Source organism: Hylobates moloch, unplaced genomic scaffold (assembly GCF_009828535.3).
Source record: "Hylobates moloch isolate HMO894 unplaced genomic scaffold, HMol_V3 SCAFFOLD_13, whole genome shotgun sequence".
Classification (NCBI taxonomy): Eukaryota; Metazoa; Chordata; class Mammalia; order Primates; family Hylobatidae; genus Hylobates; species Hylobates moloch.
In genome coordinates this window covers 80407338-80639428 of record NW_026652288.1, presented here as the reverse complement: position 1 = coordinate 80639428, position 232091 = coordinate 80407338, and the positions used below count along the sequence as shown (strand labels likewise).

At 40.4% G+C, this 232091-nt stretch overlaps 7 protein-coding genes, 1 non-coding gene and 1 pseudogene across 13 annotated transcripts; 3 read left to right on the top strand and 6 right to left on the bottom strand.

Moving 5' to 3' along the window:
• Positions 1-16647: 16647 nt before the first annotated feature.
• SEC62 (SEC62 homolog, preprotein translocation factor) lies at positions 16648-47936 on the bottom strand. Its single transcript, XM_032173971.2, has 8 exons — positions 47745-47936; positions 38825-38933; positions 37194-37299; positions 31337-31541; positions 30999-31091; positions 28021-28081; positions 25511-25630; positions 16648-20518 (listed from the first exon to the last, which is right to left on the bottom strand). The coding sequence occupies exons 1-8, from the start codon at positions 47778-47780 to the stop codon at positions 20049-20051; spliced, it is 1200 nt and encodes a 399-aa protein (XP_032029862.1). The 5' UTR covers positions 47781-47936; the 3' UTR covers positions 16648-20048.
• Positions 47937-48006: 70 nt separating this feature from the next.
• Positions 48007-165260, top strand: LRRC31 (leucine rich repeat containing 31). The gene is made up of 10 exons (XM_032172273.2): positions 48007-48625; positions 135203-135442; positions 143511-143654; positions 144591-144758; positions 148324-148491; positions 148695-148862; positions 150214-150381; positions 153406-153573; positions 156992-157159; positions 164929-165260. Exons 2-10 carry the CDS (start codon positions 135268-135270, stop codon positions 165258-165260), a joined length of 1659 nt encoding a protein of 552 aa, XP_032028164.1. The 5' UTR covers positions 48007-48625; positions 135203-135267.
• On the top strand, positions 67447-70798 carry LOC116481229 (four and a half LIM domains protein 1). Its single transcript, XM_032173972.3, is given in 3 exon segments — positions 67447-68253; positions 68256-68369; positions 68372-70798. Coding segments are annotated over 3 exon segments (837 nt in total). The 5' UTR covers positions 67447-68033; the 3' UTR covers positions 68875-70798.
• Positions 76247-96185, bottom strand: SAMD7 (sterile alpha motif domain containing 7). The gene is made up of 7 exons (XM_032173970.1): positions 96100-96185; positions 94360-94484; positions 90571-90649; positions 88181-88839; positions 87103-87224; positions 78304-78414; positions 76247-76435 (listed from the first exon to the last, which is right to left on the bottom strand). The coding sequence occupies exons 1-7, from the start codon at positions 96183-96185 to the stop codon at positions 76247-76249; spliced, it is 1371 nt and encodes a 456-aa protein (XP_032029861.1).
• Positions 82152-83387, bottom strand: LOC116481227 (glycosaminoglycan xylosylkinase-like; annotated as a pseudogene).
• A 2125-nt stretch (positions 165261-167385) lies between the features above and the next one.
• Positions 167386-190204, bottom strand: LRRIQ4 (leucine rich repeats and IQ motif containing 4). Its single transcript, XM_032173969.2, has 6 exons — positions 190026-190204; positions 180135-181185; positions 176525-176698; positions 174565-174703; positions 172009-172205; positions 167386-167680 (listed from the first exon to the last, which is right to left on the bottom strand). The coding sequence occupies exons 2-6, from the start codon at positions 181152-181154 to the stop codon at positions 167528-167530; spliced, it is 1683 nt and encodes a 560-aa protein (XP_032029860.1). The 5' UTR covers positions 181155-181185; positions 190026-190204; the 3' UTR covers positions 167386-167527.
• A 22-nt stretch (positions 190205-190226) lies between these two features.
• LRRC34 (leucine rich repeat containing 34) lies at positions 190227-210594 on the top strand. 5 transcript variants are annotated; one of them, XM_058426435.1, is made up of 11 exons: positions 190227-190361; positions 194732-194849; positions 195589-195710; positions 195808-195872; positions 196369-196452; positions 199136-199264; positions 202537-202632; positions 206695-206849; positions 207225-207380; positions 207971-208097; positions 209754-210594. In XM_058426435.1, exons 2-11 carry the CDS (start codon positions 194776-194778, stop codon positions 209955-209957), a joined length of 1212 nt encoding a protein of 403 aa, XP_058282418.1. In that variant the 5' UTR covers positions 190227-190361; positions 194732-194775; the 3' UTR covers positions 209958-210594. The 5 variants fall into 5 exon arrangements, with proteins under 5 accessions (XP_058282418.1, XP_032029859.1, XP_058282415.1 ...); XM_032173968.2 differs by having other exon boundaries at positions 190334-190666; XM_058426432.1 differs by lacking the exon at positions 190227-190361 and adding an exon at positions 190505-190666 and having other exon boundaries at positions 199139-199264.
• A 6239-nt stretch (positions 210595-216833) lies between these two features.
• On the bottom strand, positions 216834-231174 carry MYNN (myoneurin). Of its 2 annotated transcripts, none has more exons than XM_032173966.2 (8): positions 230119-231174; positions 229017-229313; positions 224014-224807; positions 222822-222981; positions 220944-221122; positions 220035-220118; positions 218897-218983; positions 216834-217188 (listed from the first exon to the last, which is right to left on the bottom strand). In XM_032173966.2, exons 2-8 carry the CDS (start codon positions 229280-229282, stop codon positions 216926-216928), a joined length of 1833 nt encoding a protein of 610 aa, XP_032029857.1. In that variant the 5' UTR covers positions 229283-229313; positions 230119-231174; the 3' UTR covers positions 216834-216925. The 2 variants fall into 2 exon arrangements, with proteins under 2 accessions (XP_032029857.1, XP_058282414.1); XM_058426431.1 differs by lacking the exon at positions 230119-231174 and adding an exon at positions 229726-229872.
• A 115-nt stretch (positions 231175-231289) lies between these two features.
• On the bottom strand, positions 231290-231362 carry TRNAV-AAC (transfer RNA valine (anticodon AAC)). Its single transcript has one exon. It is a non-coding gene; the product is annotated as a tRNA-Val (tRNA).
• Between the last annotated feature and the right edge of the window lie 729 nt (positions 231363-232091).

Sequence of the window (232091 nt, the reverse complement as noted above, 5' to 3'; positions counted from 1 at the left end):
TTTCTTTTTTTTTTTTTTTGAGATGGAGTCTCTCTCTGTCACCCAGGCTGGAGTGCAGAAGCATGATCTTGGCTCACTACGACCTCCGCCTCCCAGGTTCAAGTGATTCTCTTGCCTCAGCCTCCTAAGTAGCTGGGATTACAGACGTGTGCCACCACGCCTGGCTAATTTTTGTATTTTTAGTACAGACGGGGTTTCACCATTCTGGTCTTGAACTCCTGACCTTGTGATCTGCCTGCCTCGGCCTCCCAAAGTGCTGGGATTACAGGTGTGAGCCACCGCCCCCGGCCTATTTTCTTTCTTTATATCCTTATTCTGTAAGCTTTTTTCTTTTTATTTTCAATTGTTTAAACTTGTAAAGTTTTTTTGTTAAAAACGAAGACACAAACACACACATTAGCCTAGGCCTACCCAGGGCCGGGATCATCAGTGTCACTGTCTTCTACCTCCACATCTTGTCCCACTGGAAGGTCTTCAGGGGCAAAAACATCCATGGAGCTGTCATCTCTCATGATAAGAATGACTTCTTCCGGAATACCTCCTGTAAGACCTGCCTGAGGCTGTTCTACAGTTAATTTTTTTTTTTTTTTTTGAGATGGGGTCTTGCTCTGTCACCTAGGCTGGAGTGCAGTGGCACAATCTCGGCTCACTGCAAGCTCTGCCTTCCGGGTTGACGCCATTCTCCTGCCTCAGCCTCCCGAGTAGCTGGGACTACAGGTGCCCGCCACCACGCCTGGTTAATTTTTTGTATTTTTAGTAGAGACGGGGTTTCACTGTGTTAGCCAGGATGGTCTCGATCTCCTGACCTCATGATCCACCCGCCTCGGCCTCCCAAAGTGCTGGGATTACAGACGTGAGCCAGCACGCCCAGCCTCAGTTAATTTAAAAAAATATATAAGTAGCAGGAGTACAGTCTAAAACAATGATAAAAAGTATAGGATAGCAAATACATAAACCAGAAACATAGTCATTTATTATCAAGTGTTATGTACTATACATAATTTATGTGTTACACTTTTTTTTTTTGAGACGGAGTCTCGCTCTATTGCCCAGGTTGGAGTGCAGTGGCGCCATCTTGGCTCACTGCAACCTCCGCCTCCTGGGTTCAAGCAGTTCTCCCTGCTTCAGCCTCCCGAGTAACTAGGATTATAGGCGCCCACCACCACGCCAGGCTAATTTTTGTAGGTTAGTAGAAACGGGGTTTCGCCATGTTGGCCAGGCTGGTCTTCAACTCCTGACCTCAGGTGATCCGCCTGCCTCGGCCTCCCAAAGTGCTGGGATTACAGGTGTGAGCCACAGCGCCCAGCCTGTGTTACACTTTTATATGACTGGGAGCACAATAGGTTTGTTTACACCAGCATCCCCACAAACACGTGAGTAATATATTGCACTACCACATTATGATGGCTATGACATCACTAGGCAATAGGAAATTTTCAGCTCCATTATAATCTTATGGGACCACCATCATATGTGAGGTCCATCATTGACCAAAATGTCATTATGCAATGCATGACTATAATAAAAAAAAGATGGTTAATAACAAGTGTTCATGAGGACACGGAGAAATTGGAACCCTCATTCATTGCTGTAAAAAGAAAATGAATTTATTGTAAAAGTTTCAGTGGCCCCAAGACTTACTGGAAAAGCTGGAGAATCAGGCTCAAATGGTGGGAAGGAACAAAGGAAACCACACTGTGAGAACCAAAGCCAAAGTCAGGACACAGGAGGTGTTGCCAGGACACTGGTGCTTCCTTCAGCAGTGCGGGCTTGAAATGGTTACCTTCTCACACAGCAGATAAAGCCGCATTAGGCAGGATTTTAAATCCGGGGCTACCTAAATCCAAAGCCACATACTCTTTTCTATGAGTTTGCAATTTCTTTATAAGTAAAATGAATACAGAAGACAATTATGAATAATGATGCCACAAGGGATTTAGACAGCATCCCTAAGTGCCAGATGCAATTTAAGAAGTATTATTATTATACGCAGCTGTAATCTGCAATCAGATCTGTGTCTCAAACAACTAATAGCCGAGGTTGCCAGGCAATTATATTTGTCAGGCATGAGTCTACAGTGAGGAGGTAAATGATCTACACCCCAGAGACAATCAAGATTTAGTCCCTCCTCTCTTTTGTACTAATCTCCAGCTCAGATTTTCTGATCCTATTCTGTTTGACCCCATTTCGAAAGCCCTTCCCTCACCCTGTGTTTTTACCACCTGGTTCTGTGTGTCATCAAATCTTCCTTATTTGCAGTCAGCTTTGTGAAAGAACTTTCAATGCTAGTTGCTCTAGAACAACAACTCTCACACCGTTTGGTCTCAGGACCTTTTAACTACTATTAAAAATTATTGAGAATGCCAAAGAGTCTTGTTGGTGTGGATGATTTGCTGCATTAGAAATTAAAACAGGCAGCCAAGTGTGGTGGCTCACGCCGGTAATCCTAGCACTTTGGGAGGCTGAGGTGGGCGGATCACGAGGTCAGGAGTTCGAGACCAGCCTGACTAACATGATGAAACCCCATCTCTACTAAAAATACAAAAATTAACCTAGTGTGGTGGTGGGCACCTGTAATCTCAGCTACTCAGGAGGCTGAGGCAGGAGAATAGCTTGAGCCCGGGAGGCGGAGGTTGTAGTGAGCCTAGATTATGCCACTGCACTCCAGCCTGGGCAACAGAGTGAGACTCTGTCTCAAAAAAATATTAGCCACGTCTGATGGTGCGCACCTGTGGTCCCAGCTACTCAGGAGGCTGAGTGGGAGAATTGCTTGAGCCTGGGAGGTTAAGGCTACAGTGAGCCATGATCGCACCACTGCACTTTAGCTTGGGTAACAGAGTGAGACCCTGTCTCATAACAAAACAAAAAGCCATCAAACTGTCTTCCAAAGTGGCTATACTATTTTGTGTCCCCACTAGCAATAAATAAGAGTTCCTGCTGTTCCACATCCTCTCCAGGATTCGGTGTTGTCAATGCTTTGGATTTTGGCCATTCTAGGCAAGATGGGGAGTGTTCAGGGTGGCATGGCCGTAGGTTATTTTGGCCATTCTAATAGGTGTGTAGTGGTACCTCACTGTTTTAATTTGCAGTTCCTTAATGACATATGATGTAGAGCATCTTTTCATTTTTTTTTTTTTTTGTCATCTGTGTGTCTTCTTTGTTGATGTATCTTTCATTTCTTTTGCCCATTTTTATATTGGGTTGTTTCATATCTTATTAAATTTTGTGAGTTCTTTGTATATTTTAAATACAAATCCTTTATCAGAGAGGTGCTCAGCAAATATTTTCTCCTGGTCTGTGGCTTGTGTTTTCATACTCTTTTGCAGAGGATAAGAGTTTTTTGTTTGCTTGTTTTTGTTTTTTTGGTAGAGATTGGATCTTGTTATGTTGGTGAGGCTGGTGCCGAACTCCTGGTCTCAAGCGATCCTCTTGCCTCCGAGAGATCAAGTGCTGGGATTACAGGCATGAGCCACTGTGATTAGTTATAAGTTTTTACTGTTAAAGAAGTCCAGCTTAACAATTTTTTCTTTTGTGGATTGTGCTTTTGGTGTTGTATCTAAAATTCATTGCCAAATTGGAGGTTTAGGTTGGGTTTTTAGTTTTTATTTTTATTTTTGAGACAGAGTCTTGCTCTGTCGCCCAGACAGGGGTGTGGTGGCAAGATCTCAGCTCACTCCAAGCTCTGCCTCCCAGGTTCAAGCAATTCTTCTGCCTCAGCCTCCCAAGTAGCTGAGATTACAGGCATGTACCACCATGCCTGGCTAATTTTTGTATTTTTAGTAGAGATGGGTTTTCACCATGTTGGACAGGTTGGTCTTGAATTCCTGACCTCAACTGATCTGCCCACCTTGGCTTCCCAAAGTGCTGGGGTAACAGGCGTGAGCCACCGTGCCTGGCCGAGCTTGGATTTTTAAAAAGCCACTGAATTGTGAGTGATTTGTTACACAGTATTGTTTTTAAAAAGGCTAAAATTGACGTGTAATCCTTTACATTTATTCAAAGCACAAAATTTGATTCAAATAATTTTTTTTCCCACTCAAACATTTCTGGAAAGGCAGCTAATACATCTGCTTATTAGATTTCAAGGCAATCACTTCAAGTCATCTTATTGTTTTAATTTACAGTTTTTGAAAATTAAAGGGGGTGAGAGAGATTTGAGACATTTGTTCTGATTTTCCCTCAGCTCTCCACATCTGGAGATCCACTTCTCCAGTTGCTCTTAGCTGATAGTGACATTTTCCTGTTGCCTAAATCTGAATCTGCTGTTCCATCTTGGGAACGGTCCCTCAAGTTCCCAAGCTTCTGATTATTATCAGCTTTGAAGTTCTGCTGATTTCCTGCTGTTATCCCAAAGACAGATCCTTTTCCACTTTCTCCATTCTATCTCCAAACAGGGCATTTGTCCTGAGATGTGACAGCACCTGCCTTCTCATGTGGAGTGATCATCTTTGATGTTTGTTTACATCTCTGTTATTCGTATAGCTAATTTGGAATCAGACAAGACCTGAACTGGTCAATGTTTCAAGAAAATTATTGTCAACCCTGCTGCACTCCAAAAATGGAATGCCCAGCCCCAGCTCAGTGGCTTATCCCTATAATCTGAGCATTTCGGGAGGTGGAGGTAGGAGGATCTCTTGAAGCCAGGAGTTCAAGACCAGCTTGGGCAACACAGTGAGACCCTGTCTCTACGAAAAGTAAACATAATTAGCTGGGCATGATGTTGTGTGCCTGTAGTCCCAAGTACTCGGGAGGCTGAGGTGGGAGGATCACGAGCCTCAGAGGTCGAGGTGCAGTGATCCATAATGGCACCACTGCATGCCAGCCTGGGTGACAGAACAAGACCCTGTCTCAAATAAATAAGTAAATAAATAAATGCCTGAATACGGTGGTATTACATAGCATGCAGTTCAAGCAGGTGAAATGAAAAGACATGTATAATAAACCAGGCATTTATGACCCCAGCATTAGAAAAATGCTTTGTAAGCATGCAGCTCTCCATGTAATGATGTGGGAAGATTCTCCAAGACATACTGTTAAGTGACAAAAAGTAACTTACAGAAAGGGGATATAATATGTGTCTTTGGATTAAAAAAGGAGGAGTGGGAAAGGAAGGGAGTAAAAATAAGAATCTATATTTATACTTTAATATATGTGCATAAAGAAACTCTGGGCTGGGCACGGTGGCTCATGCCTGTAATCCCAGCACTCTGGGAGGCCAAGGTGGGCGGATCACCTGAGGTCAGAAGTTTGAGACCGGCCTGGCCAACATGTCAAAAACCCATCTCTATTAAAAATACAAAAATTGGCTGGGCGCGGTGGCTCATGCCTGTAATTCCAGCACTTTGGGAGGCCGAGGTGGGCAGATCACAAGGTAAAGGAGATCCAGACCATCCTAGCTAACATGGCGAAACCCCGCCTCTATTAAAAATACAAAAAATTAGCCGGATGTGGTGGCGGGCGCCTGTAGTCCCAGCTACTTGGGAGGCTGAGGCAGGAGAATGGCGTGGACCCGGGAGACGGAGCTTGCAGTGAGCCAAGATCACGCCACTGCACTCCAGCCTGGGCGACAGAGCAAGACTCCGTCTCAAATAAATAAATAAATAAATAAATAAATAAATAAGTATAAATAATTAAAAAATAAATTAAAAATATAAATAAAAATACAAAAATTATCTGGGTATGGTGGTGGGTGCCTGTAATCTCAGCTACTAGGGAGGCTGAGGCACGAGAATCACTTGAACCCAGAGGTGAAGGTTGCAGTGAGCTGAGATCACACCACTGCACTCCAGCCTGGGTGACAGAGTGAGACTCCGTCTCAAAAAAAAAGAAACTCTAGAAGGGGGTGAAGTGGGAGGGGAAACTGGGAAGATGTAGGGTAAGAAAGAAATGTTTCGCCTTTTATAATTTTTCATTTTTGAATCATACGAATGTAATAAAAAACATTAAATTTTTAAAATAGAAAGAAAAGAAAAAGAAGAAGCTCTCGAAGACCTCTGAAATGCAGATGCTGGCAAGTTCCCACATAGGACTCTTGATTTTCTTAGTCTGCCTCTTCTGGCCTCAGTTCCATCAGTCAAACACAGTCCATTTCTTCCATGTGTCTTCAGTTTCTCTCCCCAGCTTCTCTTTCTTGTGTGCATTCAGGCTTTCAATATCACCACGAACAAGTTCAAGTCATTCCTATCCTTGAGAAAAGGGGCTCTTTTAATCCTGCTGTCCTTCTAGTTACTTATGTTGTTACTCTTTCCTTTCTCAGCCAGGCATTTTGAAAGATTGCACTCACATCTCACCACTTCCTGTTCATTTACTCTTTTTTTTTTTTTTTTGAGACGGAGTCTCGCTCTGTCGCCCGGGCTGGAGTGCAGTGGCGCGATCTCGGCTCACTGCAAGCTCCACCTCCCGGGTTCACGCCATTCTCCTGCCTCAGCCTCTCCGAGTAGCTGGGACTACAGGCGCCCGCTACCACGGCAGGCTCATTTTTTGTATTTTTTAGTAGAGACGGGGTTTCACCGTGGTCTCGATCTCCTGACCTCGTGATCCGCCCGCCTCAGCCTCCCAAAGTGCTGGGATTACAAGCGTGAGCCACCGTGCCCGGCCTTTGTTCATTTACTCTTGACCTTGCTGCTGTCTGGCTCTTCCCTAGCCTCTGATGAAACTGCTCTTTGCAAGTACTAAGCTGACCTCCATATTGCAAAGCCCAGTGCAATCCCTGCTGCATTTGACTCCACTGTTAGTAGCTTCATTCTTGACTCTTTCTCCATTGGCTGGTCTCACTGCTTTCCCTGCTTAGCTTTTACCTCTCGGAGTTTTTCCTCCAGCTTCCTGATGGGCTCCTCCATCTCTGCTCTGAAATGATGATGTCTCCACGATCCAACCTTGACTCAAGAATCTTCCCTCTCTATTTGGCCTTCTTGTTAATATCAACCACTTTCATGATTTATCCACCAGCTGATGGTTGATCTGATGACTCCACAACTGGAGGCTCTAATTCTGTTCTTTCTCCCACTTTCACATTATTATATATATCAATGGCCTGCTGGACATTTCCATCTGGTTGTCCCGTTTTAACATAACATGTTCAACACTGAACTACCAAACTAGATGCTCTTCTAAAGTCTCACAGTTTTCTTTTGGTCTATCTAGTTGCTCAGGCTGGAAACCTGGGATCACCCTAAACTCTATCCTCTCCCTCTCTACAGTCCCCTTTGCATCCTTTATCTTCTTAGTTATTCCTGCATCCACCCCATCTCAACCCCTCCTACTACCACTCTCCTTCTGAGATCATAAAGGTCTAAGCTAATTGAGAAGCAAGATGGTAGAGTCAAGAGACTTTTAACGTACTTTAGTAAGTAAAGGATAATTTTGAGGTACAGTGAAGAGAATTTGGTGACTAATATACGTGCATGGGCACTCAGGATGACTGAATTTCTAGCTGGGTCAGCTGTGACTTGGGGTCAGAAAGGGGAGCAGGCCTGCAGGGATGGAGATTAAAGTTCCATTTGGACATGTTGATATTGAGGTGCCCATGGGACTGAGACTCATAGTGAAAGTCAATGTTGGAGCAAAAGATTGAGGGTCACATTTGAAGCCAAGGAAATGAATGTAATTACCCAAGGGAGTGTTTCAAGTGAGCATGGACCAAGGAAGGAGTTTTGGAGACTCAAAGTTTCAGGAGCAAATAGAGAAGAAGGAGTGGCCAGAAGGAAAAAAAAAAAAAAAAAAAGAACCAGGAAAAAAGCCATGTCCTGGATGCTGAAGGAAGAATTTTATTTTATTTTATTATTATTTTGAGATAGGGTCTCCCTTTGTCACTCAGACTGGAGTGCAGTGGCAGAATCATGGCTCACCAACCTTGACCTCCTGAGCTCAAGCTATCCTCTGCCTTAGCCTCCTGAAGTAGCTGAGACTACAGGTCTATGCCACCATGCCAGGCTAATTTTAAAATTATTTTTGGGAGAGAGGGGGGTCTCACTCTGTTGCCCAGGCTGGTCTTGAAGTCCTGGGCTCAAGCAATTCTCCTGTCTCAGCCTCTCAAAGTGTTGGGATTACAGGTGGGATCCACCGCACCAAGCTTGGAAGAGATAATTTTAAGAAGGTGAGAGGTGAAGGTTTGGATGCTGATTGTGAGGAATGATGCAGAGATAAAGTGGGATAAAGGCTGAAAAGAGGTTATTTGGCTCAGCAGTTGGGTGAGTTTGTACTCATGTAAATATTTCACTATTTGGGGGACTCTGCCTCTCATTAAGAATCTGAGAAGTGGCCGGGCACGGTGACTCATGCCTGTAATCCCAGAACTTTGGGAGGCCGAGGAGCGCAGATCACGAGGTCCGGAGATCAAGACCATCCTGGCTAACACGGTGAAACCCCATCTCTACTAAAAATACAAAAAAAAATTAGCCGGGCATGGTGGCAGGCACCTGTAGTCCCAGCTACTGGGGAGGCTGAGGCAGGAGAATGACATGAACCCGGGAGGTGGAGCTTGCAGTGAGCCGAGATGGCACCACTGCACTCCAGCCTGGGAGACAGAGCAAGACTCCATCTCCAAAAAAGAATCTAAGAGGTGAGGGTAAGTACTTCTTTTTTTCTGAGAAGCCAGACCCCTTGATCCAAGCTCAACCAGAGGATGCTGCCATGGAGGACTTTGACTCTTGGAAGAGTAATGCAAAGAGTTGGGGCAGTCAGATCAGTCAAGGCAGAGGTGCAGAGAGAGGATGCAAAGGCAGTGAAGACCTAAGAAGCTTGCTCTGGTGGCTGGTCCTGGGCTGCCGCATATTTCTCAGTTCCTTCCTGTTTTCTAAGCTTACTTTTCCAGCCTTCCTTTCAATCTTGGGAGCCATTTGCACCCTTCCCTAGAAAATCCCATTTCTGCTTCCTCTAGCCAGAGCTGGTTCAGTTCTTTGCAACCAAGAACTCTGAGATGTACAGAGATCTCAGCAGGAGTAATTTCAGAAGTGGGATACAGGAACCAGCTTGCAGTGGGTTAAATTGAAGTGGAAAATAAGAATTCTTAAAACAACAAGGAGCGATATGAGAACGCTTGGACACAGGGCGGGGAACATCACACACCGGGGCCTGTCGGGGGGTGGGGGGGCTGGGGGAGGGATAGCATTAGGAAAAACACCTAATGTAAGTGATGAGTTGATGGGTGCAGCAAACCAACATGGCACATGTATACCTATGTAACAAACCTGCACGTTGTGCACATGTACCCTAGAACTTAAAGTATAATAATAATAATTAAAACAAAAACAAGGAGCAAAGGGAGAGAGAAAGGCACCTAAGAGAGAAGCAAGGTGGACAAAAGTTAGTTGTTGGAAAGGGAGGTCAGCAGGGCAGAAACCAGTGAAAAAAGCCACTGGAGTAAATTTCTTCCTCGCCTTGACATTTAAGGTCTCCTACAATGTGATCCTTACCTGGGTTTCTAGACTTAACCCCCAATATTCCCTATGATTAAGCCACCCAGGACCCTTCATATTTTCCACAAAATGCCCCATTGTCTCTTTTGGTTTGCTTGTTTTTACTCAGGACATAACCTTGGCCTGAGGTGTGCCCACAGATTAGCCTGTCGATCCCACTGGTCCTCAAAAGCCTGTTTCTGATCCCTCAGATGAAGCGATTTCCTCTGACTTTAAAATACCCAAAGCAACTGGTACCTCTCTTAACATCTTAATCAGATCATGTCCTTGAATTATATGAGCTGCTTCCTGGCTGAGACTGTTTTCCCTGTGGCACTCACAGGAGGACTGAGGTGCTCAGCATTCACTAGCGACTTCACAGTGAAGGGAACAGCAACATTCTTAGTGGGGATTGAGTTACAATGGTTAGAAGAGTTCTCTGGAAATTATTCTTCTAACCAGTAGCATGTCCTCAGCAGACAATGGAGGCTCTGTTCATCAATGTTAGAATGAGGAGATGAAGAAATGGAGTTATACTTGGAGTCCCAGTCTGTGGGAAACCTCATAATCATCAGTTGTGGGTCATTCTCCCATCTGGGATGCGATTAATAATCTGTACAAGGATCATGAAGGAACTGCTCCTATATACATTATGGATCTCACAATATTGAAAAGTCCAACACAAAAGACTCCATAATATGATTCCATTTACATGAAGTTCAAACACAGGCAAAACGAACCCATAGTGTTAAAAGTGGACATTGTGGGAGGCGAGGAGTCAGGTGGCTGGAAGGGTTCCCCCGGGTCTGGGAGGGGGGGTTCTAGGAGCTGATGTTCTGCTGCTTGTCTAATGGTTACATGGGTGTGTCCACTTTGTGATAATTCATTGAACCACATACTTATGATTTGTGCACTTTTCTTTAGGTATATTACATTTTATTTTAAAACATTAGCTGTGTATATGTTATGCCATAAAAAGATTGTAGTGAAAAACAAAAATCAATCAGGTGTTTCAGATGCTTAACTTTGAACTTCTGTAAATGTTTTAATGAAACAAAATCAGCACCACGTGTATTTGTTATTAGTTATCCAATTATGCTGTACTAGCAGGAGAACATTAAAAGGCAACAGGAAGTTGGTTGCACACAACATTAAAGCAAACCACTCTCTTTCACTGCACAATTCCTAGCTAACTTGATTTGCAGGGGGATGGTATGTTGCTACAGAAGGGACTAAGTTTTATAGAAGACATTTGTTGAAAATTCTTAAAAATTCCCATAATTACATGTTGTATCAAAAAAGATAGTGAACAGGAAGGAAATGAAATTGTTCTCAGCAGCATTGAACAATGTCTTGTTGCTTCCTCTTTGTAATGTGGCAAGTCGGGGTAGGGTGAACAAAATGAGCATCCTGATGGATTTTATTTTAAGCAGGTTTCACTTTATGGTAAACACAAGATATTTTAGTGATAAATGGAATGCTTATTTGATATTGTCCCACATATTGTGACTTTGTGCTGGAAGCCTCTATACCAGAGGCCTAAGGAGTTACTCTTTTGTTCCTTTTCTTTTTCCTTTTTTTTGAGACAGAGTCTCGCTCCTTTGCCCAGGATGGAGTGCAGTGGCCGCAGTGTATAATCATGGCTTGGCACTGATGGAACTGTTCAAACAAACATGTCATGCTCCCACCAATACTGTTAATAAGAAACTTTGGGTGGAGGCAGAGGGAAGCACGAGACATCTGAATCTTGCATGTTTTCTTTTTTTTTTTTTTTACGGAGTCTCACTCTGTCGCCCAGACAAGTGCAGTGGTGTGATCTCAGCTCACTGCAGCCTCTGCCTCCCAGGTTCAAGCAATTCTCCTGCCTCAGCCTCCCGACTAGCTGGGACTACAGGTGTGCACCTCTACGCCCGGCTAATTTTTGTATTTTTAGTAGAGACAGGGTTTCACCATGTTGGCCAGGATGGTCTTGATCTCCTGACCTCGTGATCCGCCTGCCTCGGCCTCCCAAAGTGCTGGGATTACAGGCATGAGCCACCACGCCCGGCTGCATATGTTGTTTGTTAAGTAGTGAGATTTGCAATCAGTCCTTTGGAAGGAGACTAAATTAGGGGTGGGATGGAAAGTGAGATAGAAGACAGCACATGCGATTGAAAAGTGGAGAATTCTTATGGTTCTTTTATTAAAGGACAATGAGAAAAAAAGTTATTAAAAATAGGGTTTTAATTTTGTAACTGAACCCTGTGGAGTATATGCAACTAGAAAGATGGGATAGAGATGCAACTTGCTTTGCTTTATATAGTATCCAACCACTCTTTATAGCTGTGCAGTCTGTCAGATATTGTCCAGACTCTGTAAGTACAGACAAGTTTCTGCAGTTACTGCTCTTGTTTTCAAGAGCCTTGTTGTGTACTAATTTACTTGTTACTGTGCTTTATTTTTGTCTTTGCAGTGCAAAGTGCCATAATTGTAAAAGGTGTATGTATTTGAGGATATGGCAAGTTAATAATAAATTCTTCCTTCTAATCCCCTCGAATGTTGATCATTAAAAACACTGTAATGTGAAATACTTTGTAACATGCATTTACTATATACTTAGTCTAAGGATAACTTCACAATCTGAAGCTTGAAGTTGGTGAGCAGAAATACAATTTAAAATCATAAGCTGGTCAATAATTTGTTCTTCTGAAAAAACGGTGTCTTTGGTTTTACACAACATGTTCTTTTTCCAGATCGTTAATTTCTGAATACTCTTAATATAAAGTATATATGGTATGATCCCATTTATTTACTATCTCCTCACCTCAGTGAAGAGAGACATACATATTACACATATAAGAGCTATAGAAGGATATATATGAGTTTTAACAGTAGTTGTCTCTGAAGGTAGGTGCTATGGTTTCAATGTCCCCCTCAAAACTCATGCTGAAATTTAATTGCCATTGTGATGGTATTAAGAGGCAGAATCTTTAAGAGGTGATTAGGCCATAAGGGCTCTGCCTTCACAGATGCATTGTTATTATCATGACAGTGGGCTTGTTATAAAAGCCAGTTCAGCCCCCTCTTGCTCACTGGCTTTCATCTTGTCTTGCCCTTGTGCCTTCCACCATGGGATGCAGCACGAAAGTCCTCACTAGATCCCAGTGCCATGCTCTTGGACTTCTCAGCCTCCAAACTCATGAGTCAAATAAGCTTTTTTTTTTTTTTATTCTTGAGACAGAATCTCACTCTGTTGCCCAGGCTAGAGTGCAGTGGTGTGATCTCAGCTCACTGCACCCTCTGCCTCCTGGGTTCAAGCAATTCTCCTGTCTCAGCCTCCCGAGTAACTGGGACTACAGGTGCACACCACCACACCCAGCTAATTTTTGTATTTTCAGTAGAGTTGGGGTTTTGCCATGTTAGCCAGCTGGTCTCAAACTCCTGACCTCAGATGATCCACCCGCCTTGGCCTCCCAAAAGTGGTGGGATTACAGGCATGAGCCACCAAGCCCGGTCAGTTTATTTTCTTTATAAATTACCCAGTCTGTGGTATTCTGTTACAGCTACACAAAATGGACTAAGATAGTAGGTTTTTGAGTTTTCTGGTTATTTTTGCTTATAAGTTTCCGATTTTTCCATAATAAGAAAACAAATTGTTTTTAACAAGAGGGGAGTTGTAGTTAGAATGTGCAAATCTGAGAAATACTGGAAGTATCCAGAAAATATCTAAGCCTTGCTCCTTGCCATGCCATTTTCTATGTGATTAGTGTAGTCTAAGATGCAAATCTGAATGTGTCACTCTCCTGCTTTGAGTCAATCTGCTCCAAAGGTATTTTAGTGTCACTGTTCATACTTACTGTGTGCAACTCAGTCATCTTTCAGTTCCCAGTGACAGAAATCTCATTCAAAATAACTGAGAAAAAATGAGGAATCTGTTGGCTCATGCAACTGAAAAGCCCAGGAATGGCTTTAGGCCAGGCTAGATCTATGAGTTCAAAGATGGCATTAGGGCCTTGTCTTCCTGATCCACCCTTGGTGGTTTTTTTCATGTTGGTTCTATTTCTAGACAGGCTCCATTCATGTGAAGGCAGCATAGCCATTGGTTTCTTCAGGTCCACGTAGCCCTTGGAATTCAAGATCCCTGAGTAAATGAGAAGACTTTAATTGGGCTGGCATGAACTGGGTGCTCATCCTTGAGGCCAGTCACCATGGAATGGAATGAGGAACACCACGGAAGGGAAAGGCGTATTTCCTAAACGAAGGGATTCTGGTCAATGACTTGCCACCTGTATCCCTCTCTAGACTCTTCTCTTATCCAGCTGCACCTAGTTTCAGTTTCAGGGGATGCCATGCTCACTCTGTTGTCTTATTTTTGCACATCTTGCTGCACTGGCCCAGAATTCCCCTATTCTTTTTTTTTTTTTTTTTTTGAGACGGAGTCTCACTCTGTCACCCAGGCTGGAGTGCAGTGGCGCAATCTCGGCTCACTGCAAGCTCCGCCTCCCGGGTTCACGCTATTCTCCTGCCTCAGCCTCTCCGAGTAGCTGGGACTACAGGCGCCTGCCACCACGCCCGGCTAATTTTTTTTTGTATTTTTAGTAGAGACGGGGTTTCACCGTGGTCTCGATCTTCTGACCTCGTGATCCGCCCGCCTTGGCCTCCCAAAGTGCTGGGATTACAAGCGTGAGCCACTGTGCCCAGCCGAATTCCCCTATTCTTTACTTGGCTAATACCCACTCATTCTTCAAGATCTAGCTCATGATACTTCCATGGGATGCCTTTCCTGACCTTCCTAATCTGGGCTGGGTATTCACTTATGTGATCTCATAAACACGTCACAGACACTCTTGACATTACACAACACCATTGCCACTGTTTGCATGAATACTTGTCTCTTACTAAACTAGCTTTTTGAGTTTTGTGATTGCACAATGCTTAGCACATAGTAATCACTCCACAAATGTTTTTGAATAACCGAAAGATAATCTTAGTGTTGGTAAGATCCTGTTTTGCTTCTCCCATTTAAAAGATGCTTCAGGCTGGACGTGGTGGCTCACATCTGTAATCCACAACTTTGGGAGGCCAAGGCAAGAGGATCACTTGAGCCCAGGAGTTCAAAGCCGACATGGACAACATAGGGAGACCTCATCTTTATGAAAATTATAAAATTAGCTGGGTGTGGTAGCATGCAATTGTAGTCCCAGCTACTTGGGAGGCTGAAGTGGGAGGATCACTTGAGCCCAGGAGGTCAAGGCTGCAGTGAGCCGTGATTGTATCACTGTACTCCAGTCTGAGTGACAGAGTGAGGAGACCCCCATCTCAAAATAAATAAATACGTAAAATAAATAGAAGTTGCTACAAAAATCTTGACTTTTTATTTAGGAGTAAGATATAATCTATCAAAACAAAACATCACATAACACATGTAACTTACTAAATTTGTGACATGAAATGTGAATAATATTAAATTGAATTATGCTAAGTATCATTGGCCTTTGAATAAGTTATAGTCCTATTTGAAACACTGATGGATCTGATTAGCTAGGGCAGGGGTTCTTAACCTACAATCCACAGACCTCTAAGGGATTCACGGATAGAATTCAGAAGATACATGAACTTGGATGGGAAAAATTAATTTTAATTTCACTAGCCTAAAACTAAAATTTAGTATTTCCTTCAATGACGGGTGCAGACAACAATCCACAGTTGTACTAGCAGTAACTGACTTTGTCAATAGAAATCACGTATTTTCATGTTACATCACAGTTGTTGCAGATATCTAATATACGTTTTATGCTACTTCAACATCATAGCAGTTATTACATCCACTCGTAGATCTGGCTATTAAATGCACACCTATAACTACCACATCATAAATTATTTTGGTAGCTTCCACTTCAGTGTAATTGGTTTCCTTTGTAACCTCATGCATTTCCTTTTCTGCATTTAAAGACATTACTCTGGCTGGGCATGGTGGCTCATGCCTGTAATCCCAGCACTTTGGGAGGCTGAGGCAGGTGGATCACCTGATGTCAGGAGTTTAAGATCAGCCTCGCCAACATGGTGAAACCCTGTCTCTACTAAAAATACAAAAATTAGCTAGGTGTGGTGGCATGCGCCTGTAATCACAGCTACTTGGGAGGCTGAGGCAGGAGGATCACTTGAACCTCAGGAGGCGAAGCTTGCAGTGAGCCGAGATTTTGCCACTGCACTCCAGCCTGGGCGACAGAGTGAGTGAGACTCCATCTCAAACAAACAAACAAAAAAACCCATTATTCTGAGAAGTCCATGACACAAAGAAGTTAAAGTGATCTAGGAAATCACTGAAAATGAAATAAGACGGAAGTGTGATGATATGACCCCCTTGAAATTTAACTTATCTTTCCCTCTTTCTGTCATGCTGAGATCATAGGCCTTTTGGACAATCCTAAAACTGTAAACCTCAGAAAATATGTCCTCTCAGACTGACATTTCGTCTGATTGGAAAAGCCATGTAATTAAAGTCTCAAAGGGTCTCTGTGCTAGGTTGGACAAATGAAATAAACGCATTGGGACCTACTCAGAAACTCACAACTAACTGCTTTAGCCATTGGTTTAAGGGCTTGCCAAAGAAGGCAAATTTAAGTTAATCTCTTTGTGTAGTTATCTGCATGACATTCACTAGAACAGGATTTTAGTTATCAAAACGCTTACAACATGCTGTATAAAGTTATGAGATCTTTTCTAATGTTTGGTGATAAGGATCTGACAAAGAGGTCAATTCCTCACTGGAATTTTTGTTCCCTAAGAACTTCTCCTTGGTATTGGTCTTGATTCCAAGAAGAAACAGATGGTTCTTTACATTAAGATATTATGAGGAGATACTATACAAAAGTATAGGTATAGGATACCCACAGAGGAAGCACAGTAGCTTCTGCCAACTCCAGGCTAGTAGCAGCAGAACTAACATCATCCTTGGCCAGAAAGGAAGAGTGCAGGGACTGGCAACCTGGAAAGCAGGGAAGGGGTTTGGGAGAAGTGACCTTTGGCTGCTAAGGCAGCCCCCCAACCCCAGGAGAAGAGCTGAGAATAGGCACCCTACCATCCTCTCATCTCTGGCCAGGACATTCCTTGGCCAAACCCACTCAGAAGCCAGGAAGCATAGGAGCCCACTGCTATGGTCCATTCAGGTCAGCTTTGTGGGCAAGAGCAGAGTGGAGCTGGAGGGGAAAACAAGAGATATCCAGCGTATATAGCAATTTGCTGCCGTAGCACTTAACACACTATTTAATGGTGCAAGAGAATTGTATTTTTATTCATGGTTGTGCCTAGTAAAATTCTGGTACATGGTAGGTGCTCAGTATTACTGAGTGAATGAACAAAGACCTAAAATACTGCTGAAACAGTAAAAGCAAATTACTACACAATTAGGAGGAATTATTTTCAGACATAGGATATTTAAAACATCACTCAAATACTGGAGCATGATTCAGCAATAAATTCTATTCCATAAACCAGGTAGATAAATGTCACAGCTTTAAAATATAGTTAAGTACAGTTGATCCTCGTTATTCATGGATTCCGTATTTGTGAATTTGCCTAACCTAAAATTTTGTGGTACAGCAAAAAATGCTGTACACATTCTGAGCTGAGGTTGAACAAGGCCATGTTCCAGCTTTCACACTATATACATGTCCTTTTTACGCTAATGCCACGGTTTTTGCATTTCTGTTCTTTTTTTGATTTCACTGTTTAAAATGGCCCCCAAGCATAGTGCTAAGGGCAAAAAGCTGTTCCTAAGGGCAAAAAGGCTGTTGTGTGCCTTATGAAGCTTATGTGTCAGATAAGCTTCATTCAGGCATAAGTTACAGTGTTGTTGGTCATGACTTCAATGTTAATGAATCGACTATATTAAATAAGGTGTCTTTACAACAGAAATTTACATGTTGACTGCTTGATGAAAATGTGACCAGTGGCTTGCAGAAATCTAGCCTTGTATTTCCCCTAGGTTCTATATTTGCTAATTCAGTGTTCACAGTGACTTTATAGAACACAATTACCTTGAATAACGAGAATCAACCATACTTGCTGTTTTCCAGTTCCTAATAAAGATTTTTAAAAAAATCAATTTACAAAAGACACAAGATGATTTTTCTTGTCAGCAGCTAATTGATCCTCATGATGTAAAACCAGAAAGAGGGGGGAAACACCAAAATTCATCACCACTGCATAATTTCAATGTGATGTATTAAAATTTATTACTTCCTGAATAGTATTCAACTAAATCTATATTATTTCTATTAAAGTTATCTAGGCCATATGGTTTGAAAATTTAAAAATCCAGTAAGAGGGAAAAGGAAAAATACCTTATTTAATACATTGACTTTAAGAACAATCACATATGCATTATTCTTACTATCTGAACTTAGCCTCTGGTAAATTCAATCCTGCTTAGTTAGGCCAATTGATACCCTCTACAATAAGCCCTACATGATCAAAAAGCTTCATGCTTTCTACTTACAGCAGCATAGCAAATCCGAAGTTCTTAAAAAAAAAAATCACCATTCTATTAACAATTATAAACAATTTTCCATGCTCTGGTACAAGAATATTTAATGTTAGCCAAGAAAGATAGCCATCTATTCCACTGAGGATTGTAATAGAGGCAGCCTTTTGATTTTTATATTTGTTTAAAGTACACAACTTGAATAGTAAAATAGAAACTGAGCTGAAATGTCTAATTCACTTTCTAACCATAGTAAGAATGATATTTCCCCCCAGGGATCACCAAATATTTATAAAAATTTGTACTAACATTCTGTAAGAATCCACACACATCAGTAAGAAGCTGACTTTCCTGTTGGCCATGCTCCAAATGTCTTTAAGACTAGACAAATTACATATATTATAAAAAATTTCAGGATATTGAGTGCCTGGGTATTATCACAGTAATAGTAAAGGTTAATGAAATCATTTTTATTTCTGAAAAATACCGTGTTTATACCCCCAAAATAGGTATCAGTGTTACTGGTGATAAAGAAACTCAGAAGTGATCATTTTATATATGTGCTTACTGTGGAAATGAAGTAGTAGAGCTCTGCAAATGGGAGGGGAAAATACCCAGGCACTTCATCAATGAACATTTGCTAAAAAGAAACTCTTAAAGTGATTGCAGCCTTGACATAGTTGCATTAACATCAAATAGCCACATTATGTCCACTTACAGGGACTACTATAAAGAAGCAATCAAGCAAGTTTAATAAAATGTGTTGATACAGAAAATGTATTTTTCACAATTAGAAAAATTTAACATCTTTAATTCAAACACTTAGATGAGAAACAGCCTAAAGCAAAGACTGACATACACTACTTATTTCAACCACAAAGCAAAATGCTCTCACTGTGACTGAAGAAAAATCATTTAATATTCATTATTAGTTTATAAAAGTATTAACTCCAAGGAATGATTATGCTCATAAGTAAACAAGAGTTTTCAAAGACTTGTAACTAAGATGTATAAGACGTAAAGTCAAACTGCAAAACTAGTTCAAAGCAATTAGAGTCCAATAGTTCTCTTATGTTTTCTTTTATTATCTTTATTTTAAATTTGATATTTTAGAATAGGAAATTATCTTTCACAGCAATGCCTCCTGGTCTGATAATACAGTGTCTCATTTCTGAATGTAAAGATTTAAAATAAATCAAAATGAACATTAAGGCGTACAAAGCTACTTTAAGTCTGCTCTTATTTAATAAAGATCAGTTTTTGCTCATATTCAAAATACATGGAATGTTGGCACAAAACTGAAGCTGCTGTAGAAAGATCACAGATGTTCTGTGGGTTACTCAAACTTCCATTTCTCTAAAAACATACCCTTGCATGGTCTTAATTTTATGAATTTAAGTGTTGAGAAGTATCTAAATAATAAGTAACAATTAAAATAAAATGTTTTATTTGTAAATTATGTACAGAATACACTTTACGTTACGACAATGAAATGGGGAGGGAGGAGGGAGAGCCATCACCTTCCAACAAATGCTGTTCACTTTCTCTGTTGGAGATGACCATCTTTCTCTGAGTCAGACGTACAAATCAGTGTGGATTTCCTACATTGGAAAAAGAATTTAGCTAAACCAGAAGTGTTGCTGCATTGTTACTAGTTGGCTTATTTCCACAAAATAGTTTTGAACTCTGCTAACTCAGAATCTTAAAAGAAATCTGGTATAATTGTATAATGAAAAATAAAAGAACTATCAAGAACAATGAGTTTACACATCTTAAAGAAACTATGAAATGGCTACATAACTGTGCATAATGTGAAATGTTGGAGTTTCTTTTTTCCTTTTATTTTTGATTAGTCTAACAGTAAAAAGCCATAAAACTATAAAAAAATTGCCATTAATGTAAATTTAACTGTGGAAAGTACATCTCTGATAACTGTCAAAATGAATGAGACCTACTTACTGTAAAATTATCAAATGGATAAAACATATTAATGGCTTTAAACTGTACCAACAATAGTGCCAATATTCTATAAAATGAAGGACTGAGTATAACTGCTTGAATGTCAAATACATTTCAGTAAATAGATTTAAAGAATGCTGCTACAAATGCCATGTGTTCAATATGGTAATCAGCCAACATAGAAAATCCAACCTCTTGTACTTCTTCATTCAGTCCCAAAATTAGTCAGATTATGATTTTTCATGTGAAGATTTAGGTGTTTCTCCATCATTTTCCTCTTCCTCCTCCTCTTCACAATCCCCATCTGTTTGCTGTTCCAGTTCCTCTTTTGTTATCATTTCAAAATCATTTCCATTTCCACTACTGTGCTGGGATCGATCATCTTCCCTCCTGTCACTGTCCGTGTCTGAATGCCGTTCTCCCCCTGAGCCTTCTGTTCCATGATTTCCCGGTCCTACTTTCCCCTCCTCATCTTCCTTTTTCTCACTGTCTGACTTTTCCTCACTGTCGGACTTCTGTTGCTTTTTGGTTTCAGACTTCTCATCTTTCTTTAAGTCTGCTTTTGGTCCTTTGTATTCATGTGTGTACAGAGGCCTGAAGGAGTCAATGAAGCCCACATCAGCAGTCAGATTTGGCAAGAACCAAAAGTGGTGCCTTCCTCCAGTTATGAGCCAAATGATGAGAAATAGAATGCATCGAGCTGTGGGGGGAAAAATTTCTCTAATTGAGTAATTCAAACACTGCCTCAGAAGGGAGTATTTGTTAATGAAAAGCTGGGAAAACAGGTTTATTATCTGTACATTTCATACACCTTAAATATTAATATTTAAATCCTGACTAGTGCTGGGCGTGGTGGCTAAACCTCTAATCCCAGCTACTTGGGAGGATCACTTGAGCCCAGGAGCTCGAGGCTGCAGTGAGCTACAGTGAGCTATAATTACACCACTGCATGCTTGAAAACAAAAGATTCCTGACTAGTTTAGCAGCTGTCACAGTATTCTAGGGGCACAGAATGTTGCTCTGAACTTGAGGTCACAATGCAATAATGTCACTCTGAAAAAAATTACTTCTTTTTTCCATCCGAGTGTACACTTACATGGATATACACTTCCGATTTATGCACTTTGTGATATTATGCTTCAATACACACAGCAATCAGTTGGGAATTTAAGTATTCATAAGATCATGGTGCAGGAAAAGAATAAAATAAAGAGATGAAAGGTGTTTAGGAAGGAAGCTTTTAAGAAGGAAAAGCAGGGCTGCATCATACTTCCCAAGGCCCTAGGCCCTTTTGTCTTTGTAAGGCACTTACTCCACAAAAACTATTAAATATTATATTTTCTATACATTTATGACTGTATTTTCTATACATTTGTATAAACACGAATAAAATACTGTATAGGTTTGCTATTACATACATGTATATACATTACTACTTCTGATTTAAAAGAAATAAAAATGAAAATATTTCTGTGGACCCCTATATGTATCTTGGTCCAAGGCACATGTTTACTATGCCTAAAGGATAAATTAGCCCTGGATAAGGAACCCCAGTATTAGAAAGTTTCCATCTTTTAATCCTTGTTGTCTTATTTATTTATTGAGGACAAGGTCTTGCTCTGTCATCCAGGCTGGAGTGCAGTGGCACAATCATGACTCGCTGCAGCCTCAACCTCCTGGGCTCAAGCAATCCTCCCACCTCAGCCTCCAAGTAGCAGGTACGTGCCACCATGGTCTGCTAGTTTTTGTATTTTTTGTAGAGATAGGGTCTTGCCATATTGCCCAGTCTGGTCTTGAACTCCTGGGCTCAAACTCCCAAAGTACTGGGATTACAGGTATGTATCTATCATCTATTTCTCTAATCTCTCTCTCTCTCATCTATCTATCCTCCCTCTCTCTCTACCTATCTACCTACTTTGATAGACAGGTTCTTGCTATGTTGTCCAGGCCAGTCTTGAACTCCTGGCTTTATGTGATCCTCTCACCTCAGCCTCCCGAGTAGTTGGGATCACAGTTGTGGGTCACTGAACCTGACCTTTTTGTTTTATTAATTAGGTAAATTATGTAATTTTTGCTTATTTAAAGACCAATCCTCTCAATATTAGGAAAAATACAATGTTAATGAAAGCAAGATCATTTAAACACATAAGGTTTAGTCTTTTATTTTATAACACTGTGTTATGACAAAACTGTAGAAAAATGGAATTTGAATTTTAAAATTTGTAGTAATGAGTTATCACAAACCCCAATATTTAGTTTTCTCTGAATTTACCAATTATGTAGAGCTGAGTGATTTTTTTCCTGTTTTTTTAGAAAGGTCATGATGATTATGTGAATATTACAGACTAACCAATTATGACAGGAGTTTTGGTTTTTGTTTTCTTTAGACAATTCTGTCACTGTTTTCATATAAAGCCTGAAATAAGCTAATCTATGTGTCTTGCATTATTTTGCTTTGTATAAATGGAAGAAAATCGTTATAGCTGTCTTGACTTTTAAAAACAGCAATTTTTATTTTCACAAGAATATAAATATTCTGAAAGACTCTTGTACACATTAGAATCTTTCGTGGTATAAACGGAAAAGGTAAATATGCTTAAAATTATGATTTAAGAATAAATTCCACTGATAAACAGAGATAATGAATTTAAGGAGGCTGTACATTTTTTTCTCCAATTATGATGCAATGATAGGTTTTACAGGATTGTAAGACAGATGATTCATAATATGAAATCTTGTATCAAACCAAAGAAAAAGCAATATAGAAATCGCACTAACCTAATTTCTTATCACATACAAATGGTATGGCAGAATGTTCATGTTTTACAGTTTTTCGCTATGTGGCACTAGATTACCGAGAGTGAAAATGGAAGAATTATGGGGAATCTGTGACATGTACTATAATAACATTCCTATACTAAAAGTGACAGATTTTAGAAAACTGCCAAAGGTCTTATTTTAAATGGCATTATTAATAATGCATATTCAAAGAAACACCAGATATAATTGTGACCAATACATAATATTTCAAGACTCTGACTCTTAAAAAAAAAATAAGCTAGGCATGGCAACATGCTCCTATAGTCCCAGCTACTCAGGAGGCTAAGGTGGGAGGGCTGCTTCAGCCCAGGAGTTTGAGGGTACAGTGAGCTATGATTCTGCCATGGTACTTTACCCTGGGCAACAGAGCAAGACCCTGTCTCCAAAAAATGAATATATATAAAAAAATGTATAATATATATCGTATATAAATATATATCATATAAATATAGGACATATCATATAATATATAAATATATATGACATATAGATATATCATGATATATACGATATACAAGAGATATAGATGATATATCATCTATATCTATATATCATATATATTCATATATAATATACATGATATGATATATAATATATATATAAAGACTTCAAAGAATAATATAAAAGAAATATCTAATTATTTGAAAGTATATTTGGAATTGCATTTTCTAAGAAAATCAACATAAAATGTTGGGTTTGTTTCCTGGTATAATTCAGAAGACTGTTTGGTTCATAATGCATATTTAAATCCACAGCATATTTAAAATGAAAATTTATTTAAAGAGATTACTAAAGAAACAATATTTTAAACAGCAAAACTACATAATAACCATAAACTATTGTGAATGCTGGTTTAATTTAAAAATAAGCAAGTAGAAAAATTCTATTCAGTGGAGCTAAGCCTTTGCTAAAAATTTCCAAAGAGTTTCTAAATTTCAGGAATTTGAAAGGCAAAAAGCACCAATTTTATTATGTTTAATGTCAGATCAAAGTTTATGACTTTTCCTTCTTTTTTTTTTTTTTTTGAGACGGAGTCTCGCTCTGTCGCCCAGGCTGGAGTGCAGTGGCGCAATCTCGGCTCACTGCAAGCTCCGCCTCCCAGGTTCACGCCATTCTCCTGCCTCAGCCTCTCCGAGTAGCTGGGACTACAGGCGCCCGCCACCACGCCCGGCTAATTTTTTGTATTTTTAGTAGAGACGGGGTTTCACCGTGGTCTCGATCTCCTGACCTCGTGATCCACCCGCCTCGGCCTCCCAAAGTGCTGGGATTACAAGCGTGAGCCACCGCGCCCGGCCGACTTTTCCTTCTTGATGCAGGTATTACACTGACACTAAATTCAAACAGGCTTAGATATTATTTTTTGGCCTACAAATGTGCCCATGTTCCATGCAAAACCAGCAGGGGATTTTTCTGCTGCTAGAGGTTACTAAGCCAGAGGAAGGAGGCTGGGCGTGGTGGTTCACGCCTGTAATCCCAACACTTTGGGAGGCCAAGGCGGGCAGTCACCTGAGGTCAGGAGTTCGAGACTAGCCTGGCCAACATGGTGAAACCCCATCTCTACTAAAAATACAAAAATTAGCCGGGTGTGGTGGTATCTCAGCTCACTGCAATCTCTGCCTCCCGGGTTCAAGCCATTCTCCTGCCTTAGCCTATGAAGTAGCTGGGATTACAGGCGCACGCCACCAAACCCAGCTAATTTTTGTATTCTTAGTAGAGACGGGGTTTCACCGTGTTGGCCAGGATGGCCTCGATCTCCTGACCTTGTCATCCACCCACCTTGGCCTCCCAAATTGCTAGAGTTACAGGCATGAGCCACTGTGCCCGGCCCTATATTGCTTTTTAACTATGAAACATGGCTGGGTGTGGTGACAATCTTATAATCCCAGCACTTTGGGGGGCCAATGCTGGAGGATCACTTGAAGTCAGGAGTTTTAGACCAGCCTGGGCAGAGTGATACCCTATCTCCCCCACAAAAAGCCAGGCATGATGACATGCACCAGTACTCCTAGCTACTTGGGAGGCTGAGGCAGGAGGATTGCTTAAGCCCAGGAATTCAAGGCTGCAGTGAGCTATGATCTCACCATTGGGTGACAGAGCAAGACCCCGCCTCTAAACAAATAAACTGTGAAAGACCCCAGTCTTCCAGAAATGTGGAAAATTCATTTACTTACGTTTTCCTATTTGATTTTTAAAACATTAACTCCTTATTGCACCTAGTATTTTGGTACCTGGGTGAAAATTACTGATTTTTCCCAAAATGGCAAATCAATTGTCTAGAATCATTTATTAAATATATGCATAGATTATTTAGATGTTGCATTTGTTCTAAGTCAAAATTAAAAAATGTTTTACTGAAAGTATTATGTCTAATAAATGATCTACCATTGCAAAAATATTAAACACCTTTGCCATAACTAATTTTTAAAGCACATCTATTTGCAGATTAAGATATAATAATGTATGGTATATTTCAAAATAACTAAGTAAATTTCAAATGTCTCACAATAAATGATAGGCAAGAAAGGTGATGGATATGCTAATTATGTTAATTAGCTTGATTTAAACATTCCACATTGTACACATACACCAAAACATCACATTGTACCCCATAAATGTATACAATTATGATCTGTCAATAAAAAATAATCTTAATAATTAAAAAAAATTTTTTAAAAGATGTATTAAATCCTTTTTCTGCAGACAGAACAAATCTTATCAAGCCTGAGTTTTGAGATTTGACTCAGAAAGTAGGACCATGTACTTCTTGATTTACCTCCATTAATTTTTTTTAAGCTTCACTGAAGCTCCAATTTACAGTCCAACTGCTCAATACCAACCTTCTTGAGGTCAATTTTATAATAACAATACTTACCAACAGCAAGGAGAAGAATACTGGCTACAAAACAGCCTGCACCCACACTGAGGTAATAAACACCTACTCTCATTTCTGCTGGCCAAAGGGGGAAGAGGGTGGCCGCTATTACTGCAATCACTGGAACAAGAAATGACAAAGTTAAATTTTAGAATAAAAACTTAAATGGTATGGCTGCATTAACAGAAACATATCCCTGGGGGAAAAACTGAGAAACATAAACACAATGAAATATAAAATTGCCATTTTAATAGGTAAAAAATGGTCAATTATGAGCAATTTCATATTGTTCAACCTAACATTTTATACTCTTCTTAAACTAGTTTTTATTAGTGTAAATTACATATAATTAGAAAAAAATGCTATGTAGAAATTCAAAACTGTCACCTCCTTAATTTATCAACTGCCCCCTTTTTCAAGCTATATCTACTTTATTTAAAAAATATTAAGATATCTGCCTACAAAGTAAGGGAGCTAAAAGAAACAACAGAACAACAAACCCAACAAAAAATGATTTCCAAGACCCCTCTCTGGAGATTCTTCTTCTGGGGTGGAGCTCTGACATCCACAGACTGAAAGATTCCCCAGGTGATTCTGCTACAGATGTTTTTTTGGTGCTTAGGGAAACTGTTTACAAGTATCTCCAGTTTTTTTGCAAGTAAAGTGGGGACACAAGAAAAGAATTATAAGAAATTAGAAGCCTGGTTATTAGGTCTTTAGAGTAAGACCAGGATTAAAATTGTAGCTCCATCACTTATAAGCTACGTAACCCTGAGCAAGTTACTTAACTCTTTTGAGGCTAAGTTACCTTATATTTAATAAGTCTCTTCCTATTTTTCAAAGGTTGTTGTGAGGATGAAATGATATATTGTATGCAAAATATCTAGCAAAGTGACTAGTACTCTTATTATAAAAGAGTTATTTTGCTTTTTGTTTTCTGAAACAGAATCTTACTCTGTCACCCAGGCTGGAGTGCAGTGGCATGATCTCGGCTCACCACAGCCTCGACCTCCTGAGCTTAGGTGATCCTCCCACCTCAGTCTTCTAAGTAGTTGGGACTACAGGTGTGAACCACCACACCTGGCTAATTTTTTGTATTTTTTGTAGAAATGAGGTTTCGCCATGTTGCCTAGGCTGGTTTCAAACTCTTGGATTCAAGCCACCTCCCTGCCTTGGCCTCCTGAAGTGTTAGGATTACAGGTGTGAGCCACTGAGCCCAGCCTAAAGAGTTATTTTGAATGGGATCCTATGATACCATATTGACCAAGCTTATTTTAACTGCTACCTATTTTTTGTTTGTTTGTTAAATCATTCTTTCCCCATAAAACCTCCTGGAATATACACTGTTAAAAAGCAAATAAAAAACAAATCAAACCCCCAGCACTTTGGGACAACGAGGCAAGTGCCCAGGAGTTCGAGACCAGCCTGGACAACATGGCGAAACCCGTCTCTACAAAAAAATACAAAAATTAGTGGGGTGTGGTGGAGTGTGCCTATAGTTCCAGCTACTCAGTAGGCTGATGTGGGAGATCACCTGACCCCAGCAAGTCGGGCTGCAGTGAACCATGATTGTGCCATTGCATTCCAGCCTGGGTGACAGGAATGAGACCCTGTCACAAACAAGCAAATCAAAAGGTATAGAGAAAATTAAGTCTTCATCTAATTCTTATTCCACTTCCCAGAGGTTAAGTACTATTAAGCTTACCTGTATTCTCAGAGACTGCCTATATATAATTAACTAGCTACAGGGACTTTTTTTCTAAATAAGAAAATGAGCTTATACTATTCTTACTCTTCTGTAACTGTCTTTTTTTTTTTTTTTTAATCTATTCTAGGTATAATACCCTTGCACATGTACATTTGTGCAACTGTGATTATGGCATAGGGTAAATTCCTTAAAGTGGAATTTATTAGATCAAATGGTATAAGCATTTCAAATATGAAAGATATTTGCTAGATTATACTCAAGTATAGTCTAAGGGATTTGGAAAAAAACAGATAATGTGTCAATGTACACACTTTGTGCAACTGTATGGGAACAGCCATGGAATAAATTCCTAGAATTGCTGGGTCACTGCAGACACATAAAATTTCAAAGATACTGACAAATTGTCCTTTACAAAAATTAAAACAATAGACATACCTATCAACTGTTAGAGAGTGCTGATTTTTTTCTAAGACTTTTAATGTTAAGGTTTGCAAGCCTCTTAATCACTACAGCTTTAATCTGTATATATTATAAGTGTGATTAAGTATCACTCATGATGATTGGTCATTGTATTTCTTTATCTGTTAACTACCTTGACCATTTTTCTATCAGTTTGTTATCTCTTAAAAGATCTTTAATATGTTTCAAATATTTTCCTTAGTTTATTATTTATCTTCTGACTTTAAAATATTTTTAAAATGACAACTATTTTAAATTTAGGAACATTTTCTTTTACAGTATCTGCATATTGTTTTCTAAATTTTAGATTGCACTTTAAAGCTATTAACATCTCACTACTTACCAAGAATTAATCCCATGACAAATGTTTTAAAGTGAACTGGGTCATAGATCCATACATACACCTAGAAGAATCAAGAAACCTCGGTGCTTAAAAGTTCTAATGTCACATTAGAAAGTAATGCTTAATTCTATATTTTAGGTCCTTTAAAGCAGTCATCAACCTCTTAACATATGAGAAGTACTTTCTAAGGTAAATAAATTCCAAAGATCTTTCCTTCAGTAGTAGTGGTTCTTCTGGCACTAGAAAATGATTACAGGAAAACTATAAATTCTATAAAGCACTTAAGTAAATTTGTATGTTCTTATATACACTTAAAAATTTGTTTGGTCAGGCTTGGTGGCTCACGCCTATAATCCCAGCCCTTTGGAGGCCAAGGCGGGCAGACCACTTGAGGTCAGGAGTTCAAGACCAGCCTGGCCAACATGGTGAAACCCTGTCTCTACTAAAAATACAAAAATTAGCCGGGTGTGGTGGTGGACGCTTGTAATCCCAGCTACTCGGGAGGCTGAGGCAGGAGAATTGCTTGAACCCAGGAGGCAGAGGTTGCAGTTAGCTGAGATCACACCACTGCACTCCAGCATGGGTGACAGAGCAAGACTCTGTCTTGGGGGAAAAAAAATTGTTCATGTGTGCAAATCATTATTTATTCAACAAAAACACCAGCAACTGCCAACCTTTTTGTCCCTAATGTAATGATGTACCAGTCTGGGATAAAAGCACAGTTAAGATAGATTCCAGCCAGGCCCTGTTAGAGATCCAGTTATCACTCAACTCCACCCTTTTCTCTCCTGAGAAGACACAATGATCAATTATTAAAGATCATGCTTCGTGAACATAGTCTCTATGACTGTATTAATTTCATTGCCTACTCCTCCATGGAGGGCCCATAAGCTGGGAACCACTACTTCAAAACTTAATTTACTTTTATCAGGCTCTTATTTTACACAACAGAAATTTACTTCATTCAGATCAGAACTCTGATCATTCATCCACAAAACTCAGTTTTATTTCTTAGTTTCTATAAATAACAGTACTCTTCCCTCTTATTTCTATATTGACCAGAACTCTTTATTGTCTTTCCAACGTGGTTCTTCAATTTGTAACACCAGAGGTTCCACTTAAACCTCTTATTTTACTCTGCCCATTTCCTTGGGAATCAGATTCACAGACATTATTTCTGCCACTTTCCATTCTAAAAAAACATGTTTTTTTAAAAAAGATATTTCACAACTTTAAAAGTTATGGAGTGCATGCTGCTTTCTACAGAATAAAAATCTAGGCTTTTCAGGATAGCAAGCACCCATGTGTTTGCTCAGGCTGCTTCCTTCCCTAACAGACCTAAACTCCTTCCTGGCACACCTGGCAATCTGCCAGTCATCTTCAAGTCTAAGCTCAAGTGTCCTTTAGACCCTTCTTATCTTTCATGACTAAATTAACTATTCCTAACTGGTGCTTTCACACCATTAATGCTTACCACACTGTACTATATTAACATGCTTAAGTGCCTGTATCTTTGCTAGACCCTAAGAGATTTTATCCTATTTATCAAGCTATTCCCAACGCCTATAAAAATGTCTGGCACATAGCTGATGCTCAACGTTTAACTGAGGGCATTTCAACCTTCACATTAAGAAAGACCTACGGTTTTCTATTACAGTGGTTCTTAACCAGGGGTTCACATCAGTCACCTGAGGACACTTTATTATAGATATATAATCCTCCCCCACAATCCCACTCTAGATAGTCTCATGCAAGTAAGAATTTCAAACACACAACCCTAGGAGCCATGACTTTATAGATGTTACTTCTGTATAGGTATAGCAGGAAAGGATATATCCTGAAATTCACAACAGTTCAATGCCCATTATATAACTCATGTTTATGTAGTGGTGAAGTGACTGAATTAAGCAGTCTTTATGGAAGGCTACCACCATACAAATCTTCCATTACAAATGATAAGCACAAAGCATCAAGTAATGTTTTTTTTTTTTTTTTTTTTTGAGACGGAGTCTCGCTCTGTCACCCAGGCTGGAGTGCAGTGGCGCAATCTCGGCTCACTGCAAGCTCCGCCTCCCAGGTTCACGCCATTCTCCTGCCTCAGCCTCCCGAGTAGCTGGGACTACAGGCGCCTGCCACCTCGCCCAGCCAATTTTTTGTATTTTTAGTAGAGACGGGGTTTCACTGTGGTCTCGATCTCCTGACCTCGTGATCCGCCCGCCTCGGCCTCCCAAAGTGCTGGGATTACAAGCGTGAGCCACCGTGCCCGGCCTTCATCAAGTAATGTTAAAAATTTTAAGCCCCTCAAGTGATGTGTCTGACTTACATTCTGTAAGAGATAGAGATTTGTAGCTATCTCCTATTCTGCTCTTTTTTCTTTGATAATAATGGAAACCCTACATTTCAGCTGGGCAAATAATTACCCTGTATAAAAAATGCATTTCCAAGATTTTACTTCTCATATGTATGACCATGTGACTATGTTCTGGCCAATGGAATTCAAGCAGAAATGAAATTGCCAGCTTTCTGGACAGTGTCCTTAAAGTGGTCTCCTTAAAGAGGAGACATATTCTTCACTCTCCTTTCCTCTTTTCGATGCAGATATAAGGTTGGCAGTCATTCTGGACCATAAGGTAACCTTAGCTAGAAGCCTCAGACAGAGGAGAAAAGAAGAGCTGGGATCCACCATGGAGCTGACATGTCTGTACAGCTTACCTACAGATTTCACTGATGAAAAAGAAATAAGCATCTATTTTGTACTAAGATGCTTTTATTTGAGGTTTCCTATCACTCACAGTCAAATATGACATTTAAAAATCTAAATAAGAGAAATTATTGATTTTTAAAAATAGAGTAGTTTTTATACATTTAAGTGCATAATTAGATTTCTCAAAATTTTTCCTTTTATTAGTGAAGGCATCAAACATATTTCTAAAAACTCCTATAGAAAACTGAACTTCTAGTTATAGGCCTACTCTCACCTCATTTCCATCCAGAAAAACCTGATCATCATGTGGCTCAAGTTTGAATTTTTTCTTAGTTTCCTTCTTTTTAGGAGTTCCTGGAGTTTCCTCCTACGAAAACACAAGTTGGATAGAAGAAATAACACAAGTAAGCAAGAAATATGACGTTCATACAGTCAAAAAATTTTCACTATTTGTAACACAGAAATAAAAATTCTCAACCACAGTATTTACAACAACTCTGATATAGTTATCTCAGGTAGGTGTTGCATAATACTTAAATGTGCTCACAGGCCAGTCGTGATCATGTGCACATAATGATTTTTAAAATTTTACTTAATTTTAGATTAACTCACCTTTTTGGATTCTTCCTTTTCACCATCTTTTTTTTTCTCTTTTTCTTTTTTTGTCTTCTCATCCTTTATATTTTCTTTCTTGCTCTTTTTATCTTCTTCTTTTCCACTTTCAGCTTTTCCTTTATCTTTTTCTTTCTTTATGTCTTTATCATATTTCATTTTCATTACTTTTAGGGCTCGGTGAAAAAACTGCTTCTTTAAAAGCCTTTGGGAAAAACAGGTATGGCATTACACTCCCCATCTAGATATTGACTAAAAAGCAAAAATATCAAGACCTGAATAAAATAAGCAAAGGAAGGCATAAATTAGCAAACACAAGAGAAACTACAACTAGTATGCCCATGAAAAAGTAGTCAACTCTACCACTAAATAAAAAAACTTTATAGTCAATTATATAAAAGTTGTCAAAACTCAGTGATATTCATATAATTTTCACTTTTAATGATGTACCTTAAGTATAAAAGAGATTATAGGCTTGAGATTATCCATATAAAGACTCTTTCTGGGTTCATACAGAGTAATCAAGACTCAGCTTCACTTTATGTTAAGTCTCAAATGCAAGAGCTGACATAATAAAGAAAGGAGAAAATAAACAGTTTAAGAAATGCTAACAGATTAAAAGTGATGATTTGATTGGTCCAAATAATTTTTTCAGCTTTCTTGGTGTTATTTTTTCTCTAAGCACTTCACAATTCAGTCTGCCACTGTAATGATTATCTTCAATTAAGCAATGATTAAATATACTGAGGTGAGATTTTTGGACTCTGAAAAGGATGTGCACAACATCAAATTGAAAAATGTGCAATATATTTCGCAAAACATGATGTATTCCTGGTTTCACTAATTTCTCTCTAAATAGATTGTTCTTCTCTCTTTTTAGCAGTTATTATTATATTTTATATTCTCATCTTAGGGCCTTTACACTGGCTGTTCCCTTTACTTAGAATGCTCTTCCCCCAAATAAGCAGGTCCTTTTATTTCACTCCCTCACTTCCTTCAAGTTTTCCCTCAACCACAACCTACTCTGTTTGAAACCTAAGCCCACCTTCCCATTCTCTCATTTCCTGTTATCCTATCCATAGCACTTATCTTCTAACTCACTATATAATTTGTAATAGTTGTTTGCTCCTTCACTAGACGGTAAACTTCTTAAGAGAGAGAGATCCTTGCTTTGTTCATTTTTTACCTGACCCCAAATTAAGTCAACCTTGCTTGGTAGTTTCTCTTTAACCTTACAATCCTACTCAAGAAATTGGGTTGCCCTTATTTTGTCACCTAAAAGTCACTTTTTCAAATCTCATGTTCTAGTTTCAGAATTCCTGGTTGGTTTCTTCATTCCTGCTTTGATAATGTCTAATTACCACAATACAATCTAGAAGCTACGTCTCACTACCACCACTGGTGCCTGCTAATGGTGACTATATAGCTACTTTTCTATTTACACCTCACTGGTGCCTGCTCCAGCACATCACAGCACTTGTTAACTAGATGCTTTCTTCCTGTCCAGATAACCACTTCTTTTTGTCATTGTGTTCAGTCCCCTGAAGCACCTATGTTTTACCTGTCTGGCTGGGCTTCCATCTGCTCCCCAATTAGGTCCAGCCTATGAGCACTTCCACAAAGCTAATTTCTAGGTTTCCTCATTTGGCCCATACTACTTATTTGGAAGAGCTATTTTTAAATTATGCAAATATGATTGTGCATATAATTGTGCAAATGTTCAAACTGCCCCCCAAAATGCTACCATCATATCTGCTATGAATACATATACATATATAAACAAACAAGAATCTGAAATGAGACCTTAATGATTAACTACTTATGAGTACAAAGTGGGATTTAAGAATAGTAGTAGCATATTTGAATATGAAGTGTAGTCTTATATTTTTTACTCTTCTTCAGAATGTCTTACAAAAAAAATCTATAATGAAAATATATTCTAATTTTATTTGTGCACTTATGTGATTTCCAGATTTTCTTTCAGGAACATTTATTACCACTCCAAATGAAAATAAAAATACATCCTGTTCATCATATGTTAATTGAAAAACTAGCATTTTATAATGCAGTTAATATACATGTCCATATATTAAGAGTACATGTGTACACATACAGATACTTGAAGTATATATTCTCAAATGGTAATGTGGCTATCTATGAAGCAACATTATTAGTAATTTGGATTTTCTTCTAAATCATTTGCAACAGTTCCCATTTTCTTAAATTTACTTTAGTGGAAAAAATGATTCTTAATAAAGAAATAATTTTAAAAACAAACAATGCAACTTTAGTAGAAAAAAGCCTTTTCTCTGATGAGTAGATACTGAAGGCAATAGAACCAGCAGGATCATCTGCTTCTGTCAATTTTCCTGCACAGCTGCCCACCCCCATGAAAGAAAAGTAGATCATTAACTTTCAATCAAATTGTGTTGAAAATAATTTCACAATTAGGTTGAAAGGTGAGACTGACATTATTTAACATTTGTATAATATCAGAGCCTCCATTTGTTTGGCTTTAAATCCATGACACAGAACACATTACTAACACAAAGCTCTCTGACATTTTTACACAACTACTCATACTTTCCTATCGCGGTGTGTTCTATGCCCTTTGCTTGGAATGAATTTCCTTTCTTCTCTTGTTTGTTGGGTAATCACCTATTTATGTTTCAAAATTTACTTAAAACATTTTCTGTGTGATGTCATTCTTCATAGTTTCACCATCTCTCTCTTCCTTATTCAACACACTGCATTGTAATTAGTTATAAATCTTCCCTAACAGATCAGAGTATGTTCTGATGTAGGGACGAAGTCATAGTTATTATTGTATTCCTGGAGCCTAGAATATTTGTTGAGTAAGTGGTTTCAAAACAGCTTCTAAAATGTTTAAAAAATTACTTCTGTATTTTTTTCCTTCACCTCCATCTTTTTTTCAGATTTAACAAACATTTATTAAATGCCAGACATGTTGGGGACTTCCACCAATGTGGCAGAGGTGAATTTTTATGAAGTGCTCACACTGTGATAATTGTTATGGAGTTACAATAAAGTATAAAACAGTCTTACAATTGTTTTCAGACTTAGCTGGCAGGAGATTTTTAAAAAACTAACACATGTGTAGCAATTCTAAAATAGTTAAGGGCCAAACTGGAAGGTACTAACTTGATAAACTCAGTAGAACTTCAGATACAAAGGCTGATGAAGGCTGGAGGGCCTGGGGAAGAGTACATTCGGTAGAGGAAGGACTTGAGGGATTTGTTTGTGATTTTGAGAGGCAGGTGGGACAGAGGAAAGAGAACCTTTAGGGAAAGTGGCAAGTTATGATAGGAAAAAGACTAGAAGAAAAAATGAGTGTGGTATGTGCACAAGACTGAGGACGACATAACTGGATTGGGGGTCAGTGATACAAAGTCTTATGGAGACTTAACCTAGTATGTATGAGTTCATTCATGATATAGACCATTTAAAGGTACAGATCACATTAGAAAAGATTGTTTTATCACCCTACATTTTCCTATTTTGTTTTTCCTCAGATTCCCTCATGCCACCTAGCTGCCTCAGAAAAACTGACAGTATTGGAGGATGCCAAAAAAAGAAAAAAAGAAAGTGGACAAGAGACCCTTTGTGATTTTGTCTGCTACTGGGCAGCAACTCATGAGGACTGGCCAACAAGACTCTACAGTTGTATTAGAAGTGGCTCTGGAGACCTTAAAGTTATGCTACTCTCATTTATTTTAGTGCAGAAAGGACTCAAACAATCTGACATCAGTGGGAAGAGCGTATACAATGAAAATCGAGTGTCTCTGGACACTCTCTGTACTCAGGTCTTTTGAGCTTTTCAAATAACGAGGTACCAAGGCTCCTAAAAAGCCAAAAAATGTGGATTCATACTGGCCGCTCTACTCAGAGATTTGGGCTTACAGATCTAATAGCTCCATTAAATGCATTGTCATTTTGTTGGAGGAGACAGTATAGAGTGGTAGTTAAGAACACAGACTGTGGAGACAGGCTGCTAGATTTAGAACCCTAGATCTGCCACTTGCTAGCTGTGTAGCCTTAGATAAAGTACTTAAGTTCTCTGTGCCCCAGTTTCTGCATTTGTAGCATCTCTTAATTTTTACACGACATGTAAAAAATACATCAGTTTTGTGGCAGGTAAGGAAGTTTGTACTTTTTGGTTTGTTTTTAAGACAGAGTCTTGCTCTGTCACCCAGGCTGGAGTGCAGTAGTGCGATCTCGGCTCACTGCAACCTCCACCTCCCGGGTTGAAGCTATTTTCATGTCTCAGCCACCCAAGTTGCTGGGACAACAGGTGCATGCCACCATGCCTGGCTAATTTTTGTATTTTTAGTAGAGACAGGGTTTCGCTATGTTGGTCAGGCTGGTCTTGAACTCCTGGCCTCATGTGACACCCCTGCCTTGGCCTCCCAAAGTGTTAGGATTACAGGCGTGAACCACTGTGCCCAGCCGGGAAGTTTGTACTTTGGAGCTAATTCTATTCACCTTTTTATTTTTTCCCCACGAGCACAGATTCAAGTTGCCCTGGATATATGCTTGCTGGAGCTAATTCTAACTAGACAAGTTGCTACAAAAGACAAGCAAATATCAACTGCATGAGTGTTAGCTCATCCTTGTCTCAACAATGTCTCATTCTGTCGTCCAGGCTGGAGTGCAGTGGCGCAACCTCGGCTCACTGCAAGCTCCGCCTCCCGGGTTCACGCCATTCTCCTGCCTCAGCCTCCCGAGTAGCTGGGACCATAGGTGCCCGCCACCACGCCTGGCTAATTTTTTGTAATTTTAGTAGAGACAGGTTTTCACCGTGTTAACCAGAATGGTCTCGATCTCCTCACCTTGTGATCCACCTGCCTCGGCCTCCCAAAGTGCTGGGATTACGGGCATGAGCCACTGTGCCTGGCCGAAACCTACTGTTTCCAAAAGGTCTGTTAGTAACCTCTAGTCTTTGGCAACTAAGAATTTTAAGAAATATTCAACAATTCTTTAACTTGACAGCTTAAGAAACCAGGTTGTGAAATAGTGGTTTTTAAGAGGGTTCTTATGTGGCTGATACTTTAGGTGCCATTAAATAAAATATTAGTACACATAAAAAAATCTAAAATCCCCAAAGATAAGCTTTAGTGTTATGAAAACAAAATTTAGTTAACATATATTAAGAAAATGCTTAGTATTAAGTAAACCAAGAAAAAAAGAAAAGAAATGGAAAGAAAAACCAGCACACTTCCTTCCAAAAGGAAGGTGATTTTGTCTTTTAGGTAAACCACTCACCATCAAAAGTTTTTTCCGAACAGAAAAAGTATCTATTATGAAAAATATATGTATATTACTGAATTAGCTGTATTTCATCTTGAAATTCTCAGAAAAAGACAAGGTAGATGTTGCAGCTGCCTTGATTTTAGAAGAAATACTACATTAGCAAACACTGAACCAAACAGGAAAGGGTATGAGGCTTATGGCTCAGAGTGCAGGCACTAAAAAAATAGTGGTAACACAGCTAATAGGAATTCCTGCAAAAGTTTTGAAAAAAAGACTCCTCAACCAATTTGCTCTACAAAAGAAAGAACTTTCTTTTCTATGGTAGGCACTGGTATATGACTTTTGTTGCTGACCCTTCAGTAGGGCTCACAAATATACAAAATAGAACATAAATAAAAATTATATACAGTTAAAAGTATAATAGTCTAATACCAAACACATTTCCAGAGGTACCAAAGAAATCAGGTTACATGTGAAAACTATATTTATGTTGTAGTATCACTACATTTAATGATGTAAGGAGCTTCAGGACTACGAAGAAAATTTAAAATTACTACGTTATTCTTCACTAAGAAATAAACAGTACCTGTTGCAGTAGTCAACCACAGACTCCCTGGTTGTAAATAAAGCTTCCTCTCCTTTCTTGGCCTTTGCCCACTTTGAATCCAAAAGACAGTCCACTGCTTTTGAAGCTAAAGAAGAAATTCATTAAGTTTAGCATACATGGGAATTTATGTCTATCTAAATAATATGTTATAAAGTGAAATTTCAACACTCTGGCAACAAAAAAGAAAACCAAACTCAACAGAAAATTAAATCTAACATGATCATGATTAATAGTTCCCCAAAACCTCAACTTGTGAACTATATTAAGTATCTTTTAAAAGTAATGTTGGGAAATAATGGCATTCAGAAAGACCAACTAAAGCAAGATAAATTAATGGGGAAATATTCAAAAATTTAAAATATCTGTATGTAACTATCGCTCTTATTAATCACAAGCATATGTATATAAACAAAAATGTTCTCCACTCTCTGTAAGTAATAAAAATTCTCATCAAGTTTTACTCTAATACATTGAGGAAGAAGCTCTGTCAACAATCTACTGCTGTCACAAGAAACAGCTAAACATATTATATCTGAAGAGATTAGCACATCTACTTTTTAAAACTTGTAATGAATGTCAAATCATTAATAACAGTAAAGAAAAAGATGATAAAGGAATTTTCCTCTATACTGGCAATTTAGTTTTTTTTTTTCTTCTAAGAGACAGGTTCTTGCTCTGTCACCCAGGCTGCAGTACAGTGGTGGGATCATAGTTAACTGCAGCCTCTAACTCCCGAGCTCAAGCCATCCTCTCACTTCAGACGCGCATGCCATCATACTCATCTAACTTTTTGTAGAGATGGGGTCTCATTGTGTTGCATAGGCTGGTCTCGAACTCCTGGCCTCAAGCAATCCTCCTGCCTTGACTTCCCAAAGTGTTGGGACTACAGGTGTGAGCCGCGACACCCAGCTGCAATTCACTTTTAATTGATAAGAAAGGCAAACTCAACCCCTACTTATAAGCGCTGGTGTTATAAATGACATCAGCTTATAATGACATTGTTTGGGAAAAAAAGCCAGCACTCTTAGTTCCAAGTACACATACTATCTTAACAAAAGGTAGTATTTTAAAACACTGAAAATAAATCCTATTTAAAAAATTTTCCAACAACTGTTATTAGAAAACATCTTTTTATTGGCCGGGTGCGGTGGCTCAAGCCTGTAATCCCAGCACTTTGGGAGGCCGAGGCAGGCAGATCACGAGGTCAGGAGATCGAGACCATCCTGGGTAACACGATGAAACCCCGTCTCTACTAAAAATACAAAAAATTAGCCAGGCGTGTTGGCGGGCGCCTGTAGTCCCAGCTACGCGGGAGGCTGAGGCAGGAGAATGGCGTGAACCCGGGAGGCGGAGCTTGCAGTGAGCCGAGATTGTGCCACTGCACTCCAGCCTGGGGAACAGAGAAAGACTCCGTCTCAAAAAAAAAGAAAACATCTTTTTATTACAGACATTTTCAATCATAAAAGAAAAGAACAGAATAATCAACTGCCATATGCCCATCACCATAACAATCACATTTGGAAAGCACTTTTAAAACTTCTACATATCCCAAATGTAGGTTAACATCATAAGATATGTACACTAATATGATTTTACTGATATAATCCTACCAATAAAATAATCAACCCGGTGGCCCATCATATTGGTGGACTTTGTTGGACAGTTGAATCGAAGATACTTGGCCACAGCCTTCTCTTCTTTAGATGGTTCACCAACTTCCTGCAACATATGAATATTAATTTAGTATAATAATATACTTGAGAAATTCATGCACTGAAGAATAATTTACAAATCTATTTTATGAATCTTTTCAAGTGGAGTACAGGCCTTGCTTTCAAGCTTTCTCTGGAGCAGACCTAATAATGTATTCAAAAGACAAAAATGGAGATTTAAAGAAACTACGTTTTTCAAATATAAGTTGATAGAGGCAAAGCCTGTCTGCTTCTTGGCTTCAACTATGAGGCATTTGAGTTGTTTTTTTCCACAATGGTAACTACTTTGTACCACCAGTTCACTTTCATTCTTATACGGTCTTTTTATTTTTATTTTTATTTTTTTTGAGATGGAGTCTCACTCTCAGGCTAGAGTGAAGTGGTGCGATCTCAGCTCACTGCAACTTCTGCCTCCTGAGTTCAAGTAACTCTCCTGCCTCAGCCTCCCGAGTAGCTGGTATTACAGGTGCCTGCCACCATGCCCAGCTAATTTTTGTATTTTTAGTAGAGACAGGGTTTCGCCATGTTGGCCAGGGTGGTCTTGAACTCCTGACCTCAAGTGATCTGCCGGCCTCGGCCTCCCAAAGTGCCAGGATTACAGGTGTGAGCCATCGTCACCGGCCTATAGTCTCTTTTTATAAGCCACAAAACAGTAATTAAAAAGATAAGATGTTGCTAATAGTGAGTATCCAAATGTCAAAGTAAGTAGAAACAAGTGTCATAAATAAATGTTAAAATAACAGCCAAAGATATGTAACCTGAACAATGGACAACAGATAGCAGGAGGCGTTCTCAAATTAATCAATGACAGCTGCCCCCAATGTGGTAGCCATAAGAACTACTGACACAATGACCATTTGTATTCTCTTTCCTTTCCCCCCTGTGGCTGCAGATACCAGACACTCCTGGGACTGTCTTTCTCATCTTCTCTTCTCCAGGAAGGGTGAGGCAAAAATAAAAAATGCAAAAAGAGATACTACTATCTCATTTGAAGAGGTGATTAATGGAAGTGCACTGACAAAGAGTCGTTTTGGAAAGGCCATTTTCATCCTTCTCTGCTTTCTTTCTTCTATATCTTTTCCCAAATTTTCTATTATTTTCTTCATTGTTTCTCATTCCCCATCTTCCCTTTATTCCCTTTCATTCTGAACTTCTTTGACAATTCCTCCTGTGAATTTATTTTCCCTACCCACGTACTGAAGAAAATGAAGACAGTCTATCTTTGTATACATCTTATGTATAAACTTTCAAAAGCTGTCTTATTGCTGTAAGCTATTGAAACAAATGCACTGTACTTAATTACTGTCTTTAATTGCATGCTTAAGCACAATACACAGAACATTCAATATTTCCAGCAACATATAATCTAAATGTGAGTGATTTCAGGAAGGTCTGCTTCTTTAAAGAATAAAATGCCAAATAATAGTAAAAAATAATCTGGCAAGAATCTAAGATGCTAAGAATTAATGCTAAAGATAGTTGTTTCAAGCAAAAAAAATCTAATGATGCAAAATAGAAAAAAGAATCTATCCAACTTATCTATGTCGGGTTTTTCCAAAGTTAAGTCTGAATTCAGTTATGTTTGAGGAAAATAAAGAACAATCAACCAACCTAGGTTTCAGCTTTAACTTTATCCCAGAAAGGAATAATTTGTTAGATGAAGTGGAAGTTTTTGTTTTGGTTACTGAGTCTCCTGGCAGGTACATCTCTCATTTCTTCCTTTGTATTTCCCAAGTCCTCTACTTCCAGTAGCCCAATTACCTGTGTAAGATCATACCAGTGTACAATTCCTACAGTCTGCAACTACCAGCTGTGGGCTATTTGTGGTAATAAAAATTAAGAGCCCAAATCACTCAACCCAAAAGAAGACTACTATAAAAACCAAGTATTTATGAAATTAAAACTTTCATATATGAAAATATGTATCACAAAAAGTAGAATGTTTTTTTTTTTTTTTTTTTTTTGAGACGCAGTCTTGCTCTGTTGCCCAGGCTGGAGTGCAATGGTGCTATCTCAGCTCACTGCAACCTCTTCCTCCTGGGTTCCAGCAATTCTCATGCTTCAGCCTCCCAAGTAGCTGGGATTACAGGTGCCCACCACCATGTCCGGCTAATTTTTTGTAGGGATGGGATTTTACCATGTTGGCCAGGGTGGTCTCGAATTCCTGACCTCAGATGATCTGCATGCCTCAGCCTCCCAAAGTGCTGGGATTACAGGCGTGAGCCACCACGCCCGGCCAAAAAGGAGAACCTTAAAAAAATGGCAAATTCAAAATTTAACACTCCAAGTTCAGGAACAACTACAAGATTCATAATGATTTATTTGAGGCCTGACTACAAAATATACTTTCTGATATAATAAAAGGCAAAACTTCCTAATTAAAATTTTTGAAACCATGCTAAAATATATTAATATATGTTGGTATCAGGTATATTAAATGATAGTATTTAATTATGTTTGTAAAATACACTACACTTTGCAGAGCCTCAATTAGTAAATAATAGTCTATATATCCATACATCTGAAAAAGTAATACTATAAAAGTTGAATACTATAAATGGTTTATAGAAACCAATTCTATTATATAATCACACCACACATGCTCAGTTTTTTCCTCATCTGATACATCTGTTGTCAACTTAAAATTGATCTAATTAAGTAACTTGTTACTGGGAGGTGCTTGATTAAAAATTGCAGGGGAGAAGTCTGAATAAACGTGACCTGTTCTTTCAGACTTACAGAGTACTTACGCTATCATCTTTGGATGCTACAGTTAACAGCAAAGATTTGTAAGGCATAATATGTACACTCTTGTTACATAACTATTAGAAGCAGTAATTATTACTTCCCAAAAAGAGGGGCAGAAAAAATATTTTTGAAATACACAGAGTAGGATGGGTTGGGTGGCCCATGCCTGTAATCCCAGTACTTCGGGAGGCTGAGGCAGGCAGACTGCTTGGCCCAGGAGACCAGGCTTGAGACCAACCTGGGCAACATGGTAAAACTCCTTCTCTACAAAAAAAAAAAAAAAAAAAGAAAGAAAGAAAAAGGTGGTGCACATGTGTAGTTCCAGCTACTCAGGAGGCTGAGGTAGGAAGACCACCTGAGCCTTGGTAGGTTGAAGCTGCAGTGAACCAAGATCATGCCACTGCACTCCAGCCTTGGCAACAAAGTGAAAGCACACAAAGTAGGAGTGAGATTATCAATGTGGATGGGAACACTGGAAGAGGAAGCTAAATTTTGAAAGATGAACAAGTTTTGGGTAAACTGACTGAAAAGCCATAAATATTGTGGCTGAGAATGACACAAAATTTGGCTCTAGTAGAGACAAGCTAGGAAGTATTGGAAGATTAAGTGTGTAAAAGTAGAATAAAGAGTCATCAAGGTAGGCAAGGAAATTTCTACTTTACCCTGTAAGCAGCAGAAAGACCACTAGCAGTTTCTGAATAGGACATAATTAGAAAAATGATTTAGACATGATTTTGGTGGCTGTGTGTAGGATGAACTGGAAAAAAATGCATAAGGCAGGGAAATGGATGGAAGACTACTGTAATATTCAAGTAAATTGTAGTGTGACACTGGACTATAAATGGGAAAGAAATTTAGATATTTGAAACATTTCAAATGTAGAACAGATAGAACTCAATGATAAAGGATAAATAAAATGGCTAGGTAAAGATGTCAGATTTCTAACTTTATCAACAGAAAGGAAATTTGGAAGGAAGGTAATTGTAGAGAATGACCATATCAAATTTAGGCATGATACAAATATACTCATACTATCACTCAGTTATACCATTCCTGAATACAGACATAAATATACTAATCTACTGGCTGCTGATAGAGACATCACATGTAAAACCTGATTAAATATTAGGATACATAAAAAAATTGAGAAGTTGATTACATATTATGCAATAGGGAATCTGATATGTATGCACAAAATTTAAAAATCTCATTCTAACAATTAATTTCAAGTTCACCAAACTCTTCTAAAACTGCACCCTGTCCTTCGTAAAGGCACTACCAAGAGGCAATGAAAGGAAGAGACCAGAAAACATGGACTTGGATAATCTCTCCCGAATAGACACAGAATTAACTTGTTTACTGATACTTTCTTAAAGTATTGCAATTTATTAACTTATAATAACTTATCCATATTGTAGACTGCCTTCAATGCAACAACATAATTTGTGCCATTGCTTGGGCGTTGAAGCCAGAAAGATAGATTGCTGTAGAAGAGTACCATGAGAGGCAGGGCTCAGTGGCTCATCCCTATAATCCCCACCACTTTGGGAGGCTGATGTGGATCGCATGAGACCAGGAGTTTAAGACCAGCCTGGGTAACAATTTCTGATACTCCATCTCTACAAAAAGTTAAAAAAAATTAGCTAGGTGAGGTGGTGCACACCTGTAGTCCCAGCTAGTTGGGAGGTTGTGGCCAGAGGATCACTTGAGCCCAGGAGTTTGAGTCTCTAGTGAGCTATGATGCCATCACTGCATTCCAGCCTGGGCACCAGAGTGAGACCTTGTCTCTTTAAAACAAAACAAAACAAAACAAAACAAAACAAAACAAAACAAAACAAAACAACAGTACCATGAGAACATGAACAGACAGTTGGGATTACAAGCACAAGCCACCACATCCAACATGCAAAGTCTTCATTTTCATTGTTCTCCTGATGCAGCATAAGAGGGTATAAAAGTTTTACCTTCTTTTTGTTTATACATTGGACTACAGTACCTCCCCCTCTTTGTTCTCTTTTGATGTAAACAGAATGTTTTTATAATTTTCCTAGAAGACTTCTAACAAAGTGAAGGCCTTTTGGGAATAGTAGCACCCACTAATAAAGAGAAACCAACCTATCAATCTTCAAACAAATGGAGAGAACGTCTTAATTCAATGAATGAACACAACTGTCTTACAATGAAGAAGCTAAGAGCCAATAAATTTAGGCTGGACTGCCTTTCCTTTCTTTGCACCCAACACCAATACACTGGATGCTGTAACTTAAAATCCAAAATTATTTAAATTGGAAGTTTGGTTAGAATACTCTTACAAAATTCTTTAATAAATAGTTTTTTATTTTAGAATACACCAATACTCAAATACTATAACAAAATAGAGTTTGCCATTTCTAAGTTATTTTAGTCAATATTTAACCTTTTTGAGAAAAAAATCAAGAGTAAGTATGTAACGGGCACCAATCTTACAGAATTTGTGATACAGAGGAACTTTTAAAAATTACTACATCCAATAAAAATTAGCTTAGTTGATCTGTCAACCACGAACTGAGCAAAAAAGAAAAAGGCTTGGTTCAAGCAGTATAAAATATTTGTGAAAAATGCAAATAGTAGTTTAACAATAAAATCTGAAAGCTGGAGGGGACCTTAATCATTAGTAACACAATGTGCTACACAAATAACGCCATACAAGAGTATCTAGACAACAGCAGTGCCTTTCTGTAATAGCTCCAACTCCCTTCTGTTGTATTCTTTCCTTGGCAATGGGTTTGCTAAACTGCAAAACCCTCCATTAAGCCTTTGGGGGGTAGTTTTCTGATTTAGGACTGGCTTCCTTTCTTTCTCTTCAGAAAATTCAGAGTCAGAAATCAGACCTGTATAGTCTGGCTATATAGTCCTAAATTTTCTCTTTTCTTCCCTGTCCTGAAATTAAGCACATAAGCCCATGATATGTCCAGGTTTTATTGCTTGCCAGGAAGACAGATGGGTGCAACAAAAATAACTAATGGAGGGTTATAAAAGTTCTAAGAATTAGCCATTTAAATGTCTCAAAACTCAACTGCATATTTTACATATAAGCAGAATATTGAATGGGATGATTCTCTTTAGCAAGGACAAGTCATGTTAAGTCTTTACGTTGTATAATTCAATAATAAAGAAGTCAGGATTAACGTATTTCAAAGCAACTTATTTTTTTATTTATTGTGAGACAGAAAGAGTATTCAGTTGGGAATCAGAAGACCTGGTCTAAATCTGGTTTTACTATCTTGATTGACGATCCTGGATTAAGTCACAAAACCTCACCGGACCTCTGTTTATCTGAAAAACGAGGGTGTTGGGTGAGATCAGTCAGCTGTAGGATCACCACTGTGCTTTCATGTAAGACTGAATTTATGAAAAAGGCGGCTTCCAAACAAACCCTACTAGATCCTTTTAAACTCTAAAATTTCTTGATACCAGGATTGTAAATCAACTTCTAGTATGCAGCAGCACATTGTTAATCTATATGCAGTTACTGTATGAGTACATGTAGCTCACTTCTGGTTTTCAGTGACCAGTAATGTGAGTCCAAGAAGGAAATGTGACAACAGTCCTCTTGCTAGAAACTTCGATGGGACACGAGAATCTGAAATTATACTGAATTACACAGAAAAAGCAAATTAGCTACTTTTTTTTAACCCTGAACTTATTTGTTTGTATCAAACATTTCTCCCCAATGTGCAAACTATAATTAAAGATCACTGAATCTATTAAACATAAACATCTTTCTAAACATAAAACATCAAGCAACAAATGACAGAAACTCAGCTGGTATTACAGAACTTTGCCTAAAAATTCTACAACAGGATCTTTTTTGTAAGTTAAACTCTGAACTTTTCATTACATTTGATCTTTTTATCAGAAGTGATGTATTATAGTTTCTGATTATCTGGAATGATAACACTGAGGTACTTTCTAGGCTAGTATATTTTCGTAAGTGTGTTAGACTGCATGAAAGTAGTACTCTAAGATCTCTCACAAACATTTTATACAGCCATGCAGAAAATTTCAAGGACAGAAAAATAAATGTCACTTAATTTTGCGGTATGCTCAGTAGATTTTTAATAATCAATCCTCAAATAATAGAAAGTAAATAGCTATACTCTACATAACTCCCAACCTAATAATTTACTGAATAGAGGGTTGTTAATTTTTCTTCAGCATATCAAAGAGTAGTTAACAAAAAACAAAATAACAATCCAATCTAAATCCTTCATCCTGGGTAAGGAATAGAATAGAAGGGAGGGGTTACGTGCCAAACACTTTTAATAACTTTTAATAAATAAGTTGACTCACCTATTATTTTCACAGCAACCTTAAAGTTTTTCTTTTTTCTTTCTTTCTTTTTTTTTTTTTTTTTTTGAGGTAAATATCCTTTCTTACCGATGCAGGCAGGGAGGTAAAAATTAACTTGCTCAAAGTTACTGAGCCAATAATTGGTGGAGGTGGGGTACAAACAGGCAGTCTGGCTCAAGATTTAGCTCTCTGCCACTGTCACATTACTCCACAGCCTCTGTTTAATATAAGATCACAACTAAAACAAGAGCAGCTATTCAAAAGGTGAATTATATAACCCTTACAACAATATTAAAGAGCAACTGGAATTGTAAAACAATGTGTATTGAAGGGCATAAAATTGTACTGTCAAGTGTAAATCTAAGGAGTTCTGTAAGTACAAATCTGACAGACAATTTCAATATACAATCTAATAAAATACTGTATACCCATGTCAGAGGAATAACACTAACTCTTGAAAGATTAAGAACAGTATAATTAGAAACTTCTACTGATCTTAAGACCTAGTCTGATCTGTCTGAACTTGAAATCTGCCTCTTTCTAAACTCCCTTCTGCACCCTGTTCGGAACTACTTTATTTCTGCCAAATTCCAAAATTCCAAATTTACTGATCATGTGTGTCTTTTTCACAGCACTTAAAAAGTTTACAGAAGAATTTTAACTTGCATAGCTCAAAACATCTGTAGTGTAGGCCAACAAATCGATAAACTTAAAAAAAAAGAAAGGATAAAATGGAAGAAAGAAAAAAATCATTCTAAGCAATGCAATAGTAAGGAACAGAAAGGCAATGATGAGTGTAACAATTTATGATTATAGTAACAATTTACTACATGTGATCAATTTATGAGGGCTTATGAAGTTTTCTCAGCACATCAGCTGATGAGACGACTAATAAATATCCTGAGTCCAAGATGTTCTACATAATTAATCCTCTTGGCAAAGAACAAGAACCAGGGAAATAGCAAGGAAGAAATGCACAAATGACATGCAAGTGGAATTAAGGAGGGATGTTATGTAGGTTACTACGAGGATGACACACTGGCATGTGAAAGGTTTCTGGGCGCCACCAGCTCGTTGCAGCACCAACGAGGTTGTGGTTGTTTACACCACGTCGCCTGGAAAAAAGCCGGCAAGCTTCAAGTGGACTATTAAGTTAATAATACTGAAGGGAAAGAAGGGCAACGCAACTGAACATCTGGATGAGCAGATCGCTGCCTAGGCCCCAAAGCAGCTGACCAAGTCCAGATCATTCCCCCTTACGGTCTATGCGCACAAACAACCAGGTGCTTTAGGTGAGTCCGCCGCCTCCTGCTACCCCTATTACCGTGGCCTTAATTTCAGACCAGCTAAGGCCAGAGGATGGGGTGAAGGGAGGAGAGGAGCCCCGGGAGGGGTCAGCGTCTGCGCCCCAGAGGAGGCTGACCTTCCAGCTCAGGCCCGGGACGCGCGACCACAGGAGCTCCGGGCCCACAGCCGCGCCTCCGCAGCCGGATTCTGAGCGCGGCGCCGCCTTCCTTCCCCTGCCGCTCCACCACCACCTCCGTCTCTGTCTCTGCTGTCGACAACACCGCCCCCCCTCAGGCCCCTCACAACGACGCAGCCTGCAGCCAGCTGCCTCGCGGCGGAACCCCACCCCACCCCACCTAGCCCTTGCTTTCGCTCGCCCTTTTAGGGGGCTTTCCCCGCCCCTTCCACTTTCCAGCGCCGAAGCCCCCTGCCCAGAGCTCGGCTTTGCTACCTGGATCCGCTTCTTGTGTCTCCTGCGTTCCGCCATGTTGGCCTCTCCGCCCGGTTCCCTCTGACGTGGAGCGAGGAGGGGGCGGTGGAAACCTCGCGAGAGCGCGCGCCGAGGCCCGTTATGTAATCCGCCGGCTGGCGACCGGGGAATGGGGAGGTCGGCCGCCTGGCGGGGCCTGCGGTCCTTAGCGGTGCCTTCTCTCCCCTCTTCCCTCCGCTCCTGTTGTGCGGGAACTGGAGAATCGTTAGGACGTGGAGGAAGCAGAGAAGTGGATCAGAGAACAGGAGGGCTGGGAAGAGTCCTGGTTTCTCAAACCTGACTGAGCATCTGAATCACCTGAGAAGCTACTAAAATGCAGATTCCCTGACCCCACCCCCTTAGAGTCAGAGTCTGTGCGTTTAGGGTGCGGCCTTTCTCAGAGGGATCGACTCAGACTTACTGAATCCTAAAAGTCTTTACCTGAGGCAGTTCCTGCAATGTACTGTATATTTCATGACATTCCATGTAAAAGATTAAAAGATCGAGACCGTTGAGTGACAGAGATATGAACTGACTTATCTAAGGCTCCACAGGTGGTAGATGGCAGAGCCGAGACCGGAGCCAATTATCTTTTCTCCTGCACTGTGCGGGGTAATACAGCTCGTTTAAAACAAGCTGGAGTCTCCATTCCGTTTTCCGCGTTGCTTCTCACAACTCACCGTTAGAATCCAGAAGTAAGACAACCCAGGGAAGCGTAAGGAAGATGAATAGGACAAAGATTCTAAGAAGGTGGGAAGGAAGAAGGCTGCAGTCTATTTCAAGTCTGGTGAATTTCAGTCACTGTAGCCTTTATTGTTATTTTAGAGCCACCTAGACCAAAAGAGAAGGAGCTTAAATTGCTGGTAAGTGCTTAGATAGAAATTCCCTTGACTGACTTTATAGAGATCTTTAAAGCGTTTTTAATTGTAGAAAATTGGGAAAATTCAGAAAAGAAAGATATTCTTTCTTTCTTTCTTTCTTCTCTCTTTTTTTTTTTTTTTTGAGACTGAGTCTCGCTCTATATTGCCCAAGCTGGAGTGCAGTCGCGCAGTCTCGGCTCACTGCATCACCGAACTCCTCGTCTCAACTCATCTCCTTCCTCAGCCTCCTGAGTATCTGGGACTACGGGCATGCGCCACCACACCTGGCTAATTTTTACTTTTTTTGTGTGGAGACGGAGTTTCCTTATGTTGCCCAGGCGGGTCTTGAACTCCTGGGCTCAAACGATCCATCTGTCTCTGCCTCCTGAGTAACTGGAACTACAGGCGTAAGCCACTGTGACCGTTCAGTTTATTTTCTTACAGTATTTATTCTGACTGTGTGTGTGTGTGCATGTGTGTTTGTATTTATATTTTTCCTGTTTCCCAAATTGAGATCATATGCAATATGGCAGCTGCTTTTTTCACTTAATGTTAGGTTGTAAGCGTTTATTATACCATTAAAATTTTTTCCAGGTTTCCCATATTATATATTTAACCTAAGAGCAATTAAATGTGTAAGTAAGGCAAATTGCAGCATCTTGATGCCTAATTTTTTAATAAAGTAAAATTGCTGAATTTTTTTTTTGGGACTATGCAGTTCTGGTCTCGGGAGTCATTTAATTCCTTTCTCCTCTATAATCTATAATTTGGGTGTATGTATAGTCAGGGATGGGGTGAGAAAGAAGTAATTATCCAGTTAACCCAAAACATAATATAGAATATGAAATGTCTTTATTTCCTTCAATTCCTCTACCCACCCAGAATGATGAATCTGTTTTGTGCTGTTTTATGTGGAGAGCACTGGACCATTTTATAGGAGACCTGGTCTATAAATGAAAATATTATTGCATTCAGTAGGTATTGAGTGCCTACTAGATAGATGTCAAATGTTAGGTTAGGACAATGGTGGGGAATAAAAATCCTTTATAGACAATGACTCACCCTCAAGTTACTGCCCTACTATTTTCTTCATCAGCAGAGCTTTAATTTAGTGTCCTCTTGTTCTCACTGTCATTCACTCCTTAGATTACAACAATTTGGTTTCTACCTCCACCATCCAGTAAGAATTATTTTGTCAAACCCAATGCCTTCTCTCAGCTAGCATCTTACTCAGTATTTGACAATATTGACTGTTCTTCTTGACTTCTTTTCCTTCTTTGGCATGTATATCAACTTCTTTCCGATTTCTCGTTGACTTCTCTCCTTTTACCCAATTCTCAAATGTTCCTGGCCACCGTTTTTATATGTTCACCTTCCTCTTGTCTCTTCTATTTGTGCATTCTGTTTACAGATTAATTCCAAAATACTGCATTCATGTTTAATTCCAGATTTCTTCTGGATGTTTCCACTGGATGTCCAACTAAAAATCACCATTTCCCCAGCAAAACCTGCCCCTTTTACTGTAAAACTCTAGTAACTACATTGTTGTTCACTCAATTACTCATGCTAGAAACCTTGGATGCATCCCAACCATGCCTTTCTGCCAGTCAGTCACCAATCCTGTTGATTCTACAGCTGAGATGTTTGGAATTCTTCCCTCCCTCATCATTCCCAATACCATTGCCTTGTTCAAGTCCTTATCATTACCTACATGAACTAGTATTGCAATGGCCTTTTAATTGTTCTCCTCACTTCTATGCTCTTTACACTCCAGACCTTCTTCCTTCCATGACTCCCCATTGTGTATAGCAGCGTGAATGATGGCTAATGTTCACACATATAACCTCAGATTTATGGGTCAAATTTCTGGGTCTCCTTTCCATTTAATATTTATATAAAAATAGCTCAAATCCTTTTCCCAGCACACCGTCTATATCATTGATGGTGGTGGTAAGGAGTTTCCCCTAGCCACTTCTAGTTCCAACTTACTTTTGAATTTCCAATTTTACTCTTATTATTTGACTGTTATTTCTCTCCCAAACGAGGAGTATTTTGTTGTTGTTGTTGTTGTTGTTGTTGTTGAAGACAGGGTCTTGCTCTGTCGCCTAGGTAGGAGTGCAGTGGTGCAATCTCGGCTCACTGCAACCTCCGCCTCCTGGGCTCAAGGGATTCTCCCACTTCAGCCTCTTGAATTGCTGGGACCACAGGTCGTGCCACCACGCCCACCTAAATTTTTAAATTTTTTGTAAAGACAGGTTTCTCCATGTTGCCCAGGCTGGTTTCTAACTCCTGGGCTCAAGCAGTCTGCCTGCCTCAGCTTCTCAAAGTGCTGTGACTACAGGCATGAGCCACCGCACCTGGCCCCTGTTCTTTCTTTTGCCAAAGCAAAACTATTAGTTACAAGAGACTTTACTGGAGATTTTTGAGGAAATGAGTTATATTTATTCATTCATTAAACAGATGTTTATTGAGGGCTTATTATGTGCCAGTCCTTGTTCTAGACACCGAGGATATACTAGTGTTCAAGAGGCAAACATCCTGCCGTTGTGGAGCTTATATTTTGGGAAGAAGAGAACAGACTGTAAAATGCAAGAAAGCAAATTACGTGGTACAGTCGTCCATCAGTATCGGCTGGGGATTAATTGCAGGACCCCTGTCAAAAATCTGTAACAGTGAATGGCAGTGAGTAAATCAGGATTAGTTCTAGATTTTTGATGCTTAAATCTGCAGATGCTTAAGTTCCTCATATAAAATGATACAGCATTTGCATATAACCTATGCACATTCTCCCATATACTTTATATCATCTCTAGATTACTTATAGTACCTAATACTATGTCAATGCTATGTAAATAGTTTTTATACTATATAACTTTAAAATTTGTATTATTTTTATTGTGGTATTGTTATTTTCTGTTAGTTTTCTTTCCCAAGTATTTTCAATTGGTTGAATCAGCAGATGTGGACCCTTGGATAGGGAGGGCCCACTATATGTTAAAAGCCTTACGATAGAAACAAAGCAGGGTAAAGGGACTGCTTGCAGTGGGAAGGAGGGTGTAATTGGAACTTAAATGGTCAGGACAGTCCTCTTTGAGGAGATCCACTTTGACCAAAAACGGCATGAAGAAGAAGAAGAAGGAGCAAGTCCAGTGGGTATCCCAGGAAACCGTACTTAAGGTGGAGTGAACAGCATTTACAAAAGTCCAGAGGTGGGAGAGTGCAGGTGTGTTTGAGGAATAGTATGGAGGTCAGTGGCTGAAGCAGATTCAATAGAGGAAGGGGAGTAGGGGATAAGATCAGAGGGAAATGGGGCTAGATTGTTTAGGGTTTTGTAGGCCATTTAATGACTTTGGCTTTCACTCTGAGTAAAATGAGGACTTCAGAGGGTGTGCCACGATGGATTAGGGTTAGAAGAATGATATACAATGGCTTCTGTTTAGAAAAGATTGTGATTGCTGTGTTGTGAATAGACTGTGAGAGGAGATACAGGGATAGAAGTGGGGACTTGGTAGGTTATTGCAGCAAACAGGTGAGAGATGATGGTGGCTCAGACTTGGGTGTTTGCTATAGAGGCAGTGGGACATCTTGGATTCTGGTTATATTTTGAAGATAGAGTCAATGAGATTCTGAATATGAGGGAAAGAGAGGAATCAAGGATAACTCCAAGATTTTTGGTTTGACCAACCAGAAGAATGGAATTGTAACTTACTAAAATGAGAAACATAAGAGTGAAAGAAGTTTGGCATGAGAATATAGAAATTTGGTTTTTGATGTGTTAATGTGAAGAAGCCTAATGGACATCCGAGAGGAAATGTGGATTGCACAGCCAACTATATGAGTAGTAGAGTTCAGGGAGAAGTCTTGGCTGGAGGTATAAATTTGGGAGTTGAATGGAATCAGAATATGTTGCCCCCAAATATGCCACTTTGGCATAAGGCTAATTTTGACCTGAAGGCAAACGAGAAAATCAGACACAGCAAGAACTCTCTGTCCTTATCTGCCTAAAAGAGCATAAATTCTCACAAAGGTGTCCCCATGCTTCTCCCATACTGAGACAGGGAAAACACCCTTATCACCAGAAGTTGAGATAGCACCAAAATGAGTCTGCACAAAGAAACCTTACTATAATCCTTATCTACCATTACTTTCCCCTATATTTTTACCTTCTCACAGTTTACCACCTCTATAAACCCAAACCCCCTTTTCTTTATCTAGTTACTTCTCCTCAATTTATCACCCTTTGTTAAGATGACATATAAGCCCCGAAGTCTAAACACTTCTTTGACTTTTCACTTCTTTTCCATGAAGCCCTCATGAATGGTAAAAATATTAACATCAAATAAAATTGGTACACTTTTCTTCTGTTAATCTGTCTTTTGTCAGTTTAATGCATAGGCCTCAGGTACAGAACCTAACAGGATAGGGAAATGTTTTTCTTCCCCTACAGAGTTATCAGTGCTTAGATGGTATTTAAGTCCAAGAACCTGAGGGATCACTTGCTTCCTCCCACCCTCCAGGACGTCTCACAGACTTCTGCTTTACATCCCACCTCTGTAATCCTTCCTTCTCAATCTTTCTTGCTGGGTTCTCCTCTTCCACTCTTCCTTCCAATGTTAGAGTGCTAATGGCTTTCCTATCTCTTTATATGCTTTAATCCATAACATAGAGCCCACAACTTAAATAAGGAGTATTAGGTATTGATATCTAGGAGTTCCCTGGCTGTTCCTGTAGGCCCTCCTCATGTCCTTTCCCACTGCTCCTGACTACCTGCCTACTTTTCTTCACTCACTCTAGGATACTTCCCACCCTTCTGAATCTCTTCTCTTTGCCCCTGGGCTCTGTCACTTCTCGCTAGGGTTGCCTCTGAAATTCAGAATTTTCCTTGCTTTATACAGTAGACAAATTGGGCTCTTTACTCTCTGTTGGATTCCTTTGGACATGTTTTTGTAAATTAAGAAATTCATTACCATGTTGTGCTAAACAAAGCATTCTCCAATCTAGATCTTTCTCTCGACGACTGATGAATAGGTAGGAACTTGAAAAATTCAGTTTCCTGGGAACTTCCATCTCATTAAGTGGAAGGGAATAATACAGAAATGTATTCCTATTGATCAGACTTATGCAAACTGGGAGCTGATAGGTTTAGTTTTTTGTGCTAAATAATACTTTCTCTGGGTCCATTTTATATGTTAAACATATATATGTGACAAAATCGAAGAGAAAATTCTAGGGAACTAGAGCAAATAACAGACAGACCTTTTTTTGATGTCGTTTGCATAAAAGCATCTTAGAATATGTAGTTAATAATGTTAGTGATTTAATGTTATCACAAAGAAAAAATAAATTTAATATGAAATAGATCTAATATAAAATGCAATGAGTCTAATATTATTTAAGAGGTAAATTAATATTTTAAAATAAGTTGATACTTCCACTCAAGAAATGGCATAAATTTAGCCAGGCATGGTGGCATGTGCCTGTACTCCCAGCTACAGGGAGGCTGAGGTGGGAGGATTGCTTGACCTCAGGAGTTCGAGGCTGCAGTGAGCTGTGTTTGTGTCACTGCACTCCATCCAGCCTGGGGGACAAAGCAAAACTTCGTCTCTTAAGAAAAGAAAAAAAAAAAGATATAAATAAGACAATAAGTATATACCATTGAAAAACAAACAGAAATACTCTTTTGAAAAAGTAGTAACAAATTTTAACTTGCTAATATTAGAATATATAAAAATAGTCACTTCATCTTCTTAATTAAAATGGTAATTATTTTGTCATTTTGAACAGAAAAGGTAGCAGTATCATTCTCATTCACATATGGAGTTCTCATGGTTTCCCCTTACATTTGCTTTAGTCAAGGTTCAGTGCAAAAGAGAGAAACTAATGTAGTTTTTTAGTTAGAAAGATACTTAATTAGGAGAATTAAATGCTTCCAAAATCATTGAAAGTGTGAAGGACCATGTGCCACGTTGGGCCTGCCTGAATAACTGCCAGACCCTACAGGACTAACCAGCCAGGGGAACCTCTACCTTTGGGGAGCCAGGAGGCCACCGTGACAACACTGAGTTCAGCAGACTACTAGGAGAGCTGTGATCCAATTGCCAGGAAGCCAGGATCAGAAAGTTCTTGCCAGCACTGCTGCCGTTGCCTCCTACTCTCACAAAGATCAAGACTGCATGCTAGAGTGATGCTATAGCAAAACCATCCCCATGACCTTGCTAGGCAGCAGCAACAGGAAGATGGCCTCCTCTTCACATTTGTCCTCCTGATATTCTACCAGTGCATCTAATTAGAACTGGAACTCTAGTTGAGGGAGTCTGGGAAATGAAGACTAGCTTTCCATCTTTTGCTGTGTGCCAGTTGACCATATCTAATATCACTGTCTTCTTTCTTAAGGTAACCACTTCACTCCTACCTTTTCGCCTTCCTAAAGAACCACTGTGAGACCACTCTTCTCCCGTCACTCCCCTACCTCACCATGTATGCTTCCACACCCATGTGTTTTTTTTTTTTTTTGCTTCTCCTTCCCACCTGGCTTATCCTTCAAGGGTCAGGTAACATGTTACCCCTACAGCGGAAACTTCTTTGAATTATTTCTTCAGCAAACTCAATTGACCCTTTTTCTGGGCTCCTAAAACACTTTGTAAAAATCACTGCTATAGTACATATAATTGACATCATAAGTTGTTTTTCTTTCTGCCCAACTGTGAATCTTTCAAGGGCAGGTACTATGTTTTAGTTTTCTGTTCTCAATGTCTAGTTCAGGGACTGGCTCAGAGTAAATAAGTGTTGATGGAGTGAATAATAAATGATGAAAATGGCATAATCTTTGTCCTCTGGAGCTTTAGTAAGTGAGGGAAAGATATTTATGAGGCAGACAAAATTCTACTGGGAAGTCTTCATCATATCCCAAAGGCTCTATTTTCCATATAGTCCTCTGTGGAATTTAGAGACAACCAATTTGACAAGAGGCTCCCCTAGATTTGGTTGAGGAAGCCCTTCCCTGTGCAAGAAGAGAGATTCTGGGAATCAGTCATTTACCTGTTTCTTGTAAGTGTAGACTTACCTGAGAACAGAGACATGTAAGCATCCACCCTCTCAACCTATCTCCAATCCAGCAATTTGAGAGGAAGTATAGGGTTTGGCAAAGCTAAATCTCCAAAATGAAAACCTCTTGGGCAAGTAAAGGCAGCTAAACCTCATAAGTTGTTAGTATACCCAGACTTTGTTTCTGTGCAAGCCCATCTATTAAGATGGACAGGCATGATGGCTCATGCCTGTAATCCCAGCTACTGGGAGGTTGAAGTGGGAGGATCTTGGTTGAGCCTAGGAGTTCAAGCTATGATCGTGCCAGTGCACTCCAGCCTAGATGATAGAGAGATCCTGTCTCGAAAATAAAAACAGAAGATGGAAAGGGGAGTGGGATGGCAAAGGTCAAGAAGGAAGGCTCAGTGCAGAATCCAGCAAACTGAAGTTATGAGGGCCAAGGAAACTAAGACTTCCAGACCTGGACCTCACTTGCCAATTGGGAGAAAATTCTCAAACCTATTCCTTCTTACACTGGCCTCAGATGATTTTCTGACAACTCTTGTGCTCATATGCTGTTGTTCAACTGATGTTTGATAATGTGGATGTCTCTGAAATGAAAAGAACAATAGGCCAGTAAACCTTATAGACTGGATATTTTAACTTTTAGGTAAATATTTAAATAATTTGGCAGAGGCTGTTATAAGTAGTAATTATGGGTCTGCCCCTAAATTAAGGCTACTAGTTATTCAATTCTTTTTCCTTGAATATTTATATAAGAAACTACTAAACTATAATATTTTATAATCTTCTGTGTCATGTGAGATGTTCCGCTTCCTGTGGCTCCAATTATTCTATCATTTTTTTGTTTTTATTCTACATATTGCCTCTAGGTTATACAAGTTTTTTCCTTCTCCTGGTAAATGAAATCACTACTTTTAAAGTGGTATATTGGTATATTTTAGGGCAAACAGCAAAAAATATAATAGGTTTCTTGCCTAAGCTGTACCTCCTAAGGAAAGGGATTTGGGGGGTCTTGATTTTTCATCTGCCAAATGGAAAATCTTCTATCCATTTTCACCCAGGAATTGACAATCTGAAGGTCAGTGTATTTAGTGCTCGATTGTCATAATAAAATAGTCCCCAGCAGAGATCTCTTCAGATTATTGCAAGGCCAAACCAGGATTACTGAAATATTTTCATATACAGTTGTTATACTGACCTTCAACTTCTGATAATAAAATAAATGCTGAAATTTTAGGGGGTGCTTTTAAGAAATGCCTGAATAAGCCAACATTTGACTAATCAAAGGATAAGTTTACTTGTCCAGTTTTAAATTCAAGCATGAATATAATTTTTGTAATTAATATGTATTTTCACACTCTCTACAAACCAATATTGTAATAAGTGAATTTTGCTGTCATGGTTTTTAAAATTTATTTTTATTTTCCCAACTTGTCCTTTTGAAATGCTTGCAGACTTATTGAGAAAGTTGCAAAAACTAATATGAAGAATTTTCACATACTTTTTACCTAGCTTCTACAAATGTTATGTTATAACTATAGTACCATTTTTGAAACAGGAAATGGACTTAGTATTACTAAGTAATCTACAGATCTTATTCAGATTTTGTCAGTTGTGCCATTAGTGGACTTTTTCTGTTCAGGATCCAGTCCAAGCTCACCAGTTGCATTTAGTTTTCATGGCTCCTTGGTCTCCTTTAATCTGGGACAGTTCCTCAGTTTTTCTCTTTCATAACTTTGACTCTTTGAAGAGTACTGGCCGGTTATTTTGCAGAATGTTCTTCAATTTATGTTTGTCTGATGTGTCCCAATGATTTAATTCAGGTTATACATTTTGTCAAGAATATCATAGAAGTGACATTGTACCCTTCTCGGTGTGTCTTGTCAGGAGGAATGTAGTTGATGTGTCTCATCATTGGTAATGAGGCACTTTGATCTCTTAGTTAAGATGGCTTCTGGCAGGTTTCACTGCTGTAAAGTTACTGTTCTTTCTTTTGAAATTAATATGCATCTTATGAGGGAATACTTTGAAACTATGTAAATATTCTGTTTTTCATCATACTTTTGTCTATTAATTTTAGCATCCATTAATTATCTCTGCCTGACATAATTATTACTGTGGTGTTTACCAAATTGTGATTTTCTATTTCTGTCATTCCTTCTACATTTATTGAGATACTACTGTAGGGAAGAGTTTATTTACTCATTTACTTATTACATTATCAATTTGGCCTGATCCTCTAGAGACTATCAGTTAGAAGTGGTTTGTGAGTGAGAGTCAACATGGTGACCTTTGTACGTCCATCTACCATGGTTCTGTTGGCATCCACTGATTTATGCCAGGGGTGAACAGCTTTCCAAGAAAAAGACTTTGAACTCTGTGAAAGCATATAAAACATGGTCTAGGCCGGGCGCGGTGGCTCACGCTTGTAATCCCAGCACTTTGGGAGGCCGAGGCAGGCGGATCACAAGGTCAGGAGATCGAGACCACGATGAAACCCTGTCTCTACTAAAAATACAAAAAAATTAGCCGGGCGTGGTGGCGGGCGCCTGTAGTCCCAGCTACTTGGAGAGGCTGAGGCAGGAGAATGGCGTGATCCCGGGAGGCGGAGCTTGCAGTGAGCCGAGATCGCGCCACTGCACTCCAGCCTGGGCGACAGAGCGAGACTCCGTCTCAAAAAAATAAATAAATAAATAAAATAAAACATGGTCTAATGGATTAGTGTGGCCCTCATGGGGCAAGAGTTTTGGAAAGAACAGTGTGGGACATTAGAGGAAGGAGCACGCTATAAGAGAAGAACTGGCAAATTGGACCCAGAAATACAGCATGGGCTTCAGATGGGGTAGAGATTTTAGATTATTGCTGTAGAATTTACCTCAAGCAGTAAGTATGATCTTTGGCAAAAGTTGTTTAGCGTATTAATTAAAGGAACTGTGAGAGTAAATGGTCTAATACATTAGATTCAACCAACCTTACTGTGGGACCCTGTACTGCTGCACCTGAATGTAACCCAGATGGGGTATTGTCCTTTTCACTTTGTAAGGTCAACTGTTTGGATCTGTAGTCTCAAGGACATTTCAGTTCCAGCTTCACCAGCACAGCTGCAGGACTGTAGCTCATTGACACTAGATGTAGCTCTAGGCATTGTTGAGTTTCCACTCCACCAGTAGCCAGGGGATAGCCATGGGCTCAGGAGTTGTTTCAGTTCTGAGTGATACTTCTATGGAACCACCTGCCACAGCGGCTGTGGAGTCCTAGTTCAGCTCACCAGAATGGGAAATAATGACAATGACAGGCTCATAGGCACATGTAATATCCCTGAAGTTTATAGCAAATTTATAGAAATAGGGACACTATTAAACATTGGATCTCTCAGAAAAAAGGCCCTTGCCAGATGACTGCCCTTTGGCCTTGGACTTCCCGGCCTCCAGAACTGTGAGCCAATAAATTTCTGTTCATTATAATAAAAAAAATGGATCTCTTACATACAGTTGAGCAAATGGGGGGGGGGTACTATTGAGGCTTAGATATTAATATTATGTTAAACAATTTTAAATTGGGAGACCATTAGGCTGGAGTGGCTTCAAGCAGGTTAAGTTCCTACATAAGTAAACTGAAGCCCAATATGAGTGTGAGTCACTCATATTGCTGGAAGAGTGTAAATGGGTGCAACCTCCAGAAAAATGCAATTTTGCAGCATCTGTGAAAATTTTAATTACATAAGCCTATTAGCCCAGAATTCCACTTGCAAGAATGTGCCCTACAGATATGCCTGTACTGATACGAAATTGTATATGCCATACATAATAAAAAGTTTGGAAAGAGCCTGAAAAAGCCTATCAGCTGGCTAAATGAGACTGGTTAAATAAATCATGATAGGTACATATAATGGAATGTCATACAACATTTTAAAACAGTGAGGAAGCTCTATAAGTACTGTTGTGAAATAATCTCTAGATATTTTAGGTGAAAAATTTCCAATGTAGTATGTTAACATTTGCAATGAAAAAAGAGGTTAAAAAGAATATACATACATTTTTGCTTGTTACAGGAGGGGATTTAGTGGCAGGAGGACAAAGTCGGAACAGAGGTTTTTCACTGTATACCTTCTTGAGCCACTGTATACCTTCTTGAGCCATGTGACCATATGCCCTAATTTTTTTAACTATAAAATTTAAATTAAAAACAAAAAACAAAAATCCAACGCAACAGCAGCAGCCACAGTGGCTGAAGATGAGAGGACTCCTGTGCCAGCCAAGGTGGAAGCAGAAATTACTCCCCAGTCCCCACTGACTATAGGAATAGGAGGGCCACACACCCATTTGGTGGCCATAACATTGAAAGCTGGGACAGCAGGACTGGTCTGGACCTGAGGCATAAAAGACAACACTTGCAGCCAGGCCTGGCACTTGCGTAGGGGCAAAATGTCCCAAGCTACAGGAAATGGATAAGAATTGGGTACACATCACCCATATTGGGAATGAACAAATGTGTTCTGATTATTTGGAAAAAGCAAACATTCTAGGGGCAGGGAGTTCTAAAGCCTTGGTGCACTTGAATGGATAAACTTCCCATGAGCAGAATTTCCAAGCATGTCTCCCTGTGGTTCACCTCTACCAAGCTTAACCTACCTTCCGCTTAGGCAGAGTGAAGAGGTACCTCAGCATAATTCAGATAACAATGGAAACATCTCATTTCTTAAAAGCTGTCAAGGAATTGGTGTGAGGTTTAAAAACGTCTCTCAGCTTGATGGAAGGAAGGTAGGCGGTGATAGTTCCTGCTCCCTTTCCTCCAGACACTTCTCATTTTCCTTTCTCAACCTGCTTTGATACTACGATTTCTTTTGCTTCATTTGTTAAGTTCTCTTACAGTTCACAAGTGAGTGAAGAGCTGTTCTATGCTTGTAACTGTTCTCTGCTTGTAACCTTGGAAATGGGGGAGTGTTTCGGAAATGACACAACAAAGCATTAAGCCATGAAACAAGAAAGGGAACTTCAGATAGAATTACAACAATCATTTGAGAATCTCACTGAGAGCTAATAAAAGCCACACACATAGAGGAGTGTTTTCAAATTTTTTTTTGTTGTACTTAGTTGAGTTTCCTGCTTTCAGTTTTCCTAACTTAGCCACAGAAAGTATAGGCATGAAAAACATATTGGCTGGATTTCCTATAAGACTTCACTTTTTAGAAAACAAGCAAACAAACTCAGATTTTGTCATACTAGCACCTAAGGCATACTTCTTGGCTCTTTTCATTACTACACACACACTCACACACACCACATACACACACATACACGCACACATGTATATTTGTGTTTGGATAGATAGAGATATATGTCATAGACAATATTAACTGCTAGGGATCTTATAGGTCATAAGTTGATGTCTTCATTTCACAGATTAGAAAATGGAGGATTAAACAAGTAAAATGAGTGGAATGACCCAGTTGGAATTTAAATCTAGATCTTCCAGCTCCAAGTGAAGGGCTCCTTCACTTGTGAAGCCCTGCCAGTGGGCTTGTAAAGTCCCTCTCCTTTTAAGGAGCGTTCCCTTGAACTTAGTACAGTATTGTGGTTTCTTGATGGTTCAGATAAGTCCTTGACATGGTATTCCTTTGGCAGGCATGTGGGAACAGAATGATGTAGCAGTTGCTATATTATCTCTAGCAGCATGTGACAAAAGAGCTGGTTTGGACATTCAAGCATTCATCTTTTTCCTGAATATCATTTACTCATGCAAGTAGAACCTGTGTTAGGTTCTGAGGTGCAAAGATACTTAAAAGAATATTTACAGTAAGATCCCAGAGAGGGAGAGACAGGAATGAGTGAGCACTGAGTATACACCAAAATATTAACCACAGTGGAATTAAAGGCTACTCTTTCCTATCTCTCTTTTTTTGTTGTTAATCTTAAACGTCTACATTCTGTATAATGAACATTCATTGCTTTTAGCATTTAAAAAACTTGGCCGGGCGTGGTGGCTCACGCCTGTAATCCCAGCACTTTGGGAGGCTAAGGCGAGCAGATCATCAGGTCAGGAGACGAAACCATCCTGGCTAACACGGTGAAACCTCGTCTCTACAAAAAATACAAAAAATTAGCCAGGTGTGGTGGCAGGTGCCTGTAGTCCCAGCTACTCAGGAGGCTGAGGCAGGAGAATGGCGTGAACCCGGGAGGTGGAGCCGGGCGTGGTGGTGGGCACCTGTAGTCCCAGCTACTCGGGAGGCTGAGGCAGGAGGAGAATGGCATGAACCCAGAAGGTGGAGCTTGCAGTGAGCCAAGATCGTGCCACGGCACTCCAGCCTGGGCGACAGAGCAAGACTCTGTTTAAAAGAAAAAAAAGAATTAAGAAAACTTACTTTTAATTTAAAAAATTGACTAAGGCATGTTATGATTTAAATGTATTTGTCCCTTCAAAATTCATATGTTGAAACTTAACCCCCAAAAGGATGGTATTCAAAGGTGGGACCTTTGGGAGATCATTAGATCCTTGGGAGGCCGGAAACCAGATGTCTGTGTTTTTTGGTTACATCATTCAATAAATTCCACTTATGATTTAGGCCAGTTTGAATTGGGTTTTGTAATAGTGTGTATGTATATATGAGTCAGGATCCTGGCAGTACACAAATGGCACACTTAAATAATGTAACGAGGAGATAGTGCAGGACCACACACACAGATGCAGGGATTAAGAGAAACCAACGAGAACTATCAGTATCAGGGAGCCTTCTCATCCTTAGGCCTGAAAAGGACAAAGGGAAAAACTGGTTTCCCAGAATCTACAACTTGGGAAGAGATGTAGCTGTAGCTTCAGGAGAGGGCTACTTGACAGGAGCTGTGGCCTCCATGAGCAAAGCAGCCTGGGAAAGCAGGAAGGGGACCAAGAAATCAACACTACCTCTGCTGTTTCCTCCCACTCCTCAGACTCCTCTTGGTGGTTCCATTGGCTGACCTTGAGGGGAAGTTAGAGGGAAGGGAGGCCATTTGAACAGTCTATTGAAGTCAGCCTCTTGGGCACTGAGCATGATGGAGAGGGTGAAGAGAGGATCTGGAGGGGTCATGGAGAACATTCATCATCCTGTGATTCTAATACAGTCATGCATTGCTTAATGACAGGGATATGTTCTGAGAAATGCCTTCTTGGGTGACTTCGTCGTTATGTGCACACCATAGTATACTTACACAAACCTAGGTGGTGTGGCCTATTACACACCTAGGCTATGTGCTACAGCCTGTTGCTCCTAGGTCGTAAACCTGTATAATATGTTACTGAACTAAATACTGTAGGCCGTTGTAACACAGCAGTATTTGTGTATCTAAACACATCTAAACATAGAAAAAGGACAGTAAAAGTACAGTATTACAGTTTTATGGGACTAATGTTGCATGCAGTCTGTCATTGACCAAAATATCATTAAGTGGTGTGTGACCATTTGTTTTTTACAAAGTACCCTCATATACTAAAAAACAGTTGATAAAGAAATGACTATAATGATTATTACAACAGAGTGATTACCTTAAATTATTAAATCACTCAATCCCACTTGTTGAGCATTCATTGTTTTGAGGACTTTGAAATAGTGCAAGGAATTTAGAAGTTAGAGTTGCTCATCTCAAGGGAATAACAACCAAAAAGGGTACAATGAGATATTATAAGTGAAAAACAAGTTTACACGGCTAAAAAGATTTTAAAAATTCAGGCTTCAGGGGTGGACAAATCCATGTATTCAGCTCTCTTGGCCACAGTTATTGGGCACAAGTCGAAGGAGTCAATGAGGCAGAGTGACTCCCAGGACTTTGAATCTATTAGAAGAGACATATGTTCTTCCTTTCTACTGTGTAACTTGAGAATGTTAGGTCTGGACTGCACTGGGCATTTTACCATCCTGAGAGAAGGACCTCAAGCTGCTTGGAAGCCACTTCTATAGAACCTGAAGATGAAGTCAAAGGAAGGCAGCACAAAAAGAAAACTAGATCCTTGGTGACAGCATTTGAATCACTAGATTAACTCTTGCCTGAAGCCAGACATCTAGACTTTTTAATTACTAGATCCAATATGTTTCCTTTATGATTTAAGTCAGTTTGAATTGGATTTTGTCATTTGCATTCTAGAACATCCTAATTAATACAACATCCAAAGTAACCAAGATAACTAAAACAAACTACTGTTTTTAAAGAAAAGATTTTAATGTTCACGGAAAGTGAATTTTCACACAAATTATTGCATTTCATAGCATCCACCCAGATTTAGTCACTTTTTTCATATACTAACAAATGTAGGGTTTTTTTTTTTTAAAAAAGCTCTTATTATTTTTTTCTTAAAAAAATATTTATTTGTGTTTTTTGGGCTGGGCGTGGTGGCTCACGCCTGTAATCCCAGCACTCTGGGAGGCCGAGACGGGCGGATCACGAGGTCAGGAGATCAAGACCATCCTGGCTAACACGGTAGAACCCCGTCTCTACTAAAAATACAAAAATTAGCCAGGTGTGTTGGCGGGCGCCTGTAGTCCCAGCTACTCGGGAGGCTGAGGCAGGAGAATGGTATGAACCCGGGAGGTGGAGCTTGCAGTGAGCGGAGATCGCACCACTGCACTCCAGCCTGGGGGACAGAGTGAGACTCCCTCTCAAAAAAAAAAGAAAAAAATTTATTTGTGTTTTTTCCCTAGACTGCTAAGCAGAAAAAAGCTCTTATTTTTATCCTTTATCCTAATTCTTAAAAACAAAGTCCTAATTTATGATTTCAGTATTTCAGTGACAGTAATCATAAGAAGTAACCCGATTAGACCATTCACTTTGCAAAATTCTCTGTAAGGGAAGCAGTACTTAGAATACCTATTGTGGATGTTGTTTGCCTGAAGAGTTGGTGGGTATAAATAAAGGCTGGTAAATAATGATTTTTTTAAATGCCTCTGGCATGAGAACAGTCATAAATCCTGGAATTAAGACTTTCCCCAGGACTTACACTCCCAGGACTAAAAATGTTGCCTTTTATTCCTATTTAGAATTGTCTTTTGGATTTGCTGCTAAACCCTCTCATGTCTATATGACTTATACAATCAGATGTTGGCTGATGCATTCAGATCCCTGTGCTGTGAATATTTATTTATTTGGTTTCTCAATTAAATGAGTGGTTTTGGTGACAAACCACTGGTGTTAACACAAACAGCTAAGCTGATCATTTAGGAAAAGCTCAACATTAAAGGATTCTAAGTCCATTGTTAGGCTATGACAGTAACTCCAATCTCATTAACAATTAACCACTCGATCACCACCTAATTCAAAGAAAAAACTACCATGAATAAAAGTTCTTGACTGGGTGCAGTGGCTCATGCCTATAATCCCAGAACTTTGGGAGGCCAAGGCGAGAGGATTACTTGAGCCCAGGGGTTTGAGACCAGCCTGGGTAACAAGGGGAAACCCCTTCTCCACAAAAAATGCAAAAATTAGCTGGGCCATGGTGGTGCATACCTGTGGTCCCAGCTACTTTTGAGGCTGAGGTGGGAGGTGGGAGGATTGCTTGAGCCTGGGAGGTGGAGGTTGCAGTGAGCGCCACTGCACTCCAGCCTGGGTGACAGAGTGAGACACTGTCTAAAACACACACACACACACACACACACACACACACCAAAAAAAACACACACACACATTCTTTCTGCTGTTTGGAAGGAAGCTATTTCTATTTATTCAGCGTTTGGGGACCTAAATATGTGTCTGAAAAGAAAATGTTGCTGTACTACACGATGGTGATTGAAGTCCTGAAAATATCAGGAAACTGTTCTCATTTATTATTTGTCAAATTGTGCTAGCGCTTTCTGTAAACACTTGTAATCTCTGTTTTGCAGGTGAAAGAAGACTGCAGCTGAGTTCTCTTATCAAAGGAAAGTGCTGTACTGTACTTGAAATAACTCTAGCAAATACTATGCTTCCTGCACAGAACCTGTTGGATTACTCACACAAATGTCAAAGAACAGGTTGACATTTTAGCAAGTTATCAGCCTGGCCCATATAGAAAAAGACAGACATTTCTAGTTTTTACACTTTGCAGGGTTCAGAGAGCAGTTGAATGTTATTTTTAGTCTATGATCCAAAGCAGCTAATGACAGAGTCTACCTTAGAAGATAAACAGGCTTCTGATTTATAACACAAGGCTAATTGTAGATATTGTGTGATGTGTCCAGTTAAATTAACAAAATAGCTTTGCAACAGTGTGGAGTAAAGACTTAGGCTTAAAACAGAGAATTTGAGGATTGAGATAAGTCCAGAGAAGCAGCAGGATGGAGTGCAGATGCAAGAGAAAGGCTATGTCAATGCCATATTATAAATATAGCTCATAGACAGCATATTCTAGTGTGTGTCTAAAGAGGCCTGTGCCCTTGAGGAAAGGGGAGATTATGACCTTGTCCCCCAGTGTTATTTGCATAAATTCTTAGAGACCTTGGGGCAGTGAGTAGGAGACTGGTTGAGATGATTACTATAGGAAAATTGAATAACTTAAAGTATGGATATCTTACTGTTACAGGAAATGCTTAGGAGGTGAGGTACTCTGAATTTAGAATATGATGGCCTAAGGAATTCGGAGTCAAGAAGCAGGACATGGGATGAAAATACATCCACTGTCAAGCTGGTCATTACGACAGGGAGAAATATCCCTCCACAAAGTGAGATTGGTGAGACTTGCAAGAATTGAATGATGGTCCCATTGGACGAAACTCTTTAGGGTGAGTTTGCTTGTCTGGGAAAGACAGAACTCAGAGCCCTAATTGAGGTGAACTGCAAGATGGGTTCAGCAGGAGAAAGTGGCTGGAAAGGGGCAGGGACCAGGAGCCAAGTGGGTGACTATCTGCTAGGCGCTCTCCTGAGGGCACGCATCTTCCCTGGTGGTGTGACTAGAAAGAGGGAGTCCAAAGCACAGTCCCTTCTCCTCCACCTGGCACACTTCAACACTTCCCTCTTTTCCCGTGAGCCAAGGTAGAAGGTCTGGTCCAGAATGGACGATATGGGTGGAAGGGTGAGTCAGTATTGTTTTTCATGTTGGTGGTTGGACTCAGTTTAAAAGATGAATGTCTTAGGGTAGTAGGTAGCATAGTTTTCCTAGCTTTGTTGTCACAGGTGATAGAAGCTGGGCCATAAGTTAGGGTCACAGCTCCCTTGATTCTCCTTCTTCTTTGTTCTCCTTCCTCTTTCACAACTCTCTCTCCTAGGTACTTTTAGTCAGGCTACAGATGGAATTCTGGGCATTTGCTCCAGAGAGAATTTTCCTAGGTAGCTTTTGCATTAAACAGACTTCAGTATACATTTTGCTTTGCATAGGGCCTCTCTCTCCTGACACAGATACATGGGCCCCTTGTAGCCCACAGCCCCCAGTGTCACACATTAGTGGCACAGGCTTGGTTTTGACATTGGTTTCAGGTACCCAGTGAAGAGCACTTTCTGTAAGAACAGTTCAGTGGCAGGACCCATAATGGTTATGAGCACGGAGGCCTCCAGTGCAGGAGCATCCGCAGTGGTTGCTGATCCCCAGAAGGGAGACGTACTCTCTTTGTTTTTGTGTTTCCAAAGGCAAAGGCATACTCTTAGGAGGCAGATAGAAAGATGTACAGTTAAGAAGTAGGGTTTTTAGGTTCTGTTAACAGCTGGTTTATTACCTTTTTAAGAACTTTCTCACCCTTTCTGCAGTGAAATAGGCTGTTTCTCTATGTAGGAGTACACCTGTGGGGAAAAAAAATGTGTGGAAACCTAGCTATTCCCAAAAAAGGAGCACAAAAAGAAGGACATCTGAGATTGCTGAATACTTTTTAGATGACAAAGAACTTAGAATGTTGAGAGGGGACTTACAGGGAATGGGCTGATAAAAGACTTGAGCATCATCTAGTATTTACCCCTTTCTCCTCCAACTTGAGTTAGCTAAATACACACACACACACACACACACACACACACACACACACACACACACGAATATTCCTGCTTATAATAAATGCTCTAATCAACAAATCTACTGGATCATAAGCTCTGCCAAGGTAGGGCCTGTGGTGTTCCCTTTTTATCCTTAGCCTGTAGCACCAGGCCTGGCACATAGATTCTTAGTAAATATCTACTGAGTGAATGAATTGTTGAACAGTTCGTAATGAAGAACTGATTCTGAGAATCTGTGGAATACTTCAAAAGAGAATGAATACAATGCATATATTAAAAGAGGAGGCAGTCTGCAGCCACTGCCACCTCCACCACTGCCAGCTGTGCTGGTGAGCATCCCCAGGCAGCACGTTGGAAGTTGTTTTCAACCGTATCCAGCCCTTGCCAAATACATCCTATTTGTCACACATCCAAAGTGAGGTCCCTCCAGCTATAAGGTGGGCACCATGGCGGAGAAGTTTGACTGTCTCTACTTCAGGGACCCCTTGCAGAGGAAAAAGTATGTGCAGAAGGGTGACCACCACTGCTACCTGAAATGCTTTGACAGCTTCTGTGCCAACACCTGCATAGAATGCTGCAAGTCCATCCGTGTGGACTCCAAGGAGGTGCACTATAAGAACTGCTTCTGGCATGACCCCTGCTTCCACTGTGCCAAGTGCCTTCACCCCTTGCCAATGAGACCTTTGTGGCCAAGGACAACAAGATCCTGTCCAACAAGTTTGCCACTCAGGAGGACTCTCCCAAGTGTAAGGGGTGCTTCAAGGCCTTTGTGGCAGGAGATCAAAAATGGAGTACAAGGGGACCATCTCGCACAAAGACTGCTTCGCCTATAGCAACTGCAAGCAAGTCATGGGGACTGGAAGCTTCTTCTGTAAAGGGAAGGACTTCTACTGTGTGACTTGCCATGAGATCAAGTTTGCTAAGCATTGCGTAAAGTGCAACAAGGCCATCGCATCTTGGGGAGTCACTTACCAGGATGAGCCCTGGCATGCCGAGTGCTTTGTGTGTGTTACCTGCTCTGAGATGCCGGCTGTGCAGCGTTTCACTGCTGTGGAGGACCAGTAATACTGTGTGGATTGCTACAAGAACGTTGTGGCCAAGAAGTGTGCTGGATGCAAGCACCCCATCACTGGGTTTGGTAAAGACTCCAGTGTGGTGGCCTATGAAGGACAATCCTGGCACGACTGCTGCTTCCACTGCAAAAAATGCTCTGTGAATCTGGCCAACAAGCACTTTGTTTTCCGTGAGGAGCAAGTATATTGCCTTGACAGTGCCAAAAAGTTGTAAACTGACAGGGGCTCCTGCCCCGTAAAATGGAATTTGAATTTTGTTCTTTGTGTCCTTACTCTCTGCCCTATACCATCAATGGGGAAGAGTGGTCTTTCCCCTCTTTAAAGGTCTCCTTCTGTCTTTTCTCCCATTTTACAGTATTACTCAAATAAGGGCACAGAGTGATCATATTAGGATTTAGCAAAAAGCAACCCTGCAGCAAAGTGAATTTCTGTCTAGCTGCAACTGAAAAACGAAAACTTAGGTAGATTGACTCTTCTGCACGTTTCTCACAGAGCAGAAAAGTGCTAGTCATTTAGCCACTTAGTGATGTAAGCAAGAAGCATATGAGATAAAGCCCCCACTGAGATGCCTCTTGCGGCTCAGCTGGGACCTACCGTGTAGTCACGTGACATGCAAGCGTTGTAGTGGCTGCTTCAACTCGCTGCTCACCCTCTTCTGTGAGCAGGAAAAGCACTCACTGACGTGCATGGTTTAACTTCCTCATCAAAACTCTGACCTTCCTTCTGTTATTTTGTGCTTTCAAATGACTAATATGCACTTCCAGAAAATTAACATTTGAACTTAGCTGTAATTCTAAACTGACCTTTCCCCGTACTAATGTTTGGTTTCCCCATGTGGCATGTTTTCTGAGTGTTCCTACCTTAAAGCATGGAGCATGCAGGTGATTTGGGAAGTGTAGGCAGATCTGAGAAAACGAGCCTGTTTCAGAGGAACATTGTCACAGCAAATACTTCTGGAAACTTAACAAAACTAACCCTGATGTCCTTTTTATTGTTTTTAATTAGGAATATTTTTGTTTTAATTGATAGCAAAATAGTTTATAGGTTTGGAAACTTCTATGAAAATATTCTATTTATTTCATTATTATTATTGTTATTTTTTGAGAAGAGCCTTGCTCTGTCGCCCAGGCTGCAGTGCAGTGGCACATTCTAGCTCACGGCAACTTTGCCTCCCAGGTTCAAGCAATTCTCCTGTCTCAGCCTCCTGAGTAGCTGGGACTACAGGTGTGTGCCACCACACCTGGCTAATTTTTGAATTTTTAGTAGAGATGGGGTTTCAACATATTAGTCAGGCTGGTCTTGAACTCCTGACCTCAGGTGATCCACCCACCTAAGCCTCCCAAAATGTTGGCATTACAGGCGTGAGCCACCGTGCCTGGCCTGCATGAAAATATTCTAGCCCTTTCAGATGTTCCTGTAGTGTTGAAATTCATCCTATGGAAGTAACCGCAAAACTCTGTAGGGGGAGTTGAGCAGGTGCCAGGGCTGTCATCAACATGGATATGACATTACAGAGCAGTGGCGAGTTGAATCCCTTGTAACGCGGTTGTCTGCTCTTTGTCCATGTGTTAATGAGGCCTGCAAAGTCCCTTCTATAGCGATTCCTAGAAATTTTCCTCAAGAGGAAATGTGAATTTCCACCTACCACTTACCTGAAATACAAGATCACCTACTTACTGCATTCTACATTATTTTACGATATAGTATAACGAGACAATATCAAAAGTAAACGTAATGACAATGTGTACTAACATTCTTGTAGGAGTGGTTAGAGAAGCTGATGTCTCATTTCTACATTCTGTCATTAGCTGTTATCATCTAATGTTTCAGTGTATCCTTATGGAAATAAAGCAGCATATGAATTTTAAAAAGGAGGATTAGTTCAGGAACTACAGAATGATTAACTTACTTTTATACTGTAAAAAAGTTAGTATCCCCATGATGTTTCCCCCAAATAGTTTGAAAATAATTAGAAGAATTGTAAATTATAGTGTGTGTCTCTCCTCTCTTACCAAGGACTAAGGGCTAACGTATCGACACACCTCATTTTACTGTGCTTTGCAGATATGGCATGTTTTACAAATGGAAGGTTTGTGGGAACCCTGAGTTGAGTAAATCTATTGGCATTGTTTTCCCAACAGCATGTGCTCACTTTGTTAGCATTTTTTTAAGCAATAAGATATTTTTAAATTAAGGTAAGTACATTTTAAAAGACATAATACTATTGCACACTTAAACTACAGTATAGTGTAAACATAACTGTTATATGCACTGGGAAACCAGAAAATTCCTTCATTGCAGTGGTTTGGAATTGAACCTCAGATATCTCTGAGGTATGCCTGTATATTAAAACGGTGGTAAGAATTTTTTTTTTTTTTTTACAGTAACCAGGTGTTTTATGCTTTTGTTTTGTTTGATAAGAATAACTTCTAGCACTATGAAACAAATAGCTATTTAATTCAACAATCAGTTTAATAAACTTTTTGTAACCCCAGCTAGCAAAATAAAGTCACCTATTAGGAAATGAGCCAAAGAGGAAGGTGAACTATTTTAGAAATGCAGTTTAAAATGTATATGCAGTTAAAAAAATGTAAAAGCATATTTTTTCAAAATGGCATTCAATGATGTTCAGGTAAACTATTTCCTTCACTCGGGAGATGAGTTTCTCACACCTGCACAATGTAATCCTGTGGCTATTATCAGACATACTGGAGACCTTGGACCTTGTGTTGATTTATGTAGAGGATTCCCTTTCCAGAGGATGGGCTGGATAAGTACAGCAAATTGACTGCAACTCTCTATAAAACAGATCTTTCATATATCTGTAATAAAATAACACTGTACATATTTACCATAATGAGAAACTGCATTTGCTTGAAGTATAATACATTTTTAGTATTAGTGGGTGGTGTAAAATATTCCATATATTTTAAATAACTAATGGAAACAATTTAATGGAATTTAAAAATTTTCATGTATTTAAACATGTACTGTTTTTTTTTTTTTTTTTTGAGACAGAGTCTTGCTCTGTTGCCCAGGCTGGAGTACAGTGGCACGATCTTGGCTCACTGCAACCTCCGCCTCCCAGGTTCAAGTGATTCTCCTGCCTCAGCCTCCCTAGTAGCTGTCATTACAGGCATAAGTCACCATGCCCAGCCCTATACTGTTTTTTTAATATTGGTATCCACACTTATTCTATAACTCTTATAGCTGTATGTTGGCTGTTTAGTAAACAGATTTTTTAAAACTTTTATTATGGAAAACCTCAAATATATACAAAAGTAGAGTGAATAGAATAGTGAACCTCATGTAGTCAAAACCCAGCTTCAATAAGTATCAACTCGTGACTGAACTTATTTCACCCATAGTCCCAAAGATCTACCTACACCCTACCCACTCCATAGATTTTTGGAAGCAAATCCTTGTCATGATATTACTGGGAGAAACACTCTTCGTTGGGACTCTTCTGTTTCTACACATCTTGCTGGGTGGACCAAGAGACTGCAAGGCCCTAACTATTCTTTTACCAGAACCATTTCTCAAGGTTGATTATGCAGCTGGTAACCTCAAAAAATGGGTAATCCTTCCTTCTACACCCATCATCACGCCTGAACAAAAAGCAGTCTTGCTTACTGCTTGCTATAAAATTGGTGGTTTCCCCAAGTTGTGTTCCTCAGCTGTGAAGCAAACCCACTGTATGGGCAGGTAGCCCCTGGGCCCCTCTGTATTGCTCCTGTAGCACCTGGGGGCAAAAGGAACCAATACACATATGCTGATGTTCATGTTGCTACTGTGTCATGAGTAATAAAGTTCTTTGTCTCTGACCCAAGAGGCTCATGTGTTCTGCCAGTCTCTGTAAAATAATAACAGGCTAATTTATTAGGTTGGAGACAGGATCAGATCTAATCCCAGACACAACACATATAATTTTATCTGTACATATTTCACTATATATTTTTAAAAAATAAGTCTTTTTAAAAAAGCTCACAATACTATATTTTTAACAAATAACAGTAATTTTAAATATCATTGAATATCCCAAATTGTGTTCAGATTTCCCTAGCTGTTTCATTTTTTACAGTGTATTTGAAAAAGGATTTAAATAAGTTTCATGATTATATTGGGTGATTTGAATTCAAAAAATTTCATTTTAGTAAAATATATATAAAATTTGTAATTTTAACATACAAGTTGGTAGTATTAATTATATTCAGAATTTTGTGCAACCATCACCACTATTTCCAAAACTTTTACATCTGGGTTATTTGAATCTTAAGTATCTTTCTTTCAATCTACAGGTTTTCCTTTTCCCATTCCCTTGCATTTATTTGTTGGAGAAAATCAGGTCATTTCTAGTAGTTTCCCATAATTTGGATTTTTACTATTTTTATAACTGCAGTGATGTTTAACATGTTCCTTTGTTCCCTGTATTTCCTGTAAATTGGTTTTTGGATCTAGAGGTTTATTTCGACTCAGGTTAATTTTTTTTTTGTAAGACTTTCATTCATATGGGGTTTCATGGATTTCCATCAGATGGCACATGATGTCTGGTTATTTCTCTTTTCGAGATGTTAGCAGCCATTTATGATTATTGCCTAGATTACTTATGTTTTAGGGGTGCATAATAGTGATATTCAAATTCTATTATTTCTCCTTAATAGCTATAATACTTCCCTAAAGGAAATAGCTGCATAGTACTCCATTGCATGGATATTTACTCAATCAGTCTAAACATATTTTGTAAGTCAGAATTCCCTATTTATCAAACATAATTTTATTGTGATGGTTTTCCAACAAGAGAGAAGTTGTTGTTGTTGTTGCTTTGTTTTTTATTCATAAAGAGTATAGAGTATGCGTCAAGCCTAAAGTGGCATTTGAGAAAAAGTTAAAAACTATTTCTAGATGATAATGTAAATAAAAATCCTCACCCTCCAAAATAATCTGTTCTTAAAGTGTCCCTTTCGTTAAAAGGTACCCAGGGGTCTTTAATCTGGGAAGAAGGCAATCTTGGTAGGGACAAGCGATTTCAGTTTTTTTCTCTTCCAATGAAGAGTACTGAGAGCTGGGGAGGGCCTCCTTTGTATGAGTTCTTCTGGTTCTTTTTTAAATGCATGGATCTAAAATTAAGCACAGTGGTTTTTTTCTGGTGATAGTACATGCCAAGATGCCATATCGGAACATTTTCCTTAGAGCAACATTGAGATACATCTGTGCAAATCAATCAATTACCAACTCAATGGACTTATTTAGCAACAATATGAAACTCAAAAGTCATCATAGTGATTGAACCTCATTATCACTTTGCCACTAAAAATATTAAGCATTTCTTTTTATCCCTCACCACAGCATCTGTAACTCACACCTGGCATTTTGTGAAACTTCTGTATGCTGGGTAGTATAGCAGGTGAAATGTCACATGACCAAACAGTTCTTCGGTACACTGAGCATCAGATGAATAAAAAGAGGGAAAGAGGAAGTGAAGCATTTTTCAAGTTATTTTTAGTAAAAATCTTGCCACTCGTTATTCATTGGCTTATTGCCTTCTTAAATAACTTATAAAAGAAGACATATTTTTGAAATATGGAAGGATTTTCTGTCTGTCCCTGTCTCTCTCTCAGCAAAGGGACCAAGAGAGTAAAGTAAGAATTCACAAATATATGTGATGGTTTGATACAGTTTTTAATATCAGAAGAAAAACCTGTTGTCTTAGTAAAAATGAAAGAAATGGAAGCTTAACTAAATTAGGCTTGTAGGAAGATGATTTCAAAAGCCCACCTTCCAAATCAAAAAGTGAATGTGGGTAGCATGCAATTTGTGTTTACTAAATGCAACTTAATTTGTTTGTTTTAGTACTCCATTATTGTGAAATAAATTACTTCAAAACTTAGCGGCTGAAAACAACACAGTTCCTGTGTGTCAGAAATCCAGAGTGGCTTAGCTGGGGGCCTCTGGCTCAGGGTCGCTCATGAGCTGCCACCAAGCTGTGGGCTGGAGGTGAGGCACCTTCAAGTTTCCTTACGTGGCTGTTGGCAGCGTCAGAAGATCCATTTCCAAGTTCATGTGGGGCTCTCCACAGGGCTGCCTGGAGACAAAGAATCAGGCTTCCCCAAGAGTCAGAAGTCCAGAGAGAGAGAGAGAGAGAGAAAGCGAGCACCCAAGACAGAAGCCACAAAAGTGATGTCCCATCCATCACGCCTTCTGTATTCTGTTCGTTAGAAAAGGCTCAATACCCCCAGCCCACCCTCAAGCAGAGTAGATCACGCAAGGGCTTGAATACCAGGATGCAGGGATCCTTGTGGGCCATCTCAGAGGCTGCTTTCTAGAGTTTGCTCATTTTAAATATAAATTTTTTTAAATAGAAAATATATTCTCATGGTTAAAAATTCAAAATGTACAAGAATGTACATAGTAAGAAGACTTCTTCATATCCTGTTAGCCAATCCCCTCCTTGAGCAAATTGTCATCATTTTCTTGTTTATCCTTTCAGAGACATTCTGTTAAACATCAAGTTGAAAATGGGGGATTCCACAGGGTGTGAGCAGAGAGCACTCCACCTTGCCAGCTCAAACCTGCCTTGCAGAGATAACTTCCCCACCCCTTGGATGAAATCTCAAGTGGATACTATGACTTTTCACCTCCCTCTAAGATAATAAGCAGTCCTCCAGTCACTTTCAGTCATAACATAGTTTTATTTCAGAAATAAAATACCTAGTCATGAGTAATAGTCAAACTAGTTTTTTTTGTTGTTGTTGTTTGATTTTTTTTTTTTTTTTGAGACGGAGTCCTGCTCTGTCACCCAGGCTGGAGTGCAGTGGCACAATCTCAGCTCACTGTAGCCTCCCCTTCCCAGGTTCAAGCAATTCTCCTGCCTCAGCCTCCCAAGTAGCTGGGACTACATGCGCACACCACCACACCTAGCTAATTTTTTTTTTTTCTATTTTTAGTAGAGACGGGGTTTCACCATGTTGGCCAAGCTGGTCTTGATCTCCCGGCCTCATGATCCGCCTACCTCAGCCTCCCAAAGTGTTGGGATTACAGGTGTGAGCCACCGCGCCCGGCCACAACGCGAAAATTTAAGGTTAAAGCTTCTCCTCTTGGGCCTGCTTCACGCTGGAAATCTGGGATGAGAAAACGTGGAGTCGTGGTCAGCTTCTCCATTTCTGTTCTGTACTTCTGCCCGTTCTCTTCTGCCTCTCTGTGGTTTCATTGGGTTGCCTTTATCTCTTTCAGAGTTTGTGAATGGAAAATGAGTGAAGAAAGGGAGGGAGCTCTTTTTTTCAGTTTCAGCTCTTTTGGTTTCTTCAGAGATTTCTTCATGGAAACATCCATCTGCAGCTTTCTTGATGTTTGTATATCTCCCCTTCATTAGCATTTGCTCCTAAGGATGCATCTCCAGTCATTTGGTGCTGGGGACATTCAGCCCTGGCAGGGAAGCCCCTTGGGCAAGTCTCCTTCGTAACAGCTCCAGGAAGGCTGACTTTCTCTCCTCATTCTCCATCTAGTCCTGGGAAATCCTCACACATCCTTTGTAATATCCTAGGCTCTTTGGAAAACTGGCTAAGACGATTCTTCCTCCTTGAGGCCTTTTAGTTTCTCATACTATCTCGCTCAATTCCTTTAGGAATTATTGTATCCTGGGGACAAAAAATGCTCATTGTATCACTCCAGGAATTAGAATCCAGAAGAGGGGATGTATCTGCTGGTTGATCAAATGCTTGTCTCATAGGAAATGAAAGAGTTTTCTTGTAGAACATACTTCCCACATGCTGAGATACCTTTTAAGACAAAATAATTATAGTAATTAATTCTATGAATTTTTTTCATTAACTCAGCATTAAACACACATCGCAGAGAGGCTGAGGTAATTTCAGGCATGGAGCATCTATTAATATATAGTTGTGGGGGTCACAATTGCAGGATGTGGTGGGCTTTTTCTTTCTCTCAGAATCATAGTGTTTACAGATGTAAAACAGGGTATCAAGGTGGCTCTAACCAGGGGCAGCTGAGCAATAGTGGAATTACTGACGGCGAGAAAAGTGAATGGTGAGGTCAGGATGGTAATGGTGGTGGCATGTGAGGAGGAGCACAAATGACATAGGTCTTTGGGTTTGGCTCTGAAGGCAATGGGGAGCTATTTTAGAATCTTGAGCAGAAGAGTGACATAATCCATCTTATATATTAAAAGAACCACTTTTACTGTTTTGTGAATCAACTCTGGGTGGGCAAGGGCAGAAGCAGGGAGAGCAGTTAGAAGGCCAATGCATGATTTCTCAAAGATTTAGAACCAGAAATACCATTTGACCCAGCAATCCCATTACTGGGTATTTACCCAAAGGAATATAAATCATTCTGTTACAAAGATAAATACACACATGTGTTCATTGCAGCACTATTCACAATAGCAAAGACATGGAATCAACCCAAATGCCCATCAGTGACAGACTGGGTAAAGAAAATGTGGTACATATACACCATGGAATACTATGCAGCCATAAAAAGGAATAAGATCATGTCCTTTGCAGGGTCATGGATGGAACTGGAAGCCATCATCCTCAGCAAACTAATGCAGGAAGAGAAAACCAAACACCACATGTTCTTACTTACAAGTGAGAGCTGAATAATGAGAACACATGGACACAGGGAGGGGAACAACCCACACTGGGGCCTGTCAGGGGATGGGATGGGGGGAGGGAGAGCATCAGGATAAATAGCTAATGCATGCTGGGCTTAATACCTAGGTGATGGGTTGATAGGTGCAGCAAACCACCGTGGCACACGTTTACCTATGCAACAAACCTGCCCGTGTACTCCATAACTTAAAATAAAAATTAAAAATTAAAAAAAAATTGGAGATACTACAGTCATTCAATGAGAGATGATGGTGCCTGAGACCAGGATGGAGTGCTGGAGGTAGTGAGAAGTGGCGTGCTGGGGTTGGCTAACTCACAAGACCCAATTATTAAATGTTGAGGAAGTTTGCAAGCCAGTTTTTAAATACATCATTATTAAAAATTAAGTCAAAGCATCATATTAAATTATGTATAACACAAGTAATACATGCTTAAGACTCATCACTTTTTAATTGTTTTTACCTAATTGTTTTACTATTATTATTACTTCTACTCTTGACGTTATTTATACCTATTATATCTGAGATTGTATCTGGTAGAAATACTCTAAAGTGGGGCGCTGCTGTGCATCTCTTCCCATTTCAGGATAGTCATCCCCAAGTGTCATGGGCCCGGAGCGAGGAGGGCAGCACTCCTGAGCGGGATGATGATTTCTCGGAGGATGACAGTATTCAGTGACATGAGGAGTTTCTCAGCCACGGTGGGAGTCATTTACACCACAGAAATTGGAGATACTACAAATTGGGGCTCATTTTTTTTTTCAAAGAGAACTACTTGTTAAACATTTACCAGTGCATCCTTGCTTATCATCTTCCCAGTTACATCTAGGAACGTGTACCACCATCCCATCCAATGTTTTCAGGGTCCCTCACTTCTGTTATATCCTCAACCACAGAGGGAAAACAATAAAGAAGTTAAATAAGTATTATTTATATTCCAACAAGAGAAAAGTAACATATTTGTATTAAGCTTCGTGCCATTAATACATAATTAGTTGTATAAAATCACCATACCTGCGATTGAATTTTTAGTGCTGGCCCTAGCTTTAATCCCATAGTGCCTCGAAGATGCTCTTCTGTGAGTAATGGCAAAGTTTCTCCATCAATTGCATGATCTTTAAATACCTTCATAAATACAAAACATGTTAACTCTGAATGTCTTTTTTTAAAAAAGTTCTTTTACCACCTAGATATTTTAGTTTTGGAGAAAACATTAAGACTGCTTGAGGATGACAGAAAAATTTGTAAAACCTTTTTTTAGTTGCTCTCTTTTCTGTGCTCAGTAGCAAATTGCTTGTGCTCTTTAATAACCTTTGTAATCAACTGTAATTCTCTGTTTATAGAACTCAATTCCAACCGGGAATAGTGCTTATTTGAGGGCCAGGTCCGTGTTTCACTGACCAATGTACCCCTAATACAGAGGCTGGCATATGGTAAGAAGATGTACAATAAATATTGCTGGATAAATGAATGAATGAGTAAAAGCTCTAAGTAAAGGGATGTGGGTAAAACCTGTTGTGGATAAATTTCATGTCTCACATTTACAGATGTGGTATCTGCTGGCCATGCCTTAGATGCATGGTAAAGGGAGGAGAGGGAAATGCTGCTGAGAGCTTTCCCTACCGGACCTTTCCAGCAGGTCTGTTAGTCCTGAAACTGTAGTGGATGTGGCGTGCCTTCCTTTCTCTGAAAGCCAGGAAGGCTGCTGGTGGACAAAAATTCCAGGCAGATTGAGGGATATAAAACCTAGGCAGATTGATAGGACTGTAATTTCATGATCTTCAACTTCAACTTGCCTGGAAATCCTTCTATATTCACTGTTGAGCTTTCTCTCCCTTCTATTTCAAGCTATCTCCACACTCCTCAAACTTTAGACTTTGTAGGCAGAGCCTTCCCTCATTTTTTTTTAAATTTTATTATTATTATACTTAAAGTTTTAGGGTACATATGCACAATGTGCAGGTTTGTTACATATGTATCCATGTGCCATTTCTTTTTTTTTTTTTATTTACCTGTTTTTGCTTAGGGTTCATCTTTTTTTTTTATTTTTTTATTATTATACTTTAGGTTTTAGGGTACATGTGCACAATGTGTAGGTTTGTTACATATGTATCCATGTGCCATGTTGGTTTCCTGCACCCATTAACTCGTCATTTAGCATTAGGTATACCTCCTAACGCTGTCCCTCCCCCCTCCCCCCCACCCCACAACAGTCCCCGGAGTGTGATGTTCCCCTTCCTGTGTCCATGAGTTCTCATTGTTCAATTCCCACTTATGAGTGAGAAAATGCGGTGTTTGGTTTTTTGTCCTTGCGATAGTTTACTGAGAATGATGTTTTCCAGTTTCATCCATGTCCCTACAAAGGACATGAACTCATCATTTTTTATGGCTGCATAGTATTCCATGGTGTATATGTGCCACATTTTCTTAATCCAGTCTATCGTTGTTGGACATTTGGGTTGGTTCCAAGTCTTTGCTATTGTAAATAGTGCCACAATAAACATACGTGTGCATGTGTCTTTGTAGCAGCATGATTTATAGTCCTTTGAGCCTTCCCTCATTTTCAGTAGATCATAGCACTTCCTAACTAAAAGAAAAAAAAGCAAACAACAAAAAACCAGTAGATAAGAACTCCCTCTAATTCTGACCAATGAACCAAAAACCTTTATTTTCTCCCACTGTCACGATACAATGGAAGAGAGGTCTCTCCACCATTTAAAGATGATCTCTCCACATATACTGTGGGTCCTCACCCCTCCCATTTCCAGAGGGGATAGATAATCCCCTCTTTTCTCTTCAGTCTCTCCTCTTCTGCTGGCTCTTTCCCATTGGCATTTCAATAAGTCTCCACCATCATTAAACAAACAAAAATAATGAAAATACTCAAACTCCATTTCCAAATGCTGCCTCATGTCTCTCACTCCCTTCACAGCCAGATTTCTCCAAAGGGTTTGGATGCTCCCTGCTTTCATGTTCTCATTTCCCAGTCATTCTGCAGTCTCAGGGAATCTGAGCTCTGCCCTGACCATTCCATTAAGCCTGCTTTCCTCAGGCTTCCTGGTGCCTCTGTCCCACCAAACATGCAGACATTTTGCAGTTGTTCTATTTCTGAAGTTCCTGGCTGCATCTGACATTGTTGACTGTGCCTTCATGAAGAGTGCTCTTCCTTTCTGTCATGAGGCTGCTCCCTCCTGGGTACCCCTGTTCTCTCCTTCAAGGTCACCTTGGCCAGCTCCTGTTTCTTTGTCCATTTTTATAGGTTAGGGTTTCTTAGGCTTCTGAATCAGTTCCCTTTGGTCTTCCTGATTCATTTCAGCTTTGCTCAGCTTCAATGATGGGCTCTATATGCTGAAGGCTCCCTAACGTGTATCTTTAACTCAGAAGCTGAATCGTGCCAATTTGGCCTCTTACATAGTTTTCATTGTTCTGTGACCGGGCAGCACTGAGTTTCAATGCAGAGTCCCACAATTACCATGTTCCCCCACCCACAAAAGCACAGATTCTGTCTCCACACCACGTGGCCACTTCTGGGGGACGGCAGAGGGATGGTGTGGGCAATTCCAGACTCTCTTTCCTATCCCCTTCGGTGCCTCTTTCAGTGACATGAAGTTAAAACCAGGTACTGTGATTGTTCATCTGATTTTTTGTTCTTATGAAGGTGGTTTTTTTTTGTGTGGGTTGTTGCTCCATGTGGCGTTCTGGAAGGGAGGACCATCGGTGGAGGCTTCTTTTTGGCCATCTTGCCCTGCCTCCTCTAGGTTGTGTTCTTATCTGCCCACTCCCACTCCTCCTACCCTGGATAGAACTCCATTATTGCTCATCTGAAGAGGCTTCCCCTCTGTCTTGTCCTCTTCAACTTGTTTTCATAAAGGCAACCTGAGTAACCTTTCTGCAGTATAAAGCTAAGCATGCCGCTCCCTACTTAAAACCTGACTGCCTCCAGGATAAAGTCACAATCCTTCACTGGGTCTTCAGGGCTCTGTGACCTGGCCCTGTCCACCTCTCCAGTCTCGTCTTGCTGTCCTCACCTCTCCCACCTTGGCCCTGGCCCTCTGTAGCACTGGAAACTACTCTCAAAGTCCCAACCAAATTAAAGTTTTCTCTGGCTCTGGCCCTCACCTGGAAATTCCTCCTTTACCTCCCTCCTGCCTCACCTCTCCGCTTGACTTTCAGGTCTCACTTTAGAGGCCTCTTCCTTTAGGAGGCCATGAGTCCCTTGTATGTGTCCCCACCATGCTCTGTACCCACCTTTCACAGCGTGCTCGTATGGATGTGGGATCACTCACTGGTGCCTCTCTTCTGGACTATGAGTGCCACAAGAAGAGGAACCACACTGGTCTTGTTTCCACTCTGTGCTCCATGCCTCAGAGGGCATGACTCAGGACCAGCTAAAAAGTAGAATCTTCTTGGAAAGCTCCTGTACTGGGAACCTTGTGTTCTAATAGATTTTAGTCATGTATGTATATATTTTTTTTCCACAAAATGCACCAGTGTGGAGAAAGGACTGAAATGTTCAACTCGAAACACACACTCCAGAGCCAAGCCCAGTATTCATCTATGCAAATGTCTGATTGTCCTTTGGCCTGGGAATTAAGACTGACCAACTGTGATGCCTATTGCTAGAATGGGCAATTGCTGAGGAATTCGGAAGGTGATTCAGCAGGAACATCTCCATGCTCTGAAACTTGTGGTCTTTGCTTTAGTTTCTACTACAGAAAACACCAAAGATATCCAAGGCCACCCTGTCCCCTGTCACCAGAACTTGCTGCTGGCCATTTCCAATCCATCTCATGCCATTTGGAATTGATTGTGCTGCTTCTCTATCTTTGTAAAAAGAAGTTTCACTTATTTTGTGTTGAGAATTACAAGTGGGAGAAAGGCATCGTGTCTTCCACCATACAGTGTCCATCCCAAACTGGTCAGTGCACTGCTCCACGGTGGCCAGGACACTCAGGAGCCACTCATCCATGGTGTCCAGACGAGGATCAGAGAGCACTGGGGAGAGGGGTCACGGGCCGTGGCAGATTTTAAGGCAGACTTCAGCACACCATTCTTTAGGTAGTTCCGTCTGTTCCAGGTAGAAACCCGAGTGATGCCACACTGATGGAGAGGGGAAAGAATGCTTCTTTCATCCAGCAAGGGGTTCCCAAAGCTTTTGTCGTTATCAAGAAGGATGAGCATACTGGCGCCCTAATTATCTTGAAAGTTCTTATAGTAATGGCTGTCAGCATTGTCAATCAGGTAATCAAAGACAGCTGTGTTAATGGTGTCCAAGAGGCACAGGCCAGAGTCATAAAGGGACGTTTTCTTCACAGCCTCACAGTAGCTCTCATCATACTCCCACCTGGCCAACTTGCCTTTTTGGTAAGTCCTGGCCCACGGTTGTTGGTGTTTCTGGAGAGGCCACACATCTGGAAGCCGAAGTGTGACAGGTTTTTCCACTGTGTCTCCATCAGCACAAGCTGGTTCTGTTTCTCAGTAGTAATAACCCTTCCCATAAAAACAAGTATTGTTTCCTACAGTTAGGAAGGGGCTCAACAGCTGCTCCATGGTAACAAGTTTGATCTCTGTCTGAAGGTGAACAAATCTGCCCACCATCAACAGGGCTCTGGGACACCCACAATCCTGTCCAAGTGAAAGGCTGCTACCTCCGCATTGTGTCTATCATAACCGGCATGTGGTTCCCTTCCACTACATGGTCTCGGCTATACTACTTAGGTTCCAAAACAACTTTCTGTTCCCTTTCAAGGATCAGTAAGGCTTTCAGCTGTGTCCCTTTATAACCCAAATCAGCTTGAATAATTTGCTTGGTGGCCATGGCATGCATGATTGCCCCCAGCTCTGGTGTCTCTTCACAGTACACTTCCTGGGGAACAACCCACTGGGCTGCAATCTCCTAGGTAGACTGCAACGTGTGGTCCAACTTGGGTGACAGCTCCATCCACAAGCCAGTCATCATTCGGTGAAAAGCCCTCAGGTGATCAAGTGGTGAAACACTGCTTGGCAGTTGACGTATCTAAGTTGTCAATCAGGAAAACTTTGGTGAAGATAAAGATGACAAGAATTGCTAATGGCATGACTCGCTGCTTTAGCTTCATGTTGACCTCTTTTCTTCTCCCCTGACCCACTCTCTGTCTCTCTTATCAAGGAGAGCCGGTGGTAATGGTTAGTAAGGAGATTCCATCATTATACACATTGGTCCATTTGTGGATGCAACTTCCACAGTTCCCATTGGGCCCTAGGCTCGCTCGTGGCTGCCCACGCAGTGCAATGCAGCATGGCCCCCAAGGAGGGGTAGCCCCAGGCTGCGCTCATCACCCTAGCCACTGCCACCACCACTGCAGCTCCCACCATTCCCTGGCCACCTCTCTCAGCGCTGAGCCAGCCGTCCCCCCACAAACTGTATTAAGTAATTATTTCTTTTCCTATTTTAATTAAGCAAATTATAGAAAATGGCTAATATAAATTAAAGAGACAGGTGCAGTGGCTCACACCTGTAATCTTAGTTACTTGGGAGGCTAAGGCTGGAGGATCACTTGAGCCCAGGAGTTTGAGACAAACCTGGGCAACATAGTAGACCCCCATCTCTTTAAAAAAAATTAGTTGGGTATGGTGGTGTGCACCTGACAATTTGTGAGCATCCAAAGGAGGAGCCATGTGGATAAATTTTCAGGCAGAGGTAGGTTGGCAGCCAGGGACTGAAATGTGTGAGGATCTAACCCTCAGCCATGGTGGATGTACTCAGGGCCTGGGGCGAGGACACAGACATGTCCCTGTCACTCAGATGTACCCCTTTCTCACCAGAGCAGTTTGGGCCATGTGTGATGAAATAAATGTGCACATATTTTCGGTAATTTCAGTTCTTTTTAGAGACAGGATACTTTATCTGCTGAGTCCTCTGAACTAGACATTTACTTGGAACAAAATATGTTGCAGGGTCTCCTGAATGTTCCTTAACAGCTGAGCCACCAATCCTCTGTCTACACCTATTTAAAAGAGTTCATTTGCACTCGGGGCTTTGGGTTTTAGTTGTTATTTTTTTTCTGCTGAATTTCTTTTTCTACCTACAGGAGGTGAGTGGTGAGAAGTTGCTGAGTAGGTACCTAAGGCAGAGATGGGGAGTAAGAGGATAGTTGGGGGACAGCGGGTTTAACACCAGCTAATCTCAGCACCTTGGTCCAACTCATTTAAAGAAAGGGGTTATGGGGCTGGGTGCGGTGGCTCATGCCTGTAATCCCAGCACTTTGGGAGGCCGAGGTGGGCGGAACATGAGGTCAGGAGTTCAAGACCAGCCTGACCAACACGATGAAACCCTGTCTCTACTAAAAATACAAAAAATTAGCCAGGCGTGGTGGTGTGCACCTATAGTCCCAGCTACTCGGGAGGCTGAGGCAGGAGAATTGCTTGAACCCAGGAGGCGGAGGTTGTGGTGAGCGGAGATGATGCCACTGCGCTCCGGCCTGGGCGACAGAGCAAGACTCCATCGCAAAAAAAAAAAGGGGGGGGGGACTATGAGTAACACCTGATGGGACATTTTAGACAAGTGTCCTTGTGAGAGTGGGGTACAAGCAGTGTTGCTTCAGGGCTGTTGCATCCAGAGGGCATCTCCCCTTTTCTGTGTAAAATAACATCACAGAACATAGCTGGGGGCAGGCACAGCAGAGCAGTGACATCTTTCAGCTGATGCCACTTGCTGTCACTTGGAGGGAGTATACTTTAATGGGGAAACTAAAGCACGACTTGATCCTAAACAAATTTGAGACTTATCTAGAAATAATTGGTACCACTTCTTGGGATGGGGAAGAGGGTGCTGACATCCTGTCAGTGAGAGATAATGAGTCAGCAAAGTTTGGAGTACTCATATTTATGTAACTTCTGTGTACCCACAAGGGGACATTTGGGATTTTAAACTATGAAAATCATGTAATATTATTTATTGCAAGAGCTATTATTATAAATTGCACTTTTCTGACTATGGATCACTAAGAATAATCAGAGTTCAAATTCAGTGTGCCAGATCTCAACAATCACATGCTTATTAAATAAGGGGTTGCTCTTCTGGTTGTTATCAGAAGATAACACTGAACCCATGGTTGACATGGCACTTGAAGTGGTATAGATAAATTTAAAAAGTGGCTTACCCATGACTAATGACTAATTTTTAAAAATAAGGTTATGGCCGGGCATGGTGGCTCAAGCCTGTAATCCTAGCACTTTGGGAGGCCGAGGTGGGCGGATCACGAGGTCAGGAGTTCGAGATCATCCTGGCCAACACAGTGAAACCCTGTCTCTACTAAAAATACAAAAAAATTAGCAGGGCGTGGTGGCAGGCTCCTGTAGTCCCAGCTACTCGGGAGGCTGAGGCAGGAGAATGGCGTGAACCCGGGAGGTGGAGCTTGCAGTGAGCCGAGGTGGTGCCACTGCACTCCAGCCTGGGGGACAGAGCCAGACTCTGTCTCATAAATAAATAAATAAAATAAAATAAAAATAAAAATAAAAATAAGGTTATAACCATTGAACAGGGTAGAGTAGGCCAAAAACTTTTTATCAGGTTATGCAAAAGACAAAAATGGGTGACTTGAAGAATACAACTTGCTTCATAAGTAACTTGAGGTTTGGCCATCTCTTGGGTATAATGATGAAATTCATGTTTATTGAGTACTTACAAGGTGCCATGCACTCTAATGCTCACAAAAATCCTCTGAAAATGTGTTATTATGATTATCTTCATTTTACAGATAAAACAACTGAGGCACAGAGAAGAGAGGCAACTTGTTCTAGGTCACACAGGCAGAAAATAGAAAAGCCAGGATTTGAATTTGTACTTTCTGGCTTCAGAAGCTATATTCTTAGTAACTACTCTATATAGCTTTTCCATAAGTCCCATAAACTGAACTAAAAAATAATAATAATAAAAAGAAAAAGAGTTAACAGCATCTCACTGTAGATAGACATTTCACAAGACAGATCTGGAAAATAATCAGCTCTAGTATCAGTTAATTCTGATGTAGTTAAACCTTAATGTCCTTTCTTGCTTTCTTTTCCTTTAACATGCAAACCAGAAAATGATACTAGATTTAGTAGGCACTTTATTGCGTAGAATTGTATTATTAAATAACTCAAAAAAGTAAACTATATGCATGAAACTGTAGCATTGACATAAACTTCAAAATTTTACCAACCTATGACTGTCACAAATTTTTCAATACTAGTGAGGCTAGTTTTGTTTCTAACTGCCCTGATAGTTCATTATAGTTTTTTAAAATGGTATTTTATATCAGATTGAATATGTTGTATGCATTTTTATATATCGTCCCAGCATAAATATAGAACTTAAAATAATGAATTTCCTACTTTCAGATATTGCCTTCTTGTTCTTTTTAGAGTGAAGTATACATTCCTGTTACTTACAGTGAGTAACCTAAAACTTCTCACCCAGAAGTCTGTGCTCCAAAAATGTTTGCTATGTGGATAAGTAGGGAATGTAGTCATTATTTCCCATTCTTTCTGGATGTTCAGCTTCTGAACCTTCTTCTAATTTTGGGAGAATTCCTACTTCTTAGGAGTCTTGATAGGAAAGAAGCTAAAGACAGACAATAGCTTTCCCAGCCTCCCCTGATGCTGGGGTGTGGGTGTATGACCCAAGTTCCACCAATCACAGACCTGTCCCAGGGTAGACACTGGTAGGCATATAAAAGAGAGATTAGTAGGAATCCTTTCTGGAGGCACAATGCAAGTTTGACCTAATTCATTATGCAGGAAAAATATTTCAAACTGTTTTTCTTGTATGGAAATACTTAAATATTAAGTTACCTGAGCATAGTCTGAACAACCTGGAAGGCTGCTAATGAAGCTGTGCACATCATCCACGGTCCACTTCTGAATATCTTCATCCAAAGAAAGATTCCCCCCAGTTGTAACCAGTGCATGTATTCCTTTAAAATGGAAAGAAATTGTGGCATAAAATACATACAGGTTTATGTATAGTTACATTAATTTCCTTATATTCTATCACCCCAGAGAGGTCTTGATTTGCAAACTCCTTACAAGATATTAAGAGTTACTAGGAGATGTTTCCTAAAAGCTTCAGCTGCCCCCTTTCTTTTCTTTCTCTGAAAAGATCTTTACTGATAGCATTTATTGTAAGTAAACAAGTTCCAGGTTTGCACCAGCTTCTCTCAGATTCCAACAGAAATGCCCCATGGATTCTGTTCTCCAGATTAATGTTACTATGTTTTTGTCATAGGTGATTATCATGCTTTCGAGATGAGACAAGAATTTAGCTATATTTTCATCAGAATGGCAAATTAACACTTTGTAGGGAAACAGTTGGTATGGTGGCTGTATTACATACCTTCACAATCCCTATGTCTTAACATTTTTTTTTATCTAAAGGAGTTCTAGAAAACTATTCAGTGTGTGTTTCTGGCATGAAGTGCATTCGTATTTTTAAATTTGAAAGTATCAACAGTATCGGACACTGAAAGATAATACTTCTGCTTAATTGCCTATTTTTTTCATGTACTTAAATACCGGGCAGATAGAATTCACACTTTGAAGCAAGAAGCCTCTCTGCTTTGTGTTGAAGAAATGAACACTAAATTACATTAAAATCTTAAATTAAAATTCTATTTTGTTTCCCAAGATATTTACGTTCCCAGCCTTTGCTGAAAATTCTCTATAGAGCAAAATATAAACAGAGGCTAGTTTCACTGATAATGGCTTATTAGCACTGATAGAATAAAATGATACTAAGAAAAGATAATTCCAAGCAGGATTAAGAAAAAGAAAGATAAAAAGAGGCAGGATGGTTACAGTTTATTATGTAGTAACCTACGGACTTGGCAACCTGTAGTTAATGAGGATCTGCCATTGGCCCCTGGACACCCACCTGGCAGAGATGGTCGAGGAACTGGAGGGCAAATCCCATTCTTTTCATCACAGGTTGCAAAAATCTGCTCTGAAGCCTCCTCTTTCCCAACTTCCCAGGCCTTTGCTTTCAGGGTAGTGGTGTGAGACCCCCAGGGTTTCCTATGGGTGGGCTTGGGCTCGGGCTCGGGCTCGGGCTCGGGCTCGGGCTCTCCACAGGTGTTGGCAAGAGCTGTCATTGGCTTTTCATTCGTTTCACTTGACTTCTGGTTGCTGGGTGCTTCAATTTCTGGGTCTTTTGCATAATGATCCTCTTCATAGGGAACTGCATGAGTCTGACCTAGGATTTTTTCTTCTGCTTGACTTTTGGAACTCTCAGCATCACTGTCTAGAGCTTTTTGATTTCCTGTATTTTTCCTGAGTCGACGACATCTCTGCCCCCAGCTCTCCTCAAAGTGTGGTGCGGTTGCCACTAGCATGGGGTTTCCCTGAAGGTTTCTGAGGGTGCTTCTGTGAAAATGCAGGTCACCGGCAGGGAGCATGCTCCTGCCATGGTAGGCAGCGGGGGCAGCTGGGACACCGGAGCCATAGAGGAAGGGTATCCCTAGGCCTGCTAGTCCCTTGGGATTAATTTTTTCCATTCTCCTTTGCTGGTAAATAGCATACATTTCCATTTCTGTCCTAAAAATGAAACAACGTATTTTATACAGCCCAAGAAAACCACTATAAATGTAATTTTAATGACCCCTTGCCTTCCCTAAAATAGTCCTCACACTGTTTATCTGAAGTTTGTTTGGTGGAAACATGAATCCCGCACAAAGTCACTGGGAAGGAGAGTTTTGAGTAAGATCTGAAACTTTGTCTGAGTCTCACAATGGAAGTCCAAAGGTCAGTCTTTAGAGTGTTACCTCTAAAAAGACGAGGCAAATTTAGCAGGGATGGGGCTTATGCAACACAGCTAGTTCCTTGCCAGAAATTAATCCTCAAAAAACCTAAAGTACCGGGAAGAGGTTTTCAAACCCTGCAGAATAATCTTAGTGGGATTCAAGAAAGACAATTAGACAATGCAAGTCTCAATATTTATAAATAAATTCAAGTGGCTGGGCAAGAGGGGAGAGAAAGACTTGGTGGTTTTGCTTACTTCACTTTGCTTTTTGGTCCTCAGCTGGACCCCTTTGGGTTCAGTGATGAGAAGGTTGACTCTCTGCCTTCTCTTACTCTGGGGCCATACCCTATTCATTGTTATACTTTTCTTTCTCCTGGGCACTACAGCTGAAGGCCACTGTTGTGCTGACATGGGGTTGTCTGAGCTCTGATGGCATAATCTGAAGTCAGGTTGGCAAGCTTGGCTCCTATCTTTGTGCAAAATTGAAGTCATTTAAGACAGTAATGCCAATATGAATTTCAGAGAAGTCGTAGGCATTTTAATTATGGGACACTGATGGTCTATTGCAATCTGTGTACTAATACTACTGTTAGCTTCACTATGTGATTTCTTTTTTTTTTTTCGAGACGGAGTCTCGCTCTGTTGCCCAGGCTGGAGCACAGCGGCGCAATCTCAGCTCACTGCTACCTCCGCCTCCCAGGTTCAAGCAATTCTCTATCTCAGCCTCCTGAGTAGCTGGGATTACAGGCACCTGCCACCATGCCTGGCTAATTTTTTTGTATATTTAGTAGAGATGGGGTTTTACCATCTTGGCCAGGCTGGTCTTGAACTCCTGACCTCATGATCCACCCACCTCAGCCTCCCAAAGTGCTGGGATTACAGGCCTGAGCCACTGTGCCCGGCCGTGATTTCTAATCTTGCTTTTATCCTTAACCAACCTGCATACATGTTTGTATTCGTTTCTTTTTCTTTCTTTCTTATTTATTTATTTATTTATTTATGAGACGGAGTCTTGCTCTGTCGCCCAGGCTGGAGTGCAGTGGCATGATATCTGCTCACTGCAAGCTCGGCCTCCTGGGTTCACGCCATTCTCCTGCCGCAGCCTCCCGAGTAGCTGGGACTATAGGCGCCCGCCACTACGCCCGGCTAATATTTTGTATTTTTGGTAGAGATGGGGTTTCACCGCGTTAGCCAGGATGGTCTTGATCTCCTGATCTTGTGATCCTCCCGCCTCGGCCTCCCAAAGTGCTGGGATTACAGGCGTGAGCCACCGCACCCGGCCTCTTTTTTATTTTTTTAAGTGAAAGCAAGTTTATTAAGAAAGTGAAGGAATAGAGAATGGCTACTCCATAGGCAGAGCGGACTATGTTTCTTTTTGTAATCTGCCTGAAATACTTTAAGTAATTTGTGTGTGTGTATTTATTTGCTATATGTATTCATCTATTCATTTGTTATATGAAGATAACAAGTGAATAAATGAGCAAGTGAATGAATAGAGAATAAATAAAACAACATTGTCAAATTACCTGGCAGTATGATGCCTTTGAATCATTTCATTCCTTCTGGCCACTGCCTTTATGGATTCAGGTGGTAAAATGCCCCAACCTTAAAAAAGAAAACCACCATCCCACCCCACAAATAAATTAAAAACATGCATTTGAAAATAATAAAATAAAATATAACAATGTAAAACAGTATCTGAAAAAAAAACCCAGCAATTGCGCACAATTTTGGAAATGGTATCAGATCATTGCTGTTCGGTATCTTAGAGTCATGTTGGTGATAGCATGATAAATACCAGATAATTTTTTGTTCTTTAATTGTTGGTCTCATGACTGGTGGCATTTTCCTGCCATACTTTAATAGGAAACAGATGAAGTGATTTGTGAATCTCGTGATCTGTGCCTTTTTTGGTCTTTTAAAAGTATATGTATTTTTTGGGTGCAATATGATGTTTTGATATATGTATACATTGTGGAATGATTAAATCAAGCTAATTACCATATGCCTCACCTCACATATTTATCACTTTTTGTGGTCAGAAGATTCACAATCTTTTTTTTTTTTTTTTGAGACAGAGTCTCGGTCTGTCATCCAGGCTGAAGTGCAGTGGTGTGATCTTGGCTCACTACAACCTCCACCTCCCAGGTTCAAGCAATTCTCCTGCCTCAGCCTCCCGAGTAGCTGGGATTACAGGCACATGCCACCACACCCAGCTAATTTTTGTATTTTTAGTAGAAATGGGATTTCACCATGTTGGCCAGGCTGGTCTTGATCTCCTGACCTCGTGATCCGCCCGCCTCGGCCTCCCAAAGTGCTGGGATTACAGGCGTGAGCCACTGTACCCGGCCAGAAACAATTTTTTATACTCACTTTGCACCAAGCCAGTAGAGCGTATTAAATTTCTACTAATAATCTATCTTGAAAGAAATCATACTAGATCTTTTTTAAAAATGAGGTTCTTTGTTATCTGTAAAATCAAAGAGTTAGATGAAGTGATCACCAGGAATCCTTCTAACTGTAAAGCTCTAGGTTTTTTGTAGTTCAATGGCTTTGAGATACTCTCTTTTAGACAGCTGGCATGCATGAAGCTACCAATTCATGGCATACTGCCCACGGACACAGAGAAAGTCCGTGCAAGAAGTCCAGTCTAGAGAGCACAATACTAACTGCTTGGATTTTAGAACCCTCTGAGGTCTGGTCTCAAGAAACCATCTCCTATACGTTCTCTTTCCCAAATAGGCAATAGCAAACTTAATGTTAGTTCAGTTGTATAATTCACTGCTACCTAACATCCCTGTTTTGTAAACAGATCCCTGTCTTAGTTTCTATTTTGCTAACTTACTTAGTAGCTCAGTTTTTGTAGGACTGAGGCCTTATCTCACCCATGCTCTCTCTTATACTTCAGCCTTGAGGTTGGAGACCTGACCTAAGTCCAGGCTGGAGTGCAATGGCGTGGTCTCGGGTCACTGCAACCTCCCCTTTCCGGGTTCAAGTGATTCTTCTGCCTCAGCCTCCCAAGTAGCTGGGACTACAGGCATGTGACACCACACCCGGCTAATTTTCATATTTTTAGTAGAGACGGGGTTTCACCATGTTGACCAGGCTGGTCTTGAACTTCTGACCTCCTGATCCGCCCGCCTTGGCCTCCCAAAGTGCTGGGATTATAGTCATGAGCCACCACGCCTGGCCTGCAGTGCAGCTGTTTTACTAGTCTATTGGCCTGTTGTCTGTAATCATGGGCTACAGATTACTGGGTTATTGTTGCCAGGTGGCTTCCATCCAGGATCTGCTGTTGGACTGTCTCCTTTGGTCCTTGAACCAATTTACTGGGTGGGCCCAGTTCCAGATCTGGCCCTTGCTTGGATGCTTGCTCTCGTTGCAGTTAAATGGATTCGTGACCTGTGGTAGCAACATGCTCAAATCCAGGCAGGCCAGTCTCTTCACTGACCCAGGCATGAGTCCTATTTCTTTCTGTGTCAGGCTTTCCCTTCACATTGCTCCCATCTGTTAAGAGTTGTTGAAATTGTGGAGCAGGGATAAGCATAAACTTATGAATATGGTTTTGGGGGGAGATAGAAGATACACCAGTTTGAGCTTCAACATTGTGAAGAAATTCTCACCTCCTAGTCTCTCCTGAGCCCTCAGAAGTCATGTTTTCACCAACGTGACTCTACTGAAATTGCTCATATCAAAATCCCTGATGACCTCCACACAGCGCTAAATCTAATGATATATTCTCAGTTTTCATCTTCCTTGCTCTGCAAATGGCACACTTGACACAGTTGCTCACTCTCTCCTTAAAATAGTCCAGTGTAAAATGATTGTAAATCTTCTGACCACAAAAAGTGTTAAATATGGCCGGGCGTGGTGGCTCACACCTGTAATCCCAGCACTTTGGGAGGCCAAAGCAGGTGGATCACTTGAGGTCAGGAGTTCCAGACCAGCATGGCCAACAGGGTGAAACCCTGTCTCTACTAATAATACAAAAATTAGCCAGGCGTGATGGTGCACACCTGTAATCCCAGCTACTTGGGAGGCTGAGGCAGGAGAATCACTTGAACTGGAGAGGCAGAGGTTGCAGTGAGCCGAGGTTGTGCCATTGCACTCCAGCTTGGGCAAAAAGAGCGAAACTCCATCTCAAACAAACAACAACAGCAAAAAAGGTGATAAATATGCCAGATAAGGCATATGGTAATTAGCTTGATGTAATGATTCCACACTTTCTTCCCGTGGCCTCCAGGCCACCATGCTCTCCTGGGTTTCTTGCTACCTCACTGGTTCCCCTCGCTTGTTTCACTTCTCCCTTGCTTGCTCTTCCTCGTCTCTGGACTCTTAGTGGGTCCCCGAGATGCTCCGTTTAACTATTCTATCTACACTGTCTCCATAGGTGATCTTATTTAGCCTTATATATGTTGATTACTTCCAAAATTATATCCCCAAGTTGTCCTCAGACGTTCTCCCTGCACTTCAGCTGCCTTCCTGACCTCTCCGCTTGAGTGTCTGTTAGGCATCTCAGATGTAATATGAGCAAGCTGAGGCTCTGATATCTCTCCCTCCGCAAGAACGCTGTTCCTTCCACAATCTTCCTTAACTCAATGGGCAGCAACTCCATCTTTCCAACTACTCGCACCAAAATTTTTGATGTCATTCTTAGTATCTCTTTCTTCCACCTTCCACATACACACTGTGAGAAAATCCTGTTGTTTCTACAATCAAAATAATTACAGAATTTAACCACTTATTATTATTCCTACTGCCACTATCCATGACCAAGCCATCATAATCTTTTAGCTATTCTAATGCCCACTAATTCCCATCGGTTTATTCCCAGAACTTTGATCCCATCAGGTTTGTCCCCATCTCAGAAGCCAGACTTATTCTGGTAACATTTAAGTCAGACCATGTTGCTCTTTTGCTCAAACCCCTTGATGGCTTCCCTTTTTACTCAGAATAAAAGCCAAATTCTCACGATGACCGTCAGGCCCATGTAAACTGCCTTAAGCCACATTAATTCTCAGATCTAATCTCCTCATAACTTTATCAGTTCCTCATGTGTAAGATAAGACAAATAGTAATACTGCAGTTCTTCATGTTATTCATGAATAAATTGATACTTAGAGGAGTTAAGCAGCTTACACTTGGTCACACAGTGGTAGCACCATGATCTGAACCTAGGTGGGGACTACAGCGACTACAGAGACAACCACCACACAGTCCTGCCAAAATTTAGCAGTAAAATGATGGCAAACTTAATGCATCCATCCAGTTCAAAATGACTCCACAGATGAGAGCAAAACTTCTACTGCTCATACCTGGGTAGATCCGATTGGACAACACAGTTGGCATATTTGCGTTTGGTGGAACAGAGGATCCAAATTGAGAAGGAACGCAAAACTGTCTTGGGTCAGTTGGAGCTACAGCGGAAGGCAACACCTCTCTGAGAACAAAAAGATATAAAATAGATAAAATGAGGTTGGAGTACACAGTTTCCATGGCTAAGACAACGAGATTTTGTTATTGCCATATGGGATTCTATCATCTCTTCCCAAAATGAAATACAAAAGTCCTGGAGTCTTTATGAGTTTATGGAGAAATATGGTGGAAAGATCGGGAAGTAGTCTACTAATGAAGGACTGACCCAGCTGACAACAAAACGAGAAAGCAGGAAATGAAAGTTTTAGGGATGTCTGGAAAAAAATATTTAAATAAATCAACACTGCTCTCTGATTTTTCATGACCAACAGTCTACTCTGGCCACAAATTCTTTTCTCATTTAATGGACATACTTTGGTTGGGTTTGCCATCTGGGATCAATGTTTGAGTTCCTGGGTAGACAACTTATTTTTCTAAACTTTAGTGGTCTCTAGAAGTTCCACTTTATTGTTTACACACCATAAACAAGAATAAATAATGGGTTCTGCTTTCTCTCCTGAATGTCAAAATATTCTAAACAAAAAACAAACAAACAAGGGAAGGTAAGTTATTCCCAGAGTGTGCAACCCAAATACTTATAATTTACTTTTTATTGAAAAGAAAGAATTGTTTCTTCACAGGAAATCCAGGGTACCCAGTTGTTATGGACTTGTTTCCCCTCCCCACCAAAAAATTAGCATGTTGAAGCCTTAATCGCTAATGTGACTGTACTTGGAATAGGGCCTTTAAGGAGGTAATTTCGATTAAATGATATTATAAAGGTGGGGCCCTAATCCGATAGTACTAGGTCCTTTTAAGAACAAGAGATACCAGGGATCCCTTTCTGCAAATGCACACTAGGAAGGGCTATGTGAGGATACAGTGAGCAGGTGTCTGCCTGTAAGCCAGAAAAAGAGACCTCACCAGACACCAACCCTGCAGCACCTTGATCTTGGACTCCCAGCTCCAGAACCATGAAATAAAGTTCCATTGTTTAAACCATCCAGTATGTAGTATTTTGTTATTTTTATTTATTTGTTTATTTTTTTTGAGATGGAGTTTCGCTCTTGTTGCCCAGGCTGGAGTGCAATGACATGATCTCAGCTCACCGCAACCTCCACCTCCTGGGTTCAAGCGATCCTCCTGCCTCAGCCTCCTGAGTAGCTGGGATTACAGGCCTGCGCCACCACGTCTGGCTAATTTTTTGTATTTTTAATAAAGATGGGGTTTCTCCATGTTGGTCAGGCTGGTCTCAAACTCCTGACATTGTGATCTGCCCACCTCGGCCTCCCAAAGTGCTGAGATTACAGGTGTGAGCCACTGTGCCCGGCCGTCTGCAGTATTTTATTATGGCAGCCCTAGAAGACTATTACTCCAGTGTTTGCACCTGCACAATGCCTGTCATATAGTATGTGCTCATTAGTTATTTGCTGAGTGAGTAGGTCAAGCAGGTCTCAGAGGAGAAATGACAGCAGATGTCTTGAAGGTGAGGCCAGCAGGGTGTCTTGACTTGAATTACTGCACCACAGTTCACTGAAATAATATTAGGCAATAAAACAACACTGGACTTAACATCATTCCAAAACATAATGATTGTCCATGTTGTTCTTTGATCAAACTATTATATTGAAGAGAAATACCTGTCCACAGTTGGAGGCCCAAATGGTGAGGGGATCAGTGGGATTGTCTGCTGCCCTGTTGGTGTCAATAAAGGGTTCACAGCCATCACCGGGTTTGTCTTCAATATCTCTCGCCACTAATGGAGTTCTAAAAAGAACCAGATAGACACTTTGACAAATAACTCTGCTTTTTGTGAACTATTTGAATTCTTCTTGAACACAATAAAAGCCTTTTCTATTTTCACAACACTTGGGAAGACTAGCTACACCAAGCTTTTAGTTACACAAAAACCCCAGATATAATTGTAGAACTCAGTGTTTTATCAATATGCCCTTGGAATTTGTTGCAGAGTTCACAGGTAATACCGTACCAAACTACAAGCAATAATAAAATTAAACCTGCTTTGCAAGATTACAGAAATACCAATGTCCTTTCTTTTTTGTTGTTTTTTTTTTTTTTTTTTTTTTTTTGAGATGGAGTTTCAATTTTTGCCCAGGCTGGAGTGCAATGGTGCAATCTTGGCTCACTGCAACCTCCGCCTCCCGGGTTCAAGCAATTCTCCTGCCTCAGCCTCCGGAGTAGCTGGGATGACAGGGGCGGGCCACCACGCCCAGCTAATTTTGTATTTTTAGTAGAGACGGGGTTTCACCATGTTGACCAGGCTGGTCTTGAACTCCTGACCACGGATGATCCACCCGCCTCAGCCTCCCAAAGTGCTGGGATTACAGGCGTGAGCCACCGTGCCTGGCCCCAACCTCCTTTCTTACAACTTACTTTGGCTCTTACATTTCCGGAGGCACAAATGCATAAATTCTCCCATATGTTCAATCTTTGGAAAAATATTCCTGTTTAGCTGATAAGATTTAACACCAGAAAATGAGGGAGGAGAATATTTTTAATGTCTAAAAATATATCTAATTAGAAGGGATACAGACTGCATGAGACTGTATTTAATTAGAACTAGTGACCAAATTATAGCCAAGTTTACATAAATACAAATATTCATATGCTTTACCTTCAGAAACTAGTGATCAGAAAAAAGGACTACTGTTAAAGGGATAACATTTTTCCTGACATTTTCTTGTTCTTTAATATCCTTTGAATGATTTTAAATATAAAAACAAGTACTAGTTGAACAGGTCATTTTAGCTTCTCCTTCATTCTCAACTCCCACTTTTAAAATACCTGAGAGCTCTGAGACAGAGAGTAGAACAATGGTTACCTGGGAAGGGTAGTGGGGTGGGAGGAGGAAGGGAGGATGGTTAATGGGTATGAAAATATAGTTAGATAGAATGAATACGATCTAGTATTTGATAGCACAGCAAGATGACTACAGTCAACAATAATATATTGTACATTTAAAAATAACTAACTGTAGGGCCAGGTGCGGTGGCTCATGCCTGTAATCCCAGCACTTTGGGAGGCTGAGGGAGGTGGATCGTTTGAGGTCAGGAGTTCAAGACCAGCCTGGCCAACATGGTGAGACCCTGTCTCTACTGAAAATACAAAAATTAGCCGAGTGTAGTGGCGCGTGCCTGTAATCCCAGTTACTCAGGAGGCTGAGGCAGGAGAATTGCTTGAATCTGGGAAGTGGAGGTTGCATTGAGCTGAGATGGTGCCACTGCACTCCAGCCTGGGTGACAGAGTGAGACTCCATCTCAAAAATAAATAAACAGGCTGGGCGTGGTGACTCACGCCTGTAATCCCAACACTTTGGGAGGCCGAGGGGGGCGGATCATGAGGTCAGGAGATCAAGACTAGCCGGCCGGGCGCGGTGGCTCACGCTTGTAATCCCAGCACTTTGGGAGGCCGAGGCGGGCAGATCACGAGGTCAGGATATCGAGACCACGGTGAAACCCCGTCTCTACTAAAAATACAAAAAATTAGCCAGGCGTGATGGCGGATGCCTGTAGTCCCAGCTACTTGAGAAGCTGAGGCAGGAGAATGGCGTGAACCTGGGAGGTGGAGCTTGCAGTGAGCCGAGATTGTGCAACTGCACTCCAGCCTGGGCGACAGAGCGAGACTCCGTCTCAAAAACAAAAAAACCATAAATAAATAAACAAATAAAAATAAAAATAACTAAGTATAATCGGTTTGTAACACAAAGAAATGATAAACACTTGAGGCGATGGATAGGCCGTTTACCCTGATGTGATTATTATGCACTGTATTCCTGTATCAAAATATCTCATGTGCCCCCGTAAGTATATACACCTATGTACCCATGAAAATTAAAAATTAAAAAAATAAATAATTGGATTTTCTTATTGTTTTTAAAAATCTGAGATACCTTCAACTATGTATGAAGAAAAAGGTACTAGGAAGAAAATGTTCTGCTTTTCAAAGTAGTGACCTTTATTTCCTTGTGTGTATTTGATTAAATTGTGTGTTTGATTTAATTTTTAAAATAGAGGTTAATTCATTCACATGGTTCAAATACTAAAAATATAATGGTATTTAAATATACAATCACTTTGTTAGCTTCTTTTTCAGACCTAACCCCACTAATCAAATTGGAAATCCAAGTCCATGGATCACCTAACATCAGCTTTTGCCATTCATACATACATATTAAAGTTCTTTATCTCCATTTACTTTCACTGTATTTCTGTGAGGTCAGTATACTTTCCTCTCTGACAGTGGCCTCAGTGAGTTTAGTTACCACTACACAGTCAGGATTAGAATAAAAATCTCTGCTAGGTGCCTGTAAGCCATGGAGGATGCCAGCAGAGAACACAGGCTGGGTCAGAGGTGGGCTGGGCTCATAACTCTAGCGAGGACCCTGCCCTGCAACTTGCAATCTCAGGTGCTCCCCATGGGATTCGGTACACAGCTACCTTCTTCCCTCTAGACCATTTACAACACAACAATGGGGGACACTACTTGGTGTTTCATTTTGAAAAATTGTTGAACTTTGATTTGTGTCATGAATTGATGGTCTCTAGCAGAAGTTTGAACTTACTTATGAGTGAGATAGAATTTTTGATGTTACAGGCTCTATTTTGTTTTTTGTTTTGTTTTGTTTTGAGACAGTCTTGCTCTCTTGCCCAGGCTGGAGTGCAATGGCATGATCCTGTCTCACTGCAACCTCTGCCACCCAGGTTCAAGCAATTCTCCTGCCTCAGCCTCCTCGGTAGCTGGCATTACAGGCACTCACCACCACACTCGGCTAATTTTTTTGTATTTTTAGTAGAAACAGGATTTCGCCACGGTGGCCAGGCTGGTGTCAAACTCCTGACCTTAAGTGATCCACCCACCTCAGCCTCCCATAGCACTGGGATTAGACGTGTGAGCCACCACGCCTGGCCTATAGGCTCTATTTTGTACAGCGGTTATCTAGAACTTACTTGTCTAGCCTAAAAGAAACTTTACCCATTGAACAACAGTTCTCCATTTCCATCACCCCCTAGCCTCTGGCAACCACTATAATATTTTGTGCTTCTATGAGTTGTACTATTTTAGACACCTCAGAGAAGAAGAATCATGCAGTATTTGTCCTGCTGTGACTGGCTTTTTCACTTAGCATAATGTCCTTCAGGTTCGTCCATTGTGCATGTCAAAATGTGTTAAGAGGGTAAATTTCATGTTGAGTGTTCTTGCCACAAAATCAAACAAAAACAAAGGGACACAAGAAAACTTTAGGAAGTGTTGGCTATGTCTGTTACCTTGATTAAGTGATGGCTTCATGGATTATGCGTATGCCAAAACTCATCAAATTGTACACATTTAATAGGTGCAAGTCTTTTATATCAAATTTTCCTCAATAAGGCTATTTTAAGAAATATAGGGCTCAGGCTGGGCAGGGTGGCTCACGCCTGTAATCCCAGCACTTTGGGAGGCCGAGGTGGGTGGATCCTCTGAGGTCAGGAGTTCGAGACCAGCCTGGCCAATATGGAGAAACCCCATCTCTACTAAAAATACAAAAATTAGCCAGGTGTGGTGCCTGTAGTCCCAGCTACTCGGGAGGCTGAGGCAGGGGAATTGCTTGAACTCAGAAGGCAGAGGTTGCAGTGAGCCAAGATCACACCACTGCACTCCAGCCTGGGCAACAGAGGAAGACTCTGTCTCCAAAAAAAAATAATAATGATAATAATAATATATATATGGCTCAGCTTGTATCCTATGTGATGTCTGAGACAAGTCAGGAAGAAGGAGAAGGAAAAAGGAAGAAAGAGGGGAGCAAGAATTGCTTAGAGGCTCACCACCTCTCTTCCTCATACATGTTACCTTTAGGAAAAGCCGTGGAGATGAATCACCAAAAGGAGATGAGATTGTCTTACTTTGGAATCCCCAAAGGAGGCCCTAAGACAAGAACTTAAGTACAGTAGTTTATTTGGGAGGTAATGCCAGAAAGCCCGTGAGGGAGTAGAAAAGCAAGACCAGGAAGGGAAAAGTCAATAAAGGGTGAGTGAATTAATGTGTGGGTTTTCACTGTGGGCAACTGGTGCTCAACCCTGCTGGGAGCCCTCTAAGAAACCTATGGTACACATCTCAGCATTGTCCTCATGAAGGACAAAGAGTTGGCCCATCAACTTCTGTTGGCCATTGGTTGAGGGCACAGTTCTTCTTTGCATATGGGTTATGCTTGAGCTAGACACAACAAGCTCCTGTGGTGCAGGAGAAAACCTTCAGACTGAGAAAGGGAGATGCAGGTGCTTCAGATGGGAAATGACTTCCGTGGTTGCAGGTGAACTCAGAAGGAGGCCAAGAAGATGTAAGGTAGGGCAGCAACGGTGACTAGTGCTATTGAGGCAATGTGGTAGACTTCTAGTGTCATTCCACTAAATAATTGGCACAAGTGCCTTTCTTCTGAAATACCAGGTTTGCCAGGCTTAGACATATCTATATGAGGCTCTGTAGGGTCCATTGTCTGCAACAAAACAGCAGGATTTTTTTTTTCACCATTAGTCACAAGTTATGTGAAATAAGTGGGAGAACTCAGTGCTATTTAGCCAACGGGAAAGGACAAGTCTTATCTAATGTACCATTAAAGCTATCCTTGGTACCACATCTGTTCTGATTCCATGGTTCTTGGGTCTGGCTTGCTTTCTTTTTACAATGCCAGGGGGGTGGTTCATTGTTTTTTAATCAATCCACCAAATTTTAATCCAAAACGCAAGCTATTCCAAGTGCCTGCAGAAATGTCCACATGTCATGGAAGTCCCTGGGCAGGACGATGAGTCATTGGCATCTGCAGCTCCTGTGTGTTACAGTTCTGGGCTCCGCTTGGCTTCCTTTGTTTCTTTTAATCCTTGCACTTATGAACTAGTACTTATTTACTTATCACTATCATATCGACTGATGCCCAAATTTTCCTTAAAGAAAAGGATTGCCTAGTTTCTTTTGTGCCTGTTAGCATGCACATACCTCAAATTACATAGTTTTAACTTTTATTTTTCAGAGAAGTTTTCGGTTCACAGCAAAATGAAGTGGACAGTACAGAGAGTTTTCATATCTTCCCCCAACACACAGGTGCACAGCTTTCTCACTATCAACATCCTGCATCAGAGTGTACATTTGTTACAATCAGTTAAGCTACACTGACGCATCATTGCCACCCCAAATTCATAGTTTACATGTGGATTCACTCTTGGTGTTGGACATTCTATGGTTCTGACAAATGTAGAATGGCATTTATCCACCATTACAGTATCATACAGAATAGCTGCACTGCCCTATTTGCTTCAAAAATAAAATCAGAATACTTTTAAGGCAACGTTCTAAGGTTGATCTGATCTTTTCCATCATCAGCCAGGTAGATACTTGAAACTCCAAATTTGTGTTGCCTTAAAACCATTGTTTTGAGGCTACTGAGTCATATGATCAAGCATGAGTCTTTAAATGTGAACTTTCATATTTTTCAGGGCACCCCTTTCTATTTTAGACACATGTAGACAAATTGTAAACTAAGGTCACTTCGCAGTAGCAGATGAAATGCTCAAGTAAAAGTGCAGACTGGAATATAAATTTTCAGTGCAGAGCGTGTCTGGTAATCCCAAAGTGAGGGAGTGCAGTGGTGCTTAGGTCTGCATTCAGGCTGGATTTCTCTGACCCAGAGCTCTAATCCTGGATGCCCAGCACATTAGGGGGATGAGGACTCCTTAATCTCTGTCTTCAGACTCTTACCCTCAACAAACCCCTCCAGGCAGCACATAGACGATTTACCTAGTGCTAATTCTGTCTCAACTGATTAGGGCAGTAGTAGTAAAACATGAACTTCATGAACTAAAGCCCTTGCCAAATCAGCAGATATTCACGGAATGATTTCCCAGTGCCCAGGAGACAGGTGCCAATTTTATTATATTTGTCTGTTATTGGCTACACTGTGATCATTCATTAAAATCAGTGCAATCTGAGTTTAGAAAATCCTGGATTTGAGCAATTCTATGTAGAATATTTATGGTATGTATGATGCATGTTTTCTGATTACATACATTAAAATGAATTAATTTTTAAGTAACTGCTGTATCTGGTAAGTTTTTGTATGCGAAAAGTAGATCAGTAGAATTAAATGTTTCCACAGTTCTGAGATAAATAAATGTAAGCTAAATACATGTAAATTCTTAAATTAAATTGAGAGCAATCTTTACAATTCAGGCCTGGCTTCTTGCGAGTTTTCTTGGCCTTCTTTTAGGCAGTACCCCAACAACTCCAAAGTAATTCCTCCTACTTATGTTTTGCAGAGGTCTTTGTAGCCCATCTCCTCCAACTCTGCTCTGAGCACAACCCAAATAGGCCTTCTCCTTGGTCTCTCCATATCTTGCTCCCCTTCCCATCTCTGCCAAGGACAGAGGAGAACTTTAGAAAGACAGTTCATACTGAAGCACTTGGCAGTGCTGCTAAAATGTATTTCACTTTTCCTGAAGGCGTAAGCTTTAGTACTTTTCTAACTGCATTTCACCATAGCACATACCCTGGAAAGCATTGAAGACAGTGGGTTACGTGCTGGCTACTCTCACTTCTTATTTCTTTTTACTCTGGAAGCTCATTTTCATTAGATCCATCCGTGCCTTCTTGAAATGTCAGGTTCTAGGCACAATTACAAATATCGTAATGAAAAAGGTAAACCTTTGACATCATTAAATAAGTCAAAATTATGTAATTTCTACTGGACTCAACATAATTTATGTGGAACTACACTTTGTGTAAATTATGTTCACTTTCTTCAAAAGATTGTGAAACAAAGTTCATTATATACAAATCTGTAGAGACTAAAGTGAAATTCTAGCAGTACTCATATAATGGAACTGAATAGTAGGTATTTTAGTTAGATAGTCTTAAAGAATGAATTAAGGAGTATCAATATAGGTTTTATTTCATGATTATCAATGATTGTTCCTTAATGTTTTTCTGAAATTTTCTACTCTGACATTTCATGGTTCATACTTCATGACAATTTTTGGAATATAGATATCTGTAGTAATGGGGGGACATTAAAATAACAATGTATAGTAAATATAGAGCAGTAACACATAGAGGTAGGTACTTAATCTATTTGAAGATAATGAAACAACAGTAAATTTACATACAACTTTGAACTGACTTTATCTTAAATAAACTTCATTTTACTTTCACTTAAAAAAGTCCAAGAACTAAGACCAGGCAGTGTTTATTTGGCAGGAGTAGTATATCATCTTTGCTTGTTAGTAACTTCAGTCAAGTAGGAATTTATTAGCTCACATGCTGTTAGTAATAGAGCCAATAAAGTTTACACATAAACCTAAGCATTTCCTTCATGATAAAGATGTCCTTTTATTTTATATGTGCAACATTTTACTCAGAGTAACTAGCCTCAATTTTGGACTAATCAATGTGTAGAGTTACATACTTACATCCTCTACGAAGGCTTCTTGTCTTTGATATTGCAGATGGAAGAACCATACAAAGACTTTCTGGCCTTCAACTGCAGAAGCTTCTCTGGCTGCAGGTTGAAAGATACATCTGACAATTCTTTCAAAAATGGTCTTAATTCAGTTTAACCTTGCTTTAAATACAAATTCAACTAAGTTGATTAGTCCTATTTCATGACAGAAACTTTGCCCTCTGATATCCTCTACAGATAGGCTAAAAGATGTTAAGCCCAAGGAAAGTGCCCTGCAAGGTGCATAAACCTGTCTCAGAGCTTAGCCTTTAGTGTAATCCTTCCTTAGCCTTTAAGATGCTTTGTGGGCATTCACTTAATACCACTGTTCAACTTGACACAAAAGAAATATACTATGCAAATAAGTAATAAGCTTTTCTTTGATGGAACTATATAGCCTATTCCGTATTCCAAACAGGTTTCAAGTGGAAACATTTCTTTTGCAAGTAGGAAAAAACCTAAGTTATTTTCCACAGAGCTGAAACATTTGATGAAAGATGGCAGTCTATTTTAAAAAGAAGCTTCTATAATGGACAACTGTACTTTAATTCTCACAGGCAGTGAGAAAACCCTTTATCATCTGTGTGAGAGCTGTGATCTATATAAGAGGGAAAACACAGAATTTTGAAAATGTGACCTGTTATATTTGCTAGAGAAAAATTTATAGCTTTGAAAAGAACATCCGTATTTTTTTATTCCTAGTAATTTACTAGTGGGAAGTACAAAATAAGAATTGAATATAAGAAATTTAAGTTGTGTTTCAAGTAATGCTTTAGGCTTCCAGTTTGAAGGTAACCTGCTCCTTTGTTGACACACATTTTTATCATTGGCTGTTGAACTCGTTATAGGAACTGACTGTATTTATTCCAGTTGTTGTTCATAAAGCAGTGGTCAACAGCAGGGACTTAGATGACCAACAGACTCAATAAGCCTCAGCACCACCACTCATTAGCTGTATGGCCTGGCCAAGTTACTGAACTTCTCTGAGTCTTAGTTTCCTCGACTCAGAAGAGCCCTTCTTGGGAAAGGGAAGGCAACAAGGTAGACAAAATGCTTGACTAGTTCTCACTAAACGTTAGCCGTTATGTTAGGTAACTATATTGCACAGGGTCCTCTGTCGAGGATCCATGGGAGAAATTTTTCTCAGCCTGTAGTACTGGGGACAATTGTTTTGTTGTTGTTGTTTTTCTGAAAAATAAGGCCAAAATAAAACCTCAGGAATCATGTAACTAGCATGTTGCATTCTTTATGTTGGTTAGTAGGAAGCTCAGGGCCTGCCTTTAGGCATGCATTTTTTAATTTTTATTTTTATTTGTTTATTTATTTTTGAGACAAGTTCTTGCTCTGTCACCAGGCTAGAGTGCAGTGGCACAATCATGGCTCACTGTAGCCTCTATGTCCCCAGACTCAAGCAATCCTCCCACCTCAGCCTCCAAGTAGCTGGGACCACTGGTGCATGACCGCATGTCTGGCTACCTTTTTTCTGTATTTCTTTTTGTAGAGACAAGCTTTCGCCATGTTGCCTAGGCTGGTCTTGAACTCCTAGACTCTAGCAATCCACCCACCTCAGCCTTCCAACATGCTGGAATTATAGGCGTGAGCCTCCATGCCCAGCCTAGACATGCATTTTAAAACCAGAAATGATCTATGGCTTCATCTTATTTTTCCTAACATTATTTTCCCTTTGCCCTAATTTTTACTAAACTGTGTTTCTCATGTTGTATATGCATTTTGAAGTGTCTCACAAATTTATTAGCATTTATAATATTAATGCATATGGCTTTTTTTTTTTTTGAGATGGAGTCTTGCTCTGTCACCCAGGCTGGAGTGCAGTGGCTGCAATCTCAGCTCACTGCAAGCTCCACCTCCTGGGTTCACACCATTCTCCTGCCTCAGCCTCCTGAGTAGCTGGGACTACAGGCGCCCGCTACCACGCCCAGCTAATTTTTTTTTTTTGTATTTTTAGTAGAGACGGGGTTTTGCCGTGTTAGCCAGGATGGTCTCGATCTCCTGACCTCGTGATCCGCCCGCCTTGGCCTCCTAATGTACTGAGATTACAGGTGTGAGCCACCGTGCCCGGCCCTAATGCATAGAGTTTTTTTTAATCACTCTGGTAGTCTCGAATTAGAAGAGCTTGTATCTGAAAGACTTGCTTATACATTGTTCAACAGAAACTTGTAAATGTAATGTTTTCATGTAAGCAACATCATAAAGAGTAATTAGGTTCGCACCAGCCCATAAACATCAATCTAACGGTGTAACGGCGGTACTCATTCCAATATAGAGCCACCTTTTATATTTCTTTCTCTGGAAAATGTGATCAGTGTATCAGTGGGGTTCATTGATGACATTTTCTCCTGACTCAGCCCTGGACGAGTTCCCAAGACCCTCACTTGCGGTTGTTACTCCTCTTACTCCCCTCACAAGCTCCTGCTATGAGGGTGGGGCTCACACTGTGTTAAGGAAGGAACTCTGGCAGGTGGAATGAGGGGAGTAAGAGGCTTCCAGAGTCTGAGGCTCTGATTGGAAGTGAGAGAGAAAAGGTAGGAACTTCCTTGTATTCAGTTACTTTATACCAGTCTGGCTATGCTGATTGTTAAAATACTGACATTTCCCCACTCTGGCTGGAAAATAGCCACTGCCCTGAGAACCTAACTGCTTACCCACCCCAGTTGCTCCTGGACACCTCTCCCCTCAGTGCAACATCTGAAGAGGTAGTTCCTAACGTAGCCGGGGGCAGGCAGCTCCTGCTTGGGCACCTCAGCCAGCCTCCAGTTAAACCAGTCAGTTCTAGAGGTAACTGCCCGCTGAATGAGAGAGATCACAGTGCAGAGGAGTGGGAAGGCCCACAGGTATCTAGCTATTTTGGGAATAGTTGGAAGAAGCTCACTGGAAGAGAGGAACAGGTAACGATAAGCCACCAGCAATGGCCTTGGGGATTATTAGTTAGTCATTCAGGAGCGTTGTAAATTTGCACCCTACACGCAGTACAAATAAAAGTCTTTTTACTTTCCTGCAGTTGATCTAGTATCCCTCCAGAATCCTACTCTCTGGGTAAGAGGTGAAGATTATATTTAGTCAAATCTGGTCAATTCCAACTTAATCAACAGTATAAAGAGAAAATGTTTTGCAGGTAACGTAGTCTCTTCCAAGATGAAATTGTCTCTTTTTGGATTTTTGATTCATCTCCCTTTCTTCCCCAAGATGACACGTGTCCTGGTGATGGGAAAGTGGAGGGTGGGGTATCGGAGAGTGTTGAGGGCCCACATACTGCCCTTTGAGTCTCCTGATGCCGCCTCAGGCTGGAGGCTCTGGCTTCAGATGCAGACATTGTCGTAGTCTGCCTGCCAGGAGGTCCTCCCGGCTGACTTAGCATCATGTCCCCTGCTGTGACAGGGACACAGTGGAGCTCTAGGGTCTGGACCTGATGCCTGTTCATCCCCTGGCTTGCATGGTCCTCGCTGTAGCCTTGGGCACAGGTTATTTTTGCCCTGGCCTTGGTGACCCACCCTAGAAAGCTTCCCAGAAACAGCTTCTCTTATATTGCCCAAGGGCATGCAGGCAGTTCTAGGTCCCTTCCACACCACACAGAGTCACTCAAGAAAGGTAACTCAGCCTGTCTCTGCCTGGCCTTGGCAACCCTAGGTTGTGCCAGGGCACATTGCTGAGAGGTTTTCTTCCAGGAAACTACGCAAAACATGGAGGCAAGAGCACTTCTGAACTTAGCTTTTCCCTCTGCTCATCTAACACAGGTCCCCTCTTCTGGACTCCAGAGTACCCTTGAATATCCCTGGATTCAAAGAATAGCCCACCTTTCTCCTGACTTGCTGAGACTGCCTTATATACAGCCGTGGTCCTGTCTTCTAGTCCTAGCTCTTGGCGTGTTAACCAGTGGAGATGATCTGAAATTTTTACCCATTCTCTCTCAACAAGGTTTAGTTTTGAAGACAAATGTCTCAACTAAGTAGGTGAAAAAAAGCAATGTGAGGCTCAAAGCCAGGCCACCTCAGTCTCTTTGATGACAGGAATTCTCACCTTCTCCCTCCCTGGGGAATGACCTCATGGCTCCATCTCTGAGTCATCTGAAGCAGCAGCTGCCTTTGTATCTTCACATCTTTAAATTATCTCATCTAGTAGAAAAATGTAAAGGTAGCTTGCAAATTTTGTTATGACTTCCATCAGTAACTTCTATAAATACAGTAAGGACATATTGAAAAATAAAGATTGATTTAGAACTATTTTATATGATCATTTGTTTTGATACGCGCACAGTTCTGACCCACAATGTACTTGAAATGATTTTCTCCTATACTGTGTAGTGCTCGTTTCTAGGAGATAAACATGTAAATATACAAATGGAATGTAATCGGATTCATTGCAAAGAAATTTCTTTCATGTAAACAAACGACTTCCAAAGAAAAAATAGGAAACATTTCCTCTTCATCTGTACTTCTCTTTCTTTGCCCAGATGTAGATGGTGCTTATTTCACAATCTAAGGAAACTGAAAAATTGAAATCTCTACCTCATGAGATTGTGGTTCACTTTTAAAAAATATAGTAGCATTAAATAAATTATTCTGATATTGTTATATGTGTTTTGTAATGCTTCTAACAATTAACAGAAGGCTGTATTTGATATAAGCCTTATGTGAATGAAAGTGTTTGCTTAGGGAAATAATTGACGTAGAAATAACAGATAATTTATAATCAATTGCATATAATCATCTCAGCGAAGCATACTGTTGTTATAAGGCAATTCCATTGAATCAGCTCTTTCTCATATAGATTATACAAATGAACAACAATTTGGAAATGGTAAGGTAAGAAAGACAGTCAACAGAGAGGTTTTCATTGTCATTTTCCTTAATTGCCTTAATTTAAAATGGCCTCACTTTCATTAATATTCCCTTTAAAAAAATTGCTAAAATTTAGAAAGCCACAGGCCCTGAGTAACAAAAATAATACTTAAAAAATTTTCCACATGGTAAAGTGCTTTTAAAAATCATTTAATTTTAAATAATGCTTTCTAATGACCATAAAATGCTGAGCACCATGAGCTCTGTATGCTGAAGACATAGTTCTTGCTTCCAGTTTATAATCTATGCCTTTTTATTTTTTTTTGGCAAAGGACCCTTGTTTCTGCTATGTGATTCCCTTGTTCTTCCTTCTTCACTACTGAGATAGCATAAAAACTAAGCACGCAAAATAACTGATAAGGTATGAAAAAGAAAGTTGGCTGGGAAACAGGAAGAAATGACATTTCATTCTCAAATGGGCGAATTTTAATTTAAAAGGATGATCTAAACAATTCCACTTGTAAACTGGCTGTCGTTGGGATTATTTCCTTTAGTATCAAGATCACAAGATAAAAACTTCTCTGGGGAATTTGAATCTAGGCTTCTGGAATTAAACTTCTGGAATTGAATGCATTTTTATTATGTGGATATGAATTGTCATGGAATTTGTTTCCAAAAATGATTGCATTTCTCCAAATAAAAACATTCCCCACAAAGCATGATTATGGAAAATGGGAACTGCAATTATTATGCTCTTACGGCTCAATAAAATGTTGAGCTCTTTTGCTGAGCGTCATTATGTACATGGGTAACATATTTTCACTGTCATTAGAACACTTGCAAAATTAGGCTAGAATTACTCCATTGACTGCTATTAGCCAAAGCTCCAGGATCCAGTGCCAAAAATAAATCCTTTTAATAATAGACTTCAACAGTTGTACAAAGCAGGCCTTTAAACACTGGTTTCTGGAAACTAAATATTACTTGCTGTAACAAAGGGCCTATCATGCTTAGATATCTAGCCCAGCCTAGTTATATAGACAGATTTCCTTTTAATAATATGATAATGTTTACAGAAGTAGCATAATGACACTATTGATAACATTTTTTTCTCTGTTAAAATTCTTTTTTTGGTAAAGAGACTCTAGTTTTATAAATATTATCCTATTCACACCCCAAATACCCAGATATTTTACAAAGCAGTAATAGCATTTGAACAAATCCTGAAAAGATACAATAATTGCATTTCATACACTCTGGATCATTGACAAAATCAGAAGTGAACCCTGGGATCTCTCTGACTCTTGACGTGAGCAGTTCTCTTTTTCAAAGCAATCTCAGATGTCATTGTCTTATAACTAAATAATGAATCACTTTTATGCGTGTCACATGGCATGAAATATCTTTTCTTTTCTTTTCCTTTTTTTTTTTTTTGAGATGGTGTCTCGCTCTGTTTCCCAGGCTGGAGTGCAGTGGCATGATCTTGGCTCCCTGCAACTTCCGCCTCCCAGATTCAAGTGATTCTCCTGCTTCAGCCTCCCAAGTAGCTGGGATTACAGGCATGTGCCACCACATCCAGCTAATTTTTGTATTTTTAGTAGAGGCGGGGTTTCTGCATGTTGGCCAGGCTGGTCTCCAACTCCTGACCTCGGGTGATCCGCACACCTTGGCCTCCCAAAGTGCTGGGATTACAGGCGTGAGCCATCGTGCCCGGCCATCTTTTTTTAAAGTTGTGGTAAGTATATATAACATAAAAGTTACCATCTTAATCATTTTTAAGTGTGCAGTTCAGTAGTAAACACATTCACATTGTTATGCAGCAGATATCCAGAACTTTTTTTATCTTGCAAAACCGAAACTCTATGCTCATTGAACAACAACTTCCTTTCCCTCTCCCCACCAGGCCCTGGCAGCCGCCATTTTACTTTCTATAAGCTCTACAAATTTGACCACCATAGGTACCTCATATAAGTGAATCAAAATATCTGTCCTTTTGTGACTGGCTTGTTTCAGTTAGCATAATGTCGTCAAGGTTCGCCCATGCAGTACCATGTGTTAGAATTCCTTTCCTTTTTAAGGCCAAATAAAATTCTATTGTGTGTATATACCACATTTTATCCGTTCATTCATCCATAGGTGGACATTTGTGTTGCTTCTACCTCTCGACTACTGTGACTAATGCAGCTAGGAACGTGAGACATGAGTGCATAGATATCTCTTTGAGATCCTGCTTTTAATTCTTTTGGGTATATACCAGGAGCAGAATTTCTGGATCATTTTTTAAAGTTTTAATTTTTAAAAATTCTATTTTTTCATTTTTGAGGAACTGCCATACTGTTTTCCACAGGAGCAGCATCATTTTATATTCCCGCCAGCAATGCGCAAGTGTTCCAATTTCTCCACATCCTCACCAACACTTGTTATTTTCTGTTGTAGTTGTTTTTAATGATAGCTATCACGTTGTGCATAAGGGGGTATCTTGTTGTGGTTTTGATTTACACGTATTTAGCTCAGTTGAAGTTATCTCACAGCTAGCTAAAGTCTTCTTCTTTAAAAAAAAACTTTTTGGCTGGGCGCGGTGGCTCACGCCTATAATCCCAGCACTTTGGGAGGCTGAGGCGGGCAGATCACCTGAGGTCGGGATTTCAAGACCATCCTGACCAACATGGAGAAACCCTGTCTCTACTAAAAATACAAAATTAGCTGAGTGTGGTGGTGCATGCCTGTAATCGCAGCTACTCCAGAGGCTGAGGCGGGAGATCGCTTGAACCCAGGAGGCAGAGGTTGCAGTGAGCCAAGATCGTGCCACTGCACTCCAGCATGTGCAACAGGAGCGAAACTCCAACTTGAAAAAAAAAACAAAACCAAAAACCCAAAACAACTTTTTTTCTCTCATATATATTTTACATACTTTCCTTAAAAAAGCATTTCTATCTTAAATGTGGTACCAAATGTGCAAAACAGAACATCACCCTTACTTGCTCTGGTGATATGAAGAACGCATTCAAACTACAGCATAGGCATCTGTATATAAGGTGGAGCTGGGAAGGGTAAGGGTTAAAAGCATGGGCTCCGGAGCCAGGCTAGATGGCTCACATCCTGGTTCTTTTACTTACTAGCTCTGCAATCTTAGCCTCTTTCTGCTTAGCTACTCATCTCTAATATAGAGATGGTATTAGTACCTGCCTCTTAAAATTATGGCAAGGATTTCAGTTTATACATATAAAGAACTTCGAACTGTGATGGATGCATGGTAGACACTCAATAATCATCAGCTATTATCACTGCATTTTACAATTGCCTTAGCAAGAAGCCCAAATTAACTGAACTAGACTCTCCAGAGAAGAGGTCTGGGGATCTGTATTTTTAACAAGTATTCTAGCTAATTCTTATATTCATGCAACTTTAGAAATGCTGACCCAAATAATATCGCTGAAGATTGGATCAAATAAATTAAGGAGCTCACCCTCTCTGTAGAAGTCTTTTCTCACCTGCACTGCAAGAAACGAAAAATAATCTGAGTTTTCATTGTATGCAGTAGTTGTGCCACAGCCTTTGAGACATATAGGAAGTCATTGTAACAAATATTTTCCTTTCTTTGAAAGCAACAAAATAAGTAACAAATTACGAACAAACACTAAGTTCAATAAGTGAGACAGAAAATCATGTCTTCACAAAGAACTTTCCTTAATCATCACCCCCTGAAAATAGCTTTTCTATGAATCCCAAATAATAAAAGGAAGGATAGAGGGCATTACTCCTAGGATCCTCTCCCTACCCTTCCCCACACACCCCTCAGCAGCCTCCCAGTGAGTCCTGGAGAGATATATATAGCTAACATTCCTTGTCACCAACACTTAATCAGCAATCAAATTGTTACGACACACCAAACATCTCACACGCACCATCTTATATTATCTTTATAATAATCCTCTGAGGTAGCCACTATTATTTGCTTCATTCTAGAAATGGAAACTGAAGCTCAAGAGGTCAGGATCCTAGTAGAGGCAGAGCCAGAATTTGAACCCAGGCCTATTTGACTTGAAATTTAAGTGTGTAACCACTATTCTATTCTACCACTTCCAATGGTCTGGGACTCAGTCATCCACACTCATTTTACCCCCCAACAAGGTAAGCAGTTTGCTTGGGTTTCTAAGACAGTGCATAGCTTGGCCTTTATTAAAACTTTTCAAATAACAAGCTTCAACTAATTGGTATTCCAGTCCCTTCTAAATTTGGCCCCTGAATACCTCATCCTAACGTTTCCATTCCTCGTTTGTGTGAACTTTGTTGCCCTTTCTGCACACAGACCTTGCACATTCTTGACTCTAGACCCTGCTTCCTCTCAGTTTCTCCGGAAAGCGTTCCCCCTTTCTCACCCAACTTCCACCCTTCCTTCATGCCTTAGCTCCAATTCTACTGACTATGAAAGCTTCTCTGAGAATCTCAGTAATTTCTCTTATGACTTTATTATACTTACTGCTTCAATCAACAAGATGCACCCCAGTACAAAATATTATTTTGTACTGATCTTTTATTGTTGTCACATGCTATTCTTAATTTCCCAATTAGAATGTATTGGAAATGTGGCAATGTAGAATGTAAGGAAAAAGTTCATGTCTTATACTGCTGGGATATCCTCCCCATATATATGCATACATCCAAAAGTACTTATTGAGCCCCTGCTAGGTGATGGGCTGTGCTGGGCATTAGGGATAAGCCTGTAAAAATCTTTGCAAAGGAACAAGACACAAGGTTATTTTTGCCTCCTTCAATGATAAGGCACATAATAGGTATTACAAATAATTAATTAGATTAAGTTTGGGGATATAGCATATAAAGAGAACCACAGAATTTCAGAACTAGAAGAGATCTCAGACCAGGGATTTTCACTAGGGATGAGGTGCCTTCTCGGGTATCTTAGAAACCTACGGAGGGTTGGGAGAGAGAGGCGGGCGGATCACGAGATCAGAAGATAGAGACTGTCCTGGCTAACATGGTGAAACTCCGTCTCTACTAAAAATACAAAAAAGTAGCCTGGCGTGGTGGCGGGCACCTGTAGTCCCAGCTACTCAGGAGGCTGAGGCAGGAGAATGGCGAGAACCCGGGAGGCAGAGGTTGCAGTGAGCCGAGATCGCGCCACTGCACTCCAGCCTGGGCGACAGCGAGACTCTGTCTCAAAAAAGACAAGAAAACTACGGAGGGTTTCTGGTTGGTTGACTGTTTGGGGAATGTCACGGGATTTGATGGGTGGTTCCAGGGATAAAGTATGTCTTGTAGTGTGTGGACTGCCCTGCTCAACGAATCATATTGCCTCACACAAAATTTTAATGATTTTCTGGGAATTCAGGAAGATAAATTAGAATTAGCAGAGCTTAGAACTGAACTCTACGTGAAACACAGAGCTTTCTCTTGTGTGATTTTGGTATACATTGAATTTTCCAGTTATTCAATTCTGATATAAGTTGAGGGGAAATTGATTTTTTCTGTTTCAAACTTTATTAAGGGTTGTTCATTGCAAAAACATCACATCAGGAAGAGTAATGCCATTTATGCTATTTGAGCCACCACATAAACACACCACATCATTCTATGTTCCTAGACATTCTATGGCTCTCTCTATCTAAAACCTCACAATATACTACTGTGAGCAATATAATAACTTAATTTTGATTTCAAAATGTTAAATATTTTAAAAGTCAAAAATATTCCATTGGCCAGGCATGGTGGCTCATGCCTCTAATCTCAGTACTTTGGGAAGCTGAAGCTGAAGGAGTCCTTGAGCCCAGAAATTAGAGACCAGCCTGGGCAATATGGTGAGACCCCAGTCTCTACAAAAAATTTAAAAATTAGCCAGGTGTAGTGGTGCACACCTTAGTCCTAGCTACTCAGGAGGCTGAGGCAGGACAATCAACTGAGCCCAGCAGGTCGAGGCTGCAGTGAGCCATGTGTATGCCATTGCATTCTAGCCTGGGTGACAGACCAAGACTGTCTCAAAAAAATAAAAAAAATAAAAAAATATATATATATACACACACACATATGATCCATTGAATATAAATTAAAACATATTATTATATTAAATATAATTTAAATATATTGAAAGGTAAAATAATAGTAAAGTAATATACACAAATTAAATCAAACATTAAATATAAGCAGGCACAAGTGGCTGGCTTTTCTATGTCTTTCTGCGTAGTTGTGCTGGAATATTTGCATATTAAAATGCATGACTTTTTACACTTCTGAGCAACTAACATCTGCCAGGAACCTATAATTATAATTATACACTAAGTTTTGTGAATAACTAGAATATCCAATAGCCTCTACAAAGTGTTTAAGCCAGAGGAACACATCATTCAAATTTGCTTTTTGCTGAGAGCATTTATTAAGTTATTTTATTAGCCTGATTTTAGGGTGGGAAATGTGCAATGAGGGCAGATATATTTTCTCCAGAAGTTTAACATATGAGAGTACACTGATGCAAATATCCACAAAGAACTACTAAACAAGCACTGAGCAAGTCCAAGAATGTCTTGCTAGCTGAGTGCCTTGTGCAAGGAGGGATTTCAGAAAACACTTCCTGAATTTTGGGGAAAGTAAGGGAATGGTGACAGAAAATTGTGTCCTGAGCTATCCTTATTTGGAGGTGTGATGTCAAGAAGAAATTACTCATATTTCTTCAAGAATTTCAAGAAGGCTTCATGGAGAATGGGGAACTTTAATCACAAAAAAAGCTGTTTTTAAAATTGCATGTTTAATTAAGTAGGGCTATTTATTATCAAAAATGATACCACTCTGACCATTCTCCCTCCAGGTTAATTCAAATTTTTTACATCCTTCATAAAATGCTAAGCCCAAAATCTATCCCAGCTTTGTAAATGTCTTGATCAAATCTCATACACTTACTCAGTGGATATTTTTTAAACTAAGAAAAGATCATTTGAAAAGATCTATGTTTATAACTTCATTGACAGCTTTTTTTTTTCATGTGGTTGTCCAGTTTTATCTGGACATAAATTTAGTTTCATTAGAAAAGGAACCATGTCCCTTTTTATGATCTCATAGAACTTTCAACATTGTAAGGATCCTACAATCACTGGTAATAAATCTAGAAATCATGTTAGAGATCAAATGGTGAAGGGCAAAACAGGTGCTAGAGAGTGACTTGTGATATTTATGTCTGAATAAAGACAAAAACAATTTAATAAACTAAAACATAAATGAGAAAAAAAATGCATGACTTTTTAAAGATACTTCCATTGTTTTTCCCCTTCATATTACAGTTAGGGCATTATATTGACCTTTTTTTCCTCCACTCTGTCGCCCAGGCTGGAGTGCAGTGGTGTGATCTCAGCTCACTGCAGCCTCTCCCTCCTGGGTTCAAGCGGTTCTCCTGCCTCAGCCTCCTAAGTACCTGGGATTACAAGCCTGTGCCACCACGCCCAGCTAATTTTTGTATTTTTAGTAGAGATGGGTTTTCATCAGGTTGGCCAGGCTGGTCTCGAACTCCTGACCTCCAGTGATCCGCCCGCCTCACCCTCCCGAAGTGCTGGAATTACAGGCTTGAGCCACTGCGCCTGGCCTATATTGATCTTTTAAAGATGTTTTTAAAAAGTAGTTTTAGATCCAAAGCAACATTGAAAGAAGGATACAGAGATTTCCTTCCCATACGCCCCCAGGTCCCCTGCATACGTAGCCTCCCTCATTACCAACACCGCCCCCTCACCACACACAAGAGTAGTACGTTTGTCACAAGTGATGAATGTAAATTGTCACAGTGTAATCACCCAAAGTCCATAGTTTGCATTAGGTTTAACTCTTGATGTTGTACATCCTGTGGATTTAGACAAATGTATAATGACATGTATCTCCCATTATAGTATCATACAGGGCATTTTGGCTGCCCTAAATGTCCTCTGATTTTTTGGAGGTGTGCAGGCAAGTTATATTTTCTATAAATTCTTCTTCAGAATGTCAAGGAGATGCTGCCAAACGTTTGTTATTAGAATAGGGCACTGGGTCCCCCTTGGGTAAGAACCACTGCGTAGGATCAAGCCTGACCTGAAGTCATCAGAGTATGCTTACCTCTGCTACAACCCTTGTTTCATTGCAGTGGGTTTTTTTTTTTTTTTTTTTACTTCCTGCCCTCCTTGAGAGTAGTGTGTCTGTGATCTTTTTTTTTTTTTTTTTTTTGAGACAGCGTCTCACTCTATTGCCCTGGCTAGAGTACAGTGGCGTGATCTCGGCTCACTGCAACCTCTGCCTCCCGGGTTCAAGTGATTCTCCTGCTTCAGCCTCCTGAGTAGCTGGGACTACAGGCACGCGCCACCGAATTTTTGTATTTATAGTAGGGATGGGGTTTCACCATATTGGCCAGGCTGGTCTCGAACTCCTGACCTCGTGATCTGCCCACCTCAGCCTCCCAAAGTGCTGGGATTACAGGCGTGAGCCACTGCGCCCGGCTGAGTCTGTGATCTCTTGAATCTCCAAGTGCCACCTGCAGTACCAGGCATGCTGAAGTGAAATGGCACCATTAGTGACGAGACGGATGCTGAAATGGTGACTGCAAAGTGCAATAAAAATATTGGGCACAGAAAGAGAGAGCTTGCCTTACCTGCGGCTTACAATGTAATTTTAAAGATACTCATAAGGATGTTATCTGGAAAGGATAATAATGACAAAAGAAGTAATGCCTTTGGCGTGGGTTCAGTCCTAGGAACTAGAGTTCAGGCTAAACTTTCGTGCTTCCTGTCCTTTCCACGCATGTCAGAATTATATTCAGAATGGAGGTTTTAAAACTCATCTCCTGAAGGGAGATTCTAATACTTTGTGGGTTTCAGTCAAGGTTTAGGACACAATGAGAGACGAAATGCTTGAAAATATATCTGGGAAGTGTTGAGGGAAACAGCCTGGCACTTACATTCAGCAAGCACACCACCAGTCCCATCCCCACCCCAGCACACACAGACACACACAGGAGTCACCATTTTGCACAAAAACTGTTTTCACTTCTTTGTAGTGTCCCCTTCTTAGGTCTCTGATCAAAAATGCAAAAGAGATTCACAAAAAAATAATAATAACATGTCCTCAACTTTTAACAGAACAAAATCTCCCTTGATGTAAGAGAAATAAACCCTGATCAAAATTAAGTGCTTCATGCTACACACTATGGCTAGAAACTCAGGCTCTCTTGACTGGAGAAAGAAACATGCTTCAGAGAGAAAGACAAGTTCCAGCTGGTCCAGCATGCTTCAGAGAGAAAGACAAGAAGTGTGATTTCCTTCAGTTCGCCTATGTAGGGAGAGCACTGTGGAGACAGGCAACCAGGCTCCAGCCACATGAGCCAAAACCAGTCTGTCAAGAAGGTAAATCAGGCTGGGCATAGTGGCTCAGGCCTGTAATCCCAGCACTTTGGGAGGCTGAGGCGGGCGGATCACCTGAGGTCAGGAGCTCCAGACCAGCCTGGGCAACATGGTGAAACTCGTCTCTACTAAAAATACAAAAATTAGCTGAGCATGATGGCACGTGCCTATAATCCCAGCTACTCAGGAGGCAGAGGCAGGAGAATTGCTTGAACCCGGGAGGCAGAGGTTGCAGTGAGCCGAGACTGCACCACTGCACTCCAGCCTGGGTGACAGAGTGAGACTCAGTTTCAAAAAAAAGAAAGAAAAAGAAGATAAGTCAATAAAAAATACAATATGTCAATTGATTTTTGGGGTGAATTATGAATTCTTATAGGTATAACAGAAAACGAAGTAACTTTTCTTTTCTGATCCTGGGGTTAATTGAGTAATTCTTTTATTTATTTATTTATTTAGAGACAGAGTCTTGCTCTGTCACCCAGGCTGGAGTGCAGTGGTGCGGTCTTGGCTTACTGCAACCTCCACCTCCCGGGTTCAAGCGATTCTCTTACCTCAGCCTCCTGAGTAGCTAGGATTACAGGCATCCGCCACCACACTCAACTAATTTTTGTATTTTCTTTTTACTAGAGATGGGGTTTCACTTTGTTGGCCAGGCTGGTCTCAAACTCCGGACCTCGGGTAATCCGCCCGCCTCTGCCTCCCAAAGTGCTGAGATTACAGGTGTGAGCCACTGCGCCTGGCCAATTCAGTAACCCTTTTCACTAGCTTTTCCTACTTTCTATTCTCCTGCTGTTGCCTTTCTAAAGATATGCTAAGAAAAACAAAAGTGAGGTCTTATCTTTTCCTTACATAAATGCAAAAAAATGGTATTTCTGACTCTACGCCTGCTTCAGAAACCATGGTAACAGCCCTTCTACCAGGAAGCTGTAGCTAGAGTTTCACCCTTTCTAGCCACTGAGGAAAAGACTGCCCGTCTCAAGGCTCTCAATCAGAGAAACTCCTCTGATTTGAGTCCTTCTCGCCATGTCTTCTGAGACACCATTCTCATTTTGTGGATGATGTTTTGTTTTATTTTTGTGAAATGGATAAGCTAACCATATTATATTGGATGTGAAGAGAGGATGATTATGAAATGTGATATAGTGACCATTGGAACAACACAGGTTTGAACTGTGTGGGTATACTTATATGCCACCCATGAGACAGCAAGATCAATCCTTCCTCCTTAGCCTATTCTGAATGTGAAGATGAGGAGGATGAAAACCTTCATGATGATCCATTTTCCTGTAATGAATAGTAAATATATTTTCTCTTCCTTATGATTTTCTTAATAACATTTTCTCTTCTCTAGCTTACTTTATTGTGAGATGCAGTATACAGGCCGGGCACGGTGGCTCATGCCTATAATCCCAGCACTTTGGGAGGCCAAAGAGGCTGGATCACCTGAGATCAGGGGTTCAAGACTAGCCTTTGGCCAACATGGCGCAACCCCGTCTCTACTAAAAATACAAAAATAAGGTGGGCGTGGTGGTGCAGGCCTGTAATCCCAGCTACTCGGGAGGCTGAGGCGGGAGAATTGCTTGAACCTGGAAGGCGGAGGTTGCACTGAGCCGAGATCGCACCACTGCACTCCAGCATGGGCGACAAAAGCGAGACTCCATCTCAAAAAAAAAAAAAAAAAAAGATACAGTATACAATACATATAATGTACACAATATGTGTTAATCAACTGTTCATGTTTCTGGTAAGGCTTTCAGTCATCATTAGGCTATTAGTAGTTAAGTTTTTGGGGGAGTACAAAGTTATACATGGATTTTTGACTGTGCCGGGAGTTGGCACCCCTGACCCCTATGTTGTTCAAGGTCAACTGTAATTGGAAAATGCATCTCCATTTCAGAGTACCAAAACACATCTGCATGTGCTAGTTTGAGTTTGAAGAGAGAAAATTCTTTGTCCATAAATGCCCATGGCTACAGCCAAATGAATTATCTTTGTTCCTTCAGCAGAATAGAGCCATAGGAGGAGAGCACCTTGGGCTCCATACTAACAAGAGTAATAACAATAGCTAATTTGATGCTGCCTCTGTATTAAGCCCTATGCCATGTCCTTACACATTATCTCATGTGTCCATCACAACAGACCTGTGAGGCAGGCACTGTTATTACTTTCGTTTTACTGATAGATGAGGACGCTGAGGAAAAGATACATGCAGGCTTGCAGAGCTACTTAGAGACAGAACTGGGATTTGAACCCAAGTCTGTCTGGCTTCACAAGTTTCTCACCACTCACACACTGCCTTAGCTTGGTGTTTAGTGGATTGGAGCCTCAGTCCCTCCCTCCCACCCTCACTGCTACCCCCCATACCCCTAGTCTGTGCCACTGGAATTTCTAAGCTTTGCTTGGTTCTTCTACCCCTGGTCCTGTCTCCTTTCTTCCAATTGAGATCTCAGCATGAAATTGTTACTGTTGTCTGCTGACCTGGAGGTTGCAGTGAGCTGAGATCGTGCCAGGCTGGGAAACAAGAGCAAGACGCCATCTCAAAAAAAAAAAAAAAAAAAGAAGAAGAAGAATTTCAGACAAAAATGTGATGAAGGCTACCCGCAATTTAGGGAGACTGGGGTACCTTGAAGCAGAGACATAACATGTCTTGAAAACTAAAAGGAAAATTAGTCTCATCCTCGGAGAAGAACTCCAGGGCAAGAGGGAAGAAATACTCTATTCCCTGCCCATATTTTTCTAGATCCCATATCTCAACTTCCTCAAAAGAGCAGCCTATCTTTTGAAAGGGGCCCAAGGAATACAATAGCCAGTATAAGGCTAGGCCACTGATGTTTGCTGGCAAAGGAAAACCTCTTCTTTGGGTTTAAGAACTATTGCAGTGAAAAGAAGAGAGAGCTGAGAACACTACTATAATGACAGGAAAGTAACAGCCACAAACCAGGCCACCAAGAGCCAAAAAGCCAACATTAACCACAGCAGTGTTGAGACAGCTTCAGGAGCAAGAGTGGGAGGGTGATCTTGGTGCCAACAGGCAAAGAAAGGGAGCTTGGGGCCTTGTAGCCCAGTGCCTTCCTGGGAAGACAGGGGGTTCAAACGAATGCAATTGTCCCCGAGGATAGGGAGGCCTTGGAAAGGAGGGGCCACCCAGTGTTAGGGGTTGAGTTGTACCTCCTTTCCTCATTCATATGGGGAAGTCCTAAGGCCCAGCACCTCAGAATGTGGCCTTATTTGGAGATGGAGTATGTGGAACATGAAAGATGGCCAGCAACCACAACCTTTCCCCAACAGCCCTCAGAAGGAACCAACCCCAACACAACCTCGATCTCACACTTCTAGCCCCAGAATGTGAGACAACAGACTTCTGTTGTTTAAGCCATTCTACTTGTGGTTATGGCAGCCCCAGAAAATGAATACACCTGGAAAAGCCCTCAGAGCTTGAGGTATTAGAATGTTTTAGTTGCAATGTCAGGGGACAAAAGCGATGGTGGCCGTCATGATCACAATGAGATTATGCCCCTTAAATTGTGGGCCAGGCGCAGTGGCTTACTCCTGTAATCCCAGCATTTTGGGAGGCCAAGGCAGGCAGATCATGAGGTCAGGAGATCAAGACCATCTTGGCCAACATGGTGAAACCCCATCTCTACTAAAAATACAAAAAATTAGCTGGGCGTGGTGGTGTGTGCCTGTAATCCCAGCTACTCAGGAGGCTGAGGCAGGAGAATCGCTTGAACCAGGGAGGCGGAGGTTGCAGTGAGCTGAGATCACGCCGCTGGACTCCAGCCTGGCAACAAAGCAAGACTCTGTCTCAAAAATAAATAAATAAATAAATAATAAATAAATAAATTGTGTTCACTCTCCGGGCTGTGTTCTGATGAATAGCTGGGATGTCCTCCCCACCCAACCCTATGAAATACTATATGCACAAATATGCATTCAGTGGACACTTAAAGACAACTACTACGTGCCCAGCAACTTTTAAGATTTAAAAAAACAGGACAAGGGCTGGGCGTGCTGGCTCATGCCTGTAATCCCAGCACTTTGGGAGGCCAAGGCAGGTGGATCGCTTGAGGTCAGGAGTTCAAGACCAGCCTGGCCAATATAGTGAAACCCCGTCTCTACTAAAAATACAAAAAAAATTTAGCTGGGCATGGTGGTGGGCACCTGTAATCCCAGTTACTCGGGAGGCTGAGAATCACCTGAACCTGGGAGGCGGAGGCTGCAGTGAGCCAAGATTGCACCACTGCACTCCAGCCTGGGCAACAAGAGTGAAACTCTGTCTCAATAAATAAATAAATAAATAAATAAATAAAATAAAATAAAAAAAGATAAAATTTTGTTTAAAAACTCAGTCACGGCTGGGCACGGTGGCTCACGCCTGTAATCCCAGCACTTTAGGAGGCCAAGGTGGGTGGATCACTTGAGGTCAGGAGTTCGAGACCAGCCAGACCAACATGGTGAAACCCTGTCTCTACTAAAAATAAAAATAATTAGCTGGGCATAGTGGCACATGCCTGTAATCTTAGTTACTTGGGAGGCTGAGGCAGGAGAATCGCTTGAACCTGGGAGGCAGAGGTTGCAGTTGAGCCGAGGTCACGCCACTGCACTCCAGCCTGGGCGACAGAGTGAGACTCCGTCTCAAAAAACAAACGAACAAACAAGACCCCTAAAAACAACAACAACAACAACAACAAAATCTCAGTCACCTCCTTTTGTATATATCTTTCAATGAAAAGATTCATTGAACCCGATCTCCAGCATTGCTGCCCTGGCCCGTCCTCTAGATGTCAGGTGGGGTCCAGAGGAGGATGTGCCTTAGCAGATGTCAGGAAACAGGGCACACAACAAGGTTTCATTTCTTTCAACAACCCTTTATGGCTCCTGTATGAAATATTTAATTGAGAGCACTAAATGCTATAGGATTTCCCTTTCAGCAGTGGAAATCCTGCATAAGGCAATCATGAAGGTCATTATGGCTGTCTTTCCCTTTTTCTTGGCTTTTCCTCAGAGGCGACAGTGCAGCAGCGATTCATGGGTCCCTTCAAACTAGTTTTGTTACTGGATTCCACTACAGCCTTTGGAATTCTTGATTCTGAGAAACATTTTCTCTAGTGTGTGCTATAGCAATACAAAGGAGGATGGCTGTTGGGCATAAGCCTTTAGAAAAATCTCTTATTATGAATAATTCCAGACATATACAAAAGGAGACAGAATGGAACAATAACCCTGGATGTACAAATTATGTAGCTACAACAATCAGAAAATTGTGCCCACTCTTGTTTCACCTATACCTTCTAAGACTACAGAAGGTACACCTTTCACCTTCCCCACGCTGGAGTATATAGAAGCGAGTGACAGCTATGGTATTCTTTCATCCATAAATATTTTAGTAAGTGTTTCAAAAAGAGAAAGACATCAAAAACTTACCATAAAATTATGACCTGAAACTTTAACAATGTTTAATATTACCTGTTATCTGTAATCCTAGCACTTTGGGAGGCGAGGCAGGTGGATCACCTGAGGTCAGGAGTTTGAGACCCAGCCTGGCCTATGTGGTGAAACTCCACCTGGCCTACGTGGTGAAACTCCATCTCTACTAAAAATACAAAAATTAGCCGGGCATGGTGGCATACGCCTGTAATCCCAGCCACTCTGAGGCTGAGGCATGAGAATTGCTTGAACCCGGGAGGTGGAGGTTGCAGTGAGCCAAGACTGCACCACTGCACTTCAGCCTGGGGGACAGAGTGAGACTCAGTCTCAAATAATAATAGTAATAATAATTACCCATTATCCAGTGTTCAGATTTCCTTGATTGTCTTACAATTTTTTAAAAATTTGGTTTGTTTGAATGAGAATCCAAAAACGGTCCACAAGTTACATTTGGCTTATGTGTCTTGAGTTTGTTTTAAGCTACAGGCTTTTTTCCTGCTTCTTTTGTCTTGAAATACATTTGCTTAACAAACAGGTTATCTTTTCAGTTGAGCCTGCCACAGTCTGGTTTGGCTTATTGTACTCCATGGTGTTCTGCAGGCCTCTGCATTTCCTAAAACGTGGTTATGAGATTTAGATGCTTGGTCTGATTCAGGTTTGAGTTTTCGGCAGAACAGTCTCATAGGTGGTGTTGGATCTTCCATTAGGAGGCACGTCATCTTCAGTTATTTCTCTTCTTGTGATGTTAGTGGCTACTGAAAGTCATAGCCTGTATCTTATTTAATTTGAGATTTGCCAGGTGATGATATTCTATTATTCTTTGAGTATGTATGTGTGTGGAGAGGGAGTGAGGGAGAGGGAGTGAAATTTCCCTCATTAAGTATTTGGTATCCTAGGATACAGCTCACACAATAAAGTCAGGTTCCATGCTTGATTCTTTTCAGAATAATTAATTGGTTTATTAACAGTCTTTAAAGATGACCAATGTGTTTATTTTAAAAACATTATTATGAATGTATCAATTTTAAATTTATTTAATATGTTTCAATCCATTGTATTAATGCTCAAATTATCCTGTCTTTGGCCACTTGGAGCTGTTTCAAGTTGGTTCTTGTGTCTCAGAAATAAGCTTTTTAATTGTTTCTGGGAAAAGGACATAGAAACCTTTTCCAGAACTTTTGCTCATAGAACAGTGGTATCCAAACTTTTTTGATTGGGAACTCTCATCAGAAAATATTTTTGTACATGAATATCCTTCATATATTTTTTAACTTTATATATTTATGCACATGAACTGTGATTAAATATGCTATGTATGTGATAAAACGCCCTCAAATAGAAATCTTAAATGATGAAATAAACAATGTTTTAGAAATGGTAGCCACGTAGGAGGTCACTGGATACAGCTCTCTCAACCAACACAAGAGACTGGGGGCAGAATCTCAGCAATGGAAGAGACTCCCAACCCCCGGCCCCCGCAACTTTGCCTGGTGAGGAGCCAGGCATCATAGAAGGGACCGGTCTTTTGGCCTCTAGCACTGGGGCCTGGAGCGCTCAGCACGGTTTCCTGCCAAGAGTTTGGCATGAGCACAGCAGAGATTCCTAAAGTGTCCTGGCCCCGGACCAGGTCCTTTCAACATCCAACAATCTGGTTTGCAGGCCCAAGTCGGGTAATGATTGTTCAGGAGAGGAGGCACACAGGCTGGCCTCATAGGTGGGGAAATAGAATCATATACATCTTCTCTCTGAGAAGGAAGCAACTGAAGTTAGAAAAGTGCAGCTTTTTAAAGAAGGGAGTCAGCTTTAATTTAGAAGAATTAATAAGGCGAATTTCTGAAAGTGCTTTTTCATCTATGCTAATAAACTAAGCTAAAGGATAAACATGTTTATGACTTAGCGACTAAAGGACCTAAGTGATCTGGTTGAGACAAACTCTCAAAGACTCAAGTAAAGATTTTGCTCCATTACAAGTGGCAGATTTCCTCTGTTGTGTTTCTATGACTTTCAGTTTAAAACGTGAGGAAAATTGTCAAGTTGTTCTGCTATCCATCTAAATTGCAAAGTTTTGTGCTTGCCAATAACTCTGAAATATGTTTAGAAAATTATGAAACATCAGAAAGGAGGGTGTGAGACATAATGGTGGCTTTTGCAAGAAACCTGTCATTATCTCTCTAATGTACACAAACATAAAAATCAGCTCTGATGTTTCCAACAAAAAAGTCTTTTGTTCTTGAAAACAGTAAAAAGTCAGAAGGCATTTGGCTTTCGAACTGGTGATGACAATTCCCTGCTTCTCTTTTGTAAATGTTTAAAAAACAAATTTGAATAAAACAAAAATTTCTCCTCTGACAATTTCTAAGTTTAGACATGCAAACTTTCATCATTTGAATTTGCAATTGTATTAAAGAAAGTTAAGAGCTGGAGGAAACTTAGAGAGTGGATAATCTTTAAGAGAAAGTAGAAAATTCTAAATGGTTCATCATCTGAAATTTTACCCTCAGGTGGTCATTTATTTGAATCAAGCATTGTTGACCCTATAAGAATGCAAATAGGCCTGGGAAGCAGAGCATCTTGTTGACGACATTTTGTGTGAATCAGTAGTGTTTTCCCCCTGATTGGAAGGACCCAGGCAGGGACACTTTGCAACTTTTGGGTGACAGCCTCTTGAAATGATGGGAAATCATCTCAACTACCAATTTTATTTCTATGCTAGCATTTAAGACCTGTTTTTGTGATGCCAAATACTTTTTACTAAGTACAAAATTTGAGCCAAGGGCTGTGGCATGTGCCAATAGTCACAGCTCCTCAGGAGGCTGAGGTTGGAGGATCCCTTGAGCCAGGGAGTTCAAGTCCAGCCTGGGCAACATACCAAGACTCTGCCTGTCTCTAAAAATAATAATAATAATAATGATAATAATAATAAAATAAATAAATAAAAATGGACACATTTTAGGATCTATATTAGAGATCTATTCCAAAAGTTTAGTTCTCAAAATTGGAAACAAAAGCTTCAAGCTGAAACCTAAAGCCCCTTTATGTTATCACAGTCATCCTCACCTAAAAGGAAGGCTGAATAGATCTTCAGTCATGCTGACCCATTACTGCTACTGCTTCAGGTGTACAACACCTTGGAATTCTAAATGATTGTTCTGCAAACACTCAGCATCACCAATGTATCCAAGAAAGGAGACAAAGAAATTACATTATTATGATTTCCCAACTGGATGAGGTTCTTAGAGGCCCCGGTGTTGGAAAGATCACCATGCTCCCTCTATTATGTAAACAAGTAAAAATGGTTCCAAACTATAAAATACTTGTAGGGAGTCCAGCAAAGAATTTACCTTTCCTGTGATGACTGCTTCTGTTATTTTTTTCAAATATAAAGTATCAAACATTTTAAAAAGAGGTTTTTGTGTGTGTACTTCTCCTTTGCTGATCAGAATGTGCCAGGTTTTGCCAGGCGCGGTGGCTCACGCTTGTAATCCCAGCACTTTGGGAGGCCGAGGCGGGCGGATCACGAGGTCAGGAGATCGAGACCACGGTGAAACCCCGTCTCTACTAAAAAATACAAAAAATTAGCCGGGCGTGGTGGCAGGCGCCTGTAGTCCCAGCTACTCGGAGAGGCTGAGGCAGGAGAATGGCGTGAACCCGGGAGGCGGAGCTTGCAGGGAGCCGAGATCGCCCCACTGCACCCCAGCCGGGGCGAAAGAGCGAGACCCCCTCAAAAAAAAAAAAAAAAAAAAAAAAGTGCCAGGTTTTCCCCTTGGCTGATCTAGTCCCATGTATTTTCATCTCAAAAAGCAACTTGCTATGGAAAGTTGGTGCAGTGCTAGGATTTCAGTCTCTTGGGAGCAAGCTTATCAGTTAATAAACACATTTTTATTGAGCATTTGCTTTATGCCCAGTACTGTGTTAAGTAAAACAGGGAACTCTTAAGACTTACAACTATGCAGGTGGTCATTTCATTCAAAGAACTTCTAATGTGGTAGAGAAAGATGAGTTCCACGAAAAAGGACACAGTGATCAAACGTCAGTTGGGATATGTGGATCTGGATGAGTATCTGGGGATACTTTGGAAAGAAGGCGGATTTGCACTGGCTTTTCAAAATTTGTATTTTATTTTATTTTATTTTATATTTTGAGTATATAATATATTCACACGGTTCAAAATCCCAAGATCTTCCTTCCTTTCTGTCCTTCAACTCCAACCTTTGTCCTCAAAGGCAATCAGTGTTACTGCTTTCTTGTGTATTTTTAGAGATATTTTATGCATATATAAATAAATGTAAATACATATAACCTACCCCTTTAGAGTTACAAATGGTATTCTGTGTCTTTAAACATAGGAAAGGAATTAGAGACCTCTCTGAAACTTATTTTATAAAGACTAATCCCATTAATGAAGACAAAGACTCTGTTTTCAAATACCATTGCCTTAGGAGTTAGGATTTCTACATATGAACATTGGGGGGATATAAACATTTAGCCCATTGTAATTACTCAGTTGGGGATTTTTTTTTTTTTTTTTGAGACGGAGTCTCGCCCTGCAGCCCAGGCTGGAGTGCAGTGGTGCTATCTTTGCTCACTGCAAGCTCCACCTCCTGCATTCACTCATGCCATTCTCCTGCCTCAGCCTCCCAAGTAGCTGGGACTACAGGCGCCCGCCACCACGCCCGGCTAGCTTTTTTTTGTATTTTTAGTAGAGACAGGGTTTCACCATGTTAGCCAGGATGGTCTCGATCTCCTGTCCTCGTGATCTGCCTGCCTTGGCTTCCCAAAGTGCTGGGATTACAGGCGTGAGCCACCACACCCCCGCCAGAATTTTTTTTTTTTAATTGCTTTGTTGAGTCAATGGATATTTATTTGTTAAACTAAATTGCCTATGTTTTGCTTAAGTAGGGTATGAGAAAGAGTTTGATTGGTGTGTGTATGTGTGTGTTTACAGTGTGTGCATGTGTGCATATTGGGTTGGGGCACGTGGAGAGATGGCTAGTAAGTGGTGGGACTGTCTCAATTCAAAGCCATTGCTGTTTTCCTTATACCAGTGATTCTTAAACTTCTTGATCTCAGGATCCATTTTTGCTCTTAAAATATATTGAGTGCCAGCAAACAAACAAACAAATGAAACCCTTTGTTTAAATAGGTATGTTGGCCGGGTGCAGTGGCTCATACCTGTAGTCCCAGCACTTAGGGAGGCCAAGGCATGTGGATCACTTGAGCTCAGGGGTTCAAGACCAGCCTGGGCAATATAGTGAGACCTCATCACTAAAAAAAAAATCAAAACCATTAGCGGGGCATGGTGGTGTGTGCCTGTAGTCCCAGCAACACGGGAAGGCTGAGGTGGGAGGATAGCTTGAGCCCAAGAGGTAGAGGCTGCAGTGATCATGCCACTGCACTGCAGCCTGGGTGACAGAGTGGGACCCTGTCTCAAAAAAGAAAAAAAGTGTATGTCTATCAATATCTACTACATTAGAAATTAAAACAAATTTTTAAAACATCAACTCATAATAAACCCATTACATGTTGACATAAGTAATTTCTTTTTTTTTTTTTTTTTTTTGAGACAGAGTCTCACTCTGTCTCCAGGCTGGAGTGCAGTGGCGTGATCTCGGCTCATTGCAAGCTCTGCCGCCCGGGTTCACGCCATTCTCCTGCCTCAGCCTCCCTAGTAGCTGAGACTACAGGTGCCCGCCACCACACCCAGCTAATTTTTTGTATTTTTAGTAGAGACGGGGTTTCACCACGTTAGCCAGGATGGTCTCCATCTCCCGACCTCGTGATCCACCCGCCTTGGCCTCCAATAGTCAGTAGGTTCTGATTATGCATCAGCTCTTGAGATTAACTGCATATTTTCCTACTGAGGAAAAAAAAATAAAATATATTAAAAGCCAGGGCAAAATCTCTCCTTTACCACACTCCGGGAGTTATTTTGAATTCCGTCTGTTTCCACTCAATCATAGTTAATTTCATCCCATTAGTTTAGTGCAGAAGATGTGTGACTAATAGGTATAGAAATAGAATTAGACTTTTTTCCATCAGTAATTAACCCTGAAACAAAGGAGTAAGTGCTTTAATGAAGAAAGTAAAAGAAAAAGAAAAGAAAAGCAGTTTTCTTTGAGGAGATATGTCTTAATTTGAGCTTGAAGACTTGTAGTTTATTTGGGGACAGGGAAGAATGAAACAGAAAAAGGAAAAGCCAGCCCAGGATATGTGTTAGAAGGTGGTTATTCCTAATAGGCGTGGTGGTTCACTTTCTCTGGGGTCCCCATGAGGAAATGTGTAAAAAGCTCTCACAGGCCAGGTGCGGTGGCTCACGCCTGTAATCCCAGCACTTTGGGAGGCCGAGGGAGGTGGATCACAAGGTCAATAGATGGAGACCATCCTGGCCAACATGGTGAAACCCCGTCTCTACTAAAAATACAAAAATTAGCTGGGCGTTGTGTGCACCCAGAGGAAAGGCCATTTGAAGATACAGTGACAAGGCAGTCGCTGCAAGCTGAAGAGAGAAGTCTTACCTGAAACAAACCCCACCTTGGTCAACAGATAGGCCTTCGATTTTCAGGATTGTATGAGGGCTGATCACACAAATTGCAAGTCTTTGCTTGAGGAAATCCATGCTCAAATTAGCCCTTATAACACTTACTACTTAACTAACAATTAATTAACTCCACAATTGTGGAGAATGTAAGTCCAAGATCTTACGTTCTCCACAACTGTGATGAATAAATTTGTTGCATAAGTCACCCAGTCTGCAGTATTTTGTTACAGCAGCCTGAGCCAGCTAATATACTATCTAAATGAGTTCTGAAAAATGCTCAGGCCTTATCCACATTGATTCTATTGCCCTGTCAGAGAGACATCTCCTCTTCTACAGGTATCCAAGGAATTCCAAATCCTCCACTTTAGGGAGACTGGAACAAAGGTCTTTTTCATATCCAGGTGCCGCTTCAAAGCACAATTCTGCCTTTTAAAATTATTCTCCCTGGGGCAGAAAGAATTGGCAGAAATGATACCCTTTCTTGAATCCATAATCTACCCTGGGACCAATTCAATGACCTGGTAGCTCCTTCTCAGGTCTTTACTAACACTATTAAGGAGAAGGCTATGGTGGAACATTTCTCACAGGAGTTTCACAATCATTTAATTTGTTGTAATATACTAATTTATCTTTCTGGGAAAGGTACACATAGCTTCTCCTGTAATTTTCATAGACAAAAGTTATAATTTTCAAATCTCACGTTTTCCACAAAAGAGGAAAAATTGTTAAGTAGTAAGTGTTATGGGGCGAATTTGAGCATGGATTTCCTCAAGCAACAACTTGCTATTTGTGTGATCCTCAATATCTATGGGCTGTATGCCTCAGTATCTTCTTATATAACATGGAAGAATAATAATAATACAATGCGATGATTATATGAGATGCATTTATGCATGATGAAATGTATGCAAATGAATGTATGCATTTATGCAAATGAAATATATGTCAGATGCTCATTGTAGTGTCCGGCATATACAAAGAACTCAATACATGTTGGATTCTGATATCATCATGATCATAATCATCCTCACCACCCCAAGAACTATTAGGCAGCTGGCATTTGCTCTAATATTCCCAATCATTAGGGCTATTTTTTTTTTTTTTTGAGACAGAATCTTGCTCTGTCACCCAAGCTGGAATGCAGTGGCGCGATCTTGGCTCACTGCAACCTCTGCCTCCCGGGCTCAAGTGATTCTCGTGCCTCAGTCTCACAAGTAGCTGGGACTACAGGTGCATACCACCACACCCGGCTAATTTTTTGTATTTTAGTAGAGATGGGGTTTCATCATGTTGCCCAGGGTGGTCTTGAACTCCTGAGCTCAGGAGATCTGCCTGCCTCGGCCTCTCAAAGTGCTGGAATTACAGGCGTGAGACACTGTCCCCAGCCTGAATCACTCTTTAAAAATACACTTAAAAATGTTTTAATGTGGTAAAAACTACAGAACACAAAATTAACCATCTGAACCATTTTTTAAGTATACAGTTCAGCAATGTTAAATATATTCACATTGTTGTACAACAGATTCACAAAGTTGTACAAAGATGAACTTTTTCATCTTGCGAAACTGGAACTCTATACCCATCAGACGACTCCGTACTTCCCCTCCCCCCAGCCCCTGGCAACCACAATTTTTACTGTTTCCATGAATTTGACTACTGTAGATACCGCATAGAAGAGGTGTCATACAGTATTTATCTTATTGTGACTGGCTTAATTCACTTGGCCTAATGTCCTCAAGATTCATTCATATTGTAACGGGCAACAGGATTTCCTTTCTTTTTTAATGAAGTAAGTCTTTGGAGAAAGAAAAATGCGTCTCCCTTTGACAAACAACATTGAAAATATGATTCACTCTGAAACATTAATCAAAAAATGAAAGACTGGCTGGGTGTGGTAGCTCATGCCTGTAATCTCAGCACTTTGGGAGGCCGAGGCGGGCGGACCACCTGAGGTCAGGAGTTTGAGATCAGCCTGGCCAACATGGTGAAACCCCGTCTCTACTAAACATACAAAAATTAGCCAGGTGTGGTGGCGGATGCCTGTAATCCCAGCTATTTGGGAGGTTGAGGCAGGAGAATCACTTGAACCCAGGAGGCAGAGGTTGCAGCAAGCCAAGAGTGCGGCACTGAACTTCAGCCTGGGCGGCAGCGAGAGTTCATCTCAAAAAAAAAAAAAAAGAATAAAAAAAGAAAGACCTTTAAAGACATTTCTCAAAAATTTTAAATTATATTAAACCCAAACCTAAGGATTGAAAAGAAAGGAAAGGTATTCCTTACTTTTGCAAAAGTAATAAAAAGAGCTTACATGCAAGAGAAATGACATGTCAAATATGTATTATTACTCTTGAGGCTCCATGGCAAACAACCTTAACTATTAAGAATATAGTAAATATGGGCAGTATCTGCTCAATTAATATTGATGAGTTGAACTGAAATATCAGCCATTTCTTTTTCCTAAGGGCTCTTAAGTGAATGCTTTTGACCCTGGGAGAAGGGACAAGCCCCCAGTTTTTAGCTGCTGTATTGTGGTTGTTGTGCTGTCATCTGCCAATTTTCCCAAATTCCTTTTCCAGGGATTACCTTTATAAAGTCCAGTTCAGGGATAAGGAGGAAGCGGAAGGTTTATTGAAGCTAAGATTTTAAAGATTGACTTGGTTTGGGAAGCCTGAGGGCTTATTAAGGTTTTTATATAAACAGGAATTTCCCAGATGTAGTTTGAAGAAAAAATTATTATTATTTTTAAATATGAGCATGGTAACCTAGCACTTAACTACTGTATATGAAGAAATGTGCAAATGCTTCCCCCTTTTCATCCAAAAGTCTTCCTTCCTCTGGCATGGTCCTTTCTTGTTGCCTTGTTAGCCTCCTGGTTGCTTTCTACTCTCTTGTTCCTTTCCTCTCCTTCACATCCTCTTCTGTTCCTTGGTTCTTTTGTTTCTTGGCTTCCTGGCTCTCCTGTTCCTTAGTGTACTGATCTTCACAGAGAACTGGCTGGGCCTCAGAAGCTGGGTGGGGTTTCACCTGGGTAAATTACCACATCCTGGAGCACCCTCCAGCACTGTTTTCTTAGGACTTGGGGAGTTGGAGTCAGTGCATTTGGGGGGAGGATAAAAAAGTGAAACCATTTACTGAGCTAGCTCTCCAGAGAGTAGCCCTGTCTAAATCTCCAAATGGTGAAATTGGTGGAAAATGACCATGGAGGTGTCTTGGGTGGGGGGCCAGAAGAGTAGCAAACTGAGAAAGGCCTGGGGTGATGGTGGAATCAGGGTGGGGCAACCAGGGCTGCAGGTCATGTTTATTTTATTTTTTATTTATTTATTTATTTATTTATTTTTGAGATGGAGTCTCGCTCTGTCACCCAGGCTGGAGTGCAGTGGCGCAATCTCGGCTCACTGCAAGCTCCGCCTCCCAGGTTCACACCATTCTCCTGCCTCAGCCTCTCCGAGTAGCTGGGACTACAGGCGCCTGCCACCACGCCCGGCTAATTTTTTTGTATTTTTAGTAGAGACGGGGTTTCACCGTGGTCTCGATCTCCAGACCTTGTGATCCGCCCGCCTCGGCCTCCCAAAGTGCTGGGATTACAAGCGTGAGCCACCGCGCCCGGCCGGTCATGTTTAGATTTATGAGTTAGCACACCTTTCCTTCTTCTTTTCCACCTAACCCCCTGAGACTCCAGTCAGCTGTGCTGCTGTGCATGGGGTAATTGTCTAGTTCCATTGCTGTCTGTTGCTGGGTAAACCAGGGCTGGGCCCTGCTCTAATATGAAAGGAAGATTTTAAAAGAAAAATGGAATGTCCAATTGTGACTTCCAAAGCAGTGCTCCAAGTGCATGGAACATTCCAGCCCTCACGAGTGGAGGCGGGCTCTGCAAGGTCCATTTTTAGGATTCCATGTGTAAAATGTTTCTTGGACCATTCTGGAACATAATATTACAGAAAGAGCTATTTTATTAGAGAGGAAACCATGAAAACTGTAATTTCAAGAATACCTCTGCTGGGCATGATGGTTCACACCTTTAAGCCCAGCACTTTGGGAGGTCCAGGTGGGTGGATCACTTGAGGCCAGAAATTCAAGACCAGCCTGGCCAACATGGTGAAAATCCATCTCTACGTCAAAACAAAACAAAACAAATCACCTCTGTGTATCCCTTTAGTTTAAGTCCTTAGCCCTCCCATAAAATATAAGCAGATTTCAGGAGAGATAATAGATTGACCTTTATGAATCCTTTTTAGCTTCAAATCATACCAGACCTCACCCCTAACCTCCACACCCCTCGACCCACATCACCTCCAATGCTAGACTCTTCCAGACCTTCCTGCCTGGGAGCTTTCGAGCTTGCTCTTTCTCCTGCCTGGGATACTCTTCCCTCTCTTAAAAAGCTAACTTGCAGTCCTTCAAAACCCAGGCAATGTCACTCACTGTTCCAAGTCTGTTCTCCAAGGCATGCTTAGTTTACCTGTGGATTCCCCGACCACCTCCCATCTATTGGCTCTTGTTCCACTCAATCAATGGCATACAGGTCCATCTTCCCACCAGGTTAAGATCCCATCAAAGACAAGAACTGTCTCTTGTTCATCATTGAATCTTTTGCATTTAGAACATTAACTGGCCCACAGTAGATCCTTTAAAACTATTTATGGAATGAGTGAATTCTTTACTGCCAACGTGTTTCAGTGGGGTGCTGGTGCAGGGTTGGGGGTAGAGAAAATATGAATATGCAAAGAGAAAAAGGAGCTTGCCCCGCAGAGGAAGGAGGTGGGGGGCACCGGAAGGCGGAGGTTGCTGAAGGCAGACTCCTCTGGGGACAGCTTTGCAAATGGCCAGTCCCTTTTAAAGGCATATTAAGTCCTCAGGTAACTAATTGACAGCGTAATTTAAGATGTGTTGACACAATTGATGCACTTGCCAAAGTCGTGCTTAATGACTTATATCTCACACAATGAAATAGGGCAAAGTTAAAAACTCAAATTGCTTTGAGTTTGTATTGCCTCCCGGATCCTGGGTTACATCATTCTTATTTTCATGTTAAACATTAACAGCAATAAAAAAACAGAAAAAGAAAGGTGGCAGGGGGGCACTCATGTAGGGGAGGATATTTTGATTGAACACAGGCTTGACAGAATCTTATTTTCTTAGAAATCCTAGAAAGCAGAAAACAACAGGAAGATGTCTTATTGGGAACTAGCCCCGTCAACTTCACCATGAGTCAAACAAGGAAGAAAACTTCCTCAGAAGGAGAAACTAAGCCCCAGACTTCAATTGTCAACAAATTTCTCAGGGGCTCCAAAGCTGAAAGCAGAAAACAGAACAATGACCTTAAAACAACTGATTCCCAACCCAGCGACTGGATACAGAAGACAGCTACCTCAGAGACTGGTAAGCTGCTGGCTGCTGGTGTTTTGCTGTTGTATTTGTTTTGTTTTTACTTCCACATTTAAAACATTTTTATTTTTAATTTTTGTGGGTACATAGTAGGTGTATGTATTTATGGGGTAAATGAGATGTTGCAATACAGGCGTGCAATGCCTAATAATCACGTTGTGGAGAATGGGGTATCCATCCCCTCAAGCATTTATACTTTGTGTTACAAACAATCCCATTATACTTTTAGATTTATTTATTTATTTATTTATTTTGCAATAGAGTTTTGCTCTTGTCACCCAGGCTCGAGTGCAATGGCGTGATCTCAGCTCATAGTAACCTCTGCCTCCCGGGTTCAAGCGATTTTCCTGCCTCAGCCTCCCGAGTAGCTGGGATTACAGGTGCGCACCACCATGCCCAGCTAATTTTTGTGTTTTTAGTAGAGATGGGATTTCACTGCGTTGGCCAGGCTGGTCTCGAATTCCTGACCTCAGGTGATCCTCCTGCCTTGGCCTCCCAAAGTGCTGGGATTACAGGTGTAAGACACCATGTCAGGCCTCTTTTAGTTATTTTTAAATGTGCAATTAAATTATTGTACCTTTAAAAATAACTAAAAGAGCATAACGGGTTGTTTGTAACACAAAGGATAAATATAGTCACCCTGGTGTGCTATCAAACAGTAGATCTTATGTATTCTAACCATTTTTTCTGTACCCATTAACCATCCACACCTCCCCCACCAACAACACACACATCCTTCCCAGCCTCTGTATTTCTTTATTTTTTAGAGTTTCTTCTAAAGTGATCTTATGGGTTAAACTAAAGACTTTAAGACTTTTGAGACTAAAGACTCAACTATGAGTCTGTGTGCTAATCATTTATTATGTTACTTACATGCTTTAAATGATTCATAATTTTACTTTTAAATTGTTGAAAGCAATATAACACTACAGAAAGGTTTAGGGAAAATACCGAATTTCCTTTCATTGTAACACAAACGATCATTTCTTTAAGATTCTTTTCAGTCTTTTCATGTGCATGCATTTATGTTCTGTCAGTCAGCAGTCAACAAATATTTGAGTGCTTGCTATATGGTAACCCCTGCTCTAAGTGTTAGAAATACAGCCATGAAAAGGACCAAATGCAGATATAACTTCAGGTGGTGATAAGTGATATGAAGAAAAATAATGCAGGATAAGGAGACAAAGAATGATGGGATGGGGTGCTATTTAGATGGGGGTGGAGGAAAGAAGTCTTCGATTTTGAGGCCATTTGAGCAGCAATCTGAATAAAATCAGCTTTGTTGAATGAAGGAATAAAGCCAGCCACTTAGGTATTTGTGGAAATAGCTTTCCAGGCAAAGGACTGTACATGCAAAGGCTTCAGATAGGAATGAGCCTAGAGTGCTTGAGAGAGAGTGAGGAAGTCAGGGATGCTGAAGCAGAATGGGAGACATGGAGAGGAAGGGGTAGTGGAAGACAACTCAAAGAGGCAGCTGGGGCCAGATTGGCGTCTTTTCCACAGTTGTCATAGCTTACAGATTCCTCCTGAGTTTATATGCAGCTGTGATCCTACTTCTGGAACATATATTGCTCAATTCCCACATTGCTACATGATGCTCATATGCATAATTTTCACAGTTGCATAATATTCCATTACATTCATATGTCTTAATTACTCCATGAGTTCCTTGTTTGTCCTTCAGTGAGTGTCTTTGGCTTTCCTTCTTTCCCATTCCCTGTTTCACCATATTTCAGCTATTTTTACAGTATAAATTTCCAGAACAGGGATTGCAAATTCAAGGGTTATGAAAATAAATATTGTCAAATCTCTCTCTAAGGTTATGTGTTATGTGCAATGTCATCAATATATTATCTATTAGATTAAAAGCTTTTTAAAAACATTTTAAGCATATGCAAAAATAGAATAAAGAATCCCCATGGTCACCTACCTTTAGTAATTATCAGTCAGGCATGGTGGTTCATGCCTGTAATCCCAGCGCTTTGGCAGGCTGAGGTGGGAGGATCGCTTAAGGCCAGTAGTTTAAGACCAGCCTGGGCAATATAGCAAGACTCCATCTTGGCCGGGCATGGTGGCTCATGCCTGTAATCCCAACTGGAGGCCGAGGCAGGCATATCATGAGGTCAGGAGATCAAGACCATCCTGGCTAATATGGTAAAACCCAATCTCTACTAAAAATATAAAAAAGTAGCCGGGTGTGGTGGCAGGTGCTTGTAATTCCAGCTACTTGAAGGCTGAGGCAGGAGAACCGCTTGAACTCAGGAGGAGGAGGTTGCAGTGAGCCGAGACTGCGCCACTGCGCCACTGCACTCCAGTCTGGGCGACAGAGCAAGACTCCATCTCAAAAAAAAAAAAAAAAAAAGACTCCATCTCTAGAAAATAGTTTAAAAATTAGCTGGGCATGGTAGTGCATGCCTATGGTCCTAGCTACTCTGGAGGCTGAGGTGGGAGGATCGCTTGAATCTTAGAGGTTGAAGCTGTGGTGAGCCATGATTGCACCACTGGACTCCACGCTGGGTGACAGAGCGAGACCCTCAGAAAAAAAAAAAAAAAAAAAAACAACCCATGGCCGATTTTCTTTCTTTCTTTCTTTTTGAGACAGAGTTTCGCACCGTCGCCCAGGCTGGAGTGCAGCAGTGTGATGTCGGCTCACTGCAACCTCTGCCTCTCAGGTTCAAGTGATTCTCCTGTCTCAGCCTCCCAAGTAGCTGGAATTACAGGCATGTGCCACCATGCCCGGCTAATTTTTTTGTATTTTTAATAGAGACGGGATTTCACCTTGTGGACCAGGCTGATCTCAAACTTCTGACCTTAGGTGATCTGCCTGCCTCAGCCTCCCAAAGTACTGGGATTACAGGCCTGGCCAGGAGCCACTGTGCCTAGCCAATTTTATATCATTTATACCTACCCTCCCTTCCATCAGATTGTTTGCCATCAAATGCCAAAAATAATACAGTTTTAGCAGCAAGTAGACTAAATGTATTTTAAGTATGTTTTTATAAGTAGGAAATTAAAGTCTGTCTTTAAAAGAAAACCATCTCTATCAGAAAATTGTTCATTTTTGTCGTAGAGTGTGATTTAGAGCATCAGGAAAGAGGTTAATGAATAAATGCAATCGTGATTAAATTAACAGTGCAAAACCAAGCCGGGGTCATCTCTGCTGTGCAACACTGACCACCCAAGCTTCTTGGTTCTTCATTTCTATTTCTCCCAAAATTCAATGGCTCCTGGAGTCACGTTAAGTCTGTCCCCAAATAGCTCTCCCACCTGGTTCTTCCTCTCCATTTCTCCTGCCTAGCTCTCATTGTCTCTTGCCTGGATGACAGCAATAGCTTCCTAACTGGTTTCTCTGCTTCTAGTCTTGCTCTCTTGCCAGTCTGTCCTCCACACTGCCATAGTGCTCCTTCTAAACCACAGATATGGTGGTGTCTCTCGCCTGCTTAAAATCCTTCACTGAGTTTCTCTCACCTATATTCCCAAGCATGGCCTTCAAGGTATTAGCGATCAGTTGGATATTGGATATCTCTTCATGACCTTTGCCTTCTCCCACCTCCCACCACAGCGTTGCCCTCATCCTCTATGTGTGGCCCTCTGATTTACTTATAATTCCCTGGACTGGCCACATTCTTCTCCCATCCCCAGCAAGTGGTTCTTTGTGGCTAGAAAGATGTTCCCTCGTGTCACCATCCTCCCCTGCACCCCTCCTTGACATATCCCTCCCTCATGTCCACCCACCTGGATGACTCCCACTCTTCCTTTAAGGTGCAATCCAGGCACCAGTTTCTCTTGGAAACTTCCCAAGACCCACCTCCCCGACCTAGAATCACCAGACTTGAGGTACTTATTGTCACTGAAGTGTGGAACCACACACCCCTGCGTGCCTCCACTTCTCTTCTATATGGTAACGGTGGCTTTCTTGCTGTCTCTTTCATTAAACAGGCAGCTCTTTGAAAACAGGAACTTGTTATCTTGGTTCCTGGTACAGTACCACCCATGTTACCAATGTGTAATAATGTTTTATGAGTGTCGAGGGTTTTGGTTGACAAACCTTGACAGATTTCAGTCGGAAAGGAACTTAGTGAGAGCTCTAAGAACCAAGAGCTTTGTTCAGAGCTAACACAGCTAGGAACAGGCCTCAATCTCCAGAGCCGCTCCTGCGTGATTACTAATGCGCCCCCCATGGGTGCCTCCCGCCGCACTCCAGCCTAGCTGCAGCAGCCCTGACTCACCTGTTCTACACACTGAGCTGTGACATAAGGTATCCTGTGAAGAGAAGGTTTCATATATTTTTTTCTTTTCTTTTTTTTTTTTTGAGATAGAACCTTACTCTGTCACCCAGGCTGGAGTACAGTGGCACAATCTTGGCTCACTGCAACCTCCGCCTCCTGGGTTCAAGAGATTCTTGTGGCTCAGCCTCCCTACTAGGTGGGACTACAGGCGCCCGCCACTACACTTGGCTGATTTGGTTTCATAGGTTTTTTGTTTTTTGTTTTTTTTTGTGTGTGTGTGTGTTTTGTTTTGTTTTGTTTTTGAGATGGAGTCTTGCTCTGTCGCCCAGGCTGGAGTGCAGTGGAACGATCTTGGCTCACTGCAACCTCTGCCTCCCGGGTTCAAGCAATTCTCCTGCCTCAGCCTCCCAAGTAGCTGGGATTACAGGTGCATGCCAGTACGCCTGGCAAATTTTTGTATTTTTAGTAGAGACGGGGGTTCGCCATGTTGGCCAGGCTGGTTTTGAACTCCTGACCTCAGGTGATCCACCCGCCTTAGCCTTTCAAAGTGCTGGGATTACATGCATGAGTCACTGCGCCCGGCCGGTTTCACAGATTTTTTAAAAATTGAAATACGTGATCTGTGAGATGTCCAGGAGTCTCATATGTTAGTACTCACATTTATATTTAAGTGTTTTGATAAAGATTTATCAGGATGATTTATTTTGGTAACTGAGGAACTGTAAAACCAATATTCATTCATTCAATTGTTTGCTCATTCAACAAATACTTACCAAGTACCTCTCAGGTAAAAGGCCCTGCAGATTACCATGTGCATAGGAGGTTCCAGTAAGTTTAAATCATGATACTCTTGAGAAATGAGCCAGGCATTTCATAGATGAGTAAACCAAGGCTCAGAGAGGTTAAGTGACTTGTTCCTTGGACAGACCCGTGATTTGGACCAGGTCTTCTGACTGTACTGCCTACTCGTCAGTCACATCAAACATGACAGAGCACCCAGTGGGATGCGGACTGAGAAGAGATTTCTGCATCTGTCAGTTTGTAGGTTATTGTTGGTGACCTTTGAGAAACAATGTATTTGGATAGAGGAGTGTAGCAGCCAGAAGGTAGAGGGTTAGCTTGTAAATGCGGGGAAGGAGTTGGGCCGGCAAGTGGAAACCACTCTTTCCAAACATTTGACAGTAAAGGAAATGCTTGACAGAGCGGTGTCTTGAGGAGAAAACAGAAGAGTGGGTTTGGTGGGGCTGGAACTTGAGGATGATTGTAGGTCGAGATAAAAAGCTTAAAAACAAAAGAGAGACAGCAATAAGATGCAATGCAGAGAAATTTGTTTAAATACAAAAATAAAACACACACACTATAGGCTTTGGAACAAACTATTCTGCGTTCAAATTCAGGCTCTGCTTCTTCCTAATTAATCGTGTCTCTAAGTTTCCAAATCTATGAAATGGTTTGTGGCTCGTTTAAACAAAATGTCCTGCACTTGCTGGCACCTGAGAGGCAGTTCCTCCCTGTCTCCCATCTGCAATTCTGCTCTGCCCTACCCAAAATTAAGGTTGCCAGAGAAAATACATGCAACAGTTGAGACATACAATAAAACAATTCCTTGTTGATTTAAAATTTAAATTTAACTGGGCATCCTGTTGTTGTTTTTCCTAAATCTGGCAACTCTACCCAAAATTAAATACCTTATATCCAATGTGCCATCAAAATGGAAGGTGAGGCCGGGCGCGGTGGCTCACGCTTGTAATCCCAGCACTTTGGGAGGCCGAGGCGGGCAGATCACGAGGTCAGGAAATCGAGACCACGGTGAAACCCCGTCTCTACTAAAAATACAAAAAAATTAGCCGGGCGTGGTGGCGGGCGCCTGTACTCCCAGCTACTCGGAGAGGCTGAGGCAGGAGAATGGCGTGAACCTGGGAGGCGGAGCTTGCAGTGAGCCGAGATTGCGCCACTGCACTCCAGCCTGGGCGACAGAGCGAGACTCCGTCCCCAAAAAAAAAAAAAAAAAAGGAAGGTGAGAGTGAAAGGTTAAATGGTGGATGCTGCTGCCTCCTACTGGTGAAATATGGTAACACCAAGCATCCCAACAAGGACGAGTATCCTACGTGTGGTTTTCTTAGACCAAACAGGAAGCCGCAAGACTGCTGTGGATTAGAGGTGTAGTTTTTATTATCCTGCTAATCATTTGGTCTAAATTTATTGCTACTGCAAACCTACTATCTTTTAATTTTCACTGGTACCAATGTATTTCTTCTTAGCTATGTGGTCTTATATCTTTTTGTCAGGGTTAATAAAATATTACTGCTCATTCCAGAACTTATTATTTCCTATTGGATTTCAATATACATAATCTATATGTTTAAAATTGTATATTTCACCTACAAAACCACTTTAAAATCACTGTCAGTACATGTATATTCATTTTTCCTTACAAAAGTATGATGTATTTTATGTATGTCTTAAATGCTGGCACCTGGCCAGCCATGGTGACTCACACCTGTAATCCCAGAACTCTGGGAGTCCGGGTGGGTGGATCACCTGAGGTCAGGAGTTCGAGACCAGCCTGGCCAACATGGCGAACCCCCGTCTCTACTAAAAATACAGAAATTAGCCGGGTGTGGTGGCAGGCACTTGTAGTCCCAGCTACTCAGGAGGCTGAGGCAGGAGAATTGCTTGAACCTGGGAGGTGGAGATTGCAGTGAGCTGAGACTGTGCCATTGCACTCTAACCTGGGTGACAGAGTGAGACTCCATCCCCGCCCCAAAAAAAAGAAAGAAAAAAGAAATGCTGGCACCTGCAAGTAGGCAAAGAACAAGTACATAATAGGTGCTCAATAAAATGATAGCTTTTTTTGTTATTATAGTGCTATCATTTTTTTTTTTTTGAGATGGAGTCTTGCTCTGTCGCCAGGCTGGAGTGCAGTGGCGCAATCTCAGCTTACTGCAATCTCTGCCTCCTGGGTTCGAGAGATTCCCCTGCCTCAGCCTCCTGAGTAGCTGGGACTACAGGCGGGCACCACCACACCCAGCTAATTTTTTGTATTTTAGTAGAGACGGCGTTTCACCATGTTGGCCAGGATGGTGTCGATCTCCTGACCTCATGATCCTCCCACCTCAGCCTCCCAAAGTGCTAGGATTACAGGTGTGAGGCACCGCTCCCAGCCACTATCATGTTATTATAGTGTTATTACAGAGGAAGCCGGTGAGGGTGCCACAATAGTCCCTAATAACAAGAAGGACAAATGAGGCTTTCCAAATGCACTTTTTGGCAGTAGTTGAGAAAAAGCAAAAGCTCTCGCAGGCTTAGTTTCTCTGGATTTGTGTTTGCCAATTGAATGGTCTAGGAACTGACCGGCAAGAATTCCACTCACTCCGTGTAGCCATTTGAAGCTCCTTGATGGTGATTTCAATGCTTTACCTTCTTCACCTGTTTGGTTTGAGGAGGCGAGTATCTCTGCTTCCTCCCTAGCAGTTGCATCCACCAAAGATATGTGTGCCCTTCAAGTAAGCAAGCATCTCAAAAGCAGGGCTGACAGGTTTACTTCTCACCCAGGAATGCAGCTCTGTCTTCATGCTGTGAAGCCCAGGTCAGGTCATGATAGAAAAGCCAGTGAGTTCCTCAGGCTCCTGAAGCAGTGTCTGGGCACCTGGTGGCAGGAACAGTGGTTAGTTAAGCTTTGTCCCTAGTGAATGGCTCTGCCTCTGAGTTGAGGTTTTTATAAAAGAGCAATTCAAAGTTATGCAGTCTTTTCACTTGTCTAATTGTGCTCGCTATGCATCTTTAATACATCCATCATTAACAGTGAATTCTTTTTTATGCTTATCACACAGCTAAGCCCCTCAGTTCAGAAATGGAATTGAGATCCAGTATGGAGAAAAATGATCAGTTCCTGCAGAAGCTGGGCAAAAAGGCTGTCAACAGGTGTCTAGATTTGAATAACCGTGGATTAACAACAGCGGACATGAAAGAAATGGGTCTGTATGCAGTAGACTTTGCATAGAGGAAGATAGGGCCTTTCCATTGAGATGAGCAGATAAAACATACTCAGCTGCCCACCTAGTAACCCCAAGTCTGCTGAGTGGTCCTAGACAATTTGCAGAAATAGCATTGCTATTTTTTTTTTTTTTTTTGAGACAGAGTCTCGCTCTATTACCCAGGCTGGAGTGCAGTGGTGCATCTCAGCTCACTGCAAACTCTGCCTCCCAGGTTCATGCCATTCTTCTGCCTCAGCCTCCAGAGTAGCCTTTTTTTTTTTTTTTTTTTAAAAAAAGAAAGGCCAGGCGCGGTGGCTCACGCCTGTAATCCCAGCACTTTGAGAGGCCGAGGCGGGTGAATCACGGGGTTAGGAGTTCAAGACCAGCCTGGCCAAGATGGTGAAACCCTGTCACTACTAAAAATACAAAAATTAGCCAGGTGTGGTGGCGGGTGCCTGTAATCCCAGCTATTCGGGAGGCTGAGGCAGAGAATTGCTTGAACCTGGGAGGCGGCAGTTGCAGTGAGCCAAGATCGTGCCACTGCACTCCAGCCTGGCGACAGATCGAGACTCCGTCTCAAAAAAAAAAAAAATAAGGAAAAGGAAAACAAGTTAATTGATCCTTCCTCAAGTTTTGAAGACTTCAGCTGAGTTTAGGAAAAGAGGCTGTATGAAATCTTACAGACACACCCCTGCATTTTCAGACTGCAGTTATTTGGCAGAAATAGAAAACATCCCAATAAATAGAAATGTAAACATCACAATTTCTCCAATTGTACAGCTGAGGGCTCCCTGCTTTGCCAAAAGTCAGCATGTCCACCCCTGTCTATTCTCTTACAGTGTAAAACTATGTCCTGTGTATGTAGGCATTGCATTTTATTTACTACAAATCACAAGTCACATACACATATCTGTATTTTCTTCTGTTCACTTCTAGTTGCCTTGCTGCCTTTTCTCCCAGACTTGGAAGAACTGGATATCTCCTGGAATGATTTTGTAGGTGGAACCCTCCATTCCATTACTCAGCAAATGCATCTGGTCAGCAAGTTAAAAATCTTGAGGCTGGGTAGCTGCAGACTTACCACTGACGATGTTCAAGCACTGGGTATGATGAATGCATTTCTTAAAAGATGGATTTGGCCGGGCGCCGTGGCTCACGCCTATAATCCTAACACTTTGGGAGGCTGAGGCCGGCGGATTGCCTGAGCTCAGAAGTTCTAGAACAGCCTGGGCAACATGGTGAAACCCTGTCTCTACTAAAATACAAAAAGTTAGCCGGGTGTGGTGGTGGGCACCTGTAATCCCAGCTACTCGGGAAGCTGAGGCAGGATGATTGCTTGAACTGGGGAGGCGGAAGTTGCAGTGAGCCGAGATCGTGCCACTACACGCCAGCCTAGGTGACAGAGCGAGACCCCATCTCCAAAAAAAAAAAGAAGATGGATTCACTCTATGCACCTTTGCAAGCTGAATCCTCAAGGGCAAACTATCTCTGTTGCCTGCTCCATTGGGCATCATGGTCAAGGGCACTATGCTGTATTGGGCACTTGTATAACTGCTAAAAAGCTATGTAAGCCTGTGTCTTGCTCTGTGGATAGAGAAAAGAACAAGGCTGACCAGGTCCCTGCTTTCATGGAGTTTATTTATTTTTTTATTTTTATTTTTATTTTTTTGAGATGGAGGCTCACTCTGTTGCTCAGGCTGGAGTGCAGTGGTGCAGTCTCGGCCCGCTGCAATCTGTGCCTTCCCAGGTTCAAGCAATTCTCCTGCCTCAGCCTTCCAAGTAGCTGGGATTACAGGTGTGAACCATCACACCCGGCTAATTTTTGTATTTTTAGTAGAGATTGGGGTTTCACCATTTGGCCAGGCTGGTCTCAAACGCCTGACCTCAGGGAATCCACCCGCCTCGGTCTCCCAAAGTGCTGAGACTATAGGCATGAGCCACCATGTCCAGCCTCATGTAGTTTAAATGGAGGTTACTGTAAAACATGCTCTCACTGGGTCTCAGTTACTTCATGTGTAAAATAGAGGAGTTAGAGTAGACAAGAATTAAGTTCTTTTACAATTCCAAAAGAATACTTCTGTCTTCTATTTTCCCACCCACATTTTGAAAAATTAAACAAAACAAGATTTTTAAGTTAACAGCTTAACTAGAATTAGAACCTCCATTAAGTTAGTTTATATATGGAACATAGGATTAAATTTGTACGAAGTCATTCTACTTATCCAACTGCTGTACTAAAATGCTTGCTGGTTTATTGGATGTCTTTGATACTTTTTATTCTTCTTTTGATGTAAAGTTTCTTATTTTCATGACTTATTTTAATTGTTTACATCTATTTAAAGATTTCTGTAAAAACAACACATTTTATGCCAAATATCTCTGCTTGTCAGTCCCTTCCTGGAAATGGGGGCAGCTGACATCCCCCAGCTCATGCTTCCTGTAGCTGAGGAGAAACATTACACATCTCAGGTTGGCCAGATCCTACTTCAAATCCTAGTGTCCACCCCCCTGGCCTTTTTTTTTTTTTTGAGATGGTCTTTCATTCTGGTCACCCAGGCTGGAGTGTAGTGGTGCAATCTTGGCTCACTGAAATCTTTGCCTTCCACGTTCAAGTGATTCTCCTGCCTCAGCCTCCCAAGTAGCTGGGATTATAGGCGTGCACCACCAAGCCCGGCTAATTTTTTTGTATTTGTAGTAGAGACAGGGTTTCACTGTGCTGGCCAGGCTGGTTTTGAACTCCTGACTTCAAGTGATCTGCCCGCCTTGGCCTCCCCAAGTGCTAGGATTACAGGCGTAAGCCACCATGCCCAGCCCTTAGTGCCACCTTTAACTAGCTTTGTGAACATGAACAAATAATTTAACTTTTCTGAGCCTCTGTTTTCTTATATCTGAAATAGGGATAACCTCCCTCTCAAAAAATTGTTGCAAGGATTAAACAATTTCTGTAAAGTACCTACTACATGCCTGGTGCATAATAGGTGCTCAATAACTCATAGTCCTTCTTTCTCCCTTCTGTCATCTAAAACCACTTTTCTATGGGTTTACATGATCAGTTTAGCCCCATATTACGCAGCTGGTTATCGTGCAGCGGACTCACAATTTTAACATACCATTACTCAGGTGTGAAAAGACAACTTTCTTATTTTCTGTGATTAACCTGATCTTTTTCCTGATCCTCCATCCTTAGAAAACAAGAAAATGAAATTTCTGCCCTGGGACCTGTTCCAAACTTATCTGGTTGAGGAGGGAGTCTGCACTGTTGTTGTTCTGATGTTTGTGCCCTTTTTCCTCTCCCAGAGTTATTTCTTCTCTGGAAGGACTTCTGCATCCTCTCCCATCAAGAGGGGCTTACCTATCACCCATACTCTATCTTCTTCACTCAGCCTTAATGCAGATGGGGTATACGGAAAATAAATGGCTTCTTGATAAAAGAACATAAATCAGGAGTCATTTCAAAATTGTTACACCCATTATAATAGTTTAGTACCAAGTGGCAAATGCATGGCAGTCCAGTACCATGACCACTGCAGACATAACTAATCAATCATGAGCTCTTTCTCCCTGATCCTGGGGAACACCTCAGGGCTATAGAAAGTCACCCACAATTGACTGGTAATAGCACAAAAAATGATACCTGTTCATTGCTGGCTTAAGATGCTATAACTCCTGGAGAATATGCATTTTAGCATGGGATTCCTGGACTTCTAAAACCTTAATCCATGGAATGAATAAACAATGGTAGAAGTTCAAACCCAGGGACAGGTAGTAAAGAGGGTTCTAGATCAGGGGACTTGCCAGATGCTTAATTGTTTGCACATTGAGAAAGTACATTTTCCACGTGTGTGTCTACCCCCAAGGCAGTGAAAATCATTCCTAAGGGCGGATCTGTCTGGTCACTTCTCCTATTCTCTCCCAGCCTCCACTCTGCAGCCCTGGGAGCTTTCCTGTGTGTAATGGTTTCAGAAATGTTGGTTTTCATCCCTGTTTCACTGCACCCTCGTTTACCCCTTAAGGCAGCACGGCTGTTATAAGCTTCTAGTGCCCGATGCTCTATTATTAGTTTCTCTCTGTAGTGGTCAGCTCAGGTTGCATGTGATATTCCTCATATATATATATATGTATATATGTATGTATGTATATGTGTGTGTATATATGTATATGTGTATATATATACGTGTGTGTGTGTGTATGTGTGTATGTATATATATATATATATATATATAGGCATGTGATATTCTTGACATTGGAGAGAGCTTTACCTCTGTGGTGGCCAGTTATCTGCTTTGCCTCATTTCTATCCTTGGTCAAACTTCTCAGAAATACTGATCCCAGAGAGGAGGGCTAAGGGAAAGCAGATGAACCACCACCAAAGCAGCTTCCTAAAACCACCCTACCAATAGGTGGATTTTTCTACAACAACAATTGTTGAGCTCATACGCATGGCTTCGGAATTTTGGAGGGATTAGAATGACTGTGCTTGTAAATCTAGAGAAGCATGCCCTGCTATGAAGGAACTGGGTTCTTTCCTTCTCTCTGTTCCTCGGTGCCAAACAGGACAGTACCTGGCCCAGTTTCCACACTCCATTGATCATGGTTGTGCTGATTCTGAAATGAATTCCCTGCTTTTCTGACTAGTGACCAACAGAATTTTTGGGCCATTTGCTAACAGGAGAAGCACTTGAGATGATTCCTGAACTTGAAGAGCTAAATTTGTCTTGGAACAGTAAAGTGGGAGGAAATTTGCCTCTGATCCTTCAGAAGTTCCAAAAAGGGAGCAAGATACAAATGATTGAGCTTGTGGATTGCTCCCTCACGTCAGAAGATGGGACATTTCTGGGTAAGTGGAATTTGAAGAGAAAAAAAAAGTGAAGATGCCCACTGGATAGCTTGGGAATCTAAGTTTGCTGTGTTTTGTCTTATCCTGAATTTAAAGAAGGTATGTAGGAGGGGAGTGGAGTTTTACGTCACTATATCCCCAGGTGACGTAAAACTCCACTCCCCTCCTACATACGCTTCTTATTTGGATTTCTTTCCTTCTAGGTCAACTTCTACCTATGCTGCAAAGTCTTGAAGTACTTGATCTTTCCATTAACCTTGACATTGTTGGCAGTCTGAACAGTATTGCTCAGGGATTAAAAAGCACCTCAAATCTGAAAGTACTGAAGTTACATTCATGTGGATTATCACAAAAGAGTGTCAAAATATTGGGTGAGTTAACAATGGCTGGATTTAAGATTACATGTATAAATATATATGCTATACATATAAATATATATATTGAAAAGTTACTAGGAAATATAGCAAAATATAAACAGTGGTTGTGCTGGGGAATAAGATTATGGTTAATTGAAATCTCCTTTAGGCTGAGCGCAGTGGCTTACATCTGTAATCCCAGCACTCTGGGAGGCTGAGGAAGGCAGATCACTTGAGATCAGGAGTTTGAGACCAGCCTGGCCAACACTGGTGAAACCCTATCTCTACTAAAAATATAAAAATTAGTTGGGCGTGATGGCACGTGTGCCTGTAATCCCAGCTACTTGGGAGGCTGAGGCAGGAGAAATCGCTTGAACTCAGGAGGCGAGGTTGCAGTGAGCCGATATGGATGACAGAAGAGACCCCATCTCAAAAAAAAAAAAATCTTTTTTACATTTTATTTATTTTCTAAATATTTTACAGAGAACATACGCTTTCATGATTATAAAAATAAGCCTTTAATATGACTGACTCTGAAAAGGCCAGTATATTTTAGGTTGAGATAAACACTGGGAAAAATAAAGTTTCTTTGCTGCTAGAACTACTAGGTTTTCTCTTTTGAAAGTGTCAGCATTATTTTATGCTCAGTAGTAGGAAGGAATCGGTACTGATAAAAAGAATGGCTTCGATGGCATCCGCAGTTAAAACTTACTCCCCTGTATATACTATCCATATTAATGGAGAATAGGAAATGATACTGTGTTTCCCCTTCAACTTACAGAACCTGTAATATTCACCGGCAGCTTGAATAAGTCTAAAAATCTATGTAAACTCCAGTGCTCAAGTGTAATAGGAGAGGATACTCAAGTGTAGTTGCAGGATTCATGTGAAAACCCTTGGCAATGTATGCAGATCTTAGGGAGCGTGTGTGTGAAATCATGGTCAGGTCCACAGAGGGCCAGATGGTAGGAAGTCTACACTTATTCCTCCTTTTGTCTTTTGTGAACACAGTGTGTTCCCTCAGCCTCCCTTACTGCACCACAGCCCTACCCCTGTTCCACACCTTCTTACCACCTTGCAATATGTCAGAATGGTAGTAGAGATGGGGTTTCACCATCTTGACCAGGCTGGTCTTGAACTCCTGACCCCGTGATCCACCCTCTCAGCCTCCCAAAGATTACAGATGGGAGTCATCACGCCCAGCCTGGTTTTTCTTTTTTTAAGAGATGGATCTCACTGTGCTGCACAGGCTGGACTCGAACTCCAGGCCTCGAGCAATCCTCCCGCCTTGGTCTCCCAAGCAGCTGGGACTATAGGTACATCACTGTGTCCAGCTATCAGAATGAGATTCTGACTTTCTTTGTAGATGCTGCTTTTAGGTATTTGGGTGAGCTGAGGAAATTAGATCTTTCCTGCAATAAGGATCTAAGTGGAGGTTTTGAAGACTTGCCGGCTCAGTTGGTCATGCTAAAGCATCTGCAAGTCCTAGATCTTCACCAGTGCTCACTAACAGCAGATGACGTGATGTCACTGGGTAAGTATATATTGCAGAGCAAAGGAAAGACTTTTGGAAACTTGGCCTATATTTGGAAACTTGGAAATTTTAATATGTACACTTAAATTTACTTCTTATGAAGTTATTGGAAAGATCAATTCATAAAAGTTCTGTGAATGCCCCAACGTAGTACTTGGCATGTATTAAATGCCCAGTAAATGTTAGTGAATCTCAGTTCCACCTATACATGTCTGCAAATGATAGATTTGGCACTTAGGGAAAATTTTGAATTTATGTTGCTGTTTAGAAATGAATCTCTTAGTGTCACAAAGTTGATTACAAACAGGTTACATACCTGTAACCAAATGCCAACACAAAGGGTATTGAGGCTTTCTGAATAACAAGTGAAGTCAAGCCACTCAGATACAAACGAAGTTACAGAAAAAGAGTCAGCGGGGTGGTGCGTCATGGCTGTACGTTACTGCTTTGGGCAACTACACTTATTTTCCTACTGCAAACATAGTTCTGTAATTACAACATGTCCTATATAAATGCAATTTCCCATAACAAACAGAGCAAACGTAGCCTTGAGATTAAGGGCTTTATCCCATCTGTGGCCACAATAAGCCTTCAATGTACATCCAGAATCTGACCGTGGCTCACCATGTAGACCTCCACTACCCTGGTCCAGGCCACAGTTATCTCATGCTTAGATTATTGCAAGAGCCCAAATGGCCTCCCTGTCCTCTGTCACTCTGACTTCATTCACTCCCCCTCCTCCTCACTGACTCCACCCTGGCCCCTGCCCTTGCTGATTCTCAGACATGCCAGGCATGCTCTGGCCTCGGGCCCTTTGCCAATGCTCTCTCTCTAGGTCATGGGCAATTCCAGGCTAGCGGTGTCTCGTTTAGCATCTCCCCACTGCTCAAGCACAGGCACCTGCACGTGGTTGGCACCAAGTAAATGCATGTTGAATATGTGAATGAATGAATGAATGAGTGTACGATGAGAATAAAAGTTAAGTTTTTGGTTGTTTATAGTACAATTTGGGGAGGAAGACCGTAAAATATGTTTCTAGGTCTAACACATCTATCTTTTTAAACCTGCTAAATTATCTTTCAGACTCTTATCTCTCAATTTGGGAAAATGGGAAGAGTTCAAGGCTTTCATGAAGATTTTAAAATGACAAAATAATCCCTTTTTGAGCTTTGCATGGAGCATTATGGGTTCTTACCATCCCCTTTACTTATCATAGCCTGAGCGTCATACCTAGAAAGACATTCATGAGTTATTAGCCCACCAAATTCCCTTGGTACAACTAAATAACATGAATACCACATCTCATTTTGCTCCTCAGTGCTGGAGAACCTCAATTGTTCCCACTAGTATAACGGAGAACTAAGCTTTCCTTACCTGGGTTCACAGCCACTGACATGGGTGAATGGCCCTGGAAAACTAATAATTATTTGATAACTGTAATGAATTGCATTGCTTTCCTTCTGCTTAATTCTGAAAAGATGGAAATGAAAATATATCCTGCTTTATACTTTACGCTGTTAAATAATTGAACATTCTTTTATCCGATCATTGTAAATCGCTCCAAAGAAATGGAATTATAGATCCTTTAAGCAATAACTACTGATGAGTCTTCTAATGGTGTGGGGCACCGTGCCAGGGGCTACAGAAAATCCCAGCTCTCAGGGAGCTTAGGTATGGCAGGGGCAGGAGTAAACCGACGCATATCCAAACTACATGGCGAAATACAAAGTGCTGAGGGGATTGGAAGAGGGAGAAATAGTTACACCTGTTGACTTTACAAGTGCCCATCTATCTGCCTTCCCTGCCTTTCCCCTTTCTTTCCCCTGACCTCTCTCCCTCTTCCCACAAACATTTGTACCTCTGATGTTCCAGGTACTGATCTCCATTCTGGGAGTGAGATAGTTCCTATAACACAGAGCTTGCCTTTAGTGAGGGAAGACGGAAAACAAACATATCAACAAGAAAATATCAAATAATGCTGGGTGTTGTGAAAATAAAATATGGTGATGTGATAGTGACCAAGGGGTTACTTTGGTGTGGGTGACCCTGGAAGGCTTTGAGGAGGTAAGCCAGCTTTGTAGAGATCCAGCATACTGCATTTTCTGCCTTGGTAAGAGTTGGGGCAAAGGCCAGAAAAGTAGCCAAAAGATAGCGAATGAGGGTAATTCCTAGCTGGGCCCCTCAGGACCTAGTGCCGTTACCAACAGGTGTCTGTTCTGATTGCTTGTTTTCATTGCCTTACTGGTATTTACATTCTGAGAAAAGAATTATAATTTCAAACATTAATTGAGCAGTTAGTATATGCCAGGCACTATACCAAGCACTTTACCTTTACCAAGTCATTTTACCTTCCCAATGACCAAGTGAAATAGAGAAGGCTAAGAGATTTTTTTTTTTTTTTTTTTGAGACGGAGTCTCGCTCTGTCGTCCAGGCTGGAGTGCAGTGGCGCAACCTTGGCTCACTGCAAGCTCCGCCTCCTGGGTTCACACTGTTCTCCTGCCTCAGCCTCCCGAGTAGCTGGGACTATGGGCGCCCGGCACCATGCCCGGCTAATTTTTTTGTTTGTTTTTTTTTTAGTAGAGACGGAGTTTCACCATGTTAGCCAGGATGGTCTCGATCTCCTGACCTCGTGATCCACCCGCCTCGGCCTCCCAAAGTGCTGGGATTACAGGCAGTGAGCCACTGTGCCCTGCCGAGAGGGCTAAGAGTTTTTTAGAGTTGAGAGTTTAAGGTTCAGAGAGGTTAATTAACTTGTCCAAAATCACACAGTTCTTTAGTAGCAGATCTGAGATCTAGTTCTCTGTCTCCACAGCCTTTGCTCTTCTAGCCTGAAAAGGTCTTGGAAGTAAGAAAGCCCAAGCAGCATGCTGGGAAGAGGCTGGTTTGGGGTGTATAAGGGAGGGAGGGCCGGGTTGGGGAGAGCTGTATTGACTGACAGTTTAAACAGATTGTGGGAACCAAACACCCAGAAGACGCTCTGTGAGATGGTGCCTAAAACATGTCACCGTTCATATTTTTAACAGCTCAGGTCATTCCTTTACTCTCAAATCTTCAAGAATTGGATTTATCAGCCAACAAAAAGATGGGCAGTTCTTCTGAAAACTTACTCAGCAGGCTCCGATTTTTACCTGCACTGAAGTCATTAGTTATCAACAACTGTGCTTTGGAGAGGGAGACTTTTACAGCTCTTGGTAAGAGATTTCCCAGATCCCTGCAGGAACTATGCAATGATGTGAGAGGGAGACTTCTTTTTCTCTGCGTTTCATTCCAAGGCTCAGCCAGTTTGCGAAGTACTAATTTGTCTTCTTTTCAGGACATATGCCTTCTTAAAAGTGACCTTCTGAAAGTCCATAAAAATGATTCTAGTATGTGCAGGGGTTTTTGTTGTTGTTGTTGTTTGTGTTTTGAGACAGAGTGTCACCCAGACTGGAGTGCAGTGGCGCGACCTTGGCTCACTGCAACCTCCGCTTCTCAGGTTTAAGCGATTCTCCTGCCTCAGCCTCCCGAGTAGCTGGGATCACAGGTGCACGTCACCATATCTGACTAATTTTTGTATTTTTAGTAGAGACGGGGTTTCACCATGTTGTCCAGCCTGGTCTCAAACTGCTGACTTCAAGTGATCCACCCTCCTGGGCCTCCCAAAGTGCTGGGGTTATAGGTGTAAGCCACCGTGTCTGGCCTTGGTATGTGCAGATTTAACATTTAAAATTTAACGTCTATATAACCAACCTGGGACGACCACATCCATGGTAACTTGTAATTTTGTGGAGGTGTCAATATGAGTTGGGATTGCTGTGGATCTGATGGGAAAGTGAGCCATTTACTAGAGCGTGAGCCTAGCTAACTGCCAAGCAATCACTCCCCACAGGATTTATGTGCTCTCTCAGGAATCTGGGTATGCCTTAAGGTCACAGATATACCCCAGCCTACATCAGCAACCTACTGAATCTGAAAGTTCTGCCCATTTGGTGACAAGTTTAGTGTTAGCAAGTAAAGGGAGGTGGCGTTGGGGACCCCGGCACTGTGTGCACAAACTATTGCTTCCCTGGGTGATCGATTTGGAAAAGTGCTACCAAGTCTCTTTGTTTCAAAATATCTCCTTTTACTTGCTGACACTGCACTTGTCACCAAATGGGCAGAACTTAACAACTGACATTTATTGAGCATATCCTACGTGCCAGGCCCCTTTCCAAGAACTTTACATGCATTCACCAACTTAACTCTTAGAACTGTGTAAGGCATGTGCCGTTGTTCCATTTTATATTTTGCACACAAGGAAACTGAAGCACAGAGATGTTAAGTACATGAGGTAACCCAAGGTCATAAGAGCCAGGGCCAGGATTTGATTTCAGGCAGTCTAATTCCAGATGTTTTGGATCCAGAAAATGTACCACACTCTTCCCCACAGAATAACTGTAATCAGTTTTAGGGAGCTCACAGGCACCCCTTCAAGCATACCTGTAGACTTGTCTGGTGGGTCCATGGGCCCTAGAACAGCAGGGCTGAAGGCTACGTATCCTGGGACGTTTCCCCATCCAGACATGTGGACAATGAGATGAATGATGCTGAGGGAGCGCTGGGAGCAGGGCATGGTGAGGACCAAGTCTATGGGAGCTGAGCAAAACACTCGGGCTGAGAAGGAGGGCAAGAATGCCCTAAATATAGAGTTCTTCAAATGTGGGGGTAAATAATATGCATTTATTTTTATTAATGTATAATAATAAATAGCTACTCGTTTTTATGAATTTAATGCGTTTATTTCATTAATAATAGCCCTTGTCTGGTTGACCGTACAATTCATTTTTAAGGAAGTGCCAACTGATAAAAAACACTGGTGAGAGGGTTGGAGAGAAGGACTCCATTTTTTGCATTATCCAGGAATCACCCAAATCCAACAACTCCAATCACGTGTATGGGGGCAAAAAAGAGTTAACATGGCAGGCCTGATGCTGCTATCCCTAGAAAGGCCTGCTATCAACCAGAAAGGCTGGCTCTCAGCTGATATCCCAGAACTTGGAATCTGGGGGTGTTCATACCATTTCCTAACTGATAAGGGTGGTTTGTGCCTAACCTGTTTGCATAAACAACATGGTTTATGCTGAACATGAGCTTTTCTTTTGTGATCATGGAATTTTGGTACATGCTGGGCAGAGGGTAGCTAGATGACTAACCCCCAGTAGAGAACCGTGGACTTGGGTCAGGCACAGTGGCTCACACCTGTAATCCCAGTACTTTGGGAGGGTCTTGCTCTGCTGCCCAGGCTGGAGTGCAGTGGCACTATCATGGCTCACTGTAGCCTTGACCTCCTGGGCTCAAGTGATCATGCCATGTCAGCCTCCTCAGTAGCTGCTGGGTCTACAGGAACATGCCACCACACCTGGCCAAGTTTTGTGTTTTTGGTAGAGATGGAGTTTTACTATGTTGCCCATTCTGGGAAAATATTTTTTTTTAAAGGAATTGCAGACATTAGAAGGCATAGCTCTTTCTAATTCTAGCTGCACAATCAATGAATCATGATCAACTAGGTATTACACTAAATTATATCATCTGACATAAATCTACCATTCAATTTGAATTAAGTAAATGAAGCAAATATATATTTCCCTACATCACTTTTAGAAGAAAAAGTTCCATTTCTCCTTAATGTAGATCTCTGTACGGATTTTCTTACTAGATATTATAAAAGAATATATATTTTCCCCTTGAACACATTATTCTCTAGAAGGAAGGCAGAATAGATTAAAATGCGATTAACTTGGGAATAAGATATTCCGGTTAATTTTAACATTGGGGGCAACTGAGGATTAAGCAGAAAATCTTTTACTTTTCTTTAAAAATCTTTCCAAAATACATTAGTTACTTTCCTTGCCTGCAGTAATTGCAGTGAAGTAAATACAAATACGTTTTGGTATTTCAGACTCTGAGGGAGGTTTGCCCCCACCTGAATCTCAGCAGTGACTGTTCAGTGAAATATGTACCAACCAGGACACATTCTGGAAATCTTGACTAGCTGTCCAAGCACTTTGCCTCTTTCTCCTTCTTACATGTGAAGTGAAGGAAAGAAACCCCAGCTGGACAGTGAATTCCAATTTATCAAGTTTTGCTTTGCTAAAGTTTCCAATATTTCCCCAAATAAAAACAGACAACAGGCCAGGCACGGTGGTTCACGCCTGTAATCCCAGTACTTCGGGAGGCCAAGGCTGGTGGATCCCGAGTCAGGAGATCAAGACCATCCTGGCCAATATGGTGAAACAGCGTCTCTATTAAAATACAAAAATAATTAGCTGGGTATGGTGGCATGCACATGTAGTCCCAGCTGCTCGAGAGGCTGAGGCAGGGGAATCACTTGAACCCGGGAGGTGGAGGTTGCAGTGAGCCAAGATCGCGCCACTGCACTCCAGCCTGGTGACAGAGCAAGACTCCATCTCAAAACAAAAAACAGACAACATAAATTGAGGCCATAAATTTAAGGCAGAAGAAAATGGTCTCTACAGCTTTCTCAATCCCAGTTATGTTAATGTGTTGTCCCAGACCAGTTTCCTCAAATCCAAAGCCTATGATCTGTAAGAAAACCTAAATTACTGCTGTTCGTATCTTTATCACTTTTAGCTGAAGCCTCTGTTCACCTCTCTGCTCTGGAAGTATTCAACCTTTCTTGGAACAAGTGTGTTGGTGGCAACTTAAAGCTGCTTCTGGAAACACTAAAGCTTTCAATGTCTCTTCAAGTGCTGAGGCTGAGCAGCTGTTCCCTGGTGACAGAGGACGTGGCTCTCCTGGGTGTGTATCTACTTGTTCCCAAGCGGTCTTGGCACACAGAGCAAAGGGTGCCGCCCCTGCAAAGCACCGGGTGGGGAGGTGGGGGAGGTACCAGACCTGGGGTGAAGCCCTCTGTGCAAATTCTCTTCTCCCCAATATCTGCCGAGAGGGCTACTTAAAATGAGCGAAGGCAATTCTAAAACCACGTGACAGTGGAAGGCATTTCCTAAAAGGATATGGATATAGATAGGTGGGGAGGTTCCACACTTCCGCGGTCCATGAGTGTTCCCACTTCAGTCATCTACATCTCACCCATCTGCATGGTTCCAGCACTATTACTTAACTTTTCCTTTAAATTGACTCTTTAATTTAAATGCTTTCATTTAAACAGGAAACTGATTATCACTGTAACTGAAATACAGGTATCACTTCTCATAGATATTAGACTGCTGATGGCTTTGATTAGAGGCTCCTTCTCTCTATTAGAAAAAGATGAGAGAGTTAAAGTCATACTGTAGTAACAATCTGACCCTTCGTCCATGTCAGTCTAGAAAGATGGAAAGATAATTGAATAAGGAATAACTTCTGTACTGTGGGATTGAGGCTACCCAAATATTCCCTAAAATCATTCTATGTGGCCGGGCGTGGTGGCTCACACCTGTAATCCCAACACTTTGAGAGGCCGAGGCTGGCGGATCACTTGAAGCCAGGAGTTCAAAACCAGCCTAACCAACATGGAGAAACCCCATCTCTACTAAAAATACAAAATTAGCAGGGCGTGGTGGCACATGCCTGTAATCCCAGCTACTCGGGAGGCTGAGGCAGGAGAATCGCTTGAACCTGGGTGGCCGAGGTTGCAGTGAGCTGAGATTGCGCCATTGCACTCCAGCCTGGGCAGCAGGAGTGAAACTCCTTCTCAAAAAAACAAAACAAAAAACCTCATTCTATGTTTCCACTTTCCCATTATAAAACAATGAATCAGAGTACTCTCTCTGTCTCCCACCTAGCCTTGTCCCCACACTCCAATCACTATTCAGCCATCAGCTAACAGAATTCCAAAGCAATGAGCATGCCTCCAAATGAAGGGCCAGAACAGTCACTCCAGGTAGTTGTATCTGTGTTCTCAGTGTATTTATTAGTCAGTTTTGCTATGACATGGCACATGGACCTAAAGATCATGTGTCATGCAAGAATTATTCAGTAATAACCACAGGACTTACGGTGGGAAGCACCGCATTCAAACACTTCATCAGTGGCATATTTTAAAAAACAGAAGCTATGAAAAATAGCAATACAGTTTTACATATTAAATAGTTAAGAAATGAGCAAATATTACACTTTCCCCTGAGAAAGACCTGAAGTTTGTAGACGTGGTCTGTCCACACTTCCATTGGTGGAAAGAGGGTATGTGGAGAGATGAGGGTTGTTGTCCTTATGAGGTGTGTGCATGTCTGCATTTTCTTTCTTTCTTTTTTTTTCTTTTAAGACAGAGTTTCATTCTGTCACCCAGGCTGGAGTGAAGTGGCATGATCTTGGCTCACTGCAACCTCCGCCTGCTGGGTTCAACAGATTCTCCTGCCTCAGCCTCCCAAGTAGCTGGGATTAGAGGCGTGCCACCATGCCTGGCTAATTTTTGTATTTTTGTTAGAGACGGGGTTTCGCCCTGTTGGCCAGGCTGGTCTCGAATTCCTGACCTCAGATGATCCACCCGCCTCGGTCTCCCAAAGTGCTGGGATTACAGGTGTGAGCCACCGTGCCCAGACTTTTTATTTCTATATGCAGCTGAATTCAGCTGGGGACAGTTTTATATGTTCACCTAGTGTTTCCTGTGGACAAATAGTGCATAATGCAAACAAGAAATTTGCATTATGCTCAGATTGTTTCCTGACATTTCAATCTCATTGAAATAAACTTGTGTTTTCAAAACAAGTGTTACAGCAAAAATGATTGTAATTAGAAGATGGGGACAAAACATTGTGATTTTAATTTGCGTTACCGTAATTACCGATGACGTCAAACATCTTTTTATGTGTGTATTTTCATTTCTTAGCTCCTTTGGTGAAATGTCTGTTCTAAATCTTTTGCCTAATTTTTAAAATTGGATTGTTTGTTTTCTTATTGATGAGTTTGGAGAGTTTTTTAGATTTTTCTGAATACAAGAAAGTCCTTTATCAGAAATATAATTTGCTCTTATTTTCTCTGGGTCTGTCCCACTGGCTTTTCATTCTCTTGATAGTGTTTTTTTTTGCAGAGCAAAGCTTTCAGTTTTGATAAAGATTTATCAATTTGTTAATTTGATGAATAGAGTTTTTTTGTATTGCATCTTAGAGCGTTTTGCAAATCTAAGTTCTCAAAGATTTTTTCCATATTTTTTTCTTAAAGCTTTGTATTTGCCTTTTATATTTTGACCTATTACCTATTTTGAGTTAATTTTTATACAAGGTATGAGGCTAATGCTTTTGCATATCACTGTCTGATTATTTGAGTGCCATTAGTTGAAAAGACTATCCATTCTCCATTGATGTGCCTTTATATTTTTGTCAAAAATCAATTGGCCATATTTGTGATGGCCTACTTCTGGTCTCTCAATTCTGTTCTATTGATCTGTGTGTCTCTTATTTTACCAATATCACACTGTCTTGATTGCTGAAACTTTATAGTAAGTCTTGAAATGAAGTAGTATAAGTATTCTTTGTTCTTTTTCAAAATTGTTTTGGTTATTCTAGTTACTTAGCATTTCTATATAAAGCTAGTATCAGATTGTCAACATCTATTTTAAAAATCCATCTGAAAATTTTACTGGGATTACATTGAATTTATAGATCAATTCAGGGAGAAATAACATCTTAACAATATTGAGTATTCCAATCCGTGAACATAGTCTACCTCTGTATTTAAGTACTCTTTGATTTCTTTCACTGGTGTTTTATAGTTATTATATTTTGTTAAATTTATATCTGAGTATTTAATTTTGTTCTCTTATAAAATATACTGTTTAATTTTAGATTCTCAATGTTATGTGGATATATAATTGATTTTTGTATATTGACATTTTACTGCAACCTTGCTAAACTCATCTGTTAGCTGTAGGATATTTTTGGTAGATTCTGTAGGATTTTCTATATAGAAAATCATATCATCTATAATTAGAGATAGGTGTTTTTTTTGTTTTTTTGAGATGGACTCTCATTCTGTCACCAGGCTGGAGTGCAGTGGCATGATCTCAGCTCACCACAACTTCCGACTCCTGGGTTCAAGCGATTCTCCTGCCTCCACCTCCCGAGTAGCTGGGACTACAGGCACGTGCCACCACTCCCAGCTAGTTTTTTGTATTTTTAATACAGATGGGGTTTCACCATGTTGGTCAGGATGGTCTCAATCTCCTGACCTCGTGATCTGCCTGCCTTGGCCTCCCAAAGTGCTGGGGTTACAGGCGTGAGCCACTGTGCCCGGCCTAGAGACAGTTTTATTTCTTTATCTCTGTGTATCTTTTCTTTCTTTTTCTTGGTTATTTAGCTGGCTAGATTTCTAATAGATGTTGAATGAGATGAGAGCAGACATTCTTGCCTTGCTTCCAGTCTTAGTCTCCTAAGCTAAGGGGGAAAGCATTCCATTTTTCACCATTAAGTATGATGTTAGCTAGGTTTTTTTGTAGCTACCCTTTATCAGGTTAAGGAATCCTAATTTGCTAAGAGTTCTTATAACGAATTTTGTCAAATTATTTTTCTGCATCTATTGAGATGAGCATTTAAAAAACTTTATAGTTCATTAATATTAATAATAATAATTAATAATATTAACTGATTTTTAAATGTTAAATCAGCCCTGTCGTGGTCATTATGTATTATCTTGTTTAAATAGCGTTGGATGTTACTTGCTGATATTCTGTTGAGGATATTTGTGCCTATGTTCACAAGAGGATAATAGTCTACCATTTTTCTTATAATGTCTTTGTCTGGCTTTGTTATGAGGGTATAGGTAGCCTCATACAATGAGTTGGGAAGTGTTCCTTCCTCTTTTATTTTCCAGAAAGATTGTGTAAAATTGATATTATTTCTTCCTCAACTGTTTCACAGAATTCACCAGTGAAGCCATCTAAACTTGGAATTTTCTTTGTGGGATATTTTAAGTTATGAATTCAATCTAAAAAATAGAGATAGAAAAAAATAGAGATAGGACTATTCCAGTTGTCTATTTCTTCTTAAGCAAGTTCTGATAGTGTCTTTTAAGAAATTAGCCCATTTCATCTAGGTTGTTGAATTTATGGAAATAAAGTTGTTTCCTTGTTATCCTTTTACTGCCCATAGTGATACCCCCTGTCTCATTCCTGACATTGATAATTGTGTTTCTATCTCTTTATTCTTGGCTAGTCTGACCAAAGGTGTTAGTTTTCTGTTGCTGTGTAACATGTTAATTTGTGGATTAAAACAATATCCATATATTTGTTCACAGTTCTTTTTAAAAGCTTATATTAGTGTAAGGGGCACCAGTGCAGTTTTGTTCCATGGGTATATTGTAGTGGTGAAGTCTGGAGTGCTGATGTAACCATCACCTGAATGAATAATGCATCATTAAGTAATTTCTCATCCCTCACCCGGCTCGCAGTTCTGTAGGTAAGAAGTCTGGCACAACTTGTGTCGGTTCTCTGTGTAGGGTATTACAACACTAAAATCAAGATGTCAGCCAGGTTGAGTTCTCATCTGAAGGCTCTAGGAATAAATCCACTTTCAAGCTCATTGTTGTTGACAGAGTCGAGGACCTTGCAGCTATAGGACTGAGGGTTCCGTTTTCTTGCTAGCTCTCAGCTGGGGGCTGCTGTCAGCTACTAGAGGCCAGCCACATTCCTTGATACATGGCCCCTCATTTTCAAGCCAGGAGTGGATTGTCCATGCCTCTCACACTTTAAATCTCTCTGACTTCTGTGACTTCCTTCCTCTTCTGCCACCAGTAGGAGGAAATTCTCTCTGCTTTTAAAGGGCTCGTGTGATTAGGTTAACTCCACATGGATAATCTCCCTTTCTTAAAGTCAGGTGTGCCATATAGCCTAAGCTAATCCTGGGAGCAAAATCTACCACATTCAGTCCTGGGGATGCAATGGAAATCTTAAGGTGGCTATTTAGAATTCTGACTACCACAAGGGGTTTATTGATGTTGTGAGTCTTCTAAAAAATAAGCTTTTGATTTTCATTTATTTATTTTTCTGAATTAGACACCATTAAATATATTTATTTTATTTAATGTTTATAATTAAAATTTGCTTCTTCAATTAGGTCTTTTTTATTTTTGTCTGCATCAAATTTTATTCACCATGTCTTCAGCCATTGTATATTTTTTTCTTAATTTTTACTGACAGTTTTTTTCTCAGGTCAAATTTATACTTTTACATTTTATCAGGGTATATTTTCCTTCTTTGAATTTTTACTCAATGACAAGTATTACAGGCCAGGCATGGTGGCTCACGCCTGTAATCCCAGCACTTTGAGAGGACGAGGCAGGTGGATCACTTGAGTTCAGGAGTTCGAGACCAGCCTGGCCAACATGGTGAAACCCTGTCTCTACTAAAAGTACAAAAATTGCTGGACATGGTGGCAGGTGCCTGTAATCCCAGCTACTCGAGAGGCTGAGGCAGGAGGATCGCTTGAACCTGGGAGATGGAGGTTGCAGTGAGCTGAGATTGTGCTATTGCACTCCAGACTGGGCAACAGAGCAGAGTCCATCTCAAAAAAACAAAAACAACAACAGCAACAAAAAACAAGTATTACTATATATGGTTTTAGCAATTGTCACTTTTATATTTTTTCTAATAGAAACATTAAAAATTTGTTAATCACTAGCTTATATACATTTTAAAAATAATTAATGGCATTTATTTTTTCACATAGTAAATTATAAAGAGTATACCCATGGCCTACATTTCCCCTACCTAGATTTTTAAAAATGTAATAAATCTAAAATAATAAAATATAAAATAAGGTGCTCACATGTTATAAAATCCAAACAAAAAATAAATTTATTTATTTATGTATTTTATTTTATTTTTTTCCTGAGATGGAGTCTTGCTCTGTTGCCCAGGCTAGAGTGCAGTGGCACGATCTTGGTTCACTGCAACCTCCACCTCCCGGGTTCAAGCGATTCTCCTGCCTCAGCCTCCTGAGAAGCTGGAATTACAGGCGCCCACCACTATGCCCAGCTAATTTTTGTATTTTGAGTAGAGACGGGGTTTCACCATCTTGGCCAGGCTGGTCTCGAACTCCTGACCTCATGATCCACCCTCTTTGGCCTCCCAAAGTGCTGGTATTACAGGTGTGAGCCACCACACCCGGCCTAAAATGTGTTTTTAAAAAACAAAAAAATAGAGGAAAGGGGACTAGATAAGGCAAGATTGATGTAATGAAGATAATGTTGAAGTTGAATGATGGGTACATGGTGGTCCACTTTCTCCTATTCTCTCCACTTTTTGTGTGTTTGAAAATTTCCATAATACAACATTTTTTAAAAGAGAAAAAGCATGCGCATTGTCTTTAACACTTAGTTAGGTCTTGAGAATATTGTGAGTAATGTTGTGAGACAGGAAGGAAGAGAGACACACAGTGACATGAACACCTAGAGACAGAGTGCAGCTGTTGTGTGCACGGGTGGCTGAGCTCTCAAATTCACTGTGGAATCAAACTGTCGGCAAGTGAAAGTGATGGAGTTGGAGCATCCTCCTTGATCTGAAAGCCATGCGTGTGAGGAAAGACTGAAAGATCAAGGCATGTTCAGTCCTAGAGGGATAAAGTTTGAGGGAGACCTGGCTGTTGTCCAACACGGCAGGGCTGACATGAGGAAAAAGGAGCTGAATGTTTCAGTTGACTGATGGGGGCACTAGGTGAAAGACACCAGAAGATAGATTGGGGCCCTGTGGGAGGGCTTCCTCCTGCTAGGAGCTGCTCCATAATGCTGGGGCAAACTTGAAAGAACAGTTCAGCCAGAATTGTGGTAGTCATGAGGAGAGAGGCTGTGCAAAGGATTTCTCTCTGATTATTGATTAGGAGGTTGGATAAGGAGACTTCCAAGATCCCTTGCAACTCTGAGATTCTATACGACTCACCTGATCTCTGCAATCCATTCCTGGTTTGGTTGAAAAGGGAAACATGTCCCATTTTCCCTGGTTATCATCTCTCCTGCCTCCTCTTACAGAAGTCTTTATTTCATCATTAACTTATTTATTTTCTGATCAAATAGCTCAGATTGTACATTAGTCATCATTTTTAAGTGCCATTGTAGGTAGTACTGATATGTTCTATTCAAAGGGAAAACTGTCATGTGTATTGGGGTCTCTAAGGTGAATTGGAAATTATCCAGGTATGTTCTGCATATGGAAAGTGCTCATTTAAATAATTGCTGGATGAAGAAGGACTGAATGAATGAACAATGAACAATTAAAGCAGCAAGACGATTATTTACAAATGGTCCTTAGTTAAAGCCAATGAGCCATCACTCTTTACATATAATTAGAGAAAATCTGTAGGAAGAGCTGGGACTTCAGTGGAACAGAGAGCAGGAACTTGACAAAAAAAAATTATTGGGTTGGGATTTGGAAAAAGAAATAAAAAAAGCCGTAGATGGGATGTACAGAGAAGAAATCTGTTACTAATTTCAGATGTCCTGAATAAAGCTACTAATAACAAATCATTACTAATTACTAATCTTGTCATTACTATTCCTGGAGATAGTGTTATGGGAAATGGGAAGAGCCATGGCAGACAGTATTCTTGCATATTAGCATTTAGAGTGATTTTGTTTTTCAGCATCGGTCATACAGATGGGTCATCTGGCCAAACTGCGAAAGCTGGACCTGAGCTACAATGACAGCATCTGTGATGCAGGGTGGACCATGTTCTGCCAAAACGTGCGGTTCCTCAAAGAGCTAATCGAGCTGGATATTAGCCTTCGACCATCAAATTTTCGAGATTGTGGACAATGGTTTAGACACTTGTTATATGCTGTGACCAAACTTCCTCAGATCACTGAGATAGGAATGAAAAGATGGATTCTCCCAGCTTCACAGGAGGAAGAACTAGAATGCTTTGACCAAGATAAAAAAAGAAGCATTCACTTTGACCATGGTGGGTTTCAGTAAACTGATTTCCCATGTCCTACTAAGCTACAAACCTTTCTCCAAAGGAAAAGAACCTAAACGAATTCCAGAGTCATGAACTGAATTTCAACTTCTGGGCCGTTTAATGGGACTTGTATTACAAGAGCTTTGTAAATATATGTATATTTATAATATCTAATATGAGCATACCATTATTCTCTGTCTTATGAAACAAAAATGGCATTCTTCAATGGATTTGTTGTGGATATATAATTAGTTCATTTGCTATTTAGAAGCCTTGCCAAAAGTGTTTCGATTTTGGTACTGCAACTGCTTTTCTCTTGCCCAGAAATGTTTTGCCCCTTCTTTTCCTACAAGTTAAATGTTCTAAATATAAAGGGGTGTGTGTGTGTGTGTGTGTGTGTGTGTAATTCTAACGTGAAAGGCACTAGCCGTCTAATAGTTTCATGTATCATTACTATTACTGTATGTATCTTAATGTGGTCTATGTAGGTTTTTATCAGAAAGTGTACCCTTCTATGGTTTATTATTTTATATTCTGGTGCCTTTTATCTCAGATACAAACCATGAACAGTAATGATAGTCACTGACATATAAATCTTAGTAAAAAGTGATTAAAAATTTAAAACCCAGTATGAAAAACACATCTTGTTAGAAAAAATTAAAACCTTTTATTGTTTAAAAAAATTGTTAACATATTGCCTCCAGGCATTTCTTTGAAATGGAATTTGCCTCATAAAACTAATTTAGTTCATTCATGACAGTTTTTGTGTTGCTCTAAACTATTTTTGAAATTTTTGATTTGCTAGAGCATGAAAGTTATTGCATGGCAGAGATGTTTGTCTACACATTTCTATTCTGACATGCTCTAGTCAATTATTGTTTTGCTTTCTTCTTACTACACTAATAATCAGTATTGCAATCACTGCCTGAAAGACATGCAAATTTAAAATCAATACTACTCCAAATTAAAACGTTTTCAGGATGAGGAGGTTTTGAATGATGTAAAGGGGATATTTTGGGTTACATGATATAAAAGAATACCATGAGCATTCCCATGAATTCCCTGAGTATCTATGCATATGCAAAAACCTGTGCATGAATGTTCATAGCAGCTTTGTTCACAATAGCAAAAAAACTGGAAACAATGAGTGAAAGGTTAAACAAACTGTGGGACTATAGAATACTCCTCAGCAGCAGAAAGGAACAAACCAGTGATAGATGCCCCCAGCTGGATAGACTTCAAGTGGATTAGGCTGAATAAAAAAGCCAATCCCAGTTACATACTGTGTGTTTACATTTATGTGACATTCCTAAAATGACACAATTATGGATCTGGAGAACAGGTTAGGCATAGGGAGAGGAGTAGGCAGTAGATACGGCTACAGAGGAATAGCACAAGGGAAACTTGTGGCAATGGAACAATTCTGTGTCTTGATTGTGATGGTGGCTACACAAAGCTATATGTGACAAAATTGCATAGGATTACACACACACACACAAACGAGGGCACTGTTGATTGTACCAATGTCAATCTTCTGGTTTTGTTATTATGCTATAGTTATGAAAGAGGTCAGCATTGAGGGAGGCTGAGCAGTGCATGGACCTACCTAAACACTTCTTTGGAACTTCCTGTGAATCTATAATTATTTCACAGTACAAGTTTTAAAAGTAGGCTGGCTGGGTGCAGTGGCTCACGCCTGTAATCCCAGCACTTTGGGAGGCCAAGGCGGGCAGGTCACTTGAGGTCAAGAGTTCAAGACCAGCCTGGCCAACATGGTGAAACCCCATCTCTACCAAAAAAATATAAAAGTTAGCCAGGCGTGGTGGCATGCACCTGTAGTCCTAGCTACTCGGGAGGCGGAGGCATGAGAATTGCTGGAACCTGGGAAATGGAGGTTGCAGTGGCCCAAGATTGCACCACTGCACTCCAGCCTGGGCAACAGAGTGAGATCCTGCCTTAAAATAAATAAATAAACAAAAGTAGGCAAATAGTATAATGAACCCCTGTGTACTCATCACCTTATTCTACAGTTATCAATGTATGGCCAATCTTGTTTCACTTGTATTCCTACCCACTTTCCCCTCCCCCTCCCATATTATTTAGAAGCAATTCCAAGGTGCTATATCATTTTTTCCATAAATATTTCAGTAAAAGTAAGACCTATTTATTTTTACACATAAACATAATTTTATGAATAATTTTAATGTAGTAGTCATCTAATTCCTAGATATTTTGCCTTCTTAATCCATCAAGGTCCATTACCCCAATTTATCAATTTATAGGATTATTTCTTTTTTCCCTTTCCTGGTTTTCCTTTTACATCCTTCTTTCCTTTCTTATCTTTTGGAGAGGTCTTTCCTTTCTTTCGTGGTTTTAGTAGTTCACCGAATTTCCCAAATCCTTTCCGTACCATTGTTCCATGCCACCACGCCTGAATCTGAAAACAAGATAAACCCAAATTCAGCATCGGCTGGTATCACAATGAACTAGAAATTGTTAAATCTCTTTATTCTGATACGTGGTCTGGAAGACGTGGAGAATGGGATGTGATTAGAACTCTAAAGTTTATTTTCTATCTTTCTGAATTGGCCAGACGTTCAGACAAATTTTTAAAAAGATGCATTTATTGTTTTTTATGTGCCAGGGCCTGTTCTAGACTTTTGCGCAACAGCAGAGAAATAACTGTCTCAACTTTATGGAGCTCACATTCCAGTGAGGGAAGAGATAGTGAAAAATAAACACATGAATGTTCAATTTGTCAGACGGTGATGAGTGCTACGGAGAGTGACTGTGCATAGTGAGGGGATCTGAGTGCCTATTCCCTGCCTTCCCGCTCCTTACTGGGCTGTCTGTGCTCCTGCCTAAAGCCAGCCCTCACTTGTTCCCTGGATCCTATTCCCTCCTACCTACCCAGCAACACCCCTCCTCTAGTAGCATACCTGTCCAGTGGCTCCCCATTTCTCTCTGAATAGAAGCCAAAGTCCTTACATGGCTTACAAGGCCGTCTCTGATCTGCCTCCCCAATCCTGACCCCTCTAACCTCTTAACTCCCCTTTCCCTGGCTCACTCTGCTCCAGCCGTGCGGGCCTCCTCCCTGCTCAGACACACAGGCACAGGCACAGTTATGACTCAGGGCCTGTTCATTGGCTGCTTCGTTTGCCTGGAACTCTTCTCAGTATTCAGATGGCTCACCCCTCCGCTGCTTCAAGGGTTTACTCGATTGTCATTGCTGTGGACTGAACTGTGTTGCCCCAAATTCATATGTTGAAGCCCTAATCCCCAGTGTGAATGAATTTGGAGAAGGGGCTTTGCGGAGATGATTAGATTTAGATGAGGTCATAACTGCAGGGTCCTCATGATGAGATTAGTGGCCTTATAAGGAGAGACATCAGAGAGTTAGCACTCTCCAGTGCAGTCTCTCTCTCTCTCTCTCTTTCTGTCGTATGAAGACACAGGGAGAAGTCAGCTTCTACAGGCCAGGAAGAGGGCCTTCCCCAGAGTCCAATCATGCTGATACTCTAACCTTAGACTTCCAGCCTCCAGAACTGTGAGAAAATACATTTCCGTTGTTTAAGCCGCCTGTTCTATGGTATTTTGTTGTGGCAGCCTAAGCTAAGACTGTCATTTTTTCATTGAGGCCTACTCTGACAATCTTATTTAAATCAACCACTTCCCCACCTCCACACACTACTGGCAATTTCAGTTCCCCTTAGGCTAACCTTTTTTTTTTTTTCACAGTAGCACTCTCTAACATAGTATTTAATTTTATGTTTTATATTTCATGCTTTTATTTCCCTCCTACTAGATTTTAAGTACTGTGAGGACATAAATACTTGTTTTGTTCACTGATGTATCTCAATGGTTAGAACAGTGTCTGGTACATAGTAGAAGCTCAATAAATGTTGAATGAATGAACAAATGAAAGGAGGTGGCTGGGGGTATGCTGTTTTATATAAGGTGGATCAAGGAAGGGCTCTCTGATAAAAGGACATTTAAGCAGAGATGGAATGAAGTGAGGGCCAGAATCTTGCCTATATCTGGGGGAAGCATCTCTGGGCACAGGAAGAGCCAGTGTTAAGGCCCTGAGCCAGGAGCACGCTTGGTCCTTGGAAGAACACCAGGGATCTGCTTGTGACTGAAGCCCAGTGAGAGTAGGAAAGATGAGATGGGGAGTGAAAACAGCAGACCAGTCAGGATCCAGGGAACAGCACTGCTCTCTAGAGGCATTTTGGACATTTATGGGGCTTTTTGTTGTCTTAAGGTTAAGCAGTCTTCAATTGTGTGGCCTGTACCCTGGTCTACAAAGCCTTTCCAACGGTGTGCAGGCATGGATAGGTTGAAGACAGTCCATTTCCTGAGCTTCAACTTCCAGATGTATCCCTTCCTAAAATCATCCCGAGAACAGAACTGCAGATCCCCCATCCCAGTTGCCCCTTTGGTGCTCCACAGAGGAAGGGCATGCCTTGCACCCACCTGAATCTTACTATGGTGCATTGCCCTGGACTCCAAAAATCATTAGGACACAGACACAGACACACACACACACGAAAAGACAATTCAAAGTGCCAAGTGTTGATGAGAAAATGAATGACTCTAGGGACTGGTTAAGCAATCCTTTTGCAAGACAGGTGGTTTCTAATTCTACCTTCAAGAAAAATAAGGGAAGCCTAGTTGACATGTCAGCTAAGACCTGCTATCGATTTGGGGGTATAAATCTGGAAGAAGCTCAGAGATGCATGAAGCATTTTTTTTTTTAAATAAAACATTACAGACAAAAAAAGCTTCTTCTGTTCTCATTAACTCATCTATGTGAACAAGGTTTCTCAAGGCTTTCATCTGTAAAATGAAAAACAGGAGTAGAATCTATAATAAACCCTGTGTTATTCTAATAATCATCAATATTTATGCATGAATATATAAACTATACTAAAAAATCCCTCTCATTTTGGTAAACTGCTGTAAAAAGTCCTATATGTCTAATAATTATTAAAATTTGTAAGAAATTTTATGTTGTTTTAGTTGATTTTATAGTACTAATAGTTGTAGTGTATATACATTTTTAAATTTTTAAAATTTAATTTATATAAATATTTTTGTTGTCTAGAAGTACAAAAGAGCAATCTATGAAAGACTTATATGTGTGTACATAAAACCTTAGGATCAATTTTGAGGGGAAAGTATAATGGAAGTACATGTTTAAGAAGAAAAGGAATAGGATATAAAAATTCTACCTATAAAATAATAACTTGAGTATTTGTAAATTGGTGTTGACAAATCATAATGATATTCAGTTTCCACTGGATACAGTTAAAATATTGGTCTAACAGCTCTATTTTAAAATGTCAACATTTAAAATTCACTGGAAATTACATCCTTTGCAATGATTTAAACTTGTGGCCAACAATGTTAAATATCATTTTAAGAATGTGCAAGAGGGTGCACGGTTTTTCAAAATGCTTTTAGGAAGTATTCAATTAAAAACCACAACTTTCATTCTTTCAAGTGTAATCCATCCTGAGCATATACACATTGAAATAACTATTTTATTTTATTTTATTTTATTTTATTTTAATAGCTGTCATCCAGGCTGGAGGGTAGTGGCACGATCTAGGCTCACTGTAACCCCCGCCTCCTGGGTTCAAGCGATTCTCCTGCCTCAGCCTCCAGAGTAGCTGGGATTACAGGCATGTACCACTATGCCCAGCTAATTTTTGTATTTTTAGTAGAGAAAGGGTTTCACCATGTTGGTCAGGCTGATCTCGAATTTCTGATCTCAAGTGATCCACCCACCTCAGCCTTCCAAAGTGCTGGGATTACAGGCGTGAGCCACCGAACCTGGCCTGAAATATATATTTGTATATAAATTACTTTTCTTTCTCCTTTAAATTGCAACTCAGGCATTATTTTGATTTAAATTATGTCCTTTTGTAGGTTTTTATTATCTCTGAATTTATTTTGGAATAGTAAAAGAGGTATCACAAAAGATTTATCATAAAATGGAGGACATTAGATCTGATAGGGTTGAGGGCTATTGAGAGAGGGTTTTACGGACCGAAGACTTGACTCTTACTCTGAGTGTAATGGAGGATTGCCAATTTCAGTGGAGTGGTGAGCTCTAGCCCATGTTTTAGCAGCATCAGTGCAACTGCTGAGCAGAAGGTATATTGTAGGGGAGCTGGCATGGAAGCAGGGACAATAGTCAGGGGGCTTATGTAGTCATCCAGGTGTGAGGTGATGGGGACTTGGGCTAGTTGGAGAATAAAGAACACTGGCTGAAGTGGACACGTTCCAGACCTGTCCTACATCTCCATGGGCTCAAAGGGCTAGAGCAGAATTACAGGGATCTCAGCCCTTTGATCCTAATTAATGGCAGCTCAGGATCCTGGGCTCAGCCTCTCATCTATAAATGCTTTTGTTTCTAATTTTTCAAACTTATTTTATTGCTTTTGTTAATACAAGCTTTTTTCATTCCAATGAAATAGTCCAAGAATTTTAGATTGTTTGAAATGTTGAAGTTTTGGTTTCCTTTGCCTATTTGTTGGCATCTTATTGGACAAAGAAATAAGGGACATAAAAGACAAAAATGCTAGGGCTGACATTTAAAAATCTTCTTACTTAGCCCTGGGAACATAAAAGTTACCAAGTAACTTCTCTTTTCAGAAGCAGGACAAGGGGGTAAGGAGTTGCTCCATGGATAATCTGTAATGTGTTTACCATTAGACTCCCTCTAAAGCAACTGTTATCAAGAATCTGGGCTGATTTTACCTTTGTTGCCATTACATTCCTGTTTCTGTTTTCCTTGAGGTATTTCCATATGGCCTCATTGCCTTCAGCACACACTTCTTTTGGGGGTTCTTCCATGGGATTGTCCATCAGTGTCAGAACCTTAAGATTCACTAGGGAATCCAAATTCTCTGGAAGATGGGTGAGCAAGTTGTCCTCCAGCCGTAATTCTTTCAAAGCTGAAAAGATTTTTTTGTAATGGTGGATCAATCTTAGAACAAACAATATTAACTTGTCACCTAATCCTGCCCACGTAGGTGAGGGATCCAATTCTGTCTTTGCAAAAGGAATGAGAGGAAGGATGCACAAGACCCAACAAAACTTTTCTACCATCTAATAAAGGTTCTAGCTCTATGTTTGCTCCTTCTCATAATGAAGAGGACAGAATTCAGTCTCCAGATATTCCAAATGTTTTGTTTGTTTAGAGCAACAGTTTTTAGCTGAAACTGACAGCCCACTGGGAAAAATCACTCTCAGACCCTGCTGTTCCTAAGGTCAGCAGACTATTGACTTTTTTTTTTTTCTTTTTTTTGAGACAGTCTCACTTTGTTGCCCAGGCTGGAGTACAGTGGCATGATCTGGGCTCACTACAACCTCTGCCTCCCAGGTTGAAGCGATTCAAGTGCCTCAGCCTCCCAAGTCGCTGGGATTTCAGGTGCCAGCCACCACACTTGGCTAATTTTTTTTTTTGAGACAGAGTCTAGCTCTGTCACCGAGGCTGGAGTACAGTGGCGTGATCTCTGCTCACTGCAACCTCCGCCTCCTGGGTTCAAGTGATTCTCCTGCCTCAGCCTCCTGAGTAGCTGGGATTACAGGCACCCACCACCACACCCAGCTAATTTTTGTATTTTTAGTAGAGATGGGGTTTCACTGTATTGGCTAGGCTGGTCTCGAACTCCTGACCTCATGATCTACCTGCCTCGGCCTCCCAAAGTGCTGGCATTATAGGCGTGAGCCACTGCACCCAGCCTACAGCTTCTTTATAACAATTCAAAGTTGTTGAAGCCAGCATCCATAAATATTAGAGACAGAAAAATAGAAAACACTGAAAAATTTTGAGAATATTTCACTCCTCCAGGGACCAAGGACAGGATAAAAATTTATGGTCAGGAGCATTACTAAGGAGTACTGCATACAACCCCTTGCCTCCAGTTTTTTTTTCTTTTTAAAAAATTTTTTTTATTTTTATTATTTTTCAAGACGGAGTCTCGCCCTGTCGCCAGGCTGGAGTGCAGTGGCGCAATCTCAGCTCACTGCAACCTCTGCATCCCGAATTCAAGCAATTCTCCTGCCTCAGCCACCCAAGTAGCTAGGATTACAGGCACGTGCCATCACACTCAGCTAATTTTGTATTTTTAGTAGAGATGGGGTTTCACCATATTGGCCAGGCTGGTCTTGAACTCCTAACCTCAGGTGATCTGCCCGCCTTGGCCTTCCAAAGTGCTGGGATTACAGGCGTAAGCACTGCGCCTGGCCTTGCCCCCAACTTTTGAATGTCTTATGAGTAGGCATCCGCTTCCACTCTAATATCTCTTCATTCTTTTTTCATTAAAGAATAGCCATAGTTTGGGCCGGGCGCGGTGGCTCATGCCTGTAATTCCAGCACTTTGGGAGGCCGAGGTGGGCAGATCATGAGGTCAGGAGATCGAGACCATCCTGGCAGACACGGTGAAACCCCATCTCTACTAAAAATACAAAAAAAAAAAAAATTAGCTGGGCGTGGTGGTGGGCGCCTGTAGTCCCAGCTACTCAGGAGGCTGAGGCAGAAGAATAGCATGAACCCAGGAGGCGGAGTTCACAGTGAGCTGAGATCGTGCCACTGCACTCCAGCCTGAGTGACAGAGCGAGACTCTGTCTTAAAAAAAAAAAAAAAAAAAAAGAATAGCCATAGTTTGATAGTTTGAAAACATTGTGCATAAGCCTAGGATTCACAAAAAAAAAAAAAAAAAAAAAAGAAGAAAAAAAACATTTAAAATCTGGTCCCAGTGGGTGCTCAGCAAAAGCATGTTAAGTGGATGGATGAATGTACAGACGAAGAATGGCTTAGTGTAGTGGAAAATGTTTGGCTGTTTAAATAGGAATCATGTATAGTTTTCCAGGTCAATTATGTAGCTCCAAGAAAGTCCCCTGCTAATTTCACCACTCCGGACCAATACTTTTTCTTTTATTCAAGTGACTGAGTGACCTAGATGAAATTTACTGCAGGATCCCAACTCCAAATTCTGGCATATAGTAAGTGTACAGTAAATTATTGTTGGTAGTGTAATAAATGTATGGGTGAATGCTAATTTTCTTAGCAGTTGCTATTTACTTTTCCATTTTAGTAAAGGACTTAACTGCCTTTGCAAGACTCTTAACTATACTAATCAGGACACCTGGCCTCCCCCATGTCGCTAAGTGAGCCCTGCAAGGAAGTAATGGGATAGAGTCAGTTCTCTGAACACTGAGATCGGTCTTTAGCAAAGCAAGGAAGCCATTCGCCATGGGAAATGCTGGCCACAAACTCTACTAGGCTGTGAATCTACTAAGTTTCCTCACCTTGTGCTTGGCAAATGGCATCTGGAAGTTGCTTAAGCAAATTGTGCCGGCAATCAAGAACTTCTAGGTTAGGCATTGACCCCAAGGATACGGGCAGGTACTCCAGATGATTGTTCTCTATATATAGCTCTTTGAGACTCTGAAATAACATGAGTGTACCATAATAATATACCTTGATTAATTAATTATAATAACCAGAATCACCTGTGGGTGCCCATGCATTTTTTTTTTTCCTTTCAATGGGGAAATTATGCATTGAGTTAAAGGGAAAAAGCATGTCTAAAGGACCATCATCAAGACATAAAATTATTTTTGAGTAAATCCATTAGACTTAGTTTCCATTTATGCAGGGAAAAGAGACTACAGACATCTAGTGCTTATTTGTTTCACCAGAACTTTATGAAAAAATAATTTGAATAATTTAACTACATTTATCATTAACTCCTTTTTAATAGCTAATTGTCTGTGGCAGTTGCTACAGAATGATAATTGCCTCAACTACCAACCCAATATTGCCTCAGTGAAAGTAGCCAAAATGCACAGGGAATGGGTTTGAATGTATTCAGAATAACTATTTTCTTTTTTTTTTTTGAGACGGAGTCTCGCTCTGTCACCCAGGCTGGAGTGCAGTGGCGCGATCTCGGCTCACTGCAAGCTCCGCCTCCCGGGTTCACGCCATTCTCCTGCCTCAGCCTCTCCGAGTAGCTGGGGCTACAGGCGCCCGCCACCACGCCCGGCTAATTTTTTGTATTTTTTAGTAGAGACAGGGTTTCACCGTGGTCTCGATCTCCTGACCTCATGATCCGCCCACCTCGGCCTCCCAAAGTGCTGGGATTACAAGCGTGAGCCACCGCGCCCGGCCACTATTTTCAACTCCACTGGGCAAAAATCTAATGTTTGTACTTCACTCTAAGATTGTGGCATGACAGGTACAAAGGAAAAGCTGATGAAAGGTGTTCTATGAACACAGGGCAAAGGAATGGAGAATTAGGAAAAGACACCCTGTGTCATAGTGAGAACTACCTATGCTGTGCATGGCATTGCATGACTGGGGTTATGTGGTGGCCCACACCTACTTTATCATCAATAAGAGTGCAGCAGGTCAGACGCAGTGGCTTATGCCTGTAATCCCGGCACTTTGGGAGGCTGAGGCAGGTGGATCACCTGAGGTCAGGAGTTCGAGACCAGCCTGGCCAACATGGCAAAACCCTGTCTTTACTAAAAATACGAAATTAGCCAGGTGTGGTGGTGGGCGCCTGCAATCCCAGCTATTTGGGAGGCTGAGGCAGGAGAATCGCTTGAACCCGGGAGGTGGACGTTGCAGTGAGCCATTGCACTCCAGCCTGGGCAACAAGAGTGAAACTGTCAAAAAAAAAAAAAAACAAGAACATGAAAAAAAAACCAGTTCTTTAAAAGATGAATATATGAAGACACCCTAGTATGGCTACTTTGAATGAAGTTATCCTGTTGCTTTGCAAGTATTCCTCACAGCCCTGCAGATCCAGGAAGCTAGTGCAACATGATTTCCCTTTTCCAATCAGGTAGAGAGGTCACACTTCCCCTTACAGGAAATCCTGGGCACCAAAATGTAGGCTCCCAGCATGTCACTTGTATGATACTCTTTAACTTCAAAATAGTCCAGTTTTCAGGGGGCTACTTATAAAAAGTGGAAATTAAATGGAAAGAGATATGACCCAATTTCTGTACATGAAACACACCAAATCACACAGTGGAAAGAAGTATGGCAGGACATATCCAACAGCAATCACAATGAAATGTTGAAGAGTTGTTCACGGACAGTGGAAACCTCAAAATGTAAAAATGATTGCTTGTCTGAAGCTGGAAATCTAGTATGGATGATTCTACATTCACCCTGTGGAGACCTCATATTTTCTCAGTTTCAGCCAATTTAAGAGGCAGTGGCAGGTGCTTCTTAGCCTGCTCATTTGGGGAGGCTTACCTGCAGTTTCCTAATGTGTTCTGGCACATAGGTAAGTTTGAATCCCTGGTCTTGCCCAATGTATAATTTCTCTAAAGACGCTAAAGAAAGGACTTCCTCCGGAAAGGAAAGGAACTCATTTCCTGTTAGTCCAAGTATCTTCAGTTTTGAAAGTGAGCCCAATTCTGAAGGTAACTAGAAGTATTCCAAAAAGATAAGTTTCAGGTCAAGATTATTTTTAACAGTCAGCAGAGATAAATTGGGCTTTTGGTTTTGAGGCAGACTGCTAAACAAGTGGAGTAACTTAGCCTCTCCTACTGATGAAAAATTTGTGCACATATCTGCATTACAGTATTTATACTTGTAGATCTAAAGTCTCTGATTTTACTTTTATGCACCACTTTAAACTGGAGCAATTTTTTGTGGCCGGGCTCTGTGGTTTATGCCTTTAATCCCAGCACTTTGGGAGGCCAAGGCTGGTGGATCACCTGAGGTCAGGAGTTCAAGACCAGCCTGGCCAACATGGCGAAACCCTGTCTCTACTAAAAAATACAAAAGTTAGCTGGGCGTGGTAGCGGGTGCCTATAATCCCAGCTACTCGGGAGGCTGAAGCAGAGGAATCTCTGGAACGTGGGAGGCAGAGGTTGCAGCGAGCCGAGATTGTGCCACTGTACTCCAGCCTGGGCAACAGAGCAAGAATCTGTCTCAAAAAAAAAAAAAAATTGGAACAATTTTTAACCTATGTTCTTGCCATTTATGGACTGTAGTGTGGCAACTGCTTGACACTATAGAAAGAAAAATACTAAAGTTATGTGTAATTTTGCAATAATAATATTCATTATAAATTCAGTTATTGGAACTAATAAATTTAGTGATATGACTCTTCATCCTAAAAGGCTTTAATAATTTTGAAACTTCAGTTGAAATCTCAGTTGGAGGCAAACATATATTCACACCATTTCTAATCAGTGTTCAGTGAACTCCATTATGATCCTATTGTGTCATGTTCTGCTTTTCAGTGAATACCTTGGCTTGTGTACCCTGTGTGGGAACTGGGTCAGCATTTCACAGAGTGCCACACTTTCAGGGCTGGAAGGCCTTAAGAAGGTTCTCTATTTCAACCTTCTAATCCAGTGGTTGCATACATTCTATAGCAAGCCATCCAGTTGTATCTAAACACCACCTCTGGTGAAGAAAAGCTCATTATCTTCTATGGCTACTTCTAATCATCAGATTTCCTACTTTAGTACAGCGAAAATCAGCTTCACCGTTATGTCTGTCTATCGGTTTCTTTCTGGACCATGAGAACGACATGGGAAAAAAATCTCTCTTTTTTCTTTTTTTGAGACGGCGTCTCGCTCTGCCGCCCAGGCTGGAATGCAGTGGCGCGATCTCAGCTCACTGCAAGCTCCGCCTCCCGGGTTCACGCCATTCTCCTGCCTCAGCCTCCCACGTAGCTGGGATTACAGGTGCCCACCACCATGCCTGGCTAATTTTTGTATTTTTAGTAGAGATGCGGTTTCACCATGTTGGCCAGGCTGGTCTCAAACTCCTGACCTCAGTTGATCCACTCGCCTCATCCTCCCAAAGTGTTGTGATTACAGGCGTGAGCCACCGCACATGGCCCGGTTTTCTCCTTTTATAGAAGTATACTCTACAAATAAAATCCATCTAGGTACACATTGAAAATCAGATATTTTTTGCATGCACACAGGCAAGTAGAAGCTACTAGTCAGGCTTTAAGAGCTAGTAACCCATGAGTTGAGTCTTTGGGGAGGGAGAGATAATGAGCTGGCTTAAAGGCCATGTTTCATTAAGGAGAGAAATGCATTGGAAGGTGGTATTAGCATGAGAGGAAATTGAGAAGGGAGGACAAATGCACACACACACACAAAACCCATCAGAATAACTGAAGAGGAAAAAGCAATGGTACATAGAGATTATCATGTTCAATACAATAATATTTAACATGTCTACATTTCAGTGCAGTTTGACTTGTGGTAAAACTTGGTATTGGATGAAGCTTATTTTTGTTAACAAGCAGTCTGTGTGTGATTCGCTCGTTTGATTTCTTAAAATTTCTCTCAGAAAAGGATTAGGTATTATTCATGGCTCAGTATAATGTGTTATCCTTCCCACATGTACTTTATATTTTAAGTCTTGCACTCCAACTGCAGAATGACAGATTTAGCCCACTAAAAGGAATTTCTTACATCAGCAGTGGAATAGTTCAGGGATGGGCTCTCATGGAACCTCAAAAATCCTCCAAGGTGAGTTGCTATATCAGTAGAGATTAAGTCCTAGTATCTCATTCTAAATCTACAAGTTACCATCAAAATGTTTACTTCCTGAAAGGCAGCTTTAAAACCCCACAGCAATTTGGGGAAAAAAGTTCTAGAAATAAAAAATCAAATAAAAGATTTTTTAGCAGCCGGGCACAGTGGCTCACACCTGTAATCCCAGCACTTTGGGAGGCTGAGGTGGGCAGATCACAAGGTCAGGAGTTTGAGACCAGCCTGGCCAATATGGTGAAACCCTGCCTCTACTAAAAATACAAAAATTAGCCGGGCATGGTGACAGGCACCTGTAGTCTCAGCTACTCGGGAGATTGAGGCAGGAGAATCTCTTGAACCTGGGAGGTGGAGGTTGCAGTGAGCGGAGATGGCGCCATTGCACTCCAGCCTGGGCAACAGAGCGAGAGCTCATCTCAAAAAAAAAAAAAAAAGATTTTAAAAAATAAATCTGTAAGGCCCCAGGACTTTTATAATGTATAGGGAACATGTGAGACTGGTGTCCATGGCCAGGTAAAGCAGACCTATTATTTGATTATAGTTGCTGATTTCCAAATTCCCCTTTTTACTCTCTCTACAGTTGTCTTTTGCTCTTAACAGCTATTTTTTTTTCTTTTTAAATCAAATATTATAGGCCAGGCATGGTGGCTTACACCTGTAATCCCAGCACTTTGTGAGGCCAAAACAAGTGGATCACTTGAAGCCAGGAGTTTGAGACCAGCCTGGCCAACATGGTGAAACCCCGTCTCTACTAAAAATACAAAAATTAGCTGGGCATCGTGGCAGGTGCCTGTAATCCCAGCTATTCGAAAGGCTGAGGCAGGAGAACCGCTTGAAACCGGGAGGTGGACGTTGCAGTGAGCCGAGATCACACCACTGCACTCCAGCCTGGGCAACAGAGCTAGACTCCGTCTCGGGGAAGAGAAAAAAAATAAGAAAAAGAATGTAGACCCTGGAGGCTGGCAGCTGTGGGCTGGAATCGCGGCTGTATCACTTACAGGCTGTGTAGCCTTGGACATGTTAGTTAAGCTCCCTGCCCCTCTCTTCCTTCATATACCATTGAGGACACAGTGGTTGTGAGGTAAATGAGATGATCCATGTAAACACTTAGCTCAGTGACTGGCACATAAACCCTCTAAATAAACATTAGCTACTATTATGATTACTGCTGCTGTTAGGGAAAAAGAAAGTAATACAAAGTATCACTTTGTTGGATATTTCGTAATCTTGGATTTTCGCCCATAACGTCAGTTCAAATTTGCTGTTTAGACACAGAACCAACTTAGGGCAGGAAGGACCCTGGATGACAACATAGTGACAGCCAGAAAGGGAATCCGTACCTGTCCTATTTTATTGTCATCCAGTCCCAGGACTTCAAGGTTCTTTAGCGCACAGATCTGCATCGGGCAGTGGTCCAGATGGTTCTGGCTTAGGTCCAGGCAGCGCAAGTTGACCAGGCACCTGAAGGAGCCCGGCAGCCTGTGCAGGCCGGTGTTTCCCAGGTAGAGCAGGTGCAGCGAGGTCCACCCGCAAATGAGGCGTGGCACCTTCTCCAGGCGGTTCCCGCTCAGCCCGATTTCCGTCATCTTCCTGAGCTTGGCGAGGCTCTTCGGGATGGAGCGGAGGAGATTGTGGGATAAATCGAGCACTGACAGTTGGCTACACTGGCACAGGGACGCAGGCAGAACGGGAAGGTTGTTAGAAGCCATATAGAACTTCTGCAGCCCCGTCAAGTGTCCGATCTCTTCTGGGATGGCACCGATTTTGTTCTCGTCCAGGTCAATGATCTCCAGGGTGTAGAGAACACAGAGCTCCTGGGGGAAAACTTCAAATTGGTTTCGCTTCAGGTAGATCTCCCTCAGCTTGGTCTGGTTCACTATTTCCTTGGGCAGACATTTCAGGTGGTTTCCGGTCAGTCCGAGCAGCTCGAGATGGTGGAGGTTTTTACAGATGACGACGGGAATTTCCTTCAAGTCGGTCTGGTAGAGCCGGAGTTCGCGCAGGGCGTGGAGGAAGCTGACGACGACAAGGGAGGAGGAGAAGATGGGGTTGTAGCTCAGGTCCAGGCTCTCCAGGCTGCTCAGCAGCCCCAGCGCCGGACACAGGCTCCTCAGGTTGTTCTTGTCCAGGTAGAGGACCCTGATATTCTTTAAATGCTGAATCTCCTTGGGAATTTCTTCAATCTGGTTATTCTCCAAATGCACTTCTTCTAATTCTGTGAATGTGAAGATCTCCAACGGTATGGCAGTCAAGCTATGATTAGAGGCATCAATGAAGAATGTTCTGTCATTGACGTGCTGTGGATCATTTCTCTGATGAATTTTAGGTGAATGTTCTACTGATTTTATGTGTTTTGACATTATTGTGAAGAAAAGCTCAAATATTCAAAATCTGAAATATTGTGAAAAGGATGAAAAAAATCAGAATTTGCCTGCCACCAGACTTGCTGTCCTTAAGAAAAATAAAATTAAAACCTAGTTGATTTAACTTAGTGCTTGAAATTATGACAGAACATAAAATTTAGGTTTTTGCATTTCATATTAGAAGAATTAAAGTGTAGACTCCTTCCCCTAACACGTAGACTCACATGAAAAAAAAAAAGAGATTAACTTCAGTTTTATTTATTTATTTATTTGTGAGACAGAGTTTCGCTTGTGTTGCCCAGGCTGGAGTGCAATGGTGTGTTCTTGGCTTACTACAACCTCCACCTCCCAGGCTCAAGCGATTCAATTCTCCTGCTTCAGCCTCCCGAGTAGCTGGGATTACAGGCACCCGCCACCATGCCCAGCTAATTTTTTTTGTAATTTTAGTAGAGATGGGGGTTTCACCATGATGGCCAGGCTGGTCTCAAACTCCCGACCTCAGGTCCACCTGCCTCGGCCTCCCAAAATGCTGGAATTACAGGCATGAGCCGCTGTGCCCAGCCTAATTTCAGTTAAAAAAAAAATGCCTGTTCTGAATGTTTCCAGTAGGATGTAGAAGGTTGCAAAAGATCCTTGCTCCTACCATAACACTGAGAAAACACTAGGGAAAAACCTCATATTTTAAAATACAGTATTCCTTAAAGCCACCAGAGAGTCGAAGATACAAAGAAAGCTAAAACAACAACAACAACAACAACAAAAACACTATATTCTAGAGATGCACCAACCTTTTCTAAATAACTAGAGACGGGTGAGTAGACCCTCTCATGCCTGATGGCATTTGCAAGTTTGAGGACTGTCAGGCAGAGAAACAACCCTTTAATAGGCACAGGCAAAGGAACTTCTGGGAGAAGAATAAACCTGCCAAACTTTTAACAGTCATGTGTGGGCTGGCATAGTGGATTAGAATCTGGAGTAGCCCCAAATGCAAAGTCAGTTCTCCCCACTAACTAGTTCTTTCCATTAGTCTTTGGCTGGTTAAACGGCCACAGGGAAAATTGCAGGCCAGACTAAAGAACAGAGACAGGTCCTGTAGTTTCATGGTCTTAAGTACCGAAGCCTGGCTGCAAGAAGCTTAACTCTGTCTAAGTGAGACATTTGGAACTGCAGTTAATTGAAATGAACTAAAGCCTAACCCAGAAACAAATTAAAGTCTCTAATAAATGGAGAGACAAATCATGTCCATGGATTAGAATATTCAGTAATGCTAAGATGTCGTGAACCCGGGGGGCAGAGCTTGCAGTGAGCCGAGATCGCGCCACTGCACCCCAGCCTGGGCGCCAGAGTGAGACTCCATCTCAAAAAAAAAAAAAAAAAAAAAAAAAAAAGATGTCAGTATTCCCCTAATTGGATCTATAGTTTTTACACAATGTTAGTCAAAATTTTAGCAAACTTTTTTTTTCTTTTTTGGTAGAAGTTGACAAGCTGATTCTAAAATTTCTATGAAAATGCCAAGGAGCTAAAGATAATCTTTAGTGAAAAAAAATCAGCAGACTTACACTACTAGGCTTATAAATCTTATAAATGCAAGATGTGAATATTGTATTTCAGAAGAGTAAGTCTTTAGTACACACACACACACACACACACACACACACAGAGTCTATGGGGAAAGGCAGAGAACAACACGACATGATAGTGGCAAGGTTGGTGGTAGCGTCTTTGAACTTCTTTTTAGGATGAAGGCAGGCCTGCTAGAGTATCTGGGCCTCTTATCCATCACAGAGGCCCAGTGCCTAGATGAAGGGGATACATTTCTAGCCCCATACATAATACTGCTATTCTTGAAAACACAACACTATGTGCTTCAGGTGCTTGTTGCTTTATGCCTGGACTCAAAACCAGCTCCGAGACAGTGTTATTTAAAGAGAAGGAAAGATTTAACATTGATTTTGTTTAAAACTAGCTGTCTCCAGCATTTTTGTCACTTAGTCATCAGGCAGATTAAATTTATCTAATACTGTTCAGTCCTGGAAGATAAAATCTCCAGTTTCCTACTTGCAAATTTCTGAAAATTCTCCACAGTACGTAGACTGAGGTGATAATACAAATAAAAATGGGGAACACCAAGAACACTGATTATGTATTCCAGGCTTTACTTAAAGTAACCTAATTAATCTTCACAATAATCCTGTGCAGGAGGCATCATTATTAGCCCTGTTTCCCAGATAAAGAAATTATATAACTAAAAGAGCTCCTCTCAGAACATGGTAGGAAGTGGAGTAAGAGCAGAGAATTGGACACAACCTCACCTAGATTGTTAACATCACTCATTTACAGGAAACCTGGCATTTATTAAAATCATTCTTCTTGGGTGTGAAATTTTAGACTTGATTTTATTGTGCAGCATTACAACAAAGTCACCTGGGAGAAATTTATGTGGATTAGAATTAATAGGAGGGTGTCTGGACACATGAAAGAACTTATTTCTCTTAACATTCATCTTTCTCCATAATAAGACCTGCTTAGAATATCTGATTGTGTGTGTATGTTATCTCACCTTAATCATATACCCCATCAATTTGACGGCCCTCTGAAAGCTATATATACACCCATATTTCACGTTCATTTGTGGATTTAATAAAAGGAGATTGTATTTGCAATAGCTTTGCCAGTAATTCTGCCACAGTAAATGAGAATGGGGAAGATTTGGTCTTTATTGGCCATTTTTACTCTAGGGATTGCTACCCAAATGTGATCAAATTTACTTATTATTACAATCCAATATTATGGTGGGGTGATTTCTAAATTAAATAATTGTGACATCTTCATTTGAAGGAGCCAAGATTTGGATAGTTTAACAATTAGCTTTCTTTGTGTAACTCTAACCCCTGAGAAAATCATTTAAGAAACTAATCAGCCCTCTCAAATTTACAGGGAGTGTTGATGCTTTTGTTTCCAAGTCTGTCTATGCACAAACTAGATAGATAAGACTAGGTTCCTGAGGTTAATATGGTGTGTGACTCTCTCTGTTAGCATAAAAACCCATTTCTAGTTAAAAGAATTTCAAGATTTTGCTTAAAACTTCACTCAGCAGATCTTTTCCTTCTAAAAACCGGTGAATCACAAACAAACTAAAAGTAACCTTAATTGACTTCAGACTGGAAATTCATGTAATGGTAATAAAGAGTGGCAGCATATGCCACTCCAAAATATGCCACTTTGGTATGAGGATTACTTTAAGCTAAAGACACTTGAAAAATAGCAGATGCAAGAAGTGTATTCTAATCTTCCCTTTCCCTCCTTGAAAACAGGAAATAAAACCCTGCATGTGAATCACGCCTTCCCTATACCAGAAAGAAAATTCGTCAACAATGAGTCATAGCTGAGAGAATTCTGTACAAATACGTCTTGTTAAAAAAAAAAATTCCTGGAGGCAGAGCAAGATGACTGAATAGAACCCTCTAGCAATCATCCCCTCCAACAGGAACACCAAATTGAACAACTATTCACACAAGAAAGCACCTTTATAAGAACCAAAGATCAGGTTTGCAATTACAGTCCCTGGTTTTAACATCATAGCAAAGAAAAAGGCATTGAAGAAGGTAGGAAAGACAGTCCTGGATAGTCAGAACCATCCCTCCTCCATCCCCCCGTGGCAGCCATGTGGCACACGGAGAGAATATGTGTGCTTCGGGGAGGGAGAGGAAAGTGACTGTGGGGCTTTGGAATGGACTTTGGTGCTGCCTGTCACAGTGGAAAGCAACATCGGGTAGAATTCAGGTGGTGCTCATGGAGGGAGCATTTAGACCAGCCCTAGCCAGAGGGGAATTGTCCATGCCAGTGGGTGGAACCTGAGTTCTGGCTAGCCCACCACTGTGGGATAAAGTGCTCTGGGGGTTCTAAATAAACCTGAAAGGCAGTCTAGGTCACAAGGACTGCAATTCCTGGGCAAATCTTGATGCTGTGCTGGGCTCTGATGAATTGCTCTTGAGGTGCTAAATGGATTTTAAAAAACAAGACCCAATGATCGATCTGTGGCCTACAAGAAATACATTTCACCTATAAAGACACACATATGCTGAAAATAAAGGAATGGGAAAAGATATTCTATGCAAATGGAAAACAAAAAAAGCAGGAGTAGCTATACATATCTCAGACAAAATAGATCTCAAGACAAAAGCTATAAAAAAAGACAAAAAAGGTCATTATATAATGATAAAGGGGTTCATTCAGCAAGACGATATAACAATCATAAATATACATGCACCCAATGCTGGATCACCTAGTTATGTAAAGCAAATATTACTAGAGATAAAGAAAGAAATAGACTCCAGTACAATAATGGCTGTTGATTTCAGCATTGGATACTTTCAGCATTGGAGAGATTAAGAAAGAAAATCAAGAAAGAAGCATTGGACTTAATCTCCACTATAGACCAAATGTACCTAGATATTTACAGAACATTTCATCCAACAGCTGCAGAATACACGTTCTTTTCCTCAGCACATGGATCATCTCAAGGATAGACCATATTTTAGGTCACAAAACAAGTCTTAAAAATTCCAAAAATATCAAAATCATATTAAGTATCTTCTCTGAGCACAGTGGAATAAAACTAGAAAGCAATAAGAAGAGGAAATTTGGGAATCATACAAACACGTGGAAATTAAACAACATGCTCCTGAATGACCAGTGGGTCAATGAAAAAATTAAGAAAATTTAAAAATTTCTTGAAACAAATTAAAATGGAAACAACATAACAAAACCTATGGGATACAGTGAAAGCAGTACTAAGAGGCATGTTTATAGCAATAAGTGCATACATCAAAAAAGCAGGAAAACTTCAAATAAACAATATAATGATGCATCTTAAAGAACTAGAAAAGTAAAAGCAAACCAAACTCAAAGTTAGCAGAAGGCTGGGAGTGATAGCTCACGCCTGTAATCCCAGCACTTTGGGAGGCTGAGGCAAGTGGATCACCTGAGGTCAGGAGTTCAAGATCAGCTTGGCCAACATGGTGAAACCCTGTCTCTACTAAAAATACAAAAATTAGCCAGGCATGGTGTGTGCCTGTAATCCCAGCTACTCAGGAGGCTGAGGCAGGAGAATTGCTTGAACCCAGCAGGCAGGGTTGCAGTGAGCTGAGATCATGCCACTGTACTCCAGCCTGGGCAACAGAGCAAAACTCTGTCAAAAAAAAAAAAAAAAAAAAAAAGTAGAAGAAAAGAAATAATAAAAATCAGAGCAGAAATAAATGAAATTAAAATAAAGAACAATGCAAAAAATTAATAAAATGAAATGAAAAGTTGGGTTTTTTGAAAAGATGAACAAAATCAATAAACTTCTAGCCAGATTAAGAAAAAAAGAGAGAAGATCCAATAAATAAAATCAGAGATGAAAAAGGAGACATTACAACTGATACAGCAGAAATTCCAAGGATCAACTATATGTTAATACATTGGGAAACCTAGAAGAAATGGATAAATTCCTAGATATATACCATTTACCAAGATTGAACCATGAAGAAATCTGAAACCTCAATAGACCAATAACAAGTAAAAAGATCAAAGTCATAATAAAAAGTCTCCTAGCAAAGAAAAGCCTGGGACCCAATGGCTTCAATGCTGAATTTTATCAAACATTTAAAGAAGAACTAATACCAATCCTACTCAAGCTATTTTGTAAAATAGAGGAGGAAAAACTACTTCCAAATTCATTCTATGAGGCCAGTATTACCCTGACACCAAAACCAGACAAAGACACACCAAAAACAAACAAATGAACAAAAAAACAGAAAACTGTAGGGCAATGTCCCTGATGGACCTTGATGCAAAAATCCTCAACGAAATTCTAGCAAACTGAATTCAACAACACATTAAAAAAATCATTCATCATGACCAAGTTGCATTCATCTCAGGAATGCAAGGATGGCTCAACATACACATATCAATCAATGTGATACATCCTATCAACAGAATGAAGGACAAAAACCACATGATCATTTTAATTGATGCTGAAAAAACATGTGATAAAATTCAACATCGCTTCATGATAAAAACCCTCAACAAACTGGGAGTAGATGGAAGATACCTCAACACAATAAAAACCATATTTAACAGGCCCATAGGTAGTATCATACTGAATAGGAAATACTGAAAACCTTTTGTCTAAGATCCAGAACAACACAAGGATGCCCAACTTAACCACTATTATTCAATGTAGCACTGGAAGTCTTAGATAGAGCAATTAGAGAAGAGAAAGACATAAAGAGCATCCACATTGGAAAAGAAAAACCCAAATTATATTTGTTTGCAGATGATATAATCTTATATTTGGAAAATCCTAAAGACTCCACCAAAAAAAAATTAGAATGGATAAACAAATTCAATAAAGTTGTAGGATACAAAATCAACATACAAAAAGCAGTAGCATTTTTATATGCCAACAGCAAACAACCAGAAAAAGTAAGAAAATAATCCCATTTACAGTAGCTACAAATAAAATAAAATACCTAGGAATAAACCCAACCAAAGAAGTAAAAGATCTCTGCAATGAAAACTATAAAACATTGATGTAAGAAATTAAAGAGGACACACACACAAAAAAAGGAAAGATATTTTATGTTCTGGATTAGAATAATAATTATTGTTAAAATGTCCATTTTATCCAAAGCAATTTACAGATTATATACAATTCCTATCAAAATACCAAAGACCTTCTTCACAGAAATAGAAAAAATAATCCTAAGATTTGTATGAAACCACAAAAAGACTCAACATAGCCAAAGCTAACCTGAGCAAAAAGAACAAAACTGGAGGAATCACATTACCTAAAGTAAAATTATATTGCAGAGCTAAAGTAACCAAAATAGCATGGTACTGGCATAAAAATAGACACATAGACCAATGGAACAGAATAGAGAACCCAGATATAAATCCATACATCTACAGTGAACTCGTTTTTGACAAAGGTATCAGTAACATATATTGGGGAAAAGATAGTTTCTTTAATAATGGTTCTGGGAAAACTGGATATCCATACACAGAAGAATGAAACTAGACCCCTATCTCTTGCCACATACAAAAATCAAATCAAAATGGATTAAAGGGCCAGGCACAGTGCCTCATGCCTGTAATCCCAGAACTTTGGGCGGCAGGGGCAGGTGGATCACTTGAGGTGAGGAGTTTGAGACCAGCCTGGCCAGCATGGTGAAACCCTGTCTCTACTAAAAATACAAAATTAGCTGGGCATAGTGGTGGGCGCCTGTAATCCCAGCTATTCTGGAGGCTGAGGTGGGAGAATCGCTTGAAGCTTGGAGGCAGAGGTTGCAGTGAGCCAAGATCAGGCCACTGCACTCCAGCCTGGACCACAGAGCGAGACTCTGTCTCAACAAACAAACAACAAACAAACAAACAAATACCCCGAGACCCTAGTAGTCACAGACACAAGCGGCTGGATGTTGAGAGGAACACACCGGCAGAGGAGCACACAGGTGGCTGGACATTGAGAGGAACAGAGGAGCAGAAGAGCACACCGACAGGCACCAGCAGACGCTGCCAGGCCATCGACAGGCAGCACGATGTGTAGACCGAGGGGAATTTCACCAGGGCAGTCAGTGGAGAGTCTGGCTGCTGAGCGGCCAGACTCCAGGGGAAAACCACCTTTCCACTCCATTCCCTTTCTGGCTCCCCATCCATCTGCTGAGAGCCACTTCCACCATTCAATAAAACCTTGCACTCATTCTCTAAGCCCACTGTGTGATCCGATTTTTCCGGTACACCAAGGCCAGAACCCCCAGGATACAGAAAGCCCTCTGTTCTTGCGATAAGACAGAGGGTCTAACTGAGCTGATTAACACAAGCCGCCTATAAACAGCAAAACTAAAAGAGCAACCTGTAACACACGCCTACTGGGGCTTTGCTTCAGAAGCGAGCTGTAAGCATTCACCCCTAGACGCTGCCGTGGGTTCGGAGCCCACGTACCCCACAACCTGCCCGTCTGCATGCTCCCCCTTGAGGTTTGAGCAGCAGAGCACCAAAGAAGCAAGCCACACCCCCATTGTTACCGGTAGAAGGAGTTCAAGTTCTTGGCGTCTTGAACAAAGAATTGGACAAAATGCACAATGCAAGGAAGGAATGAAGGGATTTATTGAAAATGAAAGTACACTCCACAGTGTGGGAGTGGGCCGAGCATAGGGGCTCAAAGGCCCCGTTACAAATTTTTTGGGAGTTTAAATACTCCTTAGAGGATTCCATTGGTTACCTGGAATACGCCCTGTGTAAATGAAGAGGATGAAGTAAGGTTACAAAGTCGTTTATGGTGTACACCCTGTGGAGAGGATATTTCTTGTTATAGCCGAAGTGTGAATAGGCCTTATGTTCCCTACCTCCAGACCCAATTTTCCTGCCTCACCATCGCATGCCCTGCAAGGGGGATAAGGAAACTATTACCATTTCAGTGTCAAGGAAATGAAACTTACCAGATCATCACATCTGGACAATGAGACACCAGATCCCTCACCCATCATGATTCCCTAAGCGACCACCTGATTCCTGTTGACCAACTCCTCTTCCTTACCCCTACCTAATTCCTGATTTCCTGCAAGTAGTCACATTTTTTTCTTGCTATATAAACCCCTGATTCTAGTTGGCTGGGGAGACAGATTTGAGACTGATCTCCCATCTCCTCGGCTGCAGCACCAGATTAAAGCCTTCTTCCCTGGCAATTCTCATTGTTTCAGTGATTGGCATTCTGTGCCAGGAGCAGCAGGATCTCGACGGAACCCCTGGCCTTTTAGTAACACATGTGGGTCTGGCCCTGCCCGCCTCCCCGCTGTCTGTACTGATCTGAGTACTTTCAAGTACCTGCGCATGCCCAGAACGCATCAAGCATTCTGTCGTCTGGCAGCCTCCTTTGAACCATCCAGATGTCACCTCCTTCAAGAAGCCCTCCCTGGTGGCCCCGCCCTTTGGGAGCACAAAACCCTTTATGCCCCCAAAGCCTTACGCCTTTATCATGTGCTGATGCTACTCTCTGCTTCTTCGCTGGCCCGGCAGGCTGGTGCACACTTTGCAGGAGCGGGCTTTGTCATAATCTTCTTTGTAGCCCCAGCCCTAGCTCAGCAGCGGAGCCCCTCAAACCTCGGGAACTCCTCCCTGCAAAGGAGCCAGGACGCCCTCCCTCAGGCTGCCTTTAACCAGGTCAGGGTGACAGAGGACCTCCACAGAGTTGGCGGTCACTGCCTTAGCAGTCAGGCCTCAGGGCCCGGGCAGGCACAGCTAGCGGGACTCGAAGCAGGCTGGCGCCAGGGCTCCTGTAGCCGCCTCACAGCCGCAGGCGGACTGTAAGCGCGCGCGCGCGGTCGCCATGGCAGCGCAGCCGCCGCGGCCAGTGGGTGAGAGGAGCATGGGGAGCCCCCGGGAGGCCGCCCGTGCGCCGGCCAGGTCCCCGGCTTGGGCCTCCACTCAGGCCCGTACTCCGGGCGCGGCCCTGGCGGTCCAGCGCGGTAAGAAGTAGGGAGCACGTCTGCGCGGCCTGGCCCAGACGAAACGCGCGAGGGGCGCCGGGGTCGCACGGCCGGAGTCCTCTCAGCAGCCCGCCAGCCCAAGGCGGCGCGGCGGAGCCCCAGCTGTGGCCAGAGGTTTGGGGCGCCCCGAGACGAGGGCAGGAGAGGAGTCCCTGGTCGCCGCGTGGGTCCGCCCTTTGCGCGATAGGTTGTGCAGACGGTGCCTGTCGCCGTGCTCTCAGGGTCTCCGGGAGGGGTTGGCTGGGGGACTCTTCTCAGCCCCCTTTTTGTGAAAGTCCCAGAGAGCAGGTCACAGGGGGGCATGAGGGTCTTGATACCGTTTCTGACTTTGCACCTCTGTACTATCTCCGTTGTAAATATTTCTGCGCCCATGAATGATCGTTAGCAAGTTAAGCACATACCCTGAACGGCCACCCCCTACCCGCCATTTCCGTTTTATATGCTTGTTTTAAAGTCTGTTTGTGGATACGGAACTGTGTTCGGAGGCTGGCTTAATAATACTGCATCCAGGAGATGGGCAGTGTTAGGCTCTGCCTTTAGCGTGAGAGGAAATTTAAGCTGGGATAACAACTTGTTCAAATGTACACACTGCGGATTCTGGATAGGGCACCCACGTTCTGGCTCATGCTCATCGCTTAGATTTCCCAGTGCTTGGCTAAGTATAGAAAAGCATGTTTTGGAGGGATCTACCTCCTAAGTAAGTCCTTTCTCTGGAAATTGTAAAACGTGCTGCCAGAGGCGTGGATGAAAAAATGAAATTTGGGTTAGGTTCTTGACATTTTCCTGCGTAGCTGGGTTATTTCCTAGTTTTTGCCTTACAATTTGAAGGCTGTTTTCCTTCTAATATGAATACAGTATAGGAAATAAATTCATTGGTGCCACAAAATCCTGGCATACAAAATACATAGGTGAATTTTAAATCAAAGGAAGGGTAGCAGAAACTTTTAAATACTGTAAATCTATGGCTAGCTAGTTAAATAAGAATATTTCCATAACTTTGTTTAGCTGTATTTAGCTCGTATTCATGAATCTTCATGAAGGCATGAATCTTCATGAAGATTCCTTCATGCCTTCGCGAAAATGAATTGTAGTCTGACACATTTCTGTGCCTTGGTTGTGGTGCGGGCAGCGCTGAATCTCGGAGATTCTCAGGGCAATCTTTCTCTTAATACCAAGGAAGAGAGTAGGGAAGAAAGAAGCCCAGTGGGAGCCCAGCTCCAACTTCTATTGGGGATCTACTTGCTTTGTTTCCTGGGGAGGACGCTAAAGCAGCATTTTCTAGATTGCTTTCCAAGTGAGGTTTTTGTTTTTTGTTTTGTTTTGTTTTGTTTTGTTTTTGAGATGGAGTCTCCTCTGTCTCCCAGGCTGGAGTGCAGTGGCGCGATCTCTGCTCACTGCAACCTTGCAAGCTCCACCTCCCGCGTTCAAGCGATTCTGTCGCCTCAGCCTCCCAAGTAGCTGGGACTACAGGCACCTGCCACCATACCAGCTAATTTCTGTATTTTTTGGTAGAGATAGGGTTTCACCATGTTGGCCAGGCTGGTCTCGAACTCCTGGCCTCAAGTGATCTGCCCGCCTCAGCTTCCCAAAGTGCTGGGATTACAGGCATGAGCCACTGCGCCCGGCCGGAAATGCAGCATTCTTATCCTCCCTATTCTCAAACTTAACAGTTTGAAGAGTGTGCACGTTTTAAATACCCTGAGAAGTGTTGTGTCTGTGTATAGTTTTGTTTATTTTAGCACTTCTCAAACTTACTTGATAATAAAACCTATTTTATTTGGAACACCTTTGATCATCCTGTAGAACATGAATATTCCACAAAATACAGTTTGGGAAATATTGTGCTACAATATCATTTAAATACATGAAAATTTTCTAAAATAGGTGAAGCTTTTTCAATACGTACATCTATCCACATGACAGAAATTATGCTATTTAAAATTTTCAGAGAATAGTGACATGGGAAAACTGCTTACAATATAATGTTAATTGAAAAAAACAGCATATAAAATTATATCCAAAGATACCAATTTTGTTTAAAAAATACTTAATATGCATATAAAAGAAAAACTATAGGAAGTATGTATGCCTAGACCTCAATTGTGGTTGTTCTTTCGCAGTGGGATTGCAGATTAACATGTATTTTTTTTTAAATGTTAGAAATTTCCCGTCGGGCGCAGTGGCTCACCTGTAATCCCAGCACTTTGGGAGGCTGAGGCAGGCTGATCACTTGAGGTCAGGAGTTTGAGACCAGCCTGGCCAACATGGTGAAACCCCGTCTTTATAGCTGGGTGTGGTGGCATGTGCCTGCAGTCCCAGCTACTTGGGAGGCTGAGGCAGGAGAATCACTTGAACCCGGGAGGCAGAGGTTGCAGTGAGCCGAGATTGCACTCCTGCTCTCCAGCCTGGGTGGCAGATCAAGAACCTATCTCAAAAAAAAAAAAAAAAGAAATTTCCAAATTGTCTGGAATAAGTATATTAAATTTATTTTTAAAAAGGTTATTAAAAACTATAAGAAAATTTTGTTTGCTTTCATCTGAAATATAATGTTCCTCACATTAAATCTTGTTCTGCAGATCCGTTTAGCAAACTCATCATTCTTCAGAGTGCAAAGGACACTCAGTAAACAACATTTCTGAGATGTAGAGACCTAGAAGAGAAGCCAGCTCCTAAAAAGCTAGGCTGGTTGAGCAATGAGATCTCTGTGCACAAATTTTTTTTTTTTTTTTTATTATACTTCAGGTTTTAGGGTACATGTGCACAATGTGCAGGTTTGTTACATATGTATCCATGTGCCACGTTGATTTCCTGCACCCATTAACTCGTCATTTAGCATTAGGTATATCTCCTAATGCTGTCCCTCCCCCCTCCCCCAACCCCACAACAGTCCCCGGAGTGTGATGTTCCCCTTCCTGTGTCCATGAGTTCTCATTGTTCAATTCCCACCTATGAGTGAGAACATGCGGTGTTTGGTTTTTTGTCCTTGCGATAGTTTACTGAGAATAATGTTTTCCAGTTTCATCCATGTCCCTACAAAGGATATGAACTCATCCTTTTTTATGGCTGCATAGTATTCCATGGTGTATATGTCTGTGCACAAATTTTTAAAAGACATCCACAAAAGGTAGAAGTATAGAAAACAAAGACAGTGGCCTGTGCTTCTAAGAAAAGTAACAGCATAACTTCCACCCCAGAAGATGTAGGCCTTGCAGAAGATGCTTTTGAGGTATTACTGAAAACAGTAAGGTCATTAAGGAAAGCTGCATGTATAACAGAAAGGAGATCTCAACTCCTGCTTTGTTTCTATCTTCTTAAGAACTTAGGGAAAAGTCACCTTTAGAAAGAGGAAATGGAAAGCTGGGTAGAAGAGCTTCTGTGAGCCAGGCCTCGATTTGGTATGAAGAACCGACAGTTACATTCAAACTTGGGATGGTGTAGAGGGTATCCAAGAAGCTTGTGGGAGTAGGTGCTTTTTCAGATCCCTTTTGAGTTAGGTTATTAGATAAAATTGTTTTTATATGAAGCTATTTGAAGAAAACTTTTCCTCTGGTGGATGCTGAGATACTGAATTGAAAAAAAAAAAAAAGGAAAGAAACGTTGAGTCACTGTAACCCAATAGGGCACAGTGGAAAGAGGTTTTGGAATCAGTTTGATTCTGCACTCTGCCCTTATTAGCTGCATGGTTTTGGACAAAATATACAATTTCTTTGGAAGTCATTTTCCTCAGCTACCAGGCCTGGCACATAATGCAGCTTAGTTCTCCCTTTATGTCACTTCCAACGTAGGGTGCTCACTTGAGCCAGTGTCTGCCAAGCCTCAGTGGGTGCTTCAATGGCCCTAGTTCTCCAAACAGCATTTTAATGATCTCTCCCATTCATTATTTTTATTTCTCTTCTCTTTTTCTAACCTTAATTCTGTTTCCTTTTCTTCCCTACCCCCACTATACACACATACAACTCATATATTTGAAAGAGGTAGTTTTTATGGTTTTTTTAAAGCTTCTAGAATAATTTATATGTGATAGAGGATGCATATATTTTTCAGAATCTCCAGAATCTGGTCTCCAGGAACATTATTCTAATCTGTGTATGGAAAAATCCCAGAAAATTAATCCTTTTATATTGCATATACTTCAAAAAGTGGATGAAGAAATTAAAAAGGGGTAAGAAAGACAAATACAAATTTAATATATAAATCTATATATTTACTCCCCAGTGACTTTTAACTTCTGTGGGTGGGGTGAACCTTTTTTGTGTGTGTGGGTGGGGTGAATCTTTTTTTTTTTTTTCTGAGATGGTGTCTCCCTCTGTTGCCCAGGCTAGAGTGCAGTGGCGTGATCTCGGCTCACTGCAAACTCAGCCTCCTGGGTTCAAGCAATTCTCCTGCCTCAGCCTCCTGAGTAGCTGGGATTACAGGTGCTCGCCACCATGCCCGTCTAATTTTTGTATTTTTAGTAGAGACAGGGTTTCACCATGTTGGCCAGGCTGGTCTCGAACTCCTGACCTCAGGCGACCCGCCCACCTTGGCCTCCCAAAGTGCTGGGATTACAGGCGTGAACCACCGCGCCTAACTTGAGCTGGGTGAGTCTAAGCAAATCATTGAAGTTTTCAGTATTGTTATCTATAAAGTGGGGATACTGTTTGTGTGAGTGTGAGTGTGTGTGAGAGAGAGAAATATATGGAATCTTTTAAAGCACTTTGCAGTCTGCAGAATGTTCAGTAGTTTTAAGTTACCCGGTATAAATATACTGTATAAGTCTACTTATATGCTTGCTTCCAGTAAATGTTATCTGTGATATGACTATTTATACATGAAGGAAACATACTTTTACTTCTTTACTGGGTTTGTATTTCAAAATCTTTTTTTTGTTTTTTGTTTTTTGTTTTTTTGTATTTTAACAGGCTAGCAGCAGGAATCACATTAAACATTGCTGGTAACAATCGCTTAGTGCCAGTAGAAAGAGTTACAGGTGAAGATTTTTGGATTCTTTCCAAAATTTTAAAGAATTGTCTGTATATTAATGGTATGTTTCCATAAGAATCAATACCTCCTGCTTTTCATTGAATCTAATTTAAGTATTCTTTATAATGAATATCAGCTTCTATTCATCTGTGCTTCAGGTCTGGATGTTGGATATAACCTTCTATGTGATGTTGGTGCATACTATGCTACGAAACTGCTTCAGGTATTATTTTACTACAAAATGTCCTTAGTTCCATTTACAATGAAACCAATTAGTCTAATGACACACACATAAAACACTAGTTTTACCTGATGTCAAGGGTCCCAACTCTGTGCTAGAACACTTGAAATATACTAGAAACCCACTGTGGATTTGGTCTCAATGGAGCCAGTAGCTAGAGCTCCTGAGTTATCTTTTGCAAACTTGTACACCATGATTAAATATATACACCACATCCATCTTTCAGACTGATCAAAACTAAATATCGTTTTTTCTTTCATTTATATTGTAATTATATTTTGATTACATGAGAATGTTTTTTTTCCTTAATGTAGTTGTTTTTGCTAGGATACAGTTTTTCTTGGTTATAAAGATTTTCTTTGGAGGAAAACACTTGTTCAAATAAAGTATATACTGTATGTGTGTATGTATATACATGTATGTAAAATTGACCAATTTCCAATAATAATAATGTGTAATAGCTTCTTTTCTCTTGTAGAAACAACTTAATCTCATTTACTTAAACCTCATGTTTAATGATATTGGGCCTGAAGGTGGAGAATTGATTGCTAAAGTGCTGCATGTAAGCATTTATGTATTTCAAACTAACATTTTATTTGGAAATTCTAACTTCTGATAGCTTGGAACCAACAGTGTCCAATGTTGAAGTGAACTTATTTTAATATTGTAGGAATGTATATTTTTTATTATACTTTAATTTATTCAAGTGTAGACATTGCATGAACACTTTTGAAGTCATAGTTTTACTAAGATTTAACTCATATACAAAAATCTACCCTTTGAAAGTCTTTAGTGGTTAAGTATTAATATATTCACAGAGATGTGCAAGTATCACTACTATCACTATTTTTAAAACATTCTTATCACCCCAAAAAGAAAAGCCCTTAACTCATTAGCAATCCCTTTCCATGTTTTCCACCCCCTACTCTCCAGCCCCTGGCAGTCACTAACCTACTTCATCTCTCTCTATATATTTGCCTATTGTGGACATTTCATATAAACAGAATCATACAATATGTGGCCTTTTGTGACTGGCTTAATGTTTTCAAGGTTTATCTTGAAAACCCAGTCACAAAGATTTATGTTTTTTTAAGAGTTTTACAGTTTTAACTCTTTAATTCTTTGATCCATTTTAATTTTTGAATATGGTATGAGGTGGGAGTCCAACTTTATTCTTTTGCATGTGTATATCCACGTGTCCTAACACCATTTGTTAAAAGACTATTCTTTCTCCCATTGAACTGTCTTGACAGTTTTGTCCAAACATCAGTTAACCATCATTACAGGAGTTTATTTCTGTACTCTCAATTCTATTCTTTTAATCTATATGTCTATCCTTATGCCAGTACCACACTATCTTGATTACTATAGCTTTGTAGTAGGTTTTGAAATCAAGAAGCGTGTCCTTGTTCTTTTTTCAGGATTGTGTTGGCTCTTCTGTGTCCCTTGCATTTCCATATGAATTTTAGGTCAGTTAATCAATTTCTGCAAGAAAAGCAGCTGGGATTTTTTTTTTTTTTTTTTGAGATAAGAGTTTTGCTCGTTGCCCGGGCCGGAGTGCAATAGCACGATTTTGGCTCACCACAACCTCCGCCTCCTAGGTTCAAGCAATTCTCCTGCCTCAGCCTCCCGAGTAGCTGGGATTATAGGCATGCACCACCATGCCCGGCTAATTTTGTATTTTTAGTAGAGACAGGGTTTCTCCACGCTGGTCAGGCTAGTCTCAAACTCCCAACCTCAGATGATCTGCCCACCTCGGCCTCCCAAGGTGCTGGGATTACAGGCATGAGCCACTTCACCCGGCCAGCAGCTGGGATTTTAATAGGAATTACAGTAAATCTGTAGATCAACTTGGGGAGTATTGCCATCTTAAGTCTTCCAAACCTTGAACATAAGATGTTTCATTTATTTAAGGCCTTTCATTTCTTTCAGCAATGCTCTGTAGTTTTCAATGTGCAAATCTTACATTTCTTTTGTTAAATTTATTCCTAACTTTTTTTTATGCTATTGTAAGTGGAATTGTTGTTCTTAATTTCATTTTTAGGTTGTTCATTGTTAGCATATGGAAATACAGCTGTTTTTGTATATTGATCTTGTGTCCTGCTATGTTGCTGAACTCTTGTGTTAGTTCTAACAGGTTTTTTTGGTGGAATCCTTAGGATTTTCCCTATGCAAGATGGTGTCACATACAAACAGAGTTTCACTTCATTTCCAATTTGTGTGGTTTTTCTTTTTGTTTTTCTTGGCTAATTGCTCTGGCTAGAACCTCCAGTACAATGTTAAATAGAAGTGGTGAGAGGACATCCTTTTCTTCTTCCTGATCACAGAGGGGTTTGAATTGTGATAATTATTTACACTATTATATGTCCTAATAGTTACTCATTAGAATGATGAAATGTCTGTAATTTTGTGAAATATTTATCAAATTATATTACTTTAAAAGTGATATAGGAGGAATGGGGAGTGACTGGTTAATGGTATAGGACTGACTTCGGGGATGATGAAAATGTTTTGGAACTAGCTACAGGTGATGACTGCACAATATTGTGAATGTACTAAATGCTACTGAATTGTATACTTAAAAATCGTCAGTTTTATGTTATGTGAATTTCACCTCAATTTAAAAAAGTGAAGTGCTATAATTTTCATAAGATAAATTTACAGATTTTTCCAGTCAAAGTTTATTAATATATGTCTTATTTACTGGTTATTGCTTGGGCATCTCTTTCTTGGGCATTCTTTCTACTCAACTGTTAAACTAGATTTTTATCTATTATGGTAGATTGAATGTTACCTTTAAGGAATATATCCTGTTCTGGCCGGGCACAGTGGCTCACGCCTGTAATCCCAGCACTTTGGGAGGCCAAGCTGGGCAGATCACGAGGTCAGGAGATCAAGACCATCCTGGCTAACACGGTGAAACCCTGTCTCTACTAAAAATACAGAAAAAAATTAGCCAGGCGTGGTGGCGGGTGCCTGTAGTCCCAGCTACTTAGGAGCCTGAGGCAGGAGAATGCTGTGAACCCAGAAGGCGGAGTTTGCAGTGAGCCAAGATCACACCACTGCACTCCAGCCTGGGCGACAGAGCGAGACTCCGTCTCAAAAAAAAAAAAAAAAAAAGGAATATATTGTGTTCTATCTCCATGAAAATTGGAGTCTGCAAATAGTAATATAGTCTCCTAATTCATGTAATGTATAGAATTCTGTGGATTAAAAATTATTAAATAAATTTTTTTCCTTTTCAGAAGAATCGGACTCTGAAATACCTAAGAATGACTGGAAACAAAATTGAAAATAAAGGTGGAATGTTTTTTGCTGCAATGCTGCAAATTAATTCATCCTTAGAGAAATTAGATCTGGGTGACTGTGATCTGGTGAGTAAATTGGTTATGAGAAAATCATCCAGATAGTGGGTCATTAGAGAACAGCTAAATGAGAGTCTTATGAATGATTAATTTTGCCTCTTATGTCTAATATCAGAGAAAAGGTATTTTTCCCCTAGACATAATAGTGCAGATTATTATGAGACTATAGTAAATAACATAGAAAAATACTTAATAAAAATATTCCTAAACTTCCATCTATATAACTCATCTTAAACTGTATGGAATTTTTAGAAAAAGATCATGTTCACTTTAATTAAACAAATATTACTTTATTCATATAAATTTTTTACTTTTGAAAATACATTTTAGGCTGGGTGCGGTGGCTCACGCCTATAATCCCAGCACTTTGGGAGGCCGAGGCAGGTGGATCACCTGAGGTGAGAAGTCCAAGACCAGCCTGGCCAACATGGTGAAACCCCGTCTCTACTAAAAATACAAAAATTAGTCGGGACCTGGTGGTGGAAGCCTGTAATCCCAGTTACTCAGGAGGCTGAGGCAGGAGAATTGCTTAAACTGGGAGGCGGAGGCTGCAGTGAGTTGCACTCCAGCCCCTGGGCAACAGAGTGAGACTCTGCCTCAAAACAAAAATAAAATACTTTTTAGTAGTTACTTATATTGTAGCACAAAAACTTAAAATGATGATGCTAAAAGCTGCTCTGAAGCTGGGTGACATGACATGCACCTGTAGTCCCAGCTATTCAGGAGGCTGAAGTGGGAGAATCTCTTGAGCCCAGGAGTTTGAGGATACAGTTCACTACAACCGTGCCTGTGAACATCCACTGTACTCCAGCATGGGCAACATGGTAAGACCCTGTCTCTAAAAATTATTAAAAAAGATAAAAGTTGCTTTGAACCTTCACCTGGCCTGATAGTGAAAAATGTGTTTTTTTGCATGTCTTCAAATTCCAGGCTTCACTTTCTCTGACATGCTTTCAAATCTTTAGGCCTACTCTTGGGAACCTGTTGTATAGCCTCAGGTTAATCAATGTGACATGAAAATAAGATGGGCCAGGGGGCTTTCTGGTATAATAGATTCTGAAGGATTAACTTTTTTGGAGACAAAGTCTCACTCTTGTCACCCAGGCTGGAGTGCAATGGCGTGATCTTGGCTCACTGCAACCTCCACCTCCTGGGTTCAAGCAATTCTCCTGCCTCAGCCTCCTGAGTAGCTGGGATTACAGGTGCCTGCCACCATGCCCGGCTAATATTTTTTTGTATTTTTAGTAGAGACGGGGTTTCATGATGTTGGCTAGGCTGGTCTCAAACTCCCGACCTCAGGTGATCCACCTGCCTCGGCCTCCCAAAGTGCTGGGATTACAGGCGTGAGCCACAGCGCCTGGCCAAGATTAACTTTTTAAGGTGGTAGATGCAGCCAGTGTGGTTCTGGGAAAACATTAATTCGGTACTGATCATCTCCACATACCAGTCATTGTGCTGGATACTAAGGATACAACAGTGAATCATATGGCCTCTGCCTCTGCCCTTATGAAACTTGTATTTTCGTTGGGAAAACACCAATGAAGAAATAAGAGGAAAGTGCTACAAAAATGACAGTACTCTGATAATGGGGAGAAGCAATTCTGCTACAGGATGGTTGCCTAAGACTTATATTACTAAGGTAATATTTACGAGTTATGAAGGATGAGAAAAAACTCATGGAGAGTGTCCATGTCAGAACCTTCCAGGCAGAGCATCCAGCATGCACAGACATTAAGATAGTGCTTCCCTAAGTGTGGCATGGGTAGCATTCTTGGTGCAGAGTGAGGTAATTTTCATACTCATATATTTATCTTTACAGATGCTTTCTGTTTGTTTCAAGGGATTATGGTTTTCCATTTATAGCAGTGATACAAAGTTTTATTTTAAAATAAATATAATTGAAAAAGTGAGTTGATTTAATGGGAAAGTATTAAGTAAATGGCGTAAAGTAAGTTTGGGCGTGATGACTCACGCCTGTAATCCCAGCACTTTGGGAGGCCAAGGCAGGCAGATTGCCTGAGCCTAGGAGTTTGAGACCAGCCTTGGCAACATGGGAAAACACCGTCTCTACAATACAAAAATTAGCCAAGCATGCCAGCTACTACTACGGAGGCTGAGGTGGGAGGATTGCTTGAGCCCAGCAGGTCAAGGCTGCAGTGAGGTGAGTGTGCCACTGCACTCCAGCCTGGGCGACAGAGTGAGACCCTATCTCAAAAAATAAATAAATAAAAACAAAAACAGTGTTAAATATTTTGCATACTGAGATATGGAAAAAATCACGAGGGAGGTACACGGAATAATAAAATAGCAAGTGTCACAGGTTTTAAGAACTGAGAAGTCAGAATGGCTGAGCAGACAAAGTTAAGAGTGCCTCGAAGTAAAAGTAGAGAAGCTTATGGAGGCCAGATATGGCAAAGTTGTGTGGGTTGTGGGTCACGGGTAAGGGGAAGAAGTGGGGGCTGTATTATAAATGAAAATCATGGAAAAAGCAAATCATGGAAATCTGGAAAAGCTGAGGGGTAATGATCTGATTGGTGGTTTTAGATCACTGGTTTCTCTGTTCAGAATTAAAGGGTGGCAAGAAGAAGCCATCTGACCACTTAGTAGTCCAGGTGAGAGGTGAGGAGGACTTGGGCTGGGGTGGTGGCCACAGAGATGGACAGGAACAGACTAATTTGAGACATCTTTTGGAGGCAGCAGAATCTGTAAGTCTTAGTGGTCAACTGGATGGGAAGGTAAGAGGAATGGCAGAGTAAGAGGAAGCCCATGGTTTCCGGCATACCAGCTAGGTGTACATGGTGGTGTCCATCACGGATATGGGGGGGACTAGGCCCTTCCAGTCAGATAGTGCAAGACAGGCCTATGGGATCTGTGAAAAATGTGATTGGTAACCTTTTCCCACCACACACACACTTAAAGTATGAATATAAAAGAGTGCTTGCACAGTGATGTGTGTTGGATAAGTAGTATGAGCTCCAGCTGGGATCCACATAGAAGCTTGAGGAGTAAGGAATAAAAACCTAGAGGGAAACACCCAGGAAATGGACACTGAAACATTAAGAAACTCCCCATGCCATGTTTTAGATAGATTTTAGGGCCAAGAGAAAAGAATACAGTAACAATTCATTTTTGAATTTGATCAACTTACAATTCAAAGTGCAAGGAATGCTTAAATTTTAAAAACAATTTTATCAGAATGCAGATAGCTGATCTTGAAATATTTATGTAGTGAGATTATTATATACTTTGTCTGTTTCCTTAATGAATTTACCTGTTTTTAGGGAATGCAAAGTGTGATAGCATTTGCTACAGTACTAACTCGAAACCAAGCAATTAAGGCAATAAACCTAAACCGACCTATACTGTATGGTGAACAGGTATGTATTCAAAGTGATGGTAGTTAATATAACAACATGAATAAAACTAAGGTACTACTATAAGTTTATGTCAAGGTACATGGATACACTGTATTTTTAGAGATGTACTTACTATATCTTGTAAACTACTATTTATAAAAATGTTTAAACGAAAATTATATCAATTCTTGGTAAGATGTTTATAATATGCTTTCAGATATTACTTATTTAAGCAGCAAATATGTCATCTTTTCTCTTGAAACTCAAGTTCTTAGTGAGTAAACTTGTGAGGGTCAAAGTAGTTAAGATGAAAGCATAAATAGTGAAGGTTTTAAAGGCCAGACTATAAGAGCCCAGTGTGAACTGTTTGTTACATTGATGTGGCTGAACCATTACACCTTTGAAATCATGAGTAATAAAAGCAGAATGTGTGTGAAAAGCAGTAGGCTGCTTGCTGGAGACAGAAAGATGAGTAAAAACGTGGTTCCTACTTTCATGACTTCTTCCTCCTTCTGGGTGGCTTTCTTCTCCTATCACTTGTAAACAGCTAGAGAATAAGAACTCACGTTATTATTGGTATAAACAAAAACATATATCTAGCTATTAGGAAAAGTAAATGGTCAAAGCACTTTATAAAGTTCAATGTTTAAAATTTAATGTTTGGCCGGGCACAGTGGCTCACACCTGTAATCCCAGCACTTTGGGAGGCCGAGGCAGGCAGATCACCTGAGGTCAGGAGTTTGAGACCAGCCTGGCCAACATGGCAAAACCCAGTCTCTACTAAAAATACAAAAATTAGTCAGGCATGGTGGCAGGCGCCTATAATCCCAGCTACTTGGGAGGCTGAGGCAGGAGAATCGCTTGAACCCAGGAAGCAGAGGTTGCAGTGAGCTGAGATCGCACCACTGCACTCCAGCCTGGGCAACAGAGCGAGACTTCATCTTCATCTCAATCAATCAGTCAATCAACAAATGTCAATGTTTGAATTCTCAACTTTATTTTTTTTGAGATGAGGTCTCACTCTGTCACCCAGGCTGGAGTGCGGTGGCATGATCTCGGCTCACGGCAGCCTCCACCTCTTGGCCTCAAATGGTCCTCCCACCTCAGCTTCCTGAGTGGCTGGGACCACAGGTATGCACCACCATGCCCAGCTCATTTTTTTTGTATTTTTGGTAGAGACAGGGTTTTGTCATGTTGGCCAGGCTGGTCTTGAACTCCTGAGCTCAAGCTATTTGCCTGCCTTGGCCTCCCAAAGTGCTGGGATGACAGGCATCAGCTACCATGCCCAGCCAAACTCTGAACTTTTTAAATGATTAAAGCACTTTAGATAATTTAAAATTATCTACTTCATTGTTCCCCCTTAGCATGAATAACTGAGAATTAAGGATATTTTTAAAGTAGTATTCTCATATTCAGAAATGTATTTTACATTCTTTGCCTACATAGATCTCTCCCTTTGAGTTATCTCTGCACTTTTCGGTACCAGAATTTTTGCGGTTTTACATCACGTTGTTTCATGTACGTAAATCCAATCTGTTCAACAAGACCCTCAGAATCTTCAAATAGATTCCTATTTTAAAAATACTTAAAAGACTAGCAAAATACAGCTCAAAGTAGGTATGCAGTGAATTGCTTCACTCATGATTCATTCACACCATGAATATTTGAATGCAACCTTAAACCAGACACAATGCTAGCGAGGTGCTAGAGGTATTAAAGTCAAATAAATTACATAGCACTTGTCTTCAGTGAGTTTTCCATCTAGGTGGAGGGAGCTTGACAAGTCTGGAGAGTGATATGCTCGGGGTGCCATGGGGACATAGGAGGGTAATCGGAATCAAAGCAGGGGAGGTGAGTGTGGTAGGGAGGTTCTCAGATTGAGGACATGACAGGAGATTTGAGGGCTAAATAAAAAATTTCTGGATTTCATCTCTGTGGAAATATGTTTATATATAGGAGATCACATTATAAGCATGATCCCTTTTTAAAATATGTTGAGTGGTATCATTCCTAAATCCACCTAAGGATGCTTATTATTAAAAGCCCAGGCCCCCTTGTTGCTCTCAGCCTGGTGCTTCTGGCAGCCAGCTAGGTGCTAGCCTGTTTTGTTCTTCTCCAGGACAGCCACTACCTTCTCTATCCCCAAGGGTACTATTCTGCTCTAAAATTGCTGTTCCCAAATACAAACCTGCAAATCTATTCCATTTATGGGTTTTACTGTTTTATTACCATGGAGGAATGGGATAACAAAAAGCTGTTAAGATGTTGGACTTCACCTTTAATGCTCATTGGCATTATCTGGGGAGCTTGAAAAATACTGATGCCAGGTGCCACTCTAGACAAATCAAGTCACAAACTCAGTGAATGGGGCTAAAACCCTTTACTATTTCTGACAATAGTTCCTCCCTTAATTAGGATACTCCTGCTTTCAAGCTTTGTAGCCTAAAACTGCAATCAAGGCCCAAACACAAAAACATACTGAGTTTGTCCTCTGTGCCTGGCACTAGGTAGAGCAATAGTGGAACCCCCTAAGTGGCTGGTTTGTATTTTTTTTACATTCCTAGACTACATAGCATCCCTTTGGCATGGTTGGCTTGCATTTTTAAAGATCTTAGTCTACATAGCATTCCTTTGGGTGTATCTTTTCAGTGTCAAAGCAATTTCAGCAAATACGGAATTACAGAATATTGAACAATAATAAATGCTTTGTAGTCTGCTTATGGAACACTTATTTTGTGCTAGGTACTTTTATTAGTTAACTTATTTCTGTGAGGGAAGCATAATTTCAGCTACTTTACTAAAATGGAAACTGAGACTCAGCTAGATGAAAATATTTGCCCAAAGTCATATAGCCAGTAAAAGGTAAAGCCAGTATCTGACAGACTTGATTTTTATAAAGCTCATGTACTTTCTGCTATTGCTATGTGGTTTCATTTAAAGTTTTTTTCAAAGTACCTTTTTATATAACAAGAACACATATAGTTATCTATGTTCATCATCAGCATTTCCAGTGACTAAAAAACTTATTATGTTATACAGCAATCATGCAAGAGTACTTCTTGTCACAAAATACTTTGGGCCATTCCTTTGAAAATATGCTTTGATTTTATTAAAAACTTAAAATGCCTGGTATTCAGATCTTCATTGATGCCATGTATCTTTTACCTAGAAGCAGCTGGATTGTGGGACTTAAAAAAAAGTCTTCTGATGATCAGAGAATAAGAGTAAAACCTCTTAGGAATTTGAGATGAATATAAAGGGAAGGATCAGATACATCACAGGGTTAATGAGTGTATTCTTAATATAAAATAAAGATTGGGGCTGGGCACGGTGGCTCAAGCCTGTAATCCCAGCACTTTGGGAGGCCGAGGCGGGCGGATCACGAGGTCAGGAGATCGAGATCATCCTGGCTAACACGGTGAAACCCCGTCTCTACTAAAAATACAAAAAAATTAGCCGGGTGTGGTGGTGGGCACCTGTAGTCCCAGCTACTCAGGAGGCTGAGGCAGGAGAATGGCATGAACCCAGGAGACGGTGCTTGCAGTGAGTGGAGATTGTGCCACTGCACTCCAACCTGGGCGACGGAGCAAGACTCTGTCTCAAAAAAAATAAAAAATAAAAATAAATAAAGATTGGGAAATGTCTTTGTATTTTGTCTGAAAACCATCAAGAGTAGAGATCAACAGCAAAGTTCAGGAACATATGGAAGGTATAAGAAAGGTTTAGAGACTTGAAAGATGGATTACATGCTCAATACATGATGGGACCAATTTTTTTTTTCCTTTTGAAATGACTGATTATTGTTTTTTAAAAAAACCAAATTAACCAGCCTCTTTTACATCACTTAGGTAGCAGGCACTTGTAAAATACAGTGACTATATTTTACTTTCTGAGAAGGTAAAAAATATTATTTGTGGCAAAGATAATTTTTTAAAGATAGACCAAACAAATGCAAATTGTGGACTAACAGTTTTAACCAATATAATCTTTTTAAAAAGCTAATTTAAATAACAGCATATGTCTGAAATAAACATGTACTACTTCAAAATTATATTTTAGAAGTAAGATTTTATCCACTTTTAGGAAGAGTCTACAGTCCATGTAGGCCGCATGTTGAAAGAAAATCACTGTCTTGTTGCACTACACATGTGTAAGCATGATATAAAAAACAGTGGTATACAACAGTTATGTGATGCACTGTATCTGAACAGTAGCCTGCGCTACCTTGATGTCAGCTGGTAAGTGATAATTTACACATTAATAATTCAAAGTTAAATAATGGGAATAATCTATATAAATATTCATGGTACTTGGGATACTTTGTTAGACATTATTTCCAACGATTAGAAACTGCAACCAATTGTCAACCCTTTGTCCTAAGCTTTAATATTTAATACTGCTATCTTTTAGTAACATAAATGAGCAATTTAGTTGTGTAAACAAGAATGAAAGCAATATTTTATGGTGAATTTTCATTAACTTTCTTGGAAATCAAGTGATTAAAATAAACCTTTACTAAAACAGAAAGTACTGTTTAAGTTTTCAAGCATCTTATCACTATGAATAAAAACACTATTTCATATTTTCAAATGTAACTATTTTTCCTTTGCCAGCAACAAAATAACTCATGATGGAATGGTGTATTTGGCTGATGTACTGAAAAGCAACACTACCCTGGAAGTAATAGATCTTTCCTTTAACAGAATAGAAAATGCAGGCGCAAACTATCTCAGTGAAACTCTCACTTCACACAACAGGAGTCTTAAAGCGTTAGTATGGTTTTATATTTAATCAAAATAACAGAAAAGCAAATTTTTAAATACTAATCTCAATCCCCTTAACTCTTAAGATTATGATGAAATATGAAAACTCAGCTTCTAAACTGACATAGTATTAAGTTACAGTAAACAGTTACATTTTTCAAATGTAATGTCTTTTACAATTAGACTGATTCTATTATCGATTCCTTCAAATTAATGAGAAAATCTGTATTGCTTATATTACTTATCCTGAATTCTAATAGAAAACTCAGAAGCATTCAGTATGATCAAGACTTTTAAAAATAAGAATGAACTAAAGAATAAGATACTTGGATGCATTTATCCAGAAAAATATATCTGCTATCCACCCAAACATTTACTGAATAATATAAAACAGAAACTTTCAAAATGTAGTTAGCTCTACTAAGTACCTTAAGGATCTAATTAGAAAACTAAGTTTCTTGGATTTTAGGAATTAAATGGTCAGTATTTTTACGACTACATTACAACATACTGAAGAATAATGCTGAGACTACACAAGAAAATGCTAGTAATAAATGTTGCTAATTTTTGTATTATTGTGGAACTATTGGTTTCAGGTTGTCAGTAGTCAGCAACAACATAGAGGGAGAAGGACTTGTTGCACTTTCACAATCAATGAAAACAAATCTTGCTTTCTCTCATATCTACATTTGGGGAAACAAATTTGATGAGGCTACGTGTGTAGTAAGTTTTAAGTTTTTTCCTTCACTGAAGGCTTTTTCTGGGATCATCTCTGTAACATCAGTTATTATTTACAGGTGCCTCAGAAATGGTTACACAGTGAGACACTGCAGTTTTGATAATTAACATAAGTCCTAAAATTAGCTACTAGAGAGTTTGGTGGTTGAAATAACAAAAGATATTAAAACTATGTATTACTATTACACATCACTGAATGACACAGTTCTAATTCCTCTAAGGTTAAAAAAAATCATAATTATTGATCAGATGTAGCAAAATTTCTGATCTGCTCCCTAATAATTATACCAAAATATGGAATGAGAGAGATAGAGTACAAGCTATCAAAATATTTGGCATGTTGCTCACATAAATAGACAGCATTTGATACTACTTTCAAAACAGAAATAATGGTAACAGTTTTCATCTGGAAAGAATGAGGGGGAAAAAGCAGATGTTAAAATTCAAAAAATTTGCAAAAGGACTAACAAAAGTTCCACCACTAAAAAGAGTAATAAAACATACAGTGTTGTCTAAACGACCCTCCCCAAAAAACCAACCCTTACTTTTAGGAAAACATCCATAATTCTTTAGGTTCTACACACCAGTAGCTGAATAAGTTGGGTCTGGAACTGGAACTAATGATGAATGACAAGCTAAAGCAAAAACCAACTTGACTTTTAAATCTTTTAATGTCAAAATTTCCATCTTTCCCCATAATGCCAACCTTACTGACAAACCAGTTCAACATGTTTGTATGGCTCTGTTACACAGATACTAAGGATTGTGGCTCATGCCTGTTATCCCAGCACTTTGGGAGGCCAAGGCGGGGGGATCACGAGGTCAAGAGATTAAGACCATCCTGGCCAACATGGTGAAACCCCGTCTCTACTAAAAGTACAAAAATTAGCTGGGTGTGGTGGTGCATGGAGCCTGTAGTCCCAGCTATTTGGGAGGCTGAGGCAGGAGAATCTCTTGAACCCAGGAGGCAGAGGTTGCAGTGAGCCGAGATCGTGCCACTGCACTCCAGCTTGGTGACAAGGCAAGACTCTGTCTCAAAAAAAAAAAAAAAGAAAGTATAAAAATTCTACAATGAAGAAATAATTAATAGGCCAGCATCCAATACTATGGAATTGTCTCTCTTAGCCTAAATCTGTAGATTAGATTCGGGGGGGGTCATGAACTCTATATATAAATTGTATGTCCAAATCTGGGATTCCCTTAATTTTTCTGAGGAATGGGTAACTAGCTATCAGCAGACTTTTGAGAATGTATACAATAGCCCTCCTACCCAGCCCCCCTACCTATTCCTATTTATGAACATCCGTGGGACTTGAAAATTTTGACCATAGGAGCTTTGGTCCACAAAATTGGTAGTATAGAAAATTAACTCTAGGAGTCACAAAATGACAAAACATGTCTAATACATTAAAAGTTAGAAATAAGTTTTGCAACATTATAATTTCATTCTGTGTAATTAAATGAATAAAAATCTACCTACAATATCTGGAAAATATTAAAATTCAGCAATGTTATTCAGAGTATTTTATTTTAAACTACAAATTAGCACAGCTAATTTGAATATTTAAATTTCCTTAAGCACTGTAAATTGAATACATTTTTTTCTTAATGATATAGTTTTTCTTTTCTTAAAAATCCTAGGCATATTCACACTTAATTCAAATGGGTCGTCTAAAACCAGACAATACAGATGTGGAGCCATTTGTGGTAGATGGACGCGTATATCTTGCAGAAGTCTCCAATGGCCTTAAAAAGCATTATTATTGGACATCAACTTATGGAGAATCTTATGACCACTCATCTAATGCAGGTTTTGCTCTTGTTCCAGTAGGTCAACAGCCATGAAAAAGCTCTAAAATAATTTTCATACATTTGTCTTATTGTTTCACAGAGATTAATATTCTATAGCCTGTTTTCTTTTACAAATTAAAACAAGTCACTTTTTTCAAATGTGTAAAAGATACTAACTTTTTAACTGTATTAAACTTTGCATAACTGTCTATTGCGAAAAACTGAGTAGGGTAATTTTTTAAAAGAAATTTTACAATATAGAGACTAAAATTCTAACCCTGGAGAAAGAGGCCAAGGAACTAGACTAAATTTCTTTTTATAATGAAAATATAACCAAGTAGTGAAATAGCATACAAGTAAAGGTCATTGTAGGTATCTCACTGAAAGTTATTAAGTAGTATCAATAAAAAGGTTTGTAGTAGAAAATTATCAGTGACTTTCAAAGGGTTTCAAAGTTCAGAAGCTGAAAAAGTATTCTACCTATCCTATTTACGTGTTACAGACAGATGTTAATAACAATTTCATAAATACAGGCAAATATATATAAACATATACATACCCCTTTCCCAACAAGTCAGTGCTGCCAGCTTCTCCCACTCTCATCTCATAGATAACCACTATCCTGACTTCTAACCCCACAGAGTAGTTTTGCCTGTTCTTGACCTTTATATAAATGGAAGCATACAGTATACACTCTTTGTGTCTGGCTTCTTTTGTTCAACATTATATTAGTATGATTCATTTATGTTGTTTAATGTAGCAGTAGTCTGTTCACTTTTCATTGCTTTGTAGTATTCCCCACATGCTGGGTAGTAGGGAGTCTACCAGACTCTGGAAAGAGTTTGATTTCCCAGGCTACTGTCTCTTCCTGTGTGCTACAGAAGAGACCCACAAGTTCCCATATTCCCCCAAAGGGAGATTCAGAAGATGGCTGAAGGGGAAGCAAGTAGGCTTACCTTGAGCTTACAGTGGGGTGCAGGTGGTAAACCTGTAACCTGACCTACACTGCTGCTTGAGGCAGAGTTGCAGGTGATAGTGCCTCAGAGAGTTTTCCACATCTAAGAGAACTGAGATGAAGTCAGTTCAGCCAAGGACAACTGGACTCTGACCAAACTAGGAAAGACTTTGTTACTTATTTTATAAGCTGCTGCCTGCCGCAACAGAGGTCAGTATAATTAACCCAGAGAATGGAAGGGCTCAAGAAAGACTCTGTCTACCCTGATGCCACTGTCTTGTAAGATATGTCTAGACACAATTTTAGAGAGACAAAGGGCAGAAATAAAACAGCATTTCTCCAAAAGATTAAGCATTACCTTAAAGCCCCTTAAGATATAAATTCTATCCCCTTTATATCAGACTAGGTTTTAAACTGGCTAAAATTAAAAGTTAATTTTTTCCAGACTTACCACTGGGTATGCGCTCAAGAGGAAGAACATATAAGTTCCATAGGAAACCTCTCATTTCCTCTGCACATCTAAATTGTAAAGAGCAAATCTGCAATCATATTGTATTGTTTCATTTTTCTCTTAGCAATCATCCTTTAAGACCTAGATCAAAGATTGCTTCACCTTACACTGTTGCAGATCATATTATACTCATCATTTTACAATGTTTCAAATTTGAAAGCAAAAAATAAAGCAGTATGTCCTTTTCAGATATTTGGGAAAATAATGATCATTTGTCTTAAACGTTCTCCTTTTCAAACTTTTCTATAGTATTATCATTGATCATGTCTTCTTAATATCTACTACAACTATATCCATCTGGTTTCTGCTCCCACTATTATACTGTACCTGCCTTCTAAAGGATCATCATGCTCCAATTATCCAACCCAATGTTGTCTCAGATTTACATCCTACTTCTCTGTACTATGTGACTGCTACAAAGCCACTTTTGCCTCTGAAAAATGTGTGCCGCCTTGGTTTTCTTCCTTTCTGTTATCACTTTCCATCTTCTTTTCTGTCTTTGCTTATCCTTTAAATGCTTTAAATGAATTTTCCCCAAAATTCTGTCCTCATCTTTTTTTCTCCTATACCATCTCCCAGGGCTGCCTTAATCATTTCTATAAATTATTAGCTGCAAGATCTGTATCTCTAGTTTTAACTTCTCCTGGTTCAGGCCCCATTTCCAACCACTACCAGAAATTTCATACATATCTCATCACCAATCAAATTCGGTACATCAAAATTGCTTCCCTTCTCTAAACAGGCTCCTTGACTTATCTTGATGTCAATGGTATCACTATCATCTCAATCACCAAGGATCAAAGCTTAGGTGTCCAATTTGGGGCTGCCTGATCACAGGGAAAAGAAAGTGACTCAGCCTGTTTAAGAAAAAGGGGATTTAACATAAGGATACAACAGCCATAATCAATGGCATCCAGGGGCAGAAAATGAATCATAGCTGCATCACCTCAGTAGGATTGCAAAGCCAGAAACTAAGGCCACTCTTCTGATCTCTCTAGGGCAGTCTCTTGGCTCTGCAAACCTGTTTCATCCCCTAGCTTTGCTCTATAGATCAGCTTTCTCTGCTTACTCATCATTTCCTTTAGACTTTAGCTTGCTTCACTGACTTCGAGGCTAGTTCTAAAATGATCTTTTCATTTATATGTATATCATTATCTGATTGTCTCAGAATTTCATAGCTCAAATTTGTGAGAAAGAATCTTACCAGCTCAGTCTGGCCTATGAATTGTTTTTCCCTGGTGAAGTGTCTTGTTGCTGTGGTCACAAGCATGGAATCATGTGTTACCTATGTGGCTGTCTAATCCCCACCCTCCAGCACGCAACTGTGGTTGGCACGTGAGGACACAGGTTACAAATCTGGCTATCTAATCTCACTCCTTCAGCACAGAGTATGGGTAGAGGACTATTTCAAGATGGTATAGGTGTAGTACTGGAGATGCCTCTGACTTCTATCTCCTCTCCACTTAACGCTTTCTCTCCATTCTGCCTAGTTCCCTCTTCATCAGCTATGTGCAAATTCTTCCATCAGCTATCTCCTCGTTTGCCTATCCAGGTAAGCAATGGCTGTTTCTCTGTCCATTCTACTCCTGTTGACTGCTCAGCATTTCCTTTCTTGCCTTCCCCTACTATAACACTCAACATCTTGGCTTGTCTTATTGCAAGTTATATTTATGCTTGGCATCTCCATTTGACTGTAAACTTAAGGGTAGTTTATCATCTTTGCAGCTTTATGCATTCTGATTTGAATTTTTTTCCCAGCATTTGAAACACTGGCCAGATACTGTTATCCAAATATGTGGATGTTCACATCCATGGTGTTTATTTTAGTAAATTCTTCATGAAATTAAATACAGTGTTTACATGGTAATTATCTAATTTCTTAAACAAATACAGATGGTCCCCGACTTATGATTTCTTGACTTTACAATGTGTGAAACTAATACATATTCAGTATACTCCTTGTCTAAACCCGTAAGTCAAGGAGTCTCTGTACAGTAAACCTCTTTTGAATGAATGGAGGCAGGAGTTGCAGAGGACAGAAGAGTAGACTATATTATTATCTCAAAAAATTAATGCTGTAATAACTATGTATCAATATTGCCCATAAATAATGAGTAAAAATGTAGAATTTAAAGAATTTTACTTGATGGTATTTCTAGTCAAGTTCTAGGTACTCGGGGGGAGAGGGGAGGGATAGCATTAGGAGGAATACCTAATGTAAATGATGAGTTAATGGGTACAGCACAGCAACATGGCACATGTATACATATGTAACAAACCTGCATGCTGTGCACATGTACCCTAGAACTTAAAGTGTAATAAGAAAAAAAAAGTTCTAGGTACTCAAAATTTCCAGGTAAAATATTGAAAATTATATTCAAGAGCATCATTTTAAACTGCTTCCCAAAGGTAGAACATCAAGAAATGTTTAAGATAGTAGTTCATGGTTGGGCGCAGTGGCTCACGCCTATAATCCCAGCACTTTGGGAGGTCGAAGTGGGCAGATCACCTGAGGTCAGGAGTTTGAGACCAGCCTGGCCAACATAGTGAAACCCCATCTCTAACAAAAATTAGTCAAGTGTGGTGGCACGCACCTGTAGTACCAGTTACTCGGGAGGCTGAGGCAGGAGAATTGCTTGAATCCAGGAGGCAGAGGTTGCAGTTAGCTGAGATCATGCCACTGCACTCCAGCCTGGGCAACAGAGTGAGACTCTACATGTTTGGTATACATTAAAATCACCTATGGGGCTTCTCCAGCATATATATGCCCTGGGAACTGTCTGGTTCAATAGGTGGGGTGGGCCTGGATATTGTTATTTCTTAAACATGTTTCTGATATGCATTAAATGTTAGAACTATTTAGAATACTTTAAAAAACTAGTACATGTACATTATTTCAACTACTCACTTACACAATTTCTGTAGGACTGAAACACAGAAATAAGCTACTGTTGGAATGAAATTGATAGAACCATTACCTTTGAAAAAAGGTTTTCTAAAATTTTTCTATCAAAATCATCCTGTGAAATTAAGCATAAGACAAATGCCATTTAAAAACAGCAAAAAAATTTTTATATAATCTACGGTTTCTTTTAGAATAGTCTAAAATCTAACATACAGTAGGCATGATCTGATACAAATACAAAACAAAATTAAATTTATTTAGAAAATAGTTTCTCAGTAAGATCTTCACCTTCTAAAGACTTCCATAAAAATATGTAATACTTAAATAATTACTAATAGACCTTTCCCAAAACACTGTATTGTAACAAATATAAAGTTGGACTTAACTAAAATGGTAGTTATGAGTGTTAGAATGATACCAGATACAACTAAATATATGCATATTATGATAAATAATAGCATAGCATTAAGAGAAAAATGCCAAAGAAGGGATAGCATCTTCAAGTTTTCTCTACACATCATTCTAGAAGAGCAGAAAATGATGACAACTCAAGCCATGTCAATTTAAATAAAATTACTTTAGCTAAGAAGCAGAAAATGTGATCAAGAAAAGCTCAGTCAATCTTAGCCACTTCAATCGTATCAAATAATACTAAAAATAATAAATTTGAAGGCTAATCTATGCAAAGGCAAAATGCTAATAATACCAGAGGAAATTTGGCAACTATTGCCCTTATAGAATTATGACGTCACTGTAGCAGTTTTTTGCTCATTAGATGCTTGGATTAATGAAGATATAAATAAATTAAACATAACCTCTCCATTTTAGCAAACTTCCTAAAGAGGCTGAGTCTTTTAATTTTCTCTAATTTCTTCACATTCCAATACATTCCTATCACATTTAACCCAGAAGAGATTAAGTGAACATTCTAATGCTGTATTAATTTTATTTAAACCCACTATTTTAACTTAATACACATGCATAGATTTCTTAGATAAAATAATCAAATATTAAGTTTGTATCATACAAAGGTGGTATTTCAAACTCTATTCAAATAAGTCAGTCCCATGTCCCACCAGTGGCAATTTATTATGAAAATAATGTGTGTGCTGTGAAATGGTAAAGATCTCTACAGACTACAAGCATTAAGTGTTTTTATTATGTCCTCTAGTTGGTTCTTATGACTTGGGTCCCAAATAGAGAAAATTAATGAATTAAAGAAATCAATACCAATAAAAAACATATTAACTGTACTACAGGTGTAGTTTAAAAGCAGAAAACAAAAAAGCCACAGCATGGCAGAAATAAGAAATGATGTCATCTCACGCTGAACAACAGCCTTGTGGGGGGAAAAAAAAGAAAAAGAAAGAATATCATCATGCTGTTTGGTCGGCACTATAAAAATTGACTTTGTGGAACTGATAATTTCATATCCAAAGATCAGGCAGTGAAATAAATTAATATGTGGGAAAAGTGGCATGGGGATGAGTGGTGCAAATATCAGGGTAATAACGAATTTTCCACATTCATTTGGAAGGAAAAGGACCATTGTGAAACTACAACCACTACCAAAAGTTGTGGTTTAATTTATAAAATTAACAAACCCCAAACTTATAGAAAACTCAGATATAAAATATTTAATTAAAGTTGGCTTTCTGCTAACTCAAAATATTTACTTATAATTGAGGTTAATTTCTTAACTCTTTATGCAATATAATGTACCAAATTTAGAAGCCAAGTGATTTCTACTATACATTAAGTTTATATCTAGAAAATTCTTTCTGGAATTTAATATTTATTTTAAAAAGTGCATAACAGGAATAAGAGAGGCTTACCAAAATATTTCAAAACTCAAGTACATTTTCCTCATCTCCAATATTTTAGAACTGAATAAAACATAAACTGAATCAAATTTTGAAACTGTCTTTGACAAGATAAAAACACCAAATATCTACTTAAAATTCATTTTGAAAATATAATCTCAGATAACTCAAACCAAAAGTACTGACCATTGGTTTTCTCCAGAATACTGAGTTCTAAATGAACAAAAATTTATATGCACTTTTCTAGATTTTGAGAAACATTTTTTGTTTCATTAGAAAAGTTATTTCTAACAATATATTAATAGAGAAATAGCACAATTCTTTTTCAGCACCTAAATTTTCACGAGTGAAAATATGAAATTTTATTTTTTCTCCATAGTTTATGTATTGATCCATGGGGCTTACAAATAGCAACATACTCTTGGGCTGATACTATCGTGGATTTTGCTTAAATTATGAGGGCAGGAAAATTTTAAAATCCCACAGGTCAAAACTGAATCACATTAACTGGCTGATTTAGTAAATGAAGGGCAATTCTAAAATGCAAAATAAAATGGAATTAAGGCAGCTTTAAAAGAAAATAAAACTCATCCACCCAAAATAGTGCTACATAATTCATTACTTAAAAAGCTCTCTGTGGAGTATAGACATAAAGCCAAAAATAAAAACAAACATTGTAGTTGTGATGCAGCATCAGGTGCTTTTACTTCAGTGAATGAAAAATAATGGTCACAACTTAAATGAATGGGAATTTAATATGAATATATGCGCCTTACCAGAGATGTTTGCTACCAATGATATCTTAGCAATTCCATATTCCTTACAAAGTCAGTATAATTGTTGTAAAAAAATCAACTGTGGTTCTGAATACCCATTCACAGTTGACCTCAACAACGTATCTGACGTAGGAGACTGAGTATCTGTGACAGGCAGAAGCATGTGATGGTCCTCAGTCCCAATTGGAAGAGCTAATGGTAAAGTCATATCAGAAGGCTTCACATCCATAGTTTCTGATAAAGGACTTTTTTGTATGGAATCTTGTTCACTCACAGTATGATCCTCTGCACCGGAGTCTAGAGTTTTATCTGCACCTACAATGGAAGGAAAAAAAATCTACATTATCTTTAAAAACAAAACTAAACCCCTGAGGTAGACTAATGTACTTACTATTCCCAGAAATTACATTCCAACCTGCATACCTTTACTCAAGCGGTTTCTCTTTTGTAGATATGCCCTCCTCACTATCTATGTAAATTCAATCTGGGCCTCAAGGTTAAGTTCAAGCACCAACTCCATTAAAAAAAAAATGGACTTGATTAAGAATGAAACAAGGTGAGCTGTCTTATCTGCTTAATCACACACACATTTGTCAATTTTCATATACTGCCTTGTGGCATCTATCTCTCTTATTGCCATTTAACATTCTACTGAGGTATGCCTTGAATCCTCAACCAGACTGTAAATTCTTTGAGAGTAAATGTCAAGTTATACTTCTTAAACTCCCTCAAAATATTAAATAGTGATAAGAAATATTCTATTCATTCGCTGAATGTTTTTAATAAGTTGTTCATATTATTCTGTGAGTTCAGAACAGTATGTATGGCACTTTCATATATTTTCAGAGGTGAGAAATTCTGCTCTACTAAAGGGAGCAATCAGCACACTGACTAAAGATGTACTTTTGCCTTCAAATTTTCCAATGGCTTTAACATGCTTCCATTACTCTGAAGTGTTGACATGATTTTGGTTTCACCGTCCTTGTTAGGCAGACAAAACTGCTTTCGTAAAATTGTAATTATCTGTATTCTTCCCAAACTACTCTTCACTTCAACTAGCCAAGGTTTCCCTCTTGTCCCACTGACTCTTTACAATGTTCTCTGCCTGGAATGAATCCTCTCTTCCCATCTCCATCTTTGAACTCTTCTCCATCCTTCAAGTTCCCTAAAATTAAGTTTTTTCTAGTACTGACCTCATAAAAATGCAGTATCTTCTTTAGCACTTTTGTGTCGATTATGCCCTACATTTTCCCTATTTATTTATTTAGTTTATTTAATTATTTATTTAGGTTTCTGCTGTCGCACACCAGGTTGTAAGTGCTTTGAGTACCACAACTATGCCTTGTTTAACTTCATATTCCCTGAAAGTACACTTTACAGAAATTTAACAAGTGGTTAAATTAATGACTTACTGCAGTTTTTAGATGTTTCTAACTTAATACTTATGATGTTTAAGTATTTACACACCAGAAGGATCTAGTGTCATGTCTAATAATGACAGAATAAAATGCTAAGCACAGGGAAACTTTTTCAAGAATTCACTTTAACCAATGGACTCAAAACTTGTTGTTTGGCTTTCCATTTTAATATATTATAACAATGTAGGGCTGTTTCCCTATTTCCTCTTAAACATTTCTGGACTAGTGTTCATAACACACACCCCCCTTTTTTTTTTTCATAATAACCACCGTAAACCCTGAGTTATCCAGATTCCAGTATGGGAAACAGTGACACATAGCTTGCTTATATGTTCCTTCATGCTTGGGACTGTTATTAAGTCAGGTTTTAAAAGGAGGAAATGTTTCAAGTTGTTTTTTTTTTTAATAAGAGACTCAATATGAAAAGAAATCCAGAGTGAATGTTTCTGCAAAAAAGCTACTTTCCTCACATGTATATACCTAGTTTTTGAAATAGACATTTAATGTAAACTGCTTAAATGTACATCTCATCTCAACATTTTAAGGAATAGCACTAATATGAGCACCAAATTAAAAACAAAACAAAACAAAACACAAGCATTTACCAGAATGGACTTTTGTTTTGTGCTTCTTTAAATTTTTAATATCTGTGTAAGAATTTCCACATAATTCGCAGATAAATGGTCTTTCTCCTGAAAAACAAATTTAAAAGTTTAAATTTCAAGATTTTAAAAGCTGCTAGCTAAGACAAAAATATCAACATTTATGAACACAAGGCAAAAATTATTAGTGTTTAAATTTGGTTTCAAATTGTCACTTTAATCACCTGGTTATAATATAGTGAAATGAAAGATTCTATACAACCTAGACACTCCTTTATACAAAAAATCTGTATCTCAAGAAAACTGGAGCATTTTCATGAACAGAAATGTATTTGCAAACTAAAACAAACAAAAGCCTACTCTTGTATTTCTATGAAAACACTTAGTGAGTGTCAATTACATGCCAGACACTGGCTAAGAGATACACTGGGAGAAAATAAGTGTAATAATCATGGTTTCTGCTCTCAGGTACCTGACAAATTAGAAAATCCTTAAAAATACTGACAACGTGCTACAATATTACACTTCTTTGGAAATAAGAACTGTTCAGTGCTTTATGGTGTAAACTAAAGCACGTTGAGAATATAAAGTCACCAAATCTCTATTAAGTACTCACATTATTCTAGGTAGGAATTATGAGGAATTTTTAAAAAGAGAATGTCAGAACAGTACTCTTCAAAGTGGCATTTTCCTTTGTTTTAAAATTTTTTACATTCATTATTTTCTTTATACAATTTACAAACTACTTTTTATAATAAACATGTCAAAATTAAAATTTGTTCCTAAAAATTGCATACTAAACACTGTTTAGTAAGAAAATCTGATGTTATCTTGGTATTACCTATTCCTTTTCATTTCTTGGTATATCTGTGCAATTTAATCCAAATAATTTAAAAACTATTGATTATCTGGCATATTTCTTGGAAAACCAACACAATTCTTTAACAAATTTAATTCATACTCCAAACAACTAAAAAAAAAAAACAAAATAAGCAGATAAGTTGATATTTATACATTAAGATATTGCTATAGGTATAGTATGACTAAATACCATATAGTTCATAATGGCTTAAAAGTCAAGGTTTACATAAAAAGAAATTAAGAGAGAACAAAAAATAATACGTTCTCCCTAAACACAGACCTGTATGGGACCGAAAGTGTTTGTTGAGCTCTCCTGAGGAAATAAAACTTTTCCCACAAATACCACATATGTATGGTTTTTCACCTAGATGGAAAATAAAAGATAGCGAAGTGGTGTACTATACCAATATAATATTTATCAATTACAAATAATCTAAAGTAAGCTTTTCTGAAATATTATTTAAATTAAAATCTCTCTATATTGTACTTTAGAGGTATTTTCAGTGATCCAAGTAAATGAATATTAGTAATTATTGTATACTATTCATAAGTTTTCATATATTAAAACTTTATTCCTGAAAATGTCCCTTCTAGTAGAGATGATTTGGGCAAGGAATTTGATTTTTATATGATTAAGAACATGTCAATTCATAAACCCACATTTCTATTCTTGCTATCTACTATATTAATAAAGGAGAACAAAAGTATGTAGGGAAGTCTTTTAAAAAATGTACCCTAAAAAAGCAATTTGTTTCCAAACTGCTATTTTGCATCTGAATTACTTTATTTGAAAATCTCAGAATATCTGTGTAGGAAAGGTCCTAAGAAGTTAAAAAATCAGTGTTCAACCCAAACCCACTCCTCAACCCTAACTATAGGAGATGACCCTTCAGTAAGCTGAAAAGGTTTTTTTAAAGTCACAAAACGCATCTCAATGCAAGTTTATATAATATCAAAATTATCTCACTGATTTTAATGTGTAAGTTATATAGTTTATTTCACCCACCTTGTATTATTCTAGAAAATAAGTCAGCTTTTATATTTAACAAATATGTGAAAATCATAAACATAGCTTATAGAAGTATAAACAGATAACTAACTACAAAGTTTCCAATCTACTTCGCTAAAGGCCCAAGTCCCCTTTTTATTTATAACTTTATTTTAAGCAGTCTCTCCCTGTCAAACTTACCTGTATGTTTTCGAGAATGAGTGATAAGAGAACTAGAGACAGCAAATGCCTTCCCACAGGTATCACATACATAAGGCTTTTCTCCAGTATGCCTACGGACATGATAGGTCAGTGTGCTGGCTTGAGCAAATCTCTGTCCACACCTATCACAGACATATGGCTTCTCTCCACTATGCTTCCTATTGGTAAATAAAGTTAAATAAGTAAAACAATTTGGAGGTCAGTCTATATAGCAAGAATTCATAAATTTTTTTATACATTTTATTTCATGTCATCTTAACAGGCCAAGACGATGTATTTAAAATCAGTAGTTGTTTCAGTGTAAACACTGCCAAAAACAAATATTTTACTTATTATCAAAACATTAGTTCTGAGATTACTTATTATCAAAACATTAGTTCTATGATCTTTATATGGTTGTCAGTGGGTCCCTAATACTGCAGGCAATTATTTTCACGAGTCTAGTCACTCTTTGACTTGTGAAAACTCTCTCCTCAAACCATCAGCATCTCCTCGCCCATTGTTACTCTCAGGTGACATCCCTGCTTCCTATTTCACTGAGAAAAATTCATATGACATGAGGGTGACAGTTCATCTGAATCTATCAATTCTAATTTATATACTTGAGATCCTACTTAATGATATCACTTCTGCAGTTTCCCCAGTCCTACATCATCCATGTTTCTCACTCCATTGGATTATGATATACAAATATACTGATGTCTCCCATATTAAAAAAAACAAAAACAAAACAAAGACCTTTGACCTTACGTGCTCCTCCATTCTCTGCTTCCCTTTACTAAAACCTTGAGACTCCAAGTGTTCTATCTACTTCCATTTCTTCTCTACTGGCCTCTACTAATGATACTTTTGTCAAGAGCACTGCTGACTTCCCACTTGGCTAAATCCACGTCAATTCTCAGTCTTCATCTCTCTATCACAGAATTTTACAATTGACCACTCCCATCTGGAATAACTTCCTTCATTTGGGATTCCAGGGCAGCCGTCTCTCCTGATTTTCCTCCTCTACTGGCTGCTCCTTCCTAGTTACCTCTGCTGGTTCTCACCCATCTCTCAGAACTCATAAAGTTAGAGTGCCTCAGGGCCGTCTTTTGATTTCTTCTGTCCGCATTCACTCTCTTGGTGACCTTAGCCAGGGTTACAGCTTTAAATACTGTCATATGCTGATGACTGCCAAACTGTTATCTTCAGCTCAAACCAGTCCCCTGAACTGCAGACTTAGATAACCAATTATCTATTGCACACCTCTATTCAGAAGTGTAAGTCATCTCAAATTTAACATGCACAGAACTGTACTCGTAAATTCCTGCACTTCCACTTAAACTGTTCTACCCGCAAACCTTCTCTATCTCAGTTAATGGCAACTCCATCTTTATAGGGGTTCAGGCCCAAAACCTCAGAATCACCTCTGACTCTCTTCCAGACTTCACATACAATCTGTCTGCAAATTCTGTTATTTCTAACTTTACAATATATCCAGAATCTACTACTACTTATTTCTTTCACTGCTGCCACCCTGGCCTGAACCACCATCACCCTTGCTTGGGTTTTATTTATAGATTCCTGTTTACCCTGATTCCACTCTTATAATCCTATACCAGTCAGAATGATCCTCTTAAGTTGCATTCTGGACCATTCTGATCTTATTTCTGGACCAGTCTGACCTTATTTCCTAGTAGTCCCCACCCCCTGCTTATTTCCTATCAACCACTATGGCTTCCTTGTGGTTCCTTGAATATGTTAATGCTGTTTGGTGGAACCACAATTCTACTGTCCTGAATTCTAGTATAATAGTCTATTCATAAGACTATGGTGATTAAAAGACTAAAAGATCAAACAACTCATTTGGTTTTTTACCTTGCATGAATCTTGAGATTGCTAGAAGTTGCGAACTGTAAGTTGCATACATCACATTTATAGGGTTTTTCTTCACCATGATGCATGCGACTATGGAAGACTAGCTGACATTTCTGAGCAAATCCTTTATCACACAATTCACATTTGTATGGCTTCTCACCTAAAAGAACAATAAAATTTATATTTAGAAGAAAATAGTGTTTTGGTTGCATAAGTCATATAAGATTTCATCAACAGTACTAGCTTTGTTATTAAGAAAATGTTAACTGTTGGAACTGAAAACAAATATAATCTTTTCCAGACCACTGAAAACACCAGTAGAATTAGAAGAAATTAGGGTTTCCTAATTCATGAGAGAAGTACATACAGCATTTTAAAAAGTACGAATTTAGGGCTGGGCTCGGTGGCTCATGCCTGTAATCCCAGCACTTTGGGAGGCCGAGGCAGGTGGATCACGAGGTCAGGGGATCGAGACCATCCTGGCTAACACGGTGAAACCCAGTCTCTACTAAAAATACCAAAAAATTAGCCGGGCGTGGTGGCAGGCACCTGTAGTCCCAGCTACTTGGGAGGCTGAGGCAGGAGAATGGCGTGAACTCGGTAGGCAGAGCTTGCAGTGAGCCGAGATTGCGCCACTGCACTCCAGCCTGGGCGACAGAGTGAGACTCCGTCTCAAAAAAAAAAAAAAAAAAAGTACGAATCTAAACGTACCAATGGGTGCTCATACTTTACAACCAGGCAGAGGACATGCAAAATAAAGGTAACTGTAGAAGCTTAGGGAACACTGTATGTGTAATTCCAATGAACATGTTCAGAAGTCAACAGAGTCTAGGAAGTACGTAATAAGAAGTGTTGGCAATATCTGAAAATTGGCCTGAATTGTAATTACATTTTCTCTTTATCAGTTTTAATGTCTTTGGCTCTATTAAATACTTGGTAAGCTAGAATCAACATGCCTATTTGGAGGGAAAATGGTATAAGGAGTTGATGCATTAGGGCTTAAACAGCCATTAAATACTTGGTTACAATTACAAATAAATTTTCAACAGTTTAACACTGTTAAATACTTTGATGAATAGAAAAATTTACCAAATTCTGGTCACAAGTAGTGTGTGCTAAGTACTCTCTATAAAAATACACTATTTCAGTCACAGTATAAAAATAATTATATCTTCCCACACACCCGTCTCACCTGTATGAGTTCTTACATGTGTTTTCAGCTGGTTACATTGGGTAAATGCCTTTCCACATAAGTGGCAGACGTAAGGTTTGACTCCTTTATGTATTCTCATGTGCCTTCTCAAACTGCTAGCTTCTGAAAACACTTTCCCACATGTGTTACACATTGGCTTGGCCTTGGAATACCTCTGATCCAGCTCTTCCCCGCAGTTCTCCGCCTCATAAGGACTGTTGACACTGGCTATATTAGACATAGAGTGTTCTTTCAGAGCACAGTTTGGCTGTGATTTTCCACGTTTCCGTTTCACTGTAACAGTGTGCACAATATCTTGTGCTGGAAAAGTATTTTCCACTACTGATGTCAACTCGAGTTCTGAATTATCATTTATTTGTGCAACTGGTTCTACTACAGGTGTGGACAGTTTATTTGCATCTAGGAATAATTCAACAGATGCATTCTCTAAGATGTCACTGGGATATTGCACTGTTTTATTCTGCCCTGTTTTCGGGGAGTTGAAAGCCTTCTTCTTCTTTTTTGTTTGAGATGACTTTTTTGCTAACGCCCCTTGTTTAGGATTTGCCTGAATCAAATCTGTAGATACTTCTGATTTCTCTCGATTATTATAATCTCGCAGAGTAAGAAGACAAGTCTGTTGATTCAATTCAATGTTTCCAGTAATACTAGATATCTCTGTAGAAGAAGGATTAGCAATAAAAGCAAAATCTTCCATCTTTATTTTGCATTTAGTGACCACCTCTTCCACTTTGAGATAGTCAGCAGCCTGATGAATTTCTTTAACATTCCAACTGTAAGGAAACAAGGCTACATGACAATATTCTGATCAAAAAAAAACTTTTCGAAACAGAGCTGCATATATATTTCAATGTATTTTAAAAGACCTAATGGAGCAGAACGCTGAAAAACACACAACTAAGAGAAAAATATATTTATAAATTCATTCAGAATACTGTTTAGGTAAAAAGTCTCCAATTTTACAGAACTTCAAGAGATGAAAGATAATGGCTATTCACAGCTGACAGTGAACCACTGCAGAAAAATTAAATGTTAAATTTTCTGGCTTTTTTTTTTTTTTTAAAACCCTAGAACACAAAAATAGCTGATGGTAACTCACTACCTCCTCCATTTATCCTGAGGCCTCTTCAGATAGCAACCAACTTTTCTGCATTGGCAAGAGGGAAAGTCTAATGACACTTGTTTCCTACTATTTTCTCCTGCTCCCCTGTGAAGGACTTTAATTATGTTTCCCAAACTTTGCTGTGCATGTGAATCACCCAGGAATCTTGTTAAATGTAGATTCAAATTCAGTAGGTCTGTGATGGGGCCTGAGATTCTGCATTTTTTTTCTGTTTTGAGATGGGGTATTCCTCTGTTGCCCAAGCAGAAGTGCACTGGTATAATGATAACTCACTGCAGCCTTGAACTCCTGGGCTTCTGCGTCAGCTTCCCAAGTAAGTGGGACTACAAGCATGTGCAACCATACCTGGCTATTTTTTTTGTAGAGGCAGGGTCTTGCTATGCTGCCCAGGCTGGTCTCGAACTCCTGGCCTCAAGTGATCCTCCCACCATGGGCTCCCAAAGTGCTAGGATTACAAGTGTGAGCCACCAGCACAGCCTGCATGTCTTAATACACTTCCAGGTGATGCCAATGTTGCTTAAAGGAATCCACTTAGAGGAACAAGGTTTTAGAATGTTAAACTCTCTCTAGCAACCCTCCCACCTTCTTTGGTGATACTCAACCCAAATTAGCTGGAGTGTTTGTGATATGAGAGTTACAAAGAAAGACTTAAGCCACCTTGTTCAATATTCTAGTCAAATGTTTACTGAGCATCTACCATGTGTGGTACTAAGATATTAATAAGTAAATAGTCTCTGCCCTTCAGAAGTTCACAATGTGGTTAAAGGTTGTTTGATTAATCTAGCACTGGCTCTGGCATTACTAGCTGACTTAATTAGGGTAAGTCAGCATCTTTGGGGGGGTTCAACTTTCTTAGCTGTAAAATTAGAGTTGAGTTGGTACTAACACTAAAAACACGACTGTTGTAAGTATTTGAGGATGGAAACACACACACACACACACACACACACACACACACCCCTTACCCTCAAATAATCTTCCTACTTGATTTTTTTCCCCTAAATATGGTTTATCTTTAGGAAGATGATCTCTTTCCCTCTTTGTTGTAAGTATAAGCCAGAAAAGGGTTTTAATCATAGCTGACAATGTAAATATAGTGCTGGTGATACTATTTTAAAGGACTAAAATTTGAAATAAAATAAAAAATAACTAGTGTCATGAACCTCTAAGATCTCTAAAAGTATGCTACAGTATCTACACATCACTACCCATGTTCTCATTATTTTCTAATTAAACTTGCTTTGCCTCAAGTGCCACCTGTATGTTTCCCCTTATTTAACTGAGCGTCACAACAGCTTTCTAAAAATTGTCTTTTGGGCTGGGCCACTAAAAAAGGTCTTTTGGTCTCTAATTGTGTTTAGTGCTCCATAAAATAAACCGCCAAACAGATAACAAGGTCAGGTAGCCTTTAAGACCAACAAAAGTTAGCAGGAAGTCATACATTAATTGTTCAAGGCCGGGTGCAGTCGCTTACGCCTGTAAGGCCAAGGTGGGCAGATCACCTAAGGTCAGGAGTTCAAGACCAGCCTGGCCAACACGGTAAAACCCAGTCTCTACAAAACACAAAAATTAGCCGGGCATGATGGCGGGTGCCTGTAATCCCAGCTACTCGGGAGGCTGAGGCAGGAGAATCCCCTGAACCTGGGAGGTGGAGGTTGCAGTGAGCCGAGATCACGCCATTGCACTCTAGCCTGGGTGACAGAGTGAGACTCAAAAAAAAAAAAAAAAAAAAAAAATTGTTCAACATTGAAATGGTAATTCATACAAACTATTTCATAGATGGCTATAATCTCAGTCACAGTTAAGAGCACCAATCAATATTTACTTCAATAGCAGATTTGCTTTTGTTTCCAAGTATTAGATAACATCTTGTGAACAGTCACTGAAGGTCATTTAATTACATATTGCCAGGCACATGCCTAAATGCTTTATAAGATTATCCTCAGGATATGCCTATGAAATCTATTATAATCCTCATTTTACATACAAGTGAAAAATCAGAAGTCCAAAGAAATAAAGTAACCTGTCTAAGAGCACAGAATGTTAGAACCAAGATTTGACCAAGGTAATCTGGCCCCTGAGCCAACTTAATTCTATTATTCTACCTGTTTTCTTAACCACTAAGTTGTAAGCCTTTCTATTTTGGTATAAATCCTCTCTTACATTTCTAGCTGAACTTGAGGAATTAGCTCCCCAGTCCCCAGGAAAGATATGTACCAAAAGAGACTGAAGAAAACACCTGGTTGTTCTTCACATTGGTTCTTTGCATGAAGTCTCAAAGAAGAGTGCTCTACCGTGTATTCAAATCAAGATTTTTTTGTTTTGCATAGTTAATTGAGAGAAATGGAAACCATTAAATTGAAGGCCAGCCAAAATTCACACTGCTCTTTTCCTTTAATCAACTTATAAAGAACTCACTTGAAGATTTCATTATACCAAAATTTAAAAATAATTCCAAAATAGCATGGAAGTTTACTTTTCTCTCTCTCCACTCCCCCCACTGGATACTTCTTACACAAGAATGTTTCCTCGTCAAAAGGATTAATCAGCACCCTGATTCTAGATTTTTAAATAAGTATATTTCCACGATGTTATAATATAAAAGGGAGGGAAAGATTTTGCTTAACGTATACATGCACATCTCTACAGAGATCTGGAAAAGAATGAATTAATATATATCAAAAGGTTAACAGGGGTTATCAGTGGGTAGTAGAGTTTCAAGTGTTTCTTTTTTCTATTTTTTCTCCAAGAAATGTGGAATTAAAGGGGGAGGAGAGGGTAAAGAAGAAAAATAAAGAAATTAACGTTCAGTGGGAAGTGAATAAGGATCAAGTAAAACCTTATTTACCCTCAAGGTAGTTATTACCATCTAATTTTGACAGATGGGGAAACTGAGGCCCAGAGAGATTGCATCATGCTCAAGGAGACATAGCGACTGACAGGAAAGATCTAATTCCAAAGCCTATAATCTTCCTATGTCAGAAGATTATGAACAGTCTACTCATGTTCACTTTCATAAGAGAGACAGAAATGAGACAGGGGTAATTTAATCAGTTTCTCTTTGCTTTTATTCCCTCCACCTTTTCACCTACAATCAGTAAATGTTTTGATAATTATCTAATTATATGGTTCGTTATATAGGGGAGACACACAGTGCCTGCATTATCAGATTCCTCAGAACCTACTTCTTGTTAATGCAGTGACATCAGTAAGCATCTTAGAGAATCATTCTAGCATCTCTGACCTTACTTCAGTATTAGTACTGGTAGGTTAATAGAGATAACAGGAGTCAGAATCAGGGAAACAGAAGACCAGAGGAATTCAAGAACCAAAAAGCAATGGGAAACTGGGAGTAACTTAGAATTTTTTGTGTTTGCAGCCTGGCCAGCATGGTGAAACCCTGTCTCTACCAAAAAATACAAAAATTAGCCAGGTGTGGTAGTGCACGCCTGTAGTCCCAGTTACTAAGGAGGCTGGGGTGGGAGAATCGCTTGAACCCGGGAGGCAGAGGTTGCAGTGAGCCGAGATCGCGCCACTGCACTCCAGCCTGGGTGACGGTGAGCCCATCTCAAAAATAAAATAAATAAAATTCATTGTGTTTAATGTTCAAGTTTACACAAGTGAAATCACAGGCTTTAAGTAAATAAACGTGTCAGAAATTTTACTGTTTATTATCTGTGCTTATGAAATATTGCCTGCTCATCCTAAATCAGTGATACTGATTTCCTTATAAAAACAAACATTGTGTGCATAAATAGTTGAAGAATTTGAGTTCAGAGAATGGAAAAAATACACATCTACTTTTGCTGTGAAGACTACTGACTAGCTTTTATAACTGAAAATAAAATGTGTACTTTACCTGTCAAGATTTAAAGTTCCTGTGTATATAAACTCCAACAGTTTCTGAAATCCATCAGCCTTCACCTGACTCTGATCAAGAAAGACATTGTTCTCAGAAGTGCTTCTGTAGATCGCACCAAAATACTCACTAAAGGAGGCCAGCACATTCCTATGAGCTTTAAACTGGAATTCCCCAATCACTATGGTGCAGTCACAAAGAAAACCTGCTTCCCGCTGTTTGTTCAGTCTCTCTAAAAGGTGCTCACAGTGGTGCGAATACTGCATTTTGATATCAGAATGGAATTTTACCCTTGATCTAAAAGACAAAAAGAAATAGTAAATCAGTAACCGTAAGTTTTCATCAACGCTCAGTGAGGGACGGGACAGAGGACATAACTTTAACAATTTTAGCCCCCTTGAAAATCTTTATCAAACATATATGGTTAAGAATGAAGGGATGAGTGCCTTTCTATCTTTGGTTACCTTGACCAACTAACACAATCGTTTGGACACATCAATAAGTGACGGTGAATGGCAATACTTCTACCACCTGAAAAAAGCACCGCAAAACCTGACGCTTTCACATCAGTTGAACCCTCAGATTTTCAAGCTCAGTAGACATACTGATGTTACCAAAAAATTTTTTAAACCACTAAGACATGATCTCTTGGGGCTGACAGGGGCAGAACAGTACGAATTTTTAAAAACTGCTCTCAAATCGCCGAAACCTGTTAGTTTCCCCAGTGCAGTTTCTCCAAAACGCGAGGTGGCTGTCCAGAAAGCCGGGAATGCGCCGGGCCATGGCTTGTTGTCAAAGGTTCTATCACTCGCGCCAAGGAGGCCACACCTTCTCCCTTCCCACTCTCTCTACGCGAGGCGGCATCCGAGAGTGACAACCAAAGCCAGTCCCTCCTCGGCTTCTGCCGCCCTGCCCTCTGCCCAGCTCCCACTCCCGCGAATTCCCACAGCAGAGGTTGTGGCCCAGGCCACCCCGGGGCTGCCTAGCCCAAGCCTTCCACCTGCGCCCCGACCCGTGCTGGAACTCCAAGGAGCCTGCCCTCCGATGGCCCAGGTTCTGGAAAGACCGGGAATGGCGGGCTGGGGGTGAAGTAGGAACTCACCGATAGCAACCCAAGGGGGGAACACAGTTTCTTCACTCTGTCTCCGCCATCTTGGGAGGACGTCACCGCGCCACGCTCCGCCCCTCCCTTCCTTCCACGGTGGCGTCACGTCCGGCTCTGTCATCCCGTGGCAGTGCGGGAGGTTCTGGGGCCCTGGGGGTCCGGCGCCAGCCAGGGCGGGACAGGATGTCCCACAGAGACCCACTCCCCATCATGCCAGGGGTCCCCCGAAGCAGCAGGCGTCATGGATACGAGAGCTGAGGGCTCGCTAGGTCGCAGCGCTCCGCCTGTCTTCCTCATCGCGAGCATTCTGGTGCGGGCAGTCAGCGTCTGGCGCTCTGCCGGGGCTCTGCGCAGAGGCCCGGCAGCACTGCACCACGGGCCTCTCTCCTGAAGCCAGCTGCGCACTGCGTGCGGGGGCTTGTAGTTGCTTGTCTTCTCCCATCATCCTCCCCTTCCTCGGGGCCCCACCGGTGGAAACTGCTGCATGTGTACTCGGATCTCTGCCATGGGGGATTTTTTAGCTGAGACTCGGCACCCCTTTCCCGCTTACGTACCTGAAAGCTCTTGGCACCCCCTGTTTTTTTTGTGCCCCAGCCAACTGTAGCTCAGCGTCCAAGATGCCCTTACCTGGTGACAGAAATCTGGGATGCACGAAAGCGGAGCAGCTGGGCACAGTGGGCATGCGCAACATTAGAGGAAGGTGGGCTTTATACCGGAAAAGGTTTTCCTGCGTCTGGACTAGAAGATTTTTAATACGATTATTTACATCCACTTCAGACGAAAAACCAAGTGACATAATACAAAAATGCTCAGGAGGCGACAGGACTAACCACTTCTACACTTTGATCTTTCCGTCTAGGCTGTACATTATTTTTTCAGTGTTAGCTGGTGAGTCAAGTTCATTTTTTAAAACCCGGGGCACGTGTTCCACGTGGCAAGGCTTCCATAAAAGCATTTGGTGAACGAATAAAGTAACAAACTTACAGTTCAAACTCTCAAATTGCTATCAGGATCATGTCTTTTGAAAGACCGGCATACACTAAGCAAAGGCTTCCCTCAAAAAAAAACCAAAACGAACAACAACAAAAAAACAAAGCGTGATCTCACGCTTTCTTCCAAGCGAAGGGAAAAGAAAAAGAAAGAAAAAAATAAAAAGAACTCTCGCAGTTGTTTCCGCCCGGTTTCGAACCGGGGACCTTTCGCGTGTTAGGCGAACGTGATAACCACTACACTACGGAAACCTTGCTGTACAGAAGAGCTTGTAAAGTCTCTGATATGTATGTGTCAATTCGCAATTCTCAAGCGATTAATACCAGATTGAGAGGAATGAATATAATGTATTTACAGAAAAAAACAGAAAAGGAAAAATAGCCTATGCCCAATTGAACAGTGCTGAAACCATTTCAAAAGCTTGAATCTGCATGCACTTTCTTCCAAAGCGCCCGGGTACTGCGGTAGAAACCAGGCACTCCCGAGTTGCCCTTCCTTTGGGTGCCCTTTTTTTTTTTTTTTTTTTTTGTCTCCCGGGAAAGGCGTTTTATTACACATCCTTTCCGCAGGTTGAACTGCTCAGAGTCCGGGGCGAAGCAGGGGGCTTTCGTTATTCAGCCGCGAAAAAGCCATCCTTTCAGCTTCTGGTGGAAGGACGTGTAAAATTACTTTTGAATTTCCTCCTTTTGCTTCCGAAGACCAAGCAGAAGTTCTAAACTGACTGCTTGTTTTAAAATTCTCTATAGGGTATGCAGAATCAGACACCAAGATGCGTTTATTGACATGCAATGTACTTTCAAATTTTTCCAAACTTGAATTTCATATGACCTGAGAAACTTCACTTTTCCTGCAAAAAGGCAGGCACGTCCTTCAGCCTAAAAATCAAGAGTAGGGAATGAGGCTTGCAGATTACACCAGAAGGATAGAAATCGAAATATATATGTATTTATATTTATAATATATATAAATTTATTATATAT

Bases quoted from the DNA above. Each gene is read 5' to 3' on its own strand.
- LRRC34 (XM_032173968.2), top strand. From the start codon at position 190,528: ATGGCAGCGCAGCCGCCGCGGCCAGTGGGTGAGAGGAGCATGGGGAGC. The intron at 190,667-194,731 runs GTAAGAAGTAGG...TATATTTTTCAG, and splicing joins GGCCCTGGCGGTCCAGCGCG to AATCTCCAGAATCTGGTCTC. The intron at 208,098-209,753 runs GTAAGTTTTAAG...TAAAAATCCTAG, and splicing joins TTGATGAGGCTACGTGTGTA to GCATATTCACACTTAATTCA.
- SAMD7 (XM_032173970.1), bottom strand. From the start codon at position 96,185: ATGGCTGTGAACCCTTTATTGACACCAACAGGGCAGCAGACAATCCCA. The intron at 88,840-90,570 runs GTAATTTGACAA...TTTCATTTTTAG, and splicing joins CAAAGGCATCATACTGCCAG to GACAGAAATGGAAATGTATG. The intron at 87,225-88,180 runs GTGGGTGTCCAG...TCCATTTTAAAG, and splicing joins TCCTCGACCATCTCTGCCAG to GAATACATGCACTGGTTACA.
- LRRIQ4 (XM_032173969.2), bottom strand. From the start codon at position 181,154: ATGTCAAAACACATAAAATCAGTAGAACATTCACCTAAAATTCATCAG. The intron at 172,206-174,564 runs GTGAGGAAACTT...AAATCTTTTCAG, and splicing joins TGCCATTTGCCAAGCACAAG to CTTTGAAAGAATTACGGCTG. The intron at 167,681-172,008 runs GTAAAATCAGCC...TCTTGTTTTCAG, and splicing joins GGAATGTAATGGCAACAAAG to ATTCAGGCGTGGTGGCATGG.
- LRRC31 (XM_032172273.2), top strand. From the start codon at position 135,268: ATGAGTCAAACAAGGAAGAAAACTTCCTCAGAAGGAGAAACTAAGCCC. The intron at 135,443-143,510 runs GTAAGCTGCTGG...CTTATCACACAG, and splicing joins GACAGCTACCTCAGAGACTG to CTAAGCCCCTCAGTTCAGAA. The intron at 144,759-148,323 runs GTATGATGAATG...ATTTGCTAACAG, and splicing joins TGACGATGTTCAAGCACTGG to GAGAAGCACTTGAGATGATT.
- MYNN (XM_058426431.1), bottom strand. From the start codon at position 229,799: ATGGCCCGGCGCATTCCCGGCTTTCTGGACAGCCACCTCGCGTTTTGG. The intron at 222,982-224,013 runs GTGAGACGGGTG...TTGTTCTTTTAG, and splicing joins ACATGTAAGAACTCATACAG to GTGAGAAGCCATACAAATGT. The intron at 221,123-222,821 runs GTAAAAAACCAA...ATTTACCAATAG, and splicing joins AATCTCAAGATTCATGCAAG to GAAGCATAGTGGAGAGAAGC.
- SEC62 (XM_032173971.2), bottom strand. From the start codon at position 47,780: ATGGCGGAACGCAGGAGACACAAGAAGCGGATCCAG. The intron at 28,082-30,998 runs GTGAGAGTAGGC...TGATTCTTCTAG, and splicing joins TTTTTCTGGATGGAAATGAG to GTGTATGTATGGATCTATGA. The intron at 20,519-25,510 runs GTAAGTATTGTT...TTCCCCCCACAG, and splicing joins TATTCTTCTCCTTGCTGTTG to CTCGATGCATTCTATTTCTC.